Source organism: Artemia sp. Qi Xiang Cuo, chromosome 2, assembly GCF_049724085.1.
Source record: "Artemia sp. Qi Xiang Cuo chromosome 2, ASM4972408v1, whole genome shotgun sequence".
NCBI lineage: Eukaryota > Metazoa > Arthropoda > Branchiopoda > Anostraca > Artemiidae > Artemia > Artemia sp. Qi Xiang Cuo.
The window spans coordinates 43,203,808-43,472,458 of NC_142795.1; the positions used below are offsets into that span (position 1 = coordinate 43,203,808).

The following is a 268,651-nucleotide window of genomic DNA, read 5'->3' on the forward strand; positions in this document are numbered from 1 at the left end:
AGTTTTAATACTACCACTACAGTTGCTGTAACTTATCACGCTAAGAGTATTAAGGTGATACTTTTAGGGAAAGTTTTGCGAGATTTTCAATTAAATGAAAAAATATATGTTTAAAAGTTTTCAAAAGGGTATATAAGCAACATCACACATAGAGCTGCTCTATAATAGATAGCAATATAATTGAAACTTTTAAAGGAGCTAATTTGACTGGAAATTAAAGTTTCTAGTCCCCTTTTTAAGAGTCAAAAATAATTTAAGGGTAATCAGCCCTCCTCCCAAGCCCATTGCTTTTCCAAAGACATTAAATAAAAATTTTGAGACAGCCATTTTGCTCAGCATGGTCGAACGGTCCAGTAGCTATGGTCCACGCCTTAAGTAATATTGGGCATATCAACCCCCCCCCCCAGCTATGCAATTTGTGAATTATACTTAAAAATTAAATGTTGCTTTAAAACTAAATCAAAAGGCACTGTGTACTTCTTATCTTACAATTTCAATAAATCAAAAGAGTGTAAGTGCATCCAGGTTTTCAAAGAGCAGAGATAGAATTTTTTGGGAATAGTATTAATTTTTTTCAGGTAAACATGAAGAGGCATAAAACCAAATTAAACAATAATCTTTATGTTAGGATTAAAATTTGTTGAAAAGGTTTCTCCAACATACAAATAGCAAGCCAAAGTATGGAGTGCTATAGAAAAAAACCGAAAAGATATAAAATATTTTTTTCCAAGAAAATGATCATGTCAATAAAAAATGAAGAGAGATTTATTTAAAAAACTTTTTCCGCGAAACAAGTTTTCAAACTAAAGTAAAGATTTTCATTAAAAAAATGAGCAGAAATAAAGTCAAATAATATTCCAAGAATAAAACTACCACAGATCACTATCAAATAATAAATGAACCCAAAACGAACAGACATGACAATAATTAAGCAAGTCAAGCTCAAAACGAGCAAAAATTAACATGAGTAGGGCTGAAAAACCCCATGCCTTCTCTAGACCAGAACATAATTTGCAATTTAAAGAAGAAAAAGGCCGTGGATTGTCAGTTTAACATACATATATGGATATTTTTTCCTTAAAGTCTTAGTAATTGTTTATTTATGTTAGGCAAAAAAGAAAAAAACATTTTTTATGTATTTTGCTTTCAGTAAAGTGTAAATTTTTTCCTGGTCTTGAGAAGGCATGATGGTTGCTCGTTTGTTAATTTTGCTCGTTTTGAGCTTGACTCGTTTATTTATTGTAATTTCTGTTCGTTTTGGGATACATTTGCCTATTGATGGTGATTTGTGGTAGTTTTATGCTTGGAAGATTATTTGACTTTATTTCTGTTCATTTTATTTTAATCGAGCTCTTTATTTTTCGTTGAAAAACTTATTTTGCGGACAAAGTTTTTAAATTAATCATAGGCAGCGCAATAACGCTGCCTAAGTAAAGAACGATAATGGCACAATGTGTTATTTATTTATTTCTTTAGACCATTTATTTATTTCTTTATCGAAAGGGTTGTCGTAGAAACTTCGAAAAGGGTTCATTCGATTGAAAATTGAAAGGGCTTGGGCCCTTTTAAACAGTCGAAAGTGATTGGAGGGCAACTAACACCCCTTCCACAAAACACATCCAATCAAAATTTTGAGATAGCCATTTTGTTCAACGTAGTTGAAAGATCTGGAAATTATGGCTTTGAGGAATACCCTCTCCCCAAATCCCTCGGGGCTAGGGTTGTAAGCTATCCCCTGGGGGTATATAAGGTTTTTATTGAAAGTTTTGTCGTAGAAACTTCAGAAAATACTCATTCGATTGGGAATTTAATGGGCTAGTGCCCTTTTTAATACTTGAAAGTGATTGGAGGGCAACGAACTCCCCTCTCACGCACCACCATTTCCCAAACACATGCAATAGAAATTTTGAGACATCCGTTTTGTTCAACGTAGGTGAAAGTTCTGGAAATTAGGTCTTTAAGGATGATATCCCCCACAGAGCCCTTAGGGCAAGGGTTGTAAGTTGTGCCCTGAGAGCATACAAGGTTTTTATAGACAGCGTTGTCGTAGAAACTCGTAGAAACCAAAAAGGGTTCATTTGTTTGGAAATTCAAAGGGCTAGTGCCCTTTTAATAGTCGAAAGTGATTGGAGGGCAACTAACCCTTTCTCACGCCCACCATTTCTCAAAACACGTCCAATCAAAATTTTGAGATAGCCATTTTGTTCAACGTATTTGAAACTTCTGGAAATTATATAATTGAAGATCAGAAACCCTCCACATCCCTCAGGGCAAGGGTTGTAAGTTATGCCGTGGGGGTATATAAGGTTTTTATAGAAACCTGTTGTCGTTGAAACTTCAAAAAGGGCTCATTCGATTGGAAATTGAAAGGGCTAGTGCCGCTTTAATATTCGAAAGTGATTGGACGGCAACTAACCCCCCTCTCACGCCCTTTATTACCCCAAACACATCAAATCAAAATGTTGAGATATCCATTTTGTTCAACGTAGCTGAGAGTTCTGGAAATTAGGTCTTTGAGGATAACAACAACAACAACCCCCCACGGCCCGCAGGGTAAGGGTTGTAATTTATGCCCTTGGGGCATATAAGGTTTTTATAGAAAGGGTTGTAGTAGAAAATTAAAAAAACGGCTCATTCGATTTGATATTGAAAGGGCTAGTGCCCTTTTTAATAGTAGAAAGTGATCGGAGGGCAACTAACCCTCTCTCACGCCCACCATTTTCCCAACTAAATCCAATCAAAATTTTGAGATAGCCATTTTTTCAACGTAGTTGAAAATTCTAGAAATAAAGTTTTTGAGGATGACAACCCCCCCCCCCCCCAGGCCTAAGGGTAAGGGTTGTAAGTTATGTGTTGTGGGCGTATAAGGTTTTTATTGAAAGTGTTGGCGTAGAAAGTTCAAAAAAGGCTTATCCGATCGGGAATTTAATGGGCTAGTAACCTTTTTAATACTTGAAAGTGATTGGAGGGCAACTAACCCCCCTCTCACGCCCACCATTTTCCCAAACAAATGCAATCAAAATTTTGAGACAGCCCTTTTGTTCAACGTAGTTGAAAGTTCTGGAAATTAGGTCTTTGAGTATGATATCCCCCTCAGAGCCTTCAGGGCAAGGGTTGTAAGTTATGCCCTAGGAGCATATAAAGTTCTTATAGAAAGTGTTGTCGTAGTAACTCGTAGAAACCAAAAAGGGTTCATTTGGTTGGAAATTCAAAGGGCTAGTGCCCTTTTAATAGTCGTAAGTCTTTGGAGGGCAACTACCCCTTTCTCATGCCCACCCTTTCCCAAAACACATCCAATCAAAATTTTGAGATAGCCATTTTGTTCAACGTATTTGAAACTTCTTAAAATTATATAATTGAGGATGAGAAATCCCCCACACCCCTCAGGGCAGGAGTTGTAAGTTATGCCCTGGGGGTAAATAGTTTTTTTTTACTGAAACCCGTTGTCGTAGAAATTTCAAAAAGGGCTCATTCGATTGGGAATTGAAAGGGCTAGAGCCGTTTTTAATAGCCGAAAGTTATTGGAGGGCAACTAACCCCCCTCTCATGCCTTTTATTTCCCCAAACACATCCAATTGAAATTTCGAGATAGCCATTTTGTTCAACGTAGTTGAAAGTTCTGGAAGTTAGGTCTTTGAGGATAACAACAGGCCCCCACGGACCTCAGGGTAAGGGTTGTAATTTATGCCCTGGGGGCATATAAGGTTTTTTATAGAAAGGTTTGTTGTAGAAATTTCAGAAAAAGGCTCATTTGAATGGATATTGAAAGGGCTAGTGCCCTTTTTAATAGTAGGAAGTGATTGGAGGGTAACTAACCCTCCTCTCACGCCCACTGTTTCCCCAAATACATCAAATCAAAATTTTAAGATAGCCATTTTTTTCAACGTAGTTGAAAGTTCTAGAAATAAGGGCTTTGAGGATGACAACTCCCCCCCCCCCACAGGCCTCAGGGTAAGGGTAAGTTATGCCCTGGGAACATATAAAGTTTTTATAGAAACGATTTTCCTAGAAAGTTCAAAAAGGGCTCGTTCGATCGGAATTGAAAGGGGTAGTGCCCTTTTTAATAGTTGAAAGTGATTGGAGGGCAACTAACCCCGCGCTCATGCCCACCATTTCCCCAAACACATCCAATCAAAATTTTGCGATAACCATTTTTTGACGTAGCTGAAAGTTCTAGAAATTAGGTCTTTAAGGATGACAACCTCCCCCTTGACAGCCCCTAGGGTAAGGGTTATAAGTTATGCCCTGGGTGCATATAAGGTTTTTATAGAAAGTGTTGTTCTAGAAACTTCAAAAAGGGCTCATTCGATTGGAAATTCACAGTGCTAATGCTTTTTAATAATCGAATGTGATTGAGGGCACTTATAGGAGTTGTACTTATTGATGGTGATTTGTGGTAGTTTTGTGCTTGTTCTATCGAAAAAGTTTTTTGAATTAATCATAGGCAGCGCAATAGCGCTGCCTAGGTAAAGAACGATAATGGCACAATGTATTATTTATTTATTTATTTGTTTCTTTAGACCAAGGCACTTCGTATCGAAAGAGTTGATTCGATGGTAACTCCCCCTCCCCTTTTACGTCCACGATTTCCCCGAACACAGTCAATCAAAATTTTGAGATGGTCATTTTGTTCAGCGTAGTTGAAAGGTTCGGAAATTATGTCTTTGAGGATGAGGAACCCCCCACAGTCCCCATGGTAAAGGTTGTAAGTTATGACCTGGGGGTATATAAGGTTTTAATAGAAAGCGTTGTCATAGAAACTTCAAAAAGGGCTCATTCAAATGGGAGTTGAGTGGGCTAGTAGCCTCATTAATAGTCAAAAGCGATCGGAGGGCGAATGCCCCAACGCCCATAATTTGCCCAAATACCTCCGATCAATATTTTGATGTAGCCATTTTGTTGGACGTTTTTGAAGGGTCTGGAAATTATGTTTTTGAGTATAACAACCCCCCAAACCCTCCATAGCCGTTAGGGCTAAGGTTGTAAGTTTTGCCTTGGGGGCATATAATGCTTCTATAGAAAGTGTTGTCGTAAAAACTTCAAAAAAGACTGTTTCAATTGGAAATTGAGAGGGCTATTGCCCTTTTTGATAGTCGAAAGTAATCGGAAAGAGAATCACCCCCCCCCCCACGCCCATCATTTCCCCAAGCGTTTTCGATCAGCATTTTGATACGCCATTTTGTTCAACGTAGTTGAAAGGTCTGAAAATTATGTATTTGTGGATGACAACCCTCCCCCCATAGCCCTTAGGACAAGGGTCGTAATTTCTGCGCTTGGGACATATAAGGTTTTTATAGAAAGTTTTGTAGTAGAAGCTTCAAAAGGGGCTCTTTCGATTGGAAATTAAGAGGACTAGTGCCTTTTTTATTAGTAGAGAGTAATCAGAGGGCAAATACCCCTCCCTCTGCGTTTACCATTTCCTCAAAACCTTCTACTCAAAATTTTGAGATAGCCATTCTGTTCAAAACAGTCTAAATATCATATAACAAGGCTTTTGGGGCTGAAACAAGCCCAATAGATTACGGGCAAGGGTTGTAAGTTGTGCCCAGGGGGTATTTAAGGTTTTTATGGAAGGGGTGGTTTTTTAACAATAGAAGAGTCTCAGACTTTCTCCCTGAAAGAAAAACTATGTCATATAAAACGAACAGAAATTAATAATAAAAACTTTTTCCACAAAATAAGTTTTTCAAAAAAAGTAAACAACTCTATTAAACAAAAATTAACAAAAATAGAGTCAAATAATCTAACAAGCATACAACTACCACAAATCAGAATCAATAAATAAATGAAACCCAAAACGAACAGAAATTAAAATATATAACAGAGTCAAACTTAAAACGAGCAAAAATTAATATGAGTAGGGTTCTAAACCCCTATGCTTTCTAAAAGCCATAATATAATTTGAAAGAAATTCACTGAAAGAAATTATTTTAAAGGATTTTCACTTTTATAACTTTAAGTAAAGCAAAGTAAAGTACAAATTATATTCTGGCTTTTAAAAAGCATAGGGGTTTGGAACCCTACTCGTATGAATTTCTGCTCGTTTTGAGTTTGAGCCTGTTATTTATTTTAATTTCTGTTTTTTTTTTTATTATTATTTATTGATAGTTATTTGTGGCAATTGTATGCTTGGTAGATTATTTTATTCTTTTTTTGCTTATTTTTGGTTTAATAGAGTTCTTTCCTTTTTTTGAAAATCTTATTTTGTGGAAAAAGTTTTTTAATTAATTACTATAAAGAACTTATTCTTTTGCCAAAGGCATTTTTTTCAGTTTCGCTTGCAATTAGCACGAGTCGCTCCTTACTTACCATTCATTGCCACAAACTATTTGATTACATCCCTTTACTTCTGCTGATTTTAGGCTATAAAATGGCTCTCTAATATTTTTTTTTTGAATTTTCCTTTTTGGAAAACAATTTTTCTAAATTAATATACAAAAATCACGCCTAGAACACCTTGGTGTTAGATTGACAAACGACTTGAGCATCGAAGTAATTTGAAGTGATTTTAATCAAAGCTATTAAATGATAAGTCGGTCGAGCCTTGGAGTTAATATCTCGAAGGAAAAAAAGTTGGAAAAAATTGTAACATTTACCTTGTTCTCTCAGCTACCCCTCTTTAATGTATTGTCGGAAAAAGTCATAGAGAAGACATCCGGCAACATAATCCCTGCGTTTCTCTGATTGACGTTTTGACATTGAATATCATTTGACAGGATTACGCCTATAATCCATCTATGATTGTTTGATTATTTGGCTGGGAAAAATAGGGTCTCTGTTTTCTTAGATAAAGAGTTTTAATATCTTCTATGTTAGAAACAGAAAGGTTTGCACTCTTTAACGACTATTAGTCCATTTACACCAGAGAACAGTGCTTCCAACCAGTTGGTTTTTGCAGACTTATTCAGTTTCTCAGTAATAACCTATTACCACGCTGCGCATGAGCATGAATATATAAAAAAAAAGAAAAAACACGAAAATTTTGTTTTAGGTATACCTGCTTCTTTTAATCACGTGCACACGTTATTTTGTCTGTTTTATGTTTGTCTAAATCTATTTTTTTTTTTTTGTAATGTTACCTCATAAAAAAGATATAAGGTATTCTTTTCATAGAATTTAATTGCTTTTCTTCTGAAATATTATGTTTTCTTGAGGTTTAGAGTTCAAACTTCTTTTATTCAACAGACATTTGATCAAAGAAGGGAAAATTCGTCATTATACCCCCCCCCCCGCAAGAAGCTCCAAGACTGGAAATACAGAGATTGAGACAGGGAGAGAGAGAGAAAGGGAGAGAGAAGCATTTAAGGCTTCCCTGAGCAATCCATAATGATGCGTATATCTTTGAAAACCAGAATATGATAGTTAAATAGATATCTGTATAAGACTATATAAGAAAATCCAGTGACTGAATGGAGTTACAAAAAAAGAATAAACCTATCTGCATCTTCATTACTAATGAAATACACATGATTTAAAAGCTAAATTTGTCTTACATTTAGCTAAATATATTTTAGTTGCGACACCTTCAAAACAAACCAAGATCCATAGCTTGAAACAAAAAATTAGAATAGTCCATGACACGACATAATTATGAAAAAGCTAAGAAAAAGACCAATTCACTGGACTTTTGGCTTATCCATCTGCTGGCTTTGCTTCCTTCATCTCATTATTCTCTTCTCAGCTTCACTCTTCACTCCTTCCCGTAGAATTAAATAAAAAAAACAAGTTTTTTAAACTGAAAGTAAGGAGCGACATTAAAACTTATAACGAACAGAAATTATTCCGTATATGAAAGGGGCTGTCCCCTCCTCAACGCCTCGCACTTTACGCTAAAGTTTTTTATTGTTTTGAAAAATATAGTTGTGAGAAAGAGTTAAACTTTAGCGTAAAGAGCGAGGCGTTGAGGAGGGGATAGCCCCTCTCATATAGAATAATTTCTGTTCGTTTTAAGTTTTAATGTCACTCCTTACTTTCAGTTTAAAAAACTTGTTTTTTTATTTAATTTCTGATTGTTTGTTAGTTAATGCAGCTTTTATTTTGGCTCGCCGTCATTGAATAAGTAAACAAAATTTGCATAAAAATTTTACTTTTCTTTTGCTAAATGGCTGTCTCTATATTTGGTTCTGACGTAATTTACAAATTAACCTACGTAACGAACTTCTATATTCGTATATTTTCCTTCTGGCAAAAAATACACAGTTGCAGATTTTTGCAGATATGAGCTTGAAACCTGTGTTATAGGGTTTTCTGATACGCTGAATCTGACGGTGGGATTTTCATTAAAAATTTTTCACTTTTAGGGGATGTTTCCCCCCTCTTTAAAAAATCAGGTGAGTTTTCTGAGGCTCGTAGCCTTTGATGAGTAATACTAAATTTAATAAAATTCATATATTTAGAATCAGCATTATGAGCCCATTCTTTTGATACATTTATTGACCTCAAAGTTCCGTATTTAAAAGTTTCGCTTACTATTGAGCCGTATCGCTTGTTTTTTTTTATTGTTTTTTTTATTACGTATATGTTATTACGTAAATGATGGGGTTCTCCCCTTAGTCAATAACACGCTCTTTACGTTAAAAGTTAAAAAAATTTTAATTCACAAACCCCTGAATCACAGGCCGTTTAATTTGAATAGATAGCTCTTTTGAAAGCACTAAAAAAAACTGTAGCGTAAAGAGCGAAGTATAAACTTGGGGGAGAACCCCCTCATATACGTAATAATTTCTGTTCATTTTAAGTTCTAATGTTGCTTCTTACTTTCAGTTGAAAGTACTTGTTTTTTTTAAATTTAATTTCTGATCGTTTTTTAAATAATGCTTGGAAATCCGGCGCCCCCTTCATAGAAATGTCCCTTACCCCAAAGAAACACCCTCCACGGAAAGAATCTCCCGAGTAACCCCTCCTCCAGACCCCCTCCCCCCCCCCACCAGAAAAAAAATTCTTCCTGAAAATGTCTGTATACTTCCCAATAACCAATACTAGATGTAAGCAATGGGCAAAGTTCATAACTTGCAGCCCTTCCCCCGGGACCTGTGGGGGATTAAGTCATCGTAAAAGACATATTTATTAGATTTTCGACTATGCTAAACACAATGGCTATCTCAAAATTTTAATTGGGTGACTTTGAGAAAAAAATGAGCGTGGGAGGGGGCCTAGTTGCCCTCCATTTTTTTTGGTCACTTAAAAAGGGAACTAGAACTTTTAATTTCCGTTCCAATGAGCCCTCTTACGATATTCTAGGACCACTGGGTCAATACGATTACCCCTTGGGAAAAAAAAAACAAAAAACAAATAAACACGCACCCGTGATCTTTCTTCTGGCAAAAAATGCAAAATTCCACATTTTTGGAAATAGGAGCTTGAAACCTCTACAGTAGGGTTATCTAATACGCTGAATATGATGGTGTGAATTTCATTAAGGTTCTATGACTTTTAGGGAGTCTTTCCCCCTTTTTTCGAAAATCAGCCAAATTTTCTCAGGCGCGTAACTTTTGATGGGTAAGATTAAACTTGATGAAACTTATATTTTTGAAATCAAAATTAAAATCTGATTCTTTTGATGTACCTATTGGTACCAAAATATCCGTTTTTTAGAGTTTCGGTTACCATTGAGCCGGGTCGCTCCTTACTTACAGTTCGTTACCACGAACTGTTTGATCACAACTACACATATATCTTATCTTGTAATTCCTTCCCAGTCCATTCCAAAATATCCTTGTCTCCGTTTGGCCCCAGCTTAATTGCCGGAAAGAACAATTTTAGCAACTGGAAGCCTCGTTTCAATTGGTTTAAGTTTTAGGGATAAAACGGACAGCAAATCAATCGTTGGAAGCGCAACCAAAATTATTTCCTTATCGAAATTTTTTTTTTTTTTTTGTACTTTTACTACCTGAATTTCTTCTCCTTTTGTCTGTAAAACGCCAACCGAAAAGAGGCTTAATATGCTTCATCCGTAAAATGTCATTTGATCATCATAATATTTCTTCCACTGAAGCCCCTGACAGTGGGATTGAACCAAGGCCGATCATTTTAAATGTAAAATAGGTTATACTACTACTACTACTAACAACTCACTATAGCACCAAACCACCTGAGGCCAACACAGCTACGCACACTCTTCCTCCATCCCAATCTATTCAAAGCTTCTCTTTTTACATCCTCTAAGGAAGTTCCCATTTCCCTTGAATCTTTTTTTATGACATCCTCCCACCCCAACCGCGGACACCCTGCTTTCCGTTTAGGTGTAGACGGTTGGCCAAAAAGGATAATTTTTGGAAATCTGTCAACCTTTCTTCGCAGAACGTACCCAGGCCATCTCGACCTTTCTCTCATTATAACCCTAGAAATCGAGATTAAACCACACTTTTCGTACAGCCTACTGTTTGAAATACTGTCAGTCAGTCGAGTACCCAGAACAATCCATAGGCAATTTCTCTGGAAAACATTTGGCAAATCACTCTTCATTCACCTTTTGGAGCACCCTTGCTTTAGAACCATGTTTGACCGCTGTCATCACGTAGCTTCCGATATTCTAATCTTGGTTTGCAGACTTATCTTCCAAGTCTTCCAAACTTTTTTCAACTGTGAAAAAAAAAAAAACACCCTGGGTCTTGGCTATTCTACTTTTAACATCTACAATAGTCCCAAAGTCTTTACTAATAATACTACCAAAGTAAGTGAAGCTGTCCACCTGATCAATCTTTTCGTTACCCAACGTCACCTTTTCATCTTCACTTATTCCTAGCCTTAGCGACTTAGTCTTCTTAACATTAACTTTCAAACCTCTTCTAGCACTCACAAAACCTCAAAAGTTTATTCATTTTTGTCACACTTTCATCAAGGATGCTTAAAACAACCAGTGAGAATGAGACTTACTCTTAATTAAGCTACAAGGACAGGAGGCGAGTTTATTTATTGCAATCCGGGTTTTTCACAAGCAGTGTGTGTAGTGTGTACTAGTCCAGTGGACTCAATGCACTCGCTCCATTAGTCGCGTGTTATAACGCTCTGAAAAAAGTTGAACTTCCGGCGACTTCGCATTACTCGTACTCACTACTCACATGCTTTTGAGTGAGTTAGCTTGTAAACTAGTCACTTGCACTCAATTAACTTGTGCGCAAGTTGTTATTAGCATTAATTTTAGAGGTGGCCGGCGTTTATCCCCCGCCCCCTGCGATTAACCCGTGGGAAATACCCCCCGAAAAATAACCCCCGTGGAAGATACCCCCTGGAAAATAATCTCCCGTGAAAATACCCCCCCACCCCACCGTGGAAAATAAGGCTTTCCAAACTTGAGAATATTATTTGGGTTTTATTTTTTTTATTTCCGTAGGGGGAAGGAACTTTGGTACTTGTGTATTATGCGCCACTCACTCCGGTTTACGCTGTGTAAAATTCGAGAACTCACCAGTTTTTTCGTTATTTTCTTCGTTACTTCAGAAATAAATTTGGGCTACAGATTTCTTATTAGGAGGGAAAGGGGGGTAAAGTATAGCGGGTCTGTAGCAGTATAAAGTAAATGTAATGTTACATTTAAGTGTTTTTTTTCATGTGTTAAGTGTTTTTTTTTTCAATGGCCGTTTTTCAAAGTATTAAGTACTATTAATAGATTAATGTAGTGTTTCATTTAAGTGTTTTATGATGATCGCTGATCAAAGTTTATGTTATTTGTGTCTTTCATTTACGATATTTTACTATGTTCATGGCCGTATATTTGGCTTTAAAATATACTTCTCTATCTATAAATCTAATATGCAGAATAATTGTACCAAACACACTTTGCATGCAAACCCACTATACTTTACCCCCCCCGCCAATATGCAAATCTATAGCCCAAATTTATTTCTAAAGTAACGAAAAAGCTGACGAAAAAACTGGCGTGTTCTCGAATTTTACACAGCGTAAGCTTGAGTGAGTGGCGCATAATACACAAGCACGAAAACTCCTTCCCCATAGGGAAATAAAAAATAAAACTCAAATAAAATTCTCAAATTTGGAAAGCCTTATTTTCTACGAAGGGGGGGGTATTTTCCCGGAGGAAGGGGTATTTTCCATGGGGAGGGAGGGGGGCATTTTCTGCAGGGGGAGGTGTTTTCGGGGGGGGGGGGGTATTTTCCGCGGGGTTAATCACCGGGGGGGGGGGTAAACGCCTAGAACCAACTTTAGAAGAATGTTGCAATGGATTTGGTGACATTAGCCTTAACAACAGACGACAACATGCTGTTTCCACACACCAGCTAGTTGGCTACTGAGCAAGTGGCAAATTTTAATTGCTTGTAGTCGACACCTAACGTACCCGTACTCACTGTATTTCTGCAAGCTGGCTTGTTAGCTGGTAAACTCGCCCCGTGCACTTGCAGCTTTCAAACAGTTTACGGTAACGAGCTGTAAGTAAGGAGCGATTCAGCCCATTAGTAACGAAAACTCTAAGAAAAAGAAATTCTGATAACAGTTAATATATCAAAACAATTTATGCTTGTTCCTAATATATAGATTTCATTAAGTTTAATGTTACCCATCAAAAGCTACGAGAAATGGTGATTTTCAAAAAGGGGATAACAAATCCCAAAAGGTAAAAAGATCTTAATGACAATCACACTAGATTCAGCATAGCAGAGAACCCTACTACAAAAGTTTCAAGCTTCTAAGTACAAAAAAATGGAACTTCTAAATTTTTGCCAGAAGGAAGGTCACATATGTGTGTTTATTTGCAGTTTTTTTTTTCAATGGGTGTTCGTATCAAATCAATAGTCCTAGATATTGGAAGACGACTATTTCTAACGGAGATTAAGAGTTATAGTGTCCTCTTTGAGTCACCAAAAAGATTGTGGCCCAGGAAAGGGGCGTTTTTTGACATTTTGAGACACCAAACTAAGAGTTTGCCCCAGAGTGGACCAAGTTACTGTCGATTGAAAATTCTGAGGTAGCCAATCGATTTAGAAGTATTAAGAAAATATACATCGACCAGTTTCAGAGGAAGCAATGTTGTACGGTGGTACATTCTTTCCTGAAAAGTCACGTAGGCCATACAAGATGGTCAATTAGGTTATTTAGTTTATTTTACCAAGAATTATGTATAGTGATATATAATTAGTCAAAATTTATGTTTAGTGTTAAGATTATTAATGAAAATTATTCATAATTAAAAGAGAGGAGGGGCTTGTACAAGAACTATCTGAGTGATAGATCATATAAATACAAAAGAGTGGAGAAATCATTAAAACATGACTTAAGGAGGTGTGAAGTGGAGGTCATACATAAAGTTGCCGAAGATCTACAAGATGCAGCCAGACGGCACAATAGTAAAATATTGTCTTGGCATATTAATAAATTGAGAGGAAATATACAGGCTAGACTTGTCCCAATTAAAGACAGGAATGGGCCACATTTAGTGACAAGGAAAGAGTTAAAGAGGGATGGGCTGAACACTTTAAGATTGTGCTAAACAATGAAAGAGTTAGAGGAAAAGATATAGAAAAGAACAAAAAGTTTGCAACACTTTGGATGTGAAAGAAGATTTAATTTGGCCGGAAGAATTAGTGACAGTACTAAAGAAATTAAAAAAATAATAAGGTATCAGATGATGATAGTGTAGTGAATGAGTTTTTCTCATTTTAATATGTATGTTATGGTGTTACAGATTAGTTACTGAAGATTATGAACATGATTCTTAAAAAGGGGAAGTATTTACTGATTGTAGGAAAAGCCTAATCACAACCTCATAAGAAAAATTATAAGAGTGAGTCTGGTAGTTATGGAGGCATTAGTCTGGCTTTTGCAGGAAGCAAATTGCTTAATGTGATGATGTTTTTTAGACTTAGATGCTGTACATAAAGTTTTAAGGGAAGAACAGCATCGTTTTAGGAAGGGAAAAGGATGCTTCGACGAAATTTTCCCACTTAGACTAATAATTGAGATATATAATTAAATAAATAATCCTTGTATGGTATACCAGATAAATACATTAAAGTGATTAGTCCTATGTACGAGAATAACATTGCTGCAATTAAAGTAGGAAATGAGGTTAGTAGCTGGTTTCGAACAAAATCAGGATTTAAGCAGGGTTGCGTTTTATTTCCATTCACACTGATCATTTTTATGGAACTTGTCCTAGGGAGCACAGCAAAGGCAATGGGAGTACGCGGAGCCAAATGGGGAAACAAAGCTCTCCTAGACTTAGACTCTGCTGATGATTTAAGAATCCTAGATGAAAATATTCGCAAAATGAATGAAACTTTAGAGGCTTTGTGAATTCATGTTGCAAGAATAGGTTCGAAAATCAATATTAAGAAGATCAAGTCGCTAAGGCTAGGAATAAGTGAAAATGAAAAGGTGACGTTGGGTAACGAGAAGGTCGATCAGGTGGACCACTCCCTTACCTAGGTAGTATTACTAGTAAAGACTATGGGTGCAGAATAGATATTAAAAGTAGAATGCCAAGGCCTAGGGGCCCTAGGGTGCTTCTTCACAGTTGACAAAAGTGTGGAAGAATAGGATGATTAGTGTGTGGACCAAGATTAGAATATTTGAAGCTATAGTGATGACAGTTATCAAGTGTGGGTCTGAAGCGTGGGCGCTCCAAAAAAAACTGGAAGATTTACAAGATGTTTTCCAAAGAATTTGCTTACGGATTCTATGGGTACCCGGCTGACTGACCGTGCCTAAAAAAGAGAGCTATATGAAAAATTTCGTGAAATACCGTTTTCTAGGGTTATAATGAGGTAGAGGTTGAGACAGCTAGGGTACGTTCTGCGGATTAAGAATGACAAATTGCCAGAGATTGCCCTTGTCGGCCAGCCGTCAAGGGGCCAAACAAAAAGCAGGTTGTCCCCGAATGAGGTGGGAGGACGTCGTAAGGAAAGATTTAAGGAAAATAGGAACTTCCTGGGAGGTGATAATAGAGGGAGGCTTTGAATAGACTGGAATGAAGGAGGAGCGTGCATAGTTGTGTTGGCCTCAGGCGACTTGCTGCTTCAGTGAGTTTATAGTACTAATAGTACCTGTATGATTGCGCATCAGCTATTATGAAGGAGGGATGATAGTTTATTGTAGGGGGGCTCAAATACCTAAGAGAGTGCATTTCAATCCCTAAATTGTCTAATTCTCCATAAGCCTTCAGATAAATATTAAAAGGGGTATGGGAGGAAGGGCGTAGGAACTAATCTCTGATATCCCTTCATTTAGACTAAGCGTAAATAAGGTTGCTGTGGGGCTATGCCTTCCCTTTAGTTGCAGAAAAATGTTTCTGATATTTATTTGTCGTATTCTGATATTCCTTTTTATTTACGCTAAAGTTTGACTTTTTTGCTCGATTCTTTAAGAACAACTGCTGAAACAAAAAGACCATTGAACTAGAATAAAAAGCTTTATAAGCCACTGAAAAAACTAGCGCAACACACGGGGGGTTGACGAAGGAGCAGTCCCCCCTCATGTACGAAATACTTTCTGTTTGTTTTAAGTTTTCGCTTTGATCTCTATTTTCAGCAATTGTAAGTGTTCAATCCTCTTGAAAGATGGAAATTTAAAAGAATTTGACATGTTTTATTTTATCAATCACAACAGACACAGATAGGTACATTAATACATTGACATAAAAGTCTCAAACGTGGTTTTGTCATCACAAAAATGAGCACTGTGAACAATTATCCCTTAAAATAAATATGGTTTAAATTATCAATCTTGAATAAATCTATAGAACGCACGATCGATTCAATGTTTTACAGCTAGCTTATCGGTGGGAGAAGTGACATTTACTTTTCGAAAACACGGTAAATGGTAAATATTTGAAAGTTTTCGGTGACTTAAAAAGTATTTGTCAATAGTTCCAATGCAATGTAACCAGAAAAACCTAGATAGCTTAAGGCTGATTCTTTTTTTAGGACGTTTCAAAAAAAAAAAAAAGTTTATTTGAACTGGTTGTGTCCAGAGTTTAACCAATTACGATATTTTTTTTTAAAGAAACGAAAACTGCACTAATCGCATTTTAGCCGATTCATTGTTTTTTGGGCTTCCAAAAAATCTATACAAAAAAGCATTAGAAAAATATCCCGTGTAAAAACACTTGGGAAAAAAAATACAGGAGCAGATGTGCATTTTTCTTTCGAAGGGAAAATCGGATATATTTTCAGGCAGCTCTAACTGTGAGATATGGAATGTTTAAAATATACAAAAAATTTGCAATTATTTTGTTTTTAAAAGCTATTTATCTTTTTGATTTTTTTATGCTTTGTTTTTAGGACGAGATATTCATTCTACTCCTCCTTCTCTCCATTCTCTGAAGTATAATTCTTGTCTCCCCATAGAAATCTTATCTCGGTTTTTTCGTCATCATTCTAAACTTAATCACTACCTAGCACGTGAACACTCTGAGCAACTGCCCGTCTTATGTGCCTTTGTGTAGTTCCTGACCTATCTTTTTATAGATACTTGTATCAGTTTTATTCGAAACTAATTTTTTTTTCGATCTTGTGATGTTTCATCATAAAAACCTGAATACCACTTATCCGTTAAACTGATGTAATCACTAGGTTTCATGCTCACTTGGGCCTTCATCTGAAGGAATAAACAGACGTCGTTGAAAGAATAGCGCCTCCAGGAAAACGGCTGGGATACAAATCTGCAGTTTATGCTTATTTTCCCTTAAGAAGTGCTACAGAATGAGTATTTTTGATTTAGTACTCAAAACATGAGCAAAAGCTAATAGCATGAAACTTCTTAGAACAGACCTGAACAACATAAGACCACGGTTTGCATACAGTCCGTGAAAAATTCTGCGAAGGGCACTGCATTGGGATAGACGCGGAATAAAGACTGCTGTTCTTGTTAAATTGACTTTCTTGTGAATAAAACATATTCGAAATAAACTTTTCCATTTGTGTAATTGTTCCTACAGTGACATGGATATTAATCAAATACTTTGGTAATAGCTTGAACGTTTTGATAATGTATCTTGGGAAATATTGATGGATAGAAAAAAGTTTTACATATTTTTCCTAAAACTTTTATTTTGTTATGCTGATAGTTGAGGTAAATTTACAGCTAATAACATTTCAGAAATTGTAGCATAGAAATTCTAATTTTTTGTTTCCGGCTTATTGGTACTTTATTTATTGACATTTGGCTCCAGTCCCATTTGAGTAGGTCTGTTTTACAATATTTATCAATCGTTTTCGTTAGAGATCGCTCATTTATATAAAACAGTCATACTAAAGTCTCCGAAAACAACAAAAACGAATAAAAAATAACAACAACAAAACTGTAAACTTCAAGTACGCTTCGAAGCTGTAAGTAAAATAATTGTACAACTACTCTAAGGACCATTTAGATATGTACAAATTTGTAATCACAGTCTATACACCCGGTCTATCAGCTTCTGAGTATTGACATGGTGCTAATCCTTGCATCATCCCTCTTGAGCTTGATTGGACTGTATTGTTGATAAGCTTTGGAGCAGGGGGTGACCCCACTTTAGTGGCTGATCTTAGGAAGTTTGAGGCTCCAAACTGTGCCATATTAACGGGAGGAGGACAGGCATCTCTGTACATGCTCATGGCATAAGGAGTTGTACCATAATGACATGTTGGTGGCTGGTGTGAAGAATGCATGGCCTGGAAATCAAACGAGAGTCAATTTTTTTTTATTGCTTAGATTTTAATACGACATTCCTGATACATTGTCATCTATTAGCCTATATCGCTCAGAATCCACCAAAAACTTCATAAAGCTTTTATGCAGTTGAGTTAAACGAAGGTTGAATTGCACGGGGATTGATTAGAACGAGGATTGACTTAAACTTGGTTTGAATTAAATGGGGGTTGATTTAATTGGAGGTTGATTTAAACGGGAATCAGTTAAACCGTGGTTGAGTTGTTTGGAGGTTGAGTTAAATAAGATTAAGCTGCACGAGGTTGAGTTGCACATGGTGGAGTAGAATGCGCCTTTAGTTACACGAGGGTTGAGTATAACGAGGCTTCAGTTGAACGAAGGCTCACATGAATAAGAGTTCAGTTAAATGAGTTGAGTTGATCAAGGTTCAGTTAACGGGGATTCAGTTGCACGCAACCTGGAGGGGAGGTGTTTTATATATTATTTTATGTTACACATAAATATTTAAATGTTTACATTAACCATTTATTTCGTGCGGACTATGCGCGTCTTCAGGAACAAATGCACGACCATGCGGAATTGAACCTCTGAAACTCGGAAGCTTTTTGATAATTTTCAATTGATTAGTTACCTCAGGTTTGGCTCTTCTTTATGCCAAAATTGTTGTTTTATGCCCAAAAAAGGCAGAAAACGTGGCTTTGTTGTGGTACAATCCTTTGGCTACTTAAAATGAGTTCTAGAACTATCAGTATCCGTTCAAATATGCCTTCCTTTAACCTTCTAGGACCCTTGGTTCGATATGATTGTCTTTGGGTAAAAAACTAACATACAAATAATCACGCGTCCACGTTTATCCTTTTCGAATAAAATTAAAAATTTCACGTTTCGCAGGCAGAGGTTTGAAAACTCTGCAAAAACATTTGTTGATATTTTGAATTTGACGGTGTAATTTTTACCGACATCATTCTCCATCTTCAGGCTGATTTTTGCCTTTTTTGAAAATCGGGCAAATTTCCTATGCTTGTACATTTTGCTGGGTAACATTGAACTTACTTTCCAGATTGACAGTCACCATAAAATGTCAATTTTTTTGATAAGATTATTGTTATTAAAATTCTTTCTTAGAGTTTTGGTTGCTTTTAGTAAGCTTCTCCTTACTTGGAGTGCATAGAAATGAGCTGTTTGACAGGCCAAACTTATATTCGCCGAACTTAAATAATCGAAGTTCAAAACAGAAGGACTTACTACCATTTTTCTGGCTTTGGCCACCCTAGCTTTACAAATGCAAGAATTGACTCGTGAAACCTTAATTGTACTAATTTTGGGGGAGAATATAACACTGGATAACAGCCAAAATCGAGGGGTTTCTCAACTGATTCAGACTAATTTTGTTCTTCTGAGTTCGAATATAACATTTATTTTTCTCTATCAGGTCAAATTTTTGAGATAAAGCCATAGAGCCATGACCTGACGAGCTATGCATATGCTACTATCTGGAATTTTGAGTTCAATCAAATTTTTCTTGAAGAATGTATTGAATTAAAAGTAGCTGCATACTAGTATGTGTGGTTGCAAGGTTATTTAATTAGCCCTAAACCAGTCAAATTCATTCCAAATTTCATTGTCTGATATTAACCTGCGTTTTTTTTTTATTTCTGTCCGTTGATTGATATGGCTTCGGCGCGACAGTCATGCAGGAATGATCCTAACGTTTTCTGCTACATCTGCGGAGATTACACGTTGTCAGTTGACAGGAAGAACATCACAGGATTTGTAAAGCGCACCTACTAGGCTTACTTTGAAGTCAAGCAGGGTGACCAGGATAAGAGCTGGGCACCACATATGGCGTGCAAGACGTGAGCTGAATACCTCCGGCAGTGGATGAAGGGCGCGAAAACTTCACTGAAGTTTGGAATTCTGATGGTTTGGAAGGATCCGTTAGACCATGCATTGAATTGTTACTTCTGAGCCATCAGTACTACTGGCATCAAACGGAAGAATCATCACAACCTCCAGTATTCCAACCTACGATTTTAAGATGTTGAACTTTCTACTTGGTCAGCAGTCCGGGTTCACGAAGCACCCATGCTTTATATATATATGTGGTACAGTCGAGACAGAGCCCAGCACTATGTAAAGAAAGAGTGGCCGATGTGGGAGTAGTTAGTGCCTGGGGCAAGAAACCTCATAAACGAACCTCTTTTTGACCGGGAGAAGATATTAATCCCACCACTACAGATGAAACTTGGATTATTGAAACTGTTCAAGCGCTCTGGACAAGGATGGAAGGTGCTTGAACTACCTGTGTCGAACCTTTCCTCGACTGACCATTGAGAAGCTGAAGACCGGCATTATCGATGGCCCGCAGATACTGCAACTTATAAAGGATACAGAGTTCCAAAACTCCATGAACACGCTAGAGTGTGTCGCGTGGAAATCGTTTGTACAGGTGGTGAAGAACTCCCTGAGGAACACAAAAGCAGAAAACCATGCCATACTCGTCAGCAGCATTATAGAGGCCTTCCAAAAACTCGGGTGTTTGATGAGTATAAAGATTCGCTCCCTGTTCTCACACATAGATAATTTTCATGAAAACCTTGGGGTGATGAGTGATGAGCAGGGAGAAAGGTTCCATCTGGACATGCGCTAAATGGAGGAGAGGTACCAGGGAAGGTGGGACGCAGTGACGATGGTGGACTACTAATGGTCGCTGAAGAGAGGCAACCCAGCAGCTGCTTACACACGAGAATCAAAGAAACGCTGATTTGTGCCGCAAACTCTAAAATTTCGTGTCACGTAACGCTCATTCTTTTACTAATATTATGAATTATGCTTATAAAATTTGATGGAGTAAATAAAAACTGAATTTGGATACGTTGACTGTTATTTCTTGAGAAAAATGGAAAAAACCGTCAGGGGTTTCTCAGCTGAGGATCTGCAGGAATTTCTTTACACAAAATAAATTTTTCAAAAATTTCTGTAGCAAAAAATCCTGACCCGATGGAGCAAAACCAAGGTCATTTTCGGACTCAGGGTATCAAAATTAGTCTAATTCAGCTGGAAAACCCTGGACGATTTTCAAAAAATATTTCTTTGTTACCCAGTGTAATTGATAGATATGATGATAGCTGCCAAGGTACAACTGCTAAATTTCAATGATCAAGCAAAAAAGCTCTGAAATGTAGGTTAGCACACATTAACACATTTATTGTTAAAAAATTTATTAGTGCACTATTTGAATACGGAGATGAAAGAGTTGAATATGTACAGCCTATTTTTCAGTCGAACAATCTTAAAAATTTGCTCTGCTAACCCAAAAAGAAGGAAGTAAAACAAAAAAAGTGTTCTGGTCCCAGAAAATTTTTTAGAATTTATTTACCTGATTTCTTTCAATAGAAAATTTTGTATAGATCACTGCTTATAGATTGATTACTTGTATAAACAGATTGTTTTCTGACGCTTAATATTACCAGTAAACAGAACAATGAACTTAGAGGGACATGTGTCTTGGCCTTCACCTGGTATGCAAATAACTTTTTTAAGCTTCGGAGAAGGGATTTTAAAACAAGAGAACAGTTTCAGGCAACAACTTGGGCCTTAGAAGAACATCGTTCCTTCTAGCGGTGTCCTACTGCAGAAACTTAAACATTGAGCAGGTTTCCAGAAAAAAAAACCTCTTATAATTGGGCTAGTAAGGGAAACTTGTAACTCTTATACTCCTATAATGGGAACAAACCCTTATAGTAAACACTTATAATGTAAATAAGTATGATGGCATTAAACCCTCAAGGTTCAATCTGGCGCTGCTGATCTCCGTTTCGTGGCTCTTCAGCCAGGAAGTGCAATGGGGGGTTGGAGGCCAGCCATCCTGTGCTTTCACAAACCCTTCCTGCTTACCTTCCCCAGATTTCTCCAGGTGCCCATTTACAGCTGCGTCAAGTCTGGCTGAGCTTAGAGAGTCACACCACTGACCCCCGTCCCAAACCAAATAACCGACCACGCCAGGAATGAAACCCGTGCCCCTCGGACAAAGGATTCAAAACACTTATAATTGGGCTAGTAATTCCGGCAAAACGGACTTTTCCGACCTTTATTTTTAAAAGCTAAGAATAAAGATAATTTTTTTGCTGTACTCCCGTTTTTTTTAATCAAAACTATGTTACGAATATGTTGGTGATTGTATTCCCATAAACCTTTGAATATTGCCTTCAATTTTAAACGCAATTAATGAATGTAAACGAGAATGTCAGATAAGAATCACGTTATCTTTTCCATAGCCCATGGATTCTTTATTTCACAAATTGTTCTATTGATATATGATTATTGTGGATAGGAGGATGCTAATGGAGGTCAATTATCCCGGCCTTAGAGTTAGAAACACACTTTTTCTATTTATCACATTCTATTTGAGCCTTAAATAGCTGATTTCTACAAATAAGACTTCGGTCTTATCAAATCCAAGTTTGATTTTACCAAAACTCAGGTCATAATAAGTTTCAAGATGGTGAATTATATCCGAATTTCACTTGGTAGAGGTAAGTTACAAGATGGTATTTTGTCGATGGTAAACTGTGTATGTATACGGCTCCATATTTGTTTGGAAAATAGGTACCCTGGTACTTTCTAGCCTGAACAAAACGGTCTAGATAGGCCATGAATTCGAGAAAAGTTGTTTGGAGCCTTCGTTTTGGAAAAGAAATGTGAGTGGCTTTATACTTATTTACGTTTCAAGAGCAAAAATTGCGTCATTTTCCCCCCAGCTGTGGTCCAATCGTTTTTTGTCTCTATGACGCATGCAACATGACACTAGATGATATACTGCTCTGAACAGCTAAATAAAGGCATGGAACAAGAAACGGCAAAAATCACATTGAATCAAAAACGGAAATCTTGCAGAAAGAAATTTGTGGTTAGGTGACAAAGCAAAATTACATGGAATGAACGAACGAGTTAGTCTAGCATGGGTGAGTCTGAAAAGGATAAACAGAAAGTTGGAATTGGAATTTAGTATCTTTTACACGTGTAAAATTACACAAGATAACGAATAACACCGTATAGCCAAAGACAAAGGCATGGCACAAGAAACAGACCAAAATCACAGTGAATTGCAAACGAAAATGTGACTCATAACTGAAAAGTAACACGATAATTATGCCATTGCGCAATCTAGATATTTCAGAAATTACAATGGAAGAAGGAAAGTGTTGCTTTAGTGTATAAAGGATAAATAGGAAGGAGGAATTGAATTTCTTAGTTCAACTGAAATGGCTGATTTGCCACCCTACGACTTGAAACTAAAGAATGAAACAATGATTTTGCCAATACATAATTTAGATATTTCAAGGGACATAGGCAATGGAACATTCCTGGTTGTTACTGAATTATATATCAACGCAAATATAAACCCACCTTCCACGTGCCGAGTACTGCGGCCCGGGTTCCCAGGTTCCCAGTACTACTTATATATATGCTTAAGCCCAATGCTTGCACAATAAAAAACATTATTTATTAGTACCAAAATACGGTAAGCTTTAACAAGCTTGTCGCACAATTATCGCTTCAGGAGAGGGAAGCATGAATGTCGGCACTTGTGCAGGCACGTTTCTAGGCCCTTAACAGTCCCTAAATATGCACATTGTTATTACTTTTCCGTAATCTCCTATGTTTTTTATGTAATTTGCTTGTTTTTGTCAATTGTTCAAATCTCCTTTTTTCAGTTATTTTCTTTCTAAGTAACAGATTTTTTTTCGAAGTAAGTAATGGAATAAAGTCCACAAAATTATTGTGTGTGCAAGGATAGGGCATAGACAACCTAGGGTAGAAAGGGACATAGGCGTCAATTGGATGATAGCCTTTTCCTTTTTTCTGTCAAGTAGGAGGACATGCTGCTTCACAAATTCAAAATTCTGGAATCACATGAATATGGAAAAATCACAAAACCTTTTGTGTAGGTAACAAAAAAAACTTGACCAGAGAACTCACTAGATAAAAAGCGTGAGCAATTGTTTAAAAAAATAAAATGTAGCACTTCGTGACAAATTTGCTTTTGTTTGTTTTCTAAATTAGATAGCAAGGAGGCCAGGAAAAATTTTCAAAAGAAAGGGATGAGGGGGCAGTAATTTTTTTTTTGGGGGGGGGGGGGGTTGAATTTTGAAAAAAACTATTTCAGCCAAAAAATAGAGTATTTTCTTCAGATATTACAAAAGTTAGCACTTTTTGTAACATTTGGGTCATTCAGGGGGTGAAGAGGAGGAAAGTTCTCATTTCTTTCTTCACCCAGCTAAGAAATATACTTAGAAACTTGGTGAGGAGGGGTGTCTATAGGCAGATTGCTAATGTTTTGCAATTATTTGATGTTTCCATGCTTCATAAGTGTTTTACAAGCTTACTTGCACCCCCCCCCCCAAAAAAAAAACCTGTGTATGTAAAGTACGTGTACTTAACTATTAGCTGAACTGGGACGTACGAAAGATAGGATTCTGATTCCACATTGTTTCATAAGGCCTGAAGTTCTTTTAAAAACACTTCACACTCTTCTTTTAATTCAACAGCCCTTGTGTTTGAGCAGTTTTTCTCAAAGAATTGTGACAAAAGTTAAACTTTAGCGTAAAGAGCGGGGTAGCCCCCGTTATGTACGGAATAATTTCTGTTCGTTTTAAGTTCTAATGCTGCTCACAACCTTCCGTTGAGAAAACTTTTTTTTTAATCTAATTTCAGACTGTTTCGAATCATGCCAGGAAACCCCCCCTCCCCCCATGCAAAATTTACTTCGGAAAACTTTCCTTCCATGGGAAATCCCCTCTCAGACCCTCCCCCCCCCAAGAAAAAGGGAAATATGTATATTTCCCAGTAAAAAATACTACACATGAACAATGGACAAATTGTGTAACTTACAGCCCTTTTCCTGGGAGCAATTTTGAGTCTTGTCATCCCCAAAGGCATAGTTACTGCAAATTTAACTATGTTGAGTCGAATGGCTATTTCAAAATGTTGTCCAGGTGTCTTTGGGAAAAAAAGAAGCGTGTGACAGGGGCTAATTGCCCTTCAATCTTTTTAGTTACTTAAAAGGGCACTAGGAGTTTTTATTTTTGTTCGAATGAACCTGGGAAAGACAAAAAATTATAATAAAAAAAAAAAAACAAGTAAACACACATCCGTGATCTTTCTTTTGGCAAAACATACGAAATTCCACATTTTTGAACATAAGAGCTTGAAACCTCTACAGTATGTTTCTCAGATATGCTGAATCTGATGGTGTGATTATTCATTAAGATCAGTTGACTTTTGGGAGTGTTTCCGTTCTGTTTCGAAAATCCGGCAAATTGTCTCAGTCTCGTAGCAGTTGATGGGTGCAATTAAACTTAATGAATTTTATACATTTGGAATTAGTGTAAAAATTCAATATTTTTATATATCAATTGTTATCAAAGTTATGTTTTTTTAGTTTCGGTTACTAATGGACCGAGTCGTTCCTTACTTTTCAGTTCGTTACCACAGACTCTCTTAAAAGATGCTCTTCTTGCCTCCGCCAATTGCGCTCATATTCTTTGCTATTTAAAACAAAACTTACTTGTTGAACTGCGGCAGCTGTAGAAGCACCACTAAAACAGCCAATTGGCCCTAGGCCTGTCTGACTAGAAAGTGAGGGAACGTTCATAGGGTTGATTGTTGTCCAAGGAAATGATTTGTGACTTCCAGTTAAAGGGTTTACCTGAAGAGGGGAAAGCGCACATGAGATTTAGATTGCAGTGTATGTTAGTTAAAATTATGGATTTCAGTATATTTACAGAGACAAATTATCTGAGCATATTGTAAGAGGGAGGTTATAACTATAACTATGGAATACACTTTATAATAACTATGGGAATACTTTTTTGTTGTCTATCATAATAAGCTTTCGAGTGATTTCCCATACATTGAACCGGATCTTGAAACTTTGTAAACCCTTTGGCTACGCTACTCGACGCCATGAAATAAATCGTACTATGATCAAATATAAAACCATCTAGGTGTTGTAACAAGGCTCGTGCATATTAATATTTTGGGTGGGGCAGGCATTAAGAGAAGCTACTGTTCGGTAATATAAGTAAGAAATGCCAATAAATTTGGGTAAATGTTAGGATTTCGGGGGAAATCATGACCCGTAGACCCCCTCTATTTTGTGTTTGTGCATGATTTTAGCGCTCCAGGTTTAGGGAAAGGGTTATCTACAGCGCCTTAGGGTTTACAACCTCAGTTTTGTTTTTACTTTTTCTTATTTTGTGCACAAACTTATTCTTTTGATAATTTCGAATCCTCCTTCCCAAAGATACTTTGTAATGCAAACTCTTTTCAATTTGTTACTCCAAATTCAAGAGAACTTATAAATCCGGAATCAACAGAAAAAATACATTGTTTTTTTTTATACGAATGCATCGCAGCATTCGCAACTTCTTTTACTTTGCATCACAGCACAAAACTGCCTGAGGCCAACATAGCCCGCAGCACCATTTGAAAGGCATATAGGCCTAATCCCAGGTTTTTGTTCCTACACCTTAGATTTTGAAAAATACCTTGTATGGGATAACATTATTGGATAATGCATTTTTTTCGTATTCTCATTGAAAAAAAAACTCGAGAAGTTGGAGCCTCCTCCCTTTAATTTTGAAAATATACCCCCCCCCACAAGTTTCTGCATATTGACGTCACTGAGCACAGCAATGCAGAGCAATGTTAGTTTCTTGGCTTTGTTCACCTCGATGGTGGCCACTCCTTGAGCACCTTGCGACAGGCAGGTTTAAACCCTACTTTCTAAAGTTTCCAAAACATGCTTTACCCGCCTTGTTGACACAAGAGTTCCTTTAAAACATCGTGCAAGAATATAAACAATTGATAAAGGACTTGCATCTCTTTTTCCTCCGATACTGCTAAGAAGTGAAAGACCTTAGAACATCCATGCAATTGGATACTGATGAGGAGACACGGGCTTTGAAGTTATTTGGAAAAATGGGAAAATTTAAGCCACCTGGGTAAAATTCTAGATTAGAGGTTTTTGCTATCTTGAACTTCGCAGAATGGATCCAGAGCCAAAATGCGGCCCAAGGAACGCCTTTTGAAATATCAGCATAACCTTGGGATGGTAGTTAGAAAACACCTTCCTGTAATAGCTTATATTTTAGGTCTGGATTCATTTCTGACAGTTTAATTTAAATAACCCATCTACTCTGCAAGATAGTAAAAGCCTTCCAGAACATAATCCCTACCCTTGTCAACATAGCTTAATCATACAGGCAAAAAACTAGTCAATGTTTTCCGTCAGCTCTACAAGATCTCTTTAAAAGTTTCTCGAACCCTTAAAATAGGGGGTTCAATGACTTTACCCTCCCCAAATAATCCCTAGGCTGAGGTGCTCACTTAATATTGTATGGTACAAGCAATTATCTTGTGGAATTATCAGGGTTTCAAATTTTATTTATGCACAACAAAGATCTGGGAATAAAAAAACACATCAAAAACAAAGGGAGAAATTGCAGTACCTTAGCTGCCCAAGAGTTGTAATTTGGCGTTTGATATGTGGCTGCATACAGTGATTCTTCGTGAAATGGATGCATTGCACTGAATTGATGGGTTCCAAAGGAGGTTGCTTTGTAATCTGCTGCAGCAACTGCAGCGTTCATTGCATTGCGCTCTCGCTTGCGCCACTTCGCTCGCCTGTTTTTAAACCAGACCTAGAAAATAAAACATCATTATGTTTGACTTTCTAAAAGTCAAACTCTTAACCATGGGGTTTTGCTCTACTATTTTCTTCCTTCCTTTCTCTACAAATTTAAGCGAAACCTAGTAATTAGATTCTATTGTCATCTAACAATGCTTTTTATTTTAGTTGTGTCCAAAACATTTTGTATTTGAAACTCATAATACTGGTGATGATATGGTATGGTAAAGCGGGGGAAAGGCATCTGCCATGACACAAGATTTTAAGAGGCGCTGAAAATGAAAACTGAGAATTGGTAAAAGAAAAACACCAGTAGCCTATTTCCAATAGAATACAATTTCAGATAATTCAGGACTAAGACGCTTAAACCTACACAGGTGCTGCTAAATAATTTTATTGGAACAAATATATCTAAAAAGGCCATGTTGACATTCCAAGGCTGTCAATGTTGACAGCCTTGGACTTATTTATTTAGTATATAAGTAAAAACTGCAAGCTCGTTTAGCCAACTTTGCATTGCCACTGATTATTTTCAACCAGGGTGGAATTGCATTAGGTCTCATCCCTTCCCGCAAATGAAAATAATTCATTTTCAAGCTTCTTTATGCAGCCAAAGCGTCACGATATGGCCTCAAATGCTTACAGAAAGTGAAAATTTCTCATATTACGATTTCCAGGTTCATAAGGTGAAAAATTTTGTGGGGAATTCTACATTCCATATTCCAACTTGAAACTTATCATTTCTTACCTCGATTTAGGTTTCGTAGAAATCTGGAGCATCAAAATCTACATTTTCAGATCCTATGTTTACATATTCCATGTTTAATGAACAACAGAAAGTAGCCTATTAAGATTTATACCAACTCACATATATTTAGCTAATATAAATAGCATGTCCCATAAGTTTGTACCACTTCGTTTGAAGACACAGTTTGTATTGTCTCTTCGAGCTCTATTATTTTATTAAATAAAAAAGACAAGTTTTTTTTTAACTGAAAGTAAGGAGCGATATTAAAACTTCAAACGAACAGAAATTATTCTGTATATGAAAGGGGATGTCCCCTCCTCAACGCCTCGCTCTTTACGCTAAAGTTTTTAATTGTTTAAAAAAAAAAAATTGTGTGACGAAGTCAAACCTTAGCGTAAAGAGTGAGATGTTGAGGAGGGGACAGCCCCTTTCATATACAGAATAATTTCTGTTCGTTTTAGGTTTTTATGTTGCTCTTACTTTCAGTTAAAAACATTTGTATTTTTTATTTAATTTCTGAACGTTTTTGAATTAATGCAGCTTTGATTTTGGCTCACCGTACATGAATAATTATAATGAAATTTGCATATTAATTTTATTGTTTTGGCTAAATGGCTTTCTCGAAATTTTGTTATGACGTAACTTAAGAATTAACTTAGTTAACGAACTTCTATATTTGTATGTTTTTATTGCGTATATTAGGGAATTTACCCCTTAGTCAATACCTCGCTCTTTACGCTAAAGTTCAATTTTTGTTCGAATCACAAACCCCTGAATCACAAAGGCCGGTTAATTAGGATAGATAGCCCTTTGAAAGTACTAAAAAAAATTTTAGCGTAAACGGCGAGGTGTTGACTAGGGGGGGAACCCCCTCATATACGTAATAATTTCTGATCACTTTGACTTTTGATGTTGCTCTTTACTTTGAGTTGAAAAAATTTATTTTTTCTTATTTCTGATTGTTTTTTAAATAAGGCTGGGAAATCTGGCGCCCCTTCATAAGAATATCCCTTCCCCAAGGAGACATCCTCCATGGAAAGATCCTCCCCCGTAACCTCCTCCTCCGACCCCCGCCCCCCACCAGAAAAAAATCCCTGAAACGTGTGTATCCTTCCTGTTTACCAATACTATATGTAAACAATGGCCAAAGTTCATAACTTGCAGCCCCTCCCCCAGGAACTGTGGGGGATTAAGTCATCCTCGAAGACATATTAATTAGATTTTCGACTATGCTGAACAAAATGGATATCTTAAAATTTTGATTGGGTGACTTTGGGAAAAAAATGAGCGTGGGAGGGGGCCAAGCTACCCTCCAATTTTTTTGGTCGCTTAAAAAGGGCACTAAAACTTTTAGTTTCCGTTCAGATGAGTCCTCTCACGATATTCTAGGACTACTAGATCAATATGATCACCCCTGGGAAAATAATAATAAAAAAAAAAAATAAAAAAACAAACACGCATCCGTGATCTTTCTTCTGGCAAAAAATATAGAATTCCACATTTTTGTAGATACGAGCTTGAAACTTCTATAGTACGGTTCTCTGATACGCTGAATCTGATGGTGTGATTTTCATTAAAGTTCTACTACTTTTAGGGGGTTGTTTCCCCTTTTTCCTAAATAAGGTAAATTTTCTCAGGCGCGTAACATTTGATCGGTAAGACTAAACTTAATGAAACTTATATATTTGAAATCAGCATAAGAATTTGATTCTATTGATGTATTTATTGATATCAAAATTTCTGTTTTTAGAGTTTCGGCTAGTATTGAGCCGGGTCACTCCTTACTTACAGTTCGTTACCACGAAATGTTTGATGAATGTAAAAAAACAACAACACAAATCTAATTTAAAATCTCTTCGAAAGCATTAAGCACAACTAACTGAAACATATGCTCCATAACCTTTCGGATATTACTGCTAGATTACTGTGCTATATTTACAAACAAACGAATATTCAAATTTTCCTGTTGCATTTTGAAAAAGCAAGTATTAAATCTGGAGTAAAATTTCACCTAGACCCTCAAGTTTTTCGTTGAACGACAGTGCATGATATCAACGTAAATGGGTGTGATTTGCCCAGTTGATCCACTTATAAAATTAGTGATTTGTACAATTAGTTAGTTGACAATGCTATTTTTTATTCAAAGATCTTTAAGATGAAAATGACGTAATTAATAATAGCATCAATTTGGGGCACAGGAAATTCAACTCGAAGTTGAAACCAAGCGGTGCGAAATGACTTCATTTGCCCGCGACACTATGGTTGCTTCGGGTACAGAATCCGAAATCAACAGGAGATCCACGACCTACAGGTACTTAGCAAATTGCGTCCCAGGAAATGCAAAAGGTCGTCCCTCTAGAGTCTGTCCCTCTAGAGCCCGGTTTCTACCCACCCACCCCAGCTTAAATTTAGGGTCAAGAATCTTGTCAAAACTATGATAGACGTACATAATTCAAGCATCCACAGAGACAGATCAATTTTCTTTATGATACCTTTGCTTTTATGATATTATTTGGCTAGTTTTTCATTTTTCACTGTCATTTTCATTCGACTTGGGAAAATTGGCTCCCACTTTTACCCCCTCCCCCGCGATGTTTTCACGAAACTGCGAACCTGATTAATATCCTGTGACAAAAATTATAATATCAAAATGTACTCGTGTAAATTAAAAAAAAAAATACATCAAAGGTATGTTTGTTTTTTAGCCTCAACAGAAATTTTGGCCAAAAATAAGACCGAAAAACAGACATATTTATTTAGTTAACACCTTAGAACAGATAACTAAAAGGCTCTTTGTTTCTCGTAATCATTAAATAAAAAAACGAGTTTTTTTAACTGAAAGTAAGGAGCGACATTAAAACTTAGAACGAACAGAAATTATTCCGTATATGAAAGAGACTGCCCCCCCCTCAACGCTTCGCTCTTTACGCTAAATTTTTTAATTGTTTTAAAAAATAAAGTTGTGAGACAGAGTCAAACTTTAGCGTAAAGAGCAAGGCGTTGAGGAGGGGACAGTCCCTTTCATAAACTGAATAATTTCTGTTCGTCTTAAGTTTTAATGTCGCTCCTTACTTTCAGTTAAAAAAACTTGTTTTTTTTTATTTATTTTCCGAACGTTTTTGAAACAATGCAGTTTTGATTTTGACTCACCGTTCGTGAATAATTGAAACGAAATTTGCATATTAATTTTAATTTTTTCGGCTAAATGGCTTTCTCAAAGTTTTGATCTGACGTAACTTACGAATTAACTTATGTAAGGAACTTGTATGCTCGTATATTTTTATTATATATGTTAGAGGGTTCGCCCCCTAGAGCTCTGATGAAAGTACAACAAAAAGAATTAGCGTAAAGAGCGAGACAATGAATAAGGGGCGAACCCAATTATATATGTAATAATCCCTGTTCGTTTTAAGTTTTGATGTTGCTCCTTACTTTCAGTTGAATTTGTTTTTTATTTAATTTCTGATCGTTTTCTTAAATAGTGCTATTGCTGGGAAATCCAGCACCCCTTCACAGAAATATTCCTTCCCCAAGTAAACTACCTCCATGGAAAGATCCTCCCACTTAATCCCTGAACCCCCCCAACTACCAGAATAAATCCCCTTGGACACTTCTGTATACTTTCCAATAACCAATACCATATGTAAACATTGGGTAAAGTTCATGACTTGCAGCCCTTCCCCCGAGGAGTGTGGGGGATTAAGTCACCCTCAAAGAAATAGTTATTGTATTTTACGACCATGCTGAACAAAATGGCTATCTCAAAATTTTGATCGGGTGAATTTGAAAAAAATGAGCGTGAGAGGGGGCCTAGTTACCGTTCATTTTTAGGGTCACTTAAAAAGGGCACTAGAATTTTAATTTCCGTTCAAATGAGCCCCCTCGCTATATTCTAGGGCCACTGGGTTGATACGATCACCCCTATGGGAAAAAACAAAAAAAAACAAATAAACGCGCATCCGCGACCTTTCTTCTGGCAAAAAATACAAAATTCCACATTTTTGCAAATAGGAGCTTGAAACTTCTATAGTAGGGTTCTCTTATACGCTGAATCTGATGGTGTGCTTTTCATCAAGATTCTATGACTTTTAAGGGGTGTTTCCTCCTTATTTTGAAAATAAGGAAAATTTTCTCAGGCGCATAACTTTTGATGAGTACGATTGTTATCAAAATTCCGTCTTTTAGAGTTTCGATTACTATTGAGCCGGGTCGCTCCTTAGGCTACTTACAGTTTGTTACCACGAACTGTTTGATTACGTTATGCTACAAAGATTTGTATATGTGACTCATGTGACTTTCCACAAAGGATCGGTAGGGGGAGGTTTGAAAGTGATTTTTTTTTCAAAACATGTTTTAAATTTTCGTTTACTATGGGGTTGGGTTGGTTCTTTCCTGTGTTGCCCCTAAAGGGGTAAATACCATAGAAATAGGTATGGCTTAAAGCCATTGCATAACAGAAAAGTGAGTATCTGATTTTGGTACTTAATAAGAATCCGATCAACACGTGAGAATTACCGCATATAGAATGTCAAAGATCCTAATGAAAAAAAGGTTTCCGCTATATAGTGAGCTATTGCTGACTCTGTAAAAGATATTTAAACTTTAATTTTTTGGGGTTAAAGGGGCAAAGAAAGGTACCTAGGTTAGGTTACGTCTTTAATATATGCTATGCTTTACCCCCACCCTATCCCCTAATGTGCAAATATATAGCCCAAATTTGTTTCTAAACTATTATACTTTTATGAGACTTTGTTTTATTTCATTAGCATTAGCGAAACTTCACTTCTCGCGTGTTTATCGGATTCTTAATAAGTACCCTGACTTTTTTTTTCCTATTTCTACAATCCTGTTGTGGAGGGTAGGAACGTTCATAGTCACAACTTTCTGGGTTTTTTATCTTTTAGGGATTATATTTATCTATAAGTACTTTTCGGGGATATAGCGTTTAAGATGTGCATTTTCTTCAAATACATGAATTAAAAAAAAAATGAACACGCTTTTTGCAAAAAATGTTGTTATCATTTAAGATTGTCATTTAAAGTAGTAAGACGTAATCAAATCAGACATAAATCAAATACCCTTTAATACAGCCTAGATTCGTATTGCTAAGTTTATTTTTGATTTTGTAAACCTTATTAGATGTATTTCACTTTGATAGAAAATCGATTTATAGTTATACATTAATATTGTAACCATAAACTTCGTATATCATTACAACTGCAACCGAGATTGTTTCGTCATTGAAATGGTGTCTCATCATTTTTCACACCATTTAGCTCGAATCTATTTATCTACTTCCCATCATTTCTCATTTCCAATGACTTTGATTAACCAAATAAAAGCAACCATCGCCATGTATTTATTCAAGGATGAAATGAGGTGCAGATCATTGCAAGACTTTATTGTTCCCCTGCTAGCCCCCTGAAATGGACTGTCACCGAGTTTGGTTCCGACCATAAAACATCCCGCAAATGGATGCTGGGATGGACCCTTCTTTAATGTGTAAAACAGGGGCTAATAAAACACAATCCTAATGAGTTTTTCAGTTTGAATCACATACGCTACTAATCATTAACAAGCTAATGCTACACTTTTGTTTGGTGCCGATATTTATGAGGTGACAAGTTTGCTAAAAGCAGAGCAAACCATTGTTTAATAATGTGGTTTTTCGAACTGTCGACACAACGTTCAAAGTTCCAGGTGTGGATTTTAGGACCTCGATCCCAAACACTGCCAATTATAGAAAAACTTCAATATAATAGATTCAGTTTTGAAAATAGGAAACAAAAAGTAATTGTCACTTGGTGGTATCAAAACACATATAAAATAAAGTCGCACCTCACTAAATTACCACTTTTTGCCTTTTCACTCAGTAGAACGACAAGGTCAGCCAATTGCTGGTCAATGTCGAAAAATGCTGGTCAAAGGACCAGCAATTACAAGATAGTCATTCGGCTAAATGTTGCATAAAGTTGTTTTTTAATCTACAAGGTATTTTTACTCGGTGTACTGGTAGTTTTAGTTTTCAAGCAAATTATTATTAATCTTCAGTCTGTTGATAAACATGATCAACAGACTGAAACTACATTATAAAACTAGTTTTCAAACAGTTCGTCATAACGAACAGTAAGTAAGGAGCGATCCGGTTCAATAGTAACCGAAACTCTAAAAAACGGAATTTTGATACCAATAGATATATCATAAGAATCAGATTTTCATGCTGATTTCAAATATATAAGCTCTTCACGCTAAAGTTTGACTCTATCTGCACTAGCATTGCCCCATTTTTTATACCTGAGCCCTTTTTGGCGAACATTTCCATGCACTACTAAACAGAAACTTCGAGCAATATTTTTTAAATATGCTAAGTACCTTTTAAGACTCCCCCCCTGGACACGTAACACATACCTCATTAATAGGTATAAATTGGCAGATCCCACTCTCATAATTGAAAATCAGATTTCCCGTTTTAACAGTAAAATTGGTAACCACCCCTGGCATAGTTTACTCAAGCAGTAGTCAAGTGTAGAATTGTTTCTTATTTCTTGTCAGTTTAGTGTTTTTCTCGTTTGTATCCGTTGATGTATTATTTGTCCCTTTTTTTCTTTTTTTTCTTTATCTTTATTGTACTCTGTCTTGTGTTTTTGTAACGACGGGTTATAAATAAATAATAATAATAATAAAATCTATTTTTTAAATAAATAAAAAAATCAGCGTAAAGAGCGAGGCGTTGAGAAGCGGGCATCCCCTTTCATATACGGAATAATTTCAGTTCGTTTTAAGTTTTAATGTCGCTCCTTACTTTCAGTTAAAATTTTTTTTTTCTTTTTATTTAATGTTCAAATGAAAGTAGAGATCAATGTTAACCATTTTGACCAATGAAGGACCAATTAATTGCTCAATAAAATCATTTAACAGAGTCTTTCCCCCAGCTCACTGTTGTTGGCGCTAAGGTTTAATTTATGTTTTGCCAAAAGCTTAGCAATTGCAAGTATTTTGTTCACCGATTACCTTTCCCAAAAGCTAGAACTGAATAGGCCTGCTGTGTTGCATAAGTCAATTCTCATTCGCGAATTATTGCGGTAAAAAGTCATGCTTTAATGGAAAAACATGGGAGAGATTGAGGGGGTGGTAGCTACACCCTGTGTTTAGGATAGTTCTGTTTGTTTTAGATTTACCCCTTTGGCACTCTTTGGCCTCTGGATACATCCCTGCCCCTCCCAAATTTAGTAGTTTATACATAATTCCTTGTTTAGAATTATAACTTTTGTAAGACCTGCCAAGTATTGTATGACCAATTTGAATAAAATATTGCAATTTCTGGTCATAGGGGAGAACAATAAATTAAAACAAATCTCAGGTAATTGCGTCAAATTCAATTCTAAAGTTATTTTACAGGGTCAGGATTTATTTAGATGTAGCTTGAAATTGAAAATAGTATGAGAATGACTTGCTTCATGACAAGTTAAGCCTTGGTTCATGAATAAATGAAGCATGTTGACTTTCCGTGATGCTAGGGTATCAGATCTTTTAAAATGATGAAAAGTCAATTTGGTTCATTCTGACTTTTGACTTTTATTAACATTTTAAACAAAAATAAAAACTATTACAAGCATAAATCACTACAGTAGAGGAGGGGGTACCAGCCCCGTACGAACACCGTGCTGCCATCTACAATTTAGTTTAATGCTGAAGGGACATAATTTATTTAAGGATTATCGATCGAGTCTAATGTGGGTGTGTCAAGGTCAATCGATCTGTTGTTGTTTGGTCACGTGCGAATGGCATGAGGGGTGATTTACATAATCGATGGGAGAATTATTGATTCACGAGCGTGGGGAATTATGAAACAATATGGTCATAGAGTCCCTAGGGAGAAAGATTACGTAATCGCTCAATGACCTCTTTTTCCAAGATCGATATATTTGTTGTTTCTATGTGTAATAACTCGGGGGGCGAAGGTTGCACATGCGCATTGAATTCTAACGGGAACAATGTTATTGATCTAGGACTCGAGAGGAAGTGAATTTCCGAGAACTTGATTGCGTAATCGATTGGGAATTTTATTGATCCGATAACGGGAAACAGTTAGATCACGTGTTTCCTTGTCAGCCAATCAGCGAGTCGGTTACATCCCCCTTCTCAGCCACTCAGCGAGTTGGGTAAAAATTATCGGCGAAGGGGCAATAAGGAAGGGATTTTTTCTAGAGTTTTATTATTCGGTGAATTGAATTCAAAGGAGTGAGAAGAAGAAGAACAGTTTTGACTTTACTCATTTTGGATATATATTTGTGTGTGTGTTGACGATGACGATGAGTGGAATGTTTACCCTATTAGAAGTTGATAGTGGAGTTGATGATAATAGTATAAGAGCATCAAACATTGCAGTGGAAATCACGAAAGGTTCACGGCTATGTCTGGAATGGGATGTAGTATATGGAAGATATATGATATCCTTGAGCAAATTTCAAATGGAAGATCAATTATGTTTCACCACTAAAGTTGATATAGCACATGTGAATAGACTTCAATGTGCTTTAAGTGCATTGGTGAAACATATTGAAGACAATAAACAGTATCGATAATTGTATATGCTCTGTATTATTGTGGTTGTTGTTATAATTATTCAATAAAATTGTTTCGAAATCGAAAATGTTCTCTTTCTTTTCTGGTTAGGGCTATCGAATCAGGATCAGTCTAGAGTCTGCAGTTGGAGTGAAAGGACAAAAAAATGAATAAATTTGAGAAAGAGAGAATTAGATCAAATCCAGTGTTTATGGAAAAAAATTTGGTTTTGGATGATGATTTTCTCGGTTTATCTCTTAAACTGAGGATATTCTCTTGTCAGGGAACAATTGACAATATAATGAGGTGTGATTCTCCCCCATTGGACTATTGTATGAAGCTTTTACGATCTGACTCAAATGCTTATAGTCAATTTATTGATTTATTAATTGAAACAAGGCAGAATCATATTGTAGATATACTTTTGAAAACATTGCCAATGGAGTCAATGTAGATGGCTCCCCCATCATTCGGAAGAGGTAACGTCACAGAGCTACTCCTCTTTCCCACCATTTCCCTCTCGTTGAATTTATCGAACGAAGAGGATCAGTTTCGTTTTAGCTGTGAGTGAGTTGACATCGGAAACCGAAAAATGTTCTATATATGTCCATTGTGCATGTACACTCTTGGCAGTTGGAATCAATGTGAGCATTGTACAATTATTGATGACTATAGTGAAAAGTGTAAATTATGTAATCCTTGTAAATTACATAGAGGCTATGCAGTACAAATTAAAGGATGTAATTCATGTCTTGAGGAGGTGTGTGACTCACATCCTAGAGGGTACCTGTGCTCCAATTGTCACTATGATAAATGTGATCAGTGGGAGACTACTTATCCCGCTATGATTGGAAAGAATCCTAAACGTGAGTTCAGTTTATTTCTACGAGATTGGTATCGTCGCGGATTTAAATTATTCTGTGAAGAGGAATCTGGTCTACGATTCAACTGTTGGGGTAACAAGACAATCTGGTTTCTACGTCATCGTTGTGACGACACCACCTACTATGACTATAAACCAAGTGATTTTTATTTGGCTGTGACCGAATGTGATTCACCACTTGAAAACACTGTATGTGATATTGCTTCAAATAGACAGATTGAAACTCGTGAATTTCATAATATGAATGCAAATAGTATCATTGACTATACAAAGAGATATGACAAGAGTGAAGTTACATTGTACTGTAGAAAATGTGACCCTGACTTTGCAGACAATCAAGATCAATATACAGTGAATCCAAATGATTTACCAGCATTAGTGGTTCACGATACTTGCCTATACATCGAAGATGAAGAAATCTAAAGTGTAGATTGAAAGACATTGTTGTATATATATATACGCATTTTATTAATAAACAAACTCACAAACATTTTTTAAGCACTTTACTCTTAGGGCACTGAAATCAATAATATATAGGTCTGAGAGGTTATTTTCCACGAGAAAGTCATTCAGACGTGGATTTTCAACATAAATGTGGAGAAACTGCTTGTAAGTATAGTCACGACATTGGAACACAAAATATAGTAGTGCATGGAAGCCGCAACTCTTAGTCGTTAGATCCTGCACCCTCTTCCGATTTTGAATAATAGTTTTCCCACTGCTCTCAATATAGTTGCTGATGTGAGGTGTGTAGAATGTATAGGGTAGACCAAGAGGATCAAAAACTTCAATCGTCTTCATTGTTTGAAAGATGCACAGCCAATGACCCGTCAGCACAGTCGACGGACTGCTATTAACAATAATCAAGGTATTGTTGACACGTTGAATTTTTCAAAGAGACTCCGAGGGTACACAATAGGATTTGTACAGGGACATGTAGGGGTCCATATTAAATACATTGATTATTTGACTGGTGTTCATGGCGCCAAGTCTAGTAGAACACTGCCATCGGGAGTGATTTCCCAATAGGTTTCATATTGATTTAGTGAGATTAGGGCAATACTCTCAGCCAATGGGTCGGCAAATGTGCACTCTAAACGCACACTCCCTGTACGTACTATACTCATATCCTGTGTACCCGACAAATCCAATACAATGATACCATGTGTTTTAGCAAACCTATCTTCGGTTATACCATTTTCAAATAGTTGAGAGTCATGGTCTAGGGTTTGCATGGTCAACTCGTACAATGTTCTATAGGATTTATCAAAAGATAGATTGTAGAGTGGGATACCGTTTACTTTGCACACAAGAGATGAAAGTCCAAACATCTCGAATTTATGTGGACATTCAGTCCATGATCCTATTGCACTGGCGCTTTTTACAAATGCCAAAGCCAATTTCGACGGAATTTCACCATTGATAAAGGATGAATCGGTGAAGGTGCGTGAGCCCATTGCAATATGACGCTGATTGGTGATTGTATGAGGAACAAGTAGTTTAATATTGTTGCCATTGGATCTCAGTTCTTCCACGGCCAAAGCAACAGAACTCATGACCTGTTGTTTGCGTACATGAAGTATTCCCGAGGTGAGGGAGAGACTTACATCAGGATTGGCAGCAAGTTCTTTTCTCAATATGAAATTGGAGGATGCAAGCGTTAGTTTTATATCCACTTTAACATTGGACGGAAGCCAGTGGGGTATATTAAATATTTCATGATATATTTTTCCAACTAGATGTAATTCACTAGTTGTAGCATTTTTAAGTACATCTGTACTATCAGTATTAGTAATATATTCATATCCATTGGAGGTGCCTCTCAAGTCCTTGTATGACTTGGGTGTCATCAGCATGAATTGCATATAGCTTGTATAATTTGAGAGATTGTTGCTTGTGCTCACCAGCGTGCCATTGATGTAGACACTGATTTGACGAAATAAATTATGTAATATACAAGTTTCATAGGATATTCCATCGCCCCGAATTGGCATTGAATTATCGGATTTACGGACTTTCATTTGCAAATCTATAAATTTTGAAGACATGTCCATAAAGTAGTCTTCATTGAAATAAATTTGAAAGTGGATATTCTCGGAGAGGGGTTGTTGTGGATAAAATTGTTCATAGTATCCATGCTTGACACTCACATCGACATTTTCGGCATTGAATGGATTCAATGAGGCGTTGATTGAAGGTTGTGAGTCCATATGTGGCAGGTAGGACATCTTAGGAGAAGAAATCAAGTTTCGATCTAATAATTTTCTTCCAGGGGCTTCTGTTTACACTACGTGTTAGCTTTTTCCTTCTTTTCTTTGACAAAAGGGATGATGTCTTTCGTTTCCGACCTGGGCAAAGACTGATGAGTGGTGCGTTGTTTCTTGACCTTTTTAAGCCTTTACCATTCTGTTTTAATTTCTCGCCAAGGGTTTGCACACTGGACCTAAAATTTTTCGAAGCACCTTTTTTTAAAATCCTTGCCAGAGCCCCAATCTTATAGTGTAGAGGATGCAAAATCTGTTGCAGCCGGTACAAGATATTTTCTAGCCAGTGGTAGAGAAGAGCGAAACAGCTTAGCAAACCAACTGCCAAGACCGTAGCCAGACATTGACGAGCGACCCTTGTAATAGTCCATTCCATTGCCCTGTTGTCTTGGGCCAAGAGTATTAACATAGCAGTCAATATCAGGACAAGTAAATACCACTTTTTTATTATACATCTTGCTGTTGAACGATGGGTCGAAAATGGCATGTAATCACAGCCAAACCTTATGAAATTGCTATTGGATCACCCAATTCGGTTCTTAGTGTTAACTGACAGAGTTCCAAATAGGAAGTGTTTACTGGAATATACTGAAGATGCTTTATATTGTAGTGATGAATATGTTCTTGATTGGTTTTCCGTTCAAGAACTCGTAGGAGGGGAACATTTGAATTACCAACCCGAGATGTTTCCACAAATGAAGCATAGAGAAATATACAAGTGTCCGTGGAGAAGGCAGGTGGGTAGTCAGCGAAAAGGAAATTAGTGTTTCTAGCACTTCTACCATTGATTATATTGAGCTTAAAGTCAAGAACGTCCTTTAGATTATCGTTGAGAATAACCTTTTCATTGGAGATGGGTGAACTAATGTAGATCTTACACTCCTCCTTTGAATAGTTGAAATGAAAAGCTCCTTTTTTACAATCGGAAATTCTTTTATTCATAGAACAACATAAATCATTCATAGAGGTGAGTTCCTCGTAGGGTAATTCAATATATGGATAATCCAACCAATTGATTTTTTGAATTTGTTCTTGATCACCTGGTGGTGGCGGCCAATCATAGGGTCTAATTTTTATTTCATATTTACGATCCTTTCTCAGGATGTCATAGGTATTTTTGAGAATACAGTCGACAAGAGCCACTTCATACTTTCCGTCGTCGAATTTGATGGTGGGGGAGAGTTTCGTACAAAAATCACTTGTTCTATTCAGATCATTGTAGAGAGGATCAGAAACATTAGACATGAAAGTCACATAGAAATCATTGGGCATTTTTAATGTCTTCAGCACTGACCAAAGAAACAAAATCCGAGTTGAATCCTATCCATCAAACAAGCAACTGTTTCTTGCCATGGAGTGTACGACTCTTTAATATCTTTTCAATTTTATAAATTTCACTAGTGTTTCTAACTTTTTGCAGTTCATAGTCATAAGAACCGCCGAGAATCTCATCATCTTTAGTGTTTCACAGTCAATAAGTTATGGGCACGGTGTCTAGAATTTTTGACACTTTAAAAAGTTCAGTGCTCCATAAATACTTCCCCTTTTGAAAAATATTTGTGGTTCTATTAACTAGAACAGTATCACCAACATTGAATTTCTTCTTCTTTTTCTCCTTTTCACCCTTGGAGTATTGCTTTAGAAAAGCGTCAAATGTATTTTCATTGTAGTGAACATCCCGAGGACTTGAGCTGGACAGAGATCGATGGGGTCGATGGTTGTATATCTGCATGATTTTATCTAAATCATGAATAAAAGCCGATGTATTTTTCAAAGTGCAATATCTTGAAATTAATAGACGAATCGTTCTTATTAATCGTTCAGCCAATGCAGCCTTTATCGGGATGTGACTATTATAAAGTGTAGTATTATATTTCAAAAGAACCTTTTGCACATGGGGATTAACAAATTCACTGCCACGATCCGATTGAATTTTTCTATACGAATCCTGTTCGAGAATACTTTCAATGGCCCGTGCAACTTCAACACCTCTCTTTGACCGCAGTGGAATGGCATATGCATAGCGACTAAAGATACTGATTGCCACTAGAATATATTTGTAGGGTGCATTGTGACGCTGTTGAAGTGTGTCTAAAGTTAACAGATCCATTTGCATTATATGCAGAGGGAAAAAGGCTTTAGTTTGTCGATATTGTTTACTGCGAAGCCTGTGATTCCGATGTAGTGTGTAACTCGGCTCATTTTCTAGATACTCTTTTGCATTTTTCAATGTGGTGGTGCCGGAGACAGCTTTGGAAAGCGTTTTGGGTGAACTTAAACTTCCCGCTTCGCCAATATTTTCATAGACACCTTTCAAAACTTCATCCATTTCGAGCGTAGACACGTAGTGTAATGTCCACTCCCCTTTTGCACACTGGCGGGCGAATCAATTCGTCTTCGCTTTTGACTAGCAGTCACAGGTGTTGTAAAATCATTGCTGCTGCTGATAGTATCTTCAAATATTGGATATTCTTCTTTTTTAAATGATGTTTGTTGTTGGTGGACTAAGTTCTCGGATATTATTTAGAAATTTACTATTTCAAAAAAGAATTTTGTTACAGTTTGTCACACACAAAAGTGGAGAGATATTATTTTAAAATTATAAAAGATATTTAAGATTAGACTCCGAATAGCACATATAATAACTTCTATTATAACTTTTTCCCTGACTTATAATTTGTTTCCCTGTGATCTCAACTTGAACTTGATGCTCATCACCAGTTTCCAACATGAGATAAGATAATACTCTTTTACTCTGTTCTCGATAGGACACTGTTAATAGGTTTCCATTGGTCAATGCACTTAAAGTCAGGTCCTTCTCCAGTGATTGCAGTGCTATAGACTCATGAGATTTGTCCGTTGGAAGTATCTCTGTGGTGACGGTGGGTCTTTCACGAGAAGGGCTATTCTTTTCCAAGCGCCTTGAATCATCTTAAAGCACATGAAGTTTTTTGTCACATTCACGACTCTCGTTATCAATGAATTTGAGTCGATGGTACTCAGAATGTTTGATGGGTAAGGGGATAAGTTCAAATGGTGTCAATTTATAGGGCTTTGCCATTCTCTTTAGAGAAAACTGTTTACAAGTCCTGCAATTATCGGTAGTAAAAGTGTGAAAAAGCTACCGCCCGCCTGAAGGAGCCGTTTTCTTTTAAATTTTTTTCCCTTGTTTTTAAAAGCCCACGCGCAGAATGTGGAACGATTTTTCGTTGTCTGTTTCCTAAAACCTTCTGGCAGTTGAACATTGCCCTCGGTTAAATTTAAAAAAAGTTCAGATATTAGATAAATGAAATCATTGTCAAACCCTTGTTTGAGTATAGCCTTCCTAAGCAATGGTTTTAAAGTGCTTAAAACGGAAAACAGATGCCGTTGTTCATATAGTTTCTTCAGCGTCATAATGGCGACTAATAGTCTTTTCTACTGTTCACCGGAAGATATACTGTAATTTCATTGTTGAAAATGTCGGTGACTACACGAAGATCCTCGGGCGTGCTCAGATTAAGATCCAACAAAATGTAACCGTAATGCTTGCTAGTCGCCTGAGTTTACGCTGACAACAGACCTTTCGGGGCGCCGGGGTATATCTGCTTTTTTAGAGTTATGAGCGAGCTATAATCACGAACGACTCGATAGATAATATAGACGGTGCAATTCAAAGCAAGGGTTCGCATACATTTGCTCTGATGAAACAGATTGTGTAGAACTAGGGTAATGGAAATGTGTTCATGATGGGAGCGAACGGTGAACAGTTGTAGCATTTCCTGTGAGAACTGTTCAATGGATTCAGCCAAATCATCAATGATTAACCACGAGTTCGATTCAATACTTTTGAAAACATCAAGTCCTCGTAGGAATAGTATTGGTAGGGTGGTGGCAATAGCTTTTATTTTATCATAGGACTCCTGCAAAATACTATAGAAATAGTAGATTTTTTTCGGCTTTTCCAAAAACATTTTATTGTACTTTTGAATTATTCTAGTTAAAAGTGTTGTTTTCCCCGACATTGACGGTCCACACAGAAACGATCTGAAGGGTGTTTTAAATTGATACATGCTGCTGCTGTTGGGGGCAACAGTCGGACTGCAACTAACTGTAAATCATATGTGCTCAATGAATAAGTAATAATTTTCCCCATAGATCTATCTATTCAAGAACAACAACAAAAAAAAACAATATTTCATGGCAGCATTTATTTCGACACTGCATGAAAACAAATATTTGTGCAGTCAACATGCACAACGATAAAATAATAACACTCGTTCAACAAGAACAGTTGTGAAAATCTCTCCGGTTGCAAAAATTAAAACTCTATTTGCATTCAACATTAACAGCACATTTAAATTATAAAAAATTATAAATACTAAATTTTTTTCTTTAAAAACAACTTTTTTAAAATAAAAAAAAAACACTTTTTTGTCCTGGATCATCCAACCTTTTCTGTAAAACACTTTTTTTTGTCAACTTAAACAATTTTCTATACAATAACACTTTTTTTATACAACAGAAAAAAAACACACACGGGAACAGTAGCACAGTTGAACATTATGAATTTAAAGGTGTGTGGGTTCCCCTCCCCGACCGCGGGCCGAAGGCCGGCCGGCGCGGGCGGGACCCCCCCCCGGGCGGCCGCGGGAGGACCCCTCCCGGGGCTCCCGCGGCCGCCCGGGGGGGGGGGTCCCGCCCGCGGTCGGCCGGCCTTCGGCCCCGCGGTCCGGGGAGGGGATCCCACACCTTTAAATTCATAATGTTCAACTGTGCTACTAGTTCCCGTGTGTGTGTGTGTCTGTATTTCTTGTTTTACAGAAAGTGTTATTGTATAGAAAAGTGTGTTTAAGTTGACAAAAAAAAGTGTTGTACAGAAAAATGTTGTTGATGATGGACAAAAAGTGTTTTTTTTTTATTGTACATAAAGTATTGTACAGAAAAGTGTTTTTAAAGACAATAAGTGCTTATTTATAAAGTGTTATCGTTGCTGTTCATGTTGACTGCAAATAGAGTTTTCATGTTGACCGGAGAAATTTTGTCAACTGTTCTTGTTGAACAAGTGTTATTATTTTTATCGTTGTGCATGTTGACTGAACAAATATTTGTTTTCATGCAGTGTCGAAATAAATGCTGCCATGAAATATTGTTTTTTTTGTTGTTCTTGAATAAATAGATCTATGGGGAAAATTATTACTTATTCATTGAGCACATATGATTTACAGTTAGTTACATTCCGGCTGTTGCCCCCAACAGCAGCATGTATCAATTTAAAACACCCTTCAGATCATTTCTGTGTGGACCCTGAATGTCGGGGAAAACAACGCTTTTAACTAAAACAATTCAAAATTGCGATAAAATGTTTTTGGAAAAGCTGAAAAAATCTACTATTGCTATAGTATTTGGCAGAAGTCCTATGATAAAATAAAAGTTATTGCCACAACCATACCAATACGATTCATACGAGGACTTGATGTTTTCAATAGTATTGAATCGAACTCGTGGCTGATTATTGATGATTTGGCTGAATCCATTGAACAGTTCTCACAGGAAATGCTACAATTGTTCACTGTTCGCTCCCATCATGAACAGATTTCCGTTACCCTCGTTCTACACAATCTGTTTCATCAGAGCAAATGTATGCGAACCCTTGCTTTGAATTGCACCGTCTATATTATCTATAGAGTCGTGCGGTATTAGATATAACGCCTAAAAAAAAAAAAGCCGATATAACCCCGCGCCCCTAAATTTCTGTTGTCAGCGTACACTCAGGCGACTAGCAAGCCCTACGTTTACATTTTGTTGGATCTTAATCAGAGCACGCCCGAGGATCTACGTTTAGTCACCGACATTTACAATAACTAAATTACAGTTGATCTTGCAGTGAACAGTAGACAAGATTATTAGTTTCCATTATGACGCTGATTAAACTGTATGAACAACGGCATATGTTTTTTATTTTAAGCACTTCAAAACCCTTGCGTAGGACTTCTATACTGACAACCAGTTTTGACAATGATTTCATTAATGTAATTTATGAACTTTTTTTAAATTTAACCGTGGTAAATACTAAACTGTAATATGTTTTTATAAAAAATAAAAAGAAAAGTTGTACCAGCGTACGCGCATTGGCTTGTAAAAACAAGGGGAAAAATATTAAGAGAAAACGGCTCCTTCAAGCGGGCGGTAGCTTTTTTCACACTTTTACTACCGATAATTGCAGGACTTGTAAACAGTTTTCTCTAAAGAGAATGGCAAAGCCCTATAAATTGACATCTTTAGAACTTGTCCTTTCAGCCGTCGAACATTTTGAGGACAATCTAGCCAATTTCATTAGCGACAAGAATATTGCCGATGACAAAAACTTATTTTACTTCAAGATCCATTGCGAGATGCTGAAACGAACAGACAATATCTTGAGCGACCCGCCATCGCCGTCACCACAGATCCCTCTAAACAGGAAACATCTCCTCAAGATTCTGCAGCAGAATCAAAGGAGAAGGAATTGAATTCGATCGTATTGAAAATTAGAACCTCTTGCCAGTGACCTATCGAGAACAGAGTAAAAGAGTATTATCCTATCTCATGATGGAAACTCTTGGTCAACATCAGTTTCAAGTCGAGAGCACAGTGAAACAAATTATAATACAGGGAAAAAGTTATAATCTAGTTGATTTAATTTGTGATATGTTGACGAATCGTAAAGGACTCTTATCCTTTGACAATAATCTATACACCTTTCTGTGTGCAATAAACTTTCCCAAAAGTCTTATTGGCAATAAGCAAATTCTAAAGAAACTAAGAGAATATAGTCCTCCGACAACGACACCATTTAAAAAAGAAGAAGATTCAATATTTGAAGATACTATCAGCAGCAGCAATGATTTTACAACACCTGTGGCTGCTAGTCAAAAGCGAAGACGAATTGATTCGCCCGCCAGTGTGCAAAAGGGGAGTGGACATTACACTACATGTTTACGTTCAAAATGGATGAAGTTTTGAAAGGTGTCTATGAAAATATTGGCGAAGCGGGAAGTTTAAGTTACTCCAAAACACTTTCCAAAGCTGTGTCCGACACCACCAAATTGAAAAATGCAAAAGAGTATCTAGAGAATGAGTCAAGTTACACGCTACATCGGAATCACAGGCTTCGCAGCAAACACTATCGACAAACTAAAGCCTTTTTCCCTCTGCATATAATGCAAATGGATCTTTTAACTTTGGACACACTACAACGGCGTCACAATGTCCCCTACAAATATATTCTAGTGGAAATCAGTGTCTTTAGTCGCTATGCCTATGCCATTCCACTGCGGTCAAAGAGAGGTGTTGAAGTTGCTAGGTCCATTGAAAGTATTCTAGAACAGGATTCGTATAGAAAAATTCAATCGGATCGTGGCAGTGAATTTGTTAATCCCCATGTGCAAAAGGTTCTTTTGAAATATAATACTACACTTTATCATAGTCACAGTCCCAATAAAGGCTGCATTGGCTGAACGATTAATAAGAACGATTCGTCTATTAATTTCAAGATATTCCACTTTGAAAAATACATCGGCTCTTATTCATGGTTTAGATAAAATCATGCAGATATACAACCATCAACCACATCGATCTCTGTCCAGCTCTAGTCCTCGGGATGTTCACTACAATGAAAATACATTTGACGCTTTTCTAAAGCAATACTCCAAGGGTGAAAAGGAGAAAAAGAAGAAGAAATTCAATGTTGGTGATACTGTTCCAATTAATAGAACCACCAATATTTTTGAAAAAGGGAATTATTTATGGAGCACTGAAGTTTTTAAAGTGTCACAAATTCAGGACACCGTGCCCATAACATATTGACTGTGAAACACTAAGGATGATGAGATTCTCGGCTGTTCTTATGAATATGAACTTCAAAAAGTTAGAAACACTAGGGAAATTTATCAAATTGAAAAGATATTAAAGAGTCGTACACGCCATGGTAAGAAACAGTTGCTTGTTCGCTGGCGAGGATACAACTCAGATTTTGATTCTTGGGTCAGTGCTGAAGATATTAACAATGCCCAATGATTTCTATGTGACTTTCATGTCCAATGTTTCTGATCCTATCTACAATGATCTGAATAGAACAAGTGATTTTTGGACGAAACTCTCCCCCACTATCGAATTCGAAGACAATAGAAAGTATGAAGTGGCTTTCGTCGACTGTATTCTCAATAATACTTACGACATCCTGAGAAAAGATCGTAAATATGGTATAAAAATCATACCCTATGATTAGCCGCCACCACCAGGGAAACAAGAACAAATTCAAAAAATCAATTGAATGAATTATCCATACATTGAACTACCCTACGAGGAACTCACCTGCATGAATGATTTATGTCGCACTATCAATAAAAGAATTTCCGCTCGTAAAAAAGGTGCTTTTCATTTCAACTATTCAAAGGAGGAGGGCAAGATCTACATTAGTTCACCTATTGCCAGTGAAAAGGTTATTCTCAACGATAATCTAAAGGATGTTCTTGGCTTTAAGCTCAATATAATCAATGGTAAAAGTGCGGGAAACACTAATTTCATTTTTGCTGAATACCCACCTGCATTCACCACGGCCACTTGTATATTTCTCTATGCTTTATTTTTGGAAACATCTCGAGTTGGTAAATCAAATGTTCCCCTCCTACGAGTTCTTGAACGAAAAACCAATCAAGAACATATTCAACACTACAATATAAAGCATCTTCAGTATATCCCCGTAAACACTTAATATTTGTAACTCTGTCAGTTAACACTAAGAACCGAATTGGGTGATCCAATAGCAATTTCAAAAGGTTTGGATGTGATTACATGCCATTTTCGACCCATCGTTCAAATGCAAGATTTCTAATAAAAAAGTGGTATTCACTTGTCCTGATATTGACTGATATGTTAATACTCTTGGCCCAAGACAACAGGGCAATGGAATGGACTATTACAAGGGTCAATGTCTGGCTACGGTCTTGGCAGTTGGTTTGCTAAGCTGTTTCGCTCTTCACTACCACTGGCTAGAAAATATCTTGTACCGGCTGCGACAGATTTTGCATCCTCTACACTATACGATTGGGGCTCTGGCAAGGATTTAAAAAAAGTGCTTCGGAAAATCTTAGGTCCAGTGCGCGAACCCTTGGCGAGAGATTAAAACAAAATGGTAAAGGCTTAAAAAGGTCAAGAAACAACGCATCCCTCATCAGTCTCTGCTCAGGACGGAAACGAAAGACACCCCTTTTGTCAAAGAAAAGAAGGAAAAAGCCGACACGTAGTGTAAACAGAAGCCCCAGGAAGAATAGAATTGTCAGATCGAAACTAGATTTCTTCTCCTAAAATGTCCTACCTACCGCATAAAGATTCTCAACCTTCAATCACCGCCTCATTGAATCTATTCAATGCTGAAAATGTTGATGTGAGTGTCAAGCATGGATACTATGAACAATTTTATCCTCAAAAGCCCCTCTCCTATAATATTCACTTTCAAATTTATTCTAAAGAAGACTAATTTGTGGACATGTCTCCGAAATTTATATATTTGCAAATGAAAGTCCGGAAATCCGATAATGCACTGCCAATTCGGGGTGATGGGATATCCTATGAAAATTGTATATTAAATAATTTATTTCGTCAAATTAGTGTCTACATCAATGGCACGCTGGTGAGCACAAGCAGCAATCTCTCCAACTATACAAGCTATATGCAATTCATGTTGATAACACAAAGGTCGTATAAGGAAATGAGAGGCATCTACATTGGATATGAATATGTTAATAATACTGATAGTACAGATGCACTAAAAAATGCTGCAACTAGTGAATTATATCAAGTTGGAAAAATATATCATTAAATATTTAATATACCCCAATAGATTCCGCCCAGTATTAAAGTGGATATAAAACTAACGCTTTCACCCTCCAATTTTATATTGAGAAAAGAACTTGCTGTCAATCTTGATGTAAGTCTCTCCCTCACTTCAGCAATACTTCATGTACGAAAACAACAGGTCAAGAGTTCTGTTGCTTTGGCCATGGAAAAACTGAAAGCCAATGGAAATAATATTAAACTATTTGTTCCTCATACAATCACCAAGCAGCGTCATATTGCAATGGGGTCACGCACCTTCACCGATTCATCCTTGATCACGGGTGAAATCCACTCGAAATTGGCTTTGGCATTTGTAAATAGCGCCAGTGCAATAGGATTAAGGACAGAATGCCCACATAATTTAAAGATGATTGGACTTTCATGTCTTGTATGCAAAGTAAACGTTTTCCCACTCTATAATCTATCTTTTGATAAATCCTATAGAACATTGTACGAGTTGACCATGCAAACCCTAGATCATGACTCTCAACTATTTGAAAATGGTATAACCGAAGATATGTTTGCTAAAACACATGGAATCATTGTACTGGATTTGTAGGGTACACAGGATATGAGTATAGCACGTACAGGGAGTGTGCTCTTAGAGTGTACATTTGCCGACCCTTTGGCTGAGAGTATTACCCTAATCTCACTAAATCAATATGAAACCTATTGGGAAATCACGCCCGACGGCAGTGTTCTACTAGACCTAGCGCCATGAACACCAGTCAAATAATCAATGTATTTAATATGGACCCCTACATGTCTCAGTACAAATCCTATTGTCTGCCCTCGGACTTTCTTGGAAAAATTCAACGTGTCAACAATACCTTGATTATTGTTAATAGCAGTCCGTAGACTGTGCTGACGGGTCATTGGCTATGCATCTTTCAAACAATGAAAACGATTGAATTTGTTGATCCTCTTGGTCTACCCTATACATTCTACACACCTCACATCAGTAACTATATTGAGAGCAGTCGGACAACTATTATTAAAAATCGTAAGAGAGTACAGGATCTAATGACTAAAATCTGTGGCTTCTATGCACTACTATATTTTGTGTTCCGATGTCGTGGCTATACTTACCAGCAGTTTCTCCACATTTATGTTGAAAATCCACGTCTGAATGACTTTCTAGTGGAAAATATCCTCTCAGACCTATATAGTATTGATTTCAGTGCCCTAAGAGTAAAGTGCTTAAAAAATGTTTGTGAATTTGTTTATTAATAAAATGCATATATATATATATACAACAATGTCTTTAAATCTACACTTTAGATTTCTTCATCTTCGATGTATAGGCAACTGTCGTGAACCACTAATGCTGATAAATCATTTGGATTCACTGTATATTGATCTTGATTGACTGTAAAGTCAGGGTCACATTTTCTACAGTACAATGTAACTTCACTCTTGTCATATCTCTTTGCATAGTCACTAATACTATTTACTTTCATATTATCAAATTCACGAGTGGCAATCTGTCTATTTGAAGCGATTTAACAAAGAGTATTTTCAAGTGATGAATGAACGTACATCACTGACAAATAAATACAACTTGGCCTATAGTCATAATTGGCGTTCACGGCAAAGAGATAACGTCAAAACCAGATAGTATTGTTAACCTAACAGATAAATTGTAAGCCTTATTCCCCTTCCCAGAATAATTTAAATCCGCGACGATACCAATCTCGTAGAAATAAACTAAAATCTCGTTTGGGATTCTTTCCAATCATAGCGGGGTAAGTATTCTCCCACTGATGACATTTATCATAATGGCACTAGTATCACAGGTGTACTCTAGGGTGTGAGTCACACAACTCTTCAAGACATTAATTAAATCATTTAATTTGTAACGCATAGCATCTATGTAATTTACAATTATTAAATAATCTACACTTTTAAATATAGTAATCTATGATTGTACAATGATCACATTGAGTCCAACTGCAAAGAGTGTACATGCACAATGGACATATATAGAACATTTTTCGGTTTCCGATGTCAACTCACTCACAGCTAAAACGAAACTGATCCTCTTCGTTCGATAAATTCAACGAGATGGAAGTGATGGGAGAGAGGAGTAGCTCTGTGACGTTACCTCTTTCGAATGATGGGGGAGCCATCTACATTGAATCCATTGGCAATGTTTTCAAAAGTATATCCACAATATGATTCTGCTTTGTTCCAATTAATATATCAATAAATTGACTATATGCATTTGAGTCACATCGTAAAAGTTTCATACAATAGTCCAATGGGGGAGAATCACTCCTCATTATATTGTCAAGTGTTCCCCGACAAGAGAATATCCTGTGTTTAAGAGATAACTCGAGAAAATCATCATCCAAAATCAAATGTTTTTCCATAAACACTAGATTTGATCTAATTCTATCTTTCTCAAATTTATTCATTTTTCAATCCTTTCACTCCAACTGCTGACTCTAGACTGACCCTGATTCGTTAGCCCTAACCAGAAAAGAAAGAGAACATTTTCGATTTCGAAACAATTTTATTGAATAATTACAACAACAACATCAATAATACATAGCATGTACAATTAGCGAGACTGTTTATTGTCTTCAATATGTTTCACCAATGCACTTAAAGCACATTGAAGTCTATTCACATGTGCTATATCAACTTTAGCGGCGAAACATAATTGATCCTCCATTTTAAATTTGCTCAAGGATATCACATATCTTACATATACTGCATCTCATTCCAGTCAAAGACGTGATCCTTTCGTGATTTCCACCGCAATACTTGGTGCTCTTGTACTATTATCATCAACTCCACTATCAACTTCTAATAGGGTAAACATTCCACTCATCGCCATTGTCAACACACACACAAATATATATCCAAAATGAGTAAAGTCAAACTGTTCTTCTTCTTCTCACTCCTTTTAATTCAATTCACAGACTAATAGAACTATCGAAAAAAGCCATTCATTATAGTCCCTCCCCCAATAATTTTTAACCAACTCGCTGATTGGCTGTGAAGGGGGATGTAACCGACTCGCTGATTGGCTGAGAAGGAAACTCATGATCTAACTGTTTCTTGTTATCGAATCAATAAAATTCCCCATCGATGATGCAATCAAGTTTTTGAAAATTCACTTCCCATTCGAGTCCTAGATCAATAACAATGTTCCCGTTAGAACTCAATGCGCATGTGCAACCTTCGCCCCTCGAGTTATTACACATAGAAACAACAAATATATCGATCTTGGGAAAAGAGGTCATTGAGCGATTACGTAATCTTTCTCCCTAGGGACTCTATGACCATATTGTTTCATAATTCCCCACGCTCGTGAATCAATAATTCCCCCATCGATTATGTAAATCACCCCTCATGCCATTCGCACGTGACCAAACAACAACAGATCGATTGACCTTGACACACCCACATTAGACTCGATCGATAATCCTTGAATAAATTATGTCCCGTCAGCATTAAACTAAATTGTAGATGGCAGCACGGTGTTCGTACGGGGCTGGTACCCCCTCCTCTACTCACTACGCTAGTGAAAAAATTTAATTTTGCTAACGCGTATCGATTAACTACATAAGCATTCCTAAAGGCATCCTAAATTAACATAAAAAAAGGAAAAAAGAAAAAAATATAAATATTCCTAAAAACATCCTAGACTAATTAAAATAAAAATAATAAAAAAAGACAATCACCTACTCCCAAACAGCCCAAGGGTAACAACCACCATCTAAATACCAAGGCCGTATCCAGAGGGGGAGGGGGTTACCCGGTTTGAACCCCCCCCCCCCCCGAAATGTTTGTTTGACTCGTAAAAACGTAACAAAATGAACATAAACAAATTTTGTGTGCGTTTTTTGAGGTTTTTTTGTGTAACCACCCCCCACCCCTAAAAAAATAAATTAGTAACCCCCCCCCACCCCCCACCCCCGAACAAAAATCCTGGATGCGCTTCTGCTAAATACTACTCCATCGAAACCCGCCACTTCCACCCATTCCTCCCTCCAGTCCTATAACTCACTCACAGCCGCCGCCCCTCCCACAAACAAACAAGAACTATAACTAATTCCCTAAGAAATAGTCATTTAATCTATTTTTAAACTGTAGGAGGTGCTCAGCCGCCCTAACACTCACAGGAAGCGAATTCTATACAGAAGGGCCAAGATACTTATAGGTAAAATAAGATCTCACACTATTTTCAATAAGTGTCATAAGCCAAACCCTGATTCAATTCAATTTATAACATCAATAACAATAAAGATCCTACAAGAGAACATGTTAAGGACCATAACAACAACAACAAAAAATTTAAAGTGACACTGAAATCGGACAAAAAAAACAAACAAAAAAACATGGTTAATTAAAGCAAAATAGTTAATAGTTGAAAGATTAAATTATATTGTCAAGTTTTATTACATTATTGTACAGCGTGCGAAAACTTGTGGCTAGCTCAACATTGGAGGGTATTTTGTTCCATTGAATAATAGATTTGTAAATGGGAGGTAGCTGGGCAGCACTAGAAACACATTTAGGGATTAGCCTATAAAGGCTCTATTGGATGAACGGAGACTCTTTGCAGGGTGATATCAATCCACTTTTTTGCCTTACTACGGTTATTCTTAACTAAATTCTTTTCGCCCTGTTTTACCAAGTAAATAGACTGACATGCAGTATCATACTCAACAATGGAACATTTCCCCGTCACTTGCCTTCGCAGTTAGTCGCAAGCATTATAAAACGTACAGTGCATGTCTCTGTTGACTATGAAAGGAAATAAAAAGCTTATTGTCCGAATAGTGGAATTGTGCTTATTTTCTTAATAATTGCTCAATGAAAGGAAATAATAGCATTAAAGTGTAACTTTGCCACGTGACCATAAGGTGAGGGTCAGGTTAATAAACGTCAACGCCGCTTCATTTCAAATGATGGATAGGAGTATTATACGGTTAGTCCAAAATCTGTATTGTAATACTTGCTCCCTGGATTTATAGAAGCAGGTTTCATCTCCTTTGAAACTGATTTTTTTTTCTTTTTTTATTTAGGAAATTCATGCTTGTTATTGTTTTAATTATATTCTACAGTTTCGTTGATCGCATTATCTTCAAGGGTGAGGTTCGGTCAGATTGAATCCAAAGCTGTAGATTGAATCTAAAGCCTGGCAGCCCACAGTATCTTTTGATTTATATTACTACTTAACCATATACAAATTATGTCTTCTAAGTTCAGAGTGCAAAAGCGTATTTTAGTCTGGATTTGAGACAAAAATCATATAGCCCCTCCCTCTCCCCTGACACTAAGCATGATTTTCCTTTACCCCGCTCACCCTTTTCTTCACCCAAGAGTACCTGAAAGTTGTATCTTCATTGGCAAAGCCGTTCCCAAGTTAGTACAGACATGGCATTTTTATGAACTGGATACACGTAAAGTCTTCTATTTTAGCTCTTCCCCTCCTTTGGTCGAAATTTAAATTTCTCTTCAACTCCCTCGCCTCATCTTCAATGCTCCCTCAAAGTTTTGACTTGATCTCTTACGTCACTCCCAAGATAGACTATTATAGATAATTTGGAAAATCAAGTACACAAAGCTTCTTTTGAAGTACTTGTATATGCGTGTAGTTTCTGGGGTATCCTCTTGGGAGACACTAGGAGTCTCGGCACAGCGAACAATCCGTAAGAGCTTGCTTGAAATAAAACTTATTGGAAATAAACGTTTTTGAATAAGTTTAACCTAGTACCAATTAAAAAAAAAAGTTTGCATCTCGCTTCGCTCGGAGTGTCCAACTTATATTGCAGTGCCCTAAACTTTAGGCGACACCTGATCTTTTAATAATTTTACAGGGTTTAAGTTTTAAGCGAAATCAAGTTTTTAAGTTTTTTTGTTATGGTAAAGGTTTAGCGGTAAATTTGTCGAAGTTTCAATTAATTCGCTTGCTGAAAGATGAATATACAATTCCATTTACCATCCAACGCTGTTTCCAAATATAATAATTGCCACCGTGTAGTTGTGCCCCACCCCTTTTTTTGAGTCCCTCCTAGTATTTTATGATGGCATAGTCCTGACAAATTACATAACCACGTATTTGTAAGCATTTTCTTTCAAATGACCTTTTAAATAATTCTCTACGATGTTCCAGCGCCCTGTTAATCGTTAGTAAAAAAGAAAAAAGCAGACTTAAAGGACTCTTTTTCAGAATTCCTATAATTTTTTGCACAATAAACTTCAATTATTAAGATGAAGCCAAATAATATCCAAGGTTCCTAAATCAGCATTGACGGCAAATTTTTCTTACGAGATTTTTTTTTTCTAAAACATTTTTAAGCTTTTGGTAGGAAGGCGTCAGGGCATCGACACACCAGGACAACTATCGTCAGGACATCGACAAAATCCGTCATAACATGGACAAAAAATCCGTCAGAACATCGATACGTCAGGACATCAACACGTCAGGACATCGACAGTCACAATCGCTACCCGTCAGAATGTCAACAGTCATAACATCGACACGTCAGTTCATCGACAGTCACAATCGCTACCTGTCAGAACGTTGACAGTCATAACATCAACACGTCATAACATCAATTTTTGTTCATAATGAAAATCCGCCAGAACCTCTAACCGTCAGAACGTCGACAGTCATAACGTCGACACGTCATAATATCTAAAAAATTTTCATAACATAAAAAAAAATTTAATTTTATTTTTGGGGGGTTTAGGGGGGAAAGGTACCTAGGTTAGGTTACTTATTTAATATATGCTATGCTTTACCCCCGCCCTCCTGATGTGCAAATATGTAACCGAAATTTGTTTCTAAACTATTATATACTTATTACTATTATATAAACTTATAAATTTTTTTACGTAATGAAAATCTGTCAGAACCACTAACCGTCAGAACGTCGACAGCCCTAACATGGACACGTCACAACATCTAATTTTTTTTTTTTAGATGTTATGACGTGTCAATGTTATGACTGTCGACGTTCTCACGGATAGTGATTGTGACTGTCGAGGAACTGACGTGTCGATGTTATGGCTGTCGACGTTCTGACGAGTAGCGATTGTGACTGTCGATTTCCTGACGTGCCGATGTTCTGACGGATTTTCCTTGTCGATGAAATGACGTTTAGTGCTTGTGACGGTTAGATGAAATGGTAGCACCCCCTTTTGGTTACCATGGACCGGGTTTGGCTGTGTACTAGCTTACAGCTACCGCTACAAACATGAAACTAAGTGTATTCGGACCCTGGGCACGAAAATCTTTTTTAAATTTTAAGTACAAGACAACAGGATTAATTGTTGATTTTTAGAAGGAGGAGGGGGTAGAAGTCTTCCATTAACACATCATAAAATAAAATACTTATATAAGAATTAACCAACGAAAAATACCATTTCATTCGAGTCAACTTTTATCACTTCTGGCAACACGGCCTAAATTACACTTTCTAGTTATACTGTTGACATAAGGTGGGTTCATCTGAACAGGATTTATTTGATTAAGGGTTGAGTCGAACAGGGTTGGGTAAACGGGGGTTGAGTAGCATGGGGGTTGAGTTTAATGGAGGTTGACCTAAACGGGGCTGAGCTAGACGGGGAATAAGTTAAATCAGTTTAGTTTTATGGGATTGAGGTAAACAAGAGTTCACGCCAGATATCAAAACAGTTAAAGTTGTACAACCTTCATAAAAATAAACACTGAGAAAAAAAAACATAGAAAAAAGACAAAATAAAGGAAAATTAAACAAAGAGAAAGAAAATAACATCAAAGAAAACAGCGTCGTTCAACCATCCCTCAACTATGTACAAAAGACAAATCAAAACCATTGAATCAATCTTATTGATAAAATAGTAATAGCATCTGTTTAAGTAGCATCCCTAAACAACCAACAAAACACAAGAAAATCATCCGAGTAAACATTGTCAATATTTAACATAATAAATAAATACAATGGTTTCACGGGTCGAAAACCACCCCCAGAAATTTGGAAAAAAATTCCCCAGCTATTAGCTCTCTTGGTAAACCATGCTACAATAATCATTCCATACGAAAAAAAAATAGTCAAATCTGGAACAAATTGCAGAACAAAAGATTTTATGCCAAAATGTTCAGAAAAATCTGGAGATAAACACACTAAATGTTTGCAAAAATCTAACACTGTAAAATACCCTAAAATCACACTTAAAGAGCCAAATTCAGCCCCAAGATAATAAAAAAAAGAGATTTAGCTTTGGATTTGAATAAGTGTTTGATGGTTTTTTTTTACTGTGTATTCTGAAGAAAAACATCAGCCTTGAAAGTGCTTTATACTACAGTTTCACACACACAAAAAAACGAAAAAAAACATGAAAACCAAATGTCACAGGAAAATGCACCACAATGTATTTTTCTTCAAAGATGTTTTTAAACGTCGTTCGAATAGCATGGTAAACTGTAATTCCCTTCTATTCAAGCAGTAGCGCAAGTAGTAAGATCAGCCTCTGATTGTTCGCTTTGCTGGTAAAAAATTATTCTTTCTTAACTGAACGCGGCATAGAAGATGTAAAGTGAATCTAACGGCCAGAGATCCCTTATGTTCTTTTCTGATGAGTGCAGTCGTCGGTCAGAGCTATAACTGTCAAAGCAAAATCTGCATTTTTGAAATGCTGCCTCGATTGAGCCACATAGCTTTCACAAATTGCCGCATAAAATAGCGTTAATTGACATTGTACCTTGTGCAGCAGCCATCCTCCTTCAATAACTTAGTGGTGAGGAGGACTAGGGGACACTGGGTCAAAATTAGAGCATCCTTTACAGATGGAGTTGCAAGAGATACCTTGTCGAGACTTCTCATAACGTCAAACGCTAATAGAAAATGGGTTTTCAAATGAATGTTTTCTGATGCGTAAAAATAACACTATGTTTTCTTAGCGCAACTTCAAGCGCTGGAACATAATATGTTTCCCGGCTCCCTGCTCAAGTTTGGGCCGCCTATGAAGTTTTGGCTTCGTGAACTTGAGATCGTAATATCTTTCATGCCTAAATTTTGTGTAATTCAACAGGTAAAATAACGTATAAAATGACATTCTCTAAAACATTTTTGAAGAATAGTAGATGTCCGGGCCTTTCCACGGGAAATTTGACCTTTGTGCGTTTTTTTGGCGAAAGTTGAGTTCGGCTATATTACGTATATTAAATACGTAGCCTAACCTAACCTAGGTACCTCCCCCTCCCCTTAAACCCCAAAAAACAACAGTTTAAATATCGTATACGCAATGAAAACCACGCAATGCATTCCGTTAGTCTATTGCGGTGTCTTGAATTAACCCGTTAAAACGGTTTTTTCGTGACTGGTTTCCTTGTAAAGGCCCATATAATGGGAAAGTACCCACTTTTAGAAGCAAATAAACAAATTCCAGATATGACTAGAACTTACGTCTCAGCATTTTTTTCAAAATTTACTAAGCACATTTTAAATTTATCAAGAGAGATGATCTCTACAAAACCAATTTTTTAATATATTTAGTCCTTACTCTCACCCAAAGCCAAATTTTTCCCCAAAGAAAGATTAGTCGAGTCTTCATGATTAGCATTGACTCATAGATGATAGCTATTCAAGCAAATGGTACATGAAATCGGCCCCAAGAGGATGTTATGTATGCATAACAATCTGTTGTTACAAATAAGCCACCAAGGTACAGAAGGGGAATATTAATGAGCAAAAACATAAATAATGACGCTTGAAGTGTTGATATTATGTTGATTTGTGTATTTCCGCACCGGCAAAAACTGATTACCTTTATTCTTGTCATAGCGGGCCAATTGACCTAGAGGGCCATTTATTATGGATTATGGCCCAGAATTTGTTTGTTAAATGTATTTGTGAGCGTTTTTAATAAAAGTGTAAAGTATTAATAAAACCGATTAGAAATAAAACCGACCTGAGGTCAGTCATTGAACTGAAACACCCAAATAATTTTATTATGAAATGTTATTTAAATTCAACCATACTTTGCCCCCAGCCCCCTAATGTCCCAAGGATTTGCCATGTGTCACTCTTGTTTTTACTGTGTACCCATAAATTGAATCAATGATGGCAAAATTCAGAAAGAGACGAACGCATGAAATATATAATTTGGGCTAAATACTTCCACACAAGGGAGAGAGAGAGAGGGGGGGGGTAGAGAATAGAAGAAGTGCCTTCAAAACGTGATAAAAAAAATTACATAGCATATAATAAGAATGATTTTATTCATATGTCTCCTTCTAAATAGCCCCAGTTCTTGGCTAAGACCAAGAATAATGGTTTTAATGCCAATTCAGAAAAAAAATAAATATAAATATAGGCTTCGGCATTACCTGGTCTATTAATGAATTTCCAGGGAAGTGAAAATTATATTTCGAAACAATGCTGAATCAGGAATCAAATACAACTAGTCTTTTGTTACCACAATGCTTATTTCATATTTGGAATCTGGGTTGAAGATCACCATGCTGTCTAAGGCATAGCCGCATCTTTGAGCAATAGCCTAGGCCTTGTTGTTTGTAAGACATAGGCTAAATTAGATACAAACTAAAGAAATATACCTTTGGATTCCCAACTTAATTTCCTTTTCAAACATAATAGACCTAATCACTGCTGTTGCTAGCCTGACCTATGTATATTTATCGTTTTTCTTATATGAGGGGGGGGCCTTCAATAGCCCACTCTTCACGCTAAGTTCTTTAAGACTTTTAAAAAGTATTGAGTAAAAAGTAACCCCGCTAATGTACAAAATAATTTTGTTCCTTTTAAGTTTTAATGTTGCTCTTTACTTTCAGTTGAAAAGACTTTTTTTAATGTATTTTCCGATCGTTTTTCAAATAATGCCGGGAAATTAAACTTCTCTCCATAGAAAATTCCCTCCCATACTGAAAATTCCTCAAAGTAAAGCTCTTTTCACGTAAAATAACCCCCACTCACCCACCTGTACAATACCCCCGGTACAATTTCATCCTCGCTGAAAATCCTCTAGGAGATTTCTCGTGGATGTTTTCAAGTAATGTCGGAAAACCCCCCTCCTTGGAAAAGTTTTCCTGGAATGCCACCACCCACAGTGTATTATTTTATGTCAAAATTTAAGTCATAACTCTTGATTTTTTCCGAAAAAAAGTAAATAAATTGATTTTGAATTGCCCTCCAGCCTTTTTGGTGACTTAGAAAGGACACTAGAACTTTTTATTTCCTTCGAATGAGCCCTCTACCGATGTTCTAGGACCAAGGGTTTGCTACGATTCCCCTTGAATTACCCTAGTTGCATAACTTACAGCTCTTTTCCCAGGGACTATGGAGGGTCATATCATCATCAAGAGCATAGTTATTGAACCTTTGAACTATGCTGAAAAAAGGCTGCCTCAAAATTTTGGTCGGACAACTTTCGGGGAGGAGGTTTGAAGGGAGTAGGGACGTAATCTACCCCCTCATATTTTTGGTAGCTTAAAAAGAGCATTATAACTTTTAATTTTCGTTTGAATGAGCCCTCTGCTGGTCTTCTAGGACCAATACAATCACCGCTTGGGGGAAGAAAAAAAAACAAATAAAAAATAAATACACATCTGTGATCCAGAAAATTCCACATTTTTGTAGATAGAAGCTTGAAACCACCACAGTGGGGTTCACTCATATGCTGAATTTTGTGGCGTGATTTACACTAAGATTCCTCGACTTTTAGGGGGTTTCCACAGTTCGTTACCACGAACTGTTTGATCAGTAGTTAATCAACCTCTTTTTCTGTGACCTCGCAATATACATATTTCAAATGCTTTTTTTAAGTTTTTCGTTATCAGTATGCCATTTCGTAATAAAATTTGCTTCAAACCTTTCTTTAACAAACCTTTTTTCTTTAAACCTTCTTTAACCTTTCTAAACCTTTCTTTCAACCTGCATTTTCTAATGACAATGATAATTATTTATGAAATTAAATATTAAAAAAAACATTTTTTTTCAACTGAAAGTGAGGAGCAACATTAAAACTTAAAACAAACAGAATATATTACGTATATGAAGTGGATTGCTCCTCCTCAACACCTTTCTCGTTACGCTATTAACCTTAATAACTTCACAAGTAAAATTGAGACGGAAAAGAGAAAGCAAGACATATAAAAAGAATTTTTAAAATTTTCTAGCAAATTCATCCAGATTATTATTTCCCATGACAAGTTCAAGCCCTGGAAACTTCCCTCCCGATGGAAAATTACCCTTGGAAAAACCCCCAAAAGAAAATTTGTCCCCCCCCCCGAAAATGCACACATACTTCCCAATAACAAATACTATGCGTAAACAATGGGAAAATTTTATAACTTAAAGACCTTTCCCTGGGGCTGTGGGGGGGGGGGTCATGTTATATTCAAACACATAGTTATTGGGCCTTTCAACCATGATGAAAAAAATCACCATTTCAAAATTTTGATTGGATGATTTTGGGAAAAAAGGGACGGGGAGGGGACCTAGTTGCCCTCCAATCCTTTTGATCACTTAAAAAGGGCACTTGAACTTTTAATTTCCGTTAGAACGAGCCCTCTCATGATTTCTAGGACCAATGGGTCGATACCATCACTCCTGGGGGAAAAAAACAACAACAAACAAATAAACACGCATCCGTGCTCTTTCTTCTGGCAACAACAAAAAAAAAAAAAAATTGAAAATTCCACAATCTTGCATATAAGAGTTTGAAACCTTAACAGTAGGGTTTTCTGATACGCAGAATCTGTTGATGCTATCAAACAGTTCGTGGTAACGAACTGTAAGTAAGGAGTGACCCGGCTCAATGGTAACCGAAACTGTAGAAAACGGAATTTTGATACCAATAGATACATCAAAAGAATCAGATTTTAATGCTGATTTCAAATATATAAGTTTCAAGTTTAGTCCTACCTATCAAAAGTTACGCGCCTGAGAAAATTTTGCTGATTTTCGAAAAAAGGGAGAAAGACCCCCTAAAAGTTATAGCACCTTAATGAAAATCACACCATCATATTCAGCATATCAGAGAACCCTACTGCAGAGGTTTCCAGTACTTATCTTCAAAAATGTGGAATTTTGTATTTTTTACCAGAAGAAAGATCACGCATGAATGTTTGTTTGTTTTTTTTCCCAGGGGTAATTGCATCAACCCAGTGATCCTAGAGTGTCATGAGAGGACTCATTCAAACAAAAATTAAAAGTATTAGTGGCCTTTTTAAGTCACCAAAAGAAATGGAGGGCAACTAGGCCCCCGCTCATTTTTTCCCAAAGTCACCCGATGAAAATTTTGAGATAGCCATTTGGTTCAGCATGGTCGACAATATGATAAATATGTCTTTTAGGATGACTTACTCCCCCGGAGTCCTCGGGGGGTGGACTGAATGTTTTCAACTTTACCCAATGTTAACATGTTGATTTGGTTATTGGGAAGCATACAGACGTTTTCAGGGGGGATTTTTTCTGGTAGGGGGGGAGGGGGGGGGGAGGTTCGAGGGTTACGTAGGAGGATCTTTCAATGAAGGAAGTTTTCATGGGGGAAGGGACATTCCTATGAAGGGGGCGCCGGATTTCCCAGCATTATTTAAAAAAAGATCAGAAATTAAATATAAAAAAACAGGTTTTTTAACGGAAAGTAAGGAGCAACATCAAAACTTAAAACGACAGAAAACATTACGTATATGATTGGGTTCACCCCCAAGTCAATAACTCACTCTTTAAGCCAAAGATTATTTAGTACTTTCATAAGAGCTATTTATTCTAATTAACGGCATTTGTGATTAAGGGGTCATTTTTAAAGAATTGGAACAAAATTCGAACTTTAGCTTAAAGAGCAAGGTATTGACTAGGGGGCGAACCCACTAATATACGCATTAAAAATATATGAATATAGAAGTTCGTTACGTTAGTTAATTCGTAAATTATGTATATTTATTACTAATAAAAAAGTTCGTAAATAAAATTAAACAGCTTTCGAGAAAGCCATTTAACCAAATAAAAGTAAAATTAATATCCAAATTTTGTTTTAATTATTCATGTACGGTGAGCCAAAATTAAAACCTGCATCAATTCAAAAACGTTCAAAAATTAAATAAAGAAAAACAAGTTTTTTTAACTGAAAGTAAGGAACGACGTTAAAACTTAAAACGAACAGAAATTATTCCGTGCATGAAAGGAGCTGTCCCCTCCTCAATGCCTCGCTCTTTACGCTAAAGTTTGACTTTCTCACAACTTTTTTTAAACAATGAAAAACTTTAGCGTAAAGAGCGAGGCGTTGAGGAGGGGACAGCCCCCTTTCATGCACGGAATAATTTCTGTTCGTTTTAAGTTTTAACGTCGTTCCTTGCTTTCAGTTTAAAAAAAAACTTGTTTTTTTTATTTTTTTCATTAAGATTCTATGAATTTTAGAGGATGTTTCCCCCTTTTTACGAAAATCAGACAAATTTTCGGGAAAATCAGGAAAAGCGAAAGCAAGACATACAAAAAGAATTTTGTTTAAGGATTCTGGCAAATTTCCCAGTATATAATTTCCCTTGACAAGTTCATCCCCTGGAAATTTCCCGCCCCAGGGAAAATTCCTCCGTGGAAAAACCCTCAAAAGAAAATTCATCTCTTTATGGTCAAATCTTTTTGGTAACTTAAAAAGGGCATTTCTTCTGGCAAAAAATACAAAATTCCACATTTCTGCAGATAGGAGCGTGAAACCTCTACAGTATCGTTTTTTGATACGCTGAATTTGATGGTGTGAGTTTCAATAAAGTTCTTCGACTTTTAGGGGGTGTTTCCCCCTTTTTTTAAATTCAGGCAAATGTTCTTTGCTAGGGGGCTGACTTTTGTCAAATTGAGTTGTGCATGGGTTGAATTTTATCGGCTGGAGTCTTAATGAATTTTGCCCTGTTGAATCTTATAAGTTGTCTTTTTCATGTGCCCAGTGAAATAAATGCACCTTACCCGAACTCTCGGCTCAGTTAAGTTTGTCCACAACGCAATTTCTTCTCTGGTGCTCATATCTGGATATCTGTTTCTTGAAAATGTAGCTTCGAGTTCCTAAAACAAAAGTATATAACTTATCACTCTTTATGACTTCAAGCCATTAAAGAAATAATAAAAAAGGTTTCCCTACGAGAAGTAAATAGCGACTTCAAAACAAGCACCACCGAACATGAACAGTCAAATTTAAAACGAACATAAATAACTTTGAATGAAGAAATCAAGCCGAAAACGAACACAAATTACAGTAAACAAAACTAAACTTGATATGGACAGAATTGTTAGAAATAAAAGTGGGACTGTTATTTTCCCCAAACTTCCTAAGACATTTCATTTATGCTTCACTGAAAGCTACTTATAGCTTCAAATTTTACCAATGGACATTTCTGAAACGTTTCTATCGCTATAAGTCTTCTTTACTTTTGGAAAGTTAGGCATAAAAAAAGAAACGTTGGTGAAACTTAGCATCTTCTTAAAATACAAAGATATTCAAAAATAACTGAATAATTACTGTTGGGAAAATTAGTATCGTGCACTAATTTTGAAACTAAATTGATTGTCACAAATAAATTTGATATCATTTTTTTACAGGGGACGGGGTGAGGCCTTTTTTACTTTGATTTGATTTTTTTTAAGATGTAATAATGATGATAGTAGTAATGGGTTGGATTATACAAAAGCATTTAGACACATAACAACATAGCACAGGTTGCAAACAAAAATTAAACAAAATCGTTAGAACAATTCATTAGCCAGAATGTTAAAAAGTGTCAATCTAGCCTTTCAAGGGGATGACAAATTCTATTACATAGCTAAAGAAGTGTAAAGCAATATAAGTAAAAGCTATTCAATGTAATTAGGAAAAGTTCTCGTTTTTAGTATCACTCCAGCCCTAAAAAGCCTTAAGGGAAGATAACTCCAATCTTATATCCATGGTCAAGTCAGTTCACTTTGGGCTTGATTTCTTTATTCATTTTAATTTCTGTTCGATTTAAACTTGACTTATCATATGGATTTATTTCTCCTCGTACTAAGTACTCAAGGTCTGGTACGATGCATTCATTTCAATTCTAGCCCATAATACAGCACAAGAACTTTTAATGTTCGGTCGAATTAGCCTCTTTAAAGTTTCTCTCTACAACCATTCTAAAATTATATTAAAAAAATCCATTCTAACCATCCATTCTAAAATTATATAAAAAAATATCTTAAGTTAACAAAAATAATTAGCTTCTCTTGCAAAGAAAATATCTCAAATTATCCCAATGTTTTTTTTGTTGTTGTTGTTGTTAGTTAGTCGTTACTATAGTCATTGTTAGTCTTAAACACATCTCCAGGCAAGATTTGAGCTTGCGTATCAGCCTAAATAGTTTTGGGCAATTTAGCCGAAATTAATAGTATTTAGTAATAAAATAAAATGTATAGCTGGTACCGAAGTGATATAAATAAAAATAATCAAGTAAAGCATAAAAATTAGTAATTACGTGATATTCGATTTAATGTAAGACATTTCTTTCTTTACAGTGGTTTTTGCTGCTGTTTCTTGCTTTTAATAAAAACCCTTCTTAATCAACCTGCACAGCTTATACAACATTACCCACTTGTGGAGCCAAAAGCACTAAATAATTCTTAAAGGTAAAACTTTAATAAGGCCAAAACTAAAAAAAGAGGCGAAACATTTTAGAATAATTTGCACTTGTAGATTATATCTAACCCACCGCTATACACGAAAGAAGTCAAGTTTGGTTAATGCTAATGAAATAAAATAAAATAGGATGAAAATATAATAGTTTAGAAACAAATTTGGGTTATATATTTGCACAGTAGGGGGGGGGGGTGAAGGGTAAAGCATAGCATATATTAAATGCGTAACCTAACCTAACCTAGGTACCCCCCCCCCGAAACCCCCAAAAAACAACATTTTAGATATTGTAAACGCAATAAGTAATCACGCTTTGCCATTCATTTATCTTGCAAATACCCGTTTGTCTGGTCTTCCTTATACAGTGTATAGAGCTGGGTTAGATATAATGCACCAGTACCGAATAATTTTATAATGACCAGCGTATGATTATTTTTATTATTATTATTATAGTTAGTAATAGTCTTAGTTTATAAACGCATATTCGCCATATTCGAGTGCCCAGTGTGGTAAGTGATGTTAAAAAAAATACCTGAAGTTGCTGTGATGTAAAGTGTGTTCTTTGACGTCTTTGACGTTTCTTGCGAGAATCTTTGTCATCATCGGATGTCGTTGTTGGACAGTTAACTTCGGAAGACGGCTTCTCTTTTGTATTAACTGGGCAATGCTTACTGGTGTCATTTGTTGGTTGTTCTACATAAGAAAGAAATTAGGTTAATAAATTGCTTATGTACTCGAACATTTGGTTGTATGATATTGTCTAATTGAAGATTAATTCGATTATTCCCATGCTGAGTGATGAACGCAAAAGTCTGTTTTGGGTGTGGAGCACAGTTTATAGAATTAGCAGTATGATCATACCCTATAATAACAACCCATTATAAAAACCCGGACCAAGGTGCGAGTGCTCCAGAGAACGTTTTTGCAGATATAAACATAAGCGGCATTAGATCTTTTCACGGGTAGACAAGTCAGATTTCTCTTGGACACGAAACAAGTGGAAACCCGCTATTGCGAATAATGCACTTTGTAACCATTTCTCATTGATTGACGGAAACAGACTAACCCGCTAATGTAGAAATAAGTGGCAGGAGCTTTTTGTTCGTACCGAGAATGAAGACCAGAAATGATCTGCGATAAACTTACTGGATAATTCTATAAACTGTGGTGTGGAGAGAGCGGGCTTCAAAAACAGTGGCAAAAATAGGAAATTTGTATAAAGATTACAAATAACACAGGAAGGGTGGCAACAAATTTGATGTTTCGGGGAGAAGACAACTGGTTCATCCCATTTCTGGGTCAGTGCCTTGTTTGTTACTTATTATTATTACTTTAACGATTTCAATCCATAAAGTTTGAGCTTGTTTTAAATTCCTCATTGCATTTAGCTACTCATAACTACTTCTACTATTCTTTCACTATAATTTGCATTTATAGAACCAGCCTATGAATATTACTGTTTTAAAGCAGGATTTCCACACTTTTAAACTAAAACTCCCTATTTTTTCGGTGAAAAGCTACAATCAAACGAAAAGTAATGTGTTAACGAAACATTTGTGAAACTCGTACACCACCGGTCGCTGCAAAAGCTACCGAGTCGAGAACAGTCAATCACAATTATTGTTTTGCCGGACTGTGCATCCATCCAATTATTTAATGGTTTGTAAATGCCACATTCTATGATAGTCCATAAGTTTAATGCTGTTTTCCTTGCAGAAGATTACGAGAATAGTAAAGGGTGGCTAGTTGTAGCAGTGCTATTTTCTAAAGAATGTCAATAGCGAATCTGATAAAGGAAACAGTAACGCCATGGACCCTGTTTTAATTCCCTTTTAACTCACGATTTTGGTGAGTTTTGAAAAGAGAATATAAATAGTTTAAAAAGAAAATGCAACACTTTAAGTGCTTGATTAAAAAAAACAGCCTGATGGCAAAATATTGCTTTTAATTTCTAAAATCGCATGCGCAAGCTTGAAAATAAGAATGCATTTTACGGACAGGCAGGACATGTGAAATTATAAAAAAAAATTGTAAAAGTTTACGTTTTAGAAGGAGTACAAAATGAGCCCATATTTTACCATAGGACAGGTAACCAATGAAGAAATTTACTTCATTACTAACCCTACTTCCAAACTTGAAATCATTCGAAGACGCCGCAGGATGTACTGGGGACATATGGTACGGATGGCTGAAGGAGGGTTACCATATGACATGTGGGGTGGACCCCCTGGCCTTTGCAAGCCAGGGAACCCTAACACACAATAATCCAATTCCTTGAAAACAGGCAATGCTGGTAAGGCCTTCGCTGGAGGAGATTTAGTTGCAGCCACGGAAAAGGTAAAGCTGGTGGTTTACTGTTACTGCCGTATTTGCCTCCAGGCGCAGGAGTAACTATGTTTAAGTCACTTTAAAAAAATAAATCAATATGTACTGAAGGTGTCAACAGTTATTGCTAGCATAGAACGGCACGTAAAAATCTCCTGGCCCTCTCCTCCAATCATATTTGTTGGTTGCGAATTACATTGCTGGGGTTTCAAACTTTTGATTGTCTTTTGAAACTCAAATTCTTCCACAGGTTGGCACACAGTCTTTTACTTCATAAATATAGCGTAATATAGTAAGTAGTATATTAGAAAAATCCTCATATAGGTTAAAGTCTGCTTAACTTCTTGTGGAGCCCCTCAAATAGTTTAAAATGAGCGTTTCCAAATTTATCAACTTTAAAAATATTCTAATTTCACATGGACTGCAAACGTAACCTAATTATGTTAGGATTATAGGAAATCATGATAAAAGTTTGAATGCACCTGGTTGAAGTAAAACTGTCTCTTCAGCATAAGAAAGAAGTAAAAAATAATGTTTGACATAATAAGAAAAATAAGTTAAAGGTTTTGAAAGGGATTTTTTGCATAAAAAGAACTTATATTAATCATTTTTGAGGCACCGGCCCCTGGGATTCTTCCCTCTAAGTGGGCCCAATTTGGAGTCAACAATATCGAACTGTACGCCAAAAATTCAACATCAAAACTGTTGACTTCGAATTGGGCCCGCTTAGAGGGAAGAATCCATCGGGCCAGTGCCTCAAAAAGGATTAATATAAGATTCTTTTTATGCAAAAAATCCCTTTCAAAACTTTTAACTTATTTTTTCATTTTATTGCTTGTTCAGTGCCGTTCATAAATAGATGAAAATTCTCTTCCTCAGTCAGAGGAGGCTAGATTTTTGACGTCTTTTCATTGGAAAAAATATTTTTAAAATCAGTATAGACATTATTACTAAGTTCCTCTCTACTATTACTAAGACCTCTGTAGGCCCAGTTTCTAATTTTGAATTGAACCTCCCGCCCAACTACTAAGCAAAACGATGATAGCACTTATTTTAATTTATGTTCAATTTTTTAAACTCACCTGTTAAACATTCCTTGGGAAGAGCTGACTGCTGTATTTTCAACATAAGAGATTATGTTATGATCAGGGACACACGAAGGAGAGGGAGGGATTGGGACCTAGACTCCCCCCCCAAAAACTAAACTTTCTTGAATTTCTTGGTACTTCTTACGAAAATCATCAAATAAAGCTTATTTTCTTATCCCCCCCCCCTTAAAAATAGCGTTGACACCTCCCCCCAAAAAATTACTGAGTATGTAGGGTTGCCACCACGGTCAGTTCCTATAGCGCTATGCAATTGCCCAAATTTGCCTGCAACACTGCGATTTTTGGTGCTAGGGTAAAAACAATGACTGCAATAGTGCTAAAATAGCGATTTCATGCTACAGGTGGCAACCCTGTGCGTACGTGTTTGGTTGAACTATGGTGACTTTCCTGCAATGCCCTTTAGTCTTTCATGCAAAAGAGCCAAGTTTTTATCTGCTCGAGCTCTTTCAAAAATAAAGAAAGAGGGAAAGCATACAAAATTGAGCCGCCTAATACCCCAACGCCTCATTAAGTCTAAAGGGAAGGAAGCCAGAGCTGCCAAAAGCAATTTTCGTTCGTCCGATGATTGATGGACGAACAGCGTTTCTTTACGTTTAATAAATAGCCGAGATTCTTTGGAATACCTAAAAATTAGCTGTCAATGAACAGAGTATCATCCTATTAATTGGTAAATATGTAATCGGGGAATTTGCCCATTTCCTACTGGAGCTTCCTCCTGTCAACCCATTCCCTCAGATTTCTTATTTACATCTAAATCGAAACATCCATATTACATCCCACAACATACGGCAGCTCATTTCCATCGATTGAAATGATTAAAGTAATCTAGATCCTATCGATGGAACCACCTGTCACTTCTAATTATATAAAACAATAGAAATGATTAAGCTTGCTTGACCAACACGCAAGATACTACTATAAGTATTAGCCAGTCTTAGCACGTACGGACAAAGCTGAGTCCCAATTTATAATTAATTCTCAGCGTAAAGCTTATTGTACAAACTTAAAAGGTGATTGCCCAAGGCTTTGTTCAGATAAGCTATTTTTTGGTCAAAATAACTCTTTTCACTAAAAGATGTTAAATCTGTATTTTAGGGAGAAAAACTGTGAAAAATGAACTGGTCGTGAAAACAGGATTGGCAATAGGGAAAAATTGTTTGCTGGAAAAAAAAACATGATGAAACAAATGTTGCCGAATCAAAAAGCTTAGATAAGATCTTGACTGACTTTATACGGAAGCTACTCAGAATCTAAATCGGTCAAGTCCACATTTTGTTTTAATAGTTAATGCCCGGACACTTAATTAACTTCTAGCTTTGCATTCTCATAAGGGTAAGGATTAATATTCCAAAAAGAAGCAAAAGACAACGAAATTGACTGCTGAATTCAAAGTGACTTATAAACAAACATCCAAAAAAATTCCCAGTGAACAGACTTAGTTTTTTTTCTAAAACTGGAAACCTTGGTTTATTTCAATCCTTGGTTTGAATCCGAGTCCGTTGATTTTTGAATTAAAATCAAGTTGCTATCAAGCCATTGGCCAATTGGAGACAAAGCCAAGAAAGGTAGTCTGAGTGAGAGGCAAAGCTGGCATAAGTATGTTTCAGGATTGTATAAAAAATTATGTCATTTTCACTTGTTGTTAGATATTGTCTATCATCCATCCATCCATCCATCCTATGATAGAACTAAGGTAGATAGTCATAGAACTAAGGGATGATTGAGATTTTTGGTTTGACTCATGACGGACAGTGTCAACTGGACTTGTATGCAAAATGGGAGACTGAATTTGACTGTACTCACAGGCGAACAAAAGACCTAAGCCTAATAGGCTTGCCTGCTTAGAGTCTCGGGTGGACTACCGTGTTTTAGGATTGACACATGGCAGACAAGTCCCCTGGACTTGCAGGCGAGCTTGTAGACTTATAGTTTTCAAAGTTTTTTTTTGGTAAACGTCACGAGCAAACGGCGGGAGTAGCTAAGACTCTCAAATTGGACAAATACTTGTGTATTAGCTTTTGGAGAGGCACGCCCGCCTAGAGTCTCATTTAGGTTGACCAAAGTTTAGAATTGATACACAAACCGTTAAGTCGCCTGGAATGGCAAGCTAACAAGGGTCCAGGGGCGATTCTCCAGCAATTTTTTTTGGGGGGGGGGCAAGAGGGGTCCATATCTGGATAGTCAAAGGGCATGGGATGTATAATATTATTTTTTTCACATTATTGGGGGGGGGGCAACTGCCCCCCCCCCTTGCCACCTCAAACGACGCCCCTGCAATGGTCCAGTCCAAAGCCTTTTTTAAACCAAGCAGTTTAATGATTATGAAAAACTCTCTTTAGAGAACCTTTAAATCCATTCGAGACCTTTAGAGACTTTTTTAAATCCATTGCTTTCAAATGTCTAGTAAATGAATTGACAATAATCACATTTCATTTAAGACAGCTTTTTAGTTTTCAGCAAAGGGAAAATAGCACTCAAGTTTTTCGGAGGTTTTGATAGGGCGCGGGCACCAAATTTATTTGCCAGAATCTCGGTGCATTTTAAGTTTGGCTGTACCGTTTGGTATTATTTCTGTTCGTTGTGTTCCCTCTGTTCTATCATAAAATTTGTGTCCGTGTAAGTTTTGCTTTTAATATGAGTTAGTTTATTCTCGTTTTAAGATCTAATATCAAACCCATATATAGGGTAAGCTTACAAAACATTTTTTTCAAAAATAAAATAAAAGACAACATTAAAACAAAAAATTAACAGAAATTATCCTTTACGTGAGATGGGTTTCCCGACCCCTCAACATTGTTCACCCTTAAGTCCAACCTTTGCTTAGGGCGCAATAATTATAATCAGTTGCTAATTGCAAGTGTATTATTGACCAATGGTCTTACAAAACATTTGAACAAAAAACTACCAACCTTGGTATGAGAGTCGTTTGGTGGGCTTTTTCTTAAATTTCTGTATATTAATAGATATTAGCTATAATTTCACAAAGTCATCACAAGCTAAACTCTACTGTAAAATGCTGGATCAGTAAGGAGATGAAACTCTCCTTGTACATAGGATAATTTCCGTTTGTTTTAAGCACCAACTTGATTGTTAATCTAATTCTGAGGAAACTGCTGCCTCTCCAACGCAACACCGCCTCTTTAAGTTAGTTTAACTTAGGTGGATTCGTTGATTGAGTGCTGACTGAGAAAAAACTGAAAGTTGATTAGAGAGGTAATGGAGATAAAAATGTGGGAGAAAATCTAAGAAGAATCGGTATCATGGAATTCCTTGGACCGAATATGCCGAAGTGGGGTAGAGTGTAGAATAATACCAATTCAAAGCCTATTATTTAGTTATTTTTTTAATGTTTAGTTAACCATGTTGGTCATAGGGATGGTCAGCAATCGTTTTGATACCATTGCGCAAAAAGATGACAGGATATCACAATAATTATATTATTGGTCTAGTAGCATTAAGCACAGTGTTATAGCAACATTTTTTTTTAAGTCTTATGCTAAGGATTAAATAAATAGACAGAGTCAGAAAACAATATTGATAAATATTCAAGTAGGATAAAGGAAAGAATGTAGTTGAAAGATTGGTTTGAATTCAATGTTAAGGAATGTATTATAAATACTTTCTAAACATTAAAAAAAAATATCTAAGTCCAAACAAGTTTGGCAAAAACAAGCTCTGAAAAAATTACTGAAAAACTTTATAGGATGGAGAAATAACGTCTGAATTCCAAAATTGTATTTCGGTAATTTAGAGAAAAGCCGTTTTTTGCTCTCTTAGAAAGTTAGTGACCTATATCGACGAAGCTTTCTGAGATGAATTCTCATCCTAAATGAGGGGTGCGGAAGTGTTTTTATGCCCGTTGCTCCCCGCCTCTGGTTTTAAGGCCTTAGAGATTATGAGGAGACAGGCACTATAATTTTTTTTAACTTTGAATATAAATAGAAATGAAGCTAGGCCTAGAGTTTACGAAAGAGCTTACGTCTCTTAAACCCTACGCATTCACAAGATGATTCCCAGGATTAAAGATGGATCCTTAACCCAACTTGATTTTCATTTTCTAAGTTAGACTAATATATTCATATAACAAGAAAAACGGATAAAGCTAGAAATTTGAAAACACTTTCCAGGACCTTAATTAGGGCTGTAGATCACTTTATGAATACGTGAGCCATTTGTCGCTAAAAAAAATTCAAATTAATCGAAAGTTCTAGAGAAAGGAAAGGTGAAATTTGGTACTTGAAAACATCTCCAGGACACCAATTTAGAGTGTAAATTACCTAACTTGCAATAACAAATTTTGAACCTAGATTTAGAATCACTATTTTCCCACTTCCATCAGTTTTTATGAGTATTTTGAAGTTTGTTTTTTCTTAATCTAAATTTTTGGATGCTGAAAGATGTCACAAAGTCGTTACAAAACACATTCGTGAGTTTTCTTCCACCTTGAATTTAACAGCCTTGTCAGATTTTTATAGCGCCCACAGTTTGTCAAATAAATTTTGTAAGCATTTTTGTCTGAATTATAAATGGTTCTCGTATTCCAGATAGGGGGAATGGCAGTTTTAACAACAATTACAAGGACAATTAACCTGACGGCGGCCACACAAGTTTGTGGTACCAGAGTTCCCTCGGTACCAAGAGACTTCACTATTGGACAAAACAGTCGATGCTGCAGCATATAACATAAAGGGTTGATTCTAGGTCGGAGATATCCAACAGAGAGCTAATCCAGGACTGGGTGATTCTGTGACCAATTTTTCAATTTGAAGCACCCAGCATGCTGGGCTAGGCATAAACAGGGTGTCATAAAAGTATGACTTTTGGTAGATTCAAATAACTAGAAGTATTGGGGAATTTTGATTGTAGTTTTGATAGTTGTTCAACCTTGACTTGGCAGTACTGACGATTAATTATTGATGTTCAATGGATTCTCTAACATCTGTTTTTCATTAAAACTTGGTTAATAGTATTTTTCCTCCCATATGTTCTGGTCAGCAGAGGAAGGGGATATGAGAAGTAGCCCAAAGACAAAAGCAACTAGGATTGGGAACTGTTTAGAAAAGAAACTCGAGTTTGTTTTTGGGGAAACAGAAGTCAGAATCATATAACTAAATACAAAACCTGAGTAGAATAATGACAAATTTCTGGTTCAAAAACCAGAAAAATGACTGCTAATTGTCGTGTTTATTGTTACTTATTTTTTACCCTATATTTAACTAGCTATATAAAACAGCCATGAATATCAGGTCTTGTTAGTTTGAAGTCGGTAGAGATTCGTTTTAATTTTTTTTTTCTTCTTCAATTTATCATAAATCCGGCAAAAATATATCATTTACACTGAAGCTTCGTATTTTTTATTTGTTCTATTTTATAGGTAATTGAGTGGCGTAATACAAGGATTAGCTACATTTGATTACTTTTACATTCACTATTTATGAAATAGATCCGGCTTTGTTCTCATTGTGGTAGATTTTTCCATTTGGTCACAAACATGCTAAAAGTTATTGAAGGAAATTCACTCTTATAAGGCAAGGAAGAGCAAATTTGGCAAACAAATATACATGCTTAATTTTATGAATTTACCTTAGAATTTTCGTGTTCTTTTCCCTTAAAGCTGTTTTTGGCTAGTACTTATATCGAGGACGTACTCATGGAAAGGAAGGGCTCAGGATCCCTGTGAAATCCTCAATTTTTGGGCAATCCTTATTCAAATTATGAATACAAACTTTTTTTTACTGCCCCACCCAAGAAAAGGTCTTCGTACGCACCTGACGAACATCCTTCACATTAAGTAAAAACAGAACCTTGAAACACTATTTTTTTTTGTTTCAAAGTAATAAAAGTAATTAAGATAAGATAAGTTTTATTCTTCATTAGATACACATACAATATTAAATGTTAATATTACCCCAAACGCTCATTGACCTTTACAAAGGAGGAAGACATATGAATTGCATACTCAGAAATAAAAAACAAAAGAAAATTTAAAATTATCACTTACTCACATATGAAGGAGAAGAAAAGAAAATATACATAAAATGGAAACTATAGAAAAAAATAGAATAAATAAACTGAATTAATTAATTAGATTAAATAGACTCAACAAGAAAAATAATAAAAAAAAAATAAAAAAAATAATATAATTATTACTATAAGCGATTTCCTATCGTCGAAACAGAATTGTATTCGTATTTTCAGGTAGAACCAACATCATAATAGCTGTTACGATGTTGTTCATAGCTCTTATCCAAGATATTAAGAATATCATAACTTAAGCCATGTACAGCCCTTTTAACCTTGTATTTAAAGCTATATAAATCCCAGTTCAATCAGCTCTGCTTATTTCTGAGGCTAGGTAGCAAAATTGACATTTATGGGTTAATTCAGTCGTAAGGCTTATAGTTATTGGACTGTAATAAAATGGTGCGAAAGCAATAAAATTTAACCCTTCTTCATGAATGCTACTCCATAGTGAACTATAACAGTTTCAGCAATAAATATTGATAGTAGGAAATGACAAATTATTAGTAAATGGTTCTGGGATCTTCAATGTTTATGCCTACTGAAATATAATTAGAGGTCTTTAGCAAAGTCTGATTTTAGAATAAGGTTCCTGCATTTTGACTCCCTCCTGATTCTCCTCCTCCCTGAGGATAGTCTTCCATATAAATCAAAAAAAGCAAATTTATATTATCTATAAAAATACTATATTTGATCAAGGTCTGATTTCTTTGAAAATTTTTAGCTGTGGTTTGTAAAAAAAGCAACACAATTGTGGACTACTGCCTAATTTGTGCTATGTTTAGCCTTTTGTTGTTGTTTTTTTTTTACAAAACTTGAGCCCATCCTTTCAAAATAATTGAACTCTTTAAATGGATTATATATTTTTTCTTGTATTTTGTATGGTTCTTAGGATAATTATAAGCTCCTATTTTTTTTGTGTGTGCTTTTTACTGACTGGGGTATATCCTCTTTTTACGGTTGCAGCAGCAGCTTGACTTCAGTAGCGAAAGTTGACCCAAAGTAACCAAGATTTGAAAAACGTGTTTTCAAAGAAACTGTTTCTAAGAAAAATTTCCCTATTATGTGGAGCTGTTTTCATTATTCAATTGAGAAGTAGTGTATAGTTACGAAAACGACTATTAAGACATCAAACACTTCGTGCGAAGTGTTTGATGTAAGTATGAACTGTAAGTAAGGAGTGACTCGGTCCAATAGTAATAGAAAGTCCAAAAACCGGAATTTAAATAACAATAGATGTATCAAAGATTGCCAAAGATTTCCTTTTCGGCCAACCGTCTAGGACTAAAGGGAAAGCAGGTCGTCCACGGTTGGGGTCGGAGGATGTCGTAAAGAAAGATTTAAGGGGAATGAGAACTTCTGGGAGGGTGTATAGATGTAGGCTTTAAATAAATTAGGATAGATGAGAAGCGTGCGTAGGTATGTTGGCCTCAGGCGTCTTACTGTTACGGTGAGTTTTTAGTAGTAGTAGTAGTAGTAGAAATGGTAATATGCTGATTCCAACTATGTAAATTCGGTACTGTTCTAATATCTGTACAACACGTGAGAAGTGAAGTTTGGTTAATGCTAATGAAATAAAACAAAATAGGATGAAAATATAATAGTTTAGAAACAAAATTGGGCTCTATATTTGCACATTAGGGGAGAAGATGGGGGGTAAAGCATAGCATATATTAAATACGTCACCTAACCTAACCTAGGTACCTTTTCTTGCCCCTAAGCCCCACAAAACAAAAGTTTAAATATTGTAAACGCAGTTATAAATCACTGATTGCAATCCTCAGTATAGGAATTGTCCGTTGAAAGAAACCTGTTTGACTAGTTTCTTAAGCATGTTCAATGTACAATATTGCGCGTGCTGTACATATATTAGAAAAGTACCTAAAATTCATTAATTTTAATGTTACCGATAAAAAGCTAAGATCCTCAGAGAATTTGTACGGTTTTTTAAAGGGAGAAAACACCCCCGAAAATTCAAGGAACCTTAATAAAAATCGCACCATCAGATTCAGCGTACCAGAATTTTTTTTATTTTATTTTTAATTTTTTGCCAGAAGAAAAATCATAGATCCGTGTTTTTTTAGAACTTTTGAAAAAGCTTTTTATTCTAATTAAACGGCCTTGTGTTCCAGGAGTCATTCCTAAATGATTAGAACAGAAAGTCAAATTTTAGCGTAAAGAGTGAGGTCTTGAGGAGCAGGCAACCCCCCTCATATACGTAATAATTCCTGGTCGTTTTCAGTTTTATTGTTGCTCCTTACTTTCAGTTGAAAAAACTTTTTTATTCAATTTTTAAATATACAGAGTGGCCTTCTTAAATAGTTTAATAATGATTCGTCTCTTAACAGTCAGGGACAATAAGGTCAGTTTCACACAATGGCAGATCCAAAATTTTTTTTAGAAAGGAGGGGGGCATAAAATAGGTTTATCCGATAAACTTGCGTTAGGAGCAAGTTTAATTAACGCAAACTTGCGTTAATTAAGTAAATTACGATACTCTAAACTATGTTACACTACTTTAAACTTGCACCCCCCTCACCCCCCTGGATCTGCCACTGGTTTCCCATATCTGAGGCTAGAGATCCTGCAGAGGATCCGCTGAAACTATTGTGCCGTTTGCGGTTATGCGTCGCAAACTCTAGTACCTTCAGCATTCTTGAGCTTACATTGTCCAATTTTGACTCCCAGTAAGTAACCAGCAAGCTAACCTGCCAGTAACTTGAAAATCAATCATGTAGTTTGCACTATTAGGAAATAAAAGAAATTTTTTGAGCTGAAACATACCCATAGAACTTGCTTCAGGAGGAGGCAGGTCAGCCTCAGTTTTTTCTATGTTGCTAGGTCTAACAAGTTTCATTTTCTCATGAGGAGGGAGAGATCGGGCAATTCCAGGATTATTGTTCGGGAGGGGTTTTACAATAAAAAAAAACTTTAAAAAACACATGAAAAATTTAAATGCATTTTTGTTGCATTTCTACCAGTCAGTTTTTTTTTTGGGTGGGGGGGGTCAAACCCCGTAATCCCACTGGATACAGCCTTAGTGGGTGTCACTGTTTTTGGTTCATCTCTCGATCAGCCAAAAATCAACATGTCTTTTATTTCTTGTGGTTGGAATACGGTGCTACACTTTTCCACAGGAAATTAACAGATCCCAAGGATTTGTTTTATGGAGACAACATCTTTATAGGGGTCACCTAACCCTTATCTCACATTGATTAGCTGAGAACATACGGCAAGCATTAATTTCTTGTGTTAATGGATTCTACAGCCACAGAATAGCAAATGGTTACATCACAAATCCTGTCGCGTGTCAAGAGTTTTAGAATCCTAACGATATTTTATGTGGAAGGTAACACTTTAAGAAATTGAGCGGAACGGATCGGAAAAGGACAATTAATTTCTTTTATTTTCTCATCGCATCACTGTCATGTCTTGTTATCCAGCTTTAAATCATTGATTCTTGGTAATTTTTAGGCAATTATCGCGAAAACCTATGTTTTGGCTTATATGCATTAGTGTACTGTTATATGCGTCTGTTGGTCAAGATATATTTGGGAGAAAGTGATTTTATTTATTTTTAATATTAACTTCTTATGTAAAGAGTTGGTTCTGGAAATGCAATACTCCATGAAATATGCGAATTTTTTCTCTTTTTTAGATCAAAATGGTGTTTAAAAAAACGGATGAAATCACCATGGAAGTTGAAATTGCACCTCGACAAATACAAAGGAGGCTTTTGAATGTTCTTCATGTTTCCCAAATAAATAAGCTTTACCGTGTTGTAAAAAAATACTAATAGAAACATTTGAACACAAAAACTTAGCATTTCATTGACAGAGTATTTAAATAGAATCATAATATTAGAGACAGAAAAAAGTATTGAGCATTAGTATAGAAAGAATATTTGTTTGTTTCGACTCTTGAAATAATTTAAAGAAGAAAACTATGTTTCCGCTCCAGCTCTTACATGTATAGAACTTCTATAACTTGGTTTACAAACTTGTACTGCCCAATTACGAGGAGGCTATTTTCCTTTCAGCACTAATAGTACCGGACTGTCTATAGTATATTCCTCCAAATGAGGATTATCACCAACACCCCTCCCCCGCCATAATCATGTCAGTTCGAAGGCCATTAATTGGAATCTTGGAAATCTGGACCATAGCATCTTCAACATGGAACCTTGTGCAAATGATCAACTACCCCTCCTAAAAGCTGGTGCTTACTTATGTATTACCTTTAATATCATTGCTTAAGTGGTCTATAGTAACCATTTGTTTATATGAACTGCATATTTGTTTGGGATAGAGCCCCCCTTCAAGAAAAAATTACATTCTGTTTTCGAATCTTTTATAATCTGCTCGGTTTTATCATTCATTCCTTAGTTCCTACTCAAAACTTGCATTCAAAGAGCTAAAATAAACTTAAAGTAATGCCCAAAAATACCGTTTTTTCTATCAAATTTTTGAAGTTTTCCGTTGGTTGGTCCACGGACTCCCGGTCAGCCCCTCCCCTAATAATTATTTTCTGAGTGTGCATTTGGATCCTCCAGTGTGTGGCATGGTGTGGCATGACCTTTGAAAATGGGAGTTTATATAAATAGTATTTTTTTTAGTTTAACTCGTTAATTCCATTTGTTTTTTTTTATTTTATGTTTTTCACGCATATCAAAGGGAGGCAATACTGATTTTAAAATATTTGGCTTTGCAGTCGTTACTTGCGATATTTTTAAATTTAACACGTCTTGCTTGCCAGCATCATACTGTTATGCATATGTTATTCAGCATACGTTTGGGAGAAAATAAGTTAGAAACTGAGGTATTGCCAAATTAGCTGCAAAACACATATAGACTAGGCCTACTTAAACGGCATGGACATTACTAGGGATGGGCCAGGAAGGTGATAGCCTTCCATGGGAAACATGAAAACCTTTAAAATATGTATCAAAAGAGGAAAATCACGAAAGTAGTATTGGTTGTAAGTTCGGAAGCATAAGAGAAGCTATTAAGGAAATCAGGAGCCCTGTAAACTTATGACATGTAGGAATGAGTCTTTTGGGATATATATAGTGTGTTGTACTGACGGGCCAGTTTAAGATTAATGAATTTGGGATTTGGGATCAGGATAAAAAGTTGATTTTGTTGATTCATTAACTGTAAGCACAATTTTACTTATCAGAATTTCAGTTTGTATTGGCAATGGTCACTTTTTACTTATTAAATAAAAAATAAGTTTTTTTAACTGAAAGTAAGGAGCGACGGTACTTCCCCATTATATGGGCCTCTAGAGTTAACCGCTGTAGAGTAGGCAATGATAAAACCCGTTTTTGACGTGTTAACTGCTATAGAGTAGGCAATGATAGCGTAGTTTCCATTGCGTATACGATATTGAACTGTGTTTTTTGGGGTTTAGGGGGGGAAGGTACCTGGGTTAGGTTAGGTTTCGTATTTAATTTTTGCAATAGTTAACCCCCCCCCCCCTTAACGCGAAAATATATGGCCCAAATTTGTTTCTAGAGTACTATATTTTCATCCTACTTCATTTATTTCATTAGCATTAACCAAACTTGACTTTTTAGATAGGCCCATATAATGGGAAAGTACCGGAGTGACATTAAACTTAAAATGAACAGAAATTATTCCGTATATGAAAGGGGCTGTCCCCTCCTCAACGCCTCGCTCTTTATGCTAAATTTTTTTACTGTTTTAAAAAATAGAGTTGTGAGAAAGAGTCAAAATTTAACGTAAAGAGCGGGGCGTTGAGGAGGGGAGAGCCCCCCATAGGAGAAGGGAACAGTTTTCCCTTTTTTTCGAAAATAAGGCCAATTTTCTCAGGCACGTAACTTTTGTGGGTATGATGAGGTATGATGAGTATGATGGGTATGAGATGGCTTTGATGGTAACTTTTGATGAAACTTATATATTTAAAATCAGCATGCAAATCTGATTCTTTTGATGCATCTATTGGTTTCAAAACTTCGCTTTTTAGACCTTCGGCTACTATTTAGTTGAGTCGCTCCTTACTTACAGTTCGTTACCACGAACTGTTTGATAGATTTTTAACCGAAATGTTTGATCTAACGGTCTCTTAAACGTAAGAGAAGCTGCTACTCTTCCCCCTCAGCCCTTATTTGTTACGTTCATGTTTAAATATTCAAGTCCATGCCTTCAAATATTTCTAGGAGGCTGAAATATCAAAGTTAGTTTTGGGTCTTCATTTCCATGTTTCTCGAAAATAAGGCATATTTTCTCAGGCTTCAAAGGGATTTCCTCGAACAAATATGTCTTAATAGTGAAGTGCTCTCCCATCTTTTGAAGGTAAGCAGATTAATGTCATCTTTTATGTTACACCTCAAATATTTCTGAAATAGAATGGGAGCTGTCACTCCCGGCGTCCGTATTGAACGCTCAGTCCAAAAAAGCTACTGAGAATGAAGAGAGACAAAAGGGTAGATTCTCCTCCCCCATCCCCTTTATTCCAAATTTAATTAAGGGACTGCTTATTGAAAATAAGAGACTTCAAGCTATTTTTAGTTTTTTTTTTTAAGACTCGTCAGGCCAAAATTGTTGCTTTGTGCCATAAAATGAGAAAGACCGTCAATTTATCATGGCGTGATCTCTTTTGATAATAAAAAATATTTTCACCAAAAGAGCTGACTTCTGATGCTGTTCTACCATGGGCTCAATTCGATCTCTCCTGTAAAAATAATAATAATAATAAAAAAAAAACACACACGCATCCATAACTATCCTTCTAAGGAACAATTTGAAAGTTCATATTTATGTAGATAGGAAAACCTCAGAAGACGATATTCAGGGGGTTAGGAGGGTTCACACCCTCCCCCTAAAAATGTTTGCTCGACTCAAAAAACGTAACAAAATATATATAGATAATTTTTGATGCGTTTTTCCAATTTTTTTGTAACCCCCCCCCAAAAAAAAAGGATACGACCCTGACAGGGGTCCCTGATAGGCTGAATTTAACAGCATAGCTTCCATCAAGATTCCTCTCCTTTTGGGAATAATTTTACTCAAATCATGCACAATTTCTCAAGTCCTTAACTTTTGATGAGTGACTTTAAATTTAATGGATTTATATATTTGGAATCATCTTGAAAGTCCAATTCTTTTGGTGTTTATATTGTTGTAAAAATTATTTTGTTCTTAGAGTTTTGGCTACTCCTAGTTAAGCTTGCTAGTTGCTAATAAATCGCTACTCTTTAATAAGTAGCTTTGTGTTTTATAGAGCTCTTTAAGGATTATTTTTGGGTCAATAAAGGTATGGGGTGTTCTGTTGCACTCTTGTAAGAGTGCTTAACGCCAAATCGCGTAAATTAACTAATTGATTTCCTAGCTGAACAAATATTGATTGAACTACAAGTTAATAAAACAGTTAATAAGTCAAAGCAATGAAATCAGTTTTGTCTTTTATTCTATTTCCAAAATAGGTATAGCCTATACTTATGATCCGTGTCTTTTTGCTTTCAAAATATTAGTTCAAAAGCTGATTTTTTTTTTCTCCGAACAATAATTATTTTCCTTTTTTGTTCCTCGATATGTATTTTGTTTCATTTAAGTGGCCGAGTATAGAGTCAATATATAACATTTTCTAGTATTCTAATTAAAGATAATATAATTTCATCTATAAAAGTTTGCAAATTTCGATCTGTTAGTCCTTATGTTGGATCCTCTACCCCTTAGGGGACATTTTCGTGAAAACCAATGTGTCAAATGCGGTTACAAAAGTATAGGAACTGACAAATTTGAATGTGTTTTGTTTATTCGTTGATGAAGAATACAGGGGTGGTACACTCATATTTAATGTCGAACGTTCTGTAGCAGAGGAGAAAGGGTTTCATTTGTCTCAATCATGCAACGAAAGCCTCATATTACTGAGTTTGAACACTTATACCGATTGAATTTGCGTTCTGTCGCATATGAGTCCCTTTTCTTGAGCTATATGTGGCTTTTTACTTTATCTCTAATGTATTCCTCAGAGGATAACTAACATTAGTTTATACATTAACTTATTTGTGTTTCTCCTTTTTTTGGCAATCTTCTCAAACATTTCAGACGTCATACCGGCCAAATAATAATCCCCCCTTCTTGGCTGCTCTGTTCATTTTTCTGTCTATTTTGCAGTAGAATTTAATAAAACTATTCATTAACCTGAAAGGTCCTAGACACTAGCATAAGCTGGCAAAACAAGCCCACGGGAATTCATTTTTTCGTGGGGGGGGGATGAAAATATAGAAAAAATGTGTTGAGAAAAGGGGCGTTTGTATATTTTCGGGCTGTTTCTCCCTTTACGAGAGAATTCAAGAGTTTGATAGAAGAAGCTCGCCTAGTAAAGAACAACGAAGACGAATGTGGCTCGAAGTGATGTACAACACATACAAAGTAATATTCGATTTCCATTCGTCGACTGAACGGAGTTGACATGAGTTTCACTTTGCCACCACGCATCAGGTACCCCGTGCAAAATTTAAGGGTATTTTCGACGTAAGACCTTTAAATTAGGTGTTGTTTTCTTAGACCACACTGCCGTTCTAAGACGAACAAATAAACTTTCAAATGGGGATAAATCCATTTATTTAGACAGTGAAAAAACAGGTACACAAGTCCAGATATTTCGGTCACATATACAGCGACCGTCTTCAGTAGAAATACTGAAGACGGTCAGTGTTTTAGTATTTCTACTGAAGACGGTCGCTGTATATGTGACCGAAATATCTGGACTTGTGTACCTGTTTTTTCACTGTCTAAGTAAATGGATTTATCCCCATTTGAAAGTTTATTTGTTCGTTTAAGGGAAAATGGAACAAATCCCAAAAACCCTGATTGAGCAGTGAGACTCAGTGATAGATTTACATCATGGCATTACAAACCCAGGACATGCACCATACCAATGTCTAAAACTATGTTTTCATTTGGGTTCCACAAACAAAGTGGAAAGTAAGTGAACCCATGCAAATGTAAGAGATGTTTTCTGATCAAAACCATTTTTTTAGCTGTTCCTAGCAACTTTGCCCGTAAAACGTCAAAGGAAATGTGACTTAAATGAACACTCGTTTTCTGCAGGGAATGCGTTTTGATTTCGTACGATCTAACTGTGTTTCTATTCTGACACAATTAGTTCATCCATGACGCAGCGAGAAATAAACCGTTCAATCAAAATCAATCCATACTGCGTGCGTTATAACCGAAACAAAAAATACAGAATCAAATGGGACGAATATGAAATATAAGTAAGAGTTCCATATCACCTTGTCGATAATAATAATTATAATTTTACATCAAGTGTATAGAATTTCTCTTGTAGTTTAGCCACAGTCCCCGATTATTATTTTAACGACTAGCGTAAGTGGGCATTCATGGTGAAGCTTCGTGGGAGCTGAAGGCCTTGGTACCACATCATGGAACCAGGTCCTTTTCGAGAATCCAAATACAACTGAAACTTTAGTATTTTTTTCTTGTCTCAATTAATTTGCTAGCTAGAAAATAAATATACCCCTCGATGCGCCATGTCACTCGATGCATGGATTGACTACGATCAAGTCCGACAAACTTAACGATTTTTAACCTTTTAATTCCGCCATTTTTGTCATTGGTGGATTTTGGCAGCGTAAATGAGACAGACTTTCAAATTCTATTCGCTCTACAAAACTGACATAAAGTGAGTCAAATCGCACATGGCTTTCAAGTGACTAAGTTGAATAAAGACAAATTTGAAAAATCAAAAATCAAAATAAATAAAATTCATTCAATGCTGTTTTCAAAAATAGCTTTTATTGTCGTCATAATTGCGCCACAGTCCCCTGATGAGGCCAGATATGGATTGAGGCTGTAAAGTGTGACTTCTAGTTTTACCAAAGTTTACAAGGCTATATACAAAAGCATGTTGATTTCGTGGGTTACCATTATTGTTTGTGCTTATTTCTTATCGAAAGTTAGTTGTTAATATAAAACAAAACTATTGAAAAAAAGAAAGTACATAAATTTATGTGTATAGCTAAGGGCATTATCTCGCCCCATTAGAACGAGGGGTGGGGTGAAACTGTGACAATTATGTTTTGAAAGAACATTGAGCTAATTTTATTCATTTGTTTACTTTCAAATTTGTTTTATTAGGTGTCGTCCCTTAAAATATACGTGCGACCTGACTCACTTTCCATCAATTTTGCCGGACGAAAGCAATCTGTTGTGCTGCAAAAACCCGCTGGTGACCTATTGACAAAAATGGAAATTAAAACTACCAAATTCGAAGATTTGTAAATTGTTCAATTTGTCAAATTCGAAACGCTTCGTGGTAATGAACTGTAAGTAAGGAGCGATTTGGGCCAATAGTATAGGTCTAACCAAAACTCTAAAAAGAGTTTTTTTGTAACAATTAAAACATCATAAGAATTGACTTTTCATGCTGATTCCCAATGCTTAAAATTCCTCAAGTTAAATGTTACCCATCAAAAGCCACGAGCCTGAGACAAATTTGTCCGATTTTTAAAAAAAGTGGAAACAACCCCTCCACCAAAATTCGAGTGTTATTAATAAAATTTATACCATTAGATTCACCATATCAGACAACTGTATTGTAGAGATTTCAAGCTCTTATATACAAAAGTGTCGTATTTGCATTTTTTTTTTCAGATAAAAGATCACGGATACTGATAACCAAAAAGATTGTGCCACAGAAAAACGATATTTTTTACTATTATGTGGCACCAATCTACGACTTTGCCCCAAAGAAGACCGAGCTGCTATCGACTGAAAATTCTGAGGGAGTGAAACGATCTATAAGTATCAAAAACTATTTATTGAGCTTCCCATCGCAGACGAAGTAATGCCGTATGATAACGCATTCATTCCTGATAAATTACATGATCCATAGATAATAGGTTAATATTAACATTTATCTTAATTTTTATATAAATAGTCTAACTAAGCTGATTCACTAGATTTTTCATAAAATTGTGAGATAATTGCGCATTAGCTGTTATGAAGGATGGGTAGTGGGTCATTATATGCGTGGGGGGATGCCTAAAAAGTGCATTTCAATACCCGAATTGTCTAACTCTTCACGATTCTTTAGATAAATATATAAAATGGTACGAGGGGCTGGGATAGGAGCAGATCTCTTATTTCCCTTTATTTGGACTAAACTTGAATAAGGATGCGGTAGGCCGATGCCTCCCTTCTTATTACTGAAAAATGTGGTACTTATGCATTAGAAGTAAACCAGCGCTATACATGAAAGAAGTCAAGTTTGGTTAATGCCAATGACATATAAGTAAATAGGATTAATATGTAAAAATTCAGAAATAAATTTGGGCTATGTATTTTCACATTAGGGGGAGGGATAAGCATAGCATATATTAAGTGCGTAACCTAACTTAGGTACCTCCCCCCCCCTAAACCCCAAAAAAGCAATCGTTTAAATATTGTAAACTCAATGATAAACAACGCTTTGTCATCAATTTATCTAGCAAATACCCGTTTGTCTGCTTTCGTGTCTGGTTTCCTTGTACAGTCTATAGCGCTGGTTTAGTTATAATACACTTGTGACAAAAAGGTTTCTGACACTTGTTGTAAAGCTTCATTTAACTAAACTGTTGTGTTCAATATCCCATAAAATTATTCACAGTTATGCGTAAGTACGCATCAAGTATTATAAAGGTGGGATTGGTGTGTCATTTTGCATTCGGGGGGGGGTACCATATACCTTAAAGAGTACGTTTCAATTCCTAAATATCTTAACTTTCAGATAAACGTATAATCTTTTTTGGGGGGAGGAAGGGGAAGTTTTGTATCTGAAAGTAAGGAGCAACATTAAAACTTAAGACGAACATAAATTATTCCGTATATGGGTAAAGGGATTCCCCCTGTTCCACTCCTTGCTCTTTGCGCTAAAGTTTGACTTTTTGTCCCATTTCTGTAAGAACGACAGCCGTAATACAAGGGCCGTTGAATTAAAATTAGAAGCTTGTGCTAAAAAACTTTGGTGTATCGAACAAGGGATTAAAGAGGGGGTATTCCTCCTCTTACATGGAACAAGTTTTAATGTCAACCTTTGCCTTCTGTGGATTTTTTTTTCTTTTTTTTTACTAGGGTGAATCAACATAGCCTGTGTGGAATACATGCTTGTGGAATATTAAGACATCGTTTGATTTTGAATCGAATGGTATGTTTCTACCCTATTTTTACTAACCGAAAAAGGAACAAGGTGCCACTTTTAGGGTCCCTTTAAGGGTTCTACAATGGAATTTATGAGGATATCAATTAGCATGTTCGGAAACAGCGTTAAAAGGCGCATCGAGTGGTATGTTCATCTTCTAGCGAGCAAATTAAACAACAAAAGGTACAATTTACCGAAAATATCCACAAGCGATCAATTTTAGCCCTTTGATGGGCTATCTTTGGTAAAGGTGTTTGTGCCAGCTGGTATCAAGCCCAAATATATGGAGATGGAGGGAAATATACGAGGATTGAGACTCAAACAGGCCCAGTTCATTTTTTTATTTTAATATGGCAGTTTAAGTAACAAGTCAGTTTTTGTTCGTTTTAATGAACAGTGGAAACATTTTTTATTTTGGGCCTGTACTTTATTTCCTTCCACCGAATAAAACACTTAATAATGTTCTAACCGAGCAAGTACGATTTATTCTTAATAGTTTCTTATAGTCAAACATCTAACTGTGTGATTGCTTTTCTGATAAACTCCCCACAAAATACAGATCACTTAAGTTATTTAAGAGCAATACTTCATGTAATTCACCGTGAGCTGGACTTTATTTTGTAAATCTATCAGCAGCTCAAAACAATAGCCCCCGCTAAATAAATCCATACTACCGTGCCTAGACCTGCAGCCAAAGATGTTCAAAATGCCCTGTCCTGTTAATTAAGATACAAAAGGGCCAAGGCATTGTTGCACATATTAACTAGATCTACTAGCCAATGGTCTCCCTCCTTCGTTTGTATTAAAAAGAAAGGTTGTAACAGTTAGAGGAGGGGGTATTGAAAAATTTGCCCCGGAAACCAGTCGTGGCTTTCAAGGGCCGTAGCCGCTGTGCCCATGGAATTGATTATGAATTTTGTCGAAGACTATAAAAAGATCTGTTGTTAAGGGCAGTGGCGTAATTTCGTCAAAATTCTGGGGGGGGGGGCACTTTTGGAACCAATTTTTAAAAATCAAGTAAAAATGACAGTTAAAAATGAAAATTGAGCCGGTACTTTATTGGTAGCCGGGCAACACGCAAGGAGTGAAGTTTGGTTAATGCTAATGAAATAAAACAAAGTATGATAAAAAAAATAATAGTTTAGAAACAAACTTGGGCTATATATTTGCACATTAGGGGGTGGGGTGGGGGTAAAGCATAGAATATCAAATACGTAACCCAACCTAACGTAGGTACCTTTTTCCCCCCCTAAACCCCAAAAAACTAAAGTTTATATATAGTTCCCGGAGTGAAAAACCCTTTGTTCAATCACCATACAGTGATTGACCAACCGGTTATTATCCTATCTGATCATGCAGTTCTTTCCAGGGGCAGATCCAGGATTTTTTTTAGGGGGGGGGGCATAAAATAGGTTGATCCAAAAAAAATTTAGGGGGGGGGGCAAAATGAGGTCAGAAGGGGGGACAAACAGAAGTGATGGAGGGGGCTGTTGCCCCCTGCCCAATAGCAAATTATGTCCCTGGTTAACGGGAAGGGAAAAATGGTTTTGCACCAATCAAAAATATCAATTGATCAACAGATTAGATACAGGTTCACAAAACTGCTTCGATTCAAGAACATCATCGTAGTATAGCATGAATTGAAAACATTAGGCAAAAGATAGAAAATAAATTTACAGCTAGAAAAATTTTAAGACCTACATACCCCTTTTGACCTTGGGCTGTTGAGCTGCTTGCTGTAGTAGTGAAGGTGTTGCACTTTCTAAACTTTTTTGTCTTTGTACTGTAGCACTTTCCAATTTAGCAAGTTCATCCACACCATGTTGCTGATGAGGTAAGGAAAACAAGTAACTACTATTAGTATGATATAGGTGGTTATTAAGATGCGATGCATCTAAAGTTGAATGGTGGTCGAGATCTTGAAGGCAGACGTCAGCATTCATTGGCCGAGACATAAGCCCTTCCATTCCCTTTGAAACAAAATCCCTCTCGTAATCACACAAATCCCCTGGCCAAAGCCCAGCTCAGCTCCTAGAAAACACTGGGAAAGAACCGGTCTTAACTATAATCCGAAGACTACTGCCTCTAGTAATACATCACAGGAAAATATGGCAGAGGCGAATCGTTTTGTTAGCTTAAGTGAGATCTAAAAGGAAGAACCACTAGGATTAGTAAGAACTACTGAGCTCCACCTTTTCTTAATTCTAGCCAATCTAAAGGCTGTGCGCGAGCAGATGATTATAATATAGGTGCGGCTTCTATTTAGGAAACAAATAACAGACGATGGATAGAACCTAAGGAAAAAGGATAGAATGTTTATAATGAACAGGATTTATGGCTAATACACCTGGATCAGAGAAAATCTTGCGAAATTCATGAGGCATTGAGAAAATGTATAGAGTTGTGACATGCTAGTCAAAACTTCAGTCCTTTTAGTCTCTTTCTCCATAGCTTTGCACAAAATGGACTAAAAACAAAGACATCTTAATTGTCCTAACTCTTAGACATCCCCTGTATCAGGCAAGTACGCATAATTTTGGGTACGCACATACCCATTCTCGCCATTTGTAAAAGCATAACTTTTACGCAATGTTTTTTACTAGAAATGGTGAAACAACTCAACGTTCTCTTTTTGTTTGGTTTTGTTGACCTTTGCTAGTCTTCACGCAACTAAAAAATACACTGCGATCCCCCGATCAATGCTCTTTTAAACACAATCATTTCTAACGTTTCAGGTGATTTCTAGTCCTCCCTCCTTTAGCGAGGAAGATATGGCCCTATTTTATATAAAAAAAAGTTCCTCATTTTGATGGCTGGCATTATCTCTCGTATTTAAATCTCATCGAAAATAAGAAATCAGAAAGCTTTAGTATATAGCCTAAGGCTATATCTGGCTCCGTTTGAAGGGAAGACTGGGACGTAATTTTTGAAGGCATAGTGGTATCATGTCATAGGCAGCGCACTAGCTGCCAAAAGAGCGTTGAATAGGCAATCAAGTGGTAATATTGCTTTTGGTACTGTTTTACTTAATGGTACACACCGTTATAGACTCTATAGCAATTTAGCATGGAGACCCGTAAAGCGGGTAATTGCTATCTAAATTGATCGCAAAGCGTGGTTTTTCAGTGAATTTGAAATATTTAAACTGTTGTTAATTGGGGTTTACGGGGGAAGGTACCTAGGTTAGGTTAGGTTATGTATTTAATAAATGCTATACTTTACCCCCCATCCCCCTAATGTGCAAATATATAACCCAAATTTGTTTCATAAACCATTATGGCTGGGTATCTGTCTCTCCCGTTTGACTACTTTCCTTGATAGAGTCTATAGCGGTGTGTACCATTAAGTAAAACGGTACCAAAAGCAATATTATCACTTAACTTCCTTATTGCTCATTCAGATTAAAAACGTAATTGTGTGATCTCCAATGTAATTTAGCTGATAAAATTAGGTAATTCAAAATACATAATATGTATTTAATATATGCTATGCTTTACCCCCCCCCCATCCCTAATGTGCAAATATATAGCCCAAATTTGTTCCATAAACCATTATGGCCGGGTATCTGTCTCTCCCGTTTGACTACTTTCCTTGATAGAGTCTATAGCGGTGTGTACCATTAAGTAAAACAGTATCTCGCTTTTTTCATTCCATATGGTAATATGGTTTTTTTCTTGTTTAATAGGCTTGATGCTTTTGCATCACCATCTCAGAAATGGTCCAGATGGGTAGATATACAAAACATTACAGATGGTTCCCTTCTTTTCTCTCACCTACTTTCCCCCTCGAGGTAGAGTATCATATAATTTAGTGTATCATATAATTCACCATTCAAATGGGAAAATTCATAGATGTAAAGATTGATAAGTTCGTTTTTTGGGCATTCTTCGAAAACCTATCTTTCAAGCGTCACATTGATTTGATTAAAATGAAGATTCCAGGAGTCTCAGTATTTTTAGGAAACTTGCACATACTGGATCTTTTACTTTTACTGGATCAATTTTGAAAATCATTTTTCATTACTTGATCCAATCTTACATTTCTTACTGTCCAATAGAATAAATTTTAACCTCTCCTTCATTATTAAATCCACTTTCTAAGGTTTAAAATATAGCTAGAAGCCTCATTCAGGAAACTAATTGTTCAGGAGTTATCCCATTACTTGATCTCGAGTCACTCTATATCCTTTCGTGTGCATATTTTGCTTTTTCTCAGCTTCATGGTAACCTTCCGCCATCTTTTACCTCTGATCAGAATAATTATACGCTTCGCAATACAAAAATCATATTCAAGTTCCTTTTACTCCTTGTGTAAGGTCAGATTTTAATCCTTTAATGGCGAGTACAATTGTATGGATTAAGTTGCCTGAATCAGCTCGAAGGTACCACCCATTCGGTTTGTTCGAAAGAATTGTTAAAAATTCTTTGGCTTCTTAGAAGTTATTTTTATCTATTTATTTATTTTTCTTATATACTTATTATTATTTTATTAGAGTCTATGTCTATTTAATCTACTTAACTAATTTAGTGTATTCAATCTATTTAGTTTCACTTTCTATAGTTTTTACTTTATTTATATTTTCCTTTCTTCTCCTTTTTGCTCTTTTCTCTCTCTGAGTAAGTTATTATTTGAATTTTTTGTTTTTTGTTCCCTGAGTAAGTGACTCGTCTTTCTTCCTCCTTTTTATAGACCAATGAGCCTTTGGGAGAATAGGAAAATGTAGTATTGTATGCGTATTTCATGAAGAATAAATCTTACTTTATTTTATTTTGGAAGAAGGCTAGGCTAGGCATGTACAGAGCCAGGGGTTGTACCATTCCTAGGAAATTGATCGTTACCCCCCTTGACCTAAAAAAGAACTCTGGACTCCCCCCAGGTGATTCTGATGGGAATTACACCAGCAAATTTAGCATATTCGAGAAACCTATTGCATGGGTTTTAAGCTAGGATCTGAAAAGTTGCTAAACTTTATATTCTCATTGATAAGGTGGATCGCTGATACGTTTTTTTCAAAAGATGTAATCAAACTTATGATTCTATAGTATCTAGAGCTCATTCGATTCAAGACTGAAATACTATTTCAAATTCTAGTCCAAAACAAAATTCTAGCCCAAGGAGGGTCAAAATACTATAACGAGCAATTATTAGTATTAATATTATTATTATTATTATTACTATTATTGTTATTATTATTAATTGCGAAACATAACCGAAAATTGGATTCACAGAGTGATTGGTACCACGTTTTAATTCAATGGTGCTCTAATTCAATAGTGTTCTGTTTTGTTGTTTGTCTATGTCAGTGGTTTCTTGTTCGTTAGCTTTTGTTTTGTTTCTTTTCTTTTCCCTTTACTCCGTCTTGTCATGTTTTGTGATTGATGGGTTTTCAATAAATAATAATGATAATAATAATAATAATTTGTCCCGTATTTTCGAACTTTCTACGAGAGGGTGTAGGAACTAATCTTTTATCTCATTCATGTAGATGTAGACTAAACTTGAATAAGGCCGCTTCGGGGTGATATCTTTCTTCTTATTACAGAAAAATGTTTCAGACATTTATTTTAAGGCTTCATTTAACTAAACCGATTTGCTTCATATTTCAAAAAATTATAAACAGTGATGTGTAAGTATCCTTCAACTGTTTTGAAGGAGAGGCGGTGGGTCAAGGGCGGATACAGGATTTTTTTTTGGGGGGGTTACTAATTTTTGAATCAGTTTTCGACTAATTTTACTGATTGTTACCTAGGTTTTACTAATTTTCGACTTATTTTCGACTCGGTCAAAAATTTCGGGGGGGGGGGGTTCAAACCGGGTACCCCCCACCCCCTGGATACGGCCGTGCGGTGGGTCATCTTTTTTTGGGGGGGAGAGGGGATAGATGCTTAAAAGGGCTCGTTTTAATTCCCCTATATTCTATTTCCCATTGGGCCTTTGGATTAATATAAAATGAGTTTTAGGAAAGGGGGGTGTAGAAATTGGGTACTGGTGCATTATGCGGGTACCGCTATATACTGTATGTAGAATGTCAAACGGGAAATGCTACAGTCAAACGGGACAGAGAGATACCCGGTACTAAAACATTCTTAGAGTGGAATTGATCTAATATGAATGTTAAAATTACAATTTGGGATTTGCCAAAGACAGAAAAAGAGGCAGTTGAATTTTTACAGGATAAGGGGCTATTGCAGAAGACAAGAGATTATAATATAATCTCTCTAATAGCAAAATATTCTATTCGCATCTAAATTTTTATATTTTGCGAATTTAGATTCAGCGAATATATAAAAAAAATATAGAAACCCGTAAGAAAATGAAATAAGTCTCGAAACTCTGGGAGGAGGCTTGAACCTCTTTTCCCCCTTCTTAGACGTGTCCGATTTGATTAACCGTAAAGGGGGTTATTAGCCTGATGCTAAAATAGCACCGCAAAAGCTGTGAATTTTCTGAAAAACGACATTTTATATATTTTTGGTACAGCTGAAAAAATACTAATATAATTCTATAACGATTTTGCTGTAAGACTATGGATAGTGCAAAAGGACATTAAAAGACAATTTTTAAAGACTCATGTGGAAGTTCACCCACCAGCAATGAATAGATTGGTATCCCCCCTGGTATGATTTCACATGCATGAATAGCTTCAACCCATTCAGTCTCGGCAGAATATTCCACAAAACAGCCTGGCTCATAGTCAGACGCTTGGAAGGATGGGCCAGTGGCTAGATGGTGAGTAAAGGCAACAGTAGTAGGCCCGCTATTTTTTCCACCACTCTCAGGAGCGTCATGGGAAGATTGTCATTACTACCCTCTCCCAGTTGTCAGGCCTCGAAAGAAGGCTTGATTTTGCTTTCACCACGGATGTATGGATGGGAATTTCCCTGAATTTTTGTTTGGTGAGTGGAAGCCTACGTTTTTCAAAACCAATGAATTCCAGCAGCAGTAACGCTCATGCCATATAAGATCAAATTGTGCCTAAAAGATCAAATTGTGAAATTTACTACCGATGAAGTTCTTTTGCTCGAATCTCTTCGTCGTGGACTTAGAAGGAGTTGTTAAAGTGCAGTTATTGGGATTGTTTCAATGATAACTTAGAGAGTTGATTAGCCTAGGAGTCCTTGATGAAAGGCTTTTTCTGCAGGCTCAACACTGCGTAACTGCTTCATCGTCATCTGCATAGTGGAATGACGTTTAACGCCGTAAAGGAACATTGTCGATACGAAAAAAACTTATTGGTTGTGAAAATGTTTGAGATGCTGCAGTTGCTGAATGTGAACTCAAAGCTCTCTTTACTGTCGTTAGCCAGTTTAATTCACTCTTTCTTTGTAGTACCCTAGAAATAAAGCAGACAATAACTGATATGAAGTGTTTGGGCATTTAAACGCTGAAATACCTTTTCAGGGGAGGCATAATTTTCGATGACACTGGTAAAATCACCACCGATTTGTATATTCTGCTTGCCTGGTCCTTACGAATTCTACCTTAGTTCAGAAAGTTTGGAATATTTTAGAAATAAATGGCTCGTGTTTGCAGAAACAACCCATAACAGGGGTATGTGTAACCCTGTTATGGGTTACAGGAGTATGTATAACCCATAGGGGGAGGATGTGTAAATTAATTCAGTTCATGATATGCATTTTGACAAAGGTAATTCATCCTTTAATCCAAAATTGACATGATCACATAGTGACGTTGATTTTGGTAAACGTCCAAAAAATGTATCAATATTTGCCAATTGTGAAATGAAGTCAAGTTCAGTTTTTTTTTTTAGATGCTACTTTTGGTATTTTGAAACAGTCATGCTTCGTTTCCTAGGATACGTCTCACAATTTTAAATTCTTTAATTAAAAAAAAATTCTCTTATGAAAATAAAGAGTAAAGTCGAAACTTAAAAGGCATCATCAAATTCTTGCTCCATAGATTACACAAGATATACCTACAAAACTAGCTTAAAGCAACTGATTGGCGATATTTTACAGTATTTGTAGAATCCTAAAAACTAGTACTTTACTGGAAACACGAAACGGAGTCACAGAAAACAGGGCGTCCTCAATAGGAGGAAAAAATTCCATAAATAGGCTGCAGAAAATATAAAAAAAAATAATATATAAGGCTCCTCACAGTCTTCCACAAGCAATCACATTGATAGCTTCAAGTATAGAATAATGATTCTCCAGAAACTCAAGCAAGCTCAGCTTTGAATAAAGCGCTAGTTTTGAAAGTTCTACAAATATTGGAAAATAGGGAAATTAGGGACCGCCTAATTTTTTGTCATATATATTAGTAAAGTTCTGTTGTTTTTTTTAGGATGAGCATTTGCTGAAGCTTCATAACGGGTTTTCAGCCAAACTGGTGTGCAAAGACCGTCTTGCGAGCAGCACAATAATCCAAAAAATCAGGGGCTATATCACTCTAAGTTGAGGGACAAAGGAGGTGAAACATCTCATATTAGGGTTTCTAGACTTGTTAAATCTAATAATAAAATTTAGAGTTTTCTCGTATTACTTACCTCTGACATAACTGTTTTGGCAGGTGCGCCCCTACTACTGGCCAAACCAATACTCTCGTGATAAAAGGTTTTTCGATTCAAAATTTTCTTTTCAAGGAACACTTTCCTATTTTTATCAATTTGGTTGGTGTTTAAAAAGTTGTACAAGTATACACACCAAGCAAGAAGCAGTGTAATGTAAGGATTAGCATATGAATTGGTTTTGCAATTTTATCTATTTCTGATGTTAATTAGGCACTATATTTCATTTTTAAGACATCCCATTCAGTATGATGTCCCATGGGAAAAAAAGAAAGAAAGACAACAAAAATTCAAGAAAGAAGAGGGAGACATTCAAATGCTATCCTTAATAAGACAAGATTCTGAAAAATTTCGGTTTTGAGATTTGAAACTTCACATGAGCTTCAAAATGAATAAACTAGTGAATTCAACGGTAAAAATTTTAGTTAAGTCGAACCACTTCCTTGCGACTTTTCCCTCCATCTCAAAATTAAGCCAATTCAGTTTCTGGTATAAAATTTTAGTATGCAGCATACGGCACTAACCCATAATTTTTCTCAGTCAAAACTAGCCTGCAAATATTGCTAGTTACAAATTTGTTTACAAAATCTGAGTTTTTCAATTTCTATTGTTGGTATGTCACTCTTTTTTAGGTTTAAATAATAATAAAAAAACTTTTTTATCGACTGAAAGTAAGGAGCAACATTAAAACTTAAAACGAACAGAAATTATTCCGTATATGAATGGGGCTGGCCCGCCCTCAACACTTCGCTTTTTATGCTAAAGTTTGACTCTTTGTCAGAACTCTACTTCTTAAATTAATAAAAAACTGTAAAGTAACAAAAATAAATTTTAAAAATGAGTGAAAATTAGTTTGTAATTAAATGAGTTTTTTCAACTGAAAGTAAGGAGCTTGAGTGCGGTTTCAACTGAATTTTTCCAAATACTAGGGAGGCGGTCCCTAATAGCGAAGGCCCATTCCTGAGCCTTCGCTGTTTACGCTAAAGTTTAACTTTTTCTCCCAATTCTTCACAGAAAAACAGGGGCTGCTGAATCTGAATGAGAAGTACTTTATGAGAACTTTAAGACTTCAGAGTAAAGAGCGAGGGACGAAGAAGGGGTAGCCCCCTCATATGTGGATTAATTCAGTTCGTTCTAAGCTTTAATGTTGCTCGTTACTTTCAGTTGATAAAAGTAGTTTTTTATTTAGTTTCTGATAGTTTTAAAATTATACCAGGAAATCCCCTTCCTCCCCCTCCCCGCATAAACTTTCCCCTGGAATATTCACATGAAAGTTTCCTTCTCACGGAAAATTTTCCCTTCGGAAATCCCCCATCCACAGAACTTTTCCCCTCCCCCACAGAAAATCCCGTATATTTCCCACTAAAAAAATACTAAATGTAAACAATGGGCAAACTGTGTAACTTATACGTCCAATCAAAATTTTGAGATAGCTATTTTTTCCAACGTAGTTGATTTTCAGATAGAAAATATCTTTTTAAGGAGGACACTCCCCCACAACCCACGGGGCAAGGGTTGCAAGTTATGCCCTGAGGGCATATAAGATTTTTATAGAAGGCGTTGTCGTAGAAACTTCAAAAAAGGCTCATTCGATTAGAAATTCAAAGGGCTAGTGCCCTTTTTAATAGTTGAAAGTGTTCGGAGGACAATTAACCCCCCCCCACGCCCATCATTCCCCTAAACACATCCAATTAAGATTTTGAGATAGCCATTTTGTTCAGCGTAGTTGATTTCCAGATGGAAAATATCGTTTTGTGGAGGACACTCCCCCACGACCCTTGGGGCAAGGGTTTTAAGTTATGCCCTGGGGACATATAAGGTTTTTATAAAAGGCGTTGTCGTAGAAGCTTTAAAAAAGGCTCATTCGATTGGAAATTGAAAGGGCTAGTGCACTTTTTAATAGTCGAAATTGATTGGAGGGCAACTAGCCCCTCCCCCACGCCCATCATTCCCCCAAACAAATCCAATCAAAATTTACAACTCTCAGGACAAGGGTTTGCCCTGGGGGTATATAAGGTTTTTATAAAAGGCGTTGTCGTAGAAACTTCAAGAAAGGCTCATTCGATTGGAAATTCAAAAGGCTAGTACCCTTTTTTAATACTCGAAAGTGATTGGCGGGGCAACTAGCCGCCCCCCACGCCCATCATTCCCACAAACACATCCAATCAAAGTTTTGAGATAGCCATTTTGTTCAGCGTACTTGATTTCCAGATAGAAAATATGTTTTCGAGGAGGACACAACCCCCAACCCTCAGGGCAAAGGTTTTAAGTTATACCCTGGGGGCATATAAGGTTTTTATAGAAGGCGTTGTTATAGAAACTTGAAAACAGGCTCATTCGATTGGAAATTTAAAGGGCTAGCACCCTTTTTAATAGTCAAAAGTGATTGGAGGGCAACTAGGCCCCCCCACGCCCATCATTTCCCCAAACACATCCAATCAAAATTTTTAAATAGCCATTTAATTCAGCGTGGTTGATTTCCAGATAGAAATTTTTTTTGAGGAGGACACTCCCCCACAACCCTCAGGGCAAGGGTTTTAAGTTATGCCCTGGGGCATATGAGGTTTTTATAGAAGGCGTTGTCGTAGAAACTTCACAACATTCTCATTCGATTGGAAATTCAAAGTACTAGTAGCCTACCCTTTTTAATAGTCCAAAGTCATTGGCGGGCAACTAGCCCCCTCTCCCACGCCCATCATCCCCCCAAACACATCTAATCAAAATTTTGAGATAGCCATTTTGTTCAACGTAGTTGATTTTCAGATAGAAAATTTGTTTTTGAGGAGGACATTCCCCCACAACCCTCAGGACCAGGGCTCTAAGTTATACCCTGGGGGCATATAAGGTTTTTATAGAAGGCGTTGTCGTAGAAGCTTCAAAACAGGCTCATTCGATTGGAAATTCAAAGGGCTAGTAACTTTTTTAATAGTCGAAGGTGATTTGAGTGCAACTAGCCACCCCACCCTCCCTCACGCCCTTCATTCCCCCAAACACAACCAATCGAAATTTTGAGATAGCCAATTTTTTCAGCGTAGTTTATTTCCAGATAGAAAATCTATTTTTGAGGAGGAAACTCCCCAACATCCCTCAGGGCAAGAGTTTTAAGTTATGCCCTAGGGGTATATACGGTTTTTAAAGAAGACGTTGTCGTAGAAACTTGAATAAAAGCTCATTCGACCGGAAATTCAAAGGGCTGGTGTCCTTTTTAATAGTCGAAAGTAATTGGAGGGCAACTAGAGTTCCCCCCACACCCATCATTCCCCCAAACACATCCAATAAAAATTTTGAGATAGCAATTTTGTTCAGGGTAGTTGATTTCCAGCTAGAAAACATATTTTTAAGGAGGACACTCACCCACAACCCTCAGGACAAGGAATATAAGTTATGCCCTGGGGGCTTATAAAGTTTTTATTGAAATCTTTGTCGTAGAAACTTGAAAAAGGGCTCATTCGATTTGAAATTCAAAGGACTAGTACCGTTTTAATAAGTCAAAAGTGATTTGAGGGCAACTGACCCCCCTCTCTCGCCCACCTTTTCCCAAAACACATCCAATCAAAATTTTTAGATAGCCATTTTATTCAACGTAGGTAAAAGTTTTGGAAATTAGGTCTTTAAGGATGACAACCCCTCCCCCCAAAGCCCTTAGGGCAGGGTTTGTAAGTTATGCCCTGCGGGCATATAATGTTTTTATAGAAAGCGTTGTCGTAGAAACTTCAGAAGGGCTCAGTCAATTCGAAATTGAAATGGCTAGTGCCCTTTTTAATAGTCGAAAGTGATTGGATAGCGACTAACGCCCCTATCGCACCCACTTTCTCCCAAACATATCAAATCAAAATTTTGAGATCTCCGTGTTGTTCAACGTAGTTGAAAGTTCTGGAAATTAGGTCTTTTAGGATAATAACCCCCTCAGAGCCCTCAGTGCAATGGTTGTAAGTTATGCCCTGGGGGCATATAAGATTTTTATCGAAAGCGTTTTTGTAGAGAGTTCGAAAAGGGTTTTTGTTGTTGTTGTTGTTTTGAATTGCCATTATTGGTGTTTTAAACCATAAGTTGATGAGTAATTTGTAAAAATAGGCAAATCAATAAACACAGGACACTTTAGAGTTTTGAAGAAAAGAAGAAAACCAACTTTATATTGTTAAACTTCAATAAAAACAATCTTAATAAATCCAGCTTTTTAAAAACACCCAACAAATCATTTTAATCGCTCCCTTGCCGTCTAATATCTTAGATTGGCTCGGTCTCAGCCTCACCTCCTCCAGTTTCAAATTTGAATCGGTCGAACATGAAGATTTAAGCAATTCTGAGTGACAGAGTTTTTTTTTTGTTTTTATTTTATCGAACAAAAAACATTTCAATCGTTGTCTTCAGTTCCTATAGGACACAACAGTTATTTTGCATAATATGCATTTTTCCATTTGTAATTTGAATCGTAACTCCCAACCTAAAGAAAGTCGGAAATAAAAGAAGAGTTCACACAATTCAATACCAGGAATTTTACCTTAAAGATGTTTTGATGGATCTCACAGGTTTACGCACATACAAAGAATTCTTAGGAGAAGAGGTGAAGCAATAAAAAAAATAAATTCATTTTCAAAATGAACTAAAAGTACAGAATGATTTTTTTTTTCTCAAGAATATAAGAATATAAGTGAACATGACGGGCACAAAAAGCATTGGCTTTTACATAGCATAAACATCAAACTTATCTAGGTTTTAAATGCATAAACGGAAAAAGTCGATGAGTTGAGGAAAACAAAAAAAAAGATCAAATTATGCAAAAACGAATCGATTTTTTGCCCCAAATTTTCACTTATATTTAATATTTCCAAATTTTTAATTTTCCAATTTAAAAAAAAATATACTGTCTCATCCAGGATTACAACTTAAGTTAACCCAGTCTCGGGATGTGCTCTTACCATTGTGCTATACTGATAAAAGTGGGAAGTAACTGAACATTTGGAAGTGGTTGAAAAATAGTTCACAAATTAAAAAAAAATTGTGTTACAAAGAAATAAAAGGAAGATGGAATAAAAGGACTAGTGAGTTAATAAAAATGAACTGGAAATGATTTAATTAAAAAAATGAAGGGGAATAATAAAAAACCTATAATTTAATAAAGAAATGCCAAGAAATTTACGTTTTCAGGGTGTTGGGGCCCCAGTCCAGCCTGCGTGGTCCCTATGAACCAGTTTTTAAGTAAACTGTAAGCCTACCCTATACAGATACAAGACTGTTATCCGTTTTCTAAAGCCAAATATTTAGTGATTGTTCTTTTCTGAAGAAAACATGCTAAACAGACAAGCAGTACCATTAAATTATTTATTTTATACTATTTCCAAATATCATGGCCTCTTTTCTGAAATGCACCAACCCCCCTGATGGACCGGGATATAGCCCTAGGAATATATTTAAAAAAATCAAACAATAAAATTCTTACCTTACAATATGAAAGAACACGAAAGCATGTAACAAGAAAGAATGTCCTCACAAGATTCGACACAACGACGAAATGTATTTATACAGTTATATATGGGACCGCAGATGGGGAAGGGGGTATAATGTCAAAAAAGTTACCATTATATTTGGAAAAAGTTTAGCACAAAATCGAAAATTCTGGCTCAACTAACCCATCCCCCTCCTCAATGCTTAGATATAACCAAAAAATGACTCATTTGTACAGTTTCGTATATCTTGTCAATACCAGCTGCTCATAATCCCATATAAAAAGAGCAACTTTTGTATATAACCTGATTTTATGTCAAACCAACTAGAAGGAGGGGGCTGAGGTTTTTACGGAAAGAATAACACATATATCATCGGTACTAGTCAATTAGCGGATACACACGCAAGATAGATGCAAAAGGAAACTAGTCAAATGGGTATCAGTCAGTAGATAATTGGATCGCAAAGCGTGGTTTGTCATTGCATTTACAATATTTAAACTATTGATTTTGGGGTTTAGGGGGGGGGAAGTACCTAGATTAGGTTACGTATTTAATATATATTATGCGTTACCCCCCCCCCCCTAATATGCAAAGATTTTTCTTCTAAATTTTTATACTTCTAAATTTTTTTATACTTTTCTTCTATATACTCGTATTTCCATCATATTTTGTTTTATTTCACTGGCATTCACTAATGAAACTACCTCCTTCTCCATATAATTTTAGTATGACTGTTGATGGAACAAGATTCAAAGTCAACTGATGAAATTTAAAGTTGATGAGCTTACCAACTGACTATTGTTACTGAAGACATGATAATCGTAAGCTTATCAGAGATAATGTTATCTTAACTTAATATGTGAGTAAGCAAAGTGGCTATTTTCTCATCCTAGTAATTGAGTGATTGTTTGATAACATTAAATGACTGCAATGTGAAAAAATATCGATAAAAAAAAAGATTACTCAGAAAATGTGAAACTTCCTTATATTTAAAAGCGTAACATAATTGTAAAATAAATTCAAATACGTAACAAAAATGGAACGTTTTTAGGACCGTAACGTAAAGCGTGCCGTTTTATTTAAAACGTACCAAAAATCGTACGAACGTAACTTTGGTGGCAACCATGTGTATGCTGTTAAAAATTGCTGAAAATTTTTCTCCGGCATACAAATAGCAGGTCAAACTATAAAGTCTTAAAAAACGAAAAGGTTTGAAGTATTATTTTCTTTTTCCCTGAGAAGACTATGTCAATATAAAACGAACAGAAATTAATTAAAAAAACTTTTTTCCACAAAATAAGTTTTTAAAAAAAAAGTAAAGAAGTCCATTGAACAAAAAATGAGCAAACCTAAAATCAAATAATCTACCAAGCGTGAAACTACCACAAATCAGCATTGATAAAAAATGAAACCCAAAACGAACGAAACCCAATGAAACCCGAAACCCAAAAAGAAATTAACATAAGTTGGGCGCAAAACCCCTATGCCTTCCCAAGGCCAGAACAAAATTTGCACTTACTGAAAAAATACAAATGAATGTGCATTGTCAGTTTAATATATATATACTGATATTTAGTTATCAAAATCGTGATATTATTTGATTTATTAAAGTTATAAAAGTAAAAACATTTATATTTTTTAGTAAAGTGCAGATTTTGTTCTGGCTTTGGGAAGTCATAGGGGTTTTGCGCCCAACTTATGTTAATTTCTGCTCGTTTTGAGTTTGACTCGGTTAATTATTGTAATTTCTGTTCGTTTTGGGTTTCATTTATTTATATTTGTGGTAGTTCCACGCTTGGTAAATTATTTGATTTTAGTTTTGCTCATTTTTTGTTTAATGGAGTTCTTTACTTTTCTTTGAAAAACTTATTTTGTGGAAAAAGTTTTTTTTAATTAATCATCATAAGAATCCAATACCTTTGATGTATCCAATCCTTTGTTATCAAAATTCTATTTATTAGAGTTTTGGTCAGTATTGGGCCGAGCTCCTCCTTACGTACAGTTCGTTACCACGAACTGTTTGATCTGTTAGGACATGGGGACGAATCTTAGTACTTCTGCACTCCACTTTTACCAATCGATTCTCTTTACCATGGGGCTGGAAACACCGGGGAAGGGGACCTTTCTGATCAGCGGTTTACTTTAATTTTGGTATGGAGTTTAAGCTTAAATAAACAAACCAATAATTATTAAAAATTTCACTGTATAATACAAAGTAAAAAGCAAAAATCTAAAATATCTAATTTATACATAAATGATTATTGTCTCATGAGTTCCTGTGTTCTTGTGTTCCTGATCAATGCAAGAAACTGCTTTTTTTTAAATATGTAAGCTACGGAATATTTTTCTTATAGAGTTTTAGTAGCTCTAATTTTAGTTTTTTGTTTACAGAATTTCCATATCCAAGTACGACTAGGGAGTGTTTGTTTTTAACTGCAGCTTTGATTTGAAAAATTTGCCGTGAATGTTATGATACTAGTAAAAAGGATATTAAGCATAATTATTAGCACAGTTAGCAGAAAGATCATTATTTGTGTACATAATGGTACACACTCGAGAACAAACCGGTTTTATCTGTCTGTATTAAAAGACAATTAGCTGACGCTCCGTGAAAAACAAGTGACAGGTGACAGAATACAGATGAAATACTTTTTTTATCGCAAAAAATCCATCAACACAATCTATAAATAATAGAGTCGAAGCAACCCTATACGACAAAGCTCGACACCCAAGTTCGTCGATAGAAGTAAGTGCCATCATCAAGAGAGGGACTTGTTGACACAATATTAGTCTTCGCTCTTGCTGATTCCGATGGCAGTTCTTCCCTAAATTGCCAAAGTCTCAGACTTTATTAGGAAGACTTTATACGCTTGCTATAATAATCTTGTATATTTATTAATTTTAAAAATTCTTGGTGCTGCAGATATCCCTCCCCTTAGTCTCTTGTCTAAACAAAGTTTTGGAGTATACATTGCAATAGAAACTCAGGTACGCACAGAAGAATGAAGGGACGGGGCTTTGGACCCGCAGTGCTCCCACCATTCTCAAAATTAATATGACTTTTTCCAATAATTTCTACTACTTTCCACATAATTCTTCGACACTTTTTTACGTTGTCACCCCCCCCCCCCCCTTCCAAAAAAAACAGCTTGGGTGCATTCATGGAATAACCGTGAGCCAAAGAGGGCTTATGTTTTTGGTTAGTCTGTGAGCCAAGCCAAGTATAATCAAGTAACAATATTTGCTATTCAATTTACGATTTTCAAAACCTTGATTAGATTGCGAAATAGGTTTAGAAAAAAAGCTTTTCTTTTCTAGAATATAAGAAAGAAAACATAATAGAAAACAGATGATTTTCCTACAAAGTGCCGCCTAATCACCCTCTGAAACGGATATCTCTCACCAGGGTGTATCAATTCGTCATGGCTGTCACCATGCCAAAGTCCGCGTGACAGCGAGCGACAGCCTGTTACGTCACAGCTGTTGATTTTCCCGTAGATAATCAAGACACCTCTTGATATAAGGAAATCGAGTGGAATAAAGTTTATGGAAGGATTCAAGTAATCTCTCTCAATAGGGTCATCATATACACCTCCTCCCAAAGCGTATAACGTCATGACAAGCAAGACTGAAAATTGCTAAACAGCAGCCTATCCCCATAAGCTGAATGCTGGACACATTCAGGCACGTACAAGGGAATTTGGTTCCAATGGAGGAGGGGTTTTTCGAGCAGGGGGAGGATATATACAAAAATCAAAAAGGTAGATTATGTAAAGGCACAAGAACTGATGGAAATCGTTGAACAAATTTTGAAGTTTCTAGGGGGGTGGGCTCCAAAAACCTTTTTTCTATTTATGAGCCCTTACACATGTAAGACTAGACAGCAAACTGCGAGTCCCACAGGCATATCTGCTCACTGTTTGGAGGGGGTGGGGGCGGGAAAGGGACTATCCTTTGGAGTTCCGTCCTAGGATCTCCGGAGCATATTTTGATATAAGAAAAGACTAAAATACAAAATTTATGAGCAAGTGTGGCCTTGAATAAAGTTCTCCCAGCCTGAAATGGTTTTGAATTTCTGGCCAATTTGGACTTCATGATCTTTATTCAGTAAAAAAAAAAAAAATAAAAAAAAAAATACTGACTGGGAACAAGATTCAAATTTAAATTGTGCATAAATTCTACGGAGTAAAGAGTAGGCCATCACTTCTAAAAGTTTTATCACATGTTCTAGTACATTGAGTGCTTGCAAAAACAGAACAAAAAACAATAGGAGACTTACAAAATCAGCATTTAGATCTTGCCGAAGGGGTGTAGCAAGGATTTCCCCAACTTATTTTTCCTATTACATTACCAGTAATAGCGATGATAATGGTACTGTGACACTTTGTTTATTTTATTTTCATGGTTTCAAAGATATCTACCACATAGTAAAGAGAGAACCACAGCCCTTAGTAACCAAAAGTTTAAGAACATATTTAAAAAAAGGTTCTAGTGACAAGAAATTATCGTTTAATACTGATTCAGTAATGGCAACTATTGTTTTGATTAATCTTAGTAGTAAAAGTCTGTTGCGAAAACAAAATTATAGAAATTTCGAAAATGGTCCTGAAGCCCTTCAACTATGTCTTAGAATCGAAAGGCGAAGTGCACCATTGAAATTGCCATACTGGGAAATTATTTTGAGAGAATTAAAGCCACTTCACCGTAAACATCAAGTAAAGTCACCTGTTTTGCAGGGCTGTAATTTCTGTTCGTTTTGAGTTTTGTTTATTTATTGATAACGATTTGTGGTAGTTTTATGCTTGGAAAATTATTTGAATTTATTTATGCTCATTTTATGGTTAATGGAGCTATTTACTTTTTTAATTGAGCTATTTACTTTTCTTTGAAAGACTTGTTCTGTGAAAAAATTTTTTTAATTCGTTTCTGTTCGTTTTTTCTTGACATAGTCTTTTTCATGAAAGAAAATAATAGTTTATATACTTTCGATTTTTTTCTATAAGAATCCATTGTTTGGCTAGCTATTAGTATGTTGGAGAAACTTTTTCAACAACTTTTAATCCTAACACAAATGGTATATTTTAATTTTTATACCTCCTCAAGTTGACCTGGATAATAAAACTTAACAACATTCCAAAAATATTCTATCAATGCTTTTTGACAACCCGGATACACCTACACTCTTTTTATTTATTTAAATGGTATGAGTAGAAGCAGTAATAGTAGTAGCCCAGACAGTTTCAACTTAATACCCCATTCATTCTCGACATATTGCAACCATACACACAATGCCTTTTGATTTAGTTCTAAGGCAATATTTAGTTTTAAAGCATAATGGGCCAATTGCCTAATTGTGGGGGGTTGAAATTCCCAATATCCCTAGAGCTATAGTTGCTGGACCATTCTACTATGCTGAACAAAATGGCTGTCTCAAAATTTTGACTGAATAAGTTTTTCGGAATGATAGGCTTGGGGGGGGGGGCTGATTGCCCTCCAATCCCTTTTGACTTTTAAAAAGAGCACTAAAACTTCCAACTTCCTATCAAATAAGCCCCATCCAATCCGTATTTTATACGACCATCCGTTCCATAAAAATCTTATATTCCCCAGGGCATAACTTAAAATCCTTGGTCCTGGGCTTTGGGGCGTTGTGTTCAACCTGAAGACATTGTTATATGCTCTTAGGACTATTGGTAGCACAATGGCTATCTCAAAATTTTGATGGAATGTGTTTGGGGTAAAGAGAATGCCAGGGGAGGGGGTGTCACCGGGGCATAGTTTACAACCCTTCCTTCAGACTCTCGGGGCTTGTGTCAGCCCCAAAGGCCTTGGTATGTGATCTTTGGACTATTTTTGAACAAATGGCTATCTTAAAATGTCTATCGAATGCATTTGGGAAAATAAGACATGGGAGGGGGTAACTGCCCTCTGATCACTTTTGCTCTTAAACAAGGGACTAGAACTTCTGATTTCCGATCGAATGAGCCCTCTTCAAAGTTGATACGACCATCCTTTACATAAAAGCCTTATATGCCCTCGGGGCGTAACTTACAACCCTTGGACTGAGGGTTGTGAGGGGTTGTGATGCTCAAAAGATAATTTCCAGACCTTTCAACTACGCTAAACAACATGGCTATCTAAAAAACTTTATTGGATGTTTTTGAGAAATAATGGGCAAGGGTGGGGGGCTGGTTATCCCCCAATCACTTTCGACTTTTAAAAAGGGAACTAGCCCTTTCAATTTCCAATCGAATGAACCCTTTTCAAAATTTCTATATTATACATTTCAGAAAAATACGCACGGTGGGGGGGGGAATATCTGCCCTTCGATCACTTTGACTCTTAAAAAGGCAATTAGAACTTCTGATTACCAATCGAATTAGTCCCCTCTGAAGTCAGACTATTTTTTGAACAAGTGGTTATCTCAGAATTTCTATCAGATACATTTCGAGAAAATACGACGTTTGGGGGTGGGGTGGGGTGGGGGTGGGGGCGTAGCTACCCTCTGATCGCTTTGACTCTTAAAAAGGGAACTAGAAGTTCTGATTACCAATCCAATAAGCCCCCTCCGATGTTCCGAAGTACGACTCCCACTTTCTATAAAAACCTTTTATGCATCCAGGGGATAATTTACAACCCTTGCCCTGAAGGCTATGGGGGGAGGGGGTTGTCATTTTCAAAGACATGATTTCAAGATCTTTACGAATATGTTGATGGGCATGGTTGGGGGCTGGTTGCCTTCCAATTACTTTGGACTATTAAAAAGGGCACCAGCCCTTTCAATTTTCAATCGAATGAGCCCTTTCTGAAGTTTCTACGACAATTCCTTTTATAAGAAGTTGGGGTCATTTTTTGTTTTTTGGGGTCTATTCAAACCCCAAAAAACAAAAAATATTAAAAAACAAGATCGGTTATCTATGGTCAAAAACTCCAAATAGGAGGTTTTAGGATCCCCCCTCTCTCCTGACAAAAAATGAGTAGAAAGACGTTTTCTGGAACTGTAGGCCATAAAACGGCAATTTTTCTCCAAAGAGGGCCAAATGCCAGAGAATAGGTATTCTGAGATAGCCAATCAGTTTTTAACGTTTTATCCAAAGCACTAAAACCCCAAGGAAGATGTTCTTAGTATCCCATCTTGATAAAGATGGAAACTTAGTTTTTCAAAGACACACAAAAAAAGGTTTTGAGCCCTCCTCCCTTCATGACAAACCACAGTTCTGTGAAATTTTCTGTCACTATGTGTTGCAAAACATTAACTTTTGCCCAAAAAGTCAAAATACCGGGGATTCCAAATTCTAAAGGGACCAATCCGTTTATCAGGGCCTAAAACCCCAAAAGTAACATCTTTTGCACCCCATCTTGATAAACGACAAAATAATTATTTTTTTCGCAGTAAACTGCCTTGAAAAAGTCGTTAAAAGTATGGCTATGGGTGTATTTGCTAGATTTAGAAGAAATAAGCTATCAAAGAGAATAGCAAACAAATCGTGGCAATTAAATGTAAGTTATTGCGACAAGCCTATGGCTTTCTCCTGTATTGAATAAAATAAAAACAATAACTTGCTATAATTGTTAGTTTGATATAGTTTACCGTGTTTGAATTTTTCAACTACGAACGGTAGGTTACAGCAAAATCACAGAGAGATGTCAATTGCTTATCTAAAAGCTATTGTTAGTAGTATGTTACCTTATACTTTGCATAGGCCCCCGTACCAAACAGGTTTTTCTGGTAGTCCTATTCTACAGGTCATTACATCTTTGCCAAGAGATTTACACAATTTCTAGTTCAAGGTATATACATGTCTTTTTCTAGTGATAAACCAAAACCAGCATGTCTTGTTTCGCTGTTTTGCAATGATTTTTTTTGTTAAATAATAATTAGAAAATGCACCTGTACAAAAAATGTTTTTATGGTAGTACTATTCTAAAGGTCATTACATCTTTGCCAAGAGATTTACACAATTTCTAGTTCAAGGTATATACATGTCTTTTTTAGTGATAAACCAAAACCAGCATGTCTTGTTTCGCTGTTTTGCAATAATTTTTTTTGTTACCTTATACTTTGCCAAGGCCCTTGTACCAAGCAGGTTTTTATAGTAGTCCTATTCTACAGGTCATTATATCTTTGCCAATAGATTTACACAATTCTTAGTACAAGGTATATACATGTCTTTTTTTTAGTGATAAACCAAAACCAGCATGTCTTGTTTCGCTGTTATGCAATTATTTTTTTTTTACCTTATACTTTGCCAACGCCCCTGTACCAAACATGTTTTTCTGATAGTCCTATTCTACAGGTCATTCCATCTTTTGCCAAGAGGAACGAGTATAACTTGATTGGTGATTGGGATTTGAATAAAAAGAATAGTTTTCTTGACAATTTATATTAGTAAGAGACTTGCATTCAAAGAGAATAGTTTTTTATTTGCGAGGATATTAGTGGAGAAAAAAAAATGAGTGGTGCATTTACACTATTGGAGATTAATGATGGAACCGACAGTAGTAGCAGCAGCGATATACGAGTACCTAATTTAGCTGGTGAATTAACTGCTGGTTGTAGACTATGTCTTGAATGGGACACTATGTATGCTAGATACGTGATATCATTAAGCAAATTTAAGCAGGAAGAGCAGCTGTGTTTTGCTGGAAAAGTAAATATTCTCCATATAAATATACTTCGGTCAGCATTAGATGTCCTATCGAAATATATTGATGAGAAAAAAATGCATCAGTGAATATTATTATTGTAATTATGATCTATAAAAATGTTTCTAAATCAATTGTATTTTTCTTTTCTATAGTAGACTATAGTATATTTTCTAGAGTAGAAGACATAGATTCTGGTTAGTTGGAAGTTGATCGTGAGCGAGTTAGGACTCAAAAAAATGGATAGATTTGAGAAAGATCGAATCATGAAGAATTTAGTTCTTATAGAAAAACGTTTAATTCTAAACGATGATTTTCTAGAGTTGTCTATTCAAAGGAAGATATTTTCTCGAGTAATGCTTGTCGATATAATGAAAACTGATTATCCATAATTAGACTATTGTATTAAGCTTCTACGTAGTGGTCCAAATGCATTTAAACAATTTTTTGATATATTTATTAAGACAAGACAAAATGATAGATTGTATATGATTTTAAAAATTATTTTAGTAATTTATTAATTTTTTTACTGATAAATATGTGGATCAAGGATGATTTAATCCTCTCTCTCTCTCAGAAAATTTTTTTTTTGTTGCTAGCTCAGTTTAATTGTGGTAGTGAGAGTGTCAACACAGTACTAAATGTTCCATTCATATCCGTTATGTATGTACTCACTGTGCAGCTGGTCATCATGTGAGAATTGCACAATGATTGAGGAGTATGATGAAAAGTGTAGATTATGCAACCCGTGTAAATTGCATAGAGGATATGCTGTGCAAATTAAAGGTTGTACTTCCTGTCTTGAAGAGGTGTGTGACTCTCATCCCAGAGGTCACCTATGCTCCAATTGTCATTATGATAAATGTAATCAGTGGGAGAGTACATATCCCGGTATGATTGGAAAGAATCCTAACCGTGATTTTAGTTTATTGGTACGAGAGTGGTATCGTCATGGTTTTAGATTGTTCTGGAAGGAGGAACCGGGTCAACAATTCAACTGTTGGAACAACAAAAGAATTTGGTTTCTACGTCATCGTTGTGAAGACACTGGGTGTTATGATTATAAGCCCACTGATTTTTATTTGGCTGTGACGGAATGTGATTCGACACTTGAGGACACTGTTTGTGAAATTGCTTCAAATAGGCAAATTAAAACATGTGAATTCTATAGAATGAATGAGAATAGTATCATTGACTATACAAAGAGATATGACAAGAGTGAAGTTACACTCTACTGTAGAAAATGTGACTCTGACATTGCAGTACATCAGGATCAGTACACTGTGAATTCAGATAATCTACCTGCACTAGTTGTTGTCGACAAATACCTAGTAGTGGATGAAATCTAGAGTAGAAAAGTCGTTTTATCATGTATATAATTTTTTTTTTTATTAATAAACAATCTCAGATACATCTTTAGAAGATTTTATTCTTAGGGCACTAAAATCAATATTAAATATACTTGTAAGTAAATTCTCCACTAGAGATTCGTTCAATTGAGGTGCGCCAACGTAGATGTCGAAAAACTACTTGTAGGTGTAGCCATGACATTTGAACATAAAAAAGAGCACTGTCTGCAAGCAACATGTCTTAGTTATTAAATCCTGTACTCTTCCTTGATTTTGAATAACGGTTCTCCCCCTGCTTTCAATAAAGTTGCTGATGTATGGAGCGTAGAATTTATACGATAGGCCAAGAGGATCAAAAAATTCAATATTCTTTGCTGTTTGAAAGATGCATAGCCAAATGACCGGTCTTCAAAGTCGATGGACTACTATTAACACTAATGAGTATGTCATCAGCATCTGGAATTTTGTGAATCAAGTCTGAGGATATGTGACAGGAGCTGTACCGGGCCAAGTATTGATTCATGGTTAGTGCTCTTATGATTGTATTTGTTCTCTTTGTCTACATTGTGGTAGAATAATGCTCCTTGATATAACTTACCTATAGGTTTCAAATTGACTTAGTGATATTAGCGTGATACTCTCGGTCAGAGCATTGGAAAATGTACACTCTAAACGTACTTTCCCTGTTCGTACTATGCTCATATCTTGCGTGCCTGACAAATCCAAAACAATAACCCCATGATTTTTTGAAAACATTGAATCGGCTATTCCATTTTCCAATAGTTGAGAGTCATGATCTAGGGATTGCATGGTCAACTCGTACAGAGTTCTATAGGATTTTTTGTCAAATGATAGAGTGTACAGAGGAATACCATTCACTTTGCACACAAGGCAAGATAGACCGAAAAAATTAAAATCATGGGGAAATTCAGTTCAGGATGCAACGGCACTGCCGCTCTTCACAAAGGCCAAAGCCAATTTTGATGGGATTTCTACATTGATAAATGATGAACCGCTATAGCTACGAGAGCCGGTCGCAATTTGACGTTGATTGGTGGTTGTATGGGGGACAAGAAGTTTAATGTTGTTACCATTGGCTCTTAGCTTCTCCACTGCCAATGCAACAGAGCTCATAACTTGTTGTTTTTGGACGTGGAGAATTGCCGATGTGATAATGACATTTGCATCGGGTGCTGCAAGAAGTGTTTTTCTCAAAATGAAATTTGATGGGGCCAGCTGTAGCTTTATGTCAATCTTGACATTGTGGGGTAGCCATTGGGATACATTGAATATCTCATGATTTAATTTGCCAACTAGATGATACTCCTGGGTCACTGCAGTAGTCAACTCACCGTCAGTATCAACACCTGTTCGATATTCATAGCCCAATGATTGTCCTCTCATCTCCTTGTATGCCTTTGGCGTCATCATCATAAATTGTATGTACCTTGCATAGTTGGATAAATTATTGCTAGTGCTCACCAATGTTCCATTAATAAATACATTAATTTGTTTGAATAGGTTGTGTAGAATGCAGTTTTCATAGAACAAACCGGTACCGGCCGTATGATGCTCTGCATCTGACTTTTTTTTCACCGCGACATTCAATTCAAGAAACGTAGACTGCTAGACATTTAAACTTCGTTCTGTGGAAAATATTTGGACGTATACCTGACCCGAGAAGTGCGGTTTGGGATGAAACATCTCATAGTTGCCATACTTGACACTGACATGAACATTTTCAGCATTGAATAGATTCAATGGGGAACTGATCGATGAATATGAGTCCTTGTGGGGGAGATAAGTCATCTTAAGAGAAAAAATCCTTCTTTGATATAACAATCTTTTTCTCTTTGTACTTCTGCTGCTGCTTATTGGTCCTTTTTGTTTTATTTCTAAAAGTCCTTGTTGATGTCCTTTCCTTCCTACCTGGGTGGAGACTTATGAGTGAATGCCGCGAACGCATCCTTTTCAATCCCTTCCCATTTTGTTGAGATTTTAATTGTTCACCAACGGCTCTTGCTGAAAATCTAATATTTTCCTTAACATTCTCCCTGAAATTCTTGCCCGACCTCCAGTCCTGTAGTGTGGAGGCAGCAAAAGTTGATGCAGCAGGCACAAGATATTGTCTGGCAAGGGGTAGTGCAGAACGAAATAGCCTTGCAAACCAGCTACCAAGACCATAGCCAGACATTGTAATACGTCCCTTGTAGTAGTCCAATCCATTGCCTATTTGACGTGGACTCAAAGCACCGAGATAACAGTCAATATCAGGACAGACAAATGGAATTCTTCTATTGTTCATTTTAGGTTATTGTACCGTTGTCGTTGACAATGGGTCGAAAATAACATGTAATCACTGCTAAGCCTTAGGTTATTGCTAGAGGATCACCCAATTCATTTGTTAGTGTTAACTGACAGAGTTCCAAATACGAAGTGTTTACAAAAACATACTGAAGATGCTTTATATTATAGTGATGAACAAGTTCATGAGTTGTTTTTCGTTCAAGAACACGTAGAAAGGTAATATTTTAATGACAACCTTCTGATATTTACTCGCAGTATGCATAGAACAATGTTCCAGATGCTGAGTCGAACCCGGCTGGGGTTTGGGCAAAAAGAACTTGATCCATCCCGAAAACGGCGCCAGCATTTTTACCATTGTTCATCTCATTTTTAAAGCCGATAACATCTCTCAGGTTGTCATTGAGAATAATTGTTTCAGTGTCAACAGGTGAGCTAATGTAAATCCTATCATGTTCCAGTGAATAGTTAAAATGGAATGTAACATTCCGACAATATGAGATTCTTCTAATGATTGTACGACACAAATCCTCCATATTATCATATTCAATATATTTTAATCCGACATGTGGATAGTCACTAGATTTATGTTCTTTAAACCATTCTTAGTCAACATGACCCCACCTGTTCATAGTCTAATTCAATGGCATAACTTTTATATCATATACATGATCCTTTCTCAGGATGTCATAGATATTTTCGAGGATACAGTCGACAAGGGTCACTTCATATCCACCGTCAAATTTGATGGCGGGTGAGAGTTTTGTACAAAAATCACTTGTCGTATTCAAGTCATTGTAGAGAGGATCGGATACGTTGGACATGAAAGTTACATAGAAATCATTGGGCATTTTCAATATCTTCAACACCGATCCAAGACTTAAAATCAGAGTTGTATCCTAGCCACCGAACAATTAACTGTTTCTTACCCCCTCGAGTACGTGTCTTTAATATCTTTTCAATTTGATAGATTTCATTAGCATTTTTAACTTTTTGAAATTCATAGTCATAAAAGACACCGAGAATCTCTTCATCTTTTGTATCACGCAGTCGATAAGTTATTGGTTTAGTTTCTAGGATTTTTGACACTTTAAAAAATTCAGTGGACCACAAGTAATTCCCCTTTTCAAAAACATTAGTTGTTCTATTAATTCGAACAGTATCACCAACATTGAATTTATTTTTCTTCTTCTTGACTTTTGATTCATTGGAATATTGTTTAAGAGAGGTGTCAATTGTATCATGATCCGAATGATGAACTTCCGTTGGTGTAGAGTTGGACAATGATCGATGAGGTCGTTGATTATAAATCAACATGATTTTATCTAGATCATGAATAAAAGCCGATGTATTTTTCAATGTACAATATCTTGAAATTAAAAGTCGAATAGTTCTTATAAATCGTTCGGCCAATGCAGTCTTTATAGGACTGTGACTATGATAGAGCATTGCACTATTTGTCTCTAGTACTTTTGCAACATGGGTATTAACAAATTCACTACTACGATCCGTTTGACTTTTTTTATACGAATCCTGTTCGAGAATACTTTCAATGGCCTGAGCAACTTCAACACCTCTCTTTGATCGCAATGGAATTCCATATGCATAGCGACTAAAAACACTGATTGCAAGTAGAATGTACTTGTACGGTATATTGTGACGTCTTTGAAGCTCATTTACAGTCAGGAGATCCGCTTGCACTAAATCCAATGGGTAAAAGGCTTTAGTTTTTCTATATTGATTGGCACGAAGTCTATGATTTCTATGCAAAGTGTAACTTGATTCATTTTGAAGATAGTCTTGTACACTTTTAGTGCGAACACCCGTGACTTTGGCAAGAGTTGTGGGGGAACTTAAACTCCCCGCCTCGCCAATATTTTCATAAACACCTTTCAGAACTTCAGCCATTTTGAACGTAAACACGTTGTGTAATGTCCGCTACCCTTTTGTATACTGGCTGGTGGTGACGCTGACTTGATACGTCTTCGCTTTTGTCTAACCATCAGTGGTGTGCTAGTATTTTCCAAAATTGATTTAAAATCTTCTTCTTCAAGTTCATACTTTAATGTTGATGATGATGATGCACGTTCATTTCATTTTTTTAGAATTTTTTTATTGCCAATAAGACTTTTGGGGAAGTTGAATGAATTTAGAAGTTTGTATAGATGAGTGTCAAATCATAATAGTCCTTTATGATTTTTAACAATGTCATACATTAATTCGAGTACATTATATCTCTTGCCCTGAATTATGATCTTATAACCATTGATCTCAACTTGAACTTGACCACTTTACAGAATATAGGTTAAGAGTTATGTTATTTTTTCACCCTATTAGAGAGGGCTTATATTTACAAATTACAATACAAATTAAACAAATCCCTCTATCTTTAATTTTGTTACAACAGCAGCGGATACTTATGAAGATTATTATCTTTTGGGATCTGCAACAGTAGTAGCAGTGCGCTTTGATCGTTAAGGTTAGTCCACTTGGTGAAGGGCATCTTGAAGTAAAATCAGTTTTTTATCACCTTCAATATTTTCACTGTCGACGAATTTACTCAAATTCTCCTCTATGGTTTCCGCGAGCGAGAAAGCGAGTTCTATTGGAGTCAAGTTATAGGGTTTTGCCATTCTCACTAGAGAAAACTGTTTACAAGTCCTGCAATTATTGGCAGTAAAAGTGTGAAAAAGCTACCGCCTGTCTGAAGAAGTCGTTTTCTTTTAAAATTCTTTCCTTTGTTTTTATAGGCCCATGTACGTACAATGGAACGATGCTGCTTTGCCTGTTTCTTAACTACCTCTGGTAGTTGAACATTAACCTCAGTCAAATTTAAAAATAATTCAGATATTAGATTAATGAAATCATTGTCAATACCATATTTGAGTATTGCTTTTCTTGGCTGAGGTTTTGAAGTGCTTAGAACTGAAAACAAATGCCTATTTTCATGTAGTTTCTTCAGTGTCATGATAGCGACTAATAGGTCTTTTTAGCGGTCACCGGCAGATATACTCTAATTTCCTTGTCGAAAATATCTATGACTAGACGCAGATCCTCGGATGGATTTTTATTAAGATCCAATAGGATATAACTGCGTGGTTCATTATGTTCCTGATTGTATGCCGAGAGCATAAATTTAGGAACTACTGGATAGATTTGCTTATTGAGGGTTATTTGCGAGCGAGAATCACGAGCAACTTTGTAGATGATATAGCAGGTACAGTTCAAAGCAAGTGTTCGTATACATTAGCTCTGATGAAAGAGATTGGTGAGAACCAGAGGAACGGAAATCTGTTCATTATGATATTGAACAGTGAACAATTGCAGCATTTGCTGGGACCATTGTTCAATGGATTCAGCCAGATCGTCAATGATCAGCCAAGAGTTTGGTTCAATAATGTTGAAAACATCAATTCCCTGTATGAACTGTATCTGCACCGATCCCATGGCAGCAATTGCTTTTATTTTATTGTATGAATCCTGCCAAATACTATAGGAATAGTAGATTTTTTTCGGCTTTTCCGTAATTATTTTATGACAATTTTTAATTATTTTAGTTAAGAGTGTTGTTTTGCCCGACATTGAGGGCCCACACAAAAACGATCTGAATGGTGTTTTAAATTGATACATGTTCCTTTCAACAGATCACCTGGACAACTAACTGTGGACAATAATTGTCTAATGACTAAATAATTTCCCTACTACTACTACTACTACTACTACTACTACTACTACTACTACTACTACTACTACTACTACTCTGTTCTTCAAGAAGAATAAAAAGACGAATAAAGAATCATATTTTTCTTTTATTATTATATACATAGAAAAAAGTAACAATACATTGAAAAAAAAGCACATTAAACATGAAAAAAATACACTTTTTTTGTAAATTTATTTATACAAAAAAATACATAATTTACATGGGCACAGAGAGAAAAAACACTTTTTTTTGTTTATTTATAGAGAAAAAAAATACAACATTAAATTAGAGAGAACTTGAAAAAATATCACTAAAATCTGCTCTAAGTCAAAAAAGATAACTTTGATATTGTGGCGATGCGCCCCCCGCGCTGGCAGTGGCTGCCCCCCCGGGCCGCGAGCCCCCCCCCCCTGCCGCGAGGCCCCCCCCCCCCAAAAAAAAGGTTTTTAGGAAATAATTTGCAGGACTTTATTTAAACCGAGATTTTCCCTATGGGCAATACATTCGATCCGGTCTGAAGTTAAATAGTGTCCAAGGGGGAGGGTGGTCACACCATCTTGACAAACATAGACCTTGTCGGAAATGGTACTCATGGCTATTTTTTCTACATTTACAGTAAAGTTCCTGTAGTTGTGGGAACGAATTGCCAACAATTTGGCTCGTGGAATTGTATTTTCAACAATACAATTCCTATAATTGTCTATGTCAAAATTCTTATCCACATAGTGCGTGGGTACTCCTTTGCAACGTTTCTTGATTTCCTCGTCGTATGTCTGTATAAAGTACACCTTCGGACCTGCAAACATACCACGGGAAATCAAGTCGCCTGCAGTTTCAGATTTAAAAAAGCTGATTGGGCGCTCGACGTTTTACTAGTTCAGGGTAAAGACCAATACTCCAATTGGTGTAGTCCATCCGTGAACTGATAATTTCACCGTGCGCCAAATCATCAATTAGATTTGATTTATTTACTTTTAACAGTAGAGAATCCTTTTCCCCGTAGCAGACCTCTACTTGCCCCTGTTCAGGCCACTGTACCCTAGCAACATTGTAGTAGAATTGCACTATGAGCTTTTTCTAGATCTCCAAGATAGCATTGTCAGCAGCAATATCTTTATTCAAGACAATGCGTCTTTTTTTCCTATTCAAAAGTACCTTGTCCGGGCCAATGATTGTAAAGGAAGTGTAATTGGGATCGGCAATAATTCGAACAGATTGTTCTGGATCGGCCACAACGTCACAACGATTCCAATTACGAAAGCTCTCACATATTTTGCCGAAAGCCGAATTCAGAATGAGTTTATAAATTTCTTTTTCGGCCTTCGTCTGTGCTGCAGAACGTTTGCTGACAAAAGTGTCAACAAATGTTTTCAAATAGGGTTTTTGACTAAACTCGAGTTCTCTTTGAACCTTTGTGACGTTGAAACCATTGTTGCACATTAATTTTAAAGCCAAATAATGTACAACTATGTTTTTTTTCGCCAGAAGGTCAGCAATAAGTTTTTGTTTTGAAGGCGCCCAATGTAGTTCATCCAACTAGACTAAACGCCTATTGCGAGTAATCAAAGAGTCATTAGTCACATGTATATTGATGCCCGGGAAAACAAAATCCTTTACTGAATCGTGAAGCTCGACTGGTATCTCTCCATCAATTTCAAAAAACCATCCAGCCGGTCCATTCTCCTCAACACTGTTAATGTTGGGGAAATGGGGAGCTTGAGGGTCATTGAGCCATTTATAGTCACCGCAAGGTAGTTCATAATGGGATATGGCTGAGGGGTAGAGAGAATTCATATCGTGGAAAACTGCATCCGATTTTGTCCCAGTATTCTCTCCTGTTGGACCGGTTTCCATGATCCGGTCCCCGTGAAACCCCCCCCCCGCATTGACCGCTCGAGGAACCGATACTGATCCATGTCAGTTATTAGCCCATTTTTTTCCCCACAACTTTTCGGGATGAGGTCAATCAATAGATTAGGTGAAGAACAGTATTAGCCCAAATCAATATTAAATTATTTATAGATTTTATTCGAATTTTTACACATAATTTCTAAAAGGGTTGACACGTCACTCTAAGAATATACCTTGCAGTGGTAAAACCCATGTTTACATCCTCCCTCTGCCCAAGCTTTCTTAGCAAAACTGTAGTCCTCGGGGGTGCAACTACGATCGTTAAGACTGTCATAAAACAATTCAATTGGAGGAATAGATTCCTCGGCGAATCTTGACATGGAATAATAATGGTCATAAGGATATATGCCCTTGACCGTTAAAAAATTATATAAATCATTTGGAAATTGTTGCTTGAGAAGGGGGAAAGCATTGCTGACGTCATCGTTTTTCTGCACTTTAATTAATTCACTCAATGATTTAGGGAAAAATCTGTATGACTCTAAAAAACGAATTTTATTCGTGTACTCAATACCGGCTTCAACAAATTTCCACATAAATTCCAAAACAAGCAGCTTTTCCGATGATTTAGGTATGATTTTGTATGTAAAGCTGTCTATCACCCATGCATCATCATCTATTGTTCCATTTCTTTGAAGATATGCCAACGCAGGTAGCACATACTTTAGATCATAGTTAGAGTTATTTATTAAAATCGGAATACAAAGTTGTTGTTTAATTTTTAAATTACACGAATTGTGAGCCCACCCCCGAAAGTCACTTTTTCCCGTTGAATTGGGGTCAATAAGTTGATTATGATCCTACACCACGTTTTTTGGGACAAGGGGCCCCCTACACACCCAGCACATTGTCCCCTTTTCCAGCGCCAGTTGCTCTTTATCCGACAATGTCATTGGATAATTGGTATGACGTAATTGTGAAATTGCCTTGTTTGCCGTTTTTATTAAAGAAACCAATAACTTTTCCATACTGCCCTCCTCGTCCATAGTAAAAAAAAAAATCTTCCAAGTGCATTTATTGTTGAAGTTGCGACGGGCGTGCGCGTAGGAACATTCAACTATTCTGTGGTCCTTGACTATATTTGGCCTTGATGGGTCTAATACCTCAACCATTCCCGTTTCACAGTCTGAAGACATTTTATCAGATTGCAGAAGAGAATTTTAAAATTTTTAAATTGTAAAGTTTCTTTGCCTTCTGCCGACATTTCTATTCTTTGATTTCGATGAATTTTGCAATGCCCCATGTGGTCTGAGAATGTTCGCTCAGGTGTAAGTGGGGAAAGACGCCTGGGGCAATAAAAACGTTCACCTTTTTTCACGCCTTGAGATAAGATTCGACTTATTGCCATAATGGGGAAAAACTTGCCATAAGAATTTATATCTTTAGTAGGCGGATAAATAATCCATTCAAATTTTTTATCATTTTCCACCATCGGGTTCCACACTGAGTTCAAAACTCCTTTTTTATTCGGTGTTTTTCCCCCATCTACAAATTCAGTGTCATACTGGAGAACAACCTAAGCCTTGTTCATCGTGTGCACTACTCCCTGTCAATGCACCCCATCCTTCCTACCTTCCTACCCCAAGATTTTCATTTGCTTTCTCGAATATGCTTATTTCTTTAAAGGACACCGGATACTTTCCCTCTAAACAATCAAAATTTACTTTAGGGAAATTTTTTCCACCGTTACGAGCAAGTTCGTCGAGATTTTTCATTGATGACTCTTTGTTTAATGTCTTATGGGCTGCTGCTAAAAACACATATTTAAAACATTGCAGTCCAGTGTCAAAATTGAAACCCTGAACCCCTCCTGTAGCCGACAAATCTGGGTGGCATTTTATTCTTTTACCTCGCCCTCCCCTTAAAATAAAGTTTTTTTTTTTAATCTACTGAGATTCAGATCCATGCGTTCAATGTATAAAATGGTGGAACCACTTCCCCTCTCGCTAAATGTATCCAAAGTTGAAATTAGTTTATTCACCCAGTTGAAAAAATTGTCTTCAAATTCGTTTAGACCCGGATAAAAAGTTTGGTTAGCGATCGAAAAGTGAAAATAAAAAATGTCCCCAGATGTCCCCTTTTGTAAATAGACTTTGATTTACCGACGCTTTAATCCTCCCTCGACCTCCCCGATTCTGGATCTGAATCTCAATAAGTGCTCGAATTCTGTCGATATAGCTATGGAGAACCCTCACAGGGTCATTTAAAATAATGCACGCGTTTTCCTCGGGAAGGCTACAATCTACCCTGCATGTTTGCAAATGACTTAGAGCAGATTCTAAGAAAAAAAATTCACGTAAGACTAGGAAAATAGTACTCTTTTCATCTCCTGTCCCTGTTTGTTCAGGACTCAATTCACTAATAGAAAAGTTGTCGTTAAAATGTACCCGGAAGAATTTGGCCCAACAATTTGCATAAAACTGTCCATTTCTTCAGCTATAAATTGAAAATCTCGAGGGATATCAAATCATGTACTGTCATTAACATCATCCGGGGAAAGGGGGCAATTACCCATGATACTTTGAAGTCCCGGACCATGGAAGGCAGAAGTTTTCACACCTTCCCCCTGAAACTATAAAATGAATGGATTAGGTTTTTTTTTTTGACCAAAGTTTTATCACAATTATAACACACTTTTCTTTTTTTATCAAACCATTTTTTTTTTAACTAAAAAATTACCCCCCCCCCCCAACCCCACCCGGGGAGGACGCTTGGGAACCCGGAGCTTCCTTTGAGGTAGGAGGATCAATACCTTTTCGAGTTGATATCTCGGACTTCACAACACTGTTCAAATAGAACAGCCTCAAATTCTGTCTCGAAAGCATCTTTCAACGAAAATAATTCAGATCGCCCAAAATAATTTATCTTCGCATCATTGTGAAAGACATAATCGGTGATTATTAAAAAAAAAGACCTTCTTATCGCAAAAACACATCCGGCTAGAAGGAACCCTACATAAAATTTAAATTGGATAAAGTAACGATGGAGTAATTTGATAAACATCGACTATACATAAGAGCTTACTACAAAATATACAGTATCCAGAGAACGATCTGTGAAACAGCGACTTATTTGTTTTTCAAATAGCTAGTTTTTGTTTAAAAGGAATATTGGAATTATTGAATTAGAATGTGTCTTTGTTATAAGTTACAAGGTAAGGTTTTTTTTTATAGAAATGCTTGATAATCATTCCTTTATATACCGATAATTTGTTTAATGAAAGAAAATGAAATAGTTTATAAACAAATTTTAAGTTTTAATCATCAAAAGCTATGTGACTGAGAAAATTTTGTCTTAATTTTGAAAAAAAAAGGAAAAAAAATATATACACTTACAAGTTCTTGCTGTACATCAGAAGTCCCTGGCATGGCGTGAAGAGGAGTGTCCCTCCCATCTTGATCTGATGAGGCTGACTCGAATTTCTTGCTATGTTGCATAGAGAGTCCTTGCTGGTCCAACGAACGACCAAATCTGATTACTGCTGGCCTTGCAACTTGCATTGATGCAATATTGATGTCACTAGGTTGCATAGCAGAGATTTCCTCTCGTATGGCTCACTGTCTTTTCGGTTTTTGACCGGACTGTATTGGGACTGACACTGACCGGGCGGCCTCGTCATCTCGCGCTTTCTTTGATGGAGGAGGGGTACATTCTTCTCAATTTGCGGTACCCATAGCTCTCTTTTCAGCTGGAGGGGCAGAAAATTCTTTATAATTTGCCTTAAAAAGAAGAGAAAAAATTTGTATCAAAATAATTCCCCTCTTTTTTTTACAGAAGAAAAAATTAGTCTGCCCCGAGACCCCCTCTTTAATCACATAGACTCAAGGACAAAAGTCTCAAACTACAGAAAGTTATCTTAAAAGATACAAGAGTTACTTACTTAACACAAAAATTTCGTTTTTAACGTATACCAAGTAAATAAAAACTGCGCTATAATCGATTCATAGCCCTCTGTCCAGTCATATGTTTTTATTAAAGCTTCGCGTAAATACAAATATACTGGTAATAAACCCCCAAAATTTTAAATAAAAAAAAAATGACAAAATCTAATTAGCTAGATCAATTCTTAATTATTCAGAATATTAACGGAGGGCATTGAGCCTTCAATTCCATAGTATCAAAACACAAAAAGTTGATAATTATATATTTTTTTATATGCAAAGCTTTTAAAACTTATATACCTAAATTACGAAATAGTTAAAATCACAGAAAAAGGAAGAAAAAGACTCCTGGACATAGCCTAAACTAAAAAATTATTAAGTATATAAAGGGTTCGCCCTCTAGCCTATATCTCACCTTAGCTCACCTTACCTATACTTAGCTAGCTCAATTCTTACTTATTCAAAATATTAACAGGGGGGCATAGGATCTTCAATTCCATAGTAACGAAACACAAAAAAAGTCGACAATTATATGCAAAGCTTTTAAAAGTTCTATACCTAAATTACGAAATATTTAAAATCACGGAAAAAAAGGAAGACCAACCTTTGGGATTTGAACGAAATTCGAACTTTAGTGTAAAGAGCAAGATATTCAGGAGGGAGGCAACCTTTCATATCTGCCGAAACTAATATGCAAATTCTATTTTAATTTTTCATATACATTGAATCAAAATCAAAGTGAACATGCCTCTCTTTTTTGAATATTTACTAAAATTGAAATACAGGGAATAATTTAATATTTCATGATGAATGAAGCTTTTTAAAAGAGGTAACTACACAGTGTAAGGAAAGAATTTCTTCCTTAACTTAATGACGAGACAATTTCTTTTTATTATAATAATGAGAAAATTTTACTCACCAGAAATTGCTTAGAATCATCCATTTTCTATGTAAATGTTCACAAAAAAAATCAGTAGTGTTAAGTTGAATGAACTATTCAAAACTTCTGAAGAACCTAATTTGGAACCTGGATATATACAAAAAAAAATGGCATAACCGCTAAACAAAACATGGTGGTTTTGTTTTATCAATAAAAACAGACATTCATATACCTCATATTAAGAATTGTGTAAATCACTTGGCAAAGGAGTGATGACCTGTAGAATAGAACCACTATAAAAACCTGTTTGGTACAGGGGCCTTGGCAAAGTATAATTTAACAAAAAAAATCATTGCATAACAGCGAAAAAAGACATGGTGGTTTTGGTTTATCACTAAAAAAAGACATGTATATACCTTGAACTAGAAATTGTGTAAATCTCTTGGCAAAGGTGTAATGACCTGTAGAATAGGACTACTAGAAAAACCTGTTTGGTACAGCGGCCTATGCAAAGTATAAGGTAACATACTACTATTGTTTCTTATAAATACGTCTTCATAACTCCTTCGTGAAGTGCGATACTCTCGGCGCGTTCGGTGCTGTTTCTGGAGTGGAAAGGCTGTGAACCATTACATGGGTAATATTGTAATTTCAATCGTCAAAAATCCTTAAACTGAGATTTTATTCCCATCCCTATTGTAGGCTCTCTTTCCCGCTCCCCTTATCAAGTAAAAACTAAAAATGCGGTATGGAAAACTACCTAGAGTAAAATGGCATTTATTTATTTTCAGGTTATGAAAATAATAATTGTAATTGAATTTCTTATGTGCAAATTCTGAAAGAGAGTGTTAATGATAAGCCCCCCCCCCAGACTTTTATTTACGTGACACAGTTGAACTAATCTTGTTCCAAAATTTAAAGGATGACAGAAGTAAAGTTATATTTAATACCCTTAAGAATCATGTTGAATTCTTTAGTTTCTTCACCCAATTTAGTCTACACCAAAATCTTTTTGTAAACTGTATTGTGTATTTAAAAAGAAACGAGCCAGATTCAATTTTAAAAACAAAGTTTTTCTTACAGAAATAAAGAGGGAAGTTCAAACTTAAAACGAACAAAAAGTATTACTCAGAAATCCGAAATACTTAAGACTGAAATTCAGTCATAAAGACTACGGTATTAATATTTCCCTGATCAGCCTTGCGTTCTATTTTTGTTGCAACAAAATAAAATAGCAAAACTGTTAAACTTTTTTCCATTTTTTGACCTAATTTTAAACGAGAGCTTCCTAGTTTCAATTAAAGATAATGTCATTTTTGTAGCCTTGTATAAAGCATAAATTTCTCATCGCTAAGTCATTTTCCTTTGGCAGGAAATAGCTGTTTAAATAAACATCGTATTTCCTCTCCCCTAAATGGGAGGTCGTTTACTCGCTCCGTTGCCCATCGATTTCCTACTCAGGCAGGTCTCATATTGTGGCCCCTGCAGTTTTATAAATCCTACATAATCCTTTTCATTCCAAGAGCATAGAGATTTCTATTCTCCCATTAGAATTGGTGGCACACTTCGAAAACAAGGGAATTACCAATTCTCAATGAGAAAATAGAACGAGGAGGATGCAGCAAGTGTAAAGTTTGGTTAAAAGAAACACTTCAGCTGTAAGGAATATAGAAACGTTAATGCATTGCTAGATTGAAATGTAAATAAGAATACTTTTTACTTTTCTCATCGAGCTTTATTTTGCAAAAAAAACATTCAATTTTTCTCTCAACAATCTGATTTGTTGCTGAACTTAAGCTTCACCAGCACATCAACAGAAAAGGAATTAGGTCTTCTTCAATTGGCATTTCTAATACTTAAGCTTTTTGTAAAATAGGGAACTACAAAAAAGTCAACAGAATTTTATTTTTGAGTCATAAAAAAAAACGCATTAAAGTTAAAGGGAATTAGAAACAGAGTGGATTAGATGATTTAAATGTAAATAAATAAAGATACTTCTTGCTTTTCTTGTTAAATTTTTTACTTTATTCCGTTTTTTAGAAAAAATTTAATGTTTTCTCATTAATGAAATAAAAATCCAGGCGACGAATTGTAAAAATTTGGGCATTAAAACAAAAGAGGAAAAACAGAAAGAAAGTAAATGCAATTTCTCTAAACTGAAAAAACTGAAACTTTTCTCTAAATTAAACTCAATATCTAGGGGGGGAAACGTTTAATTTTATTCATTTTATCAGTGAAAATACCAAAACAAGGCGTTTATCAATGAAATTAAAGTTATTTGCAATCGGGTTTGATCCCTCACGAAGAAACAGAAAATCTAAGAAGCTCAAAATTCTCAAAAAAAAAAAAAAAAAAACTTGTCAAGAACAACATTAAACCCTAAGCCGGGGGGCTACCGAAAATTCCCAGGAAACAATGAATGAGAAAGCCTCTTCACAGTTACATCCTTAGCCACGTCACATCCATGAGAGCTTTAAATGAAGCAAGGATAGCCTTCGAATCTGGAACTATCGGCTTAATCCTAGCTAAAGATTGCTCTACCTTGATTTTCGTTTCATCAAGCTTCTGATATACAGACTCATCATCAAGTAAAATCAAATAATAAAAAAACGTTTCTTTTCAAATAAAAAAATATTTTTTTAACTGAAAGTAAGGAGCAACATTAAAACTTAAAATGAACAGAAATTAGTCCGTATATGAAAGGGGCTGTCCCCTCCTTAACGCCTCACTCTTTACCCTAAAGTTTCTTATTTTTTCGAAAAATAGAGTTGTGAGAAAGAGTCAAACTTAAGCGTAAAGAGCGAGAGGTTGAGGAGGGGACAGCCCCTGTCATACACGGAATAATTTCTGTTCGTTTCAAGTTTTAATGTTACTCCTTACTTTCAGTTAAAAAAAAACTTGTTTTTAAAACTTGTGGTTAAATGGCTTTCTCGAAAGTTCTTTAATTTTATTTACGAACGTTTTTATTAGTAATAAATATACGTAACTTACGAATCAACTTCCGTGACGAACTTCTATATTCATATATTTTTAATACATATGTTAGGGGGTTCGCCCCCTAGTCAATACCTCGCTCTTTATGCTTAAGTTCGAATTTTGTTCCAATTCTTTAAAAATGACCCTTTAATTACAAAGGCTGTTAATTAGCATAAATAGCTCTTATGAAAATACCAAGAAAACTTTAGCGTAAAGAGCGAGATACTGTCTAGGGGGCGAACCTAATCATACACGTAATAATTTATGTTCGTTTTAAGTTTTGATGTTGCTCCTTACTTTCAGTTGAAAAACTTGTTTCTTTTTAAATTTAATTTATGATGTTTTTTTTTTAAATAATGCTGGAAAATCCGGCACCCCCTTCAAAGCAATGTCCCTTCCCCCAAGGAAAGATCCTCCCACGTAACCCCCCCCCCACTACCAGCAAAAATGCCCCCTGAAAACGTCTGTATGCTTCCCAATAATCAATACTATATGTAAACCCCTGTATAAAGATAATTAGCAGTAAATACACCGCAGATGATTTCTGGCTCTTCATTCTCGGTGCGAACAAACAGCTACTCCCACATACTCTTTCATTAGCGCATACAAACAGATCCTCTGATTTGATCTGCCATCAGCGGTCCAATTACCCTGGAACACGTATTTTGGCAGAAACTTTCTCAAAATGCCTTTGAAACCAACTCGAGACTTCGAAACCTACTTGTAATTCCTAAAAACATCTAATAATAACATTGCACTAATAATTACCGATTTTTATGTATGTATTGGAATAAATTAATTTAAAATTAGTTTCTTTAAAATTTAGTGTTCCAACGAACACTACATCTGCCCGTGAAAAGATCTAATGTCGCTTATGTTTTCAAGTTCTCCGGAGCACTCGCACCTCGGTCCGGGTTTTTATAATGGGTGAGATAGGGGACGATCATAGTATCTAATATTTATATACTGTGATGTAAACATTGGGCAAAGTTCAAAACTTGCAGCCCTTCCCCCAGGGACTGTGGGGGATTCAGTCATCCTCAAAGACATAGTTATTATATTTTTCGACAATGCTGAACAAAATGGCTATCTCAAAATTTCGATCGGGTGACTTTGTGAAAAAATGGACGTGGGAGGGGGCGTAGTTAACCTCCATTTTTGGTCACTTAAAATGGGCAATAGAAATTTTAATTTCCGTTCAAGTGAGCCCTCCCGCGATATTCTAGGACCACTGGGTCGATACGATCAACCATGGGGAAAAGAAAAAAAACAAAAAACAAATAAACACGCATCCGTGATCTTTCTTCTGGCAAAAAATACTATCCACATTTTTGCAGATAGGAGCCTGAAAACTCTACAGTAGGGCTCTCTGATAAACTGAATCTGATCATGTGATTTTCATTAAGGTTCTATGACTTGTAGGGGGTGTTTTCCCTTTTTTCGAAAATGAAGCAAATTTTCTCAGGTGCTTAACTTTTGATGGGTACAACTAAACTTGATGAAACTTATATATTTGAAATTAGCATAAAAATCTGATTCTTTTGATGTATCTATTGGTATCAAAAAAGGTTTTTTATAGTTTCGGTTACTATTGAGCCGGGTCGCTCCTTACATACAGTTCGTTACCACGCACTGTTTGAAAGACCTATGACAACCAGGATCCACAAAACCTTTGAATTCAAAATCAATCAAAACCACTTTCTTCATAATAAGATGATCAGCGTCACTTAATCCTACATAACAAAAATATTCACAGAAAGTAAACCCTAACATCAGCAGAAAGCATGGTTTACATAGTTGTTTGCACCAATGACAAAACGTTACAATGTCCAAGTATATACTGTAATGACAAAATACTGTACGAGAACCCTGCGTTTCCAAAACTGCAACCGCAGCCGGGACGAAATTTAAAAATCCTTTGCAACCCGCCTTATGATAAAAAAAGCATTTTCATTAAAAACATTATATTTCATAAGAATCCGGTTATTTTTTGGCTTGTATCATACACAGCTTGTTTCATAATATACATTCAAATATTACATATTCAGCTTTTTTATTCCTAACTATTTAGATATGAGTGAATTTGGAGTAATTTGTCAAATGCTTAGCCAGAAATTGATCATACGAGGTTTTTCCGCTAATAAACAATAATGTTCCGCTAATAAACTTTTAAGCAAATATATTAAAAGTTATCAAGAAATATTAAAAGATATTTTAATGTAACTTTTCTTGTTTATATCTGTTTCCATAAACCAATGAATTAGGGTACTTTTCAATCCTGGCATGTGTTCTGGTGATCTTTTGTTCTGGTGGGAGTTTAAACTAATTTCTACCTAGTAAGATTAGCAGCACAACGCAACGCGCAGGCGATAAAGCCAAATCAAAGAGTATAGTAGGAGAAAGATACGGAAAAAAATGGTCGAACCAGGAAAAAATTGGTAGAGAAATAATTTTTGAACCACTGTGTTCAGAAAAGAGAGCTCTACAACATATCAAAAAGCTAAATCTCCATCCCGTTGTGAAATTCCCTTTTTTTCACGTTTTTTTGCGCCTATTTCTTAGATATTTCCAGAATCCGAGAATGAGGAACCGTGAAAAGAAAAGTAGTTTATTGATGGTTTCCCTTTTAATAAACGATTGTTTTTGTGCTATTTTATTCGACAGAAACATCACGTTTAATCATTTAATTCTTTTTTATGTTTTGTTTTTTTATGAATTAAAAAAAAAAAAAAAAATTAAGCGACACCCGATCACGGGGTATTTTTTGAAGAGGAGCACGAATTTTCGGTTCATTTTTCCCCATCTGAACAAATAGCCTACCGGCGTTCCGAATCCATTTCTTTTCCTATCGAGCTTTATTGGTGACATTTTCAACCAGCTGGAAAGTCCCTTCTGATATTCACTTTCTGTTACACCATGCCTTGATCTTACACTCTTTTCAAAGTTGCTTCAATCTGCTGAGCCTTGTAGAGCCACCCATCTGCAAAAAAACTCCTCAGATGGAAAGTATTTTGGAGCCCGAGCAGAGATTTAACACAGGTGCGTTTTTGTTTGTTTTTCTTGCCGATGCTTTTGTAACTTAACTACTAGGAAGCGGAGAGGAATCGGAGGAAGGAAATATAGAAAAGAAAGAAGACTCTACGCTTGTCCTACCTCTCTTTTCTGACACATATTTTATCAGCGCCATCTGTCTGAAGAAAACTTAAGTACAGCAAACAAGTCGCTTGAGTGCAGCACGGTTGACGCCGCTAGGTGGAAAGAAAAAGCTATTTCTCTCGTGGAAGCGAGAGTATTATCAACTATCGCCGGTCCCTTTCGTGGATGTGACTGTCAGATTTCCCTGGTCAAGAATCCTTAAAGCACCCATGATACTCGACGCCGGCCCTCAATAAGATTGACAGTTCATTGATTTTAGTAACCTATCTGAACTGGAGAGGGTTTAGCTACAGAATTTTTCGGTTCAGAATCAGGGTTTTCGTTGTAACATTCACCGACAGCTCACTTATTCCCAGTTCTCTTTTTTACATGGCTGAGACCGCAGTTTTATGACCCCTTTGTGAACGTTCAATAGACACCTCAGAATCGTCGGTACTGGCAGAAAAAGGAGCTACGGCGATCAATGAAACTAGCGAAACGAGAGGTACCAGCATCTCTGTCGAGGCAGGGAACCAAGTCCATGTTGCTTGCAGAAAGACTTTCACCAAAAAAATATACCTGTCGAAAATTGAGAATGAGAGACGACGAACCTTGCAAGAAAAGACGGAAGCAGAAAAAGTGGTACTCCGATCACGGACTCCAAGTTTCAACTTCCAAGAGTGTTGCTTTTTCTGCACTACAAGCATAAATCTCAACACTGACCACAGAAAACGACACGAGTGGTACAAGGTTCGGACTAAAGACTTTGAAGAGAGTATAAAGGCAGTGTGCAAAAGCCGTGATGATGATTGGTCAAATAACGTTTTCTGCCGAATATGTGCAGGGTCAGACCTGCTCGCAGTTGACGCCATTTATCACGCAGCCTGTTCTTCTATGTTTTGATTAAATAAGAGCCTTCCAGCCAGATTTGCGACGCAAGAACTTTTTGGAATACTCGAAGATACTACGCCAGGTAAAAAACGTCCAAGAAGGGGGAGGCCAGGTCACGATGAAAGATATCATTCTTTTTTGAAGCTGGCTACTTTTTTCGAAGAAAATGACGAAGAACAGTATACAGTCAGTGAACTTGTTGTTAAAATGGGAGAGCTTTTGAATGGGACAGATCGTGAACCGTACTGTAACAAGTACTTGAAGAGCAAGCTTCTGGAATATTTCAGTGACCAGCTAGTATTTGCAACTATTGACGGTAAGGCTGACGTGGTGACACTAAAAGAAAAAGTATCAGCGATACTTCAGAATTTTTTTTACTTGGAGAAAACCAATAACGAAGAGAGTGAGAAAATCAAGCTTATTAGAGCAGCAGCAAAGATTATCAAAAGTGATATCAAAGGACTGCCAGCACAGAAAGAATCATATATGACCGCAAAGCAGATTTCTTCTGGAGAACAGCTGGAAGGCTCTTCACCTGATAGCATAATGGTGTTCTTAGGTGAAATATTCGTTGGAACCAATATTTCCTTCAAAGTGCTTGCCATTGGCAATTCCATCGTTCAAGCAGCTCACCCGCGTGCCCTCATTTGTCCACTGCAACTAGGCTTAGCAGTGCAACTGGATCAGCATTTCAAGTCCAGATTTCTTATTGACACTTTACACAGCCATGGATTCTGTTCCCCCCATGCTGAAGTCCAGAAATTTAAACTTTGTGCATCAGTCCATGATGAATCTAGCCTTGCAGGAGTTACCTCCGCACATGCTGTGCAGCATGTAGATGATAATGCAGATCACGATGTTTGCACGATGGACGGAAGAAACACTTTCCATGGGATGGCTCTGCTAGCAACAGTCACGCCTCCTCTCATTAACAGCCGATCACTCATTCCGAGAGTTGAAGTTTCATTAGATTAAGTAGCCGAAAAAGTAAAATGTCCCATCTACCCGTACCTCTTAAGGGAGACAGTGCTTTCAAAGGTGCAATATGAGATGATTCCTGGAAAAAATGTCAAAGACCCGTATGCCTCACTCGATCAGCTCTGGTTCGCTACTGGGTTCCTGAATGTCCCAAAGCCAAGCTGGAATGGATTCATGCAGTCAGTTTTCTCTAACTAAATACATCATGAAACGGGAAACCGTCGCAGCAAGGCAAGCGTCTTGTTTTTGCCTATGATTGACCTCCCGTCTAGCAACGAATCCTGCCTTTACTCAACCTTGCGCTTTGTAGCTTCGCAAGGCAGAACCTACGGATTCACACCCGTTCTCATATTTGACCAGCCGCTCTGGTGGAAGTCTATGAAGATCCTCAAGTCCGACACGACGAATGAGCTGAGTAGTATTGTTCTCAAGTTAGGCAGTTTTCATTTGATGATGAGTTTCGTCGGATGCATAGGACACCTCATGCAAGGTTCTGGTCTGAAAAAGGTACTGGAATTGGTATACGCGACTGGTGCAGTGCCGCACATTCTTTCTGGAAAAGCGATTTCTAGAGCTGTTCGAGCTCACATTCTCGTGAGCTCGGCCATATATGCTCATCTCCTCGAAGAAGAGCAAGCGACGTTTACGTCTCTAGACATGTCTACTGTCTTCACTAACATACTGGATGGATACCTCCCACCCGAAGATCTCAGTCATGATCCCCAGCTCAAGCAACTTGAAAACTTTCTCAAGCAGAGACGCCAAGACCTGCTGACTCAGAGAACTGTGAAGCTCTGGTTTCAGTAGCAACAATTCGAAGTTTCAAGAAGAAGAACTTAGTGAAGAAGAATAACAGTTAACTGTGATGATGAAAAATATAGTTCCTACATTTTGATGATGTGCAATTTTTATATATTTGAAAAATAAGATAAAAGCTTTTCTCTGAACACATTAAGTTAGAACCTACCTTGTCTCATGGTGTTTGGCGCTGAGGGGTTTCCTCATTCCTGTTTATTGTTGTTTAGTCTTTTTTTTCAAAGCCTTTCGTTTACATAGCCAAATAGACTAAAAGAACGACAAACTTATTCCGTAGTAGACCTTGATAAACGCTGGTAAGAGTTTTTTTCCCCAAAGACACAGTTTTTTTCCCCATTTTTTTTTTTTTTTTTGATGATAAATATTTTTCTTTTGTTCAGTTAACTAAATTAGTATCAGAAATTAATTCAGAGCAAAAAGCTTATATAAAAATATTTGTAAAAAATTATAGTTTACTTTTTTAATTTTTTTTTCCCGGTTGTTGAGAAAAGAAATAAAAAAACATAAAAAAAAAACAATTTCGCATCGAGCTAGAGATTTAGATTTTTGATATGTTGTTAAGCATTTTTTTTCGGTCCGGATGGTGAAGAAACCATTTCTGTACCAATTTTTTCCTGGTCAAAACTTATTTTTCTCCTACTAGTATGCATAAACACTTTCCCATCAGAGTTTCCAGCCCTAGTAATTACCGTTACTTCTAGTGATCTTTTGCTTATTTCTAGTGATTTTTTTAAATCACGAAAATGCAACAAAAATTCAATTGAAAATGCGAATTAGAGCTTGGTTCAAAATAAAATTAGTGTTGGTATTCAAGTTTTGAAGAAATAGTCTGCAATCAAGAACGCATATCTTGCCGTAAAAAGTATGATTTTGTTTTCATTCGTGAGACTTTTTCCTTCAAAGTCAACTATGTCTGCTTCTTTACTAATGTACCAAAGCTCTTTTAGTTGATCCTTAGGATAAGATTATTTAACCAGTTCAAGGAGATGAGACAGAGAACAAAATAGCATTATCCCTTTCATATCTAGCCGCTTTCACTTAAACTATCAGATCCAAACAATCAGTGGGTGTTGGGCAGAACAGATTGACAGTGGGCAGGGGCAAATCTCCAGCATTTTTATTGGGGGAGGCAAGAGGAGTTCATATCCGGATAGTCAAGGGATGGGATATATAATGTTTTTTTTTTTACAAATTATTGGGGGGAGCAACTGCCCCCCCCCCCAAACGACACCCCTGAGATTGGGTAAGGTTTGCCTCCCCCTGCAATATGTTTGGCGATCCGGTAAAATCATGACTTAAAGCACCGTATTCTTACTGGCTCACTATTCAAATTCAATAAATGAAAAGAATTAAAATTATACAATAAGATAAAACAATGAAGATGAAAACCTCTAGAATCTCAAACTTCTATAATCTTTTTATCAGACAGTAAATGTGGCAATTTTACTAACTAAATTTATAGATTAGTCAAAAAGATAAATTTTATGCTTAAAATGATGGGGTTGGTGAAAATAGGCTATATTACTGACGAAGTATCAAAGAACAAGTGCAAAAGAACAAGCTTTTAAGTGCAAAAAAACAAGCTAGCTACACAAAAAAATGTCAAGTTTGTAGACCAATCGATTATAAATAAGCGCGGTGAAATGATCTCAGAACCCAAGATTTATGCTATATCTGGTCCTCAAGCTGTATTAAGATTGATGTAATATGGTCCTCAGTTCGTTTTGGTACTAAACATTTAACTTGTTTGGTTCTGGATCCAAATGTCAGAGGACAGAAAATGCGTGGGTATGAAGTGGACTGTGTCACTGCAATCAGATGATGAGTCGAATGCTATGAAACCTTGGCAAATTGAACGAACATTTTTAAGCGATATATATGGAAATATCCCAGCGGCAAATAATTGGAGGATTGGAGATCATTCTATGTTATTGAAACCTGCGGTGTCCCCAAAATTGTGAAGTAAATGGCAACAACTTCTCGTTTCTTCAGCCAAACAACAACTTCTCGGTTCTTCAGTCAAATAGGTGAAAGTTGTGAAAGTATCCTATCCAAAGCTATTTCTATTAAAGCTATTTCTGGGAAAAGGTCTTAGTATTTCCGAAATCAGACCTGATCATAAATCGTGGAAATCACGGGTTATTTTAATCCCAGATACTATGGAAATTAACACAAAACATAGTTTCTTGGGACAAAATTAAAGGGTTTTTGTATCCATTACCATTAAAACGTCAAAAATTATCCAGCAGTGTCCAAAGCATCTTTACTAGGTCCCTAATGTGTAAGCTTGTTAGGGTCAACAAACACAAAAAAAAAGTCTTTGCCAGTTTATGAGATATTAAAGAAATGGGCAATATGTAAATTACTGGTTAAATAAAATTAGCCGTAAAATTGACCAAGATTAATAGACTTGGTACTTGTATGATACAGCCTTGACCTCAAATACTTCATCTAAGTAGAAAATGTTTCTCTGACCCTCAATCCTAATGAAATATCACAAATATGACGAAAATATGATACTTTATTAACAAAATTATAACTTCAGGTTAGATTAGAATGAAGTCAATATTAGAACGAAGATCCCAAATCTTCATTTTAACGTCCTTGGTTAGACTCAATTCTGTTTCAATTAAATAAAAAAAACAAGTTTTTTAAACTGAAAGTAAGGAGCGACATTAAAACTTAAAACGAACAGAAATTATTCCGTATATGAAGGGGGCTGTCCCCTCCTCAACGCCTCGCTCTTTCCGCTAAAGTTTTTTTATTGTTTAGAAAAATAGAGTTGTGAGAAAGTCAAACATTAGCGTAAAGAGCGAGGCGTTGAGGAGGGGACAGCCCCCTTCATATACGGAATAATTTCTGTTCGTTTTAAGTTTTAATGTCGCTCCTTACTTTCAGTTTAAAAAACTTGTTTTTTTTATTTAATTTTTGAACGTTTTTGAATTAATGCAGGTTTTGATTTTGGCTCACCGTACATGAATAATTAAAACAGATTTTGCATATTATATTTGGTTAAATGGCTTTCTCGAAACTTGTTTAATTTTATTTACGAACGTTTTTATTAGTAATAAATATACGTAACTTAGAATTAACTTACGTAACGAACTTCTATATTCATAAAATTTTAACATGTATATTAGGGGGTTCGCCCCCTAGTCAATACCCTGCTCTTTAAACTATAGTTCGAATTTTTTTTCCAGTTCTTTAAAAATGACCTCTTAATCACAATCAGTTGATCAGTTGAAAAACTTGTTTTTTTTTATTTAATTCCTGATCTTTTTCTTTAATAATGCTGGGAAATCCGGCGCCCCCTTCATAGCAATGTCCCTTCCCCCATGAAAACTTCCTTCATGGAAAGATCCTTCCATATAGCCCCCGACCCTCTCCTTCCCCCACCTACCAGAAAAAATCTCCTCTGAAAAAGTCTGTATACTTCCCAATAACCAATACTATATGTTAACATTGAGTAAAGTTCATAACTTTCAGCCCTCCCCCTGGGGCTTTGGAGGATCAAGTCATTCTAAAAGACATTTTTATCATATTTTCGACCATGCTGAACAAAATGGCTATCTCAAAATTTTGATCGGGTGACTTTGGGAAAAAAATGAGCGTGGGAGGGGGCCTAGTTGCCCTCCATTTTTTTTGTTAAATTAAAAAGGTCAATATAACTTTTATTTTCCTTTACAATGAGCCAACCCACTATTTTATTGGACCAGTGGGTCTTTACTATAACCCCTTGGTAAAAAAAAAAAAAAAAAAACAAATAAACACGCAAAAGTGATCTTTATTATGGCAAAAAAGTGAAAATTCCATATTTTTTTAGATAGGTGTTTTAAAACTCTACAGTAGGGTTCTCTTATACGCGGAATATGATGGTGTGATTTTCATTAAGGTTTTATAGCTTTTAGGGGGTCTTTCCCCCTTTTTTCGAAAATCAGCCAAATTTTCTCAGGCACGTAAATTTTGATGGGTAATCTTAAATTTAATGAAACTTATATATTTGAAATCAGAATTAAAATCTGATTCTTTTGATGTATCTATTGGTATCAAAATCCCGTTTTTTAGAGTTTCGGTTACCATTGAGCCGGGTCGCTCCTTACTTACAGTTCGTTACCACGAACTGTTTGATACAGATCGCACACTAAATGAATTTCATACATGGACAAGAAAGCCGGCTCTGCTTATATGGAGAATTTGGTGTCGGGGCTATATCATACAAGTCCCATAGACTTTACTATCCCCGCCTAAACATTTTGGCAGTTACCCTGCATAGAGATGGCATTCCACCAACATAGTGCCTACTGAGGTAATGTTTTCTGTACCTTCCTTTGTCCCAGTGGCGGATCCAGGAGGGGGGGGCGAGGGGGGTAAGCACACCCCTTAGCGTAGTCTAAAGTAGTGTAATTTACTTAATTAACTCAAGTTTGCGTTAATTAAACTTGCTCCTAACGCAAGTTTATCGAATCAACCTCTTTTGCCCCCCCCCCTAAAAAAAAAATTCGGATCAACCTATGTTGCGCCCCCCTAAAGAAAATTCTGGATCCGCCTCTGCTTTGTCCCGCAGTCGGAGGACAATACTCCTTACCAACAACGACATCATCATCATCAACAAGCATATGTTCTTTTGGTCTCTATCTAGAACCTTCCTATATCCTATGGAAAACTGCCTTAAACTTTTCTTAAAGATGTAGATAATCGAAAAATACGCCTTTTCTGCTGCTTTCAAGAACAAAGCAGTCAAATTTTAAATTTAGTAATTTTCTCAAGATTTTATGATTTTTATTTTTGACCAGGTGGACACCCTGTTTGCCACAATTCCTAGTGTCTAACCGATGTAAAAAATAAAAATAACAATAAGCAAAAAAAGATTGGGTGATTTTATTTCTTTCACGATCCATAAAAATTTCTCCGCGATCCGGTGCCAGTTCGTGACTGGCACTTAGGGAAACGCCGTGCCTGCCTACACTACCTGCTCAATGGCAATTAACCCATTCGAGTTCAGTTTTATCCCTGATGGGGTGCCACGATCCTAATTTTTGATTTTTTGAAAAAAATATTAACAAACAAGAATTTAAATAGCAGTAAAATCATGACCGAATTCGAATTACAAATTTTCAAAGAGCTTGTAATATAAAAACTATAACCCTATTAATAAATTGGAATAGCACTAGTTTTCAAACACGACTGGGTTTATTCACCCATAATGTTTGGTAGAGGCCTCTGTGTTCTGTAAATCGCTTGAACGAATTGAAACAACACGTTTTTTATTTTTGTTAGTAAACATAATTAGCAGACATAATTAAACATAATTAGCATAATTAGCGTATTTCCGTCATTAAGTTTTTTTCAACTTAAGTGTGTGGAGATTTTTTGCCACCCTTGAGTGAAAATAACGATTTCAATTGATTTTACTTACAAAGAAAAACATTAATAATTAGCCAAAGAGCATTACAATAATCATCAACTTCAATTGAATTAAGTAGTTCTGACGTGAATCCGATTCATCCTTTCTGTTTATTACGGATTCCTTCCTTTACGGATTCACGTACGCTAAACTAACACGTTCCTTCATTCCTTTGTAATTTTTCTTTGTCTTCTAACTGCAGATTTCGTAGTGGAATGCTTTCATTTGCAATTCAATGTGATTTTTATTATTCCTTGTTCCGTGCCTTTTTCTTTATCTGTTCAGAGTCATTTGTCATTTTGTATAATTTTGAATGCGACATAGATACTAAAATTCATATGAACACTCCTGGTAGAAAAATGATTAATTTTTGCTCTTGAAATATATATAAATATGACGTCAATCACATGAATTTTTTTCAAAATAAAGGCTCTAAACCAACTTTTCCAAAATCGTGAACTACCTAGATTGTCTTTTTTCTCAGGGAAGAAAACCCCAGGGTACCAATTAAAAAAAAACATATGGAACCGTTTTCAAAAAAAAATTTATGCATATATATATATATATATATATATATATATATATATATATATAGTATACATACATACACAGAAACACAGTTGCTCGTTTAAATAGGGTAGATATATTACATAAAAAAAAGCACTTTGTAGAGTGACCGGCAAACATAATATGTAGAATTTACTTTATAACGTCAAGGATTTTAAAAAGCCAAAATGTCCAGTTTCATTCAAGTTTTGAAAATATTTTCCTTGGGAAGGAATAAGGTGAAGCTGTGCCCAGAGGAGGTGGGTTACCGGGTTTGAACCCCTCCAAAATAAAAGATTGTCTGACTCACAAGAACGTAAAAAAAAATGCATATAAACATTTAATATGATTTTTAAAGCTTTTTTGTAACCACTGCCTCCCACCCACCCCCTCCCAAAAAATAGCCCCCCCCCCCAAAAAAAAGAAGATCCTGAAAACCCCTTAGAAGGGGGTCCTTCGAATCAGTATTAGGAACATGAATCTCCTGTGAATTCGATTGGTTCTCTTTTAATCTGATTGATCATTACGAATGAGGTCCACCTTATAAAAAATAAATAAAAATAATTTATCTGAATATATTTTCAACTAGCTTTGAACCAAACCGTTCATGGTGGTGGACAGCAATAAAGATCAACTCTTCTCCGTACTATGAAGTACTTAGAACAAAGGTAATATAAAACAATATAAACATTAGAAGCATTGGACTTTTTAGGTTGATTCTAAATACATAACAACTATTAAGCTTAACTTTTAGAACCGAAATTTATTTTCATACGAAAATTTGTATTATATCGGAGAAAAGGGGAAACAATCCCTAAAAAGGGGTGCAACATTGTTGAAAATTAATCTACAGTGTTTAGTATGCCGGAATAACAATCTCAAACCTCCATTTATAAAATACGAGACTTTGTATTTTACCCGAGAAGGATGGTCAGGTGCTAATTGTTTCAGTAATTTTTTCCTTTAGGGGTTATTGTATCAAACCAGCAGTCGTAAGATATTGGGAAAACAATTTTAGTTAGAGTAACAAACATGTAACTTCGTTTGAAGTTACATGTTTAGATTAAAAGTAGGAATGGGAGCTGAGGGGACAGAAGCACCCCTCATATTCTTAAAAATGTTTGAATGTGAGATAAAACATTGAATATATCTTCTTACTTGCACAAAAGAGGAAGTAAGAAAGGAAGTAAGAAGTGATGTTAAAAACCATGGTGTCGAAAATGTAATAATTATAGTGAAAGTTTTATTTTTGGCAATTTCATTACCCCCTCCCCATCTCCCCCGGAATTTTTTCAAGCCCTTTGTCTTAGAAAATATAAAGGATTTATTCAAAGAGGAGATGTTATATTATAGCGTCCTTTTTAAATAGCAGCCTGACCACATCTGAATAAACCGCCGTTTTTCTGCCATTTCATTCCAGATGAAAAACAACAATACCCGAAAATAAGGCAAATGTTTTCAGCCAGCGAACAAAAATTTAAAGGAAAAAGCCAGGATTGCAGCGGAGCCCCCGCTCTGCCATCTTCAGTCCAAGAAAAAACATATAAAACAAATAGAAAGAAAAACCTTATATATTAGCAGATAATAAACTAAGGTAAAAAACAACCTTTAAAAACTATGGGCTAAAGACCAAGGGCTAGCAGAGATACACCAAGATACAATGCCACTGTAACAATAAAAGGGGAACCGAGGTGAAACTGCAAAATGAATCTCATTTAGTCATTTAACTGTTAGTTTTTTTATTAGCTCTCACATCATCACCGCATCTTATATTGCGCTTCGAAGTTTTTTACGAATTAGAATTTTCATTTTTGGGATGCAATGTAGGAGAGGATCTAGGTTCAACAAGGTTTTTATGAATGGAACCAAAAAAAATCCTCCAACATCCAAATTGAGCGCAATTTTCCTATGAATACACTTTTTTTTATGGCCTCCCCTTGAGCCTTCTTAAAAAAACTACGGCAGGAGATATTTGTCATATGTCATGGAGGTCTATATGTCAGGAGATATTATAACTAATTAATCAAATTAGTTCGATCAAATTAATTTATTAATTTGATTGATAACTTCAATAAATTAATTTATTAATAACTTCAATAAATTTATTTAATGAAGATTAAAAGAATAGAAAAGGTGTAAAAGAACTTGCATTTACCTCTGTTTCTTGCTATAAGCAACCCCGGTAAGGAAGAAAAGAAAAATTCCACCGTCAAGCCACACATCCCCAAACTAGGACAGACTACATAGAATTTTAAATAAACACAACTTAAACGTCACCTACAAAAAAAGAGTATTTCCCAGGAATTGTAAGGGTAGAACGGAAAGATCCGGGAAAACGGTGTATAGAGAGTTCTTTGTCAAATTGGAATGTTGATTATGGCAGAACACACCAGCAGTTGGGGTCAAGGTCAGACGAAAAAAATTCATCCGTTAATATAGCTATGAGCTATGAAGTTCTGTCAACGACCCAGACATTATGAATCAACTTTACACCTCCAAAGATCTTACAAGCCCCGATCATTTTATTGTATTTAACAGTGAAATTGAAGTTAAATGACCGAGGACAACCGCAGTGTTTTAGAGATACTGTCAAAATAAAAAAAGGATATTATAGTACCAGTATTGAAGGATTTATTATAAGTAACTTGCACTTAACAGAGATATGGGAAAATTTTCTTGAGCCCTATTTGTAACCGCCTATCTAATCATCGTTTATTTCGCCCTAAAATTTTAAAATCAGTTCTCAAAAATGGCAGCTCTCAAAAAACCTAGCTGCGCTGATAAATTCAAAAACGAAATCACTTTAAATTGAATGCATAAGTGGGATTATCTTTGTAGTTCTTTCTTCAGATTCAATTTCTTATCTTGATAGATACCAGATAACATGGATAAAATCATCACGATACACAGACAAACAGTCACATTCATCATTTGAATGAAAGAAACAAAACTGAATATTCATCATATTAGGCTCCCAAGTAGTATGGGAGTAAAAAGAAAAAAGAATACAGATCCTTCAGAGCCATCGTTGGCACATAGGGCGTCAAATCGACGTTTGAATTGTTTGGTCTTTTTTACAGGGACGAACCTTAAACATGTCGCCTACACTTGCGGTGGCTGGAATCAACCCCTGGGCCCCGTTTTTACAAACAAAACATCAATCCATTAAGCTGCCGCATGGTAATGATAGTAAAACGAAAATTAATAGATCTTAGACCGGTTGATTCAGGACACATCTTTGCTGGTGGCGTGGAAAAAAAGGACATAGATGGCGAGAAAACCGATGTTTCTCTGTTGTGCATTATACATTTATTTGTCCGTGGTCTTTTGGCACTTTTTACTGTTTGAGCGTGAATGTAGTTTGTTTGGATTCTCTTTTTGTTAAATCGGGTTATTAAGATTTCTTTTTTAATTCTGGCTTTCATTGCCAGGTGCTATTCAAGGTTTGTCTTTTCCCGTGTTTTATTTTTATTTTTTTAGATTTTCTCTTGTGCTGAAGACGATGAAGACGAATTCTCTGCCGAAATATTTCCTTTTTTTCCAAGTTTGATTCACTAGCTGGAAATATTTCCCTTACTTTCGCATCATAGACGGTTTCCTTGGTTTGTGAATAACCTTGTTTAACTTGCGTTAATTAAGCAAATTACACTACTTTAGACTATGTTAGGGGGGGGCCTCGCCCCTCCCCTGGATCCGCCACTATTTCGTTATTAACTAGCCAGTGTGGAATTATTTTTCGTCCCATATAGGGCAGAAAGGTCACCATGCCAAAACTAGTGGATAGCCATTCAATTTGAAGTGTCAAAAAGCCTTATGTATTAATCTATATTTTCGAGGGCACATTCTCATTCGGTAGTACATTGTATGATTAGTCCATCTTAAAAGCACGCTATAATCTACTTTTCATAAAAGCAATCCTAACGGACAAAAATTAAGTTTGTAAAAGAAGCCTTTATTTCAGAAAAGTTAAAGAGCGACAGATAACCTAAACAACCCAAATTTCCTTTGAGTATAGGGGTGCTACTTTCTTTGCTAAGTTTAACTTGCGCTTCACAGAAATATATTCGAATGCGACAAATATAGCCTAACCAGTTGGCAATAGCAAATGTTTTACTTGCCTACTGTCTTTCAGACCATTACAACCGAAAATCAAACCATGCTCAGTATTACCGAAAAACCGTTAAGACTACGCATTGTAGCAAATATACCCACTATTGCAGGAATTCATCCACGGGGCACTGTAATAAAAATAGGATGCGATTGAGTGTGTAGTTAATATTATAGTGCCAGGGAGACTATGGTGTAAAAAGAAGATAGTGAAGTGGGAGACACCCTTGCATAAAAGGCAACATCCTGTTCATTTTCAGTTTTAGCATTGGTCATTAATTTCCCACTGGAAATTTTTTTTATTTCTACTTTAATAGTTATAATAGCCTATTATGGTTTATAAAACATTTAAAGCAAGCGAAAGCTGGGGCTTATTGAAAAATTACAGCATTGAATGTAGAGCAGGAAAGGGTCCCCTGACTCAAGAAAAGAATCCATATATATTTTAAGAAACTAGATAAAGTCATGCCTAAAAAGTTTTAGTACAATTGACAAAGTCATAGAACTTAGAAATCCGTTCAGCTTGATTTGCAAACTACCTCTTGTCTATGGAAGACGGTAGGTAGAAGCAATATCCTACCTTCACAGAGCCTAGGTAGTAGGTGGAGAATTCTACCCAAAAATTTGTCCAAAGGACTCCTTAAAAATATCTGGAAAAATATCCTTCACCTGTTTCAGACAAACCACCGGAAATAAGTCCCCAGATAAACAATATCCTACCTTCACAGAGCCTAGGTACTAGGTGGAGAATTCTACCCAAAAATTTGCCCAAAGGACTCCTTAAAAATATCTGGAAGATTTTGGCATAGGAACCTTCCCTTCACCTGTTTCAGACAAACCACTGGAAACAAGTCCCCAGATAAACACCCTCAAATTTTTAACTACGTAAGAAAACGAAAATTAAAAAGTTGGAACGTCCAAGTGAACTTCAAGCTAAGAGGAGGATGGCAACAAGCCCACAGACCGTCCCAGTTAGGGCCTTGAAAGTATAAAATACAACAAGAACCTTCTGTAAGTTCTTTTAGAAAATTTCTTTAGATGTGCAATGGGTTGTGGCCAATGACAAGTAAATTCCTGCCTCTAGTTCTTAGATATAAAATAAATGAATGCCAGTAGTATTTTGGAAATTGCATAATCGTACTGCGTTACCAAAAAAAGTGTTTCAAATCTATCCAATGTGAAATCAAATATCCCAACTTATCAAGAAAGAAAAACAGAAAATATAATAATACTTCTATAATAAGTTAAAAGTACACACAAAAATATAAAAAAAAGAACAAACTAAAAATCGCCATAAGGAAAACTCGACTACACTATCTGTTTAATTGAAAAGTACACATCAAGAAAAAAAAGTGAATCGCCAGACAGCACTGATGTAAAACCTTTTTACAAATAAGAGAATCTGGCTTCATTTTTTTTTTTTTTTTTTTTTTTTTTTTTTTTTTTTTTTTTTTTTTTTTTTATATATATATATAGCAAATTGGTAAGTATTGGTAAAACAGCAAAAATAAAGGCAAATTATATGATGATGGAGATAACTGTAACCACATGACTACAGCATAAAAATTCAATGAGGCATAGAGGATATCCAAAAAATTCAAAGGTAGTCTCAGTGTGTTCGATGGCTAATAGAGACCAGATGCTAAAACAAGCAGGGTTTCAAGGTTTTGAGAAAAAAAACCTACTTAAAATAAAAAACCAAAGTTTAATCCGCTCTTCCTGCAAAATCCTTGGAAGAAGCATAAGGTATTCGTCTTGATCATCGACGATCAAAACAGCTCATTCGTGCAAAAAAAAAAATGAACATATTAAAATACATTGAAATTTCGTGATAAATTAAAATATATTACGGAAACGGCAGGGATTTTTCGGGATGTTCCTTTGATCACGGGGCTTCAAATTCTAATGGGGGATAAGGTTGAATGGAAGAGGCCCAGAGGGGTGGGGTTGGAGTTTGGTACTTGGTCTCTTTTGGAGCAAAAAATTCACGTAAAAAGTAGCCTATACCTATGACAATGGTCGACAAAGTGCGGCTACTAAGCAGCATGCAGCTCAGGAACAAATATCCACAAGCTTTCACAGAAGTCGCACCAAGGGTATCATTCGGTTGTTGACTGCAGGGTGCACAGCAAAGGAGGATTCATGGGTTTGTACAAGCCTGCTTACTACTAGCGAGCAGGAGTATTTTCACTATCCTCAAATTTTCGGGGAGTCACCAAAATGTTTAGAATTAGCATAATTTGTGGGATGGTACGATCTCAAAATTATTTGTAAAAGCCAAAAACCACAGCGACCGGAGGAAGGAGGGTGGAAGCTGGCTTTTTGATCGACAAAGAACCGGCAAAGCCAGTTCTTTGTCTATCAACTGGCAAATCTTTCTGCCTATTTAGCTAGCTGCAAGAAGCTGGCTTTGTCAGCTTTATGTCACCTCCCTCCAGAGATTACAAACTAACGATATCTTAAACAGATGATTGGAAGAAGGGGATGATATAATTATTGAGGTTGTTGGTGTTGAACTGTAAATAGTTGATAAAGGTTCTTAATCGTCACTGGGTTTTCATTAGAGCTTGTGCTTGTACGTGCAGTTGCCAAGTGATTGCTTAGCATTTGGTGCATTTGCTCTTCAATAGTATTCTTCACAAGGAGACGATGAACCACAGTCTCTCTAAAATAAAGAAGAAAAAAAAACAACGATTAACCAAAACCAAACAGAATGAAAAAAAAATCAGTACAAGATATAAAATTACAGACAAAAAAGGAGGTTACTAAAAAAAAAAAAAAAAAAAAAAAAAAAAAAAAAAAAAAAAAAAAAAAAAAGCGTACTTTGTCTAATCCAAATGCTAAAGATCATAATGTGCCAGATGTAAGTTTTATAGTAAAGGGAAAACAGAAAAAAAAAATCGGGGTAAAGTATTTAACAACATATATTGATGACCGGCTGTCTGACCAGAACTAGCTTTTTAAGACGTACCCTCAGAATGGTAAAAAAAAAGATGGATCCATCGATCAAGCATATCCTGTTTAGGGGTCTAGGATATTCGTCTTTGTTAGAAAAACAAAATCGAGCAACATTACATAATGTGAGAATTACCGCGGTTTATTTTGTTTGCCCTAATTCATAAGGCATAATGTAGGATCTTAAAAATAAAGAGTTATAGCCATCCATTTATACTCAATACAATTGATGGATCAGTCAAGATCCTTTGAAGCTTCTCGTTTTAACAAAAGCGAAGCTATTAACATTGAAAATTAACTGTGGCTGTATTTCATAGACCTAAAAACCCTCCTTTGCACAAACAAGTGTTGGCTAATAATAGTATGCTAGTGTGGAACAAATTTTCACTTGTTCTGTGGAAAATTAATCAATCGCAACATGAAAAAGAAAAAGAAAGAGCATATAAAACAAAACTAAGCTATAAGAAAGAATAATGGTGCAATAAATGAAAATATCAATAGCAATTTATAGATTTAAATGGAGCTTTACAAATTCAACCACCTAACGTTGGAATGCACCAAACGAATGACAGCCCCGTGCCAGAATTGTAAGTACATACCATACTTTTGAAGATGCAACCAGCGGGTGATAACGAACTGAACATCAGACGTAGTAGTGACTTATGATGTCAGAACATCGTAAGCATTACGACAAGCAGTCAGATAAATGGATAGGAGACATTAAAGCATTTCGCAGTTTCTCATGAATCCATGCAAAAATAAAAGAAGCACATTCAAGTACGTAAACTAATCTGAGATTCAAAAAAGGGGTTTAACAGCAGCTGCACTTTAAATAAGATTCCCAGATTTCTGGTAATCTTAACTTTTATTGATTGCATTAACGCGGAATATGTAAGGCAACTCTCATCAAGAAGAATGAATACCTGGAAAAGTGTAGAAAATCTAAAAAACAAAACACTTAAGACTTGGAAACATTAAGAGCCAAAGAGTTCACATCAAGCAACGAAAGAACTCTCCCAAATAACACAAGAAGCTTTGTGTCCAGCAGAGCCTGGCCAAATGCTGCCATAGATAACTTACTGTCGTCGGCGAAAGCAACTAAACTATCATCAGAATTAGACCGAAATCTAGACTTTTAATTTATATAGATGATTTCCCAAATGGTTTTGACTGTTCACGACTCACACAGTGGTATCTGTTGAAGCTAAAACCCCTTTATTGTTAATAGAAAATTTAGTGATTGAAATGAATTCAGTTCTCCAGAGGTTTTCTCGTAATTGTTTAGCTCCAAATTTGTCAAAGACGTAATTGTTGAAATTGGAATTGACGAGCTAGTTATTTCTGGAAGTAGAATCAGAAGGGTTAAAACATATAGATAGTTGGGAACTATTCTCGATGATCAATAGGGTATCTGATCGTAGTCATTCTGATCAACAGCGTATAAAAATAGCCCAAAATTTAGGTTACATAGAATAAAATATGCGTTTCCTTCCCCAATTATTATGATTCTTTATCATCCATTAATAGAGTCATACTTAAAATATTGTCCAATTATTTACTTAAATACATTTCCTACTCATTGTAAGCTTCTCCAGGTAATACAAAATTAAGCTATAAGAATTCATGGAACTTTCCATCATCGCCCTAAAAGACCTCAACGTCTTTCGGAAACAAAAACTCTCTTCATATTTTTTAACATATTAGGCTTTAGTCACTCCCCCCCCCCCCCAAAGAAAAAGAACCTTCATAGCAGTGATCTATGAATTCCTGTGAAATATATGTATAACTAAAAAAAAAGCTTGGCCAGCTCTTTATCTGCAAAAAAAAAAAAAAAAAAAAAACTGAACCTGATAAGTGAACGTAACTTTGATTATATGATTCGAATAGTAGCTGGATTTGGACTGAATAAGGAGTATGGTGGCTTAAACATTTTATTAGGATAGATAAAGCTCTCAAAATGGTCCGCTACTAGGAAATAGAATGGCTAGAGAGGACAAGTAAGAGAAGAAAAAGAGAACGAAAGATTAAGAAATGACAAAATTATACATATTTTAAATTGTAAATATTCAACGAGGGTGTGGGGCAATAGATTTCATTACCTAGTTTGACCAATTCGATGGACACGTCCAATTGCTTGCAATTCACTACCTGGATTCAGGATGGGTTCAAAGAGGAACACATGGTTTGCTTCAATCAAATTTAGCCCATTTGCACCAGAATGCACAGGAAGTAATAAGGCTTTAAGTTCTGGATCATGCTAGGAAAGAAAACAACAATGTATTTACATAAATATTAGAAATTAAAGAACTGTGAAAAACAAGACACGAAAGCCAAAAAGAGACCACTCCAGGGTAAAGATAAGTTTCCAAAAATAAGCTAAATATCTTTTAAGACCAAAATAAAATCTGGATTTATCTCTGCCTTGAAAAATACAGGAAACAATAAACAAATTTTTTTGACAAACTCATTTTCAAAATGAACTAAAAAGTAGAAAATAGTTTTTTACTCGTTAATTAATGAATACAAGTGAAAGGAGCACGAAACGGATTGGGCTTTTCATAACGTAGATAACAAATAGATCTAAGTTATAAATGTATAAAGGAAAAAAAGTCGGTGAGTTGAGGAAAACGAGTTAAAAAGATTAAGTTGTGTAAAGCCCAATCCGTTTGACCCCCACCCTCTTCACTGATATTCATATATTGTACAAAAAAAAAATATATTTAATGTTTTCGAGTTTTTAGTCTTCTCTAAGACTAAAAATCTTTAGTTTTCTCTAAGACAAAAATTTGTCTTGGTTAAGATTCGAGCCTAAGTTACCGCGGCCGCAAACAAGTGTTCTTACTGCTGCGCTATCAAGTCTTGCATAATTGCGTTTGTCTTATAATTTTTGTTGTGCCCACTAATTCGTATATGGTATTTTGTTTATACGAGGGGAGCATACAAGATGAGAAATTTATAAGTTGTATTCTTGTACTGTCATTGGAAGTGCATATAGAATTCGGAAGCAATTGAACACTCGGAAGTGATCGAAAAATGGCTCAAAATTTTACAAATTTATGTGACAAAAGTATTAACAAATTGGTGAGTGGAGAAAAAAAGTTAATAAGGTACTTTCCCATTATATGTTCCTTTCTAAAAAGTCAAGTTTGGTTAATGATAATGAAATAAAATAAAATAGGATGAATATATAATAGTTTATAAAAAAAATTTGCGCTATATATTTGCACATTAGGGGGGGGGGGGGAGGGTAAAGCATTGCATATATTAAATACGTAACCTAACCTAGGTACCTACCCCCCTCCCTAGATCCAAAAAAAAAACAGTTTAAATATCGTATACGAAACGAAAACCACGCTATGCATGTCCATTACTCTATAGCGGTGTCTTGAATTAACCCGCCAAAAACGGGTTTTTTGTAACTGGTTTCCTTGTAAAGGACCATATGATGGGAAATTACCGTTAATAATAATAATAAAAAAAAGATATACAACTTTTAAAGAATAACGTTTCGTTTTACTTTTAAAGGACCAACTATTAAAGGATATAAATTTACTTTTAACTTAAATAAATTTAAAGTTACTTTAAAAAAAAAATAAAGAAAATAGACAGGGAGTGTACGCGAGAGACAAAATGTGTCCATTAGAATGGGAATAATCTTAAGAAAAATCAAAAGAATTACTCCAAATTTGTGCTTTCTTTGCGAAGAAGTATTAACATTTCAATCAAAGTGTGATGTTTGCTTAGATACTTTTGTTCTAATTTAATTTATAATATTTGCTTTGCTTTATTTTTTCTTCTCTAAAATTTAGTTTTTCCTAATAATGGCTACACAAAACTAATTTTGGGTATTGAGTTATTTTAAGGTCTTTCTATTTGTCAGACAATATATCTTACCTGATCTTTTCTTATGGTTTTAGGACATCCCGTAAAACGTGTATAAATGTAATCAGTGTATTAATTTACGATAAGGAAAGTTTATTTATTTAGTTAATTCTGCTAATATCTGCGTGAGCAACCAAGGTTATCTTCATCGGAAACTTAAAAAATTAAGCCGCAAACACCCCTATTTACCACTAAAAATACTGGATACCATATATCATTCTGCCCTGTTCTTTTATTTGCATAATACCTTCTACATTTTGTTTTTACTGTATTATTATTGGGCTATTTTAATATTGGGCTATTACTATGTTATTATTGTTTTTAACCCCGAACAGTCTAGACAAAGAAAATGACTTCAGAGGCTCGTGGGCTGGAGCCATTCCAAGTTACTGACTAAATTAAGAACAAGTAACATCAATTTAAAGGTACCAAAGGGCGCTACCATGGAACTATCCTTCTTCATCTGTTCCTAGGCTTCAACTGCATAACTTACTTACTTAGACTAAAGTATTCCCAACGGTGCCTCTCTACGATGACCTATACAGTGCTGAAGACCAAAGATCGTCCATTGACGATCTGAACAGCATAGCATCCCTCTCAAGTTGTAGGCCTACCGGTTCCTTTTTTTCGTCCAAACCTTCTAAAAGGAGGAGGGACCCAACACCACATATCGTGAGGGAGTCAACCTTTGCCCATGCACATCATGTGACCCCAGTAGCCCCATTGACTACTTGCAATTTTATCAGTCAAAACAATTGTTTCGTTTTTTACGAATCAGAGTTTGTAATCTTGTTATTATAACATAAGAAGCATCTAACGCAGTTATTATAAAACCCTTGGATTCGCTTTTCGAGCTGCTTAGTTAAAGCCCAAAATTCATATGCGTACTTCATTACTGAGATGACGTTCCAATTGAACATCCAGAGCTACAGTTTCAAAGAGTAAGGTATAGTATTCCACGCGTTTCTAGGTTTCTTTAAAAGCGCTTCCTGCGTATGTAATACGAGTGGTAATTTCACTTTTGAGGCTCCCAAAGTACTTAAACTCTTCAATCTCCTCAAGCACTCCAGTTCCGACTTGACATAGGAGGGGGGAGGGGGGGGGGGGTAATTTCTTTTCATTATTTCTCACGATTTGTTTCTTCCGTGTACTAATTGTCATTCTGGCTGTCTCTGTTTTATTTTGGAGTTCAGTGATTTTCTGCTGTAGTTTCTCTTGTAAATGAGACAATAGATTAATGTCGTCTGCAAATTCCCGTCACACAGGGCACGGCTCTGGTTCGGTCGGACTCCACTTGTGATGTTGTACATTCAAAGGATATAGTCTATAAGGATGGCAAACAGCACTGGGGACAGAATACATTCTTGGTGAACACCAAACTTTACAGTAAAAAAATTGGTAAAATCCCCACCAGCGTTTACGGCACATATTGTTCATCGAACACTGCAACAATGGTACACAAAATCTTGTTAGAGAAACCATAATACCGCCAAATTTTCCATAGGATTAACAGGTCCAAAGCCACGCTTCTCATCTCTTAGTATTGTGTCAACTTTGACTGAATAAGGTTCACTAGAAACTAGGCAGAGGACTTTACTCCCTACAGATCATAGTGTAATTCCAAATACATTCCCATCAATTGTCACCCCGCAATTTATCACAGTCGACAGTTCCAAATTTTCTGAATAGCTTGACAATTACCCCTATTTCTTCCAAGCAGGAGGAATGCTCTCTATTTCCCATATATGGGTGAGCCTCTCATGAAGGGGTTCCACCAGTACTCAGGCTCCATATTTCAAGAGTTCACGGTAGAAATAAATCAGACTGGAACTAAATAAGAAACAATTTAATTTTTTTTTTAATTTCACACATTTTCAAAAATGATAAAAAGGCTTTGTTTTTTGTTACGATCTTTACCAGAACTAAATCATTGGCTATTCCAGCCACCACCAGAAAAAAAAAATGGCCAGCACTGCTTCTGGCGTTTTCCTTTGTCTATACTGTATTTCGATAATTTTTTTAAGTGGCTTTCGAAAAATAAACAATTAAATTAACTAAAATTCAAACTTTTCAATTTAGAATATGTGCTTCTTACCTTAAATCTATGAAGGTTTTCTTGGAATTTGCTTGAAGTAAGAAAACAATGGCTTATCCCATTCATTTCAAGGGCATTACTGATTATTGTTAGATTTGCATCCCACTAAAAAAAACACATTAATAAAGAAGACACAACACAAAGCTACATTAAAAAATATAGCAAAAATAAAACAAGTACGTACAATAATAAGGTGACTGACTGTACTAAAAAACTGTAATATAAAAGTGTGTTATTTTATATTTTCTTTGTGCTTATAAGGAATACAGTAAAAATGTATCGTTATTTCTGCAGAACTTTTTACGCAATATTGAGCTTTCTTAATTTGAATGTCGATATTTCATCCTTTTGTATATTTTTGGTCCTAGTTTTTGTTTGCTTCATCTAAACGAAACACCTGGCCTGATTTTTGGATGACCCATTGTATATTAACAATTATCACTGGAATAGATACAGAATTTACAAAAGCATAACTTATTTTTTCAGACCTCAGGGTCTTACCACAAAAATAACTATTTAATTCACAAGCTTCATACCTCTCTGTCTCCTTTGTATAAAGTCTATGATTAGCGTTTTTGTTCAATGAAGTCAAGTTCAAGTCAAGCTCATATACAAGAGACAGCAGTCTAAGGTTATATCTAATATTTATGTTCCCTAAAAAATTGCTCAAATCAACTACATTAGTTTAACAATCCTACTAAATCCTCAAATTTCTTTTTTAAGCAATATTGTTCAGCAACACCTGGAACTAATAATCTTCAAATATACCAAAATGTACACACACCCTAGAATTTCTATTTGAATTTTCGTTACTTTGAAGTTTAACAAGGATGAACTTTAATTTGCTACCGTTTAACTTCAGAAGAATTTCAGTCTTAAAGGAAAGACGAATTTTTTGCTTAGTTTAGACTTTGGCCAACACAGAAATTCTGTCTGGAGAATGGGAGCTAAAGCTAAGGTTTCACTCTGACGAGGGACAGTTTCACTTATTCCTGTGTTTCACTTACTTTTTTACTAACTTGTCAAAAAAAATTCAAATACTTATTTAAAATGAGCCAATTAAGCATTTTTATAGCACTCGTTTGCCAAGAATCAGTTTCTAAACTGGAAAAATACCGGTATTTACAATTATTTTGGTAATACAAGTTCTCTGGGAAGAAAGCGGTGAAGCCCCCTTTCTCCTGTATATGTCCCTGTATATATAATTTATTCTAGAAAATATCGAGCTAGAAATATCATATTTAGGTAAATATTTATTATAGTTTCATGTAGATATTCTTTATAATTTATTTCTTTTCTAATCACTACGATTTATATTTCATGGGATGTAGTGACACCTCTATGGTCTATTGTTATTAAGAAACCATGTTTTAATTCTTTTTTTTTAATCCTTTAGAGAATTGTTTTTTATTCTTCTCCTTTTACGTTTTCCGTAAGAGGTTTTTGTAATCTCAAGCCCTTTTTTCAATTTTGTAATAACTCTTTCGAGGCCCTTTTAACTTTGTGATTACTTTTTTTTGTCTTTCGTGTTTTTATCATGGCCTATTCTTTTATTCCACTTTCTTACTCCGGAGTTTCTCAAATTATCAATAATTTACTTTTATTCAATATTGTTCCGCTTTTAACCCCTATATTTTAGACCCAGCTCATGTTTTTATAAAAGCTATTAGAGTAAAAAATTCGCATAAACTTTGAATCTCCTTATACAAAATGAGAAGACTCACTGTTGAGAATATTAGTGACTTGGAATCTGGTTCTTCTTTTTTCAAATTGAGCATCTCTCGAACCAGAGCATCCACTTTTGTAGAATGTGAACCTTTCACTTCTATTTGCAAGCTTTTATCCCCTTCATCTGCTCCAGTATACACATAGGATACGTCCTCAAATAAACAAACTTGACGACAATAGGGACAAGTAATAGATAGTCCCGAAGCAGGCAACCTCTCCTTTAATGCCCGTATGCATTCCATACAGTAACTATGACCGCAAATTAATACTGACCACTGAAAAAAAGGTGAGAATTCTATTTAAGGAATGGGAGGTTAAAACGGACAGTCAACTATAAATAAAAAGAACAAAATAGCTTACTTGATGATAATATATCGCTCAGAAATACGTCTTAGGACAGCAACTGGTACAAACCAGAAAAAAATATAAAACAATACTAAATAAGCAAAAAAATGTACTCATGGCTGCTCTTAATTGCAAAAAAAAAAAAAAAAAAAATAAATGAAGGCATGGAATCGATTTGCTTTTTATGAACAAAACAACATTTGCTAGTAAAGATCTGTTTGTGCAGGTTCATTAACATTAATGTGAATTTCTTATACTACACACAGAGATAACTATTTATGAACATATATTGACTTCAAAAGAACAGAACTATTTATATAATTTAGGTTCCTTCAGTCATTTCCCCTTCAACTACAGCCTCCAGACCTTGGATAGTACAATTCTTATTTATATAACTGTATCTAATGCCACAACTAATTATCAATTTGCAGTTCTTCCTTAATATATATAAAAAAAGATTCTACTGAAAGTAAGGAGGAACATTGAAACTTAAAACGAACATAAATTATTACGTATATGAGGGGGCTGCCCCCTCCTCAACACCCCTCTCTTCACGCAAATGTTTTTAAGTACTTTTAAAAAAGAAATTGATTCTAATTACACGGCTTTTGTGTTTCAGGAATCGTTCTTAAGAATTGGGACAAAAGATCGAACCTTTGCGTAAATAGTGGGGATTTGAGGAGGGGGCAGCCACCCTTCATATACGAAATAATTTCAATTCGTTTTAATTTTCAATGTTACGCCTTACTTTCAGTAGAAAACTTACTTTTTTAAATTTAATTTGTCATCGTTTTTCAAATAATCCCAGGAAATCCCTCCTCCCTCCGTGGAAAATCCCCCGTTATAATTTCTCCACAGGAAGTTCCTCCCACGTAAAATTCTTCTCCCAGAAAATTACCCCAGGACAATTCCATCCTCGCTGCGAATTACCCCCCCCCCCCCAGAAGATTTCTTGCTTCCGATTTCACCTAAAAATGCTCCTTAGCATATTTTCATTTGAAGAAACACTTGTTTTTTATTCAACTTATGATCGTTTTTCAGTTAATGACGGAATCTCCCTCTGTGTAAAATTTTTCCCAAAAATCACCCCCCCCCCCAACGGGAAGTTTCTCCCACAGAGAATTTTTCTTGGTGATAATTCCCCCATGGACAATATCTCGCGTGGGATATCCCCCACCATGTAGAAACACCCCAATGAAATCTTACTCTGCTTAAAATTTCCCCCGGAAAATTCCCCCAGAGCATCTCCACATGTAAAACGGAGTTGCCAACTGGAAAGCAAAACAAATTAAACGAATTTCGTGTATGAATTCTGGTAAATCCCCCAGTGTAAAATTTCCGCTCGAAAACTCATCGCCGGAAACTTACATCCCAATGAGAAATTCTCTCCATAGAAAATTCATCCCACGAAAATCCTCCCCCCCTGAAAAATATTGGTATACTTCCCAATAATAAATACTATATGTAAACAATGGGCAAATTTAATAACTTGCGGTCCCTCCTCCGGAAACTATGGGGGGTCAGGTCATCCCCAAGGACATAGTTATTGGACTTTTTTAAATATACTGGGTAAAATGGCTATCTAAAAATTTTGATCAGACGACTTTTGGGGAAAAGTGGGGGAAGAAGGAGTGCTAGTTGCCCTCCAGCTTTTTTGATCATTTAAAAAGGACACTAGAACTTTTAATTTCCGTTCAAATGAGCCTCTCCCAATCTTCTAGGACTATACCGATTACCCCTGGGAAGAAAAACGAAAAAAATAATAATAAAAAATAAAAAATAAACATCCGCGATCTTTCTTGAGGAAATTTTTTTTACAAAATTCCACATTTTTAAAGATAGGAGCTTGAAAGCTCTGCAGTTGGGTTCCCTGATACGCTGAATCTGACGGTGCAATTGTCAGTAAGATTGCTTCACTTTTGGGGGATGTTTCCCCCTTTTTCGAAAATCAGGCAAATTTTCTCAGGCTCGTAACTTTTGATGGGTAACATTAAAGTTAATGAATTTTATATATTTGGAGTCAGCTTAAAAAGTCAATTCTTTTGATGTATCTACTGTTGTCAAAATTCTGTTTTTTAGAGTTTCGATTACCATTGGGCACAGTTGCTCCTTACTTACAGTTAATCACCACAAACAGTATGAAAGAAACACTTCACTTTCAAGGGTGCTTCGTTTTTTTTTTTTGGAGAGAGAGAGAGGAGGGGGCGGCAGATCAAACTTGCCATTTCATAATTTATAGTAATCATAATTTATGACTTAAACGGCTTCACAAAACCCTTTTCAGCTTGTACCCCCCCCCCCAAAAAAAGAAGATTATAAAACAAGATTTTATTTTAAAATGAACTAAAAAAAAAATCAAATTTTGTTTCAAAATCGGGTCGATCGCAACATATTTTATAGCTTTTTAAATATGACTTTTCATGTCAAAGCCAGCCGAAGCTTTCATTTATAGTCGTACAGACTTTCAATTTTTACGCGTAATAAGAAAAAAACAAATGTTTTCTTACTTTTTGGACCATAATGAGAGAGAGGAGGGGGTGTGATAATTCCTCTAAAGGTTATGGGAGCACAAAGGCCATTGAAAAACGTCCCCCCCCCCCAAAAAAAAAACGTAAAGCGTTTCTGTCAAGAAAGAACAGCAAGAAAACTAGGAAAAAATTATATTCCTTTTTTTTCAACCACAAATAAAAATTAAGAAAACTATTAAAAGAATATTTAAAAAAAAGAGCTTAGAATGCGCTAAAAAGTAAAACAAAATTTTGTTTGAAAGAGCGGGTCAGTCGCGACATATTTTATTAGTGCGGGCGAAAAGCACCAAAATACTTCCGTGTTTGAAGAAAGCACCAAAATTGGCTTAGATATACATTCGAGCAGGCTCTTTAATATGGCTCGATTACAGAAGCGAAATTTTTCCTCGGAACGCCGCTAGGTGGCTTGAAATCCAAGGTGGCGGACGAAAATACGAGCTTATCAAAATGAGAAGACATGGCGGTTCAAATAGGCTAGTATGGGGTAATTGATGGCAAAGGTTCAGAATATGAGCTTGAGAATTAACCCTAGTTTCACCATAGTGCCGTTGGGTGCCTCAAATCCAAGATGACGGCTCAAAATATGAGTTTGTCAAAATGAAAAGATACGACTGGTCAAAAAGGCCAGTATGGGGTAATCGATGGCAGAAGTTTCGAATATGAACGTAAAACTAGCCTGAGTTGTGCCGTGGTGTTCCTAGGTGCTTCAGATTCCAGACAGCGGTCGAAAAACATAAGTTTTGTTAAAACAAGAAGTAATGACTTCAAATAGACGGTTTAGGAGCAATCGATACTTCAGGTTCTGAAAACGCACGTATATGCACATAAATAGCTGTGCCTTAGTTGTACCGTTGACCCGCTTGATGTCTAAAATTAGTTGACCCGTTGACCCACTTGGGGTTTAAAATCGAAGATGGCGGAAGAAAATGTCAGTTTTCCGAATCGCACGAGGTTAATGATCCAGATATAACAGGCTAAAGTGGACTAATTAATGCAGCAATATTAAATATCGTTCTGTCATTCCGACATACGCCTAAGTATGAGACCAAGACGCGTCCAATTTATGGCCTTTGTTTACATTTGCTAAACCAAAATCAGCTAAATACTTGTTAACTTTTCATCTCTTTATTTATTGTAAATGAATCATCAGACGCAAAACGGACGGATTAAAGCATTTAAGAATTATAATTTTATCTGGGACACAAAGAGATCAATCGAATCTTCTGTTAAAAAAAAATAATCACATGTTTAACAATTAAAGCAGTTTGATTTGCACCAGCATAGTGGGCTACAGTTAAGGTCAAATTTCCTGTGGCGGCACCTTCTTTCACACCCTTTTTGCAACCACAACGCACTGTCTCGAAACAAACTTTTGACGCTGGCGGAAGGGAACCTAACCAATTGGGAAGCCACTTTCCATCGGTACCTCTGACCCAGCCAAATCAGAAAAACTGGGAAAGGTGGGTGCTGATTCCAGGCTGTGATTCCAATATGACCTGACTGTAGTGCAGCTCTAAGGATATGTTGTAAAAGTGAAGCACTAGCTGGAGGAAGCCTCTGCATGTTCTTGGTCTTTCGTCGTAGAAAGGTTTCTTTCCTAAATTCACTCACGTCGTCGCAGTCTTGTTTTACGTTGTATGTCTTTATGACAAAGCGCTCAAGGTCGTGTACTTGCAGTTCTGTCACTTGGGAAGGCTGGTTTGTCAGTTGAAGGATATTCTCCGTCAGTCCTAGCATATTTTGCCAAGTCGCAAAGAACTGCCTCTTTGAGTGGTGGATAAAAGAAGACACGGTATCACATCCTGTAAACGCGTGGAAGAACGAAAGTGCCTGTGATTTCGTCAGCCTCAGGGATCAAACTATTTCGTGAATTGGAACATATTTTGGGTTGGTACCGACACAAAACGCAATAAATAGTTCGGATACTCCAATGCGATCAAAGCATGAGATCGCAATCACAATCACGTCTGTGTCCATCGTTCGTATGAGAATCGACACATGTCCTTGTAAGACTGCGTCACAAGCGTGAAGCAAAAGGGGGGGGGGGTGTCAGCCTTTTCGTGTGAACATAACTGGATGAGGTTCTGCTCTTCGAATGCCTGGTTGGGTATGCACGTGTTTCCAGTAGTGCAGAATACTCGTTTTGACGTTGGAGACATTTTCACGACAGCATGGGACAGCAGGTTAAACAAGTTTGTTTTGTTGGCATCTACTTGCAGGAATTCTTTCCCCTTCAATGGGATTTGTGTGTTCGGAACAACTTTCAGTCGTGAACCCTTGCCTCTCTGACTTCTGACAGACGACTTTAGACTATCTAATTTGTAAACATCGAATACGAGGTCAAATCTCTCGACATATCTGAGCTGATACTCTATCATGAGAAAAAAACACGTTTTCTGCATTCTCTCCGAAGGTCGTCGAATTCCTTGGGTTCAACATTTGCACCACGGCACCTCCGTCTATCAGTTTCGCTGTATAATTTGGAACGTTAACCTCAGCAACTAGGGTTAAGCTGATTCAGACATCTGCAAGTTCAGCCTTGTTGCCAACACGAATCTGGCCATCAGACGTCAAAGCCGGTGGATACTGACTTTTTCGTGATTGAAGAAGGCGTCCATATCGCCTCCTCGAGGAACACAACCCACGTAAAGTGCTCCAAACCGTGATACATCATATCTAGCAGCGCTGAGCTGAGTTTTCGCTGAGGTTGGTCTTTTCTTCTTACCAAGTAGTTTTAGTTTAGTTTAGGTTAGTTTTATGTTCATATTCGGAACTTCTGCCGTTGATTACCCCAGACTATCCTATTTGTTTTTTCATTTCAACAAACTGGTATTTTCGTCCGCCATTTTGAATTTGAGGCACCCAGCGGCACTAGGGTACCACTTAGGTTATTTTTGCGTTCATATTCAGAACCTATGCCATCGATTAGCCATATCTGAACGGCCATGTCTTCTCATTTTGACAAACTCGTATTTTCGTCTGCCATTTTGGATGTGCGGCACCTAGCGGCACTACGGTACAACTTAGGTTAGTTTTTTTTGCGTTCATATTCGAAACCTATGTCATCGATTAACCCATACTAGCCTGTTTGAACGGCCATGTCTTCTCATTTTGACAAACTCGTATTTTCGTCCACCGTCTTGGATTTCAAGCCACCTAGCGGCGTTCCTAAGGAAAATTTCACTTGCGTAATCCAGCCATATTAAAGAGCATGCTCAAAAGTACATCTCAGCAAATTTTGGTGCTTTCCTGAAGCACAGAAGTATTCTGGTGTTTTTCGACGCTTTTTGCCCGCACTATAAAACTTTCCAGGGATGAATTTATATGTCAAAGCCGACCAGAGATTTCATTTTTAGTCACATGAAATTTTAATTTTTCCGGTCGCAAGAAAAAAACATTACTTTTGGATAACAATTAAGAATACAATTACCCAACACAAAAAATTTGAAAAGAAGAAAAGATGAAAGCATGGAATATGAACACTTGAAACAGAAATGAAAATTTTGGGAAATACAAACATTTTCATTTGCCATTGAAATTCGAATTCGATTTGCACAAAATTGAATGTTTAAGGGGGGAAACATTTGTAATACAAGGCATTTAGCGCTCATGATGTAGTTTCATAGGGGATTAGGACGAATTAAAAAAAACAGAGTAAAAGTCTATTCATATTTTGATGTAAGAGTAGAAAGAGGGAACCGATTTGAAGATATGATTCTATAAAATTCATGATATTTTTATGGCTCGGGCCCAAAGTCATGTATTTGCCTTAATCCAGAGAACGCAATTAAATACAAATAAAGATATCGCAGAGTAGAAAGTACCAGTTATATATCTCGCATCCTTTTTATATACACTCATATATTAAAGAAAATTCCCATACTCAGGTATGTGTATTTTTTTCGTAATTCTAAAATTTAATAGATTAGGTACTCAGACAAACAAATGTAAATTGGCAAATCTTAAATCAAAATGGAAAAAGTGATGCAAGACAAGAGACTGTTTTAGGCAACATAAAACGAACATAAAATATTATCGCATTGAACCCAAAGATGAATATGTGACAACAACCTGCAGAGCCAGTATGACGCTACGATCAAAATCAAAGTCCAAAAGTAAATAGACTAGATGAAAAATACATCTATATAGTCTAAGACTTGAACTCGAACTTTAACTTTTAGCAGAACCAGGTGTTGTTCATCCAATCTGGCATCTGAAATTCAGAGGTTTCGTCTGAATTTGTTTAGCCGTTTCTCCAGAATCACGGCGATTGAGTTTGCAGATAACAGCATTGACCTCCATTTTGATTCAAAGGATTGGCGAAACCAGGATTTGAACTCAACTCATATTTGTATAATTGCTAATACTTGTACGTCAATATTTGTAATGGAATAATTTTTAACAGCAAGCATCACACTGCCCTTGTTTATAAAACCTGGCAAAAGACCAAGTTCTTTCCAATTCTAATCCCCTCACGATGTCTAGATCTATTGGCTATATTTTCCTATTCATAAATTCTTCAAGAGAAAAACACTGAAGATTTTGAATCCAAAAAATTAATTAAAAAGACAAATAAATTTAGAGCTAATCTGCTAAACTAAATTGTTTTAAGTTTATTAACAGTGTTTGTGTTCAAGCACCTCGTACTCCTTCTTGTACTCCTTCCTCCTTAAATCCGCACGTATTACCACTTTAAAAGAAAGGAGAGCAAATTTGTCTGCGTTTTGCTAAATCATATCTAATCTTCCTACTGAGGATATCTTTCCCGATTTACACGACCCCATTAAACCCCGACTCCCCCGCTCAGCTTCCTTGGCAATTCTAACGTATTCACCGATCCATACCGTTACTGAGAGGTTCCGGAAAAGTTTTGTCCCCTGTATTCTGGAGCACCAAGATAATTCCTGAAGTATGTCCTGCACCACAATTAACTCCCCCGTCCCTTAATTTAGTTGTTGGTGTATGCCTGTAACCATCATGCGTCATTTTTTTCTCTTTATCCTTTTCCCTTTTATTTTGTAACTTTATCTTGTAACTTTTATTTTGCCCTTTTGTGATATTTATTTATGCTATATTTCATTTTTGACCTTTAATTTTCAATCTTTTGACCTCTAATTGTAATCCTTTCTTTAATTATAAATATTTCCTTTTGACAGTTAATTGGGCTTGATTTTAAGTGTTTTTTTTTTTTTTACTTTTAGGAATTTGACTTTGAATACGAATTCGGCAATGTTTTTCTTCTTGCCTGTGATTTTGTTTTATCACCCACCCTTTCTTCCTCTATTTTTCTGTTTCTATTTTTGCAATTATTCGCAACAAAGTTCATTTTAGTTCCTGGACTTGGATTTTTTTTTTTTTATTTTTTTGTTATTTTTTGTTTTATTGTAAATTTTTTTTTTTTTGTTTAATTTTTAGTGACTATTTTTAAGCTTGATTTGTGTTTCTTTCCTTGCTGTATTATTTGTTTCTTCGTTTTGCTTTTTCTGTTTCTTTTCGACATATGAAGCGAATTCGGCTCTATTAGAGCTTGTGATAGCCTTTGGAAAATAAATATTATCTTATGTTACCTCGACTAAGATGAACTGATAATGCATTAACAAAACAGAGTTTAAAGGCAGAAGTTACAGAAATTAGTACAAGAAAGGTGATCGCTATAATTCAAAGAATGATGCCTCTATTCACTTTTGAAAATTAACTGTCGAAAGATTACCTAGGATAGTTTTCAATCTCTTTTAGACTGCAAATTCTTAGGCTTCACCTATAAGCGGCTTTCGTTTTTCTAAATAGATCATTTACCTTGTTTCCTAATGGTACTTGACAAACAGGACAAAGTTCACAGTTTAAAGCCCCACGTTTTCCATATCCTGCCTGCTGGAGACTCTCTAGATAATACAGTTTTCCCAATTTTTTCTTCAAGTTGTTTTTGGCAACGGCTAAATCAGCTTCTAACTTGCTTTTCTGCAGTTCCACCTAAATAAAAGCAAAAACTTCATTAAATTTGCATTGACTTACTAGGAAATTGTCAAATTTGGTTCGAATATATGAGTTTCGAGAGTTTCGAAAAACAGAGACTCGACGATTTTACATGGAACTAACCAAGATCATGTGGTTCATTCCGAAAGTAATGTAGAAAGAAAGTAGTTTTCCCTTTCTTGGGAAATTGTGAAGCTAGGCAAATACAACTTTTGGATGAAACCTTTGGCCTAGTTTAGATCCCAGGAATGTGGTTGAAAGTTTCTACATCCATCCCTTATTTCCCTTCAGATATCGGACAAAATTTTAAAATCTCCTGGAGTAGTTTATTTCAAATTAAAGTTTAACATAAAGACCAGTTAAACCCGTGATTTCCAACGTGGGGCACATGCTCCACCAGTGGGGCATGGGAATATTTTGGTGCGCAATGGGCAGGATGTGTACTCTTCGACTGACAATACTCTATGGGCTTTTAAGCTTCCTTCAGGCGAATACGGGCACAATTTTTAGTTAAAAAATCTATATATCAAAAGGGGGCATCAGCAAGGCCGTATCCAGGGGGGGGGGGGTAGCGGGTTTGAACCCCCCCCCCCGTTTTTTGAGTTTTTGTGTGTGTAAAACCCCCTCCGAAAACAAATCCTGGGTGCGGCCTGATGCCGCATTAGGGTTTAAAAATACCTAGGGGGGGGGGGCATGGCCCAAAATCTGTCGAGAACCACTGAGTTAAACTAATTCACCTTCGGCATATAGTTGTTTCTAGTTGCCGTTATGTTACAAAAATCTTACTAATTCAGTCAAAGTGGGTGTCTACAGTGGACAAGGTACATGTTAAATTATTTAAAAATTCATACCGGTGAGATTCATACAAATGAGTTATAATAATGGAGTGTAAATTTCCTATAAGTTTATAGAAAAACTGCAATCCTATCCACTAGTAACTAATAGTAAGAGACAGCTACAAACAACAAAGATATCTACCTCAGCCCTAATTAGGACTGTACATCCATTTATGAGAGTTTTATTCGCCTAGCGTAACAGCCTTCCAAGTTTGAAAAGAGCTCCTTTACCCCAAAAATACAATTATGGCACACGAAATAATAATCGTATTGCACTCAGATTTTCACAGTCATCTCATTTATAGAATTACCAAATTTAGTTATGGAAGTTTTCCCACAAGAATGATCTTGGTAGCATTGTATTTACTCTTCTCATATTACTCAAACTTAAAGCGAGCCAACCTCAGTTGCCAATCGTGAAAGAAAAAAGGAAATTTTTTTTCTGGAGCTTAAGTCTTTCACCTGCAACACCTTCACTTTTCAAACAATAAAAAAACAACAAAAAACACACTGTCAAATTTAGAAATACTTAACTAAGTATATTCAAATACAAGAATAATCGTTATTATTTTTCGATCTTTTTATTTTCATATAAGGCATATTAAACACCTTTAAGAGACTGAACTTCTCACAAAGTCACTTTGAACAGAGACACTCTAGTTCGCTTGTTTCAAGAAAATGACCTTTCTACTTATACAGAAAACCTATACCTCACTTAGACAATTTAAAACCAAATATAATGCATCTTAAGTGGTTTATGGTAAACGTCTTCATTAAAATGATCATTATCAACAGTTAAGCTTTCTCAATATGCACTTCTCAAACATACGAAGCCTGTTAATGATTCTTAGGAGAAATTCGAACATTAGGAAAAATTCGAAATGATTACTCATTTCTCATTAGATAAAAGCAGTGGGTTCCTGCTAATACTGAATACACAAAGACAGGTTTACTGACATACACTTTTTTGGCGGAGCTTGGAAGTATTGTTACAAATTTTTAAGTGAAGCTAAATCCGATGAAGTTGAAAAGAAAAGTGAAATAAATTACCTCATAAGGCTGTATAATGTGGATTGTTTCCATTATTTTTGCCCTACTTTCTTCTCGACTATCTTTCATTGCTCTCATAGATGCAGCTGTTCTGTTTGGTGGAGGAGGGAGGCTTTCACCTGGGATGCGCAAACGAAGGCGCATTGTTGCCATCTCCAGTTCATCCAGAGCCGCAACCTGGTCACTCAAGAAACGCCAGAGCTTTCGAAGATACTGAAAAGATTAATTCGGGTAATTAGCAACATTACAAATTATTCTTACATAGTAGATATCAGTGTATTCGTAATTTCTTAAACAAAAGGATGTCCGCTTAAATCTAATTAAATTTAATTTGTTTTTTTTTATTATCCTGTTTTGTTTTTTTATTATCCTGTTTTTTTCCCCACTAGTGATAGTATCGAACAAGCGTTCATAGAATGTTGGAAAGGACCCATTCGAAGGAAATTTAAAGTTATTATGCTGTGTCTCAGTAATTAAAGATGTGAGCCTAAAGAAAAGCGCAAATTTCTGCCCTTTTTTCTTAAAAACAACAATTCTGACCCAAATTAAACCCAACGTAATAAAAAAGAAATCGAGAGGACCAAACTGATTAGAACTGTAGAAAAAATATTTATGCTTCCCTCTTTATACCCTTCCAAGAAATTCAATTTTCTTCAAATCTTTCTTTTTACAACGTCTTTCAACCCTATTCGGGGACCACCTGCTGTTCGTTTGGCCCTAGGTGGTTTTCCGAAAAGAACAATCTTTGGTAATCTGTCATCCTTCATCCGAAAATATGTCCTAGCTATCTCAACCGTTCCTTCATTATAGCCAAAGATAGCAGGATAGAACAGACTTTTCGTACAGCTTACAGCTCTAAATACGGTCAATCAGACGGGCACCCAAAAGAATTCGTAGACATTTCCTCTGGAAAACATCTAACAAATCCTCCTCTGTCTTCAGAAGCACCCACATTTTAGAACCATACTTGACCACTGTCATCACTGCAGCTTCCAGTATTCTATTTTTGGTTCCCACACTTATCTTCCTATTTCTACAGCCTTTTTCAACTGTGAAAAAAAAAAAAACACCCAAGGTCTTGCCTATTCTAGTTTAACATCTTCACTACGTCTCTACTTTTGACATTTATTTCCCTTTACCCTAAACCCACGAAATAAGCAGTATCCTAGCAATCGATAATAAGTTTAAAAAGAAATCAGACGCCTATCCCGATAATAAAGTAAAGAAGCCTGAAAATTCACAATCACACGCAGTCAAAACGTTCGTACCATTCTTCACTCACCTTCGGTACTTAGACAAAAATCTTTTAGTGAATCACCTTTCTCTTCCTCCATTAATTGCAAATCATTTGGAAGATCATTATAAGATATAGATCTTCGGCCCGATATAATGGATAGTACTGGTAAAAATATTTGCTTTGATATATACGCCATTCCAAAACTCCGGACAAGACCCACTAAATGACTAGAGAAAATATGGTAAACTAAATTCAAAACTTTCAATCTCATGAAATTTGATCCAGCCGCAATATTTTCCATATTCTTTACAATATAACTAATTTCATCAACACTTCTTAACTCAAAAGAAATTGATGTATCACTTGGTTCAGGGAGACAAGTTTAAAAGTTCTACCATCCTAGAGTGCATTAATTTTTTATTTCATTTCTTCTCCAATTTTCAAAAATGCACACACATTAATTAGCAAGGTCTTTTAGTGATTCAATTTCATCAATAGTTTCTTGTAGTACTTTCTCTTGATTAGGTTTTGTTACAGACTGAATTATCCGCCGACTTTTCTAGGATTACATTGGGCTTCATTGAATTTTTTAAATAATATTTCGTTTATTCTTTTATCAATACTACTACCAATACTAACAACTCACCGCGGCACTAAGCCGCCTTAGGCCAACACAGCTACGCACGCTCATCTTCCATCCCAATCTATTCAATGCCTCCCTCTTTACGCCCTCCCACGAAGTTCCCATTTCCCTTAAATCTTTTTTTATTAATTCCTCCTACCCCAACCGCAGACAACCTGCTTTTCGTTTAGCCCTTGACGGTTTTTTGTATCAATATCTTTATCAATACTGTGTTCAAATTACTATTAAGTTTCCTAGAGGACTCTGTATCTTACAGGCTTCAGTTCTAAAATTATATTCATATAGCAACTGTGTTTGTTCCAAATATTTTAGTTGACCTTTCTTTATCCGTAATTTAGTTGGTCTTGTATATCGCGTTGCTTTTTCGCATTCTATTGCTTTACAAATAGCCCAATTTTCATTTCATAAACCAAAGTTCCCATTAGCAAATGCATTTTTGTCTTCCAAAAATGTAAAATCTTTGATTCCAAGCCTCGTCTAAAATTTCTGTATCCCTTTATTACGAATAACTACTATTGTTTCCTTTGTTCTGCACTGGCTTTGCCTATCCTCACTTGTTATTCAAATCGTAGTCGATATCATCTTACCAAAATGGTCCAAACTTTATATTGGATACCACTCGTTAGGCATCAAAACTAACATTACCATTTGTCAATATAAAATTGTATTATCAATAACTGAAGCAATTGAATCTGAAAATCTTGTACGAATAGCCACCACCACTTTATGACCAAAAATCAACATATACTAGGGCAATACTAGGGCAATTTGTTAGGGCACATATACTAGGGCAAGTTGTCTTGCCCTAGTATTCCCACGTGCCAATGGTTGATCTAGGTTAAAATCACCCACTCAAAACTACAACACAAACGCAACTGCGACACAATGCTAAAATCAACATTATACTATCTCGCTGATTAAGCTTATGAAGCAGATCCTCTGGTGTAAAAAAAAAAAAATCTTCCAGCCTACCGGATGGTGACCTATAAACCGCTACTATAAGAGGGCTGCCACAAATCCCAGGAGTCAAAAATAGGGACTCGAGACTTTTTTTCAGAAAAAGAGACCTTTAGGGACCTTCCTGACACCAAAAAAGGCCCAATAGGGACCTGGTCCAGCTGTTGTTAACCATATCAATGAAACAATCAACATTATATTCGATACTTCAACCGATCTCTCATAAATCTGAAAGCAGAAGGGTCGACAATGTTGAGGTCATCATCTTCTCGAAAGGCATGAATAATATCAAGATGATCCGACCCCATGAATTTCAATATGGATCTTTTCAGGCTTCTTTTTTTCTTGCTTTTCAACTATGAAGGTACAAAGATTCAAAAAATACACAAGTAACTACTTTGATTAATCGTCGAAAATCGTCACAAGACCGCAACATTTCAAAATCATTTGTTTGTTTGCTGTTATTTTCTGGCTTTGGCTGTGCTTCCTTTATACCTTCAAAAGTGCAGTTATCAACGATTGCCTTTATTTTTGCACGTAACCACAAAGAAACATAATAGAGTCCTGATTGGACATGATATAACGTTCCTGCCTTTCCGATGTAATTTATCTATGAGGAATTCACTTCAAAATGAGGAATTTCGATAATCAGTGCCCTGGCCTTGGGGTTTGAAGGCACAATGCTAACTCTAAAACACCTGGATACTGTAAAGTAAAATAAGATGCAGTATTGCTGTATTTTTAAATTTTGAGGGACGGCAAGGGTTCTACAGCCACAAGTACCTGAGTATTTTAAACAGCTGCTGATTCTTTTTTCTGTTGGGTGTGCAACAAAAGTAACCTATCCAACATGGTTTGCGCGAGCAGAATTTCGATCAGGTATTTCTTATCAATACCATTTTAAGCCAATTTCTGGCTTCTTCAGAATCTTGTCAGTAGCTTGCTCCTTGTACTAAGCGGCGGTACTTGTCTAGAATCCAGTAGACACGCGATAAGTGAAGTTTCGTTAATGCTAATGAAATAAAACCAAATAGGATGAAAATATAAGTGTTCAGAAACAAATTTGAGCTATATATTTGTACATTAGGGGGGGGGGGGGTTAAGCATATCATATATTAAATACGTAACCTAACCTAACCCAACCTAGGCACCTTTTAATCCCCCTAAACCCCAAAAAACTAAAGTTCAAATATAGTTCCCGGAGGGAGAAACCCTTTGTTTATACAGCGTCTCATATGAATTTTCGGTTAATGCCTATCTGATCTTCGCAATACAATTCTCGCGTGTTTACTGGATTCTAGACAAGTACCCAAGCGGCTTATTTTTTTCTTTTAATGGCCTTTAAATTACCTCTATTCTTTGCTGGAAAAAAATATACCACGTATTTTTCTCTTTTTCTGTTTTTTTCTGCAAGCTTACATCGTTCTTCTTTACTCTTTTTTTTCCTGCTCTCTCTGGTTCTCAAGACAACTTTGTAGCTTGAAATGACATTCTTATGTCACAATTGTTGTATTGACTAATGACGGGGAGAGTACTTAACTGCTTAACTGCTGAGGAAAGTAGCCAGCCTATGTCCCACCTACTTTGACGCCATTTGCACAAAAAGTTTGAGCACGAGACTTCAACTCAAAACCTCAAGCTTCGTAGTCTAAGCCCAGAGCAATATGTCATGAGGTATAACGTAAGTATAGCAATCTAATACTACCTAAGGGTATGGGGTAAAAAATGGAGACGTTGCGATGTTGTCATTTTTATGGATTTGGAAAAGGGGCTACAAACCTCTAATGAAGGGTTTTCGAACTTGGTAATTTCAGTAGTTTACTTTTGGATCTGAGGCCCCTTTTGAAAGGTTACAGTCGCTTTTATTTTTTTTAATTTCGAAATAACAAATTCGAAACGACAAATTAATGTTGAGTTGAAAGTGAATAGCAGATACCACTCCTGGATTTCTTTTATTTGAGTATTTTTTAGCATGAATTTTTTTTGACGACTTTTTTTTAATTTTCGGTTACTGTGGTCCGAGGATTATTCTTTAATGCGTCGCAGCTACCACTGCAACAATAACATAAGGATTAGGTAGGCAAGGTTCGAAGTTATTATAGCTATTTTGGTGAATTTATTAGTCGATTAAGAGCGAGCGGTGAAAAAATGTCAAATCTCCGGGAACATTTAGCGAAAAAAAATGTATAGAAAAAGGCGCGGCAGCTTAAGTGACTCAACAGGCAAAACATATCAAATTACTCTGTTTATCATTATACTGTAGCCTTGAAACTATCCTGTAGTATTCACAATACTAATGGTCACTAATACACTAAAAATATTTTATAGCTAAAGCATTGACATAGCTTAACCTTGCAAAAAGAGACTTTAGGGAATTGGGAGCTGTTTCAAGGACTTTTAGGGGCCTTCTCCAGTTTTAGGGACCTTGTGGCAGCCCTGTTATAAGTACTTTAAAGCCCAAAGATAAAATTCACCGACCATATATTCATAAGTCATTTCGTGGTGTATATAAAGATTCATTTTTGTCTTTAGATTAATTAATACCTGACCATTAGTAAAAACTAACCATATAGACAAGTTACACATCCTAAGGAGTGCCGGCCCGGGTACCGAAGACCCGATTTTAGTGAGAGCCCAAGCCTTAAATTTCGTCAAGGAGCACTACTGAAGGTAAGTACACACTTTAGGATGTAGAATATATCATATTATTATGCTCTTTCCATTGATTCTTAAAATATTAACCTTCAGAAACAAAAATATGATATGGGCCATAGAGTAAAAAAAAATCTAAACATACGAGAAACTCTTTCCTGCACAAATCCAATGCTTTGGCAAAATTATGCGATGCTTCGACGAGAAATTCAGGGGCTCGTTTCTTCTTCAAAAATCCGGCTAATGCTAAAAAAGAGCAGCAAGTTTATAATTCATAGACATGCACATGCGAAGAAGTAAGAAAAACGGAACACAGAAACATGTTGACACAATTCTTTAGACTGGCAAAGATATAACGCATAAGAGAAACAAAACGTTATATAATCATTCTATATAATTATCAAGAGGTTACAATGAAATATACAATCAAGCTGACAAATTTTTAAATTTAAAACTATCAATAGAGCACACTTAATTGAACATAATATAAGTTACCTTATAATATTATTAGAAACGTACTTAGTTATGCTAAGTAGATATATACTTAGTTAAATCTTTTCAAAGCATAACTGAACTTGTCACATTACAGCACACTTAATTGAACCCAATTTAAGTCATCTTCTATCACTAGATACGTACTTAGTTATAATTGATGCGCAATAGATCTTTTTATAGTATAGCAAAATTTGTACATTACAGCACACTTCATTGAACCCAATTTAAGTCATCTTCTAATATCACTAGATACGTACTTAGTTATACTTGATGCGCAATAGATCTTTTCATAGTATAGCAGAATTTGTCACATTACAGCACACTTAATTGAACCCAATTTAAGTAACTTCCTAATATCACTAGATACGTACTTACTTATATTTGATGCGCAATAGATCTTTTCAGAGTATAGCAGAACTTGTCACATTACAGCACACTTAATTGAACCCAGTTTAAGTCATCTTCTAATATCACTAGATACGTACTCAGTTATACTTGATGCGCAATAGATCTTTTCATATTATAGCAGAATTTGTCACATTACAGCACACTTAATTGAACCCAATTTAAGTCATCTTCTTATATCACTAGATACGTACTTAGTTATACTTGATGCGCAATAGATCTTTTCATAGTATAGCAGAACTTGTCACATTACAGCACACTTAATTGAACCCAGTTTAAGTCATCTTCTAATATCACTAGATACGTACTCAGTTATACTTGATGCGCAATAGATCTTTTCATATTATAGCAGAATTTGTCACATTACAGCACTCTTAATTCAACCCAATTTAAGTCATCTTGTAATATCACTAGATACGTACTTAGTTATACTTGATGCGCAATAGATCTTTTCATAGTATAGCAGAATTTGTCACATTACAGCACACTTAATTGAACCCAATTCAAGTCATCTTCTAATATCACTAGACACGTACTTAGTTATACTTGATGGGCAATAGATCTTTTCATAGTATAGCAGAAATTGTCACATCACAGCACACTTAATTGAACCCAATTTCAGTCATCTTCTAATATCACTAGAAACGTACTTAGTTATACTTGATGCGCAATAGATCTTTTCATAGTATAGCAGAATTTGTCACATCACAGCACACTTAATTGAACCCAATTTAAGTCATCTTCTAATATCACTAGATACGTACTTAGTTATACTTGATCCGCAATAGATCTTTTCATAGTATAGCAAAATTTGTCACATTACAGCACACTTAATTGAACCCAATTTAAGTCATCTTCTAATATCACTAGATACGTACTTAGTTATACTTGATGCGCAATAGATCTTTTCATAGTATAGCAGAATTTGTCACATTACAGCACACTTAATTGAACCCAATTTAAGTCATCTTCTAATATCACTAGAAACGTACTTAGTTATACTTGTTGCGCAATAGATTTTTTCATAGTATAGCAGAATTTGTCACATTACAGCACACTTATTTGAACCCAATTTAAGTCATCTTCTAATATCACTAGATACGTACTTAGTTATACTTGATGCGCAATAGATCATTTCATAGTATAGAAGCATTTGTCACATTACAGCACACTTAATTGAACCCAATTTAAGTCATCTTCTAATATTACTAGATACGTACTTAGTTATACTTGATGCGCAATAGATCTTTTCATAGAATAGCAGAATTTGCCACATTACAGCACACTTAATTGAACCCAATTTAAGTCATCTTCTAATATCACTAGATACGTACATAGTTATACTTGATGCGCAATAAATCTTTTCATAGTATAGCAGAATTTGTCACATTACAGCACACTTAATTGAACCCAATTTAAATCATCTTCTAATATCACTAGATACGTACTTAGTTATTCTTGATGCGCAATAGATCTTTTCATAGTATAGCAGAATTTGTCACATTATAGCACACTTAATTGACCCCAATTTAAGTCATCTTCTAATATCACTAGATGCGTACTTAGTTATACTTGATGCGCAATATCTTTTCGAGTATAGCAGAATTTGTCACATTACAGCACACTTAATTGAACCCAATTTAAGTCATCTTCTAATATCACTAGATACGTACTTAGTTATACTTGATGCGCCATAGATCTTTTCATAGTATAGCAGAATTTGTCACATTTCAGCTCACTTAATTGAACCCAATTTAAGTCATCTTCTAATATCACTAGATACGTACTTAGTTATACTTGATGCGCAATAGATCTTTTCATAGTATAGCAGAATTTGTCACATCACAGCACACTTAATTGAACCCAATTTAAGTCATCTTCTAATATCACTAGATACGTACTTAGTTATACTTGATGCGCAATAGATCTTTTCATAGTATAGCAGAATTTGTCACATTACAGCACACTTAATTGAACCCAATTTAAGTCATCTTCTAATATCACTAGAAACGTACTTAGTTATACTTGATGCGCAATAGATCTTTACAGAGTATAGCAGAATTTGTCACATGCAGCTATCCAATCAAAAAGTTCAGCTGTTTTTAGTGTCATGATCATCAGCAATTGGTTTATTCTAGTGTAACCCTATTTTGAAAAACAAACTATTGTTTCATATCTAAAAGATATTTTCCAAGTCAAGTCATTTTCTATCAACCCGGTTCCCACGTCCAGTAAGGTAGCAGACAACATTTCAGGCATTCATTAGAAAATTTAGAAGCAATTCAACAAAATTCACACGAAATGTCTATGGTTTTCACATTACATTTCCCTCTAGTAGGTGATCCACAGCTAATTTCTCGTGATATAAATAGAAAGCTGAAAGTTTCAAATTTTATGCTAAAGCTTCACACAAAAGGGAATAACAACTTGCAAAACAAGCTGCAAGATGGGGTCTTCTGAAGAGGTGGAAAAATGTCCTAGCCTTATAAAATTAAATACATTCTAGACGCGACTGGCTTACTTAACTCCTGGAACGAAGGAAATATAAAGTATTCGGATTTCCGGAGGGATAGACCGTATGTATAAATTACGGCTTTAAATGTCAATCTTTTAAAAAAAAAAAAAGATTTTGTAAGTTTCAAACTGATTAAGGACAAAAATTTTCTTGGCCCATTATCGAACCCCTACCATCTCTCCCTTCCAAACAATAATGCTTGGTTCTCTTAGCCCAGGCAATGATTCTTGAAAGTTTCACCACGTATCGGGAAAAGATTATTAGCACAATTTTCGAGCCCCACATCAGGAGACCCGCGCTCCAACTATAAACTATATTCGACCCTTTTCCTAGCCCCATTTTATGCTGTGCCGAATTTTCTTTTCAATTGTCTTTTACCTTGGGGTTCCCATGGTCCAAGAACTTAAGAATACATGTTCCGAAGCGGTTGGAAAAAATTGGCCTATTTGGAGCCCTACCTTTGGAAGATCCCTACCTCCAAACTAAAATTATTTTGCATGTTATTTAGAGTTCCATTGGCCCAAGAGGTTACAGTTTTAAGTTTTGATCCGCTCGAAAAATAGTTTACTGACCTTTGTCAGGCCCTGTTTTCGGAAGAACTATTGTTTGTTGTTTTCATCTGTTTTTCTTCTGCATTCGGGCCTTCTTGGTCCAAGGACGCAATAATGTAAGTTTTGACGCTATCAGATGAAAAAGTATATTTGACTTTTTTCGGGTCCAGAATTTTTTTTTTTTTTTAGCATATTAGGTTCTTCTTGGCCCAAAGACTTACTGGTGTAAGTTTCAAACTCATCACGGACAAATAGTTTTAATTCAATTTCCGGGCTCCTTAAAACTCTCGTATCTCGAGGCTTCTTAACATCTAATGTTTGCACAATGGCAGAGCTTAGCTCCTTTTATCACCCAGTCAGAGATAAACTTGTTTGTACACCTCGTCACCTGAATTTCTAAGTTTGGACTTCGCTTATTTGCCTTGAGTCGCATTTGAGCTCTTCTCTGCACTGAGTCACTCCACAGCTTGGAACATAACTAATTTTCGTCAGAGGCAGAACCAATTCGTTCATTAATTAGCTCGTTTTTGACAGAACCATAACTTATCTCGTTTTAGACAAGTCAGCATCTAGCCAGCAGCTTAGACTTGGCTCGTTTTTGCAAAAAATTTAGAAACGTCAATATTTCATGTTTAAGCTGGGAGCAACATGCCTTCTTTTCTACTAAAACGTATGCGGTTGTAGGGGGAGGGCGTCGGAAGAAATTACAGGCTCAACCCCCCTAATTAGGCATTACAGATTTGGATAGGTTATCATGAATCATGGGGCTGCGTGAGCCTAATCCTTCTGGAGGCAAATTTGTTCGTGCTTTTTGACCATTCTTAGCAAGATGCATATCACATTGTTTTCATTAGATATCACTTGGGAATATGGGCGTACTAGGGAACAAAAAGCTAAAGAGAAGGACTTGTTGTCTTTCAGTCGCGTTTTATTCTTAGTCTTCAATTTCCAATCCACCCATGACCAGTCGTTCGCTCTATGCAATATGTCGAAAAAAGTAATATATGATAGACCCATGGCTCAGTACTAAGTCAACACTGCTCCATGGACTATGACTTTACAAAATACAGTTACAAAAATAAAAATACAAAATTTTACTCATTTTTTAGAGTTGATTGAAGATAAAAAACTGATTCGAAGAAACCAAAGAGTTGACAATTTTAAACAAAGTGAAGGAAAGAGGGCTTATTATGAATTTTTATATATCTCAAATAAAAATAATTTTTCTCTATTTGCAAATTGATCATGGGCTTCTTCTGGGCACTGGTTCCTATAATACGGTATGTGAGCCCCCTCCCCCCCGTCTCCTCACCTTTTGTTGGGGTCATAGCTGCAACAGCACGATGAGAGATTAGAAAACCAAAAGTTTCAAAACTTCTTGTTATTTATTAGTTATTGAAATGGAAAAAAAAACTCTGATGCATAAAATACCTTTAACCATAACAAGGGTCTCCGAGTCGTGCCAGGTTCCTTTTCTAAGACCCTCGATAACACCTTCAACCACTTCTTCTTCGGCATCCTCTTCATTTTCTTGATCCTTTTGAGCATCCATTCGAAAAAACAGCGACTCCAAATCTAAAAGCTTTTCGTGTGCAACACAAAGATCACATCTGGAAATAAAAGGAACATGAAAAAAAATCTTAGAACCATATGGTGTCTATCTTCTGAAAAACCATAAAAATACAAGTGGCATAAAATTTTCGTTTCCAGCGAAAAACTCTATTAGCGATTGAAAGTATTGGCGCCCCTATTGAATTTCAAAAGAGACCGTGTAGTAGGAGAATGTCTTTTTCTTCCATTTCGTGGCATAGAACAACAATTTTGGCCAAAATATCATTGACTAAAAATCCTTATACAGGCAATCGAACCAGACGTGAACGTGGCTCCCCACGTTAGATGAAGTTCGACAAGCGATCAGATGCCTGAAAAGTAATAAAGCCTCCGGTTTCGATGCTATCCCGGGTGAAATTTACAAGTATGGAGGCACAGCCCCTATTGAATTTCAAAAGAGACCGTGTAGTAGGAGAATGTCTTTTTCTTCCATTTCGTGGCATAGAACAACAATTTTGGCCAAAATATCATTGACTAAAAATCCTTATACAGGCAATCGAACCAGACGTGAACGTGGCTCCCCACGTTAGATGTAGTTCGACAAGCGATCAGTTGCCTGAAAAGTAATAAAGCCTCCGGTTTCGATGCTATCCCGGCTGAAATTTACAAGTATGGAGGCACAACACTTGCCAGGAGGCTCCATAAACTCACCTGTCGTATATGGGAAGAAGAGATGGTTCCACAGGATTGGGGAGACTCTATCATCCTTCCGGTCTTCAAAAAAGGGCTAAAGAAAAAAACGCAGCAATTATCGTGAGATCTCCCTCATCTTAATTGCTGCTAAAATATTCACAAAAGTGCTACATAATCGCTTGTGTCCAGTGCAACGTGAAGACAAGGCCCAATCAAGCGGGATTCCGCCCAGGCATGGGAACAATCGACCAGCTATTCGTTTTAAGATAAATCCTTGACCACAGGGCAAAACACCAGAAACCAACAGTGTCTCTATTCATAGATTTTATAACAGCTTTTGAGTCTGTTCTAAGGGATGGAATCTAGAAGGCAATGCCGGAGGATGGAGTACCAGACAAGACAGTCAGACTTATTCAAGAATACTACCAGCGTGCGCGAGCCCAAATACAGATCTGTGGGGAGCTCTCCTCGATGTTCCAAATAGATTTTGTGGCCTGAAAAGGATGTATATTGTCTCCCGTCTTACTTAATTTCGTAATCGACTGCAATAAGACCAGAGCAACGGCCACCTTCTCAGGCATTGAAGTAAATGGCAATTTTGTGATTACCGATCTGGACTACACCGACAATATTAGGATATTAGCTGAATCTCGTTTAGGATCCCAATCTGTGCTATCAAAAGTAGCTGAAGAATCCTCTCTGGCAGGCCTGAAGATAGGCTCCTCGAAGACAAAAGTCATGGTGTCTAGTATTTCATCTCAAGACCCACCAATCTTACTAGAAGTGTCACCCATAGACGAGATACCTGAGTTCAAGTACCTAGGCTCTCTGGTAGATCCAATATGAGGATGTACATAAAAAATTCAGTCAAGAATTGCTTCAGCAACTGGAGTTTTTACCCAGCTAAACCACTTTCTATGGAACCAGAAAAAAAGTCCTTTTGACAAAAAGAATAAGGATATACCAGGCCCTCATTCAGTCTGTCCTATTATACGGCTGTGAGACACGGGCTCTGAAAGAGTCCAACATACAAGCCCTTAACCCATTCGACCATTCATGTCTAAGGAGAATCATTGGCATCAAGCTCTGTGATCGAGTCAGCAATGATGAACTCCGCAAAATTTGCCATCAACCTTATGGTTTGGCCACTATAGTCAAACAACGAAGACTCCGATGGTTCGGCCATGCACTTCGCGGCCCACAGTACACCGACGTCAATAAAGCCCTCAGATGCACGCCTCTTCCGGGATGGAAAAAGCGATATGGAGGACAGAAGAAAACGTGGCTCACCTGCATCAAGGCAGACCTAGGCCCACTCGATGGCTTCAAGAAGTATGGACGAAGATAGGATAAGTCCTGGCTCGAATTGATTGAGGCAATCACAAACGACCGAGACTCTTGGCTTACCACAATGATGAAGCTACTGGACGCGAGGGAGAGATGAGATGCTTGAGTCCTACTAAAAGTACAAGTAATTACAATCCAATCAAAATAATAGTAAAAAATATCTATACAGCCTCTCAATTCTCTTATAAAAAGAGCTGATATAAGAGTTTCCTTTGAAAACGTAAAAATGACGACCCTAAAATTTATTTTTTATTTTCCGAATCCTCTCCCTTTCAAAATATTTCAAGGAATGTACTTTTTCAGGCATGTTTATCATTAAACAGAAATATTATTATACGCTTATTAAGCTTGAATGTAAACAAAAGGGAGTCCTCAATCAAACGGCTCGCAGCAACAAACTGTATTTAAAGAACAACTGTTGTCAGTAGTCAGATATTTGGGTGGAAACCAGGTATGTTTCAACAGAAATATTGAGTGAGTCTTCCAGGTGTGGTAAGCCCTCCCCCCATATACTTATGCCAGTCCTAGATTTGGTATTAAAAATAAAAGGAAGTTAAACATTTAAAAATAAACTTTTTCGAATGAAAGCCATGAAGAGCATCAAAACTCTAAACGACCAGAATATATCTTGCAAACAAGGGGGCTATCGATCAACTCAGCCTTTAGATTATTTTGTTTTTCGATGTTTCAAGGACGAATGCTCTAACACAAGAAGAATTTCACAGTTTTTATTTTTTCACAATGCCCCGGTAATGAAATGGGTTATTTGCTCGCTTTTGCTTTAAACAACAAGCTTTCAAAAGGAGATCGACACATAACAGTTGTAAATATGAACTGGCTATATTTTTTGTACTCTTAAATGCTTTCATTAAAGAACTCGTCAAACCATAGTATCAAGAGCAGGAGGTTGAGGGGATGGTAGTCCTTCTCTGGTACAGGATAGTTTACCTTTGTTTTAAGTTTTAATGTCGCTCTGTACCTTCGCTTGATTTTTTTTTATTAATCAATGGCAGAAGACCCGTAGTTTTAAGAAGCTATTCAATGCCAATTTCACGCTTAAATTAGTTACTATTTTGCTATTAACTCAACAGTTTCTCCTTACTTGATCAACCAATTCAATTAATTACTTTCTTAGTAATATATTTTTTTTAAAAGAAAGGATAACACAAATACAGACGTTGTTTTCTGATGAGATAATAAATTAGTAATGCAGGCCATAGACAGCAATATAATTTTTTTTTTTGGGGGGGGGGGCAGCATACGGCTTTACTATTATTTCAAATACACTTTGAAGAACACTCCTCATTCCTTTTCTACCATTCTATATAAAGATACACAGTGCCAAGAAAAGAAGCACAAGGAATCAACACCACTAACTTGTTCTTCCTGCCTTTCTTAAGTGTTGGTCTCAAATGGCACGAGGAAGTTCCACTAGCCAATTCTTTCATGGGTAGGATTTGTAATCTTCGAACATCTTTTAAGCATAGCTTCCTTTGCTCCAACAATTCTTCTATTCTTGAATGTAACAGCAACTGAAGGCCCGAGACATCTTTGAACCTAAGGGTATAATAACAAGACTTAAAAGTCTTTGCTTCAATCAATTATCAGTAAATTAAAGTGAGCACGAGAGAGCATAGCTGAAAATCAATATCCTAAGACGGGTGCATAAAAACCTGACTGGTGCAAGGGCCAATATATGCATCAGAACATAACATTCAAAAAGGCTCACTATTAAGACTCTTCTATTTTAGTATATAAGCTTTTTTGTAGTAGCATAGTAATAAATAAATTTATTAATAACCTTAAATACGAATACTCATAGAATAGGAGACTGTGACAATAATACACTGGATGCTAGTAAACTTTTTAATTTCCGGTAGGCACCTCCCTCGATTCAAAATCCTAAATAAGTCCCTACTTTGTATACATCACTAAATGAAACGTGAACAATAAACCTATAGCAAAACTATGTGCAGGTATGTGAGGCTACTAGCGGCCAGTTCGTATGTTGCTACATAATTCTTTTTTTCCAAATAAAAAATATCCTGCTTTTAATTACCGTTTCAAGCTTTCAGATTTCTGACTGAGTATGAATTCAATCATTGAGTTTTGAGTATAATACAATTGTGACACCAAGTTTTATTCGGTGATTCCCTAAATTAATGAAGGTCTTAAATCATAGTGAATGTTTATACTTACCAAGCCTGGCTCTCAGAATTTATAATCTTTGTATTATTCATGTTGCCTCTTTGGCGATTAAGTTTGCCAACCACTAGTACATCCCAAGAAGAATATTTTTTCCTCCAAAAAATTGATAACATATTTGTTAAAGAAGGACTCAAAATAATTAAACATGAACTCACAGACTAAGTCTTCTTGAAAATCTGTATGATCAACTTCGTGTAGTTCAGTAAACAGTATTACTTTTGGAGATACACCTTGTATATTATTAATAAGACAAATTTTTTGAAGTCTAAGATACACATGAGAAATCAGTAATAAGTACTTTACACGGGTACCAAAACCTTCTCCCTAGTTTTTAAGATCAATAAGATGCTTGCTTATAAGTCATTCTCCGTGATAGATACTAAAACAAATGTTTTGTAGCCTAAAAAACATCAGAAATCAAATATAGGTACAATCATTAGTAGAAGTTGCAAACCCATCATCGGCAGATATAACTAAGGTTCAACAGTCGGTTATGAACACGAAAAAAAATAACTGACACCCACACTGAGACTATAAGACTTGAGAATGACAATTGGATCAAACAGAAAACATTGAAATGTAAAATGTTCTAACATACCACGTCATGTATGATACTTTGAAACAATGTAAAAACAAAGAATACTGCTCGAAGTTACGAAATATACATAATGAACGATTTTGAGCTTAGTGCAGCTGTGACCCCAACTGGAGCAGCCAGCCAGACTAAAAATCTCTATCATTCGCCACTTTTAAATCTAAATAATTTAAACAAGATGCAGCATGCCTATCTTTCTGATTAAAAGTTAGTATTGGAGGAACGGAGTAAAAGGGATGCCTTCAATCATAACAGTACAATCAAAAGGAGATCCAATCATAACGCCATAAACGGACTACCCGGAAACAAATGTGGGTACAAGTCAGCAAAACTGCTGAGGATGTAACAAAAAACAAATTGTGGGTTCTGATTGTAAATTTTGAATTCAATATAAAACAGGTGATATTGCCAAAGACCAACAGTAAGACTATAGCATAGCAGACGAAATTTGGGACTTGCATAATTCTCGATTGATTCGCCTGAAGTTGATTAAAAGAGATTGGTTACCTCCGCCAGAGCTTGCAGGGGATGTAACAGAAAAACTTGGGGTTCAGACTGCATTTTCGAATTGAGCGTAAAAATTTATATTCAGGTTATATAGTTCCGCTTAAAGTAAAAAAAAAAATATAACACAGCTGTATAGTACTATTGAATAACAGTGCGTTTTGAACCATTGATAAGAAAATTAGCGAGTTTATTTTTGATAATATTTAACAACATAGAATGGATCGTATAAGCATAGATAAATAAACGATAATCACTGTCGCGACGTCGAATATATCATAAAATTAGGTGTACAACAACTACGAGAACTTACATGTTTAGGCAGCTAAGCGAACTTTCGTTGCCATACTGACGCTTCTTATCTTCTTTTAATTGGGATTTGATGTTTTGGATACAGGAATGACCAATATTTCTCGAGTCACACCATTCTAAAGCTTCAAGCCACCAATGACGACTATCTTTTTCAGTTAGTGATATCAATTCTACAGCTTTTTGGGTACATTCGCTAAGCTTACCAGATGAAGACTCGACCTGGCAAATATTAATATAAAAATACAAATAAAGTAGTGTTAACACGTATTAATACAAAATTACCTGCCGTGATCGGTGACAATACATGAATCGACCTTTGCAAGAGTTCTTCCCTCCACCATTGTTGACTTCGGCGTCGTTTAAGTAAATACAATTTTTATTGTATTTAGCCTTCCAGCTAGCCTCATAGCCTTCCAGGAAGGGGGGGGTCTCTCCTCACTTTTGTCTAGAGCACTCATTTTTAAATTAAATTTACACAAACGTAAGCCAAAACCCGAGCCAATCGCTTCCGAAAATTGTCATTCTCGCAAAGAATGTAATATGATGAAAACTTTTTTTTCAGGGAGGGGGCAGACTGTTATAGCCCAAAAAGGCTCCATTTTTAATTAAAGTAGTCTTTTCCAAGCGATTTCCAACCATTTTTAAGGGCTAAGAGAGGTTCACTGGATCTTAGTTCACCCTCAAATGACATACTTGCCAAGGCCATGACGACCTATGACTTGGAACAGAAACAAACTTTTTGACCTTTATTCGTATTATAAGAGAAAACCTAATCAAATACTTTCTGATGCAATCAGTAGCTTCAGTGATTTTTCTGATGAGTGTTCTTAACCAATCGTTTTCATTCTTAATACCCTCTGCCCTCTTAATTAAGATTGAGGCAGTTCCGTTCCCTACATGACCGATCGGAATTTCTAAATCCAAGTCATGAAACGTCCTAGTTGTACTTGTGAACTCAAAAAAATTTAACCCCTTCTCTAATTAGCTATAATCCACTCTACAATTTCTTTTTTCGTCCTAGCTAGAGCACTCTCCAGAGAACTGATATAGGTCAACAAAACTAATCTTCGTTTAATTACAGATTTTTCCTCCATTAGACACTTTTCCCGACTGATAGTTTACTCAGTTATCCTTCTTTTACGATAACCCTCCAATGGTTGTTTTACCAAACTCAAATTAGCAACAGAGTCAGATTATCAGATTATTCAGACTATTATCTGTGTGGGAAATCACTTCTGTCTGATTACTCAAACTCTGGTTACTAGTTATTTATTCATTAGTATTTTCCATGAAAGAAGAGAAAAAAATTACTGGCTACATATCATACCCATTGTATCTCAAATACCGAATAACATCAATTTCTCAAAGAAGGATAGGGGTCTGTCAGGACAAAAATCAATTCAAGATTTAGTAGAAGGAACTTATTCTGTTTTATTTATTTTTAACCAAAAGAACTTCAAAACAAATTGAGAAGAAGAACCAGATAAAAAACTTGATAAGAACTAAGTAGAAAAATCGAATTATACGAATAAACACAAGTTCGAAGTTAAACCCGACCCGTATTTTGCAGAGGAATAAACAAAAGCCCCTTTCGTCAAACTTTTCAACTTTCATGAAAGTGAATTTTGTCAAAATCACTTTCCCGTTTTTATTTACATTTTTACCTGCATTATACGTTTGTTTAAAATGTATTAGTCACAGAACTCGCACGGATCTCATATAATTTACTAAAGACTGCAAAATTATTTGCTTAAACCATTAAGAATCCCAGTAATATAAACCACAGAGATAGAGCTCATTCTAGATTTATAAGAAACAAAACTTTACCAAGGTGATATGTTGCCGCATATAATGCTTCTTTAATTCTTCAGCCTCATTTGGCAGCTCTGAGTCTCGAAGCGTGGGAGTTATTTTATGACCAGCCATCAGAATTTCATTGAGATTGTGGATGGCATGCAATCTCTACTCAAAAGAAAAAGTGAAATAACTTGGTCAGAAGAAACATATCATATTTTGTTGAATATAAATACAACTAGCATATAGGCATGGCTATTACTAAGATCAGATAGGAGGTTCTAAAGTCTCCCAAGTCCACTTGATACCTCCACTTGAACAAAAGACTATGCCACAGGAAATAATATTTAGTGATACTGGTAATCTATTTTAGAAGCAGAATCGAAATCATTTTATTTATACAAGCTGTCGTAGTCAAGAATAAATCACCCCTAAATGGCGCTTGTACTTACAATATCGGGAAAAAAAAAATACTGAACTAGTATTTTATTTCAATTTATAACCAAAACCTCACTTTTTATTTTATTTTTATTATTTTTTTTTGAAACCTTATTATTATGTATTTTCCGATACTGTTCAGATGATTTATACAATAAATAAACAAAGGAAATAAATTTATCAACGACGTATGCGAATCAATTCCGTAGAATTCAAATGTAAAGCAGTTCTGCTTCCTCAATTCGTCCTCGATTTCTTTTTTCTATGAAAAAAAAAGTGGGCGACCAATTAAACACTTAAAACTGAAAATTGTAATTTGTATATATATATATTATTTGAAAAAAACTACGTTTTCTAGAGTTAAAGAGGCTGAGTCACAAGTTCGAACCTTAAAACGTACAGGGATTTGGAGGTGCAGTTGGGGGGCAGCCGCCCCCCAAACCCCCGCTTCCGTATATGAAAGGGGTTGTGCCCTCCTCAACGCCTCGCTCTTTACGCTAAAGTTTGACTTTCTTACAACTCTTTTTTTTAACAAATAAAAACTTTAGCGTAAAGAGCGAGGCGTTGAGGAGGGCACAGCCTCTTTCATATACGGAAGCGGGGGTTTGGGGGGCGGCAGCCCTCCAACTGCACCTCCTAATCCCTGTACGTTTTAAGGTTCGAACTTGTGACTCAGCCTCTTTAACTCTTTAGAAAACGTAGTTTTTTCAAATAATTTCTGCACGTTTTAGTAAAGTTTATTACTTATTTAACTCTTTAGAAAACGTAGTTTTTTCAAATAATTTAAAAAAGAAACTGAGTTTCTTTTCTAAACTTTAAATTCAGTATAAAAAAATTTTATCTGACAGGGAATCGAACCCGGATCTTCCGCCTGGCAGTCAGGAACAGCGAGCATTGTACCACAGAGACACTTATTTTAGTCTCTCGTATCTATTTTTGACGTAAGCAAACCCCCACAAAACTTGATATTTGGATTTTTGAAAATAGAGAAGTAAGGATTGGATTGAGCTGAAATTTTGAGGATTAGCTCCCAGGTCCCAGAAAAGCCTATCTTCTAAATTTCAGCTCGATCGGACAACGTTAAATGGGGGCTGTGGTGGGAAAAATTAACATAGACTCTTATAGGAAAACGAGGTTTTTCGTAAATGTAAATTCGGGGGATATTTTTTTTGGTCTGAAAATATGAAAAAGCCCTAAAAGGTTGAATTCCGCTTCGAATGAGTCCTCATTCAACTGGATCCATTGCCAACTGTGGCCTGTAGGCGTGGCTAATAAAAAAAAAGAAGAGAAATGAACATTAAGTGGCTATGTTGGTTTTTTGGAAAACAGGGAAGGAGTGATCGGATTGAGCTGAAATTTCGAGGATAAGCTCCCGGGCCCTAGGAAAGCTTAACCTCTAAATTTCAGCCCAATCAGACAACGTTAAAGGGGGGCTGTGGTCGGAGGGTCGAAACTCCCAGCCCACTTTTACCCATGAAGATTAAGTCAGAGGGGGGTGAAATTTCGCACGTTTCTTAGTTGGAGCTTGGGCTACAAAATGCGATCATCGCTGTCTCTCTGCAACCGCTAGGACCGGAAATCGCTTAACATTGTGGTGGGTCGCCTCTTTATAGAGGCACAAGTGTGCCTCCTTGATATTATATATTATATATATATATATATATATATATATATATATATATATATATATATATATTAACAGAGAATTTATTAGAGATATATTAAAAATTAACAGAGAATGAGTAGAGAAAAATGTATCATCTTAGAGCTCTAAAAGTCTAACTGTCCTGATTACTATAGCAAAAGACAAACACTGCCATTAATTGTTAGTATATATATATATATATATATATATATATATATATATATATATATATATATATATATATATATATATATATATATATATATATATACATATATATCCAGGGGAGGGTTTAGGGGGTTTTAACCCCGTCCCCCCTCGATATGCTTGCCTGACTCGTGTAAACGTAACAAAAATGGATATAAACAAATTTTTTATTCGTTTTTTGTGTAAACCCCCCCCCCCCCCAAAAAAATTCTTGCATAAAACACCCCCCAAAAAAAAATCCTGGATACGGCCCTGACATAATTCCCAACTGGTGGTTCGCAAACCCCTGAAGGATCACAGTGTTTGCATAGGAGGTTTGCGAAAATAATATTGTAATGGCGAAAAAAAACAGCCCAAACGTACCCTCACCACTGCGGATATGTGTGTTCTTAATATCTATCACGCTCGTGTGAATGATAAAAACCGGTTCTTCGCCAGCACATCATAAACCAGCAAATGGCAGTATCTGTAGTGTTGTATTAACTAATGTTCATACATAGGTTTAGCACTTATACAACTTGAGTGACAGACTGATAGTGAACACTGAGCCTGTCAAGTTTTCGTGTAAATGATTTAATAATTGTTAATGTAATTATCATTATAGCTTATTTTTATTATGGATCGATAGATCAAAACAGGTTGTTTAGAAACGAGACATGATAATCTATTGAAAGCTGTTGTGAGAAACCGTTTCACCAGAAGAAAAACAAAGGAAATGATGACACAAAAGGGAAAAAGCAAAAATAACACACCGAGTATCTTCAATTGGAGTCTCATTTTACTAGGGATGAGTCAGAAACGAAACCGATTAGTGTTATATGTAACGAAATTCTTGCCAACAGCAGTTTAAAACCATCACTTCTTCACAGACATATTGAAACAAAATATCCGACACACAGAGATAAACCTCTTGAATATTTCAGAAGAAAATTAGCAGATATAAAAAAAATGTAGCCTTTCTTCTTTCATGACTTCAAACAAAGATAGTAAAATGGCCATTGAAGCATCATTTCGAGTAACTTATAAAATTGCAAGATCTGGATAAGCGCATACAATAGCAGGAAATTTTATTGGACCATGTGCGAAAGATATCGGCAAATGTATACTTGGGGGAAAGACAGCAAAGAAAATTGAGCTAATTCCCTATCAAACAACACAGAGTCGCGTAGGAGTAATGACTTGCCTAATTATGTGGAGAAAGAACTTTTAAAAAGAGTACAATTGAATTATTTGTAATTCAAATTGACGAATCAACGGGCATAACAAATGCTGCAGTCTTGCTTGTCTACGTTAGATTTATTTTTACGAATATTGTTCCAGAATATGTTCCATTTGCACATCTACATGAAAACCTACATAACTGGAGAAGCGATTTCGATATGATCAACGGGTATTTTGAAAAGAATGGAATAAGCTGATCTTATTGTGTGGGTGTGTATACAAATGGTGCAAATCAATGACAGGAAAGTTTTCAGGTTTTGTGGCACGGGTGAAGAAGATCAATGAATAAATCCAGTGGACTCATTGTTGTATTCATAGACAAGCTTTAGTATGTAAGCGTATTCCTGCAGAGTTATCTACTACTTTAAGTGATGCTGTGAAAATTGTGAACTTTGTAAAATCGCGGTCTACTAATTGCCGTCTATTCCGTACGCTTTGTGAGGATTTTGGAAGTTTCCACGTTTCTTTACAACTTCACACAAAAGCTAGGTGGCTTTCCCGTGGTAAATTTTGTCGTGTTTGTTTGAATTGAAGTCTAAAGTTCAAGCAATTTTTATTGATGATCCATTTCATTTGTCTTCTTGTATAACCGATGTTCTTTGGCTACAAAAGTTTGCATGTTTAGCTGACATTTTATGTAAACTGAATGAATTAAATATGTCTTTACAAGGCGAGGGTGTCACCATTTTCAGTGTGCATGATAGAATTGAGGTTATGTTGTAAAATATCTATTTTTGGATTCAATGCCTGCAGATGAATAAGAATGGATGTCTCAATTCTGTCAGCATTTGTTTTCAGAAAATTCAATTAAACTTGACGAAAACATTAAAAGGAGTATATGTGAACATCTGAACTATCTTCGATTAACTTTCGACGACTATTTTCCCACCATATGCAATACATTCATCTCAATCAACTGGATACGTAATCCGTTTCAAGGAAATGTAAGTTCAAAAACCTCTCTAAATATACTGAAAAAAGAAAACTCAATCTTAAATTGACTTCTGGCTGAGTATACAAAACGAATATCCTGTTCTGTAAAAAAAAAAGCCGTTAAAGTTCTATTACCATTTTGCACAACATATCAATGCGAGAAAGGTTTTTCAGCGTGTACTTATCTGAAATATAAATACAGAAACAGGCTAAATGCAGAAACTGATCTAAGACTGAAACTGTGTGATATTGAGCCTAACTTGGAATTGCTTTGTTCAATAAAATAGCCAAAAATATCCAATTAAGAGTTTTCAAATGTAAAACATAAGAACGTGTTTATTAAATTTATCTTGTTTTCAATTTTATAGCCGTTATTTTAGTCTCATTTATTTTTTATGATTAATATAATCAATTATTCTGCAATATGAGAACTATATATTCTATCAAATGTTACTGCTTTTTTTAACTGTCATCAACGACTATATAGGGGGTTCGTCAAATTTTTTCGGACCTTTCTTTTCGTTCGCGAGGGGAAACAAGTTGGGGAAAATGCTCTAGATAAACATCCATAGAGGGGGATTAGCCCCTTATCTCCCTTCATTGCGAGGATTACCAAATTGTAAATACCAAATGGCTATATTTGTTACATTCTAAAATACTTCCAAGAAAGCCCACGTCAAACCTTAGCTTAAATACCCCCCCCCTTTCCAGTATTGTTTTGAATCGTTTACTTTTAATGTGACTAAATTTCAGTTGACAAAACTAATTTATATTCAAGAAGTCTCAATAATCAATATAAATGCATCACTCCGGTGTTAGATGTTCATAAAACTACGCCTGCAACGAGAATAATGGCTCGCTAGATGGATTAAGGGATTGCAAATAATGGTTTTCTGTTGTTGAACATGTACCATTTCAGCAATAAACGAGGAAAACAGAATATCCATTTATCCAAGTAGCTTAAAAATCGAAGACATTAAAATGAATGCACCATGATACGACACACCTTCACATTATACTTAAGACTAAATTCGTTTGCATATATTTTACATTAAAATACCTGAAGGGTGTCCATTTTTATTTTATCCCTCATTTCAACCTCAATTCTGAAAACCTCCCTGTACTTTTCAGCAGCTTCTTCCCAAAGTTCGTTAATAATGTCAATTCCAGCAAGTCCATTCAACGAAGAAACAAGAGCTCGTTGCACATCTTCACATTCTAAAGCTGTTTTCTTCAACATTTGTTCAAGCAATTGCTCCATCGTCATAATACTTTTGTTCAGACTTATGAACTGTCCACGAACCATCTGCGGATGACAACAGGCTTGCCTTAGCCGCAACAGAGGTAACAAAAGCTGGAATGAAATAAAATACAACTAAACGCAAGTACGTTTTTTAACTGCTTTTCGGAAAGAGGTTTATTTGCCTGGTCATTTATAGGGCCTAAGTTATTTTTATTTAATTACTTACTTTTTTTTTAAATACCGCGATCAGGAAAAAACTACCCCAGAATGAAGACTTGAAGCTTTAGCTCCCCTTCGTCATTCCACGTCAGGAAAAAATTACGTTCTTAGGTCACTTTTATTTTTTTAGGTCACCAAAAGCTTGGAAGGGGGCGGGTTTGGTGGTATCTACCACAATGGGGATTGGGTGTGCATATATGTGTGTTTTTGCATATATTTATACTTACAGATGTACAGGACTTGAGCTAAAAGGTTTTTTCTGGAGGCGGGGAGGATTCAAAGTACAAAACTAGGCCTACTAATTTTTAATTTTTGGGGGGAAAGGCATCTTCAAACAAATCCTGAGAATAATTTCCCCCATTCATTGTGTTGAAGTATGTGAATGCACATTTTCTTATTAGTACATATTACCACAGCCGAAACAAGACAAGGCCAGGAAAATGTTGATACACATATGGACGTTGTTATATATACGTTGTTACGTATATGGCTCAAGGGTTTACCTTTATTCATATGCAAGTTTTTTTATATTATTTTATGGTAAATAACCCCCCCCCACACACACACACACACTTTTCTTTTTGTTATAAACTAACTTTTCAACCTTTCCTTCTTTTTTTTTTGAGAAACACTCCGTAAAACTGATACTTGGCACAATAAATTTTCTTCTTGATAAACATTTCCCAACAAAGCCACTTGTTCTTATCAAACAACAGATGTTTCTGTGTTTTTAGAATGAACATGCACTAATCACAATTTTATTAGGTCTCCTAGGCACTTTACGTGGAAGCAACAATGACTGCACAAAATATCTAGATGATTAAAAAAAAAACAATTTCCGGATCAGATTTCAAGCTGAAATTTTCAAAATTTTCGCTAATTAGAAATTCTAATATTTGCTGAGGAGGACTAAAGGCGATGTAGATGAAACATCTAGTTTGTCTTGGGAGTTCGCTTCACAATCTCTGGCATTTCCACCATCTTAAAATTATTTCATCTGATATTATGGAAAGGCAATGGATTTTCATTCATTTAAGATAGAATTAATGTGGGCAAAAATAAGAAAAATGTTTGATGAAAATCTGAGAAGAAGAAGAAAAGTATGCTTACCTTATTAAGAGTGTGCCTATCAATACTGCTTAACATCCTGTCCATTTGGTCAAACAACTCAAATTTTGTAATTGCTGCAGAAGTGCATTGACTATGTTGCAACTCATAAAAATGTTCTTCAACAGGAGAAAACCTGAGCCAATGAACAACCTGTAATTACGCCTCAATGAGCTAGTGCTTAAGTGCTCTTATATGTTACACATAAAATCAGTATTTTAAATCAGAATAATTGAAGAGTTTGAAGTGGGCCAAGTCGGGAACAAAAACTGAGAAATTGACCCTCATTTGATCCGACGTACTTAACTAAGGTAATCGCTTCTCAAATGCGAGTGTATTCTGGACACAAACACGGCGAATACAGACTTCGACTAAAATGTTATCTATGGCCTTTTAGTCTGTGTCGAGCCTTAATTTTTTGTCAACAATCCATAAATCAACGCTGTTACGGCTATATATATAGGGCTATATATATAGACATACCTACCAAATGGTAAATGTATACCAAACTTTGAAAGCAGTGAAAGTTATCTTTTTTTCAGAATTGCATAAAATGATTCATTTTACTTATAGATAGATAGTTTATCATCCTTTCATCCTAGGGTAGAACTAACGTAAATAGTAATATTTGGGGTTGGGGCATTCGCAATTGAGTCAAGGTCTAAAGCTATGATATATATTTGATACATTAATAAATATAAATTGTTGTCAGTTATTAAATAATCGTCCCACTGTTTATATTTGAGTCTCTTAATTATAATTGCTGCTGACCACTGTGTTAGATGAATGCTGTGAACTTGAGTACCTCTTCTTTTCTGAATGAGATGACATATGGCTTCAGTCTGCATTTGATTGCTCAGATCCTGCAACAGGAAAGGTGTCCTATTTCAGGCAAATTGCAGACTCATGTAAATATTGGGCTGTACCTGTATCCAGGGGTGTCCCGAAACTCATTTCATTGGGGGGTGATCTTCGTAAATTTTACCGAATCGATACCTGATTTATGCCGACTTTTCTACAGAAATCAAGAATTTTGCTAAATTTCGGGCAATTTTGCAAAATTTCTGCCACAATTTTAGAGAACAATTCCCTTTATGTGACTCATGCGTGAAAATTCCCCCTCCAGAAAAATTAAATCTGAATAATCAGGAACAAAAACTGAGAAATTGACCCTCCTGTCCGAATATGAATATATAAATATATATATATATATATATATATATATATATATATATATATATATATATATATATATATATATATATATATATATATATATATATATATATATATATATATATATATATATGGATTCAGAAACAATTGTAGTGACAATAGATTTGCTATAGCTTAGTTTCAATCCAAACCCAATAATTTCTTTGTTTTAAAGCCTAGCACGTTAGAATGTGATACAGGAACAAAACTTACCCATGAATATTTCCTACATACAATGTCCAGACAGTTGGCTTCATTTACCCGAATATCCATTGAAAAATCGTTCTCCATGCCCAGAATAATTAGCATCAACACGGTGTCGTTGACTTTAAGAAAAAGGGATTTGTTTCCCATGCATTATTTTTGTTTTCTACCTGTTTTTCCCAAGTCCAAGTCGTACAGAATGAGTGGTAATAGGACATAAGAAGAGGGCTAATTGGATCCAAAATTAAAGTTCTACGGCCATTTTTAAGTACTGAAAGTAAATGAAAAAGTTAAGCCCCAAAAAGAAATATCGGTGCCCTATAGTAACTTTTTTCCCCCAGTCATCCCGTAGCTCATCATGAGATCGATTAAAATTTAACATAGCTATTATCACTCAAAATTACCAAAAAGCCCAAAAATCTTGCCTCCAGGGCAAGTGTGACTCGCGCAGCCTCATGGGAATGGCCCCAAATAATGTAATTGGTAAATTATTGTTCACAGATACGGTTTTAGTTGTAAAGCAGGTAGGCCACGGCCATAGACGAATTACCTATAATAGATCACACACACCGTGTTTTTTGGCAATCTCATTGCGCTTTATCTTCCATGCCACCAGTAAAGTTAACCTGAGGTGTTTGGAGTAGTCAAAACCGGCTATTGATGTCTGCCTAGCTATTACCACCACTAACTGCAACTACTCTTGTTAGATGTCTGGTGGCTGTTTAGCTGCTTGATATTGTAATACTTTGGACATAGAATCTGGTATGTATTCAGGCTGATCACACCTCGCTAGAACTATATTATTGCAAAGAATTTAAACATCTATGACTGAAGGTGGAAATTCCCCCCCCCCACCCTCCTTCAAACAGCCAACTTGTTAGCACAACCACCAACTTTTTCAATCTTAGTGCAAAAACATATTAAGTCCAAGCCATTGTCTGAATCGGCTTAAAATGTAAAAGCCCCATCTTAACTCAAACTTGAGCTCAAATCAGCATGATTTCGTGAAGAACGAGTTAGGTCGTGAATCACCGTAAAAACAAGCCAAAGTCAAAAGACTGTTTCAGTAGAAAAAAAAACAAGGTACGTCCTGACGAAGTGCAAAAATGAGCCATTTCCAAGCATCACAATGCCGGCAATTGAGTGTAAAAAACAAGCTTAGTCCAACCTAGACTTCATTCAGCTGGGAAAGGTTAAAAAGTTAAAAGCTTGGTGCAACGTTTAAACCTTGGTGAAAAAACAAGCTATGTCCAAGTTACAGAAATATCAGGCAGAGGCTACAATTTCAGGAGATCAATCACCACAAAATTAATTTCAAATTTACAAGTCCTAACTTTTGTCAATCATGCTATAGACAACAGCTCATTGGCTTGGCAGCTTCAGAGCCTCTAACCTCAGTCCATTACTGTCATTCCAAATCCTGTTTGCATTCTGACGGTCGGATCACGGATCTCCTTGTTTTATAGGAAAACAAGAACTTTGTTTTGTTTAAAGAAACCAAAACGGAACTCTTTTTATAAATGACCTAAACATACATCTATTTAAATATACTAACAGTTGCAACAAAACAGAGCATGTATAGATTTTCTGTTTACTAAAATAATGGAATGTTATGCGACTAAAGTAGTCCACAGCCCCGTACCCCTCCTCCGCCAGACATTCCGACTTGCCGTGCCTCCTCCAACTCGCTCATCACAAATCTGTGCTTGCTGACTACAAATCCGAGGCCAATACTGAAAAACAGATGTCAAAAACCAAAGCGCGTGAACCAGGGTTGGCTCCACGGTCGGCTCCTGAAGTGCTACAAATGCCCAAATTTGCGTGCTACACAGCGATTTTCGGTGCTATAGTAAAAGAATTGATTGTAATAGTGCTAAAATAATGTCAAAATAACACTTCTGTACTATTTTAGCACTATTTTAGGAACCCTGAGTACGTACTACAGTGCTACACGTAATGAATTAGAGCTAAAATAGCACTTTCGTGCTACAGATGGCAACCCTGCCGTGAACTACATAATATAGGAGGCCACTTCAAAACACCAACCTCCTAACTTTGCAGATAAGGACATGTATTACGTCTTTAGACTTTTGACTCTTAACACAATATTAGGAAATGATCCTTAATAATCAAATATCAATCATGAGAATCCATGGCTCTTCTAAATCGAAACACACAAAGTAGTACATATTTCAATAATTAGTATTTGGTTTCCACCAAAATTAGTTTATAAGGGTCTTGAGCTCACTGATTAGAAGTGAGAGCTGTCGTTATATAAATATTTAAAATCAAAACAAATGAAGATGCACAATGGTCAAGAAATTACTCTTTATCAAAATCAGAGTCATGCAAAGATTTTGGATCTATCTTAATCGAGGGGCTTAAATATAAATACTGCTTACGGGACATTTTTTTCGATGAGTATAACTGTAAGAATTAATTTGGTTTTATGAGTCAAATATGTACGAACTCTCATCAATGTTTACTTCCTTTTAAATCTATTCCTTCCAAATGTTTAGCAAATCAGTTGACGGAACTAAACTTTCAATATAAGTTATTGAAAGAGCGTTTGGTAAAGCCCAAATAATATACTAGTCTTTCGGGGGAGGGGAGGGGTGTTGAGCGTATGTAAAACCACATATATGTGGTAAAAATTCCTTGATATTAAGCTTTTGCTACAACTCATTTAATTTACTGTTTGAACGATCTTCCTGCACTGTTTAAAAAGATTTCCACTCTTGCATTTTAGGGACTTGAGAGGCCGCAATATCAGCTATGTTTGTAGAAATTCCTATTAAATTTAAGTTTGTGTTTTTACGTCTTGTATACTATTTTTAATTGTGTTTTACGTCTTGTATACTCGTTTTAAGTCTTAAATTTGCTCTTTAATTTTCGTGGATTTTTTTTTATTTATTTATTTAGTGCACAGAAAATGACTAACCTCCTTTTGTGGCGGTAAGTGTACTTGATCTAGGACGTCTTTCTTCAGAGTTCTCCAAAGAACTGGAGCTAATATGGTGGCTAATTTGTCTCTTTCTACTTTTAACGAATAATTAGTACAATTGCTGAAATAAGCAGATGCAACATCTTCAATGCCAAGGAATGAGAACAAGCCCCAAAGATCTAAAAAAAGAAGGTTACCAAAGCTAAACGACTAGAAAACTGAATTAATAGAAATGATTCCGATGAAATGAAACTGGTTTGAGATTTTTCGCTATTCTAAATCCTTAAACGCAACATGCTGCTTCATTTTGTTATTTTTTTAGTTAAGCCGTATATATCTTATACATCAATTATGTTGATGACAACTTTTTCTTCTTTCCTGAAACCCTTTCCAAAGATATTTCACATGGCTGGAAATCTCACACTGGGTGCTAATTATTCAGCATCTAATTTGCTACTAGTTTTAGACAGAGCCTATGCTGTCCAACCATCTACATGCCATAAATGAAGTAGTATTCAAACGTCTTTCACTCCACCGGCAAGATCAGAGTTAACCCCTTAAGTGAGTGTAATATTTTGGGGAATAGCTTACCTGAAACGGTCTGAAGATGTCATTATTTTGGCACCTTTGAAAGAATGACAAATTATCTTGGTTGCAGTTTGATTTTCGTTTGTTCTCTCTTGCCTCGGTTTCTTTTCCTTTTCCTCTGATGCTTTCTGCCTCCCTCCCTTTATGGCAATTGGTATTTAATTATGCCAACTGATTGACGTTGTGTTTACGTTAACTGTGATGACAACTGTCCGATGGTGGGCGAATAAATAAGTAAATGTGATTTGACCCTTATATAATAGGCAATTAAGCCTTTAAGGAGATGTTAATTCAACTCCATCATTTTGTATTGTTGATGGTGTTATGAATTCCAAATTTTTATCGGTGTACTTTCTTACTTATGCAGACAAAAATATTTATATATATAAAAAAAAAATCCATTTAAGTACTATTTTTCCTGTGAAATGCCCTTCAAGTAAAATTAATCCAAATAAAGCCATAGCTAGTCCTTTGAAAAACTTTAAACTGGTTCATATGGAAAAACGAAAGTTGCACAGACAAGCGACCTATTATCAAGAAATTGATGACGCAACTACGAATCTTCCAATAAAAAGTGGAGTTTCCTTACCCTTAATAGATTTTTGTATTGGAGTACCAGTGACGCACCATCTGTTGATACAAATGAATTTAGAGGCCATTTCAGCAGCCCTTGTTGCTCTTCCTTCAATCATTTGAGCTTCATCAAGGCATATCCGCCACCATTCAACACAGAGTAAAGGAGTAGGTGTCGACATATAAAATGGAACTTCAGAGCTGAAAAAAAAATCGAATTTTACTCGCATGAACAAGGACTTCTTGCCTCTTGAATATTGTATACACATATTCTATGCACATATATTCTATATGCATATATACACTATGCACATATGCACTACACATATGCACTATGCACACATATTCTGCTTTTCAAAGGAGTGTAAATCAAGTTTCAAAAGGGGGCATAAAACCGAAGGTTTGGGCACAAATTTGCCAAGAACAGAGTCCCGAGACTAATCTTAGGGAGGATTTACCCCTCCCTTGATTTGAATTTCAAAGATTATCTCCCCTATGCCAACATGCACCTATGTAGTAGATTAAAAGTGGTTCTACAGTAGAATTACATATAAATTTCTAGTCACATCCATTACATAGTTTGTTTTTGCAGCCAACTGTTTATGGTATGATTTTGAGCCTCTTCAACTTTCGAAAATAAACAAAATACTATTTTTACTCATTTCTTCCTCACTTATTAATATAGCTGTCCCTGCTTCAACCAAATCCTGGCACATGTTACGATTGATAACAATTTTACATTTAAAGTTGCCCACCGAAAATTACGAGCCTGAGAAAATTTGCTTCGTTTTCCAAAAGGGGAAAAACACACCCAAAAGGGAGAGTGACGTCGATGAAAATTATATCATAAAATTCAGCATACAACAAATCCATAGTTCAGAGGTTTCAAGGTCTATCTACAAAAGTGTCGAATTTTCAACTTTTTCCCGAGATGAAATATCACAGATCCGTGTTTATTTGCTTTTACTTTGATATTTTTTTCTCAGGAGTGATCATATTGAACCAATGGTCCTAGAAGATCATTCTATGGCTCATTCAACAAAATTAAATGTTCTAATGCCTTTTTTCAGTAGCAAAAAAGATTGTGCAACAGCAAAGTGACGAAAAAGCTGCCGAGTGAAAATTCTGAGATAGCCAATCGATTTTAAGTTATCAAAAAATTATATATTGAGCTATCCAGTTTCAGAGGATTTAATGCCGAACTGTGGCGCATTCGTTCCTAAAGCTTCGCATAATCCATTCAAAATAAATGATTCGCATAAAAATTCGTTTTAAAGCTTAATTTACATAATTTAATTAATTTGAGGCTTCATCAATTTATGTGGTATGGGGTATAATTGCTTATCAGCTGTTATGTAGAAGAGTGGGGGGGATCTCTACGTAGATGGGAAGGGCGTACTTGAGCCTGGACGTTTTTATGGCGAAATTTTCTAGCTATCCGTGAGCCTTGGGATAATAACAAAAGTAGATTTGAGGAGAGTAAAAATTCATCTTTAATCTTCCTTGAACCCTGGGATTATTTTTAGACTACCCTGGATTATTTTTAGCCGGAAAATTCTGAAAGTGTCCCGGTAGTAAAAATAAATATCTTAGACCTATGATTCTCCTGTGCCTCCACAGGCGTCTAGGACACCGATAAGGAGGGTCTTTGCAATACATTGCTGCTACCAGCATATCTTCCCACTTCGGTTGCAGGAACATATTAAGACAGCAGAGATCTGACTGATATGTCTGGCATGGGGTGTTCTAGGGACGACCCCTTCCCTTTCAATGCAACAGGTTTCCACTGAAAGGTAGCCATGGAATTTCTAAGGTCTCCGATTCCCAAGACACAGTCTAGGCACAGTCGTCGTCGCTAGCAAATAATTGTAATAAGAGGTAGGTTCCTCATTTTCTGTTTATTTGATCTAGTTTTGTAGATATGATTCTGTGCGATAAACTGCGAAATAATAATTTTTGTTCGTTTTTAGTAAATTACTTCCATCAGAATTTTTTTTTTTTAAGTTAATAGTCTATAAAGGCTACAAGTTTTACACCTATCCAATCTATTGGAAACTTCTCACAAATCTTCGAAAAAACTGGAGCAAAAGTATTGAGAAGAAAGATTTCAAAACCTTTGCCATTGCCTTCCTTTTTTATTTGCCCAAAACAACCTTATTTTCACAATCTAGGATGATCACCTACAGTAGTTATTCATTTCAAAATGTTAGGAAGGGTTTGCCACGGAAAGCTTTAAGTAATGTTGGAGGAATGTCTATGGGTAAGTACTGCTTCTTATTAACGCTTTTTTTTGTCAATTTCATGGCAACACACTGTTTGGTAATGACCAGGCCAACTTATAGAGGAGACCAGGTGTGGATTATTTTAGACAAGTAATTGATCTTGTCATTGAAAGCACACAGAAGGAAAATGTCCGTTATTTAATTTTGGCAAAATTGATGCTAGACTGAACGTCCCCACAAGATTTTTTTGTAGTGAACATTGAGTCGGGTAATAAGCGCAACAATTAATACAGGACAAAACTCTTGATAGTAGCTTTGGATTTACAATGACTCAGAGGTAAACAAATTGACTTGGGAAGATGAGATTCACAACCAATAGGGGCAGGCGAGGGCCTTTCCTTTTTCCACGACGGCGTTCTTCGGACCTAGGTTGAGCAAAAATTTTAAACCCAGCAATTTCCGAGAAATCTATGTTACAAAACTGAACGGGGAGATAGTTGGTTACTCATCAAACTACATCCCTGGAGTTTTGAAAACGAATTTTCACTAGGGCTAACGGCTTTTCACCAGGGTAGGCTATAAGCGAAGGAGAATGTGGGACAATCCTTACAGTTTGATCTGTTTGTGAGATGGTACGACTTACTTAAGGCGGGTGCATTACACGAAAGGAAGGGGGTAACTTAACATGAACTCTGGTGCACCTGAAGCATTTACCACTGTAAAAAAAAATCCACAAATTTTAACATTGTCGAAATTAAATTAGAGTGTAGCCTAATATATTTTCCTGGGCTAAATTACTTAAATGCAACAAACTGTGTATATTACATATATAATGAATAGTAAAGAACCCCTTGGACAATTTTAAAGCGTCGCCGATTCTATCAAGGCTGCAGCTCAAGAGCTCGGTGTTAATTGCAGCAAAGTCACTTATTGGATTATTTTTTCTTTTCTAAAAAGCTTTCGTGAAACCTACCTTCTTCGCTTTCGATTGCCCACATCTGTTTTCAAATTTGTATAATATAATTCCTTCCTCAGCACCTCATAAGAAGTAATAACAATATCAAACGACGCCAAATTAACTGGTTGAATGTAACCCTAAAAAAATGTTGATTAAAATGAATCTAAGAGAAGCAATTCATTTCTAGACTATAACGTAGTCAATAATTACAAAATAGCCTTTTATAAAAGTGGTTATAAAGTAAAAATGACACACAAACAAATATATACATACACAAATAAAAATGCCAGGTAAAATAAGGCACAAATGATTTAAGACGTCACTTAGTACTAGAAGCTGGGAGCAGGAAAAATAATTAACTGTGAACAATTAGTTTTGACTTTTAGAGTCTATTGATTTGAGGAGATCTCAGGGTCGGGCAACAAACTGAAATGATTTTGAGAATTGAAACATTTTAGCCCAGATCAATATCTCAACTCATGTCAGAGACCAAGAAGGAAATTCAAAACGAGTTGTTTCAGTGCAGTGTAATCGTCTTCAAGCATAATTTTTACAGCTCTCTTTTGAAGACTCTCATGTCTGTCTCATTAGTCCTTCGTCAGCCCCGGGTGCCAAGCTGGACATACATATTCAAGGAAAGGTCTAACATAACTGCACATAGAAAATTTAAAACGTCAGTTGGAATACCAACCTCTTGGAAGAATGTAACAATGAGGTATTTTTTTCAATCAGATAGTCAACGTGGAAGTTCGACCTTAAATCTTCGTCCAAAATATTCTATCTATGTTTTTTTTTTTTTTGTCTGTGGGTGAGCAATTATAAGAAGTCTGGATGTCAGCCCCCAGGTAGAAAAAAGTCATAGAATAGGTCATAGTCTTAATAACCTTCAATTTCAACTATCTTATTTCAGCTTTTAAACTCCAAGGGTTTAGTGTAAGTACTAAGGAAGTTTAGTCGTTATCCATTTAGAACATTCGCAAATTGTTATAAATATACGGTTAAGATAATAAGAAATAAAATTGAAACATATTAAGTCCCTTACAGGGGACTAAAAAAAAAACATAAAAAATTCAGACCGCTAACAATCAGGGAAATGAGCATAATATCTATCAAAAAAGAAAATAGTAATGATAAATGAAACAAAAGGACATGAACTCATAACATTAGCTTCTTCTACTGCTACTTGATGGTCAAGTCTGTTAAAAGCCTTAAAAGGATAGATAGATAGATAGATAGATCGTGTATTTCAAAAAGCCCAAGAGCCATATACACACAAAAAATATGAAAATAGAAAAATTACAACAGAGCAAATTACAAACACACATTAACATGAATACATAGCGAAAAATACCTTCTGGTAAAATACCAAAAAAAAATAACTTTAATTCCATATAATTAATAATAATTAATTGTAAAAACATTTCCTTCCTTTTAATCCCTTCTCTATTTACGCACCAATACGAAATATTGTGGTTGGATTACTACTTTGTAAGATATTTGGAAGCAGCAAAACAATCCAATGTAAGTAATTTTCCCTTAAATCAGAGAGCACCGGGCACTTTCGGAGAAAATCGTCCAAATCTTCGTCCTCATCCCTACAAAGAGGACACACATACCGACCATCAGGATGTACTATCCCCCTGTCGAACACCATTTGTCTACTCTGGATTGGAAGGCAATTCGCCCTAAGCTGAATCCACCGACATAAAATCATAGCCGGTAAATTGAATTTAAAATAAATTTCCTCTCCAAAACAAGGTTTAACCTGATTATAATGATTCAATGTAGCAGAATTTAAAACCAGCCCTTGCCAATACTGAATTTCTTGACCCTCTAAGATAAATCGTACCTGGCTTACTAAATTTGTTGGTAGATCAGGGGAACCAAGACCGTCATTCCATAAGTAAGCCATTCCCACACTTTCTAGTAATGACCTAATTTGGGATGGCCACGACTTTTTCGAATCATAGCTCAACATCTGATAATAAGCAGCACTTACTAGTCTGTCTTCATTGCACCTAATGATCTTCAACCAAAATCTAAGCATCAAAATAGACCTACGTAGTTTTAACGAAAACAGGCCCATATCACCTTTCAGAACCTGTGAATGAGTTGTCTGATGTAATCCAAATAGTCTTTTATAATACTGGAGCTGGAGGGACTCCAACTTCTGTGCCGCTTCTCCGCCCCAAATCTCCGCTCCATATTCTAATACTGGTAAAATTTTTGTATTAAATATTCTTTTGTGCATTTTTAGGCTTTTAATTCCCATTATCGTCGGATTTCTAAAAATTGCAGACATGGCCACTTTACCTCTATTAATTAATTCATCAACATGACTCTTTAAACTTCCATTTTCCGATAAAACAAATCCTAAATATTTTATTCTTTTACTTACTTTAAGTTCTTCATTATTAAATTTAAATTTATAATTATCTTCGCCACTTGTTTTCCTTTTTTTAAAAATAACAACTTCACTCTTTTCAACATTCAGCCTTAGTTTTTTCATCTTCAAATAATCATCTATAAGACTCAAAAGCGTCTGCAGATCTTGCGGTGTGCTAGCCACCAAAGCAATATCATCTGCAAATAATAGTAGTGATAGTTTATGGGTCCCTAGACTAACATTCGGAGCCCATCTATTCTCTAGATAATCAACAACATCATTTATAAAAATATTAAACAATTTAGGAGAAAGAGTGCTGCCTTGTTTTACACCCAGCTTAATATTAAAAAACCTAGACAATCTGCTACCAACTAGCATGAGTCCACTCACACAAATATACAGACTCACTATGAACCTCACAAACAACTGAGGGAGGCCAATTCTAACCAGGGCATCCTTTAGTAGCACTCAGTCGACACTGTTGAACGCCTTGTGGAGGTCCAGAAATCCCACATAAAGACAAGTTTTTCCCTTTCCGTATTTATCAATCAATGCCTTTAAAATAAATATTGTATCTACCGTCACGTACCCTGTTCTGAAACCTCCTTGTTGTTCATGTATTATATTATTTTTATATAACCATTTAGAAAGCCTTGTATCAAGTATTTTCTCCATTATCTTACTTAAAGCAGGGACTAACGCTATTAAACGATAATTTATGTGCAACTTAGGGTTTCCTCTCTTAAAAAGCGGAATAAGCAATTATCTCTTCCAATCATTTGGCCATTGTCCTGAAGTTAACACATTATTACAAAGAAAAAAAAAATTATCGACATAAAAATTTAAAGAAAATTCTTAAATAACGTTATTGGTACACCATCAACAACCGCAGCCGAACCTCCTTTTAAATTATTAAATACAAACTTGAACTCATCATTACTCACTTCCCCTACTAAATCATAATCATGTTCCTTCATGGGATAAACAACCATCTCTGTGGTATGTGTTACCTCTTGTAATTCTGTGCAATCACCTTCCATGCTTTCTAGGTAAGCAGGCCATGAGTTGGCGTCTGGAGCCACCTGTGTCTTTCCTTTTTCATTTCCAATATCATTCCTTATATAACCCCAAAATTTCTTAAAATCTTTATTTCTAAAATAATTTGCAATATCCAGTTTCTTCTTATTCTCAAACTCTGTTTTTTCCTTTTAATTAACCTTTTGTAATCTCTTCTTTTATCTTTATATTCGGCTAATCTTAAACTTTGCTCTTCAGGTTTATCACATTCTTTTAAAAGATTCAATAAATATCTGACCTTTTCTTTCATTAACTTACACTCCAAATCAAAATATCGCTCGTTTTTATTTTCATTTTTATTCAGATTACACGATGCTGCACAACTGCAAATTATTTCATTTAACTCCATAATTATACCATGTATATCTTTTCCATCTTCTTCTAAAGCTTTCAACTTATTTGTTATATGCAACTTTATAAGCTCCCTTTTAAATTTTTCAATATCATTATCATTTAAATCATATCTAATTCTTTTTCCTAAGCCCTCTAATCTAAGCTCCCCATTAGATAAATTTCTAACTCGAGGAACAACATCCTGAAGCTTCCCAGTCTTCAGCTCAAGCTTAAAAGCTCTATGATCGGATCCAACTAAATCTAGTACATCAATACCAATCGATTCAAAGGATATGATACCTTAAACATCATTTGGTAAGCCTCGACGTCGGCTGACTGTCTCAAAGGCAAAGGGGCCATTAAGGAATTCTCCCAGGGGACTAATTATCATTGAAACTTATTGAGAATTTGTGATTTGATTAGGAAATCACAGGCAGCGCAATCGCGCTGCCTAAGTAAAGAACGATGTTGGCACAACGTATTATTTATTTTTTTGTTTGTTTTTTTTCCATACCAGGGCACTTCATATCGAAGGCGTTGTCATAGAAACTTCAAAAAGGGCTCATTCGATTGGAAATTGGAGTGGCTAGTGCCCTTTTTATTAGTCGAAACTGATTGGAGGGCAACTAGCCCCCCCCCTGCCCATCATTCCTCCAAACACATCCAATCAAAATTTTGAGATAGCCATTTTGTTCAGCGTAGTTAATTTCCAGATAGAAAATATGTTTTTGAGAAGGACACCCCCCCCCCCCACAACCCTCAGGGCAAGGGTTTTAATTTATACCCTTAGGGCATATAAGAACGATGTTGGCATAATGTATTATTTTTTTTTTCCTTTAGAGCACGGTACTTTGTATCGAAGAAGTTGTCGTAGAAACTTCGAAAAGGGCTCATTCAGTTGGAAATTGGAGTGGCTTGTGCCCTTTTTAATAGTCGAAAGTGATTAGAAGGCAACTAACACCCCTTCCAAGCCCACCATTTCCTCAAACACATCCAATCAAAATTTTGAGATAGCCATTTTGTTCAGCGTAGTTGATTTCCTGACAGAAATTATGTTTTTGAGGAGAACCTCTCCCACCAGCCCTCACGGCAAGGGTTGTAAGTTATGGCCTGGGGCATATAAGGTTTTTTTACAGAATGCGTTGTCGTAGAAACTTCAAAAAAGGCTCATTCGATTGGAAATTCAAAGGACTAGTGCCTTTTTTAATAGTCGAAAGTGATCGGAGGGCAACTTACCCCCCTCTCACGCCCACCTTTTCCCCAAAAACATCCAATCAAAACTTTGAAATCGGCATTTTATTCAACGTAGTTTTAAGTTATTAAAATTAGGTCTTTGAAGATGAAACCCCCCCCCCCCCCCTCCACAGCCCTCAGGGCAAGGGTTGTAAGTTATGCCCTGGGGGCATATAAGGTATTTATAGAAGGCGTTGTCGTAGAAACTTCAAAAAAGGCTCATTCCATTGGAAATTCAAAGGACTAGTGCCCTTTTTAACAGTAGAAAATGATTGGAGGGCAACTAACCGCCTCTCACGCCCATCTTTTCCCCAAAACCATCAAATCACAATTTTGAAATCGCCATTTTATTCAACGTAGTTTTAAGTTCTGCAAATTAGGTTTTTATGGATGACGACCCCCCCCCCCCCCCACCACAGCCCTCATGGCAAGAGTCGTAAGTTATGCCCTGGGGGCATATATTGTTTTCATAAAACGCGTTGTCGTAGAAACTTCAAATATGACTAATTCAATGATAAAATGAAATGTCTACTGCCCTTTTTAATAGTCAAAAGTAATTGAAAGGTAACTATCACCTCTGCCACACCCACCATTTCCCCAAACGTATCCAATCAAAAATTTGAGATAGCCATTTTTCCACGCAGTTTGAAGCTTAGGAAATTATACCTTTGAGCAGAACACTCCCCCCACAGTCGTCAGGGTAATGGTTATAAGTTATGGCCTGGGGGCATTTAAGTTTTTATTGAAATATTTGTCGTAGAAACTTGAAAAAGAGCTCTTTCGATTGGCAATTAAAAGGGCTAGTGCCCTTTTTAATAGTCGAAAGTGATTTGAGGGCAACTAACCCCCCTCTCACACCCATCTTTTCCCCAAACACATCCAATCAAAATTTTTAGATAGCAATTTTATTCGACGTAGTTGAAGGTTTTGGAAATTAAGTCTTTAAGGATGACAACCCCTCCTCCCCACAACCCTCAGAACAAGGGTTGTAAGTTATGCCCTGACGGCATGTAAGGTTTGTTATAGAAAGCGATATTGTAAAAACAACAAAAATGGATCCTTCAATTGGAAATTGAAAGTAGTGCCCTTTTAATTGTCGCGAAAGTGATTGAAGGGCAACTATCCCCCCCCCTGACGCCCACCATTTCCCCAAACACATCCCATCAAAATTTTGAGATATGCATTTTGTTCAACGTAGTCAAAAGTTCTGGAAATTAGGTTTTTTAGGATGATAACCACATCAGAGCCCTCAGAGCAAGGGTTGTAAATTATACCCTGGGGGCGTATAAGGTTTATATAGAAAGATGTAAAAATTTCAAAAAGGGCTCATTTGTTTGGAAATTGAAATTGCCCTTTTTAATAGTCGAAAGTGAGTGGAGAATATTTAACCCCCTTCCACGCCCACCATTTCCCCAAACACATTCAATCAAGGTTTAGAGATAGCCATTTTGTTCAACGTAATAAAAAGTTCTGGAAATTATTTATTTAAGGATGACAAACCCCCCAGAGCCCCCCAGGGCAAAGGCTGTAAGTTATGCCCTGGGGGCATATAAGGTTTTTATAGTTAGAGTTGTCGTAAAAACTTCCAAAGGGGCCCATTCAATTGGGGATTGAGAGGGCTAGTGCCCGTTTTAATAGTTGAAAATGATTGGAGGGTAACTAACCACTCTCTCAAGCGCACCATTCCCCTAAACACATCCAATGAAAATTTTTATATAGCCATTATGTTCAACGTAGTAGAAAGTTCTGGAAATTAGGTCTTTGAGGGTGACAACCCCCCCCCCACCGGCCCTCAGGGCAAGGGTTGTAAGTTATGCCCTGAGAGCATATAAGGTTATTATTGAAAGCGTTGTCGTAGAAACTTTAAAAGGGCTCATTTGATTGGAAACTGAAAGGACTAGTGCCTTTTTAATAGTTCACAGTGATGAGAGAGCGACTAACGCCCCTCTCACGCCCACCATTTTCCCAAACACGTCCAATCAAAATTTTGAGATAGCCATTTTGTTTAACGCAGTTGAAAGTTCTGGAAAATATGACTTAAAGCATGACAACCACCCTCACAGCCCTTAGGGTAAGGGTTGTAATTTATGCCCTGGGGGACATATAAGGTGTTTATAGAAAGTGTTGTCGTAGAAACTCAAAAAGGGCTCATTCGATTGGAAATCGAAGTAGAAATGAGTATTTACATACAGGGGAGACTCCATATATGGGCATAGAATACTGATAGAAGTTTACAACATTGCCGGGTAAGAAAGGTACTATTTGGTACTTTAAAGCACCTCTTTCAAGGTCAATCAGGGATGTTTCTAAGCCTATTGACTCCTAGACGAGATTTACGCTTGCGCACTGAATACTAACGGTACAATGTTATTGATCCAAAAAGGGGACTAGATTTCTGGGAAATTGATTGCATAATCGAAGGGGACAAGATCAGACTAGATTTCTTGGAAATTGATTTGCATAATCGACGGGGAATTCTAACGGGACAGGATCACGTGTCTCTTTCTAGGTCAATCAGGGAGTTACGTAAGGTTTACCTTACATCATAATTCGCCCTTGCTGGATGTAGACATTAGTTAAACAACAACTTGGATGTAGATATATGGAAATCTGACGGGGAATTCTAATGTATCATTAGGAGATTAAGAAACAATATGGCTTCTCTGGTCTTTAGGTCTGGGAGATAAATTAATATTCTACTTTTAAATATGGCTTCTCTGGTCTTTAGGTCTGAGAGATAAATTAATATTCTATTAAACAATATGGCTTCTCTGGTCTTTAGATCTGACACATAAATCAATATTCTATTTTTGAATATGATTTCTCTGGTCTTTAGGTCTGAGAGATAAATTAATATTCTATTTTTAAATATGGCTTCTCTGGTCTTTAGGTCTGAGAGATAAATTAATATCCTATTTTTAAATATGGCTCTCTGGTCTTTAGGTCTGGGAGATAAATTAATATTCTACTTTTAAATATGGCTTCTCTGGTCTTTAGGTCTGAGAGATAAATTAATATTCTATTAAACAATATGGCTTCTCTGGTCTTTAGATCTGACACATAAATCAATATTCTATTTTTGAATATGATTTCTCTGGTCTTTAGGTCTGAGAGATAAATTAATATTCTATTTTTAAATATGGCTTCTCTTGTCTTTAGGTCTGAGAGATAAATTAATATCCTATTTTTAAATATGGCTCTCTGGTCTTTAGGTCTGGGAGATAAATTAATATTCTTTCGAAACCTTAATGGTGTAACTAGGAACACTTTGGATTTTTTCAGAAATTCATACGAGATCAAGACATATTGAATATATTTTACGCGGGAAATGGTTTCCAGGGAATTTCAAATGTGACAGCGCAAAAGGATGCCGAAACAAAGGAACACGCAGATAATACTTTTAGGGGATTATTTGGGCGAAAACAAATTAATCAACATTTTAGGGATTTTTTTGGGTGAAACAGTTTGAGACATATTTGAGGATGATTTGGGGAGAAACTCTGTGGTCGTCATAATACACAAGTTCCATTTGAACAGTGTTGTCCCCACCCCTCCCCCCCAACTTTTTTAGGCCCCCCCCCCAATTTGTTTTCACTTTTTTTGCGAGCTTGAGACACATAAGGGCCCCCACGGGGCCCCCGCCCAACTTTTGCCCCCCCCCCCCCATTTTTTAATACTCTTTCTTTTTGCGCACTTGAGACACAGAAGGGTCCCCAAAGGCCCCCCTCCCTCCACACAACGTTTTGCCCCTTTTTGCCCAACTTTTTCCCCCTTTTTGCCCAACTTTTTGGACTTGCAAACACCAACCCAGACATACACAAAAATAGATTCAGACATACAGATAGAGAAAGATAGTCACTTTAGACATACAAACCAACAAAGACAAACACTTGGACTTGCAAAAACCAGCCCAGACATACAAACAAATAGATTCAGACATACAAACAGAGAAAGGCAGGCATTTTAGACATACAAACCAACAAAGACAAACACTTGGACTTGCAAACACCAGCCCAGACATACAAACAAATAGATTCAGACATACAAACAGAGAAAGACAGACACTTTAGACATACAAACAACAAAGACAAGCACTTGGACTTTAAAGGACCAGCCAATATATAAAGAAACAAAGATTCAGAAATACAAACATAGAAAGACATGTACCTTAGACATTAAATCCAGCAATGACAAACACTTTGACGTGCAAAAACCAACCAAGACCATAGAACACAAATGTTTATATACACAAACATAGAGAAAGACAGACACTATAGACATACAAACCAACAATGACAAACACTTGGACTTGCAAACACCAACCCAGACATACAAACAAACAGATTCAGACATACAAACAGAGAAAGACAGGCATTTTAGACATACAAACTAACAAAGACAAACACTTGGACTTGCAAAAACCAACCCAGACAAACAAATAGATTCAGACATACAAACAGAGAAAGACAGGCACTTAGAAATAAAAACCAACAAAGACAAACACTTGGACCTTAAAACACCAACACAGACATACAAACAAATAGATTCACACATACAAACAGAGAAAGACAGACACTTTCGACACACAAACCAACAAAGACAAACATTTGTACTTGCAAGCACCAACCCAGACATACAAGAAAATAGGTTCAGACAAACAAACAGAGAAAAACAGGCACTTTAGACATACAAACCAACAAAGACAAACACTTCGACTTGCAAACACCAACCCAGACATACAAACAAAAAGATTCAGACATACAAACATAGAGAAAGACAGGCACTTTAGATATACAAACCAACAATGACAAACACTTGGACTTGCAAACACCAACCCAGACATACAAACAAACAGATTCAGACATACAAACAGAGAAAGACAGGCATTTTAGACATACAAACTAACAAAGACAAACACTTGGACTTGCAAAAACCAACCCAGACACACAAACAAATAGATTCAGACATACAAACAGAGAAAGACAGCCACTTTAGAAATACAAACCAACAAAGACAAACACTTGGACTTGCAAACACCAACCCAGACATACAAACAAATAGATTCAGACATACAAACAGAGAAAGATAGACAGTTGAGACATACGATCCAACAATGGACTTGTAAACACCAACCCAGACATACAAACAAATAGATTCAGACATACAAACAGAGAAAGACAGGCACTTTAGACATACGAACCAACAAAGACAAATACTTGGACTTGCAAACACCAACCCAGACATACAAACAAATAGATTCAAACATACAAACAGAGAAAGACAGGCACTTTAGACATACAAACCAACAAATACAAACACTTGTACTTGAAAACAACAACCAAGACATACAAAAAAAAAGATTCAGACATATAAACAGAGAAAGACAGTCACTTTAGACATACAAACCAACAAAGACAAAAACTTGGACTTGAAAACACCAACCAAGACATGCAAACAAATAGATTCAGACATAAAAACAGAGAAAGACAGTCACTTTAGACATACAATACAACAATGGACTTGTAAAGACCAACCCAGACATACAAAGAAATAGATTCAGACAAACAAACTGAGAAAGACAGGTACATTAGATATAAAAACCAACAAAGACAAATACTTGAACCTGCAAACTACAACTAATACAGACAAACATACAGATTAAAACATACAAACAGAGAAATACAGGCACTTAAGACATACAAACCAACAAATACATTCACTTGGACTTGCAAGCACCAACCCAGACATACAAAAAAATAGATTCAGACATACAAACAGAGAAAGACAGGCACTTTAGACAAACAAACTAACAAAGACAAATACTTGGACTTGCAAACACCAACCCAGACATACAATAAAATAGATTCAGACATACAAACAGAGAAAGACAAGCACTTTAGACAAACAAACCAACAAAGACAAACATTTGGACTTGCAAACACCAAGCCAGACATACAAACAAATAGATTCAGACATAAAAACAGAGAAAGACAGGCACTTTAGACAAACAAACCAGCAAAGACAAACACTTGAACTTGCAAACACCAACACAGAAAAACAAACAAATAGATTCAGACATACAAACAGAGAAAGACATGCACTTTAGACATACAAACCAACAAAGACAAACACTTGGACTTGGAAACACCAACCCAAACATACAAAAAAATAGATTCAGACATAAAAACAAAGAAAGAAAGGCACTTAAGAAACACAAACAAACAACTAAAAACTCTTGGACTTTTAAGCACCAAAAAATACATAAAAACAAATAGACTCAGACATATACACATAGAAAGAAATGCACTTTATACATACAAACCAACAAAGACAAACACTTGGACTTGCAAACACCAACCAGACATACAAACAAATAGATTCAGACATACACACAGAGAAAGACAGGCACCTTAGACATACAAACCAACAAAGACAAACGCTTGGACTTGCAAACACCAGCAAACATATACTACAAAACAGATTCAGACATACAAACAGAGAAATACAATTAGTTTAGACATACAAACCAACAAAGACAAACACTTGGACTTGCAAACACCAACCCAGACATACAAACAAATAGATTCAGACATACAAACAGAGAAAGACAGACACTTAGACACACAAACTAACAAAGACAAACACTTGAACTTGCAAACACCAACCCAAACATTTTTTAAATTTATTTTATTAAGGTATCTAAAGCATCTTTAGAATAGATACAAGTAATATTTAAGATAATTCTTCACATATATTATATTTTATTATTTTTGTTGCAAGTAGAAATGTTTTTAATTTCCTTTTACTCTGGTATCTGAAGCATCTTTAGAATAGATACAGTTAAGTAACATTTAAGATGTCTTCAAATTTATTTTAATCTATAATATTTAAGATAATTCTTCACATATATTTTAATCTATTTATTTTTCCTACAAGTAGAGTTGTTTTTAATTTCCTTTTTATTCTGATACCTAAAGCATGTTTAGAATAGATATAGTTAAGTATTATTTAAGATAATTCTTTATATATATTTTAATGTATTTATTTTTGTAACAATTAGTCGTCTTTTTTAATTTATTTTATTAAGGTATGTAAAGCATCTTTAGAATAGATACATGTAAGTATTATCTAAGATGATTCTTCGCATACATTATATTTATTTAATATTTTTGCAAATAGATTGGTTTAAATTAGCTACAAGTAGTCGTTTTTTTATTTATTTTATTATGGTATCTGAAGCATCTTTATAATACATTAAGTGACCTTAAATAAACCTGTCTTTTAGTGCTTGTCTCTCACAATATAGCCGTGTATCTATCTGACTGTGCTTCCATCTATAGCTATACGTGTGAAGATATCATCAATAGTCTCTCGATTCTGTTTTTATATTTTCTTACATCTCTGACTTTTAAATAAACACTCTAAACGTATGACTTGCTAACGTACCCTAAAATAATGGTAATATAACAAAGTAATGCATAAAATATTTTATTGAAATAACAGCATGTAGAATATTAACATATAAATATGTTACAACATTATTATGCATTATTAATATCATAGAACAACTTTGGACGTTTTGAATCTGCTCCATAAAATAATTCATCATGTTCTCTCTTGATACTGTAGCCACTCTCTTCTCTTACTCCGTAACTGGTAGAATAATCATTATTGCAATTTGAGTCATATACAATGTTTAGTGGGATGTCACCTATGGGTTCAAAATACATTTCATCTTTGGTGTTATTAGATTCATTGGGATATATGATCAATAGTGGTAATAATGTTCACTTGCTCATTATTTTTCTATCAAATCATCTTTATATTCATTAGTGATATTGTCTACTAATGTCCTTTTTATTTTGCTGGCGACTTCACTGTCTATTCTCACATTGTGCTTACAAAGGTAACAGTTCTGGCACGTAGACAAGATATGATTTATTACATTACTGCAAGAGTTGGCTTTTCTTTTCTCCTTTGCTTCCATTTGAATAGTAAAACCAGAACGATGGCAATAGGATCTATCAACAGGTAGCTTGTTACCAAAACCATTAGCAAGAAGATGACCATCTTCATCAATTATTATTTTTATGTTGGCATTCTCTTTTAGCACTATAATCTTTGGTGCTCTCACCCTCGCATATCCACCTTGAGCAATGTTGAACGGTTTCGCTAGTCCAAGGAAATTTAGCTTTTCGCTGTCATGACAACGTAAACGTACATTTCCAATAAGATCTCCATTAATGCTTGTCTCATAGTTTAAACATCGATCTTTGTCGGTATTCAAGACAACGATGATTTTATCGCGTGTAAACACTTTTCTTTGAATAATTCATTTTCACTTTTTTTTCTAAGTATGATATAAGGTGTTTTATCATGCCACTGTGTAAAAATTACTGATTTCATACCTACATTTAACTAGATAGTGTCGATAACCCGCCATTAAGCATCACTGAGACAGCCGCATAGTGTCAATGAGCAACCATAGAGTATTATTGATACAGCCGTATAAATAAATATTTATAAATAAATAGAAACGTTCGCTTTCAATCATGTTGGAATTTTTTGCCTTTTAAAGTCATAATATAAAGGACTGTTAAGATGATTAATAAAAAAGCTCTAATCAGGCATAATTCTTCTTCTGGCAAAAAATACAATGTTTCGAATGATCCCTCTTATGATATTCTAGGACCACTGGGTCGGTTTTATAACAACCCTAGTGTTTCTGGAATCGTTCTTAAAGAATTGGGACAGAATTCGAACTTTAGCGTAAAGAGCTAGGTGTTGAGGAGGGGAAAATAGATATAGATCACAGTACACAATTGAAACATCAAATACAAAATTCTCCATTTTTGCACAGAAATACCAAAACCTTAGGTTAGGTTAGCTTACCTGCGCGCACGTAAGCTAACCAAACCTAACCTATGGTTTTGGTATTTCCGTGTTTGGTATGTTCCGTGTTTATTAAAGTCAGAGATGTAAGAAAATATGAAAACAGAATCGAGAGACTACTGATGATATCTTCACACGTATAGCAATAGATGGAAGCACAGTCAGACAGATACACGGCTATAGTGTAAGGGACAAGCAAGAAAAGAGAGGTTTATTTAAGGTCACTTAATCTATTCTAAAGAAGCTTCAGATACCATGATAAAATAAATAAAAAAAACGATTACTTGTAACTAAAATAAATACATTAAAATATACTTGAAGAATTATTTTAAATATTACTTAACTGTATATATTTAAATGATGCTTCAGATACTAGAATAAAAGGAAATTAAAACCAATCTATTTGCAACAAAAATAAATAAATATAATGTATGCGAAGAATTATCTTAAATAATACTTACATGTATCTATTCTAAAGATGCTTTAGATACCTTAGAAAAATAAACTAAAAAAAACGACTACTTGTTACAAAAATAAATACATTAAAATATATATGAAGAATTATCTTAAATATTACTTAACTGTATCTATTCTAAAGATGCTTTAGATATTAGAATAAAAAGGAAATTAAAAACAACTCTACTTGTAGGAAAAATAAATAGATTAAAATATATGTGAAGAATTATCTTAAATATTATAGATTGAAATAAATTTCAAGACTTATCTTAAATATTACTTAACTGTATCTATTCTAAAGATTCTTCAGATATCAGAATAAAAGGAAATTAAAAACGTTTCTACTTGCAACAAAAATAATAAAATATAATATATGTGAAGAATTATCTTAAATATTACTTACATGTATCTATTCTAAAGATGCTTTAGCTACCTTAATAAAATAAATTAAAAAAAATGCCTGGGTTGGTGTTTGCAAGTCCAAGTGTTTGTCTTTGTTGGTTTGTATGTCTAAAGTGCCTGTCTCTCTGTTTGTATGTCTGAATCTATTTGTTTGTATGTCTGGGTTGGTGTTTGCAAGTCCAAGTGTTTGTATGTCTAAAGTGCCTGTCTTTCTCTGTTTGTATATCTGAATCTATTTGTTTGTATGTCTGGGTTGGTGTTTGCACGTCCAAGTGTTTGCCTTTGTTGTTTTGTATGTCTAAAGTGCCTGTCTTTCTCTGTTTTTATGTCTGAATCTATTTGTTTGTATGTCTGGGTTGGTGTTTGCAAGTCCAAGTGTTTGTCTTTGTTCGTTTGTATGTCTAAAGTTCCTGTCTCTCTGTCTGTGTGTCTGAATCTATTTGTTTGTATGTCTGGGTTGGTGTTTGCTAGTCCAAGTGTTTGTCTTTGTTGGTTTGTATGTCTAAAGTGCCTGTCTTTCTCTTTTTGTATATCTGAATCTATTTGTTTGTATGTCTGGGTTGGTGTATGCAAGTCCAAGTGTTTGCCTCTGTTGGTTTGTATGTCTAAAGTACCTGTTTTTCTCTGTTTGTATGTCTGAATCTATTTGTTTGTATGTCTGGGTTGGTGTTTGCAAGTCCAAGTGTTTGTCTTTGTTGGTTTGTATGTCTAAAGTGCCTGTCTTTCTCTGTTTGTATGTCTGAATCTATTTGTTTGTATGTCTGGGTTGGTGTTTGCACGTCCAAGTGTTTGCCTTTGTTGTTTTGTATGTCTAAAGTGCCTGTCTTTTTCTGATTTTATGTGTTCATCTGTTTTTTTGTATTTCTGCGTTGGTGTTTGCATGTCCAAGTGTTTGTCTTTGTTCGTTTTTGTGTATAAAGTGTATGTCTTTCTCTGTTTGTAGTTATGAATCTATTTGTTTGTATGTCTGGGTTGGTGTTTGGACGTCCACGTGTTTTTTTTGTTGGTTTGTAAGTCTAGAGTGCCTGTCTTTCTCTGTTTGTATGTCTGAATCTATTTGTTTCTTTGTCTGCGTTGGTGTTTGCAAGTCCAAATGTTCGTCTTTGTTGGTTTTTATGTCTAAAGTGCCTGTCTTTCTCTGTTTGTATGTCTGAATCTGTTTGTATGTCTTGCTTGGTGTTTGCAAGTCCAAGTGTTTGTCTTTGTTGGTTTGTATGTCTAAAGTGCCTATCTTTCTCTGTTTGTATGTCTGAAACTATTTGTTTGTATATCTGGGTTGGTGCATGCAAGTCCAAGTGTTTGCGTTTGTTGGTTTGTATGTCTAAAGTGCCTGTCTTTCTCTGCTTGTATGTCTGAATCTATTCGTTTGTATGTCTGGGTTGGTGTTTGCAAGTCCATGTGTTTGTCTTTGTTGGTTTGTATGTCTAAAGTGCCTGTCTTTCTCTCTTTGTATGTCAGAATCTATTTGTTTGTATGTCTGGGTTGGTGTTTGCAAGTCCAAGTATTTGTCTTTGTTGGTTTGTTTGTTTGAAGTGCCTGTCTTTATCTGTTTGTATGTCTGAATCTATTTGTTTGTATGTCTGGTTTGGTGTTTGCAAGTCCAAGTGTTTGTCTGTGTTGGTTTGTATTTCTAAAGTGACTGTCTTTCTCTGTTTGTATGTCTGAATCTAATTGTTTGTATGTCTGGGTTGGTGTTTGCAAGTCCAAGAGTTTGTCTTTGTTGGTTTGTATGTCTAAAGTGCCTGTCTTTCTCTGTTTGTATGTCTGAATCTATTTGTTTGTGTGTCTGGGTTGGTGTCTGAAAGACCAAGTGTATGTCTTTGTTGGTTTGATGTCTAAAGGGCCTGTCTTTTTCTGCTTGTATGTCTGAAACTATTTGTTTGTATGTCTGGGTTGGTGTTTGCAAGTCCAAGTGTTTTTCTTTGTTGGTTTTTATGTCTAAAGTGCCTGTCTTTCTCTGTTTGTATGTCTGAATCTATTTGTTTGTATGTCTGGTTTGGTCTTTGCAAGTCCAAGAGTTTGTCGTTGTTAGTTTCTATATCTAATGTGCTTTTCTTTTTCTATTTCTATGCCTGAATCAATTTGTTTGTATCTCTGGGTTGGAGTTTGCAAGTCCAAGTGTTTGTATTTGTTGGTTTGTATGTCTAAACTGCCTGCCTTTCTCTCATTGTATGTCTAAATCAATTTGTTTTTATGTCTGGGTTGGTGTTTGCAAGTCAAAGTGTTTGTCTTTGTTGGTTTGTATGTCTAAAGTGTCTGTCTTTCTCTGTTTCTATGTCTGAATCTATTTGTTTGTATGTCTGGGTTGGTGTTTGCAAGTCCAAGTGTTTGTCTTTGTTAGTTTGTATGTCTGGGCTGCTGTTTGTAAGTCCAAGGGTTTGTCTTTGTTGGTTTGTATATCTAATGTGCCTTTCTTTCTCTGTTTCTATGCCTGAATCTATTTGTTTGTATGTCTGGGTTGGCGTTTGCAAGTCCAAGTGTTTGTCTTTGTTGGTTTGTATGTCTAAAAGTGCCTGTCTTTCTCTGTTTGTATGTCTGTATCTATTTTTTTGTATGTCTGGGTTGGTGTTTGCAAGTCCAAGTGTTTGTCTTTCTTGGTTTGTATGTCTAAAGTGCCTATCTTTCTTTGTTTGTATATCTGAATCTATTTGTTTGTATGTCTGGGTTGGTGTTTGCAAGTCCAAAAAGTTGGGCAAAAAGGGGCAAAAAGTTGGGCAAAAAGTTGTGTGGAGGGAGGGGGCCCTTTGGGGGCCCTTCTGTGTCTCAAGTGCGCAAAAAGAAAGAATTAAAAAAAATGGGGGGGGGCAAAAAGTTGGGCGGGGCCCCTTGGGGGTCCTTCTGTGTCTCAAGTGCGCAAAAAAAAGTGTAGAACGAACAGAAATTACATAAAGTAACAGAGTCAAAGTCAAAACGAGCAGAAATTAACATAAATTGTGCTCAAAACCCCCATGCCTTCCCAAGGCCAGAACATAATTTGCACTTTACTGAAAAAAGTACAAATGAATGTGCACTGTCAGTTTAATATACATATACTGATATTTCGTAATCAGAATGTTAATATTATTTTATTTATTAAATTTATAAAAGTAAAAACATTTATATTTTTTCAGTAAAGTGCAAATTATGTTCTGGCCTTGGGAAAGCATGGGGGTTTTGAGCACAACTTATATTAATTTCTGCTCGTTTTGAGTTTGAGTCGGATATTTATAGTAATTTCTGTTCGTTTTGGGTTTCATTTATTTATCAATGCTGATTTGCGGTAGTTTCACGCTTCGTAGATTATTTGATTTTATTTTTGTTCATTTTTGTTTAAAGGAGTTCTTTACTTTCTTTGAAAAACTTATTTTGTGGAAAAAGTTTTTTTTAATTAATTTGGTTTAAAAGACAATGGAATTGCGTCGGCAAAATTTTCAATCAAAGCGGGTTGCATCAGAGAAAATTCGAAGAGCTGTCAAATTGACCAAATGACTTTTCTTTTGAGGTGACATTTCTAATGAGATTTCTCAGTAGGGGCCTCCCCCAGGCTACTCAGCGCGTCCCCAGGTGGCGAATAGGGGAACGCCCTACAGATATGTAGGGTACCTCCATTGAGTAGGAGGCGAGGACCAAGGGAGGACCCAGTCCCTGGGGGTCCTTAATTGAAACTGGGGCACCCTCGCCCGGGGGCTGTAAATACGGGTGGAGGAGGAAGAAGACCCCTCGGATGTACACTCAGCAGGGCCCATCGGCGTGTGGACACGTTCCGTTAGTTACAAACCTTCTCCCAGCAATGGGTTAAATTGCATAGGGAAGCAGAACACCATCGTGGGAGGACCCTCTATAGGAGGACAACTGCGAAAGGGCGGAGGATCCAGATTTACGGACAATGGCCTCTGAAAGGTGGTGGAGAGGAGTGGCTTGCCGCCACCACCCATTTAGCCAAGAAACCACCTCTCTTGAATATCATGAAAAAAGGGCTCAGTATTATGGAAACATATGCTACCGCGTCCAGGGTAACCGACGAACAACCAATTTTAAATGATGATAATGCGATTTTACATGCTACCGCGTCCGGGGTAACCGACGAACAACCAATTTTGAATGAGGATAATGTGATTTTACATGCTACCGCGTCCGGGGCAGCCGACGACCCTAGGTCTAGGGTGAACCCCACCCGGGGTGAAAATCCACACGGTTGTTCCGTTCCGACAAAAACCATCCTAAAATTTGGCACACTAAACATCCGAACACTCGCCAGACCGAGAAAACTAGATCTTGCCTTTAGAGAACTACAGAGGTATAATTGGGATGTTATCGGCCTCTCTGAGACGCACCTTCCCCGAAAAAGTAAGGAAAACCTCTCTGGAGCCTCCCTCTTGTTGTCCGGCCACAAGGACGGAGTTCATCGACAAGGTGTAGGATTCTTCGTATCACCAACTGCCAAAAAATCTCTAATCTCTTTCACCCCAGTCTCAGAAAAAATAACCGTCTTACGACTGTAGGGAGCTGCCAAGAATATCTCTGTTGTCCAAGTTTATGCCCCAGACTCCGCCAGAAGTGAGGAAGAATGTGATGAATTATATTTCACACTACAAAGCATCATCGACCAAATCCATTAAAAAGACGTACTGACTGTCATGGAGGACTTTAACGCTATTGTAAGTACGGATAACACCGGTCGGGGCAATATAATGAGGCCATTTGGTCACAGTAAAATCAATGCGAGAGGCAAATGATTGCTGTACTTCTGCCGAGAAAACGGGTTATTTGTAACGAATACAGTGTTCAAACACCGCCATCGACGTTAAGTGACCTGGAGATCTCCAGACGGTAAAACCGAGAACATGATTGATTATATGCTGATATCGAAGCGCTGGGAGTCTTCCGTACTAGACACAGTAGCATTACCTGGAGCAGACTTCAACTCTGACCACACTCTCCTGATGTCAAGGTTCAAGCTAAGAATGAGAAAATTGCAAAAAGCAACAAAAATCCTAAGATTCCGGATGGATCTGCTGCAGGATCCCGAAAAAAGGTAGACCTACACTTCCACTCTATCTGAAAATTTCGAGAGATCCTGGCAAATCATTGTCCCTTGACCACCGCTAATGAGATAGACTCACTGAACGAGCAGGCCACATCAGCAATCATCGAGACAGCGAACGACGTCCTCGGACGAAAAACTCCCAATGAAAAACCATGGATCACAGATGAGATCATTGCACTATGCGATGATAAGCGACTTTTTTGTAATAAGTCCAACCGCCACAGCCAGGATACTTACAAGCTCCTCAAGAGAAGAGTAGAGCGAGAGATCAGAAAGGCACTACGTAACCACCTGCGGAAGAAATGCGAAGACTGCGAAGTACTGTTCAAAAAGAGGAACAGCGGAGCATTTTTCAGAAAGGTACGCGAATTAAGCCGGAAAAAGAGTCACAAATATCAGTGATCCTGGATAAAGACGGAAATGAGATTAGCGATTCAAAGATGAAACTTGAAAGATGGAAAGAATTCTTTAACGATAAACTGAATCCAGCAGTAGCTGTGGATCCTGAAATACTAACCCGCTTCTCCATACCCGACCAAGAACTCAGACCGCTACCCCCGCTCAAGTCAGAAACAGAGTCAACAATCAAGTCGCTCAAACAAGGAAAAGACCCTGGCCCAGACGGAGTCACCGCTGAACTCATTAACGTCGGATCGGATGCTGTAACTGATCTGTACCACGCCATTGTGTCTGCGGTGTGGGAAACCGGCCACGTACCTCGTCAGTGGTGCAAGGCTGTCATTGTACCTATTCACAAAAAGGGGTCAAAGAAAGAGTGTGGAAACTACTGTCCGATCAGCCTCACGAGCCATCAGTCACGTGTCCTGACAAAAGTCCTACTCCGACCCTTACAAGCAACAACTGCCTTTGCCATTGGAGAATATCAGGCCGGCTTCCGCCCAGGAAGATCCACAATCGATCAGATATTCGTCGTTCGACAACTCATGGAACGATATGTCAAATTCAACCAAGAGCTCTACCAACCATTCGTTGATTTCCGTCAGGCAATTGACCTGATATGGCGCGAAGGACTCTGGCAAATCCTCCTTAACTACGGAATCCCATATGAGATAGTCCAAGTAATAAAGAGGCTTATGACCAGTTCCGAGGCCAAGCAATAACCGTTGATGGGCTGTCAGAAGAGTTCACAACTTCGTCAGGACCACTTCAGGGTTGCATCTTATCACCACATCTCTTCAACCTCTTTCTAAATGTTACTCTATCACTGATGCAGTAGGAATATGGTGCAACAATAGGAGGGCAGCTGATAGACAATATTGCCTACGCTGATGATATTGTTGAGCTAGCCCACTCTACACAAGAACTGCAGGCACAAGCTGATAAACTCTACGATACCACAAAGCCGTTTGGGATGGAGATCAATATCAGTAAGACCAAACTCATGGTAACTACGAGATATAAACTAGACAACCCACCCATTATCACCATAGACGGGAGACAGGTTGAAACGGTTGACCACTTCCTGTACCTTGGTAGCCTAGTCTCCTCACATAATTCCCATAATTCTGACGTGGAACGTCTACTTCCACTTGCTTGCTCTAGCTTCCGAAGACTAGCCAACCTCTGGAAAAGCAAGCATCTAGGCAACAAACTCAAAATGCACCTATTCAGCAGTTTAGTTATCCCCATAGTTATTTATGGATGCGAAACATGGACTCTGAAAACCGAAGACGAAAGAAAACTTCTAACTTTTGAGATGAGATGCCTCCGTCGCATTGCTAGAATCAAATACACTGACCGAATCACAAATGTGGAAGTAAACAAAAGGCTCCAGTCCACTGAAACCATTCTAACTAAAATCAAGGAGCAACAACTGCGCTGTTTCGGCCACATCAAGCGAATGGAGCCAAGCCTCCTCCCGAAAATCGCCCTTGAAGGATCCCTCCATGGCCTTCGTCCACGAAGCAAGACCACGAAAACCATGGATGGAGAACTTCCACTTCGACAATGTCAAGATAGCCCAGTTGTCACGTATCGCACAAGATAGAGCAACGTACCGAGCCCTTATGCATGAGCTAGCAAGAGGAGTGGCCCGAAAACATCCCACGAGGATGGCCGGGACCTAAGTAAGTAAGTTTTGACATTTTCTTAGCAGGTATACAAGAAAGTGACAATCCTTTCTTGAATTTTTAACAGAAAATTCTACTCCGTTTGATCAAAAAACATGAATTAACACTTTCTAATGATACCAGTTTCCCTAAAACCAAAAATCTCTATCTACAGCTCAAAACAAGTAAAGTTAAAAGGTGTTTCTGAGATTTCAGGGAAAGTAGATGTCGGCTTTTAGTTTTCTTGCGTTTATTCGGATCGCTTAGAGTTATGGCAAGACCACCCAATCGATTCTAAATAGTTTGGCCACACAAACTAAAAAAGTTTATAATGGACGAGATAATCTGATTCTTTATGGTATGGAATCTTCTTAACTATGTCTGCGATTAATAGTTAGCCTTGTGAATAAAAAAAAAGACTTATAGGTGATAAAAACTTGGTCACGTTTTTAACGCTACACTTGTACCACAAAAGCGAAAAATTAAAATAAAAATAAATTCGGTCCGACAAACCTAAGCCAACACTAATTGCTCTGAGCATTATGTACTAATATATATATATATATTATATATATATATATATATATATATATATATATATATATATATATATATATATATATATATATATATATATATATATATATATATATATATATATATATATATATATATGTATATCTATTCATTTTTTACCAGATTCTTCATAGATGAAAAAATAAAGCTTTAAGCTTTTATATTTTCTGAGTTAAGAAAATTATTCCTTAAAATTTTACTATGACTAGTCATCATAAGACACCGTATATCATGAAGATTTACGCTAGAAAGCAGAATATTACTTGCCTCAACGAACTGGGAATAGGGCTCTTTCTTGACGCTGTTGTCGTGTTTAATTTCAATTTTACCCTCTAGCGTGACTATACTGTGTCTCAGGCATAGCATCAATCCTAGCATTTTCAGTCTTCTAAAGTAGACCATATCTAGAGACATCAGGGGGAAGCTAAGATTGTTCAAATAAGTACGCCTTCAGATTTTGAAACGCACTCTAGATAATATGAAAATATTCAGCGTAGATTTAAAATAGGAGCTAAAAAGTTTTGTTTTTCCTTCAAAGAGAATACATATTTATGCTGCAAATTTTAATAAACATAAACTACTCTACCTGATGACTAATTCCTTTGTAAACATGCATCTTCAGTTTAATTTCTTTCAAGTGCTTCCCAAATTCTTCAATCCATTGGTAACTGATCGAACTTGGTGTAATAATAAGGGTGGCTTTTGATGGAACAGGAACTTCTTTGGTCCAGCACAGAGGACAAATATAATCACCTCTCCAAGGATCTTCCAAATTATAATTTAAACATCCAGCATGCTGCATCCTTTTACACTTTGAACATTCAACTGTAACACCGTCTGTATTGTTACCACCACAAATACAAAAGAGCTGAGAATCTATAACAGGCAGGACTTTTTTGACAGTTGAATAAGCTTCTAACTGTGATTTAAGATAGGCTTCACGAGCTTGGCGAACAGATTTACTTCTTTGACGTTTGACACATGTATTACAGCTGGCACTTAAGCCACAGACTTGATCAACTACATATTGGATAGTTTGTTTTACTTTATCTTTACTGGATCGCCAACTTGCTGACGCAGTGTCATAGCTCGCAACAATAGAAACTGACGTATCTTTCCCACATTCCTTGCACAGATGACGTGCTTTCTTGGGCTTTGGTGGCTCACAATCAAAGGTACTATTTTTTTTATTCCCAGATAGAAGATCATTTTCGCATTCCGGTACTTCAGAAGAAGAGGCGGCCAAATTGTGATGACTCCCATCCAAATGATCATTATTTTGTAAAATATCAGTTGCTTCTTTTATCCCGTCAGTTTCTGAGGGACGGGAAGTCAAAGGAGTCTTTACCTTTTCTGTTTTATTGGCTATTTTCTGCCTACCTCTTGGGCTAGCATTTTTAACAGGAACTGTTGGTTTATCTAATCGTCCATATTCTAGGTTAAATACTTCTGGTTCATTAGTCTTTCTTCTACCTGCTGCAGCACCATGTCTTTCTAGCACCTGAAATGAAAACGATAATCACAAACTGAGGTGGTAATCACACAAAACTATTGAATATAAGCTAAAATTGCTTCCTCTAATGTTGTCAACAATTTCTCAAATAGCTTTTAAGAGGCTTAACTTGTTTTTGGTTTGTAAATTCATATTATACCATTCACTCTGCGTTAACTTTAATTATGTTTTTTGTGTCTTGGACCAGGTTCAGACGTGTGCTTTAAGCAACCAACAGCTACCATTTTCGTCAACAAATTTAGACAGGACTCTCCATGCTGCATATTTACACTCTATACTATAACGTTGACTTAAGCTGAATGTTTTATAATAGCATAAGCAAAGGGTAGGGCTCCCTATCATGAAGACAATCATAGGGCTCTTAACTAATAACTATGAAAAATACCGAATTAGGACTTTAGAAAGCTGGTTAGCAACTCAAATTTGAATACGTGGTACCGAATCATACTGAGCTTTCTCAGTAGGGGCCTCCCCCAGGCCACTCAGCGCGTCCCCAGGTGGCGGATAGGGGAACGCCTTACAGATATGTAGGGTACCTCAATTGAGTAGGAGGCGCGGACCAAGGGGGGACCCAGTCCCTGGGGGTCCTTAATTGAAACTGGGGTACCCTCGCCCGGGGGATGTAAATACAGGAGGAGGAGGAAGAAAGTCCCTCGGATGTACACTCAGCAGGGCCCACCGGCGTGTGGACACGTCCCGTCAGTTACAAACCTTCTCCCAGCAATGGGTTAAATTGCATGGTGAAGCAGAACACCATCGTGGGAGGATCCCCTATAGAAGGACAACTGCGAAGGGTGGAGGATCCAGATTTACGGACAACAGCCTCTGCAAGGTGGTGGAGAGGAGTGGCTTGCCGCCACCACCCATTTAGCCAAGAAACCACCTCTCTTGAAATCATGAAAAAATGGTCCAGTATTATATGAACATCTGTTACTGCGTCCGGGGTAACCGACGAACAACCAATCTTGAATGATAATAATGCCATTTTACATGCTACCACGTCCGGGGCAGCCGACGATCCTAGGCCTAGGACGACCCCCAGCCAGGGTGAAAATCCACACGGTTGTTCCGTTCCAACAAAAACTTCCCTACACTTTGGCACGCTAAACATCCGAACACTTGCCAAACCGGGAAAACTAGATCTTGCCCTTAGAGAACTACAGAGGTACAATTGGGTTCTTATTGGGCTTTCTGAGACTCACCTCCTCCGAACAAGTGAGTAAAACCTCTCTGGAGCCTCCCTCTTTTTGTCCGGCCGCAGGGACGGTGTTCATCGACAAGGTGTAGGATTCTTCGTATCATCAACTGCCAAAAAATCTCTAATCTCCTTCACCCCAGTCTCAGAAAGAATAGCCGTCTTACGACTAAAGGGAGCTGCCGAGAATATCTCTGTCGTCCAAGTATATGCCCCAGACTCCGCCAGAAGTGAGGAAGAATGCGATGAATTCTATTTCACACTACAAAGCGTCATTGACCAAATCCATAAGAAAGACGTACTGATTGTCATGGGGGACTTTAACACTATAGTAGGTATAGATAATACCGGACGATCCGATATAATGGGGACTTTTGGTCACGGAAAACTCAATGCGAGAGGGGAACAATTGCGCGACTTCTGCCGAGAAAACGAGTTATTCTTAACGAACACAATTTTCAAACACCGCCATCGACGTAAAGTGACCTGGAGATTCCCAGACGGTAAAACCGAGAACATGATTGATTATATCCTGATATCGAAGCGCTGGAAGTCTTCCGTACTAGACACAGTAGCATTACCTGGAGCAGACTTCGACTCTGACCACACTCTCCTGATGTCAAGGTTCAAGCTAAGAATCAGACAATTGCAAAAAGCAACAAAAATCCCAAGATTCCGGCTGGATCTGCTGCGGGATCCCGCAAAAAGGCAGACCTACACTTCCACTCTATCTGAAAAATTCCGAGAGATCCTGACAATTCATTCTTCCTTGACCACTGCTAATGAGATAGACTCCCTGACCGAACAGGCTACATCAGCTATCATGGAGACAGTGAATGACATCCTTGGAAGAAAAACTCCAAATGAAAAACCATGGATCACAGATGAGATCATTGCGCTATGCGAGGATAAGCGACTTTTTTGCAATAAATCCGACCGTCACAGTTGGGATACTTACAAGCTCCTCAAGAGACGAGTAGAGCGAGAGATCAGAAAGGCACTACGTAACCACCTGCGAAGGAAATGCGAAGACTGCGAAGTACTGTCCAAGAAGGGGAATAGCGGAGCAGTTTTCAGAATGGTACGCGAGTTAAGCCGTAAAAAAGAGCCGCAAACATTAGTGATCCTAGACAAAGATGGAAATGAGATCTACGATTCAAAGATGAAACTTGAAAGATGGAAAGAACTCTTTATCGATAAACTGAATCCACCAGTAGCTCTGGATCCTGAAATACTAACCCACTTCCAAATACCCGACCAAGAACTCAGACCACCACCCCCATTCAAGTCAGAAACCGAGTCAGCAATCAAGTCACTGAAACACGAAAAAGCCCCTGGCCCAGACGGAGTCACCGCTGAACTCATTAACGTCGGATCGGATGATGTAACTGATCTGTATCATGCCATTGTGTCTGCGGTGCGGGAAACCGGCCACGTACCCCATCAGTGGTGTAAGGCTGCCATTATACCCATTCACAAAAAGGGGTCAAAGAAAGAGTGCGGAAACTACCGTCTAATCAGCCTGACGAGCCATGAGTCACGTGTCCTTACAAAAATCCTACCCCGTCACATTCAAGCAACAACTGCCTTTGCCATTGGAGAATATCAGGCCGGCTTCCGCCCTGGAAGATCAACAATCGATCAGATATTTATCGTTTGGCAACTCATGGAACGACACATCGAATTCAACCAAGAACTCTACCAACTATTCGTTGATTTCCGTCAGGCATTTGACCTGATATGGCGCGAAGGACTATGGCATATCCTCCTTCACTACGGTATCCCTTATGAGATAGTCCAAATAATCAAGAGTCTGTACGACCAGTTCCGAGGCCAAGTAATAACCGTTGATGGGTTGTCAGAAGAGTTTACAACTTCGTCGGGAGTACTCCAGGGTTGCATCTTATCACCACATCTCTTCAACCTCTTTCTAAATGCCGTTCTGTCGATGATGCAGTCGGAATATGGCGCAACAATAGGAGGGGTGTTAATAGAGAATCTTGCCTACGCTGATGATATTGATGAGCTAGCCAACTCTACACAAGAATTGCAGGCACAAGCTGATAAACTCTACGATACCACAAAGCCCTTCGGGATGGAGATCAATGCCAGCAAGACCAAAGTCATGGTAACTACGAGACGTGAATTAGACAACCCGCCCATTATCACCATAGGCGGGAGACAGGTTGAAACGGTTGATCACTTCCTGTACCTTGGTAGCCCACTCTCCTCAGATAATTGCCATAGCTCTGATGTGAAACGTCGACTTGCACTTGCTAGCTCTAGCTTCCAAAGACTAGCCAACCTCTGGTAAAGTATCCACCTATCCAACAAACTCAAAATGCGCCTATTCAACAGTTTAGTAATCCCCATAGCTATTTATGGATGTGAAACATGGACTCTGAAAACCGAAGATGAAATAAAACTTCTAGCTTTTGAGGTGAGATGCCTCCGTCGCATTTCTAGAATCAAATACACTGACCGAATCACAAATGTGGAAATACGTCAAAGGCTCCAGTCCACTGAAACCATACTCAATAAAATTAAGAAGCAACAACTGCGCTGGTTCGGCCACGTCAAGCGAATGGTGCCGAGCCGCCTTCTGAAAATCGCCCTTGAAGGATCCCTCCATGGCCTTCGCCCACGAGGCAGACCACGAAAACGATGGATGGAGAACTTCCACTTCGACAACGTCAAGATAGCCCAGTTATCAAGTATCGCACCAGATAGAGCAATGTACCGAGCCCTTACGCATGAGCTAGCAAGAGGAGTGGCCCCAAAACGTCCCACGAGGATGGCCGGGACCTAAGTAAGTAAGTAGTAAGTAAGTAATCATTAATTATTCTTCAATCAATAAATTTAATGAGATTTTTTGTACTCCTTAAAGAGTAAATGTTTCAAATAAACGTCTTCTTAAATTCGCTTATGATACTCGTCTAATACCAGTCATTCTCTATATTTCACACAGGTTATCAAGAGCGTATCCAGGATTTTGTTTGGGGGAATGGTGAATAAAACTTTAAAAACGCATGAAAAATTCGTTTATATGCATTTTTGTTACATTTTTATAAATCAGTCGCAAATTTCGGGGGGGGGGGGACAAACCTGGCACTCTCCCCCTCCCCCTTTGATACGGCTTTGCATGAAATAAATATAATTTAAAGAGAATTCAATAGTAGACTTTCAAAAATAGTGACTAATAATTTACTTCAATAATATAAATGTTACAGGATAGAAAATTCATGCAAAATGGGATTTGAATAAAATGCTTCAATCGAACAACGAATAAAAAAAAGACCTGTCAATGCTTAAACAAATGTTAACAGAACATACACTTTCAAAATACAGCGTTATCTTATTTAATACGGGGTGACCAAAAAACACTACCCTAACTGTCAATAGACTTCCTTTCTCGCAGTGAAGGTAGAATTAGTGGTAGTATGAGTAGTTTTGGCAGAAGGAGGTATGGTTATTTTCTACTTTGGTGCAAATAGAATATCATTTTTAAGATTTGTAGGCTCCTTGACTTTGGACTGCTATATTTCAATATCAACCTCACATGTGTTGTCAACAAGTAGATATATCCTTCAATACCCAAATCAATATGAACTGTCTTTCGGTTTCGAATTCTATATTGCAATATCTACAACAAATATGTAATCAACAAGCTAATAAATCTGTAAATATAAAAATCAAATACTATTTATGAAATATATACTTAATAAAACTTACTTCAAGGAACCTGAAAAATTACATATCACACAAGAAGTTTATTAATTAAACTTATGTGGAGGTGCAGGGGGGAATGTCCGTTTGAAAAGCATTATTCTTTCATGTATCACCATCCACTCCGTCCATCCTTCTATATACGGTGTCCGGCATTTACCCCCCCCCCGTGAAAAATAAGGCTTTCCAAATTTGAACATTTTATTCGAGTTTTTTTTTCTGTAGGGGGAAGGAATTTTGGTACTTGTGTTTTATACACCACTCACTCAAGTTTATGCTATTTAAAACTCGAGAAAAAACCGGTTTCTTCGTTAGTGTCTTTCAGCTTAGCGTGAGCAAGACAAAGACAAGTGACAGAATAGATGGGAAATATATGATTTGGGCTATATATTTGCGCATATGGGGGAGGGTGAAGAATTTGGACAGTTTGAAGTCAGAAAACAATTCCTACTTCATAATATGCAGAATAATTGTACCCAACACATTTTGCATGCAGACCCACTATACTTTACCCCCCGCCCCCCCGCCCCGGAATGTGAAAATATATAGCCCAAATTTGTTTCTAAAGTAACAAAGAAACTAACAAAGAAACCGGTTTATTCTCAAATTTTACACATCGTAAACTAGAGTGAGTGGAGTATAATACACAAGTACCGGAATTAATCATGGAGCGAGAGCCGGATTTCCCGGTATTATTTAAAAATGATCAGAAATTAAATTTTAAAAAACATCCAAACTTAAAACGAACAGAAATTATTACGTATATGAAATCCTAATATGCCATATAAGGAATTTGCTATCATGAATAACTTGTGCCGTGCAATCAATAGAAGAGTCTCCGCTCGTAAGAATGCTGCCTTCCAATTTATTGGAACTGGGTAAGATTTACATTAGCTCTCCCATTGAGAATGAGAACGTTCTTCTCAACGATAATCTGCGGGATGTTCTTGGTTTTAAACAGAATATAATCAATGGTAGAAGTGCAGGTAGCAGTAGTGAGATGCATCGTGTCATTTTTGCAGACTATGAAAGGGCTTCTCCTTGGACAGTTGTATGTTTCATTCATTGAAACATCAAGAGCTGGCAATAGCAACGTTGCCCTCCTACGTATTCTTGAACAAAAAACCAGTCATGATTAAATTTACCCCGACAATATACCAGTTTCTTCAAAGGTCAGTGAGATACCACAAGCAGTTCAGCTCAACGAAAACAAATTCTCCCCCCCTCCAATAGTGACAAGAAAACTCTGTCAAAAAACGAGAGTCACCGAGCCTGTCAAGTAACACATCAGTGCCCATTGAAGTTCCACCACCAGCTCATTCCGGGGAATTTAAGACCACCACCGTATTCTATCACCACAAAGAAGACCCTACTTCCATCCATTCGTTCCCAGGTACTTCGGGTTATGGATGAAAACTATTTAGCAGGCTGGAAAAAAGATGATATTAGCCAGTATATTCAAAATTATATCAGTACCATTGAGTCTTTTCAAAAAGCAATAAATCACTAATTTTCCCATTGTTAAAGATTTATATTGCCTGTTTTTACCCTATTATAACTTAGAAGTAGCTTACTATGGTGGAGTTTTGGATAGGTAGTAAATCCCTTTGAACATCAAGCTCCCTCTGATTTTCAACAATCAAAGCAAGAACTTCAAGAGTCTTTCCAAGGCCCATTTCGTCAGCCAAGATCCCTCCTTTTACAGCAGAATAAATGTTCGGCATACCATTGGCCAAGGTTTCCCCTAGAAAGAAATTAGGGAGATTAGTGACACTGAACTGGGAGGGGGGGGGAGGAATCAATTCATCACAGCCCAAGTCTGTCTGGCATCAACACAGCAGTGCAAAGTTATGTCAGTTTCATGGCTATATTTACCCTTGAGCGTCACCACTCCCTGAGGGCCAGCCTGATCAACTTCTAAATTGGATTTTGCTGAGAAGTTCACTCGGAATTGCTGTTAGCCGTGGCATTATTAACGGTGGCTTAGCTAATTACGCGCTTTGAGTCAGCGTGCATTAAATAATTGACTATTAAACAGGTACGCCTTTCTATTTTAAGTAGCGAGTAATTACCATCAAGATGACGGAATCAACGGAAGTCCAGCTACAGATTTTAAAGAGATTAAATGAAAAGTCAATAGAGCTTAAAAAACTGGATCCCTTGTGCGAAAAGGTAGAAAAACTATCTATGGAATTTTCGTCAATTTCGGAATCTCTAAATAAGAAAATTTGTGAAGTGGAAAAAAGATCAGAAAAAACAGAGGCGGAAGTTTGTGAGCTTAAAATGGAAATTTCAAAGAATAAAAAGATAGTGGATAGAATTGAGGGGGATCAAAAAAGGTGTAATGTGATACTCTACAATTTTGACCCAAAGATAAGGGGTTCTAGTCTAAAAGAGGACATTTTTAGATGCTTAAATGAACTAGTGAGAGGCGCCAAGCTTATGCAGACAGATATAAAGGATGTTTTTTTTTTACCTTCAAACCAGAAAGTCAAACCAGTCGTAATTAAATTAGTGTCTATGGAATTAAAAAAATCCATGTTTACTTCGGCTGCACTTTTCAAAAGGTTTCATTTGTCAGTAGCACCAAATTGTACTTCTTCAGATTTATTGGCATAGAGCAAGTTGATACCAATTTTGGAAGCCGCGCGTACGGAAGGCCATTTACGTCCAAAGCTGAGGGGTGTGAGACTTTTCGTGGGGGATAAGATTTTTGCATACGATAGTGAATTGGGTAAAATGAAAGAAATTTATCGATAACAACGGAAGGTTATAGCAGTAGAGGAAATAAGAACCCATGATTATCAGAGTTCCGATTTAAATAGTAATATGCGCACGGGAAATGAAGTAATGGTCAATGCAAGTTCACTAAGTAACAAAGGATCAAAATCAGTCACGCTAGGGATAGCAAATGAAGTTCAAAAAGAAAAACGTTTGAGTGTTGAGGTGGCTAGCCCTCATGTTGATTCAAAAGAACCTGGTACATCTTATGCTCATGCAAATCAGATCAATCAGATTATTTCGCGTGAGAGAAGCGGATCGGTAAATTCGGCTGCTAGTTGCCAGAGTTTTGGAAGCGCTGCTTCTGTATTTAGTGTAGAAGATGGGGACCCGGCTGCTTTTATTTGTGGACAGTATTATACTCCCGTTAGCCAAGAACCTGCGGTGGATTTAGCTCAGCAGAGTGTGAGACAGGGCAAAAGAAATAATAAGAGCATTAGCCCTTTGGAGCAGGATACAGGTGCAAAAAAGAGTGCTCGAGAAACGGAGACAATTCAGGATTACAAATCATTTGGGCCTCGCCCGATAGTGAAAGCTCCGGTTTTTTATCAGGAGCATCCTAGTTGGGAGGCTATAGTAGTGCCTGGGAACCAGTCAAAATTGCCAAAATAGGGAATACAGGGCCATAGTGAGTCGTGCTTAAGTTTTGTAGTTTGGAATTTACAAGGCTATAGTAGGGAAAAGTTAGAAAATTAGAAAACTTAGAAAACAAAGAAACAAGTTTCTTTGTTTAGGGATTAAATATAGGGAATCATGTTTGAGGGGATAGCCTGATACTATTTTTATGATTTTAATTTTATTATATGGTGTTTGTTGGTTAAAAGTCAAAACTTGGTGTGTTTCTTTTTTTGTCGTTTTGTTGTTCTTTTTTCCTTTTTTGATTTTTACTATCTAAAGTTGTATTTTGTTCCTGAGTGTTGGTTTGTTGATTGTATTATGTGTTGCTATGGCCCACAGGCTTTTTGCAATAAATCTTATCTTATAATCAATCAGTTCATGGTAACAAATTGTAAGTAAAGAATGACTTGCACTAATAGTAGTTTAACCTCAAATATATATATATATATATATATATATATATATATATATATATATATATATATATATATATATATATATATATATATATATATATATATATATATATATATATATATATATATATATATATATATATATATCCTTCAGCCTAGAATCCTTCAAGCCTAAAATTCTCTTAAAATATCTTAGCTTAGCTCCTTTAGCAAAACCCCAAACCTCAGAGCCCCAATGTAGACTAGAAGCTACTTTTGTCCGGAAAACTCTTTTCTGGATCCTCATGTCAGCTAGCTGATTTAAATTGCTTCTCAAAAGCATATTTCAATCTTCTACATACCTAGACATCCCCCTTAAAGCACTAAACTTAACACCCAAATAAACAAATTCTTCTTTAACCTCTAAAACCTTTCCTCCAAAATTAAAATGAACCTCTGAATCAACATTTCCTTGACTCCTAATTACTAATACTACTGATTTCTTAGCGTTCAACTCTAACTCCGTCTTTTCTAAATAATTTTTTATTATATCTAATTGCTTCTGAAGGTTATCTCTGCTATCCACCACTAGAGCTATATCATCTGTGAATAACATGCCTGATAGCCTAAACCTATCCAAAGATACATAAGGGGCTCAAATATTTTTCATAAACCTATCTAAATCATTAACAAACAAGGAGAAGAACTTAGGAGATAAAGTATATCCTTGTTTCACACCCACATGAGACGTGACCAGCCTAGAAAAGTTTCCAATAACTTTCTCAGAAAATTTCACCCTCCGATACATATCTGCTATTATTGCTACAAAACAAGACGGCAAGCCTATTTCTAACAGACTTTCAATTAATAACCTCCAATTTACCAAATTAAAAGCACTTTTCAGGTCTAAAAAGGTTACGAATAGCTGACCATTTTTTCCTCTAGCATATTTCCTTCTCAATGCATCCAAAGTAAAAATATGGTCAATAGTGCTGAATGTTGATCTGAATCCCGCTTGTATCATTCGTAATCAGCATAAAAAAAGGCATCGAATGGTGTATTCACTTTAGTCTTAACTCAATAATATGATTTCATAGAACTTTACCAAAAAAGGCATCAAGCAGTATATTCACTTTATTCATAAATAAATGATATGATTTGGTAAATATTTACTGCTAAAAGTAGCTAAAGTCAAATTTGGTAAAATTCTACTTTAGTTACTTTTGGCTATCTTGGAAAGGAGTTGGGTTAGGAAAATGAAACTTTCAGGGATGGATGTACATGCTAAGGTTTGTCCCGGGAAGGTACTTTGAAGTACCTGCCTCTACTCATCCCCCCTCTATATAATGGTAAATTACTGCACATTACTAGTTGTTTTTAACTCATATTTCATCCTATATTACTATCATAAATATAAATCACTGCTTACCTTACACAACTTCTGCTTTTAACCTTGTTCATTAAAATATATTCCAAAATCCTATTTAAATCCTAAGCCATTTAATTTTCAAACCATGCTGACTTTCTTTATGGTATATGAACCCCGGTTAGTTGTGATGTCACACTTGCCTTATCAGACACCCTTACCCTTAAGGGTAGCAGGTACATGCCAAACAACTCTGTTGATAAGACCATTTAAACTGTATTAATTAGGGAAAGGATTTCACAAGAGAGATCAGTAAAAATAACCTAATCCTTTTTAGAGGACAAATTATGTCATAGGAAGATGTTTCGGAAGCATTAATAGATAGAGTGCTAAAAACATCAGAATCGACTTCAGAGGACACGTTATATCACGGGACGAGGTTTTTAAAATCCCCCTTCCCCCCAAACTCAAAATTTACAAAATTTTAATTTAGAAGCTTTTAAATATTTCTAAAGCACTAATAGATAGAGCGCTACAAGTTTCAGAATTGACTTCAGAGGACACGTTATATCACGGGAAGAGGGTTTTAAAATCCCCCTTCCCCCTAAACTAAAAATTTTCAAAAATTTTATTTTAAAATCTTTTTAAATATTTCTAAAGCACTAATAGATAGAGTGCTAAAAACATCAGAATCGACTTCAGAGGACACGTTATATCACGGGAAGAGGTTTTGAAAATCCCCCTTCCACCCAAACTCAAAATTTTCAAAAATTCTACTTTAGTAGCTTTTTAAATATTTCTAAAGCTCTAAGACATAGAGTGCTAAAAACATTAGAATCGACTTTAGAGGACACGTTATATCACGGGAAGAGGTTTATAAAATCCCCCTTCCCCCAAACTCAAAAATTTCCAAAATGTTACTTTAGAAGCTTTTTTAAATATTTCTAAAGCACTAATAGATAGAGCGCTACAAATTTCAGAATCGACTTCAGAGGACACGTTATATCACGGGAAGAGGGTTTTAAAATCCTCCTTCCCCCCAAACTCAAAATTTACAAAATTTTACTTTAGAAGCTTTTAAATATTTATAAAGCACTAATAGATAGAGTGCTACAACTTTCAGAATTGACTTCAGAGGACACGTTATATCACGGGAAGAGGGTTTTAAAATCACCCGTCCACCCAAACTCAAAAATTTCCAAAATTATATTTTATTAGCTTTTTAAATATTGCTAAAGCACTAATAGATAGAGTGCTAAAAACATCAGAATCGACTTCAGAGGACACGTTATATCACGGGAAGTGGTTTTGAAAATCCCCCTTCCACCCAAACTCAAAAATTTCCAAAATTCTACTTTAGAAGATTTTTAAATATTTCTAAAGCTCTAATACATACAGCGCTCAAAATTTCAGAATCGACTTCAGAGGACAATTTATATCACGGGAAGAGGTTTTTAAAATCCCCCTTCCCCCCAAACTCAAAATTTCCAAAATTTTAATTTAGAATCATTTAAATATTTATAAAGCACTAATAGATAGAGCGCTACAAGTTTCAGAATTGACTTCAGAGGACACGTAATATCACGGGAAGAGGGTTTTAAAATCCCCCTCCCCCTAACTCAAAATTTTCCAAAATTTTATTTCAAAAGCTTTTTAAATATTTCTAAAGCACTAATAGATAGAGTGCTAAAAACATCAGAATCCACTTCAGAGGACACGATATATCACGGGAAGAGGTTTTTAAAATCCCCCTTCCCCCCAAACTCAAAATTTTCTAAAATTATACTTTAGGAGCTTTTTTAATATTTCTAAAGCGCTAAGACATAGAGCGCTACAAACATCAGAATCAACTTTAGAGGACAATTTATGTTACGGGAAGATGTTTTTTATGTCATTGGAAGATGTTTTTGAAATACCCATTACCCATTGAAATTTTGACAAAACAACATTTTACCTTAATTTTCAGTTATCAGTTTCTTTTTCTCTGGCTATAGTTCTGAAAATGCAATTTCAGTTATTTGAGTAGAATCTTAAGACATATCAATGTTTTATTTCCAAAATTTAGGAAATTTATTTGCATATATTTAAAACCTTATAAGTTGGGATTGAGAAAAATTTTGAAGCTGAAAACAATTTTGTTGTACTTCATTTAAACAGAAGATCTATTTTGCAAGGTTCCGTTGCTATAACTCACAAATTTTTAAAGGTTACTCAAAGTTTTATAAATCCCCCTTACCATTCATCCCATTCCCCCTTCATACTCTAAAATCTGGTTGATAATTTGAAATTTGAAAAGCCTTATTTTCCACGGGGGTATTTTTTTGGGGGGAGGGGGATTTTCCGTGAGGGTATTTCTCGTGGGGAGGGGGGTATTTTCTGCGGGGAGGTATTTTCCGGGGGGATTTTCCGGCGGGTATTCGCCAAGAACCACAAATTTGATGGTATGAGTTTTATTAAAATCTTTTACTTTTAGGGGTTGTTTCCCCTTTTACGAAACTCAGACAAATTTGTTACACAGGCAATTTATCAACCAGATTTTAGAGTATTATTCCGGTGCAACACGTTGCAACGAAATGGTCAGCTTAGATTAGTATAAGCAGGGGCACCGCGAGCAGGTTGCTGACCCCCGCGCCCCCCCCCCCCCCCCCCCCGCTATCAAATCTCCTTTCAACTAACCTTCGCACCCTCGAAAGAAAATTTTTATATAAGTTCCAACATTTTTTACATATTTTAAATCGCGTATGTAAAAAAGAAAAGCAAAATTTTTCAACATTATAGGATTAAGCTACCGTATTTGAATATGTTTTATGTGGTTACCCAACTCAAAATGTTAAGGGGTTTCCAAAAAAAATAATAAAAACGAATATAGATTATTTGGTACTTGTGCATTATAAATAGCCCACCACTAGAGACTGTACAAGGAAACCAGACAAACGGGTATTTGTTAGACAAATGGATCGCAAAGCGTGATTTCTTATTGCGTTTACAATATTTAAACTGTTTTTTTTTTGGGTTTAGGGAGGGACAAAGGTACCTGGGTTAGGTTACGTCTTTAATATATGCTATGATTTTCCCCCCACCCCCTAATGTGCAAATATATAGCCCAATTTTGTTTCTAAAATATTATATTTTAATCCTATTTTATTTTATTTAATTACAAGTAACCAATCTTAACTTCTTTCGTGTATAGTGGTTTATTATTTAGAATGCACAAGTACCGAATAACATATAGTCTAATAAGTACTTCTGCCCACTCTCTCCCCTGACCTATTGACACCTTAATAACGGCTTGTAACTTCAAGAATGAAGATTGATACACTAAACTATTTGGACAAAAACATTTGAACTACTTTAAGAACAAATGTGGTTAGATACTGTAAATTGACAAATTTTCTGTTACAACGTTTTAAACATTAATTAGTAAATAATACCCATAAAAAACAAATTAGTTGGGGTTATAAAGCTCCGATATATATTTCAGGAAATGGTGCATTCTCGAGGAGATTGAATATTTTTTTTTGAAATAGTGCTCTGCCAGATATCCTTCCATATGTTCTTCTCTTCTGCCATATCTGGGTATATTGTCTCGAACGTCATGCCAGTGTCTTTTGATGTTTTGTGTGTGAGCACCTGTTGCAGGGTCAACAAAATTTATGCTGTGGTTGACGCATAAATGCTGATAGACCTGGCTAGCCAGGCAATCGTAGGCCCTCCAACAGTCGCTGATAATTGTTGTCCCTGGCAGGATTCGGTTTTGGATAATTCCCAACAACGTGGCACTTCTTCTATCCGGCACAGAAACCATGAATGAATTACCAGTTCCTCGCTCTATTCCACCAAATACCCATTTACCCTTGACAATCCGACCACTATTATATTTACGCTTCCCAAAATGGGCTTCATCTATCTCAACAATGACTCCTTCTCCTCCCAAAGGAGCAAAGTTTGAATGACATATGTATATACAAACCTCTCTGCAGAACTGGCTCCAATCCACAAAGGTTTGTTTACAACAAGTAACATTGTTGATCATGAAATCCTTCCTTGGAGGCGGTATTTGAAGCCAAATCCTCAAAAAACGGAAATTGTCTAGCTCAGAAAGGTGTGAACGAGCCATCCATGTTTTGTCATAGATCGATTTTGAAAAATTACACTTAACCTGAGAATATTCACGGCCACCTCGGATAGGTATAAGCCTAGACTTCTGGCAACGGAACGAATTTCTATATTTTACACAAATCTGGCAACAAATATCGCAATTCCTGCTTCTCAATAACATGCCATGGTTATAATACAACTCTAAGACTGCCTCAACAGTAGAAAATTGAACGATACCACCACAGAAATTTATTTCACAAAAATTGCAAGAAATATCTCAATAATTGTCATTTACAGATTGAATCTGTAACTCTTAATATCTATTGCGGCTTTAATTAATTGTTTCATTGTTAAACGGCGGGAATAGTCGAACAAAGATAACAGTGAATTGGGTTATGAATATATTGGAAAGATAGGTCAACTTAGTATGGGTTTTTCCTGCATTTGAAATAGTCGCTTCTTAACAGATGTAAATATCCTCGTCGATCCTGATGTTTTTAGCACTCTATCTATTAGTGCTTTAGAAATATTTAAAAAGCTTTTAAAATAAAATTTTGGAAAATTTTGAGTTAGGGGGAAGGGGGATTTTAAAACCCTCTTCCCGTGATATAAAGTGTCCTCTGAATTCAATTCTGAAACTTGTAGCGCTCTATCTATTAGTGATTTATAAATATTTAAAAGCTTATAAATTAAATTTTTGTAAATTTTGAGTTTGGGGGGAAGGGGTATTTAAAAAACCTCTTCCCTTGATATCACTTTTAATATTACTTATTGAATTTTTAATTTAGCTATATTTTTATGATAGATTTATATTTTTTAATAATTATTAGATATTATTATTTTTGACATTTTTTTTATATGGAGTACGGGGGATTTTAAAAACCACTTCCCGTGATATAACGTGTCCTCTGAAGTCGATTCTGATGTTTTTAGCACTCTATCTATTAGTGCTTTAGAAATATTTAAAAAGCTTTTAAAATAAAATTTTGGAAAATTTTGAGTTAGGGGGAAGGGGGATTTTAAAACCCTCTTCCCGTGATATAACGTGTCCTCTGAAGTCAATTCTGAAACTTGTAGCGCTCTATCTATTAGTTCTTTATAAATTTTTAAATGCTTATAAATTAAAATTTGGGATATTTTGAGTTTGGGGGGAAGGGGGATTTTAAAACCCTCTTCCTGTGATATAACGTGTCCTCTGAAGTCGATTCTGAAACTTGTAGCGCTCTATCTATTAGTACTTTATAAATATTTAAAAAGCTTCTAAAATAGAATTTTGGAAAATTTTGTGATTGGGGGGAAGGAGGATTTTAAAAACCTCTTCCTTTGATATAACGTGTCCTCTGAAGTCGATTCTGATGTTTTTAGCACTCTATGTCTTAGTGCTTTAGAAATATTTAAAAAAGCTTCTAAAGTAAAATTTTGGAAATTTTTGAGTTTGGGTGGACGGGGGATTTTCAAAACCACTTCCCGTGATATAACGTGTCCTCTGAAGTCGATTCTGATGTTTTTAGCACTCTATGTATTAGTGATTTAGAAAAATTTAAAAATCTTTTAAAATAAAATTTTTGAAAATTTTGATTTAGGGGGAAGGGGGATTTTAAAACCCTCGTCCACTGATATAATGTGGCCTCTGAAGTCAATTCTGAAACTTGTGGCGCTCTATATATTAGTACTTTAGAAATATTTAAAAGCTTCTAAAGTAAAATTTTGGAAATTTTGAGTGTGGGGTGACGGGGGATTTTAAAAACCTCTTCCAGTGATATAACGTGTCCTCTGAAGTTGATTCTGATGTTTTTAGCACTCTATCTATTAATGCTTCCTAAACATCTTCCTATGACATAATTTGTCCTCTAAAAAGGATTAGGTTATTTTTACTGATCTCTCTTGTGAAATCCTTTCCCTAATTAATACAGTTTAAATGGTCTTATCAACAGAGTTGTTTGGCATGTGCCTGCTACCCTTAAGGGTAAGGGTGTCTGATAAGGCAAGTGTGACATCACAACTAACCGGGTTTCATATACCATAAAGAAAGTCAGCATGGTTTGAAAATTAAATGGCTTAGGATTTAAATAGGATTTTGGAATATATTTTAATGAACAAGGTTAAAAGCAGAAGTTGTGTAAGGTAAGCAGTGATTTATATTTATGATAGTAATATAGGATGAAATATGAGTTAAAAACAACTAGTAATGTGCAGTAATTTACCATTATATAGAGGGGGGATGAGTGGAGGTCGGTACTTCAAAGTACCTTCCCGGGACAAACCTTAGCATGTACATCCATCCCTGAAAGTTTCATTTTCCTAACCCAACTCCTTTCCAAGATAGCCAAAAGTAACTAAAGTAGAATTTTACCTCAAATTTTACCAAGTATCTGTTGGCTACAATTTGCCAGCAAATTATCAAGTAACAATTGTTTCATTAACATTTCCTTCTGGAGAGCCAAGTAGGCTAGGCTAAAATATTCCATCTAAACTGTTTATATACCTCTTTCTCTTGAGACCATCCATTTTAATGCAGCTTTCTGATAATTCCTTAGATTGAAAGACAGATGCATGTCACATAAGCTTACAAACAAAGGTGTTCCTTCTTGGACACTGTCAGTATTCCCCAGATGTACTCCTGTCCACAAGCCAGCTTCTATTTGCTTTTTTTTAATGGATTCGAATAGTTCGAGGTAGTTATCAGAGTTACAATGTTCCATCTTGAAAATTTACTTGCTATAAATTCAGATGACTTCAGTAAGGCTTGTTATTTTGCAATGAAGTCATTTTTCTTTGATTTGAATTACACGCACAAAGAAAAAGATTAGAGCAGTGTTGCCAGATCGTGAACAAAAAAGTAAGCCGCAGCCTTTGAAAAACAAGCCAAAAATAAGCCAGACAATTTTTTGCCCAAAATCTAACTTTACTTTTAAAGGTGTCCAAGTTTTGACGGCCGTTTTATAGAAATACTTACCATTATTCAGGTCCTTTGATCCTACTGGCATTATCCACCTTTCAATTCGTTCCCTGGCTTGAGGAAGTTCAGTTCCAGTGTAGAGATTATTTTGAGGCTGCATTTAGTAGAATTGCGATAAACCGCTACCCCATGTGGACCTCTAGAGACTTTACAGAAATTCCCGCGCGCTATCTTCAGAAAATGCTCGACCGTGCTTACTTTCTTGTCCAACAGTTCGGGGAAAATTATTGACGAGGACGCCCACCGGCTCGATTTCTCCTGTGTTAGTTTGAGCACTGTCCGTGTGTGCCCCGCAATTTCTCTATCCCATAATTTCACTGAGTCGGAACTCCGATTACTATAATGATACTCTGTGACCCAAGGCGCTTTAATGTCAACATTTCGATTCAGTCAGAGGTTCTTTTTGGTACAATAGGGTTATTGCCAGAACAAATTCTTAAATTTGTGTCCCAGCCCTTATGTTTTGGTTGAACATAATGATGCATTACTTAATAACGACCGTAACCCGCAGACAAAAACAAAAAAGATCATTAGATCATTGGTTTATTATCACATAGATACACAAACAAAAATCAGATCATTGGGATATTATCAAATATAAATTCACAAAATTATGGAAATCACTTAGTGTAAAGTCAAAGCTTTGGAATAAAATCCATTTCCCAATACTAAATGCGATGCTAAAACGCCCTTAAAGGGCCACGAAAGATACACAAGGAACACAATCGTACTTTTGTCTTTATCACAAGTCCATTCCAGGGTCATAATTGGCTATCACGAACCACAATATGTCCCTGGGACCAAGAACAAATAAGACTGAGTAGAACCTCCGTCTTTGGTTCATGCACTGACTATTGGATAACCTGTAAAATGTGAGCGAGGGTGGAGCCAATTTGAGAACTGGCTGAGCACTGAGCTGACGGCCGTCTGCTTTCCCTCATCGTCGCCATGCATTTGCAAGGATAATACCGTAGCAGGCCTCCAGGCGTGTATGATTAGTGTAATCAATCACTTTCATTTGTTCTCACTCAATTTTTCTTCTCCAGGACTGTACTGCGATGAGCTAGTTGTAGAGGTAACGAATTGTAATGTTCCGCGCCAGCTCCACCTCCGCTCAAATTTGCCGGATATCAACCGTATTTTATTCGACTCCGCATGGTTGTAGTATCGAGATAGGGAAACGAAGGTTCTTAGTCTTTATTTGTTCTTGCTGGGACGGATCTCCAGTATCCTGTTTGATGAGCCACATTTTAACGAAGTCCGAACAGTCCACCACTTTAAACATGGATGGGAAGTATCGTGGGCCAGATTGGGAATGACACGCGTTATAAATTTTGATACTTTTACGTAAGACAAACTAAGAATTGAATTTCGTTGCTGTGCTGTGAGAGCCAACTCACTCATCGATTTCAGAAGTTTACAACTTATCATAATTATATTGACCTTTAGCGCAATATAGCTGTCCGCACTCTGGCAGCCAGTTTTTCAGTGAGTTCATACCCTTTAAAGCGCTTGATGATGGGAAAACTAAAAAAAGTGGCAGTTTGAAAAAAATGCTCCAGGGTGGAATTCTCGGTGATTAAGAATATCCGTCTTTCATAGCCCTTTAAGATTGACCAAATGCCTCTAAGATGTCACTGACTTCATCTTCTTCGCCGTCAGCGTCAGGCGCATCAGCTCTGCCACATCGTCCACTGTCAGACGCATTTTCAGCTCCATTTTTCGAATATATGGAACTGTTGAAAGAAGTCATTTTGGCCGATGGTACGAATGACGAACAGCAGTGGCCACTGACAGACATCCACAGTCGAAAAATCAAAATTGCGTTTAGCATTGGTAAAAGCATTCTATTCCGAAGCTTTGATTTTACACAGTTCATTATAGAAAACGCTCTCTCAACGTCTGCGTTGCTGATAGGCAAACTCAGCAACGACAATGCCCACTTTGCCCGATCCTGAAAGACTGGCTCTCCAATAGGGTCGTGAAACTGAAGCACGTGGACCCAGAACTCAGAGGAGTCTTTTGGAAGTTCTCCACCACAATGTTCATTCAAATCAACCTCGAGCAGGCGTCTCCACTGGTTTTCCATGTCTCCAAATTCTGTCACTGGAATCACACTAAGAGGTAGGTCGGCGAATCTGGGTCTAGTCTGAGATAAACATATTGTCGGGGAGAGAATTCTCAATTTCAGAAGGGAATTAATGGCAAGAGGTAAACGTTTCAGAACTGACCTCGCAGCCGTCTTGAGAAAGCCGTAACAGTGAAGCTTTATTTCCTCTTTCATCTCGCTTGGAAGATCAGCTTCGCTGAGCTCAGAAAGAAACAAATGACCAAAGTCTACGTAGTCGACAGGCAGGTAGTAAATTAGAAACTCAAGGTTGACGTTAAGGGACACTGCACACGGTCGAAGGATCCTGCGCAGGATGCACATGACCAAATCTTTCAGCTCTTGAAATAGACGAAATTGGTCTGCATTTGAATGTTGAAATAGTATGTTCACCCTCTGAAAGTCGGCCAATAGCGGTTTCAGACAGACAATGTATAGACGGTTGCGTTTATCACTGTACATTTCGTGTAAAGTTCTTGCAGTATAGCACCGCTCTTTTTCCTTGGCGATGCGGAAATGTGTTGTCAGTTCGAGGTATTGCTCATCAACTCTACACATTGCGGTGTATCGCGACAACCAGCGTGTACTTGAAGGGGCCACAAGTTTGAGGGGCAAATTTCCATGATTTATCAGCCTATATGTCTGGCCGTACGCTTCCCTTCGCAACGGGCTTACGCTAAACCACTTGTACGTTTCCGAGAGCATAAATTCTAGGTTGCTCGGCAACTCTTCCACCACCTCGGAAGCGCACAAGTGCAGAGAGTGGCAAACACATTTGAAAAGCTGAAGGTGGGGTAACCCATCTGCTTTCAGCAATGTAAATAGAGAGTGATTTGCGCCACACATGTTATTTGCCCCATCAGTACCAATACCAATCAGGTTTTTGAGAGGTAATTTGCACTCTGCAAGAAATTTTGTGAGTTCTGCGTGGAGTATAATAGCTGTAGTTGATGGTACTTCAACCATTCCTAACGCAGTACACACTATCTTTTTCAACTTCGGGCTGTAATATCGAATGCAAATACACATGAACTTCATTGTAGAGACATCAGTTGACTCATCCAGTATTAGAGAGTACTTACCATCTCCAATGTCAGCCACTATCTCCTTCAGGGTTTCAGGTCCAAGCACATTCTTAATGAGAGCAGAACATTTAGTTCCTTTTAGCCTCACCGATTCACCAATAGGCCCAGGAAATAAGTCTTTGATGATAGTAGAAAGATGTTCGATTGTTCTCACCGACTAGTGACAGGCTACATGAGCAGCCAATGCATTGAGGTACACACCTCAATGCATTGGGTACCCCCCCCCCATACCAGTTAGGGATTAATTGTTTTATGTACAACCTTCAACATATAATGCAATCCTTCACCACTGTAGTAGTATACCACAGGATCTATACCTCAGAATTTGATACCTACATCTAACCAAGTGTACTACTCCATATATAGCGTAGCAGGACCTACTCCATATATAGCGTAGTAGGACCTATGTCATGTCTAATGTAGTACTGATTGTGGGGTGTAGTACTCAAATTCTTAGGTACAGATCCTGTGGTGTACTACTGCAGGGGTGAAGTAGTACATTATGTTGATGGTAGTACATAAAAATATTAATATCCCTAACTGCCCCATACCGATTTTCACTTTTGCATGTATTCTGAGAAAACCCATGACCAGTTTGCTTCTTCCTTTGAGCATATTTAAACTGAAGTGATGCAAAGAAAACCTCAAATATAAATAAATGTAACTTCTCAGAATAGGCCTAGACCAAAAGTGAAAACGGGTATGGGGGTACCCAATATATTGGGGGCAGTACCCAATGCATGGGGGTGTGTACCCAGTGGGCTGGGCTGTGTACCCAATTTGTTTGTACAGAGATACAAACCACAGAAAATAGATAGAGTGTACATGACGACAGCATGACGACTCCTGGACGACTCACATGAACTAAACAGCTAAACAGGATCTGTAGATGTTACAGACATGTCTGTTATGAGGTTGATTCCTGGCGTTATTCTATACTAACAAGTAACAGCTAATATACTGTACCTTTAGCTGTAGTTCAACCCCATGACTTAATGGCTAATGCTTTTTATGCTGTTGTTACGAAGCCACGTGTCTCTTAGGATTTGAAAACTTCACCGCACTGCCGCGGTTAGATTCGTATTTTGACTATAGAGTTAAAACGTGATTTTGACCTTTCGTAAGCATTCGTTCGTTCGTTCGTTCTAGAATCGGATGAATTGCCAAAAAATATAAATTCTTCCCGAAAAAGTAAATGACGCCAAGAAATAAGCCAGCTCAAAATAAAAATAGCCAAGTTTTAAGCCACAAGCCAGTTCCAAAAATTTTCACGCCAGTTACCAACAAAATAAGCCAGTTTGGCGTAAAATAAGCCAATCTGGCAACACTGGATTAGAGTTGCCGCTGAAGCCAAAAATACATTGCCAACTAAAGTTCATCGAAAAATCGCAAGAAGACAAACATCAGTGATGAAAAACTTTAGTATACCAAATAAGTCCATATTAATCAAGAAAGGCAATTAGGATGGAGGTATTTAGATTTAGTAACTAGTAGTAAATTGTAAATAATCGAACACTGACACATCTGTCCTCATCATCTAAGCTTTATGCATTAAAGTACACGGGAAGGGATTGCACATTTTTACTTAAAAATTGCAAAAGATAGCATTTGAATTTGAAAAAGGTATACATAGCCTGTTGTCATGTACAAACTCTTACCCTCAGGAGTGAGAAATCATGCCAGAAATCATCTCAAACATCAACAACTAAGTGAAAATTCTTCAAAATGGGCTTTTTTGCGTTAAAGGACGAACGCCTTAAGAGAATTGTCAATCTTTTTTGCAAAGATGAACTTGATCACCTTGGCAAAACTGGAATTTTTATGATACTATCCCATTGTTTAATTTTTAAACATATTTCTTAGGTGAATTTATTCTTGCTATTGGCATTTACACTTTAAGGTGAATTTAGACGACCAATGTCAAAAACACAGAAAAACATCTTTCACACCAAAAACTTATAAAATGTCCCGTTCATACAGATTTGGTCAATAGTACTAATTGTAGTCCCATTTTAAGTGTTCATTTCCAGGTACTACAGATTCTTAGCGCTAAAAAACAAAGGGGAAATGGGTTTTCAAAAAAAAAACAATGCCTGCAGTATATTTTATAATTATTTTGCACCAAAAGCTCAGAAAATGGCAGGTATTCATAAAAATTCTTCGCTGTAGCATCAATTATAGTCCCCTTTTTAGAAATAGATTTCCAGTTACTACAAATTATCAAGTGGCAAGTGCCAGCCATTCATTTTTAATCCGTGTTAATTTTTTAGATTGACAGTTTGCCCCACAACCTCTCATTTTTCGGTTAAATGATCAGCTTGGTAACAGTGCCAACAGAAAACCCTTACAGCCTCAAGTTTTGCGCCCTGTCATTACAGTTAATGTTTGTACTGGTAGCTACGACTGCCACCAGATATTGGCGCAAAAATTATGCTACACAACTTACTGGAGGGGAAGCCTCGCTGGTGCCAGATATTGTAATGGAAGGCTCTCGGTTACCGCTACTGTTCAGTAACTATAGAGTATGTTAATACCCTAGTACAGTACATCCTGATCCAGGGTATGATAACGTGATCGAAAGGTCAAATGGCCAAACTCTAGGCCAAGGTTGTACGTAAAGGACTGAAACACCCTTACAGGTGTCTTATTTTCTTCGATATATTTGCTTACTTGGTTATTTAGCGTAAGGAGCAAATTTATGGCAAATCCAGGGAAGAATTTGTTTTGAAACGCTTTTTGGGTCTCAATACAAAAATGACGTTCATCGCAAACACATGAGTTGTTCCTACAAAAGGATTTTCGCTCTTAATTAGAAAAAATTGAATTCAGAAAGCAATATATTTTCACCATTAGTACTGTTAAGGTTAGGGTAGCATCTTAAGAAATTACTCACAAAAATGTATTTAAAAAAAGCGATTGTAAAAGTTAAAAGATAATTTTTGTTCATAAATTTCTGTGTTTTCATTCTGCAGACAAGAAAGCTCAACTTATTTCAAAGTAAAAATATATTTCCTTATTTTTATAATTATCTTTTTATACTCAAAATTCAATTAGCATTCTCCTTTTTCTTAATTCAAATACCTGAATTGAACTTATTGTGAACATACTACTTTCAATGGTCCTATAGTCAAATTTAAAATGATATTCAAGAAACTTCAAACTACTGTTGAAGTTCAAACCATGTTGATTGATATAGCCTATTTACGGTGAAAATTACATTTTTTCTACTGAAAAGTACATAAATCTTAATAATTTCAAAAATTTGTTGGAATTCAATAGACAAGTCACAATTCCAACAGAAAAATTGGATTTTCTTGTGACTTGTTGGAATTCAATAAGCAAGTCACAATTCCAGCAGAAAAATTGGATTTTTTTTACTTCTTTGAATTCGAGCAAAACATTTAGTTGGAAATCAATTTCTTTTTTACAGTGCAGCTTTTCCACTTGAGACACGACACCAAAAGTGCCGTTTTTATTGCCATTTGGACTTGATTATTGTGGGATTTATATGAAAGACGTAGATATGTGCAATATCTTTTATATGAACTATAAAAGATCTACCAACGATGTTCTGGTAGCCAGCTAGAGCCACCCTTTGTGAAATAGCACAAAAGTGCCATTTTAGTGCCATATGGCACTTTCAGATGGCAGAATTTATACAAAGCACGTAGATACGAGAAATAGCTTTTGAATAAGCCATTAAGAATCTCTTTATGATTTTGGTAGCCCGCTAGACCTATTGAAAAAAAAACAAGAACAACAAAAACGGGAGACAGATAAGTGCTAACGATGGAAAAAAGTGATTTTCCTTGTTGTTCAGGGAGGGGGACTGTAACTTCCCTGTACAAGGTTTTGACAATGTTGATTCCAATGGTCCACTTTTCATTTTGATATGACGCCATTTTCGAGGGGTGTGAGACTTTTTTTTTCGAAATCACCTTAAATCTCTTTTAGAAATAAGCTTTTACTTTTAAGACGAACTAACATAATAGTTTGCATTCCTGTGTCAGTGTTAGATGGGAATTTTTTTTTCATCGGGCAGTTTATTTCAAAACATGCTTTTAACTGTTGGTACTTTTGGTTACTATGGGCTGTGGTTAGCTCTTTACTGGGTCGTATCTACCGCTGCAACCATGATACCTTGTCGGGACATGATTTAAAACAATGAGACTAGAAAATGACTGAAAAAAAAAACAGCGGATACCAATATTCCCGATACAATACATGCGATACCAATACGCACGATACCGATACGCACGATACCGATACGCCCAATACCACATACAGCCCTTCCCCAGGGACTATGGAGAGCCATACCATCATCAAAACCATATATATTGGACCTTTGAACTATGTTAAACAAAATGGCTATCTCCAAATTTTTGTAGAACTAGTTGGGGGGAGGGGGCCGGTGGAGAGGGGGGGGGGGCTATTTGCCCTCCAATTTTTTTGGTCACTTAAAAAGGGCACTTACAAATTTAATTCCATTTCGAATGAGCTATTACACACCTCTTTCTGATGCTCTGGCCACCCCCCTAGCCCTTCTAGAAAAAAAAGAAAGGAAAAAAAGGGAGACAGAGCATTGGTACCCATGCAAACAAGTCATTTTCCTTGGTGTTCAAGGTGGGGGACTGTAATTATCCTAAACAAGGTTTTCGACCATGCTGATTCCAATGGTGTACTTTTTATTTCGATTTGACACCATTTTTAAGGGGTTTCAGGCTCTTTTTGGAAATTACCATAAATTTCTTTTCGTAATAAACTTTTACTTCTAAAATTAACCGAAACAATAGTTATCGTCCCTGATTTAGTGTCAAATTGCAATTTTTTCTCACTAGACAGTTTTTTTAAAAACACGTTTTTCAACTTTTGATTACTATGGGCTGGGGTTCGCTCATTACTAGGTTGCAGCTGCCGCTGCAACCATCATCAATGGGGAAAATTTAAGTTTTATCTAATATATCTCAAAACCTAGTAGAGAACAAACCAAGGCACATAGCAACTAAAAGCTAAGATAAGGCAAATATTTATTGAAATACAATACAAGCATCTTTTGAAAAGTTCATTTTCTGGGACTCGTCGCCATGTTTGATGTACTTATTTACATAATTCTGAGTTTGGTCTCTTACTAATTTAGTTGAGAAAAAGTCATAGGCTTTTCCCTGTTTTTAATTACCTTTGAAAACTCTTTAATATAGTAAAGAGCACAGGTGCCATTTTTCAAATAAAATATATGTCTGGAAAAATATGACTCAACTAGTTGCGCTTGAGAAGTCATACTCATCATTTAAATTTATTGGGGGAGGCTAGTTAGTTTTTAGAGATAGAATCTGACTGAAAGCAAAAACAGAAAAAAAATCATTGCACATGTGTGCAAATGAAATAATAGAGAAGAAAGAGGCCACTTATTTTCCGGGCATAAACTTGCTTGAAAGCAAAAAATAGAACGCCCCCATCGGTGGAATTTGAGGAGACATACTTACTATGGAATAGAAAAATGGGGACTAATCACAAATGAAGGTAAAAATATCGAAAACAAACTCCAAATCCACAAAGAAGCCTCCGCTAGTTGATATGCAGAGGCCAACTTACTTCATAATTAGAATGACCGGAACCAGCTACTTTTTAGAAAAAAAAACATAAATGAGTGTCCAATATTTTCATATTTTTATCCCTATCTACTATGTAATACAGATACTTAATATTTTAGACAATTATTTTGTCCGAAAATAAAAATATGCACCCACTAGTTCCATTTGTGGGTCATATTTAATTTATAATAAACATGGCGGAGACTAGCAGTTTTTTTAACTAAAAATTTATCTCAGTGACCCCTGAACACAATAGTTACTTCCAAAGTTTCACTTTTACACAATATGAACCAAAATAAAGCGACATTTTTAAGCTACATATTTTTGTATGTTAAAGATTTCCCTGTGTCTAATTTCCTTAGCGAAAAAAACGATACCCAGAAACATTTTGATATCCTAACTTTCATATGAACTACGAAAGTATTTAATAGACTCTTTGGTCCCCGAATGGTGCGGGAAGAGGTCGTAGAAAAATGCAAAAGCTTACTACTTAGCACGGCAGCTTGACTAAATATATCTTTCTCCTGAATTTTGATAGAATCTTCATATTACGGTATCAAGGAGGGAGATTAAAAACGACATTTACAATACTGGAAATAATGAAGAAGCAAAGAAAAAATATCATTCTTGTTAATTCTTCTTTATCCTATTATTATTACCCAGAAAATCAAACTTTTTATTTCTTAGCTATTTTTTTTTAGCTTACATACATTAATATGACTCACAACCTTTATCAGAAGTTCAGAACGCTTTTTTAGTATTCCTTTTATAAGAGAAGATACATATATCATTTTGCCAAAATTGTCCGAGATATCATTCACAGTAATATTAGCAGTATCGTATCAAGTATTTAGAACGATATTTTCTATCAAAGCTGCTGAATCATGGGTCAACCTTGCAGGTACGTTGCTAGCCAAAGTGCTAGCCACTCAAGTTATAAACTGCAAAAATATTTATGGAATCTGAGCAATAATTTTAATCTTTTAATTGAAACTAGAAAAATACCTGAAAATTTTAAAATAAGTTTTATTTTTTGTTAGGTTTGTGTTACTCGATACAAGACTTAAACACGAACTGTTTGGCAACATTTAAATACAAGGACTATGTTAACATGCAAAATTGTTCTATTTTTCTTATATATAACAATATGCCAACCCAAATAGTCTTAGTCTAATCTGGATATAATACAGTATAATATCCTGGTGCTCATTCTTCATATATTGTGGACCATGTGTCTAGCAATGTTAATGATCTGTACTGTGATATTGCAAAATGTTGGAACTCCGTTACTATTTAGTCTTATACCCCTTTCCATTTTAAGTTGCATCTGGTGGATCATTGAAGGTTCTTATGAGAGAACCGTCTTCAGATTTGATACAATTTTATTTGTACTTTGGATACTTTATATTCTTATAAGAAAATTTATATTACAAGATATCTACTTTGGTTATCTAGTGTTTATAGGTATTTCAACTGGTATTTATATGTTCTATACACGTTATTTTCTTTGCCATACCTTTACACAGCTCAAGAAGGTTTTAATCGATTTTGAAGAAGTACATCCTATTAGAATGATCAATAACTTTCCTCCTTATAAATGCAGTACCAAGAAAATCTAATTTCCTCTCAGTAGACACTAAAAAGAAACTTTATATATATATATATATATATATATATATATATATATATATATACACACACACACACACACACACATATATATATATATATATATATATATATATATATATATATATATATATATATATATATATATATATATATATATATATATATATATATATATATATATATATATATATATATATATATATATATATATATATATATATATATATATATATATATATATATATATATATATATATATATATATATATATATATATATATATATATATATATATATATATATATATATATATATATATATATATATATATATATATATATATATATATATATATATATATATATATATATATATATATATATATATATATATATATATATATATATATATATATATATATATATATATATATATATATATATATATATATATATATATATATATATATATATATAATCGATATATCCAATATGTATGTGTTATGTACGGCCATTACTTGAGTACGCATGTCAGGTCTGAGTCCCTCAAGGGCTCAAGAATATCTCAGCTGTGACATTGAAACTGTGAAGAAACATGCTGCAAAAATTATACGCGCTGCAAATTGCGTGTCTTATGAATCTGCTTCATAAACAGGCACGATTCTTATGAATCCTTACAATTCAGTTGCTTGAGAACCTGAATAGGGAAATGAAACATCGCCTAGGTTTGTACTATTTGAATTTTTGGGGGTACCTGAGTACCCCCTACCCCACGTAAAATCCTTGGTATAATCTAGTTATTTTTAGAACATTATTCCCACCTTAGTTGCAGAGGAAAGTAATTTCTGATCTATGGTTATGCTCTGTGAATTTCCAACAAACACAACCATTGAAATTAGGGAGTTCCAGCCACTGGTTTTTATAGGCTGAACTTGCTTCTGAATATTCTAGGTCACCAAAAATTCCATTAAACCACCTAATGATGACACAAGGTTTTTAGTGTCTATGATGCAGGCAAAATTAAAACAAGAAGCAAAGCTAAGTATAAAATTTGAATGTGTGTAGTAATAAAATCACATATTTACAATCCGCGATGCAGCGGTAGCTAGCAGCCTAGTAAGAGACGATCCCGCCCGATCGTAAAAACTAAAATAACCCATAACTCCTAAAAATACATTCAGATTAAAACAAGAAGTACACTATTAGAACCGGCTTGTCCGAAACTCTTATATCCCCTTGGCTTGAACAAAAGGAAAATATATTGGCTTGAAAATCAAGAAAAGTGGCTGAAACCACGATATTCTGCATATATGGCATCTTTTTTTTCCGTTTTTCATCTCCTCAGCTAGCTGGGCATCAGAAAATCATAGAGAGCTGTATAATGGCTCATTTTAAAGGAAACTGCTGCATCTAGTGCTTTTTGTAATTGAAAATAAAATAGTATTTAAAATAAAATCTTTTTTGACAAAAAACTGCATTTTCGCGTACAAGCTTGATGAATGACGCTATAATCGTATAGGTTAAGACCCTATATGACGTAATAAGTGAATGCAATATTTATACACGCTTATCTTTCGAAAAGACAAGTAATACATAATTTATGTATAAGAAATACATAATTACAAGAATCAATTTCTTATGAAAAACGGCCTTTTTCTATAACACTGTAGTGGAAAGTAAGTGTTAAGATCAATCATGGCAGATGCTTCAGGAAGACTGGAGCATAGTAAGTGGAATGGCACTTTGATGCAAGAAAGAATTGAGGAGACAGTGGCCATATACAAATTAGCATCGTATTTATTCCAATTCTTCTTCTGCACCAACCTTCTTGTCTTTTGAATATTATTGTTCTGTGATGGCTATAGATGAATTGATAGTCCAAGATGATCGCTAATTGGATCATCTGTGTATACTGTGACGGGGAGACAGGGAATGGATCTATACAACAGAGCATGGTCAATGTTGGATGCATGTCCACTAGAATGGGTCTATGTAAAATCCAGAGACTTTGGCCAAATTTGAAAGGAATCGGGTGGGCTATTTATAAAAATTTCAGAGTGGATATTGCCTTTTGCTGGATCGCAGTTGAAAACACCAGTCATAACCCATTTTATCTCACTATGCTCGAGGGATTCCAGATGTCGCCGAAGGGCATCAAATGCTTTAGAAAACTTTGTCAGCGGGATAGTATTATTATAAATAGTTGGCATATATACATTTTTTAACTCAGTATCTACAGCAAAAGCAAACAAAAAATTCTGTTTTTCATTCACAACTTTGATGATAATTCTTTCCTTGTGTATGTTGCAAGGCCTCCAGACGGACGTTCTGCCGTTAAGTTAGCAGGCTTTATGAACAGGTCGTTCAACTTGGATCTATTAAAGAAATTTGCGTTCAATCCCGAGAGCATATGTTCCCGAATGAATAGCACATCGTACAGATGATGGAGATCATCCAGAGTCTTTTCTTTATTGTAGCACCCGTTAATATTCAGGCTTAGAGCTTTTATATGACTATTCTTGAGTAACTCTTATTTCAAAAAATTTCTTTTAGTTTTGCTTTGTCACCTAGATCACCTTCGTGGGACCTGATTGTACATGACCAATTGGAAAAAATCATATCCCAATTTAGTTCCGCTAGATCCGGGTTGCAGCGGTAGCTAGCAACCTAGTAAGAGACGATCACGTCCAAAGTTAAGAAATATAAAAACCCATAGTTCCTAAAAAAGGAGTCAGATCAAATTCAAAAGTACACCATTAGAACCACCTTGTCCGAAACCCCTGTAAACCCAAGGGAACTTTCATTCTCTTGGCTTGAACAGCAAGGGAAATATATTGGCTTGAAATTCAAGAAAAGTGGCAGCTACTACAACATTTTGCCTAAACGGGACATTTTTTTTTCTATTTTTCTTTTCCACAGATAGCTTGGCACTGGAACATCGTAGAGAGTTGTTCAATGGCTCATTTTAAAGGAAATTAATAGGGTTAAAAATCTATGGTAACTAAAATAAATTATTTCTAAAAGAGAATAAATTAAAATAAAGAACGAACTATAGCCACAGTAACTGAAATATTCAAATAAAATACAATTTTTGACAATAATTTATATTCTAATGAATGATAGAAGATTTGAATTGTGCTATTTATGCAATAAGAAAATCACGCAAGAAAAAGTAACACGTTGTGTCAATTATTGAATTTATCGATGTAGTATTAACAGCATAGTATTCAAACAGCGTGATATGTGGTTTGTCTTTCAATATTCGACTTATTATATAACTTCTTTTATTATATACAATTCAAAAGTATTTGTAGTGTTTCAGCAACAATTCTACTTTTTGAATCGAAACTATAAAAACGCATGAAAATTTTTAATCTGATTTCATTTTAAAATTTCAGAAGGCGATGAATATTTAGGAGGTGATCGCTGCAACATAGTGAAAGACTAACACGGCCCATAGTAACGAAAAAAAATCCTGAAGAACCTAAAAAAGGTTTCGGATTGAAACAAAAAGTACATTATAAGAATCATCATGGCCAAAACCCTATCTAGGGAACTTTAAGTCTCTTGGCTTGAACAACAAGGAAAACCCAATGGCTTGGAAAACAAGGAAAGTCACTGCAACCTAGTAAAATCTGCAATTGAAGTATCTTTTTTCCGTCTCTCATTCTCGGCGGATAGGGGGCACTGAAACATCACAGAGAGTGTTACGCTGCCTACTTTCCATACTTAGCAAAAAAAAATGCTCAAAATAAAATTATGACAAAAAAAGTTCATATTCATATACAAGACGACGAATGTCATCATAGTCGTAAGTTACAACCAGATTTTATAACAGCCCGATGTATTAAGTGACAACAGTATTTTAGGGTTTTGAGATTTCTGAACTGGAAAAGATTTTTTTTAATTAACAAGCAAACGTATACAACGAAGAATACCAAACTCCCTTAAAAGATTTTACTTAAAAATTTTTAGAGCACAGTGATCAAAACCCATATTAAGTAAATATTTCTGATACATAACTAATAGCCTTTTTCGGAAAAATATAAAGGAACTAGTAAAACAAAGAAACCAAGGTGAATATAACTCATTAAAAAACTAAGTATAGAAAAAAAATGTAAGCTAGAAATAAAAAATGTTAAACCCTTATGAGGTACTGAAGTTGTGTCGTTTTCAAGATCTTCATACTTTCAGTGCTGTATACATTTGGCTTTTAGTTTATCTTAAGTTTTAAAGAATTTATAGTGACTTCAATTCTTGTTTGATTCTCTGTTAAAGTATCTGCATCCAGAAATAAATGAGTAAGAATTCAACGAGAGGATAAGCAATGGATCTGCGTGAATAGCCATTTTGAATTGAAATATGTTAATTATATTATAGCATATATTACATGCACACACCATAAAAGGCTGGAGCTGTTCCACTGTTGTGAGATAATTTAAGGTCTCCGCTCTGTCGTAAGCTTCTTCCTCTGTCCCTATCCTCTAAAGAGAAATTGTGCTTGCGTCGCCTCATAGTGGCGTCAAGGAAGACCTTTCATGAGTTTGCTCAACCAGAACTGTAACTGCGAATGGTGTTGAAGGTTAGCCTTTAGAAGAGGCACCCATCAAGGAAATTGTAGCATAGTAAACGCCACAGCATTGCACGGGATTTCATTTAATGAATTCGGTTTAGTTTGTTTTGGTGGGTTTTCTGGGCTTAAAAACATTTTCCCAGCTAAGATATCTATTATGGGCCGCTTCTTCAGTATATGGCAATTTCCTTCCAAGTACGCCCTTAAACAGGTTTCTGTGAAGTTTTAGAGTTCTCTATGATGTCTTACTCCCACTAGAAGTGAAAAAGGAGAGAAAAAAGAAGACATATCAGTGCTGCCTAAGCAAAAAATTAATTTGCAAGTATGGGGGATTCGAATTATCTGAATAGGGTTTTCAGTAATGACAATTCCATTGGTGTACTTTTGTTTCAATTCAACACTATTTTACTTTTGTTTCAGGCTATATTTCAAAATGCCCATAAATTCGCTTTCACCAAAATATTTTATAATTAAAAGAAATCAAGATAATTGTTGTTATTCCTAAATCACCCACAAATGACAATATTTTCTAATCAGGCAATATTTCTAAAATGGATCATTAAGTTTTTGGTTAAAATGGGTTATGGTGCGTTAATTACTAGACAAGATTTGTTCTTTACTAGCGCATGTTGTGATTTTTATTTTAACTCTTAGATTAGCAATTGAGAAGTATATTTTCATATATTATAAGAAAATATACTATGGTATCAAGAGAACAAAGTAATCCGGTTTGCAGCAGTACGAAAAAAAAGAGAGACAAAGCCATATTAAAAGAAATTAAAGGAAAAGACACGAAACTGAATATTTGCCAAAAATTGTTCAGCGATGGGGCCAACCCGAATGTGAAGGATATTGATGAAAGAACACCTTTACATTACGCTGCTGAAAAAGGTGCACTAGATATTTGTAAGCTACTTATTTCAAATGGTGCCATTTTAGACAACCAAGATGTATCTAAGAGAACCCCTCTACATTTGGCCACATCCAAAAATCAAATAGAAGTGGTTGAATATCTTCTAAAAAAACTCAGCTAACCCAAAACTAGAAGATATTTGGCGAGAAAGAGCTCTGCACTATGCTGCCAAAGAAGAAAGAAAGGATATTTGTCAACTGCTGCTGAGGAATGGAGACGACCCAAATGTGAAAGGCTTTTACTACCACAAAACAGCTTTGCATCATGCTGCTGAAAATGGTAGACATGATATTTTTCAACTGCTGCTCTGCAAGGGAGCCGACCCAAATATGATAGGGTATGGCAGGAAAACAGCTTTACATTTGGCTGCCGAAGCGGGTGAACCGAAAGCTACTCAGCTGCTATTGTTAAATGGAGCCGATTCATATTCTTTAAATTCAGATGGCAAAACACCCTTAGTAATAGCATTAGAAACAGCTTTATTAGAATCTGTATTTGAAAGCAGTTCGTTCAAGAAGTATTTTGCTGTAGCCGAACATTTTTTAGAGAATGAGGCAGTTTGTTATTACGCGATACCGATGGGTGTAAAAACCAAAATCAGGAAAATACTCGAGCAAGTAGTAAAAAATAAGGAATTTTGACCTAAGAAGAAACTGTTTTGGAGACTATGGAGACTTGTCTTCAATGACTCTGACGGTTCACTCCGATCGACGTGTCGGAATATAATCAGGGAGCATTTAGATTATGATAATATAGTCTACGATGTTAAAGGGATAAACATGCCAGAAATTTTAAGACAATATCTAATTGATGGTGTGTTAGGCGGTGATTAAAGCAAAAACATTAAAAATTACCTTTATTGATAAAATATAAAAAGAAATCAAAACTTGCCTTAACAGGCAAGTTTACCTTAAGAGGCATTGTTCGTAGTTTGTAGCTTTTGTGCGTTTTAAATCCAATAAAATATTAATGGCAGAAATACTATTTTGCAAGGCATTACCCAAAAATATTACATGTTAGCGCTTACATGCCCTTTTTCTTGAAGATACGAAGAATAATGAATAAAGATTAGGTGCGAAAATGCGTTATTGTTTTTGGTGATGGAACAAAAGCCGTGACTGGTGCCAAGAGTGGCTTTACACAAGGATTCTCAAGCTATTTATAATTTCCACACGGCAAAGAGTAGTGAGACATTGCTGAGGGGTACAATGAGTTTATGTCAAGGAAAACTGTAGTAGACTTTACACCGCTGTCTTTTCCACTTGGATCCGTTGTTAAAACGCGATCTCCATGAAAAACATACCCCCCCCTCATCGATCTTTCTACAAAAAGGTGTTGATCCACATTAGTGATTAACCCTATTTCCTCCCTACTAATTTTTAGAATTAAGTCCATAACCAAATATGTTGTTAAAAAGTAGTAGCAAATATATAATACTAACTCTAAATAATTTTCATCCGTGTTTTTACAGATAATACTTAAAAGACTTATTAAATCAATGACCGAGTACACTTTCCATTAAGCCCCACCGATTTTACAATCACTCGTAACCAAAACCCTCTCGGCAAATTCAAATTCTTCGGCAGTGCTTCCACTATTGGTAAGTGAATTATAGAAGGCTTCAATTGGGGATAGTTTCTCCTCGCTTAACCGTGCACCAGAGCAGTAATAGTCTTATGCATATATGCCTTTACAGGTCAGTAGGTCATACATTTTACTGTCTGGAAAGCGCAGTTAAAGCAGAGAAAAACTATCAAAATTGTCACTTTTCTGCAATTGAATCAATTGACTCACAACCTTGGGGAAGAAACTATATGAATTTAAAAACCAGATTTTATTCCAGCATTTATGCCAATTATTCACTACCTGCCACTTCAACTGTAGAAGCACGAGCTTCTCAGCAGATTTGGGAACAATATTGTAGGTAAATGATTTATTTACCCATGGACTATATACTCCCCCTCCCTCCCTGCGCATACGTGCCAAAGCCGATAAAATAAATTTTTAATCGTAATTTGAATTGCAAATGAAAACCGGTATAAGAAACTGCTGGTTTACCTTCGCATTGCATGATTGGTGTGCTACACCACGAAAATTGCTACCCCCTGACGATATTTCCTGCCAAAAGTGATTATGATCTCTGACTTTTTCTTTACGCCCTCTTTTCCCCCAAGTCCCTTTCCCCTTACTCCCCTCTTCAAATTCCTCCTTACAAACCCAGCATATTTTTTTTATTCGCCAGACGATCCTCTGCGGCTAACAACATTGGATAATGAGTTTTTCTCAAACTAGAAATAGTTCCATGTGCAGTGACAATTAATTTAGTTAATGCCTTGATCAAGCACTCATTCTCATCCAATTTTTCACCTATTTCTAACAATTGCATTCTGTTAGAGCTGTCTCTTTGTGCGTGGGCATAGGAAACCGCAATAGCTTGATGTTCTTTAATTCGATTCAGAAATTGGGGGCCGTTCACATCCACTAGCTTAGTTTCACAATCCAAACTTATTTTGTTGCTTTGCAGGAGAGTATTCTGAAAATTTTTAAATCTTAAGATGGCTCTTTCACCCGAAACTGTTTCCACCGATTGATAGCCATGAAGCCTACAATGCTTCAATGATTTTGTAACTTTAAATCACTACGAAATCTAGACAGGCATGTTGGACAGTAGAAACATAACCCCATTTTCTTACCCCCTCCCAGAAATCTAGTGATATTCGTAATTGGATTGAAGTGGGCAATTGAATTGGGTTCACTAGGTGGTGTGTACAACAACCAAACCAAGTGCTTCAACATTTCAATTGACGGGTCCCTTTCTGGGAATATTACCCCCTTTTTGTGAGAATGAATACCCCCTTCAAATTCTGCTTCATATTGCAGTACACTAACGCCGATATTTAAATGGGTATTGGCCCTTTCAAAAATGTCTATTGACCTGAGCGTTACTGGATATTTTCCTCTAAACAAGAGAAATCTACATGGGAAAATCAGATCCCTCTTTCCCATATACAGCCCAACAGTCCAACATTTTCTTTGAAGCGTCACGTGCTAAATGTTCAAGAGCCGATTTGAGGAAACGTACATGAAATATTTTTGACCTGTTTCGAAAAAGATTCGTTGAACGCCCTGACATCCTTCTAAATCGGGATTATGATTTAATTCAATACCCCTTGGCCCACTCCCCCCCTCTTATTTTTAAATATTTTTTTTTTAATTTACATATATTTACACTTAAATTTTCAATAAGTAAAACCACAGACCCACTCCCGTTCTCATTATAATTTTCGAGATGCATAATAATTTTGTCTATCCACTGCATAAGAAATGTTTCACAATTTTCCAAATGAGGATAGACCACTAACATCTCGCTGTGTACATAATGATCATACCCCTCGCTTTTTCCCTCATTCAAATAAAATATTTTTAAAACAATTGGAGCCTTAATAGAGTCCCTACCTCCCCACAACTGAATCTGGTTTTCTAAAAGTGCACGAATTTTTTCTATGTATTCATGAACGATATCTATAGAGTCAATTATAAAATTTTAAACCATAAGTGAATTAAATGGATCCCCAAAGGTTGCAGCATAAACGACTATTGTATTTAATATCGAATTTGTTGGATGAAATTCTGGTAGTGTTGTAAATTGTATATCATTACCCTCCCCTTCTTGTTTATCATCACCCCTCCCCCACTTTGTTCAATAATAGGGCTGTGAGAATCCATCGAAGTCATTTCATTTTCAATGAAATTTGATTGAATAGGAACTATGTCTGGTAAATCAGGAGGGGGTGGGTTCTCAGTTAACTCATTGGTAAATCATATAAAATTTGTAATGTATTCGGACATAGCAATGGTAAGTCGCCTTCTGAACTAGCTACATTGCCTTGCTTAAATTTGCTAGTATCTACTTTGAAATAATTACTTAATAAATTGTCAATATCAGAAGGTATTTCATCAGAGTTAACAATACCATGCCATTTATTATCGTTGATAGCTGATGTTTCCGTGTCCTGAATGTCATGAAATTCCATAGGTGCGTCAATGAGTTCTTGACTTGTTTCTTCTTCAACTGATGAGGGAGGAGACAGAGAATATGAAACCAATCCAATCTACAAAAGAAAATAGCTTATTTTCAAAGTGTCTAAATCACCCTATTTTAGAAATTGGATTATTATTTACATATCATTAAAAACACACTTAGCAATATCTCTATATGTGTGCATATAGTGTCATTTGGTTAATTTAAAAAAACTGAAATCTTGTATTTATTTCTGTATCAATAACAATAGTGAAACTACTTTTCAGTTAAGAAATTGAATTTTAATATCTGAATGAATTATCTAGTAGACAGAAAAATCAGCACCGCTTGTGCCGCTCACAGACACACAAACACCAACACAATAAAATAGTGAAAATCATGACATCGCTATTGAATTTGCAATATTCATTATACTATCTCAGCGAATTATCTAGTAGACAGAAAAATAAGCAGTGCTTGTGCTGTCTTTATATTTCCTTTGGGGGAAAAATCTTTAGCGTGAAATTAAAATATATAAACTTACATTTAGATTTGCAGCTGGCATGTTTACGGCTGTAGGGGCTACATCATTCTCGCCTTGCATTGGTCGTGCAGGGCCCGGCAATGCTTGATAGGGGGCGACCTCACAAGCTTGTGCAGTAGTGACATTATGAGCAGCCATCCACTCTGTCTTTAATCTACCAGGCTACATTGGAGCCTGCTCGGATGGGACTTGGGCAGGCAGAGCTGGTCTGTAAGGATTTGAAGGTTTTGGCCAAGTGTCATACTGCTTAGCTGGCGCCCTCACATGGGTATTATCATTAATCCTAGCCCTCTTTGATGGAGAGGGGCATTTCTCATAATTGTTCTTAAAAAGAAGAAAAAATTAGTATAAAATAATGACTCCCATTTTACAGAAGAAAAATTAGTACCCCCTTCAACAAAATTTATTGTAAGGTATAATTATGTCTAGAAAGCATTTGCCATTGCCCAAAAAAGTCCCCCCCTTTCCAGCAAAGCAAAAATTAAAATTTGCGAGAAATACACTGTTACAGTCAGTAGCTCTAAGGTATAAATGCTCCTATTTTTACCATTTAGAAAAAAATTAAATACACTCCATGCATAAAATAAACCCAAAAAGCATAAAATCCTATTTTTACCATTTAGAAAAAATTTAAATACATGTCTAGGGACGATACACATATATTTGCACATTATTCCTCTAGGGTCAATGGATGTATCAATTTAGATCAGTTAAAAGAACCCTCGCTTCAATAAACCTTCTCATGGTAGGTATGTATCTTTTTCTTAACCCCCTCCCCCATATAAACATTGAGTACTCAAAATGGAAGGCAAATACTATATAAAACTGTTTATCATAAGCAACTCTTTTAATTCATAGGATTTACTGTCGCTAATTTGCCCGGAAAAAAACATCTTTTTGTGAAACCAATGTAATGCTTAGTTCACTAGATATTAGCAAGCCGGATAAGCATTTGACGGGATGCAATATTTAAGGTTTTAAAATGTTTACCGAACTGATAAAGTCAGGTTAGCGGCTTAACATCATAAGGGAATTGGCATATTAGTATCTAAGAGTTGATGGATATAAGCTGACACTTTTAGCTAGAATATAGAAAGCATAAAAATTCCATATATTTTTCGAAAAGGGAACTATTTCCAATGAAAGAATTAAAATCATTTACGATGGGGGGTTTACACGGTAAAAAAGAACGTATTTTACTCTTTCTAATGAATATAAACATTGCATAGTGGAGATTTTTTTTGGGGGGGGGGGTAAACCCTGAATTTGAATATGTTGGAGGGGGACTAAAAAAAATGATTTTATTTGGAAAAATCTAATAAAATTTACTAAACAGAACTCATATTATAAATCTGTGTAGCTAAAGCTTCCAAGTCAACAATATCTGATGTTTTCTCCATGATGTCGTAAGACGGTATGATACTTCAAGCTCGACGCATGTCCATTATAGGCAAAATATCAAGGCTGAATTGTGATGTAAGACAAACCTTACGTAAGTTCATTAACTTAGAAAGAGACACGTGATCCTGTCTCGTTAGTGGATCAATACACTTAGAATACCCCGTCGATTATGTAATTAATTTCCAAGAAATCTAGTCCCCTTTATGGATCAATAACATTGTACCATTAGTATTCAGTGCACATGTGCATTTTCCCCGCAGCATTTCCAAGTTCCCTGATTGACCTTGAAAAGGGTACTTATAAAGTACCAAATAGTACCTTTCTTATCCGGAAATGATGTATACTTCCGTCACGAGTCAACAAACAGAACCATGCATAAATTATGTACTGTTCATATTCAATAACCGATTCCTACTTCTATTTCACCTTAGTAGTAAGGCCATAATAGATTGAAAACTTACATGCACTTTCACAAGCCTCATTCAGTTAAATTCAAGGGCTAGTGCCCTTTTAATAGTCGAAAGTGATTGGAGGGCAACTAACCAACCTCTCACCCCCACCTTTTCTCCAAACACATCCAATCAAAATTTTTAGATAGCTATTCTGTTAAACGTAGTTGAAAGATCTGAAAATTAGGTTTTTGAGGATGACAACCCCCCTACCCTTGCCCTCAGGGCAAGGGTTATAAGTTATGCCCTGGGGGCATATAAGATTTTCATAGAAAGTGTTGTCGCAGAAACTTCAAACGGGGCTCTTTCGATTGGAAATTGAAATGGCTAGTATTTAATAGTCGAGTTGGAGGGCAACTAGACCACGCCCACAATTAATCCGAACACATCAAATCAAAATTTTGAGATAGTAATTTTGTTCAACGTGATTGAAAGTTCTAAAAATTAGGTCTTTGAGGATAACTACCCCATCAGAGCCCTCAGGGCAAGGGTTATAAGTTAAACCCTGGGGGCATGTTAGGTTTTATTGAAAGCTTTGCCTTAGAAACTTAAAAAGAGCGTATTCGATTGAAAATTATACCTAAGTCATCGGAAAAGTTGCTTGTTTTGGAATTTATGTGGAAATTTGTTGAAGCCGGTGTTGAGTAGACGAATAAAATTCGCTTTTTATAGTCCTACAGTTAGGGCAACAAATCAGTGATCGAATTAATTAAGTTGAAGAAAAAAGATTACTTCTTAACTTTTTTCCCGCTTCTCAATAACAAATGTCACACTTATGATTCATAGTTTTTATATTTACATTGCATATCTCATTCTTAACAGGAGTTGAAATTGTCGAGAGTTTTCGATGAAAATCGTAATCCACTTGAATAGTTTTAAGATAGCCTACTTGACAAGCATTGCACACCCGATGACTAATTAGTTGATAAAAAAAGTGTGGGTATCGGGGGGGCGTAAAAATTGGTTTGATTACTGCAAGCTGTATTTGTCAAGTGACGTGTTAACTTTGTTAGACAGTATGTGTAAAAATACGGATAAAATCGACGAGGAGTTTAATGTTGATTTGGGCTATTATTTTTCTTCGCCTCATCTAGTGATGGACCTCATACTGAAAATTAGTGGGGAAAAAATCGGGCTAATCACTGACATTGATCAGCATCTGTTCATTGAGAGGTCACTGAGGGGGGTTTTGTTTGTCACGGGGACCGTACCTGGAACACCTCGCCTGAGGATGAATAGATAGTGAAAGTTTCGAATGCAGTTTTCCTCGATATTTATTCTTACTACACTTCAGCCATGTGCCATTATTCGATAAAATGCAGTGACCCTACATGTATAAATGACACTCACTCCTCACATTTCTACACCCTTGTCGACGACAGTGTTGAGGAGACTGGACCGGTTGGATGGTTTTTTTAAATTGATGGAGAGATACCAGTCGAGCTTCACTATTCAGTAAAGGATTTTGTTTTCCTGTCCATCAATAGACCTGTGACTAAGGACTCTTTGAGTCCTCGCAATAGGAGTTTAGTCGAGGTGGACTAATTGCATTGGGTGCCTTCAAAACAAAAAACTTATTGCCGATCTTCTGCAAAAAAAAAACATAGTTGTACAAAATGTATAGTTAAAATGGATGTTCAACAATGTTTTAAACTTCACAAGGGTTCACCGAGCACTCGAGTTTAGTCAAAAGCCTTATTTGAAAACATTTGCTGACACTTTTGTCAGCAAACGTTCTGCAGCACAGACGAAAACCGAAAAAGACATTTTTAAACTCATTTTGAATTCGGTTTTCGTTAAAATGTGTGAGAGTGTTCATAATAGGAATCGTTGCGACGTTGTGACCGATCCAGAACAATATGCTCGAATTATTGCCGATCCCAATTACACTTCCTTTACAATCCTTCGTCCGGACATGGTACTTTTGAATAGGAAAAAAAGATACATTGTCCTAAATAAAAATATTGCTGCAGGCAATGCTATCTTAGAGATCTCAAAAAAGCTCATGTTGGAATTCTACTACAATGTGGCTAGGGTACAGTGGCCGGAAAAGGGGCAAGTAGAGGTCTGCTACGGTGACACAGATTCTCTACTGCTCAAAGTAAAAACATCAAATCTAATTGATGATTTGGCGCACGGTGAAATTATCAGCTCACGGATGGACTACACCGATTGGAGTGTTGGTCTTTACCCTGAGATAGTAAAACGTCAGGCGTCCAATCAACTTTTATTTTTAAAATCTGAAACGGGTAGCGACTTGATTTCCAGTGGTATGTTTGTAGGTCCGAAGGTGTACTTTATACAGACACACGATGAGGAAATCAAGAAACGTTGCAAAGGAGTACCCACGCACTATGTGGACAATAATTTCGATATGGACATTTATAGGAATTGTATAACTCAAAATGCAATTCCACGAGCCAAATTGTTGGAAATTCGTTCATTGAACTACAGGAACTATACTGTAAATGTAGAAAAAATAGCCATGAGTACCATTTCCGACAAGATCTATGTTTGTCAAGATGATGTGACCACCCTCCCCCTTGCTCACTATTTAACTTCAGACCGTTCCGATTGTTTGGCCCACCGGTAAACTCGCGTTTTAAATAAAGTCCTTTAACAAATTCCCAAAAAACCTTTGGGGGGGGGGGGCCTCGCGGCCCGGGGGGGGGGGGCCTCGCGGCCCGGGGGGGGGGGGGCGGCCGCCGCCAGCGCGGGAGGCGCACCGACACCAAAGTTATCTTTTTTTTGGACTTAGAGCAGATTTTTTTTTTTTCAAGTGTCATCTCTAATTTAATATTTTTATTTTCTCTCTAAAAAAAAAAAAAAATGTTTTTCTCTCTCTGTACCTATGTAAATGTTGTTGTTGTATTTTTTATTATAAATAAATTAAAAAAAAAAAAAGTATTTTTTAAAGTGCTCTCTCTCTCTAATTTATCTTTTTTTTTTTCTATGTAAAAAAAAAAGTGTTTTTTATATTTTTTTAAATATTTTAATGTTGTTGTTGTTGTTGTATTTTTTTTTTTTTAATAAATTTAAAAAAAGTGTATTTTTTAAATTTATTTTTAAATTTTTATCTGCATATAATAAAATAAAAAAATATTATTCTTTGTCTTTTGTCTTTTGTCTTCTGGAAGAACAGAGTAGTAGGGAAAAAAAAATTATTTAGTCATTAGACAATTGGAGTCTACAGTTAGTTGTTCTCCAGGTGAACTGTTGAAAGGAACATGTATCAATTTAAAACACCATTCAGATCGTTTCTGTGTGGCCCCTCAATGTCGGGCAAAACAACAATCTTAACTAAAATAATTAAAAATCGTGATAAAATGTTTGCGGAAAAGTCGAAAAAAATATACTATTGCTATAGTATTTGGCAGGAGTAGTACAATAAAATAAAAGCAATTGCTGCCGCCACCATGGGATCGATGCAGATACAGTTCATACAGGGACTTGATGTTTTCAACATTACTGAACCAAACTCTTGGTTGATCATTGACGATCTGGCTGAATCCGTTGAACAATGGTCTCAGCAAATGCTGCAATTGTTTACAGTTCGCTCTCATCATGAACAGATTTCCGTTACTCTAGTTCTACACAATCTCTTTCATCAGAGCAAATGCATGCGAACACTTGCTTTGAACTGTACCTACTATATCCTCTACAGAGTTGTTCGTGATTCTCGCTCGCTCATAATCCTCAATAAACAACTCGATCCAGGTGCCCCTAAATTTCTACTCTCGGCATACAATCAGGCAACTAATAAACCTCACAGATATATTCTGCTGGATCTTAATCAAAATACACCCGAGGATCTGCGTGTAGTCGCAGATATTTTCTACAATGAAATTACAGTATATCTCCCGTTGTACACTAAAAAGACCTATTAGTCGCTATCATGACACTGAAGAAACTACATGAAAATAGACACTTGTTTTCAGTTCTAAGCACTTCAAAACCTCAGCTTAGAAAAGCAATACTCAAACCTGGTCTTGACAATGATTTCATTAATCTAATATCTTAACTTTGTTTAAATTTGACCGAGGTTAATGTTCAACTGCAATAAGTTGTTAAGCAACAGGCAAAGCAACATCGTTCCATTGTACGTACATTGACCTATAAAAAGAAATAAAATAATTTTAAAAATAAAAGACTTCTTCAGGCAGGCGTTAGATTTTTCACATTTTTACCGAAAATAATTGCAGGACTTGTAAAAAGTTTTATATAGAGAGAATGGCCAAACCCTATAATTTGACTACAATAGAACTAGCTCTCTCACCCGTGGAACACTTTGAGAACAATCTGAGTAAATTCCTCGACAATGAAACTATTGATGATGATAAAAAACTGATTTTACTTCAAGATGCACTTTGTCGAGTGGACAAACACTATCGATCAAAGCCCACTGCTGCTGATCTTAAAAAATAATCATCTCCTCAAGAGTCTGCTGCTGCTGCTGTTGTAACAAAATTAAAGAAGGTGGATTTGGATTCATTTTTTTTTAAATTTGTAAATATAAGACCCATCAAATATCTTGAGAAAATAACACGACTCCTGATCTATCTCTTGGAAAGTGATCAAATTCAAGTTGAGAGCAATGGGGAAAGGATTATAATTCAGGGCAAGAGCTATAATCTACTTGATTTAATGTATGACATGGTTACAAATCGTAAAGGACTATTATCATTTGACACTCGTCTATACAACTATCTAAATACATTAAACTTCCCCAAAAGTCTTATTGGCAATAGACAAATTCTAAAAAAATTAAATGAACATGCATCATCATAATCAACATTAAAAGATGAACTTGAAGCAGAAGAAGAAGATTTTAAATCAATTTTGGAAAATACTAGCACACCACTGATAGCTAGACAAAAGCGAAGACGTATCAAGTCAACGTCTCCGCCACCAGCAGCAGCAGCAGCAGCCAGTATACAAAAGGGTAGCGGACGTTACACAACGTGTTTACGTTCGAAATGGCTAAAGTTCTGATAGATGTTTATGAAAATATTGGAGAGGCGGGGAGTTTAAGTTCCCCCACAACTCTTTCCAAAGTCACGGGTGTTCGCAATAAAAGTGTACAAGACTATCTACAAAATGAACCAAGTTACACTCTGCATAGAAATCATAGACTTCGGGCCAATCAATATCGACAAACTAAAGCCTTTTACCCATTGCATACAATGCAAGCAGATCTCCTGACTCTGGACGAGCTTCAAAGATGTCACAATACACCGTACAAGTACATTCTACTTGCAATCAGTGTCTTTAGTCGCTATGCCTATGCAAGTCCATTGCTATCAAAGAGAGGTGTTGAAGTTGCTCAGGCCATTGAAAGTATTCTCGAACAGGATTCATATAAAAAAATTCAAACGGATCGCGGTAGTGAATTTGTTAATCCCCATGTTGCAAAAGTACTAGAGAAATATAGTACACTGCTATATCATCGTCACAGTCCTATAAAGGCTGCTTTGGCCGAACGATTGATAAGAAATATTCGTCTTTTAATTTCAAGATATTGTACATTGAAAAATACACCGGCTTTTATTCATGATCTAGATAAAATCATGTTGATTTATAATCAACGACCTCATCGCTCATTTTCCAACTCTACACCAACGGAAGTTCATCATTCGGATCATAATACAATTGACACCTTTCTTAAACAACATTCCAATGAATCAAAAGTCGAGAAGAAGAAGAAGAAAAATAACTTCAAGGTGGGTGATACTGTTCGATTTAATAGAACAACTAATGTTTTTGAAAAAAAAAAGTATTTATGGTCGATCGACCTTCTCATAGTAACAAAAATCCTAAACTCTACCCCCACTACTTCTTGTTTACGTGATATCAAATATTAAGAGATTATAGGTAGTTGTTATTACTATGAACTAACAAAAGTTAAAAATGATAGTGAAATCTATCAAATTGAAAAGATATTAACGACAAGTACTCTCGGGGGTAAGAAAGAGTTACTTGTTCGCTGGATAGGATACAACTCTGATTTTGAGTCTTGGATTGGCGTTGAAGATATTGACAAAGCCCAATGATATCTATGTAACTTTCATGTCCAACGTTTCAGACCCTCTCTACAACGACTTGAATAGGACAAGGGATTTTTGGACAAAACTCTCACCCCGCCATCAAATTTGACAGTGCATATGAAGTGACCCTTGTCGACTGTATCCTCAAAAATACCTACGACATCCTGAGGAAGGATCGTAAATATGAAATAAAAATACGACCGTTTGAATTCGGTGATGAAGGTGCAATGGCAACTTTTGACTCTAATCAGTACCCTATTGCTAACATCCCCTAC

General features: G+C 36.2%; 3 protein-coding genes across 3 annotated transcripts; all 3 read right to left on the reverse strand.

Annotated features, from left to right (window-relative positions):
* Positions 1 to 15,525: 15,525 nt before the first annotated feature.
* Positions 15,526 to 89,900, reverse strand: LOC148955255 (pituitary homeobox x-like). Its single transcript, XM_089108126.1, has 6 exons — positions 89,550 to 89,900; positions 66,751 to 66,911; positions 64,538 to 64,633; positions 27,120 to 27,311; positions 25,175 to 25,315; positions 15,526 to 17,606 (listed from the first exon to the last, which is right to left on the reverse strand). Exons 1-6 carry the CDS (start codon positions 89,809 to 89,811, stop codon positions 17,349 to 17,351), a joined length of 1,110 nt encoding a protein of 369 aa, XP_088964252.1. The 5' UTR covers positions 89,812 to 89,900; the 3' UTR covers positions 15,526 to 17,348.
* A 54,714-nt stretch (positions 89,901 to 144,614) lies between these two features.
* LOC148955256 (E3 ubiquitin-protein ligase SHPRH) lies at positions 144,615 to 239,827 on the reverse strand. The gene is made up of 19 exons (XM_089101216.1): positions 239,544 to 239,827; positions 229,375 to 229,544; positions 221,953 to 222,867; positions 198,932 to 199,053; positions 195,753 to 195,937; positions 194,573 to 194,754; positions 190,216 to 190,365; positions 188,704 to 188,997; positions 183,233 to 183,367; positions 181,407 to 181,624; positions 179,164 to 179,343; positions 175,627 to 175,805; positions 170,375 to 170,475; positions 164,741 to 164,953; positions 162,678 to 162,851; positions 154,005 to 154,283; positions 152,281 to 152,385; positions 148,403 to 148,560; positions 144,615 to 146,013 (listed from the first exon to the last, which is right to left on the reverse strand). The coding sequence occupies exons 1-19, from the start codon at positions 239,758 to 239,760 to the stop codon at positions 145,842 to 145,844; spliced, it is 4,149 nt and encodes a 1,382-aa protein (XP_088957342.1). The 5' UTR covers positions 239,761 to 239,827; the 3' UTR covers positions 144,615 to 145,841.
* Positions 239,828 to 241,623: 1,796 nt separating this feature from the next.
* On the reverse strand, positions 241,624 to 243,316 carry LOC148955257 (uncharacterized). The gene has a single exon (XM_089106761.1). The coding sequence runs from the start codon at positions 243,160 to 243,162 to the stop codon at positions 241,624 to 241,626; it is 1,539 nt and encodes a 512-aa protein (XP_088962887.1). The 5' UTR covers positions 243,163 to 243,316.
* Between the last annotated feature and the right edge of the window lie 25,335 nt (positions 243,317 to 268,651).

Coding starts and splice junctions, on each gene's coding strand:
- LOC148955256 (XM_089101216.1), bottom strand. CDS start 239,760: ATGGAACATTGTAACTCTGATAACTACCTCGAACTATTCGAATCCATT. Junction 199,054..221,952: donor ACAAAGGAATTAGTCATCAG/GTAGAGTAGTTT, acceptor ACATTTTTTTAG/GGTTACATTCAACCAGTTAA. Junction 195,938..198,931: donor GGCAATCGAAAGCGAAGAAG/GTAGGTTTCACG, acceptor TTTTTTTTTCAG/CTCTGAAGTTCCATTTTATA.
- LOC148955257 (XM_089106761.1), bottom strand. CDS start 243,162: ATGAAGTTCATGTGTATTTGCATTCGATATTACAGCCCGAAGTTGAAA.
- LOC148955255 (XM_089108126.1), bottom strand. CDS start 89,811: ATGGAAGGGCTTATGTCTCGGCCAATGAATGCTGACGTCTGCCTTCAA. Junction 25,316..27,119: donor ACAACTCTTGGGCAGCTAAG/GTACTGCAATTT, acceptor TCCCCTCTTCAG/GTAAACCCTTTAACTGGAAG. Junction 17,607..25,174: donor CAGCTGCCGCAGTTCAACAA/GTAAGTTTTGTT, acceptor TTTGATTTCCAG/GCCATGCATTCTTCACACCA.